Source organism: Bos javanicus, chromosome 9 (assembly GCF_032452875.1).
Source record: "Bos javanicus breed banteng chromosome 9, ARS-OSU_banteng_1.0, whole genome shotgun sequence".
Classification (NCBI taxonomy): domain Eukaryota; kingdom Metazoa; phylum Chordata; class Mammalia; order Artiodactyla; family Bovidae; genus Bos; species Bos javanicus.
In genome coordinates, this window is record NC_083876.1 from 29,818,549 (window position 1) to 30,106,906 (window position 288,358).

Genomic DNA, 288,358 nt, shown 5'->3' on the forward strand with positions numbered 1-288,358 from the left:
GGGAGTCCCTGTCCTGTTGGAAATCAGATAAATTTGGGAAGAAATACAAGTGGAAAAGAATTTTCAGTTGGAAGACTCAGCTTTGAATTCCTGCTCCTTATGTTATAGTTACACGATCTTAGAGAAATAACTTTAATTCTTTGAACCACAGTTCCTTGTCTGTATCATCTATCACACAGATCATTGTGAGAATGATAAAGAATATACCTAATAGGTTATAAACTACAAAGTATTAATAACAAGACCCTACAGCTTTGTTGACAGCTTGCACTGAATAGGAATCAAATCACTTGAAAGTACACAGCGAGAATAATGGTTAAAATAATTAGCTTTTTCTTTTTTTGCAATTAAAATTTTATTTATTAATTTTTGGCTCTGCTAGGTCTTCATTGCTGTATTTGGGCTTTCTCTAGTTGTAGTGCATGAGTTTCTCACTGTGGGGGCTTCTCTTATTGCAGAGCATGGGCGGGGGTCATGGGCTTCAATAGTTGTGGTGCATAGGCTCAGTAGTTGAGTTTCTGGGCTCATAGTTGTGGCTATGGGCTTAGTTACTCTGTGGCATGTGGGATATTTTTGGACCAGGGATCAAACTAGTGCTCCTTGTATTGGCAAGTGTATTTTTAGCCACCAGACCACCAGGGAAGTCCTCCCCCATTATTAACATCTTTCCATTAGTATGGTGCGTTTATTAGAATTAATAAAACAGTATTGACATATTACTATTTAAAAAGTTTATGCTGTACTATGCTTAGTCACTCAGTCCTGTCCGACTCTTTGTGACCTCAAGGACTGTAGCCCGCTAGGCTCCTCTGTCCATGGGGATTCTCCAGGCAAGAATACTGGAGTGGGTTGCCATGCCCTCCTCCAGAGGATGTTACCAACCCAGAGCTTTAACCCAGGTCTCCTGCATTGCAGGCAGATTTTTACTAGCTAAAAGCCTATACAAACATGTAAAATCTTCATTCAAATTTTCTTTGTTTTCACCAAATTTCGCTCTATTGTTCCAGAGTCTCACTCAGGATACCACATTATATTTAGTTGTCAGATTTAATTAAGCTCTTCTTGGCTGTGGCATTTTCTCAGACTTGCTTTTGATGATGGCACTTTTTAAAGAGTATTGTTTAGGTATTTTGTAGAATGTTCCTCAATTATGGCCTCTCTCATATTTTTCTCACTATTAGACAGACAAATATGTAGTTTTTGAGAGGAAGACCACAGAGTTAAAGTGCTGTTTTCATAACAGCGTATCAAGAGTACATACCGTCAACACGACAAACTATGGATGTTGACTTGATTACCCAGCTGAGTCAGTGTCTGCCAGGTTTCTACACAGTAAAGTCACTCTTTTCTTTCTCTTTCCACACTATAATTTTTGGAAGCATGTCACTATGCACAGTCACACTTGAGTGGCAGTCATGTTCTCCCTCCTTGAGAGTAGAGGATCTATATGAATTATTTGGAATTCTGCTGGAGAGATTTGTGTTTTGTCCACCACTTATTTATTTATTCAATCATTAATTTATATTATTATGGACTCACAAACATTTATTTATTTTACATTGGATTATAATCAGTTATTTTATGTTTTTGTTCAAATTGTGTCAGTTTTGACCATTAGGATCTCTTATAGTTGGCTTCTGTGTTCCTTTGACATACCCCCATTATTGCAGATTTTTGTTTCATTTTGAGCACTTCCTTACTTTCTGACACTACAAGAAATCCCCTCCATGTTGTATATTGCCTGAGCCAGTCCTAGAATTAGCCATTTCTCCAACAATCTGTTGTTACTTTGACTGGAGAATGGTCTTAGAAACCAGATCTGAGCACTAGTTGTGCTCTTTACTTTTGAGGTGTCATTGCCTCCAGGCCTTCTAAGCCGATAGAGCAAGGAAATATCTGTGTGTATATTGACCTGTAAACAGACACATATCTATAAATATTTTCCTGGAGAATCCCATGGACAGAGGAACCTGATGGGCTACAGTCCATGGAGTCGCAAAGAGTTGGACACGACTGAGCAACAGAGCACACACACATGCACACACACACACGCACACGCACACACGCACACACACACGCACACAAATATTTCTGTATGTAACCATCTGTATCTATATTAAGCTTAAGCTAAACATGAGTTCATACTGGTATCTCCAGCTTTATAATCCACTACCACATGGCTCATTCTGGCCCCTCTACTTGTTTATCCGTAAAGTCTCACTCCTGCAGTGAGACACCTGGCTCCTACCACCTGCCATCTATTTACTTAAATTTTCAATTCCAACATACATACATGAATAGCAGTATTAAAATTGTCACCCTAAACCATTGTGGAGAAAAAAATATTACCACCTAAAGTGCTTCCCTTGTAGCTTAGTCGGTAAAGAATTTGCCTGCAGTGCAGGAGACCTGGGTTCGATCCCTGGGTTGGGAAGATCCCCTGGAGAAGGAAATGGCAACCCACTCCAGTATCCTTGCCTAGAAAATCTCATGGACAGAAGAGCCTGGTGGGCTGCAGTCCATGGGGTCGCAAAGAGTCGGGCACGACTGAGTGACTAACACTTACTTACTTTAAGTACTTATGCACAGTTTTTGTGGGTTGTTTTTTTTCGCCTTTAGTCTTAAAAATTCCACACACTTCCAAAGTTATCAGGTTAGAACATTTTCCCCTCATCCACTATATTTGTTTCTAAAAATTTTTAATATTTGTTTGTCACCTTATTTCAGATCTGCGTGTACATGGAATCAATATTTGAAGAAATTCAGTCAAAAATTGGGTGGCTTCTGTATAGTTCTTTGTTGCTGTTCAGTCGCTAAACCATTTCTGACTCTTTGCAGCCCCACGGATGGCAGCACACCAGGATTCCCTGTCCTTTACTGTCTTTTGGAGTTCTCAGATTCATGTCCATTGAGTTGGTGATGCTATCTAACCATCTTATCCTCTGCCACCCTCTTCTTTTGCCTTCAGTCTTTCTCAGCATCAGACAAAGTGGTTGTCTGAGGAGGCTTTACACATAACAGAGGAGAGAAGAGAAGCAAAAAACAAGGGAGAAAGGGACAGATACACCCGACTGAATTCAGAGTTCCAGCGAATAGCAAGGAGAGGTAAGAAGGCCTTGTTAAATGAAAAATGCAAACTAAAGGAAACCAATAGAATGGAAAAGACTAGAGATCTCTTCAAGAAAACTGTAGATAGCAAGGGAACATAGTTCTAGGGCTTGTCAAAAATAGAGATACTTCCCATTTGGGGTTAGTCTGCTTGTTGAAACTGCTAATAACAAAGAGAAAAATAGTAAGTCCTCAAGACATAAATGTCAGCCAAAAGTTTCATTGTCCCTTTATTCCATCTCAACCACAGTGACAAGCAATATCCAGATATCACCTGTACTGTCCTGCCCTCTGCTGGAAGTGGGATTCTTTAATCTTCCAGATGGTTTTGGAGTCCCAGAAGTAAGTGGTAGTGAATGGCAAACGACTTGCTGATTTTCTACCAGCAGGACTGGGTTAATGTCAGAAGGAATTAAGATGTTCCAACCCCTTTTATTACTTACCTTAGGGAAAAAATTGAGGCCCCATGATTAGACCCACTCACAAGCCTCACACCTCATTTGGGGCACTGAGGGCAAGTTTCTCCTTATCCCTTCACAGAAACACAAAAAAACAAGACTGATACCTAAACCAAGCTGCTATGAGCTAAGGATTTACACATCACAAGAAATTCTCTTTCCCAGAGAATTTTCCACAGAGGTAGCAGCATATTTTTTAGGAAAGTATCTTGATACTTCTTTAAGTAAAAACAATAGGAAAAAATCATGGCCCATCAATTTCACCTTTTCCCACGGGCAGGAAAAAACCATTACAAGGTGGCAGTGGATATTTCAAATTTCCCAAATGAGATTTTTTTGAGGTCCTCCTATAAGGCATTCACCTCTCTGCACCAATAAGATCACTCATACACACACACACATATATGATAAAATATTTTCAGAATCAACTAAATATTCTTGTGAATGGATGCATCCTCAGTTTGAGAAGTTTCTGGGTTTTAAATCCCTCATTTATAGAGTCCTGTGGAACAACACAAAAGGATGGTTTGGAACTCAGCCTAGTCTAAGTGATTCTGGGAACACTCTCTTAGAATGCTAGTAATGCTCTCACCATTCTCAGAACAGTCCCTTATGTACTATATTTTGAAGTGACTCAGGTTGTTGTTCTATGAGAAAGTCGTTTTCTAGGCAATTTCCTATGGAAGTGGCAATTTTCTTTCAACTACAGAGGTGATCCTGTTAAAGCCTCAATATAGGTCATCCTCAGGAAAATTATCTATTGAGATGGTGAAGGAAATGTTTTTCCATAGCTACCCCGTCACGATTGTTACCATGGTGATCATTAGATATATTTGTTCAAAGATTGACCGTTTTAGTGCCTTTCTCCGACTATTTCCACATTTCTGTTATATACATTACTTTTTAAGGCGACCCTGAATTTTAACTGATATGTCTGTGTCCCCTATTATGCCCCTAGAACAACAATAGATTCAACAATAGGATTTTTATCTATTAGTGTTGCCAGTTACATATTGTATAAATGAAATAAATTATAGCATATAACATAATTATCAATCTCATTCAACAATATGATTTATCTCTATTAGTGTTGCCAAATGTATATGCTGCTGCTGCTACTGCTGCTTCTGTCGCCAAGTTGCTTCTGACTCTTTTACTACCCGCGCCCCCCGTAACCCACCAGGCTCCACTGTCCATGGCGTTTTCCAGGCAAGAACACTGGAGTGGGTTGCCATTTCGTTCTCTAGGATCTCTAGATCTTCCTGACCCAGGATCGAATGCACATCTCCTGCATTGCAGGTTGATTCTTTACTGCTGAGCCACTGGGGAAGCCCAAGGTATATATATGATATACATTAAATAATTTACAATATATAATTATTTATCTATCAATCTATTTATCATCACTCTCTGCAGACAGCCTCCATTCTTTTGTAACATACACGAGTAGAAATTATGTGTTCTTAGATGCCCTTAGTCAAATTTTCCCTTTATATGTCTGAGACAACCTGACACATGTAGTTTTCCTTACTTAAAAGAAAATACGGAAAAAAATGACTTTGCTACTTTTTTCTCAAATAAATTGCACGAAGAGAGATGTGTGCATTACTCAGTAGTTGTAATAATGACAGGTCTATCCAGAAAGCAAGGTGAATAGATGGATTAGGTAGAACATAAACAGAATATAGTACAAAGATACTATTTGTATTATTGAGAATAAGATTGTTTTGAAATCCATACTGTGAAAATAGATCTCCCTATATATATATGCTTTGTTGTTAATTATGAAATGTTATTATATGTTTTTCTATTTGGGTAAGTACCAGTAATATAATGTTTTATACTTGATTAAATATAAGCCTTGATTAAAGAGATGGTATAATCTGGAAGACAGGCTCTGCAACCTGACTATGCTGTTGCTGCTAAGTTGCTTCAGTCATGTCTGACTCTCTGCAACCCCAGAGATGGCAGCCCACCAGGCTCCCCCGTCTCTGGGATTCTCCAGGCAAGAACACTGGAGTGGGTTGCCATTTCCTTCTCCAATGCATGAAAGTGAAAAGTGAAAGTGAAGTCGCTCAGTTGTGTCTGACTCCTAGCGACCCCATGGACTGCAGCCTACCAGGCTCCTCCATCCATGGGATTTTCCAGGCAAGATTACTGGAGTGGGGTGCCATTGCCTTCTCCATAACCTGACTATATTGCTGCTCAGTTTCCTCTTTGGAAACAGTTCTACATCATGGTGAGCATATCAAATTAATTACTGCATAGAATAAAACAGGTAAAAAATAAGCATTCAATAAATGTTAATTATGCAATATTTTGGTCTTATAATGCCACAACCTTTTTTTTAAAAAAAATATTTTAGCACTTCCCTGATGGTCCAGTGATTAAGACTCTGAGCTTCCAATGCAATGTGTGGGTTCAATCCCTGGTTAGGGAATTAAGATCCCACATGTTGAGGGAGACCAAATAAATAAACCCCTTGCTTCACTGAACCTTTAAAAAAAAGATAATCCAGGAAATTTTAATTATATTGGAATACAGCTGATTTGTGATGTTGTGTTAGTTTCAGGTATACAGCAAAGTGATTCAGTTATGCATATACATATATTTATTCTTTTTAAGATTCATTTCTCATACAAGTCATCACAGAATATTGGGTAGAGTTCCCTGTGCTATACAGTAGGTCCTTATCTGTCATCTATCTTATATATTTTAGTGTGTGAGTGTTCATCCCAAGTTCCTGATTTATCCCTCCTGCCACGTTTTCCTATTGGTAACCATAAGTTTGTTTTTAATATCTATAATTCTAGTCCTGTTTTGCAAATAAGTTCTTTTGTTATCTTTTAAAAAATAGATTTCACATATGAGCTATATCATGTATTTGTTTTTCTCTGTCTGACTTATTTCACTTAGTATAATCTCCAGGTCCATCCGTGTTGCTGCAAATGGCATTATTTTTTTCTTTTTTATGGCTAAGTAACATTCCATTGTATATATATATATATATACAATGATGTCTTTATCCATTCTTCTTTTGATGGACATGTCTTGGCTATTGTAAATAGTATTACAATGAACCTTGGGGGTACATATATCCTTTTGAATTACAGTTTTCTCAAGAGTAGGATTGATGGATCATATGATAGTTCTATTTTAAGTTCTTTAGGGAACCTCCTCACTGTTCTCCATAGTGATTGTACCAATTTACATTCCAACCAACAGTGTAGGAGGGTTCCCTTTTCTCCACATCTTCTCCAGCATTTATTGTCTGTAGACTTTTTCGGTGATGGCCATTCTGACCATTGTGAGGTGATACCTCACTGTAGTTTTGATTTGCATTTCTCTGATAATTAGTGATGTTGAGCATCTTTTCATGTACTTTTTTTCCCCCATCTGAATATCTCCTTTGGAGAACTGTTTATTTACATTTTATGCTCATTTTTTGATTGGATTGTTCAAGTTTTTTTTTTAATATAGAGGTGCATGAGCTCTGTGTATATTAATTCTTTGTCAGTTGCATCATTTACAAATATTTTCTCTCATTCTGTGGGTTTCCTGACTGTGCAGATGCTTTTAACTTTAATTAGATCCCATTTGTTTATTTTTGCTTTTGTTTTCTTTACTCTAGGAGGTGCATGGAAAAAGATATTGCTTGATTTTATGTCAAAGAATGTTCTGCCTATGTTTTCCCTCTAATAAGAATTTTATAGTGTCTGGAACAATCTGTTTTAATTTATGTGAATCATTAAATACTTGTAAACTAATACTTGCTACTAAATATACCAGTTTCTCAATCATCTGGATTGTTATGTTATAGCTTACAACAAAACTTGGAAGAAATTGAAAAATAAGACTAATTTTCTTAGAAGTTATATATCAAATATCTATCACCTCATGGAACAATAATCCTTAATCTATATTATCATCTGGATAGAGCTGGACCTCATTCTCACTGTGAAATCAACCTGAATATGGTGTGTAATTGGGAAACAAATATACAAATGGAAAACATAATACAGCTTTCCTAAAAATTTAGAAAGCAATTGACCAATGTATTCCTCCAAAAGCCACCAAAGAGAAGTTTCAGTCATAATATACAACAAAATTCTTTGAGTCCTCTTTTTCACCTATCTTCTTAGAGTCCTGCCCCACATAGTAGAGCAAATCACCCTAAACTCTCATCCCCAGTGCTTCAAACATCCCCTAAAGTCATCCTGGATTGATCTTTATCTTGCTTGCCCTCCTTTTCTTTGTTTTTTTTTTTTTCTTTTTTTTCCCCCTAATTTTCTTTGGCAACTCTTTGTCATCTCCAATTTAAAGCAATTCAACTGGCTCAACTGGCTTGAACCCTGTTCAGTTTTTTTCTGGTACTCTGACTGCAGAAGTCCCAGGAAATTAAGAGGCAAAAGAGAAACCTTTTTAGTGGGCAGGGAAAGGAAGAGGATATGAAAATATCTTACTATTTTTTTCTGAAGCAAATTGAGTTGTAATACAGAGGGGAAATCAGAATATATGATAATTAATATAGATGTGTGTGTGTGTGTGTGTGTGTGCGTGCTCAGTCGCTTCAGTCATGTCTCACTCTTTGTGACCCTATGAATTGTACTCTGCCAGGCTCCTCTGTCCATGGGATTCTCCAGGCAAGAATACTGAAGTGGTTTGCCATGTCTTCCTCCAGGGAATCTTTCTGACCCAGGGATTGAACCCACATCTCCTGTATCTCCTGCATCGTAGGTGGGTTCTTTATCCAACTGAGCCACCTGAGAAGCCCAATATAAACATATACTTATATAAATATGTATTATTTATCATTCAGTTATTATTCAATTATGTTTACTACTCAACTGGTAAAATAAATATAAAAAATAACTAATTACAAAATCATGACTTCTTTAGACATATGACAGGCTTACTAACACTTAGGCCTGTTTTAACAAATAAAATGAAGAACAACTGATCCTAGTCAAAAAGTAATGCTATTTTATATCTTAAAGTAGTTCCATAAGTATAAGCATGTGTTTTGGCTAGTGTCCTTTATTTCCAAAAGTTGATAAAAATAATGCTAAAATTCTGCTTTATCAGAATATTTAGTTGAGCTACCCTTTTGAATCGTTAAGCCATTTTTTGAATCTCTGATCATTTTTTCGCTTATTTTGTTTAAACAAAAGAACTTAATGCCTTATCAGTCAGATGATCTTTTAAATTCAATAAGAAAGAATTTCTGTTAATTTGAAACATTCTTTTGGAACGTGAACGAGAAAGGGAGGGTCAGAATAACAGTACTGACTAGCACCCAGTTCAGTAAATCTAACTTTTCAGTTTCTCTGACTCAGCTTATTGCTGATATGTCATTTCATCATGAGAAAGTAGAATCAGGAGTGTATAATTTGATATAATGTTATTACTAAGTGATAAAACATTTGATTGCTTTATACTACTGCCCAAACACATCCCAAAATAAGTTTTGAGATTAGTAATAAGTTTTGGTGTTTCCCCGGTGGCACAGTGGCAAAGAATCTGCCTGCCAATGCAGGAGACTCAAGAGACTTCAGTTCTATCCCTGGGGTGGGAAGATCCCCTGGAGGAGGAAATGGCAACCTGCTCCAGTATTCTTGTCTGGGAAGTCCCATGGACAGAGGATCCTGGCAGGCTACAGTCCATGGGGCCACAAAGAATCGGGCATGACTGATGAGTGAGTGACTGAGAATGCAGGACTAAGTTTTGAGGTATTATGTTACAGACTGTGTGATCATTTGAAAAATGTTTGAGGTTTAAATGAAGATGAATCAATAGTTGAAAATATTCTTCATGTAAAAAAGCTAGGAATTTCATCCTAGGGATGAGAATGACACTTCTTTTGGTTCATATTTACAAGCAACTTATTGAGTAAAATATAGGTTTCTCTGAGAATTCCTTTGAATATTTACAAGAGAGTTATGAGCTATGTTGTTATTCTCTACCAAAAGGAAGCATTTTTCTGAAATACACTTAACTTCTAAAATAAAAATGATTACAACCAATAGCAAGAGTTTCTGAGCCTCAGTTTAGTGTCTGACTCTTTGCTCTAAAATCACTCTTTTATATAAAGCCTTACCAGCTAGGTAACAAATTATTTGTCTTGACTTTTTGCCTTAGACAAGAGTTTAAGGTATATCTAAGGTATAGACCTTTGGGAAAGAAAAATAAATCATTCAGTTCTTCCATGTATAATTTTTTGTCTCCATCACAACTGCATATTAACAGTTTTTCACAGTGAATATAAGTAGTGTTTTATGCTTGTGAGAAAATTAGCCCAGAAGACAAAACAAAACTATTGCTGTATGAGAGGATGAGTTCTCGTTTAAGTACTATTGTAAAATCTGAGCTATTTAGAGAAAATTCTGTCACCTTTAGCCAAGCTGTCAGATAATGCTTGAAGACTTATTCCACAGGGTTATTCTTTATTTCTGTTAGTTATGTTTAGTAACTTCTGAAGACATGTGCAGATTATAAAGTTGTGTCATAAACTAGTCATTACCACAGAAATGACAGTACACTGTATACAAATCAATAGTGATTTTTTTATGCCTTTCTTTTATTGGGTGCTTTTTACACCCATATGAAATTATTCTTCTGTAATATTTAAAGCAAAGGGAAGCAAAGAGTTCAACATAAGGTAGAGAGAGGTAATTGCAGGTCCTCAACTGCCTAGCCTAATTATGAGTTTTGTTTCTGCAGAAAACCAAACAGCAAACAGTAAGATACTGAATTAATGGGCAGAATTTCGGTTGTCATTGTTGTTTACCCACAGTGCCCCTGAGCTGTCTGCTGTGTTCTGAAATGTGAAGAAGCTAATGGCAGGGTATTTTCTTCACCAGTATTCTAACCCTTCAAGTCTAGTATTACTGAGAAAGAAATCTCAAGCCCTAACAAATTTGCCTTGAGACAGCTCTGTCTTGATATCAGAAAGTACAGACCAGATTGTTGGTAGGCATGGGTTAATTAGCAAGCAAAAGGAAAAACATATAAAATCTGCCTTTTTTTTTTTTTTTTCTCATTGGTTCCAGATCACTAACTATTTGACAAGGTAGGGGCATTAGCAAAGATTTTATGAACTATTGTAACATATTTTCCCAACTTGTCAGGCTAAGAAAAATGAGACATTGATAGAATAAATTAGTTATGTGACATTGGGTAGAACACTGTAAGTCTGCATTTACTGATTAAATTTGAGGGAATACATTTTCTGTTACCTTATGTTTTTTTCTTTATTTTTCTTCTTTTATTCTAATACTTAAACCCAGTGAGTTCATTTTTTTTTTTAACTGCCTCTCCAGGATTCTTAATTCTTCATTTAGTAATTGTCTAATATTGCACCTTATGTGTCTTAAAAGCACTTTTTTCTACCCACATGCCATGGCTTGTAGCTAGTACTTGAATGCAAGTACTTACAGTACTGTGTTATTCTTTTCCTCATGTCTACTGCAAGCAATTGAAGTGGTGATGAGTATTGATAACGATTGTTTTATTCTATGTCTTGACAGTTGAAGTTAGGTCTAAACATGTTTCAGATGAAACTACACAGGAAGCCAATGTGAAATCTATTACATATATTAAAGATATTGGGATTTTAGATTCTATCACTGTCTTTATTATCTGTAAAATACAAAAATGCTATGTTAATAATTTTATTCATATCACTCCCATAGCCTTCTTGCTATCATTTCTTGGATTAAAAAAAAAATTGAGGAAGCAAAACTCAGTGACAACATTTCATATTTTACCATTAATTAAAATCTTCAGGACACATGATTTTCTTTTTACAAGTAAATATTTTACCGTAGATGTCTTCTTGGAGATAATTTGTTTGAATAAGCAAATCTATGAATAGTATTGAGTTAAAGAAGTTTAGTAGGGGTAGTGACATTATGGATACAAAAGTGGAGTTCTTGGTTCCTTATTTTAGTGACTGTTTTCCTCTTCTGAATATGTGAGTCAAGATTGGTAACTTGAGTTATGCTGGATGCAGTAAAATGGGACTCAAAATCCCTGTCATTTTGTTGGGCAAACATTGAATTAAATAGCAAAACAAACAACTAAAGGTCACACCCATAGAATAAACAAAGTGAGTTAGACATAAAATTTTATGAATGCCCTTTTGTCATTCTAAGAAAATAGTAAATGTCTTTAAGATTAACACTACTTTATCTGAGTAATCTCCACTATGTGTACTTGGCACAAATTCTGAAGGCATTATGGGTTTCTGTCTGGCATTTTGGAACCATACATCAAATGACTATAAAAGAATACTATGATCTCTCATGAATCCTGGAACATTACTGTTTTATTTCTGAGAAGTGAGAGTCAGTCATGAAGATCTTTGTGTGGGTGTTTAGAGTTCAAAAGTTGGTGTGTAACTGACTGGCATAATACGTGTTGGCATGGAGATAGTTTTTCAGAATAAAAATGTAAAAGTGTTTTCACTGAGAGAAATGACATCAGGGTGAAATGACTACATTTCTCCTGATATTTTTATCTACTGTCAGATATGTAGTATAGGGCTTTTACTGGAAAAGGAAAAAAATTTTGGCATTGTTATTACATTTTGAGAAAGGATTTCAAAATTGTTTAGAAAACTGGCCCTACTTTAAAGGGTATGCTTAAACTAGTTCTTGCGTCTTGTCTGAAGAATCAGCAACCTAGTTTGTTTTCACAGTTCTTCCACTCACCTGGTTTTTTTCTGGAAATATGGCTGGATGCCTGGACTGACTTGCCAATAAAAATAACTAAATATTTCTCATAAAATATATTTATAAAACTTTCTTAAATGTATCAGTGAACTGGTAATAATGTAAGAAAATTTCAGGTCAATTATCTAAGTTAAGTCAAGAGCTCAGAAAGGTAAATTGAGAAATAGAACTGGCTTATGTTTCTAACCATGTTTCTCCATGGCCTCACAGGATATTACAACAGGAACCACAGCCCAAGACTTGTTCAAGATAAGGAGTCTAATAGAAAAACATGCCTCCCCCCTAAAACTAGGATGTCAAATGGATGGTGAGCCAGGATTAAACCTTCCCTCTCTTATTTCACACCCCAGAACGTAACAAGGAAAATCAACTTTCTTGAACATAAATGTTGTGCTGAGAAGAATAAAAAGCTGTAACTGAGAATTTGAACCACAGTCTGATCGGTAGACTCAATATGTACTACAGGTCCAGTATAGTAAGAAAGAAAAATAAAGGATATGTGGACTGTAAAAAAAAGCAAAGATGTCATTATTTGTGGATTTTATAAATAAACATAGAACAGTAAAAAATTAAAGACAAATTAACCGAAAAAGACATTTTAATAAGGTTGTTGGCTACAAAATTAATATGTAAATACAATTCTATATGATTTGATAGTTTTATTTGTAATGGCAAAAATAATGGAAATAACGCACACAGTGAGAATAGTTTGAACAAAATAATGTGGCACAGAGAAAAAAACAAATAGTATACAGTGACACGGAGAAGGCAATGGCACCCCACTCCAGTACTCTTGCCTGGAAAATCCCATGGACGGAGGAGCCTGGTGGGCTGCAGTCCATGGGGTCGCTAAGAGTCGGACACGACTGAGCGACTTCACTTTCACTTTTCACTTTCATGTGTTGGAGAAGGAAATGGCGACCCACTCCAGTGTTCTTGCCTGGAGAATCCCAGGGATGGGGAAGCCTGGTGGGCTGTCGTCTATGGGGTCACACAGAGTTGGACAAGACTGAAGTGACTTAGCAGCAGCAGCAGCATACAGTGACAAAAAATTATTGGCAGCAACATACTTTCTTGGGTTGATCTTGGTTGATTTGTATGTTACACATACACAAATATGTGTATGAGAAAATTGGAGCAATTTTTGATTTTTTAAATAACTCTGGGTAGCTTACAAATAGCTGTGAAGAGAAGCAAAAAGCAAAGGAGAAAAGGAGAGATATAAGCATCTGAATGCAGAGTTCCAAAGAATAGCAAGAAGAGATAAGAAAGCCTTCCTCAGTGATCAATGCAAAGAAATAGAGGAGAACAACAGAATGGGAAAGACTAGAGGTCTCTTCAAGAAAGTTAGAGATACCAAGGGAACATTTCATGCAAAGATGGGCTCGATAAAGGACAGAAATGGTATGGACCTAACAGAAGCAGAAGATATTAAGAAGAGGTGGCAAGAATACACAGAAGAACTGTACAAAAAAGATCTTCATGACCCAGATACTCACGATGATGTGATCACCAACCTAGAGCCAGACATCCTGGAATGTGAAGTCAAGTGGGCCTTAGAAAGCATCACTATGAACAAAGCTAGTGGAGGTGATGGAATTCCAGTTGAGCTATTTCAAATCCTGAAAGATGATGCTATGAAAGTACTGCACTCAATATGCCAGCAAATTTGGAAAACTCAGCAGTGGCCACAGGACTGAAAAAGGTCAGTTTCCATTGCAATCCCAAAGAAAGGCAATGCCAAAGAATGCTCAAACTACCGCACAATTGCACTCATCTCACATGCCAGTAAAGTAATGCTCAAAATTCTCCAAGCCAGGCTTCAGCAATACATGAACTGTGAACTTCGAGTTGTTCAAGCTGGTTTTAGAAAAGGCAGAGGAACCAGAGATCAAATTGCCAACATCCACTGGATCATGGAAAAAGCAAGAGAGTTCCAGAAAAACATCTATTTCTGCTTTATTGACTATGCCAAAGCCTTGACTGTGTGGCTCACAATAAACTGTGGAAAATTCTGAAAGAGATGGGAATACCAGACCACCTGACCTGCCTCTTGAGAAATCTGTATTCAGGTCAGGAAGCAACAGTTAGAACTGGACATGGAACAACAGACTGGTTCCAAATAGAAAAAGGAGTATGTCAAGGCTGTATACTGTCACCTTGCTTATTTAACTTATATGCAGAGTACATCATGAGAAACGCTGGACTGGAAGAAGCACAAGCTGGAATCAAGATTTCCAGGAGAAATATCAACCACCTCAGATATGCAGATGACACCACCCTTATGGCAGAAAGTGAAGAGGAACTAAAAAGCCTCTTGATGAAGGTGAAAGAGGAGAGTGAAAAAGTTGGCTTAAAGCTCAACATTCAGGAAACTAAGATCATGGCATCTGGTCCCATCACTTCATGGGAAATAGATGGGGAAACAGTGGAAACAGTGTCAGACTTTATTTTGGGGGGCTCCAAAATCACTGCAGATGGTGACTGCAGCCATGAAATTAAAAGACGCTTACTCCTTGGAAGAAAAGTTATGACCAATCTAGATAGCATATTGAAAAGCAGAGACATTACTTTGCCAACAAAGGTCTGTCTAGTCAAGGCTATGATTTTTCCAGTGGTCATGTATGGATGTGAGAGTTGGACTGTGAAGAAGGCTGAGCACTGAAGAATTGATGCTTTTGAACTGTGGTGTTGGAGAAGACTTGAGAGTCCCTTGGACTGCAAGGAGATCCAACCAGTCCATTCTGAAGGAGATCAGCCCTGGGATTTCTTTGGAAAGAATGATGCTAAAGCTGAAACTCCAGTACTTTGGCCACCTCATGCGAAGAGTTGACTCATTGGAAAAGACTCTGATGCTGGGAGGCATTGGGGGCAGGAGGAGAAGGGGATGACAGAGGATGAGATGGCTGGATGGCATCACTGACTTGATGGATGTGAGTCTGAGTGAACTCCGGGAGTTGGTGATGGACAGGGAGGCCTGGCGTGCTGCGATTCATGGGGTCGCAGAGTCAGACACGACTGAGCGACTGAACTGAACTCATGGGTTACATTGTTTAAGAGACTATTTTTAACATGTGGTGACTGGGTTAGGTTGATCTTTCATAATGGTAATTTTTTTAAAATTCATTTTTGACTATGCTGGGTCTTCATTGCTTTGCTCAGGCCTCCAGCTTTCTCTAGCTGTGGTGAGTAGGGGGCCACTCTTGATTGTGGTGTGTGAGCTTCTCATTGAGGTGGCTTCTCTGGTGAAACGCAGGCTCTAGGCAGGGTAGTTGTGGCATGCAGGCTAAGTAGTTGAGGCTCCGGTTCCGTTCAGTTCAGTTCTAGAATGCAAGTTGAGTAGTTGTGACACATGGGCTCAGTTGCTCTTTCGTACATGGAATCTTCCTGGACAAGGTATTGAATCCATGTACTCTGCATTGTCAGATGGATTCTTATCCACTGCACTACGAAGGAAGTCCAATTTTTGATTTTTTGAGGAACTTCCATACTGCTTTTTATAGTGGATGAACCAATTTATACATGGCCATCAACAGTGCACGAAGGTTCCCTTTCTCCACATATTTACCAGTGCTTTTTATCTCTTGTCATTTTGATGACTGCGATTTTAAGAGGTGTGAGATAATATCTCACTGTGGTTCTGACTTGTATGTACATAGTGACTACTACTACTACTAAGTCACTTCAGTCTTGTCTGACTCTGTGCGACCCCATAGACGGCAGCCCACCAGGCTCCCCCGTCCCTGGGATTCTCCAGGCAAGAACACTGGAGTGGGTTGCCATTTCCTTCTCCAATGCATGAAAGTGAAAAGTGAAAGTGAAGTCGCTCAGTCGTGTCCAACCCTCAGCGACCCCATAGACTGCAGTCTTCCAGGCTCCTCCGTCCATGGGATTTTCCAGGCAAGATTACTGGAGTGGGGTGCCATTGCCTTCTCCGACATAGTGACTAGTGATGATCAACTTTTCATGTATCTATTGGCCACTTGTATGTCTTCTTTGGAAAAATATCTAATTAGTTCCTCTGCTCAGTTTTTAACTGGATGGTTTGCTTTTGAGTTGTATGAAATTTTTTTAATGTATTTTGGATATTAGCCCTTTATCAGATATAATTTGTAAATGTTTACTCCCATTTGGTAGGCCAACTTTTCACTTTCTTGTTTCTTTTTCTGTGCTGTTTAGTTTTATTTGCTCCTACTTATTTATTTTTGCTTTTGGTGTCATACACAAAAAGACAATTTGCCAAAGTTTTGTCAAGAAGCTTTTCACCTATTTTTTTAAATTTTTTTAAAATTTTATTTTATTTTTAAAATTTATATAATTGTATTAGTTTTGCCAAATATCAAAATGAATCCGCCACAGGTATACATGTGTTCCCCATCCTGAACCCTCCGCCCTCCTCCCTCCCCATACCATCCCTCTGGGTCATCCCAGTGCACCAGCCCCAAGCATCCAGTATCGTGCATCAAACCTGGACTGGCAACTTGTTTCTTACATGATATTTTACATGTTTCAATGCCATTCTCCCGAATCTTCCCACCCTCTCCGTCTCCCACAGACTCCATAAGACTGTTCTATACATCAATGTCTCTTTTGCTGTCTCGTACACTGGGTTATTGTTACCATCTTTCTAAATTCCGTATATATGCATTAGTATACTGTATTGGTGTTTTTCCTTCTAGCTTACTTCACTCTGTATAATAGGCTCCAGTTTCATCCACCTCATTAGAACTGATTCAAATGTATTCTTTTTAAGGGCTGAGTAATACTCCATTGTGTATATGTACCACAGCTTTCTTATCCATTCATCTGCTGATGGACATCTAGGTTGCTTCCATGTCCTGGCTATTATAAACAGTGCTGCGATGAACATTGGGGTACACGTGTCTCTTTCCCTTCTGGTTTCCTCAGTGTGTATGCCCAGCAGTGGGATTGATGGATCATAAGGCAGTTCTATTTCCAGTTTTTAAAGGAATCTCCACACTGTTCTCCATAGTGGCTGTACTAGTTTGCATTCCCACCAACAGTGTAAGAGGGTTCCCTTTTCTCCACACCCTCTCCAGCATTGATTATTTGTAGACTTTTGGATCGCAGCCATTCTGACTGGTGTGAAATGGTACCTCATTGTGGTTTTGATTTGCATTTCTCTGATAATGAGTGATGTTGAGCATCTTTTCATGTGTTTGTTAGCCATCTGTATGTCTTCTTTGGAGAAATGTCTATTTAGTTCTTTGGCCCATTTTTTTGATTGGGTCATTTATTTTTCTGGAGTTGAGCTGTAGGAGTTGCTTGTATATTTTTGAGATTAGTTGTTTGTCAGTTGCTTCATTTGCTATTATTTTCTCCCATTCTGAAGGCTGTCTTTTCACCTTGCTAATAGTTTCCTTTGATGTGCGAAGCTTTTAAGGTTAATTAGGTCCCATTTGTTTATTTTTGCTTTTATTTCCAATATTCTGGGAGGTGGGTCATAGAGGATCCTGCTGTGATGTATGTCAGAGAGTGTTTTGCCTATGTTCTCCTCTAGGAGTTTTATAGTTTCTGGTCTTATTTTTAGATCTTTAATCCATTTTGAGTTTATTTTTGTGTATGGTGTTAGAAAGTGTTCTAGTTTCATTCTTTTACAAGTGGTTGACCAGATTTCCCAGCACCACTTGTTAAAGAGATTGTCTTTAATCTATTGTATATTCTTGCCTTGTTTGTCAAAGATAAGGTGTCCATATGTGTGTGGATTTATCTCTGGGCTTTCTATTTTGTTCCATTGATCTATATTTCTGTCTTTGTGCCAGTACCATACTGTCTTGATGACTATGGCTTTGTAGTAGAGCCTGAAGTCAGGTAGGTTGATTCCTCCAGTTCCATTCTTCTTTCTCAAGATCGCTTTGGCTATTCGAGTTTTTTTGTATTTCCATACAAATTGTGAAATTATTTGTTCTAGCTCTGTGAAGAATACTGTTGGTAGCTTGATAGGGATTGCATTGAATCTATAAATTGTTTGGGGTAGTATACTTATTTTCACTATATTGATTTTTCCAATCCATGAACATGGTATATTTCTCCATCTATTAGTGTCCTCTTTGATTTCTTTCACCAGTGTTTTATAGTTTTCTATATATAAGTCTTTAGTTTCTTTAGGTAGATATATTCCTAAGTATTTTATTCTTTCTGTTGCAATGGTGAATGGAATTGTTTCCTTAATTTCTCTTTCTGTTTTCTCATTATTAGTGTATAGGAATGCAAGGGATTTCTGTGTGTTGATTTTATATCCTGCAACTTTACTATAGTCATTGATTAGTTCTAGTGATTTTCTGGTGGAGTCTTTAGAGTTTTCTATGTAGAGGATCATGTCATTTGCAAATAGTGAGAGTTTTACTTCTTCTTTTCCAATTTGGATTCCTTTTATTTCTTTTTCTGCTCTGATTGCTGTGGCCAAAACTTCCAAAACTATGTTGAATAGTAATGGTGAAAGTGGGCACCCTTGTCTTGTTCCTGACTTTAGAGGAAATGCTTTCAATTTTTCACCATTGAGGATAATGTTTGCTGTGGGTTTGTCATATATAGCTTTTATTATGTTGAGGTATGTTCCTAAAAATATGGAATGCTTCACAAATTTGCCTGTCATCCTTGTACAGGGGCCATGCTAATCTTCTCTGTATCGTTCCAATTTTAGTATATGTGCTGCCGAAGCGAGCACACACCTGTGTTTTTTATAAGAGTTTTGTGGTTTCAGTTTTTATGTTTAAGTCCTGGACTTTTCAGTTAGTTTTTGTGAGTGGTGTTAGACATCAGTGTTATCGTTTTGCATGTATTTATATATTTCCCAACACTATTTATTGAAGAGATCTCTTGTTAAATATTAGTTGACTGTATTGTGAGGACTTATTTCTGGGCTCTTAGATTCTCTTCCATTGGTCTATACTGTTTATTTTTATGTCAGTACCATATTGTTTTGATTTCTATAGTTTTATAGTATGATTTTGAATCAGGAGTCTGATACCTCCAGCTTTGTTCCTCTTTCTCAGGACTGCTTTGGCTATTTGGGGTCTTTTATGGTTCCATATAATTTTTAGAACTGCTTTTTCTATTTCTGTGAAAATGTATTAGAATTTTGATAGATACTGTATTGAATCTATAGATGACTTTGGAGAGTATAAACATTTTAACAATATTAATTCTTGACCCATAAACCATAGGATATCTTTCCATTTGGTTGTGTTTTTCAGTTTCTTTCATTGAAGTCTTATTGTTTTAGTGTATAGATCTTTCACTTCCTTGGTTAAATTTATTCCTAAGTATTTTATTGTTTTTTGATGCTACTGTGAATAAGACTTTTGTAAAAATTTACTTTTTTGAAATATTGCAGTTAGAGTATAGAAAAACAACTATTATAATTTCTATATGTTGATTTTGTATCCTACAACTTCACAATATTTGTTTATTAGTTCCAACAGTCTTTTGGTGGAGGCTTCAGGATTTTCTGTATTTAAGATTATATTACCTGCAAAGAAAGACAATTTTACTTTGTTCATTTCCAAATAAGACACCTTTTATTTCTTTTTCTTGCCTGATTTCTCTGGTTAGGATTTCCAGTACTTTGTTGAATAGTAGTGGTGAGAGTAGGCCCTGGAGCACAATTTTGCAGACCAGTGACAGAAGAGAAAACCTGATCCAGGTCCCAAAGCAGCTGTGGGGCCCTGGCTATTGGCATGCTCTCCCATGTCTGCAGATATGTGCACTGCAGTGGATGTTAATGATAAATATCAGGTTGGCAGTGTGCAAGTGCACAGCTGGGGGAGGTAACCCCAGGTGTGCATATAGTGGTAGGAGTCAGCTGCAGGGATCCAGTCTGTCATCCTGAGTAGAGCATCACTGCTGGGAGGTTTGCCACAGCTGTGCTGTCTGTTTTTTTTTTTTTTTTGTTGTTGTTTTATTTTTTAAGTAGTAAAATCTTCATCTGTCTGCAACATGGGTCACTATACACCACAGTCTCTCTCACTGCATGACTGCAATTGGTAACCTGTGGTTTTCTTCCATGTCCCTAGCCATCTCTGTAGTCTCTATATATGTCTCAGCTTTGCTGAATCTAGGTGGGGTAAAATCAAAAAGGGAATTTCATGTGGTGCCCTAAAGGCTGGGGAAGCTTACTTTTCCTTTCCTGGTAAGAAGAACTCTTCTTATCTGGGAAGTTCCCTCTTGGTGCTGAGTAATGGATGATGCAGACAAAATGAAGCTGTCTTCCTTCTCTTGATGTGCAGTGATTCTCAGGTTTTCTTCTTTGTTTCACTGTGTTGCTAAAGTTGGACTCCAGAGCTCTTTTTGTGTGTGGATAGCTGGAGTCTCACTGCACTCTATCAGGTCTGCCATTCTGACATTTGTCTTTGCCATCATCCAGATCATTTCCTGACTTCTCTTCTATGTTCATTTATTCATCCATCCATTCAACAAATACTCTAGAAAGCTATATACCAGGCAGAATTATGGATACTAGAGTTGTTCAGATGCTAAGTCATGTCTGACTCTTGTGACCCCAAAGACTGCAGCATGACCAATTTCCCTGTCCTTCACTATCTCCCAGAGTTTGCTCAAACTCATGTCCATTGAGTCAGTGATGCCATCCAACCATCTCATCCTCTGTTGCCCCCTTCTCCTTCTGCCCTCAGTTTTTTCCAGCATCAGGGTCTTTTCAAATGAGTCAGTTCTTCACATCAGGCAGCCAAAATATTGGAGCTTCAGCTTCAGCATAAGTCCTTCCAAATTTGGAAGGGTTGATTTCCTTTCGGGTTGACTGGTTTGATCTCCTTGCTGTCCAAGGGATTCTCAAGAGTCTTCTCCAGCACCACAGTTTGAGAGCATAAATTCTTCAGTACTCAGCCTTCTTTATGGTCCAACTCTCACATTTTTACATGACTACTGAAAAAAACCTTAGCTTTGACTAGATGGATCTTTGTCACAAAGTGATGTCTCTGTTTTTTAATATGCTGTCTAGGTTGATCATAACTTTTCTTCCAAGGAGTAAGTGTCTTTTAATTTCATGACTGCAGTCACCATCCACAATGATTTTTGAGCCCAAGAAAATAAAATTTGCCACTGTTTCCACTTTTTCCCCTTCTATTTGCCATGAAGTGATAGGACCAGATGCCATGATCTTAGTTTTATGAATACTGCGTTTTAGGCCAGCTTTTTCACTCTCCTCTTTCATCCTCATCAAGAGGCTCTTTGGTTACTCTTTGCTTTCTGGCATTAGAGTGGTATCATCTGCATATCTGAGGTTGTTGATATTCTTAATTTCAGCTTGTGCTTCATCCAGCCTTGCATTTCGCATGGTGTACTTTGTATAGAAGTTAAATAACGAGGGTGACAATATAGAGCTATGTTGTACTCCTTTCCCAATTTTGAACCAGTCCACTGTTTCATATCCAGTTCTAACTGTTGTTTCTTGACCTGTATACAGGTTTCTCAGGAGGCAGGTAAGAATTCTGGTGTTCCCATGTCTTGAAGAATTTTCCACAGTTTGTTGTGATCCACACAGTCAAAGGCTTCAGCATAGACAATGAAGCAGATGTTTTTCTGGAATTCCCTTGCTTTCTCTATGATCTAACAGATGTTGGAAATTTGATCTCTGGTTCCTGTGCCTTTTCTAAATCTATCTTGTACATCTGGAGATACATGGAATGCTGAAGCCTAGCTTGAATGATTTGGAGCAATTACTTTTGCACCAACCTAATAGAAAAACAATAACTCAGATTTTATGGAAAACCTCAAGTTACCAAATTCTATTAAACTGATTACTTACTGCAATTCAATATTATTTTAGTTCCTTTCTATCTTTAAAATGCATTATCCTAATGAAAGGATATGCAACTACAAATATTAACTACTATAGAACACAAAGGCTGTTTTAAATTTCTATATGAAAGAAAACTGGCCTAGAAAATAATTTCAAAAATAATAAGGGGATAAACACAGGCAACTGAAGATTTTCAATTAAACTATTACAGCTTCACTTAGATAATGCAAGTATTGTAAGCCAAGGTTAAGGAAAATCAATAAAACTACTACGGACAACTAATTGATAAACTGAACAGACTCTCCAAACACAGATGCTTAGAACTGGAGGGAATCATTCAAGATGATACACAGCATCTTGTCTAATTATTTGTAAATAAGTCTCCCTTACGTGTAACATGTCTATCAGACTGTGAGCTATTGAGGACAGCAGACTTGTCTTACATATCTTATTCACTGATGCAAGCATAGCATATAGCAAAGTACCTAGCACATGGAAGATAAATGTGTTTGAGTAAGAGATAGGCTGTGAGTAATTTTATAGAGATGATCAGTGACTCTGGGAAAAGAAACAGAGTACGTCTGCTGAATTCTTTTTTTTTTTTTTCTTAGTCTCAGCCTATGTGCAGAGATCAAATTGCCAATATCTACTGGATCATGGAAAAAGCAAGAGAGTTCCAGAAAAACATCTATTTCTGCTTTATTGACTATGCCAAAGCCTTGACTGTGTGGCTCACAATAAACTGTGGACAATTCTGAAAGAGATGGGAATACCAGACCACCTGACCTGCCTCTTGAGAAACCTATATGCAGGTCAGGAAGCAACAGAACTGGACATGGAACAACAGACTGGTTCCAAATAGGAAAAGGAGTACATCAAGGCTGTATATGGTCACCCCGCTATTTAACTTATATGCAGAGTACATCATGAGAAACGCTGGGCTGGAAGAAGCACAAGCTGGACTCAAGATTGCCGGGAGAAATATCAATCACCTCAGATATGCAGATGACACCACCCTTATGGCAGAAAGTGAAGAGGAACTAAAAAGCCTCTTGATGAAGGTGAAAGAGGAGAGTGAAAAAGTTGGCTTAAAGCTCAACATTCAGAAAATGAAGATCATGGCATCTGGTCCCATCATTTCATGGGAAATAGATGGGGAAACAGTGGAAACAGTGTCAGACTTTATTTTGGGGGGCTCCAAAATCACTGCAGATGGTGACTGCAGCCATGAAATTAAAAGACGCTTACTCCTTGGAAGGAAAGTTATGACCAACCTAGATAGCATATTGAAAAGCAGAGACACACACACACACAAAAAGAAAAGCAGAGACACTACTTTGCCAACAAAGGTCTGTCTAGTCAAGGCTGTGGTTTTTCCAGTGGTCATGTATGGATGTGAGAGTTGGGTTGTGAAGACAGCTAAGTGCCAAAGAATTGATGCTTTTGAACTGTGGTGTTGGAGAAGACTCTTGAGAGTCCCTTGGACTGCAAGGAGATCCAACCTGTCCATTCTAAAGGAGATCAATCCTGAGTGTTCTTTGGACAGAATGATGCTAAAGCTGAAACTTTGGCCACCTCATGTGAAGAGTTGACCCATTGGCAAAGACTCTGATGCTGGGAGGGATTGGGGGCAGGAGGAGAAGGGGATGACAGAGGATGAGATGGCTGGATGGCATCACCGACTCGATGGACATGAGTTTGAGTGAACTCCAGGAGATGGTGATGGACAGGGAGGCCTGGCATGCTGCAATTTATAGGGTCGCAAAGAGTTGGACACGACTGAGCGACTGAACTGAACTGATGTGCAGGTTACAGGCAGTGTTTTCTGCTTTCCATCTGCCTCAGTAGGGGTGGCCTATTATTTTATAGTTATACATGTGGCTGGGTGGGTAAATGCTAATTTAGTGGTGAAACATCAGCAAGCCTGTTGTGCCACATACATCAGTCACATTTTTGAATTAAACTTGTAATCTTATTTTATCTCCAGCTGTTGGCGTCCTATGTTTGCCTCTCAGTTCTTACCTTGGTTGGGAAAGAATAGTGCCATTTATCATATCTCCATGTACTACCAACTCTAAAAGGGCATTCTGTTTTTAAAATGGAAGTAAAAATATGCATTAATAAAAGTCAGTGTAGCAGGACTTATAACAAAAAGCAAGTGCCTCTGCCTCATTGCTGCCCCAACTCCATTGCTGTTCCAACCTCTCAGAGGCAACCATACTCAAATGTTTGTTTTTATTAATACTTGTCTTGATAGTTTTCTCATTAATTCAATAGAATTCAACTATGCCTTTATTTAGCAATTTACCGACTTTAGACTTAATCTATAAAGAAAGCTGAACACCAAAGAATTGATGCTTTTGAACTGTGGTGTTGGAGAAGATTCCTGAGAGTCCCTTGGACAGCAAGGAGATCCAACCAATCCATCCTAAAGGAGATCAGTCCTGAGTGTTCATTGGAAGGACTGATGCTGAAACTGAAACTCCAGTACTTTGGCCACCTGATGTGAAGAGCTGACTCATTTGAAAAGATCCTCATGCTGGGAAAGATTGAAGGTGGGAGGAGAAGAGGATGACAGAGAATGAGATGGCTGGATGGCATCACCGACTCAATGGACATGAGTTTGAGTAAACTCTGGGAGTTGATGATGGACAGGGAGGTCTGGCATGCTGTAGTCCATGGGGTCACAGAGTCATACACGACTAAGTGACTGAACTGAACTGAACTGAATTGACTTTCTTCCACAGTGGAGGAGAATTTAGTGCATTTATTCTATCCTTGGACTAAGAATTTGTTAGGCATAGCATTATATATACTAATATCACAATTATGGCAAAGATGTTTTCATCCGAGATTGTAAGGTGTGTGTGTGTGTGTGTGTGCGTGTTCAAGTCTGACTCTTTGCGACCCTTTGGACTATAGCCTGCCAGTCTCCTCTATCCATGGAATTTTCTAGGCCAGAATACTGGAGTGGTTGCCATTTCCTCCTCCAGGGGATCTTCCTGAAGCAGGGGCTGAATCGCAACTCTGTCTCCGGTCTCTTGCAATGGCAGGAGGATTCTTTACCACTGAGCCACCAGGAAGCCCAAGATATGTGTATTGCCTAGTATATAATCATGCATTGCACATTACAGACACTCAGTAAATAGAGGAATGTATACAATTTTAGGCTCAAACTTTTCCACTTAAAATGTGAATAATTCCTTCTTATTAAACATTCATAGGAAACGTTTTTTTAGAATGACTGATACTAACAGCATATGCCTATGCCATAATTTATTTAACCTTCAACATATTCTGAAATACTTAGGAGGTTTTCCAGTTTTTTTAAAGTTACAAATAACCTATTAGTAAACATTCTCATAATAAACTATATCTCTGATCCTTGGAGTAGATTCTTAGAAATAAAATTACTGAGTCAAAATTTCTCAATATACATTTCCAGTTTCATTTCCAAGATTTCGCCTATGTATACTCGTAATAACACAATAAAGGAGTAATTATTTCACTTCATATTGTTCAACCCTAAATGTATATATGCTCTAATACTGCTAATTTTGTAAATTTAAAATGGCTACCTTGCTTTAGCTTTTTAAAAACTTGTTTTGCAAACTTCTTATTTTGTATTAAGATATAGCCAATTAACAATATTGTGGTAGTTTCAGGTGAACAGTGTAGGACTCAGCCATACATATACATGTATCCATTCCCCCTAGACCAATCCCCTCTCCCATCCAGGTTGGCACATAACACTGAGCACAGTGCCATATGCTATACAATAGGTCATGTCGGACTCTTAGAAGAAAACCAATTCAGTTCAGTTCAGTTCAGTCACTCAGTCGAGTCTGACTCTTTGCGACCCCATGGACTGCAGTATGCCAGACCTCCCTGTCCATCACCAACTCCCGGAGCCTACTCAAACTCATGTCAATCGAGTTGGTGATGCCACCCAACCATCTTATCATTTGTTGTCCTCTTCCCCTCTCGCCTTCAATCTTTCCAAGGATCAGGCTCGTTCCCAATGAGTCAGTTCTTCTCATCAGGTGGCCCAACTATTGGAGCTTCAGCGTCAGCATCAGTCCTTCCTTTGTCTATTCAGGACTGATTTCCTTTAGGATGGACTCGTTGGATCTCCAATCCCTTGAATGTGCCAAATATGACCCTTTCTTATATGGCCCTTTTACTTCTATAGACTTCTCACCTCCTCTTTCTAATTCTACAAATTCCAGTACTGGAATAGGCTACACTTCCTCAGGCCCCTACCGTCTGCACGTCCAGTTTATGTTCCCTTTAGTTCTTTCCTTAACTCTTCTTTGGGTTAATAGGTGATTTGGGTTTTTTTTTCCGGCACCTACCTGGTGCATTTCTCTAGCGTAACACTTAATTACACTGTGTTGCAGTCGCTGACTCCTTATCTGTTAAGACTGTGAAGTGTCCTCTTCTCCATAGTTCCTAGCAAGATGATTGGTAAGGAGTCAACGGATGTTAGCTGTTTGAAGGAGAAAGCATTGCAACACTTCAATACCATTCACTCGATTAAAACTTTTCAAGCTGCTTTCAGTTTCACTTCAATTACTTTCTTTTATTGACCCCTTTCTCTTCGCACTCTCTTTTCCCGCCTACCTACAACCTTTTCAAGGAGCGCACCTAAAACTTCCTGTAGGTGCCGGGGCAGGTTGTCAAGCCTCACTCACTCCCGTAGGGATTCGTCACGGCAACGCGATGACGTCACGCGTAGCGCTGACGTGCCGCCGTCAGATCCACCCGCAGAGACTTTGGAATCTCTTTTTTGCCGTTAATCGGGGCAGCTTGAATTCTGTTGGTAAAAAAAGCGACGAGTGCCAAAGGTGGGACGTCAAGGATTCTTGTTTCCCCAACGCAAGGTAATTTGCTTTCCTGAACGACGCTCCGGCAGCTGAGGGCCCGCCCCTGAGCGCCGGCCGCGGTCTCCCGGGGAACGGCGCTGTACGCCGGCTGCTGGGTGGGAACGCGCGTGCGCGGGGCGCGGCGTTCGCCGGGACCCTCGGTAACGGGCGTGGACGTTGATTTTGACAGAGAATGGCTCACTTCTCCGGTGAGGACGAAGCGATGCTGCAGGCGATGTTGAGGCAGTTGTTCCAGAGCGTGAAGGAGAAAATCACGGGTGCTCCCTCCCTGGAGTGCGCCGAGGAGATCCTCTTACATCTGGAGGAAACGGATGAAAATTTTCACAAGTAAAATTCCTTTTGATGTCTTAAGCAAACAAATCAGCTGATCCAAAATGCAGTTGGATAAAGACGGTTATATGACTGTTGTCAAAACAGCATCCAAGTTGGAGGTTTACGTTTTCTTTTATTTATTTAGATACCGAATTTATTTTTTATTTCTTATTTAACAAACTTTCTGCTTCCCCTGTGTTTTTAATGACGTGACCGACATATTCTAATTATATATATTTTTCTCCTGGGCAACATAGTAAATTATTGTAAATTATTCTTGTTCGCTTAAGAATAGTTCTATTACAAGTGATTTCTGTCACTATACCTCTAAAGCTTTGAGTTCACAAGATCCTTGTTTCATTGCTGATCTGATATTTCAGTGGCTGCACCAATTTTGACTTCTGAGCACTGCAGGAATACAGGAGAGATTAATTTCTTGTGGAATAGCTTTGTTGTTGTTTGTTTACTCTTTGTGACCCCATACAGTGTAGCCCACAAGGCTCTCCTGTCCCTGGTTTCCCAGGCAAGACTACTGGAGTTGGTTGCCATTTCCTTCTCCACGGAATCTTCCCAACTCAGGGACTGAACCTGCGTCTCCTGCTTGACAGGCGGGTTACTTACCACTGGGCCACCAGGGAAGTTCATGGGATGTCGAAAGTGCCTACCAAGGGAGAAGGCGCCTACTCAGAAGTCTGTGATACATGTCAGGGATATGCGGGATTTAGATAAGGTACAGCGTGCTCTAGGTTGGAAGCAGTAGGTAGGAAGTTTAATGAGAGAGAGGTCATTTGAGATAAATCTTGACAGGTGTATTTCTTTAGAGATAAGTATTTTTTGTTTTGATTTGATTCATATGTATCATTTAAGCCTCTCCAATGAAAATTTACCTCCAGGTGCCTCAATTTATTATTAGTAGTGATATTTTTAATTCAATTTGCTCTCAAGAGGATGGCATTTAACATTTTTCTTGTTATGTTAGTTTTACTGACTTTTGGGTGCTCTGAAATTCTTATCTGGAATTCCTACCTGCTTTTATGTGGGCATCAGGGGATCCTTGAGCCCTTTTAATATTCTGTGCAAAAGTTTGTGTTTATTTGCAGTTTTTTGGAGGAGAACATTACAGTTTTCTCCCGATTCTCAGGGAAGTTTTAAGAAGTGTGGGAGGAGTTTTTTCTTAATTAGTATTTCTGGTTATACATATGGTTTCTTTTGTATTTCCTTGATTTTTTATTTTTTCATTAAATCCACTACTGATAGTTGATATTGCATGATAATATTCTTTATTTTGGAGATACCAGCTACTGCTGCTGCTAAGTTGCTTCAGTCATGTCCAACTCTGTGCAACCCCATAGACTGCAGCCCACTAGGCGGCACCATCCCTGGAATTTTCCAGGCAAGAGTACTGGAGTGGGTTGCTATTGCCCTCTCCGGGAGATACCAGAGACCACCTTTTATTGGTTAGCTATTGATTCATTACTTAAACAGACAAATATAAGAAAATTTCAACTTTCTCAAATTCAGATTTGAGAAATGTCTTTTATGTCATTAATGTCTTTTATAATCATGTAATACTAATTTGCCTCAAACAGAGCCACATCAAGCATTGAATTTGGGGTTAAATTCTGTTTTTTAGTTCACATGCAAATACTTCTTTAAAATATTTTTAAATTATTGAGTTTTTGTTAGGATCATATTCTGGGAATTTGTCTATTTAATCTATATTTTCAAACTTATCTGTATAAAAGTTTTTGTTACTATTCTAATGTTGTTGTTTAGTTGCTAAGTCATGTCTGACTCTTCTGCGACCCCATGTACTGTAGCCCACCAGACTCCTTTGTCTGTGGAATTTCCTAGGCAAGAATACTGGAGTGGATTGCCATTTCCTTTTCCAGGGGATCTTCCCAACCAGGGATGGAACCCATGTCTCCTGCATTGCAGGTGAATTCTTTACCATTGAGCCACCAGGGAAGCCCTTAATATCCTATTACTTTTTTGAAACATAGTTGTCCCATTTTTTATTCTTTTTTAAAAATTTGTGTCTTTCCTCCTTTGTTCTTCATCTGTTCTGCTAGAGGTTTATCAACTTTATCAGTCTTTTCAAAGAACTAGCTGTTAGCTTTGATTTTCCTTTCTATTATGTATTTATTTTATAGTTCGTAAAATTTCTGCTCTTTTTTCCCTCCCTGGGAAACTTTAAAATTTGTGATGAATGCTTATTTATCTCTTTTATTTGCAGCTTTTCTTCTTTTTTTAATATAAGTATTTAAGGCTACACATTTGTCTGTAAGTATTGCTTTAGCTGTGTCAGTTTTTAAATGCTTTTCAAGTTAAAATTGAATCATTATGGTTCTTGTCAGCAACGCAGTTACTATTGTAATAATGTCAAATCATCTTCAGCAGTTTATTAGATAGATTAAATGCCTGCTGATTAACTTGAATCATTGCTGCTAAGTCACTTCAGTTGTGTCTGACTCTATGTGACCCCCGTAGACGGCAGGCTCCCCTGTCCCTGGGATTCTCCAGGCAAGAACACTGGAGTGGGTTGCCATTTCCTTCTCTGAACTTGCATCATTAACGTTTACTATTTGATTGGAAAAACCCAGACACAATCAAATTATAGTAAGTTCGTAGTCTTAAAAGTACAATTTATAATTCTAAAAGTAGTTTGAGTCATTTGTAGTCTTAAAAGTACAGATAACAAAATTCATGTGTTAGCTGCACTAGCCTAAGATCTTTGTCTTAGGAGGAAGGAAGTCCTTATGAAGAAGCAAAGAGGAGATGCTTGTGTTTGGTGTTTTCATAGCATCTTACAATCTTAGAGTTTGATGAGATCCTGTCAGTCCAGGTACTCATATCTTGATTTGTCTTTCTACTCACTAAAAAACTCTCCTCGAACTTTAAATGTCCTTGAGTCACTTAGGTATATGTTGCCACCCAAAGTGTTTCATATTATATATCAGAATTATGTCATCCCATCTCCACTATCAGAACAGTAGTTCCTTATATCTGCCTGATGTTGTCCTGATGTATTAGCAAGAAAAATAATCTTATTAAATAGATTAACAGGGAAAAGCAGTATCTCTAGGCTATTGGCATTTTTGTAAGATGATGATTGTTCAGAGAATTGAGTCCATGGATGATGGAATTTCAGGTAGTATAATAAAGTGACAAGGGGAAAATGCAGTCATTTGAGAAGTCATTGTATAGGCAGAACAGCCTTACTGAGGATTTGTTCCACATGCAGCTGCCCTAATCTATGCTTTCCATAGCCTTTAAAAAACTTTTCTTTTACCCTAAACTGTACATGTCCTCTAAAAGACCCAGGCTTTCTTTCTTTTCTTTGAAACTGGCAGCTAGGATTTGAGCCTTGCAGGAGAGGAGAATGGTAGGGAAGAAGGCATTGCTTTCATTATGCGTGTATGTATTGTATAAATTTTTACACTCAGATTGACCTCTTATTAAAAAAAAAAATTCCCTGGTTTTCAGTCTTGACTACAGTAGGATTGATTGGAGTTCATTTAAAAAAGCACTGATGATGAACCTTAACCTTAAATGTATCAAAATTTCCGGGGAGTTTGGTAGAGGGGGAATGGCAGAGGCCTGGACTAGGTATTTTTGATAAAAGCTCTCTCAGTTCATTTCAGTTGCTCAGTCATGTCAGACTCTTTGTGACCCCATGGACTGCAGCATGCCAGGCCTCCCTATCCATCATCAACTCCCAGAGTTCACTCAAACTCATGTCCATTGAGTCGGTGATGCCATCCAACCATCTCACCCTCTGTCATCCCCTTCTCTTCCCCACTTCAGTCTTTCCCAGCATCAGGGTCTTTTCAAATGAGTTCAGTTCAGTTCAGTCGCTTAGTCGTGTCCGACTCTTTGCAACTCCATGAACCGCAGCACGCCAGGCCTCCCTGTCCATCACCAACTCCCGGAGTTCACCCAGACCCATGTCCACTGAGTTGGTGATGCCATCCAATCATCTCATCCTCTGTCGTCCCCTTCTCCTCCTGCCTTCAATCTTTCCCAGCATCAGGGTCTTTTCAAATGAGTCTGCTCTTTGCATCAGGTGGCCAAAGTATTGGAGTTTCAGCTTCAACATCAATCCCTCCAATGAACACCCAGGACTGATCTCCTTTAGGATGGACTGGTTGGATCGCCTTGCTGTCCAAGGGACTCTCAAGAATCTTCTCCAACACCACAGTTCAAAAGCATCAATTCTTTGGTGCTCAGCTTTCTTTATAGTCCTTCTCACATCCATACATGACCACTGGAAAAACCATAGCCTTGACTAGACGGACCTTTGTTGGCAAAGTGATGTCTCTGCTTTTTAATATACTGTCTGCTGCTGCTGCTAAGTCACTTCAGTCGTGTCCGACTCTGTGCGACTCCATAGACAGCAGCCCACCAGGCTCCGCCATCTCTGGGATTCTCCAGGCAAGGATACTGGAGTGGGTTGCCATTGCCTTCTCTGAATATGCTGTATAGGTTGGTCATAACTTTCCTTCCAAGGAGTACGTGCTTTTAATTTCATGGCTGCAATCACCATCTGCAGTGATTTTGGAGCCCCCAAAAATAAAGTCTGACACTGTTTCCACTGTTTCCCCATCTGTTTCCCATGAAGTGATGGGACCAGATGCCATGATCTTAGTTTTCTGAATGTTGAGCTTTAAGCCAACTTTTTCACTCTCCTCTTTCACTTTCATCAAGAGGTTCTTTAGTTCTTCTTCACCTTCTGCCATAAGGGTGGTGTCATCTACATATCTGAGGTTATTGATATTTCTCCCAGCAGTCTTGATTCCAGCTTGTGCTTTATGAAACCCAGCATTTATCATGATGTACTCTGCATATATGTTAAATAAGCAGGGTGATAATATACAGCCTTGACGTACTCTTTACTGATTTGGAACCAGTCTGTTGTTCCATGTCCAGTTCTAACTGTTGTTTCCTGACCTGCATACAGATTTTTCAGGAGGCAGGTCATGTGGCCTAGTATTCCCATCTCTTTAAAAACTCTCTAGGTGATTCTAATATACAGCCAGGGTTGGGAACCTCAGAGTTAGAGCATGCATGTATATTGAGTTGCTTTAGCTGTGTCCAACTCTTTGCGACCCTCTGGGCTATAAGCCCATCAGGCTCCAATGTCCATGGGATTCTCCATGCAAGAATACTTGAGTGGGTTTCCATGCCCTCCTCCAGAGGATCTTCCCAACCCAGGGATTGAACCCATACCTCTTATGTCTCCTGCATTGGCAAGTGGATTATTTACTCCTAGTGCCACCTGGGAAGCCTGAGTTAGAGCTTACTTACTTGGATTTCAGTGAGAATTGCTCATTAGTTAGCTCTCTATAAAATACTTGGCAACCCTAATGATTGTAGCAGTCTCTAATGTAGGTGTTCATCTTTGTGGTCCTCTAATCTGGTATATTTTTAGTGTGATAGAGAAGGAACACAATATTTATTGAATTGACTTTATTTTTGGTTTTACAGAAGAATCTACCAATGACTTTCTAAATTAGTGAACTCTAGTGTGTTTAAGTGCTTACTTCAGGAAAACATCCATTGTGTAGAGTGTTATCCCTGCATAGAGAAATCACTAAGAATTATATGTGTGCTTCAGTAATTAATTATGCATTTAGTAACGTTCATCATGATTCAGGCAAAGCCCAGGTAGCCCAGTGTTAAAGAATCAGCTTGCTAATGAAGGAGATGCAGGAGTTTGATGCCTGGGTTGGGAAGATCCCCTGGAGGAGAAAATAGCAGCCCACTCCAGTATTCTTGCCTGAAAAATCCCACTGACAGAGGAGACTGGTGCGCTACAGTCCATGGTGTTGCAAAGAGTTGGACACAACTGAGTGAGCACTCACATCATGATTCAGAGGCTTATTCTTTGGCCTAAAAGGTTGTAGGTAGTGTAAAATATTCATTCTTTTTTTCAGCATATAATCTTTTATATACTAATATGTAAGGTTGTTTATCATATAATAAATCCTATAATTCTGGAATATAACCTGTTTTAAGAATTCCACATATCAGTATTATAATTCATAACTTATCTTTTTAAAATAAATCATTACTGATACTTTTACTAATCTGATCAAAAAATTTCTTGTTTATAATAGCTAAGAGGATGATTTCCTGGAACAAACTTGGTACTACATGTTTTATGTATTTTTTTCCTTATAGTAATACAATTGTGTATATTTTGAAATAGAAATTTGAACATGTCAGAAATTTGCTTCACTGTACTAAAGGGGCGAGTTCCCAGGTGGCACTAGTGGTAAAGAACCCGCCTACCATTGCAGGAGAAACAAGAGACATGGGTTCGATCCCTGGGTGGGGAAGATCCCCTGGAGAAGGGCATGGCAACCCACTCCAGTATTCTTGCCTGGAGAATCCCATGGACAGAGGAACCTAGCAGGCTACAGTCCCTAGGGTCACAAAGAGTCGGACACAATTTAAGCGACTTAGCATGCAGCAGGTACACCAGAAACAACACAACATTGTAGGAATTTGCTGATCGAAGCTCCCAGAAATTTATGCTAGTTTAAAAGTCACCTGAGCACAGAATCTGTCTAGATCAGTGATTCTCAAATATCGGTCCTAGGACCAGAAGCTTTGGCATCTGCATCAGACTCACCTGGGAACTCGTTAGAAATGTGAATTCCTGTGCCCACAGTGTACCTGAATTGAGGCTCTGAGAGTGGGGCCCAACAATTTGTAGTTTAATAAGCCCTTCAGGTGATTCTTATTCATGTTATACTTTAAGAACCACTGATTTATAGGATGACTTACTAGAGGGCCATTGCTAGAGGGTATTTGTTTAGCTACAGTTACAAAAATATGCACATTAATCTGGTGGCAGTGGGAAAGGAAAGTTATAGAGGAAGAATTTACATAATTATAGCATTTGCTAACTAGTTAGATCTGAGATGTAATGGAGAAGATTGTTTGAGGCTGTACACAGGTATCCAATTGAAGAATGGTACCATTAACAAAGATATGTCAGAGGAGAACATGGCTTGCAGTCGGTGGATAGGATGAAAGATTTGGTATAGGTTGTGCTGATTGATGGACAAGGCAATGGCACCCAACTCCAGTACTCTTGCCTGGAAAATCCCATGGATGGAGGAGCCTGGTGGGCTGCAGTCCATGGAGTCACTGGGAGTCCAACAGGACTGAGCGACTTCACTTTCACTTTCACTTTCATGCATTGGAGAAGGAAATGGCAACCCACTCCAGTGTTCTTGCCTGGAGAATCCCAGGGACGGGGAGCCTGGTGGGCTGCCATCCATGGGGTTGTACAGAGTTGGATACGACTAAAGCAACTTAGCAGCAGCAGCAGCAGCAGCAGTGCTGATTCATATGGTGATAAAACAAAGTAGCCTTGTCCAATGGGCAGTTAATATATTGGTTTACCTTAAAGATATTGTATGTTTGGTTCCAGACCACTGAAATGAAGCAAGTATTATAGTAAAGCGAGTCATATGGTTTTTTGGGGTGTTTCCTTTTTTCACATAAAGGTTATGTTTACACCTCACTGTAGCCTATTAACTGTGCAGTAAAGTTGTGTAAAAAAAGTACATCAGATCAGATCAGATCAGTCGATCAGTCGTGTCCGACTCTTTGCGACCTCATGAATCACAGCACGCCAGACCTCCCTATCCATCGCCAACTCCCGGAGTTCACCCAGACTCACGTCCATCCAGTCAGTGATGCCATCCAGCCATCTCATCCTCTGTCGTCCCCTTCTCCTCCTGCCCCCAATCCCTCCCAGCATCAGAGTCTTTTCCAGTGAGTCAACTCTTTGCATGAGGTGGCCAAAGTACTGGAGTTTCAGCTTTAGCATCATTCCTTCCAAAGAAATCCCAGGGCTGATCTCCTTCAGAATGGACTGGTTGGATCTCCTTGCAGTCCAAGGGACTCTCAAGAGTCTTCTCCAACACCACAGTTCAAAAGCATCAATTCTTCGGCGCTCAGCTTTCTTCACAGTCCAACTCTAATATCCATACATGACCACAGGAAAAACCATAGCCTTGACTAGATGGACCTTTGTTGGCAAAGTAATGTCTCTGCTTTTGAATATGCTATCTAGGTTGGTCATAACTTTCCTTCCAAGGAGTAAGTGTCTTTTAATTTCATGGCTGCAGTCACCATCTGCAGTGATTTTGGAGCCCAGAAAAATAAAGTCTGACACTGTTTCCACTGTTTCCCCATCTATTTCCCATGAAGTGATGGGACCGGATGCTGTGATCTTCGTTTTCTGAATGTTGAGCTTTAAGCCAACTTTTTCACTCTCCACTTTCACTTTCATCAAAAGGCTTTTGAGTTCCTCTTCACTTTCTGTCATAAGGGTGGTGTCATCTGCATATCTGAAGTTATTGATATTTTTCCCTGCAATCTTGATTCCAGCTGTGTTTTTTCCAGTCCAGCATTTCTCATGATGTACTCTGCATATAAATACATACCTTAATTTAAAAATATGTTATTGCTAGAAGTACTGTCATCTGAGCCTTTAGCAAGTTGTAGTAGTAAAATCAAAGGTCACTGTTGAAAGATTGCCGTAACAAATATAATAATAATGAAAAAGTTTGAAATACTGTGAGAGTTACCAAAATGTGACAGACACACAAAGTGAATAAATGCTCTTGCTGCTGATAGACTTGCTCTGACATAGGGTTGCCACAGAACTTCAGTCTGTTGAAAACTCAAATATCTGTGAGGTGCAATAAGGTGCAATAAAATGGGGTGTACTTGTATAGTAACAAGTGTGCCTTTATTCTGGGGAGACATTTTGGCTGAAGGAAGAGCTTAAGAAATCACTTGTTTGTGTTGAATCTGAAATTGAAGCTACGGGAGTGAAGAATATCCTTTTTATTTCTTGTCTAGGAATGAAGTAGACATTGTTTCCAAATTTCAGATGAGAAAACAGATTTCTTCCAGGCCACTCCAGCTAGAGTTTATCAGCTGGAGCTGGCATTCAGGCTGTTTCGACTCTGAGCTTGTACTTTTGCTGTAATACTACATGTTTCATAATAAATATCTCTACTTGGCTTTTGGGGCCTGAACTGTCTATGGCAGGGCTGCCACTTACATTTCTGAAGCAGACTTGGAGATTCCAGGAAGCAGTAGTGTGTTCAGAGCTGAGGGAAAATGGGCAGGGCAGGAAATCTCAGTTAAAATTGAGAATGAGATCCCTTGGCTACCTGGGTAAGATGGCTGTTCCTTAGTGGACATACAATCCCTTTATAAATATTAAACTGAAGACTGTATGCTGGATAGTATGATGGACTTATGTTGAAGAAAATTATTCAGGCTCTCCTTGAGCTTCTGTGCTACATATTATATGCAAGGCTCTTAGTACAGGTATATATACAAGCTATAAGTCTTGAACATAGTGGCATTTACAAAGATGACCTGTCCTAAATTTTCTTTGTCATTTAAGAGACCAAAAAAACATTTTAAATCATTTAAAATCATAATATTAATTAACAACCATTGCTCTTTACTTTTACTAAATGTGTTTCATAAAGAATTACCCACTTTTGGAACTCTTGCCCTCTCATGTTTGCTATATTGTTGTGCGTTAGCAAATGGATTTTAATTTTGGCATCAACCTAAGAGTATGAAGGAAAATGTCCAGTGTGTTGGATTTTCTGAGATACTTCTTTTTGTGAACATAATCAGGCAAAAGCTGATTAGGTGAAATTTAGGGCAGTTCAAAATGTACACAGTTTCCAAATGTACAAAAAACTTCTGATGATTGGAGCTTAACCTTTTCCTATTTAATTATTTTATAATTACTGTTATTCTAATGTGGTTTTCTTCATCAACCTGAACAATTATAAAAGTCTTTAACAACTGCTTTCCCTGTGCTTAAGCATCACATGCAAACCATAACAAAGTATAGAAAGGTCCTAACCCGTTAAAGTTTGTGTTGGTCCCGAAGTTTGCTATCCACTATTGTCATTTTTAAATGTGAATTTTGCCAATTTTCTCAGGAAAAAAAAAAACCAAACAACAAAATTTTAGATTAGCTGAATGATTTGGGATGAATAACTAATTTAATCCTAGAGTAAGGTAAGAAATCTAATTATGTTACAGGTCTTTTCTGTGCTAACATTTTTTTGGGTACAGTTGATAGATGAATTCATGATATTTACTGCATTTTTCAAATATTTGTTTCAGCTATGAATTTGTGAAGTACCTTAGACAGTATATATGCAACACTTTGGGGTCTATGATTGAAGAAGAAATGGAAAAATGGACATCTGATCAGAATCTGGGTGAGGAATTTGGCTATGACACAGTTGTACAGCATGTTACTAAAAGAACTCAGGAATCTAAAGAGTGAGTATGCCCCCAATAATATTTTAAAGTAGTTTTTCTTTCAACAGGGTTCCTTGAAAGTACCCTTAACCCATGTCTCCTGCAGTCTCTTTTTCTCTTAGCAGCCAGAATGAGTCTTTAAACCAATGAGTCAGATCATGCCACTCTTCCACTCAGCTTTAAGTAAAATAAGGATGACTTGACCAGTCGATCTGATAGGCTAAATGGCTACTAAGTGGCTACCAGGCAGGGCTGGATAAAGGGATGGTTCACATGCTGGGCAGGACTGAGAGATTTCATCGCCTATTCAGAGTGCACACAATTTGAAACTTACTGTTTATTTCTGGCATGTTCCATTTAATAACTGAAACTGTGGAAAGTGAAACCACAGGTAAGGGAAACCCTCTTCATTATAATTCCTAATAGTCTATTTCTGGCAATATCATTAAATATTCTAAAAGGAGGACTAAAGGTCTTAGTCAGAAAATGAAAACTTTTTAATGCTAAAAGCAAAGTTTTACATGAGATATTTAGGCTATCTAAATATTACTAAAAATGTATTTAGTAATTACTTTTTATCTCTGGTTAAGACATTTAATTTTCTTGCATTTTAGTTCACTCATGTGTAAAATTAATATAATAATAATTACCTCACAAAGATTTTAAATGTCTTAATGGATGTGTTCTTTGTGAACCATGGATGAAAGATTTTATGTTGAACAGAATATTTTTCTTTTTTTTGTGTGTGTGTGTGTTTCTTCAGAAACTACTTAGGGCTAATGTAATAGTACAGTTATTAAAAACATTTTTACTGTAATAATTCAAATTGCTTTCTTAATTAAACATTTTGATGTCTATTTTTTAAATAGAGGTATTTGCACATGAAACAATTCATTTGTAAGATCTATCATGTTAATATAATCTTGTATATATAAGTGGAAGTACTCACAGTGTTTATTTTCATTGTTAATTGATTTGGTTTTTTCACTACCTCTTAGAGCATTTTCTTTTTTAACTTCTTGGACTATGAAGGAATCTTCTCAGTGGTGTCCATATTCTGTCCTAGGCTTTTTCAAACCTACAGTTGCTACTGAGTTCCAGTTTGTTTAGCTGTTGATATTGAGGGTCTTATTCTCTAGTTTTGTTTTTTGTTTTATTCTGTCTTCCTTTGGTTAGTTTGCTGATATGTCTTGTAGAAGAATTCATGTTTGTGTGTTTTCAAGAAATTTATATTTTCTGGAGAAAATATGTCTAAAATGAAACTCTATGGGTTTTAATTACCCTTACCCTGTAAGTTATTGAGATTTACTTTATTTTCCTTTTTTAAATCAGTATGTTGTAGGCTTTTTAAAAAAACACTTTAATTTATTTTTGACTACATAGGATCTTTGCTGCACTCAAGCTTTCTAGTTGCAGGAAGCCAGGGCTGCTCTTTGTTGTGGTGCATGGCCTTCTCCTTGCAGTGGCTTCTCTTGTTGCAATAGACTTCGGTAGTTGCAGCACGTGGGCTCAGTCGTTGCTGCTCGTGGACTCTACAGCACAGGCTTAGTAATTGTGGCACACAGGCTTAGTTGCTCTGTGGCATCTTCCTGAACCAGGGATTGAACCCATGTTCCCTGCATTAGCAAGCAGACCTTATCAACTGTGCCACAAGGGAAGTCCCACTCTATTGTTAGTTTTAAGGGGACAGGAGTTTATGTTGGTCACATGGCTATACCTAACTGGAATGGAGTCTGGGGAGTGTAGTTCACTCCTACGCCCAGCTATACAGTCCAGTTACTGTGGAAAGGGAGCGCAGCTGTGGTGGATAGCTATTGATTGCTACCAGGACATTGTTATACTTCCCTGTTTCCTGGTGCTTGGAATGTATTAAAGAGGAAGCTGGGGCCTCCTAACTCAGTTCCTATATGTACTTCACCAGTTAGTCTAAAGAGTGTCTTAGAATTCAATTTCTTCTTGCCTTTTTTTAAAAAAATAATTTTATATTGGATTATAGTTGATTAACGGTGTTGTGTTATCCTTCTTACTCTTTATAAACTTCTAAACTTGAATTTTCCCTGGGCTGCTTCTCACTTCTATAGTAGTTCTTTTCTGTATGTGTTTTCCCTCTGTATTGTTCCTAATCTATTCTTATTTTCTTACAGTATTTTTGTATTTTCTCATAATTTATGAGACTGTAAAAATATACACATTTATAGCTATATGTATATTCTATTTATAGTTATATAATATGTAAATTATACATTATTAAATAACATGATTAAGTATATAATGTATAAGTTATATATAGAAATAATGTATTTGGTGCTGTATAATGTATGTAATATATAATTTAAAATATATTTTAAAATTTCTTTAAACTTTAAAATCTCAGTCTACTATTTTTATCCAAATCCCCCCGCATGATTTTATTACTTTTATGGGAGAGTACCTTACCTATCCTTTCTTAGATTTATGTAGTTAAAATGATCCACTAACCAGGATATAAAAAAGGGAAGTTTCTGTGTTTATTTTCTAATGTATTTCCATTATTATAATGATAAGCAATGGACATATGTTTTATCATGCTTTATATTTACAAGGAACTTTTAGATATATACTCTTATTTATTTCTTGCTATGACCATGCGAACTAGATCAGCTTGATTGTGTGTTGTTTTTTTTTAATTTAAAGCTCTAAGTGCCTTTATTCAATGATTCATGAATTGGACAGCATCCCATCTAGTAAATAGAAGAGTGCTCCTAGATTGTATTTTTTATTTTTATTTTTTGCTTGCATCGAGTCTTTGTTGCTGCGCCTGGGCTTTCTTTAGTTGCGGTGAGTGGGGGCTCCTCTTTGTTGCAGTGTGCAGGCTTCCCATTGAGGTTGCTTCTGTTGTTGTAGAGTACAGGCTCTAGGCTCCTGGGCTTCAGTAGTTGGTGGCTCGGGGCCTTAGAACGTGCAGCCTCCAGTAGTACATGGGTTCAGTAGTTGCAGCTTGCAGGCTCGAAGTTGTGGTGCATGGTCTTAGTTGCTCCGCAGCATTTGGAAGCCTCCGGGACCGGTGATTGAACCCGTGTCTCCTGCATTGGGAGGAGGATTCCTATCCACTGTGCCACTAGGGAAGTCCTAGATTGTTTTCTTTTTCTCATGTATAGTTAAGAAAAAAGAGACTTATTTATAATGATAGAGCTTGTAGGTAAAGTAGTGAGGACTCCAATCCAAGTTTTCTGATTTCAAATTTAGTATTTTATTTACTTTAACATCTGAGCCACCAGGGAAGCCCATTTTATTCATTATCTTTATTTAAATCTTTATACCTTGTTGCTTTTAATTTTTGCCTTTTTAAGTATAGAAATTTCAGTAGTACACATCTCATATTCCTCATTTGTAAAATAAAGGGTAGACTAGATTATTTTTATATTTCCATCTAGCTCTAAAATTCTACCTGTAGGGTTTTGGAGGATCTTAGTTTAATGTTAGTATGGGTGCTTGAGAGTTTGCACTTAATAAATGGATAAATTTATTACAAGTTTTTAAAAAATAGATGGATAGACCCAGAGAGCTAAAATGGACCTTAGAAATTATCCATTTCAAAATTTTACTAATTTCAGGAATCCTTTTCCTAACATCTCTGATAGTGGTTTTTCTATTTGAAAGGATCCACTGATATTTTAATTCCTATTTGGTTCTCAGTTGTAGTGATGGATGCCTATAGATACAAATTATAGGCAGGTGAGAAGGGAAGGAAAAAATAGAGGAAGGGAGAATAGAGAAAGAGAAATTTTAAAAAGGAGTGAAAGTGTCCTGTAATATAGGCTGGGTTTTGGTAGTTGTATATTAGCAGTTGACTTTGTTGCTAATTACTGGAGTCTGCCTTTGGAACATCTTGCCTTGAGTTCTGTTAATTTTACTGCCTTGGTTCATGTAACCAGATGCAAAAACTTGGGAAATAACATATTTTAGATTTCCTATTAATTATTTTCCTGTTGTGTGAATTCTGTTGTGTCATTTGGTGTTTCAGAAAAACTGACTTTTGTCTTTAGGATTATATTCTTAGAGGGACTTTACAGAAAAAAATAATAAGTTTAATTTAGTTGAATGTTTTAATTTGTGCTAATAGTCTTTCTCTTACAAAGCTTGCTTTGAATTTAAAGGTATAAAGAGATGATTCATTCTCTGAAAAACATCATGATGATAGTGGTGGAATCTATGATTAACAAGTTTGAAGAAGATGAAATACGAAGTCAAGAGAGGCAGAAAAAAATCCAAAAGGAGAAAAGCAGTAGTTATTGCACAGACAATTGCTCTGATAGTGATTCGTCCTTCAATCAGGTGTGTTGTTTAATTCTGCCTTTATGTCTTGAAATGGTGTTTAATAATCATTAGCTTCAATTCAGTCTTTATTAGCCAGATTTTTTTTCTACTTTCTAGTTTTAAGATTCAGAAGAATAAGCAATAACATAATCTGATATTAAACATTTAGTTCATGAAATAATATCTTCTAGAATTATATGTACAGCAAATTATATCTGAACAATTGTTAATGAGATTAGGAAATAAACTGGTAGATTTTGGATAAAAAAAAAATGAAGCAATCTGCTTAGTCTTTAGTTAAACAAAAGATCTTATTCCCAGTTAATCCTTATTAATCAAATATTAACTACACTGTAGATGAGACATGGAGATAAAATATTTCCTTTATCTTCTGGAGATGAAAGTTGCTATGAATTGTTAGTTTTAAAAGATAAGCTTTTTTTTAATGTTCAAAGATTTGAAGCTTTATATTTTATCCTTCCCATTTATTGGAATCCTTGTCATTTAGCTACAACAGAGCTAAGAGTCCAGTGTCTAGATTAGTCCTAACAGAAAACAAAGGAAACTAGTTGGAGTAGAGCCCATGAATGCACCATAAATTTCCATACAGAAACTTTCAGGCCATGTGGAGTCTGTTTGACCTTCATATGAATCCCACCTGATATTTTTAGAGAAACATTTTCACCTAATTAGTTCTAACATAGGGACATAACTGTAACATAGATCCTAAATGCATACCAAAAAGGAATATGGAAAGTTTGGGTGAGACATGAAATATATATGTATATTAATCGACTACACTTTTGAAGGGAAAATGGCTTTGGAATTAGTCAAGGCAGAATGTAAAAGTTATCACTGCATTATTTACCAGGAGATAACTGTGCTGAGTTTTAATTTTTATAAGTCCAGTTAATTATCTGATGTGATGGAGGAAGTGACAAAGGTTGTGAATTTTCTTCATGTTGTGGCTATAAATCATCCCATGTTGATGTACTCTTTGGAAGAAGAGTAGGCTATAGAGATTTTAGTTCAGTTTAATGTAATCAGATGGCTTATTCAATAGGTTTACTGAAATGCTACTTTTCAAGGACATTCTGGAAAGGAAAGGCACAGAAACACCTAACTTTAGAACTCTGAGGACTCATAAGATTATACTTTCTTAGTTATCCAGTTCAGTTCAGTCGCTCAGTCTTGTCCAACTCTGTGACCCCATGAACCGTAGCACACCCAGGGCTTCCTGTCCATCACCAACTCCTGGAATTCACCCAAACTCATGTCCATTGAGTAGGTGATGCCATCCAACCATCTCACCCTCTGTCATCCCCTTCTCCTCCTGCCCTCAATCTTTCCCAGCATCAGGGTCTTTTCAAATGAGTCAGTTCTTTGCATCAGGGGGCAAAGGTATTGGAGTTTCAGCTTCAACATCAGTGCTTGCAATGAACACCCACGACTGATCTCCTTTAGGATGGACTGGTTGGATCTCCTTGCAGTCCAAGGGACTCGCAAGAGTCTTCTCCAACACCACAGTTCAAAAGCATCAATTCTTCAGTGCTCAGCTTTCTTTATAGTCCAACTCTCACATCCATGCATGACCACTGGAAAAACCATAGCCTTGGCTAGACGGACCTTTGTTGACAAAGTAATGTCTCTGCTTTTTAATATGCTGTCTAGGTTGGTCATAACGTTCCTTCCAAGGAGTAAGCATCTTTTAATTTCATGGCTGCAACCACCATCTGCAGTGATTTTGGACCCCCCAAAAATAGTCAGCCTCTGTTTCCACTGTTTGCCCATCTATTTGCCATGAAGTGATGGGACCGGATGCCATGATCTTAGTTTTCTGAATGTTGAGCTTTAAGCCAACTCTTTCACTCTTCTCTTTTACTTTCATCAAGAGGCTCTTTAGTTCTTCTTCACTTTCTGCCAGAAGGGTGGTGTCATCTGCATATCTGAGGTTATTGATATTTCTCCCGGCAATCTTGATTCCAGCTTGTGCTTCTTCCAGCCCAGTGTTTCTCATGATGTACTCTGCATGAAAGTTATATAAACAGGGTGACAATATACAGCCTTGATGTACTCCTTTTCCTATTTGGGACCAGTCTGTTGTTCCATGTCCACTTCGAACTGTTGCTTCCTGACCTGCATACAGGTTTCTCAAGATGCAGGTCAGGTGGTCTTGTATTCCCATCTCTTGCAGAATTTTCCACAGTTTGTGGTGATCCACAGAGTCAAAGGCTTTGGCATAGTCAATAAAGCAGAAATAGATGTTTTTCTGGAACTCTCTTGCTTTTTCCATGATCCAGTGGATGTTGGCTATTTGATCTCTGGTTCCTCTGCCTTTTCTAAAACCAGCTTGAACATCTGGAAGTTCCCAGTTCACATACTGCTGAAGCCTGGCTTGGAGAGTTTTATGTATTACTTTACTAGAGTGTGAGATAAGTGCAATTGTGTGGTAGTTTGAGCATTTTGGCGTTGCCTTTTTTTGGGATTGCAGTGAAAACTGACCTTTTCCAGTCCTGTGGCCACTTCTGAGTTTTCCAAATTTGCTGACATATTGAGTGCAGCACTTTCACAGCATAATCTTTTAGGATTTGAAATAGCTCAACTGGAATTCCATCACCTTTGCTAGCTTTGTTGGTAGTGATTTTTCCTAAGGCCCACTTGACTTCTCATTCCAGGATGTCTGGCTCTAGGTGAGTGATCACACCATCGTGATTATCTTGGTCATGAAGATTTTTTTGTACAGTTCTTCTGTGTATTCTTGCCACCTCTTCTTAATATCTTGTGCTTCTGTTAGGTCCATACCATTTCTGTCCTTAATTGTGTCCATCTTTGCATGAAATGTTCCTTTGGTATCTCTAATTTTCTTTTTTATTATTATTATTATATTTTAAATATAAATTTGTTTATTTTAATTGGAGGCTAATTACTTTACAATATTGTTTTGGTTTTGCCATACATCAACATGAATCTGCCACGAGTGTACACGTGCTGCCCATCCCAAAACCCCGTCTCTCCTCCCTCCCCATACCATCCCTTTGGGTCATCCCAGTGCACCAGCCCCAAGGATCCTGTATCCTGCATCGAACCTGAACTGGCGACTCATTTCATATATGATATTATACATGTTTCAATTTCATTCTCCCAAATCATCCCACCCTCTCCTTCTCGCACAGAGTCCAAAAGACTGTTCTATACATCTGTGTCTCTCTTGCTGTCTCGCGTACAGGGTTATCGTTACCATCTTTCTAAATTCCATATATATGTGTTAGTATACTGTATTGGTGTTTTTCTTTCTGGCTTACTTCACTCTGTATAATAGGCTCCAGTTTCATCTACCTCATTAGACCTGATTCAATTATGTATTCTTTTTAATGGCTGAGTAATACTCTATTGTGTATATGTACCACAGCTTTCTTATCCATTCATCTGCTGATGGACATCTAGGTTGCTTCCATGTCCTGGCTATTATAAACAGTGCTGCGATGAACTCTCTAATTTTCTTGAAGAGATCTCTAGTCTTTACCATTCTATTGTTTTCCTCTATTTCTTTGCATTGATCTTTGCATTCTTAGTTATTAGATAAACCATATGTCTACACTGAAATTGTTTTCCAGGTTGGGCAGTGGTAAAGAATCCACCTGCAATGCAGGAGACGCATGAGTCCGTTTTGATCCCTGGGTTGGGAAGATCTTTGAGGGAGGAAATGGCAATCCACTCCAGGATTCTTGCCTTGAAACTTGCATGGATAGAGGAGCCTGGTGGGCTATGGTCTTTGGGGTCACAGAGTCAGTCATGACTGAGCACATATACACTGAAATTAAACCAGAAGAGAGAAAAGTGGAGCATGTTATTTTGTTGTAAGAAGTACAAATATTTAGATCTAAATAGGATTGATTAACTGGCAGTTAAGCGTGTTAATCTCAAATGCCAAGTTATTTCCCATCATAGAATCATAGATTTTTGAAGAAATTCAAAGCTTTGGTAGAAATGGAATCATACTTTCAGAAGATATTTTTGTTTTTTGTTTTGATTCTTGAGAAGGATCTTGCTTTAAGTATATGGCTTCCTTTGGAATGTCCACAGAGTATATCTGCATGTTAAAGTGCCTGCCTTATGAATATGACTTTGTTTTAGAAGGGACTAATTGAATTGAATTTGAACTGGGCCCACCACCACCAAGGCATGGGATCCTTGGACCTTTGGAGAAAAAAATCACATAAATGCCAGAACTGTCCTGAAAGGTCTGTTAGTGTGGCTGAGATGTTTGGGTATGTTTTTGTTTAGTGAAAAAAAGATTCTTTTGCTTTAACTGACCAAAGAGAGGCTGAATTAATATGCTCAGAAGTGAAAGAGTCTCTGAAGATATATCAATCATTCATTCCATTAAATATTGATGTTATTATTGATGCCTTCAAAATTGATGTTACTTGCACTGGGCTTTAAAAAAACTGAATTATTCTGTGAATAATATCTAGTCAACAATTTTGATGCTGCTGTTTTGATATTAGTAGAACATTTGTATTTTATGAATAGAGTAGGCTTTATTTCCTTGTTATTTTAAATATTGAATCCTGATTGTATATTGATCCATTATTAAAAAACTTTGAACATGACTTCCTTGGAGACTATTTGTGTACGTTTGAGCATATTAAAGAATAAAGTTGGCTGATTTTTACTATAATTGTGAGCAGAGAATTCTCAAAGGATTGATACTGTGATTAAACATGGAAGAGTCTGCAAAATAATGCTGAAAAGATAAATGTACACTTTGTATGGAGAAGGTGAGTTTAGTATAACAGTCCACTGCTGTTCTTTTGTAATGTGAACCTATATAAGGCATTTCTTTGCTTTCATGGCTACCTCTCCTTGAAGCCCATCCTTTGGTCTCTATGGCAGGCAGAATAATAGCCCTTTCAAAAACATCCATGTCTTAATTCCCAGAATTTGTAACCTGTTACCTTACATAGCCCAAGGGACTTGTAAATATGATTAAATTAAGATGAGGAGATTATTCTGGATTATTCAGGTAAGCCAAATGTAATCACAGGCGTCCATATGAGAGAGACTCAGGAAGGTCAGAGGCAGAGAAAGTGCTGGGCAGGCTGAAGTAGATGTCCGAGTGGTTGTTGGCTTTGAAGAGGGAAGGTGGCCCATGATCCCAGGATGCAGGCAGTCCCTAGAAGCTAGAAAAGGCAAGGAAATATATTCTCCCCAGAAGGCAGAAGGAACAGAGCTCTGTGGATGTATTCTGGACTCTAGAACTGTAAATTGGTGTTGAGAACTTCCCTGGTGGTCCAGTAGTTAAGAATCCGCCTGCCAAGGCAGGGGACACGGGTTCAGTCACTGGTCCAGGAAGATTCTACATACAGTAGGGCAGCTAAACTCTTGTGCTACAGCTGCTGAAGCTCACTAGCTCTAGGGTCTGTGCTCTGCAGCAAGAGAAGCCATTGCACCCCACCGAAACTAGAGTAAGCCCATGTGTAGGAGTGAAGACCCAGCATAGTCAAAATATAAATAAATAAAAATCTGTGGCTATAGAAGGGGAAAAATGGGTCACTGGGAACAACTAACAGTTAAAATAAATAAATAAATTGGTGTTTTTTTATGTCATGAAGTTTATGGTAATTTGTTACAGTAGCAATGCTGAAACTAGTATCTTCCCATTGTTACTTGTTCACCTAAAGGCCAGGTTTGTTGTTTCTGCTTTTTACTTCCTGGAAAAGAAGCTATTCCTTGGACTTTGTGTTTGAACTGCCTCCTGGAAACAATTTCAACTCCATCTTGTTACTAGGTTTTGAATCTTTCAATAAGACTTTTCTTAAGTAGCTCTTTTCTTTTGTTGGATGTGATGCCTTTGCCCTGAGTATGTGCTATGCTTTGCAACCCTGTGGACTGTAGCCTGCCAGGCTCCTCTGTCCATGGGATTTTCCAGGCAAAAACACGGGAGTGGGTTGCCATTTCCAGGATCCTTTCAGGGAATCTTCCTGACCTAAGGATCGAACCCGCATCTCTTATGTCTCCTGCATTGGCAGGCAGGTTCTTTACGGCTGAGCTACTGGGGAAGCCCTTGTGCTATGCACTGGATCACTCTAATTTGTGTTTTGCCCTAACTTCTCAAATCTTAGAGTATCTTGAGTTCAACCCCATTTTTGGCCTCTGTTAAAATCTCAGATATGCAGATGACACCACCCTTATGGCAGAAAGTGAATAGGAACTAAAAAGCCTCTTGATGAAAATGAAAGAGGAGAGTGAAAAAGTTTGCTTAAAGCTCAACATTCAGAAAACTAAGATCATGGCATCTGGTCCCATCAGTTCATGGCATCTGGTCCCATCAGTTCATGGGAAATAGATGGGGAAACAGTGGAAACAGTGTCAGACTTTATATTTTTGGGCTCCAAAATCACTGCAGATGGTGACTGCAGCCATGAAATTAAAAGACGCTTACTCCTTGAAAGAAAAGTTATGAGCAACCTAGATAGCATATTCAAAAGCAGAGACATTACTTTGCCAACAAAGGTCCATCTAGTCAAGGCTATGGTTTTTCCTGTGGTCATGTATGGATGTGAGAGTTGGACTGTGAAGAAAGCTGAGCGCCGAAGAATTGATGCTTTTGAACTGTGGTGTTGGAGAAGACCCTTGAGAGTCCCTTGGACTGCAAGGAGATCCAACCAGTCCATTCTGAAGGAGATCAGCTCTGGGATTTCTTTGGAAGGAATGATGCTAAAGCTGAAACTCCAGTACTTTGGCCACCTCATGCGAAGAGTTGACCCATTGGCAAAGACTGATGCTGGGAGGGATTGGGGGCAGGAGGAGAAGGGGACGACAGAGGATGAGATGGCTGGATGGCATCACTGACTCGATGGATGTGAGTCTGGGTGAATTCAGGGAGTTGGTGATGGACAGGGAGGCCTGGCGTGCTGCGATTCATGGGGTCGCAAAGAGTTGGACACGATTGAGCAACTGAACTGAACTGAACTGAAAATCTTTAGAGTTTTACAGTGCTCTTTTTGGTGAGGAACTTTGCTTTTGAGGATGTCATAGAACTGCCGAAGAATCATAGGATTCTCTTGTTCAGTAGCATTGGCTAGAGCAATAGGATAACCGCAGCCCAAACTGTTGTTCAGAAGTTCTCCATCTCTTTTAATAGTAGTGTAGTCGCTCAGTCGTTTCCAATTCTTTGCGACCCGGTGAACTATAGCCCACCAGGCTCCTGTGTCCATGGGATTCTCTAGGCAAGAATACTTGAGTGGATTGCCATTTCCTTCTCCAGGGGATCTTCTCAACCCAGGGATCGAACCTGGGTCTCCCGCATCACAGGCAGATGCTTTACCCTCTGAGCCACCATTGATCAGACTTTTATTATTATTTTTTGCCTTATAAACAGAAAAAGATAAAAACCTAAAATCCTAAAAATGTAGAAAAAGAAAGTCATCTGAGACTAGAAAAAAAGAACATACTAGTATCAATAGTGCATCTGCCTAGAGTTAAGCTTGAGACAGGTGGATTGGGAGGAGAATTGGTTAGGTGCAGGTGTGAGCTTCCTTGCTTGCTTGTTTAATAGTAATGTCTTGAGACAATTTGATACCAGAAAAGCTAATTTCTTTAATTAACAGTGCTAATACCTTCATGAATATGTGTTCCTTTATACTTTTAAATATTAATAGGTTTTTGTTTTTATTTCTCAATGGTAGCACTTTTCACATAAGTATCTAGGAAATTAAGAACTTTATCATTTGAAAATATTTTAAAAATTTGTTTTTGTTTTGAATTAATAACTTTTTCTGTATTTAAGACTTAATGAACAGTGCATAGTTTTAAGAAGTTTTAGATGCACTACAGTTTTGAAAAGCTATTTTACATGAAGCTAATTCCTTCTGAATCTTGGGAACAAGTCAGACTCTGGCTCTGCCATTTATGAACTGTGGGCTTTGGCTTCTTACTCTCTTTCTGTGTTCAATTTTCTTAACTGTTATAGAAGAGACAGTAATAACATTTACCTTATAAGATTGCTTTGCAGGTTTAATGTACATAAAGCATTCTACACACATTAAAGATCCTCATATTAAGCTCTTATGTAAGTGTTTGCTATTATTGTCCTCATCCCTGGTTGGTGCTTTGTTTTTTTCTTTTCCTTTTGTGAGAATACAGAAGAAGTCATTGTGCAGTTAGACATTTTAAGCCTGAGGAATAACTAGGTTTCAGTTCAGTTCAGTTCAGTCGCTCAGTCGTGTCCGACTCTTTGTGACCCTGTGAATCGCCGCACGCCAGGCCTCCCTGTCCATCACCAACTCCTGGAATTTACCCAAATTCATGTCCATCGAGTCCATGATGCCATCCAGCCATCTCATCCTCTGTCGTCCCCTTCTCCTCCTGCGCCCAATCCCTCCCAGCATCAGAGTCTTTTCCAATGAGTCAACTCTTCGCAGGAGGTGGCCAAAGTACTGGAGTTTCAGCTTCAGCATCAGTCCTTCCAATGAACTAGGTTTAATATTTATATATTTTATTTCCCATAGCCGTTTGTTTCAACAACAGAACAGTTGTCTTTCTTTCACTAGTTGTATTTCAATGGTTTATATAGTTTACAAACCAAAGATTTAAAAAGAGGTTTCTAGGGTAATTAATTTTAATGGTGGTATGAATTTTGAACTTAGTACAGTTATTGACTAATGTCAATAATCTTCAGTTTGTGTTGAATAAAGTGAGTACATCTCTGTAAAACAACAAAAGTTACAGAATGCATCTTGTGTTCACTATCTCTAGGTATACCTTGTTTGACAGAAATGTATACAAATCTTACTGTGGCATTTAAAGACCTTTAATTAGTATCTGCATGATTATGCTGCTGCTGCTGCTGCTAAGTTGCTTCAGTCGTGTCCAACTCTATGCGACCCCATAGACAGCAGCCCACAAGGCTCCCCCGTCCCTGGGATTCTCCAGGCAAGAACACTGGAGTGGGTTGCCATTTCCTTCTCCAACGCATGAAAGGGAAAAGTGAAAGTGAAGTCGCTCAGTCGTGTCCGACTCTTAGCGACCCCATGGACTGCAGCCTACCAGGCTCCTCTGTCCATGGGATTTTCCAGGCAAGAGTACTGGAGTGAGGTGCCATTGCCTTCTGCATGATCATGCAGTAGGACCAAAATTCATCTTAGATTATCAACCTATTCTACTTCTTGCCCTTTTCCCTGTAGAGTTTGCTCAGAAATTGTTTGCTTGGATTACAATTTCATTCACATAAATATGTTTAAAAAATATTTTTCCTTTTGGAGTTATCTACCTATATTGATATCACCAACAGATCTATTTTGTGTTGCTTTAGCAATGAAGTTAGCAGATCCGCTCCCTCAGGAATTTATCTTTTTATTTATTTCTTGACTGTGCTGTATGGCATGTGGGATGTTAGTTTTGGACCAGGAATCAAATCCTTGGTCCCTGCATTGGAAGCATGGAGTCTTAGCCACCGGACCACTCTTTTCTGGTGGGGGAGAGGAGCAGGAATTTTTAATATAACTCTTTCAGCTGTTCTAAATACTTCTAGCAAATCTGTATTCAATGGAACACATTACCTGCATGCTCTAGTTAAATCAGTTATTGCAGTTAGTTGCAATGGAAATTTGCCCATCTACTGATACACAACACCCCTAGAAGAAATGTTAAATACAGAAAACCTTTAAGGTAGGTATTCCCGCTTTCCACACTTTTAGACTTACTCTGATCTCTAGTGTAATAAGTTATTTCATTGCTTATGTAATGTTTTAGGAATAATTTATACTGTGTTTAAGATGACAAAGGAATCTTGTATAGTAATGCATGTGTGCTCAATTGTGTCCGACTTGTTGCAACCCCACGGATTGTAGCCCAGCAGGCCCCTCTGTCTGTGGGATTTCCACAGTGGGTTGCCATTTCCTACTTCAGGGAATCTTCCCAACCCAGGGATCGAACCTGAGTCTCTTGCATCTCCTGCATTGGCAGGTGGATTCTTTACCACTGTACTGCCTGGGAACCCAATATCTTATATAGGTTAGTAAGTATATTAATGAGGCTACTCCATAATGATGGCAGCTTTTATTTTTAAGTGGTTATTTTAGGTATTATTTAAATTGCTTTGGCAAGGGAAAGTTTCTTTCCTTTTCCAAAACAGCTTATGGTCTACTATAAACTTTTTCTAGATGAAAGTTTTTACTTCAGAAATTCTTCACTTAAGAGGAGGCATTAAGAAAGGTTACAGAGAAGTACAGAAAAGAAAAGGAACAAAAAAGTTCAATCAGCATTATAGTTATGGTTTGGGTACCTTTAGTACCTTCATATTTATGTTGTTTTATCTTTGTTTCATAGATCTGAGATTCCTGGGTGTAAAATACTTTTTACTTTTACATGTCTTTTGAGTGTTACAATGTTCTGCATGTTGCAATTGCTCAGCAAATGATAACCTTCATATATAGGAAGGTACACTGTCCTAGTGCAACATTAAGTTCTCACTTAAATGCCTTGGGATACAAAAAAAAATCTAAGCTTGCTGCCAAACCAAACTAGTTCACTCCCTTCTCTTGTTCAGAATGCATTTTGTGCTTGGAATTATATTAAAATCATTTATAATAATACCTCTAAAAGTCTACTAAATGAGTGAAGGAATGAATGTCCTGTTAATTGTGTTACAGAGTTACAAATTTTGTCAAGGAAAATTACAATTGATTTTAGACCAGTTGGATCCTGGGCAACCTAAAGAGGTAAGTTTAAAGGACAGCTGTTAAGTTCACTCAGATATACTTATTATATATTATAATCAATAGCAGCTGGATTATTTCTCTTCAAGATAATCCTTTAATATCATGACAGTTCTAGGGTTACATCCCTGCTAGACCTTCTAGTCTTGAAATGAAGAGTCACAGAATAAGAGATGTTCTCTTTAGAAAATTGTCACAGTTTATAAGAGGAAATTTTTATTTCTAGTTTCAGTTTTCAAGGAGATGAAGTTATGAGCAGTTTCCCCCCAAACTGTTCCTTCACTGTCGCTTTGTATGTGATAATTTAGTGATTTCTTTGAAGGAAAAAAACTTCATTTAATGCTCTTTCTACTTTGGAAAGTATGAGCAACTTTGACACATATATTTGTTTACTTGAAAAGATTTTTTAAAAGCAGCTTTACTGAATGTATTTCTTTATATTGTAATAACTATATAAATTAATTTTTATGAAGTTTTCTTTCATTTGACAGTGTCTGTTTCTCTTGACATAGAAAATTATAGGGTTTTTGAAGTACCTGACATCTCGTACATCTTACCATTTGGTCTCAATTTTGAAATACGTTGTTTTTCTTCAACTTTTTATTTTAAACCAAATGAATAGCTATGATTTACTCTCACTGATCTTTTTTTTTTTCTCTCAGCATTTCACATTTTGATTTATTTTCTAGATTTTTAGTAAATGTTTCAACAGATCAGCAATCGGACCTGACTTTATATGATAACAATATTATTGTTTTTAAGTGGATTGTTTGGAAATCTGTACATGATCAGAAACTTTTGTTCTGAACAAATAGTAAATTGTTAATGGAGTTTTGTCCTAAAAATTAACTGAAAAGGAGAAATTTACTATGTTTTTAAATTTTTTCTCTAGTCCTGCTTAACCTTATCCCAAATAAAATTGTATTTAGAAGTCTTTCATATGAATATATAGACATTTAAAAACACATGTGTATTGTGTTTTTCACCTAAAACTTAACATCCTGATTTGGAGTGCCTGGTGTCCTAAGGTCTTAGCTTTTTGACTCATTTTTTTTTTTTTTTCCTCTCACTAGGCTTCAGTCAGCCGAAAAACAACCAAAGTTTGAGGAACTCACTAGTTGGAGAGTGAGAGGCAGAGAAGCTTTATTCCACTTCTGATTGGAATAGAGCTTTTTGCCACTGCTGTCTCTTGGGCCATACTGTCCTAAGTGAATTCTGTTTGGATTTTGAGAATTCTAATTGGATTTCTTCTCAGAAAGATGTATATGAAAATTCAGAAATTCAGTTTTGCATCACATTGCTGAATGACCCCCACCCTCCGCAGTGGTTACTAGGTCAGAAAATATGATGTAGAAGCAAAAGCAAGTTAAAATCAATTGTTTTGTGAGAATTGTTCGTATGTCTTGGAGTGGGAATGCCTTACCAGGAACATATGCGCAGGGTTTTAGAATTCGAGTCATCAAACTGTAGGACTGAAATTGGGTGGCCTTGGCCTGCAATGGCTTAGAGTAGGGCTTGGTTCCCAACCAGAGATTGGGCTGGGTCATGGCGGTGAGAGCACCAGATCCTAGCCACTAGACCAGTGGTCAGTGACAAGGGCCCTGGCCCTTCCACTTTGCAGAAAAGAATTTGCACAAAGACATAAAATAGTGAAGCAAGTGAAGTATTTATTAGGAAAAAGAGTACAGTACATATGGATAGACATTTTGGCAGACTCAGAGGGAGAGTCCCTGAGTTGTGCCCACATGGCAATTTGAATCACTTATATGGAGCATTTCTTTCAGGTTTCCTTTGACCAATCATTATGATTTGCCTGGTTTGCAGTCCATATTTGGTATATCTCAGGATTCGTGTGCATCTCTTAGCCAAGATGGATCCTACTGAAAAGGCTTCTGGGTAGAACATCCCTTGATTTGACTCCAGTTTGGTTTCCAAGGAGCCTTTTCTGCACATGTGTGGTCGGGGAGGTCTGACTGCGGGAATGAGAAATATGTGTTTTCTGCAGGGTCCAGCCTCCTCCCTTAATTGCCGTCTATTCTTATCTTGGAGTTTCCATCAATAGAGAATGAATCTCCAGTTGCTTTACCCTGGCGAGACCCATCTGCTTCCTGCCTCAGGACCATGTGTGGGGGATTGTTCTAGTGAGGAAAGTCTATGGGAGGAGACACTGGGACACTTTATTCTGGCTTTTCAGATTTGACCACCATACCTTCTCCTGTTCCCCTCAGACATGTGACCTAGAATCTCCCAGTACATTGGATGGGCCAAAAAATTTGTTTTTCTGCAACATCTTGTGGAAAAATCCTAATGAACTTTTAGTGTTTTTTTAGTTTTTGCATTATATGAAATAACCTATTTTGTTTCTCTGCTAAGTAGTCTAAAAAAATCGGTTATCAAGAATTGTTTCATGAAAGGGCATCTGAGTCTCAATTGGCTCTTTAAAGCAATTATCCAAACTCAGCCTTTCAATGTTTGTTAAATATTTTGAGAATTGCTGTTATTTTGGTGGCTGATTATTAATAAAAATTCTTCTAAAAATTATAGGTGAGATATGAAGCCTTGCAAACATTGTGTTCAGCTCCTCCATCTGATGTCCTGAACTGTGAAAATTGGACCACTCTCTGTGAGAAGCTGACAGTGTATCTTTCAGATCCTGATCCTGTATTTAGTGTAAGGAAATGCTTACAGAAGTATAAACATTTTCTGTTTTTTTTCCCCTACCATTCTAGAAGCAAATGGAATATAATTTTCTTTAATAGTAGCTCAAATATTTATGGAAATTCACCTCCAGCTTTTGAATTGTCAAGTTTTTTTTTTTTTTTTTTTTTTAGGGAATTAGCTTACTACATCATGATTAAATTCAGGGTCTGGTTAGAATCACACTTCATTGCCAAGACAGACTTTATTAGCATATGCGTTTTGTTTTTATCTTCTAAAGGGACATCCAAGTATCTGTGTCATTGTTTTTCAATTAAGAAAAGTATTTTAAAAGAAAGAGTGTGTTTTTGAAAGAATTCATATGTGAAAACTTGAACTTGGAATGATTAAAATTTACTCTGAAAGATTTAAATAAGCATTTTCCTTGTGTATTTAAGTGTCAGAGACTACTTAAGTGCTTAGAAGGGTTTCCCTCCTAACTCAGTTGGTAAAGAATCTGCCTGCAATGCAAGCGACCCAGGTTCGGTTCCTGGGTCTCAAAGATCCCCTGGAAATGGAAATAACAGCCCACTCTAGTATTCTTGCCTGGAGAATCCCATGGACAGAGGAGCCTGGCAGGCTACAGTTCATGATCGCAAGAGTCGGACATGACTTAGCAACTAAACCACTACCACCAACTGCCTAGAAAGAGAAGTTAGAAAACTGTAAAGCTAAGACATTAGAAGATAATAGAGATGAATTATACAGCAAATATAGACAATTGCAAAAACTAAGGTTGCTTAGTAGTAGAGGTAGTTATGTAAAAAATGATTCACATATGACTTCTCAGAAACACCATGTGATGAAAAGCAAGGTTATGTTAAAAAGTGCAGTAATTATATGGGATTAAAAAAAAATCTGGTCTGTATTCCAGCATCACATTTAACTACAAAAAAGTTTTTTAAATGCCTTTTTCTTCATAAATGATATATCAATGAAGGAAAAAAGTGTCCTTAAAATATATAAGGTTTTTCTTTATATAGAATTTTTTAAGGTATAAGTAAAAGATAAATTTACCTGCAATACACATCATTCTAGATCAGATGCTGGGAACACACTGAGCAAGACAGAAGCCTTTGCCTGCGTAGAACTTACATTCTAGAAGATGAGACAGTAAACAGTTCATAAAAATAAATCTCAATACCTTTTTACTACTTAAAAATACCCTTTCATCATTGAAAGTATAATTGTACTGGTAAACAGAAGGGATTTGGAAACAAATGATTTGTTCATATTTTTGTAAGAGGGAAAATGGTGTTTACTCAGTCCTGGATGCAGTTCAACAATACTAACACCAGAGGGTGATGCAGACTTCTCAAAAATTCTGAAGGATTTAAGGGGGAAAGATATTTCACTGTTACCTTTTCACTTCAATGCATTCTAACTGGAAATACAATTGTTTAAGTTTCCCTCCTAAAGATAGAATAGTGCTCTAATAGGTTTTCTTTATTCCTTTTATAAACATTGTAAAGATCATGCTGGGTCAATTTAAGTGCTTTGGTTTGGCCATTATATGCAGCAAGAGTTTGTGTTAGTACTTAAGGCAATAGCATTGGAAGAAGCAGTCACCTGAGGAGCGATGACAACAGAACCAATCATTTGAGTAGGAAACAAGGCATGATATTCTTTTTGTCTAAAACTTATGCTTTATCCAAATTCTTGAGTTCAATTCTGTTTCTTCATTTTCTACTTCGAAGGATACTTACATGTAACTGAGTGAAGTATATAGTGTTTGAAAGTGTGACAAATATTAATGCTTACCAATTGCTGCAACTATGAAAACATGCTTCCCAAATTAATTAATACCCTATGTTCGGTAAGAATCTCTTGGGTTTTTTCAGTATATTTTTAGTCATTTGTGTGTGTGTGTGTGTGTTAGTCATTCAACTGTATGCGACTCTTTGCAACTCCATGGACTATATCCCACCAGGCTCCTCTGCCCATGGAATTCTCCAGGCAAGAATATTGGAGTGAGTTGCCATTCCCTTCTCCAGGGTGTCTTCCCAACCCAGGGATTGAACCCAGGTCTCCCGGATTGTGGGCAGATTCTTTACCATCTGACTTCTTGGGTAACCATTTTCTTAAATGTATTAATCTAATATTTGATATGAAAAGTGAAAGTGAAGTTGCTCAGTCGTGTCCGACTCTCTGCAACCCGGTGGACTGTAGCCCACCAGGCTTCTCCATCCATGGAATTTTCCAGGCATGAATACTGGAGTGGGTTGCCATTTCCTTCTCCAGGGGATCGTCCTGACCCAGGTCTCCTGCATTGTAGGCAGATGCTTTGCCATCTGAGCCACCGGGGAATCTCCCATATTTGATATAGGCAAGATAATTAGTTTTTTCCTCAAAGTAGAACATTTGAGGGAATATTATTTTTTTAATGAAAAATTGAATTTCACTATTAAGATTAATCCCATCAAAGTTGGTATAATTAAAATGATAAGCTGTCATTTCTAAGTACCTGTTAGTGTCACGTACTGACTACTTCTATGATCTCATTTAATTTTTTTACATTGTGATAGTTCCTACTTTATGTTTTAATAATGTAAAATTTTATAATATAATATTTTTCTTGGGAGTAGGTAAAATTATTGAAGTCCTAAAAGTCTAAACTTTCCTGTAAGCGATTAAAACAAAAACAGATACTGGATTTGGAAAGGAGTGGATTGTTTTTTACATGTAGTACTCCTACTGTTTCCTTGTCTGACACCTTTACATTGTGTCAGATTATAACAAATTATATTGTTTCCTTCCTTTAGTGAACCTCACTCTGCCTCCTCATGTCTGTATCCCCACTATCACCAAATTTTACAATGTTCTGCTGCATTAGATTGACTCTTAGTTTTGGTTGACTTTACTTTTTGCCAACCAACACAAGAATGTGCCATTTTAGTTACATTTCTATTGAAGTTTTTGAATGGGCATGTGTTTATTAAGGTTTTCGCTATGTGAAAAAATGATTCTTACAAAAATAGATGATGAAAGAATCTTGGATACAAATTTTGTTTCATTTCCATAGGACCGGATTTTAAAATTCTATGCACAGACGTTTACACTTTCACCATTACATATGACCAAGGAAATTTATACAAGCTTAGGTATGTTCATTATATCATTTTCAAAACTTTTGAAAATTTGTGCTTAATAAAAATGGACAGGAAATAACTTTTTAGAAAGCACTATAACTGAATGGCATAATAACCTTATTTTTACTTTTCCTTTTAGCTAAATATTTGGAGTTATACTTTCTTTCTAGAGAAAATAATATTCCTACTCTTTCAACTGGCATAGACATAAGTAATCCTAATGTGACCCATTTACTTAAAAAGGTATTTACTTTCTGTAATATGCTTTTATTTCTCTTGATGTAATTCTGTATTTAAGAATTCTAAACTTTTGAGAATGGTTATATACTGTTTTATAGATTCGTCTTCTAAATGAATATCAGAAAGAGGCTCCATCTTTTTGGATTCGACACCCAGAAAAGTAAGCCCCCTAATTTATACCAGTAATGAGATTAGGAATCTTACCGGCCACATACATTTCAAAAAGTAGATAGTCAACTGATTTTATGCGGTTTGTTTTTAGCTTTTCATGTTTTGTACTTAGCTGTGTGAATGGCTCTAAACCAGTATATATAATACAGTTTAATTATCACAATGTGTTTCTCAAGTGGCTCAGCTGTGAAAAATCCACCTGCCAATGCAGGAGATTGTGGGTTTGATGCCTGGGTCTGAAAGATCCCCTGGAGAAGTACATGTAACTCACTTCGGTATTCTTGCCTGGTTAATCCCATGAAGAGAGGCACCTGGTAGGCTACAGTCCATGGGGTTGCAAAAAGAGTCAGGCACAACTTAGTGACTAAACAGCAGCAAAATTATCACAGCAAGGTAAAAAGAGGGTGCTGTAGCCTCAGGTTCTTTCATTACTGCTCTTTGAGTCTTTGATACTTGGGTGAAGTTCCTTCAATGTTATTTAAACTTTTCCCTTTTTAATTCTAAGATTTTTAATGAGGTTGTAAGGGTAACTGTGGTCTAAAAAGGAAAGTTAAATTTGAACAGCCAGTGTTGAAGTAGAACATAAGTTTTTAGAGCAGAGGAAATTGGGGGTGAATCTCATCTCTGCCATTTACTGAAATATTAAAAATGATGTTTCTAAATAGTACCCATTACTTTGTCATTCCATAAATAAAAAATGTCACTGTTATATATATAACATTTTTTTTCTAAAAATCACTTATTTCCCAAACTATTAGGTATATGGAAGAAATTGTGGAGAGTACCTTGTCTTTGTTATCAGTTAAACATGATCAAAGCCATCTTGTCTCACAAAAAATTTTGGATCCGATATATTTTCTTGCATTGGTGGATACCAAAGCTGTGTGGTTCAAAAAGTGGATGGTAAGGAAATATGGAATGTTTTTCTACCTTTCTTTGCATTGCTATATTGTTTTAAAAAAATAGCTGCCGTTTGTTTACAGCGTCAAGAATTCTAATCACGTTTACATGTGTTAACTCAATTCTTATAACAGTTTATGATATAGGCAGTATTATTATCCTATTTTACAGATGCAGCACCTGAGGCATAGAGAAGTAACTTGCTCAGTATTCTTTACCTAGTAGGTGACAGATTCAGAATAGGATTTTAATGGTAATTCATTTGAATCTACTAAACTGAATGACCTATTCCAAATCATGTCTTATTTTATTTTATTTTTTAATTTTTAAAAGCTTTTGGCCTTGCCACTCCACGTATGAGATCTTAGTCCCCCGTCCAGGGATGAAACCTGTGCCCCTTGCATTGGAAGTGCAGAGTTAACTGTTGGACTGCCAGAGAAGTCTCATATCTTAGTTGTAAAGCTATGAATTTTTAAAGAAGATGTGGTAAACCATAAGGGTTCAGTTTCACTTTTCTCTGGCTTATAGATGTCTGGAAACATCTCTTCATTTGCCACTTCCTGAATCTGCAGTTTAGAAAATGTGTTTAATGCCTGAACGCTGGTGACTTCCTGTGGAACTGACCACTGCCTTAGAACTATACTAATATTAAAAGATTGTTAAACACTGTTAGCTCCCTCTTCTGCTGTTGAGTAAGAGTAGTCTGCGTCTGACAGTAGTCAGAGTTATATTGGATTGTGTTCTTATGTCTTTGTCCCTCTCAACATGTATTTGTTGCAGAGGAAAGGATGGGAATGGGCCATATCTTGCCATGCAAACCATGCAAAGCAGCAGCATGCTTCATTATTACTTAGCATGGTTTGGATGTTATCTAGCTGATGCTTTATTTTTTTTTAATTTTTATCTCAACTGTATCAGTTCAGTTCAGTTGCTCAGTCGTCTCCGACTCTTTGCGACCCCATGGATGGCAGCACGCGAGGCTTCCCTGTCCATCACCAACTCCCGGAGTTTACTCAAACTCATGTCCATTGAGTTGGTGATGCCATCCAACCATCTCATCCTCTGTCAGCCCCTTCTCTTCCCGCCTTTAATGTTTTCCAGAATCAGGGTCTTTTAAAATGCATCAGTGCTTGGCATCAGGTGGCCAAAGAATTGGAATTTCAGTTTCAGCATCAGTCCTTCCAATGAATATTCAGGACTGATTTCCTTTAAGATTGACTGGTTGGATCTCCTTGCAGTCCAAGGGACTCTTAAGTGTCTTCTCCAACACCACAGTTCAAAAGCATCAATTCTTCAGCACTCAGCTTTCTTTATAGTCCAACTCTCACATCCATACATGACTACTATAAAAACCATAGCTTTGACTAGACAGATCTTTGTCAGCAAACTAGTGTCTCTGCTTTTTAATATACTGTCTAGGTTGGTCATAACTTTTCTTCCAAGGAGCAAGTGTCTTTTACTTTCCTGGCTGCAGTCACCATCTGCAGTGATTTTGGAGGCCCCCCACATAAAGTCTGTTGCTGTTTCCATTGTCTCCCCATCTGTTTGCCATGAAGTGATGGAACCAAATGCCATGATCTTAGTTTTCTGAATGCTGAGTTTTAAACCAACTTTTTCACTCTCCTCTTTCACTTTCAGCAAGAGGCTCTTTAGTTCTTCTTCACTTTCTGCCATAAGGGTGGTGTCATTTGCATATCAGGTTATTGATATTTCTCCCGGCAATCTTCATTCCAGCTTGTGCTTCTTCCAGCCTGCCATTTCTCATGATGTACTCTGTATATAAGTTAAATAAGCAGAGTGACAATACACAGCCTTGATGTACTCCTTTCCGGATTTGGAACCAGTCTGTTGTTCCATGTCCAGTTCTAACTGTTGCTTGACCTGCATAAAGATTTCTCAGGAGGCAGGTCAGGTGGTCTGGTATTCACATCTTTTTAAGAATTTCCCACAGCTTGTTGTGATCCACAAAGTCAAAGACTTTGGCGTAATCAATAAAGCAGAAGTAGATGTTTTTCTGGAACTCTCTTGCTTTTTTGATGATCCAGTGGATGTTGGCAATTTGATCTCTGCTTCCTCTGCCTTTTCTAAATCCAACTTGAACATCTGAAGTTCATGATTCATGTACTGTTGAAACCTGGCTTGGAGAATTTTGAGCATTACTTTGCTAGCCTGTGACATGAGTGCAATTGTGTGGTAGTTTGAACATTCTTTGGCATTACCTTTCCTTGGAATTGGAATGAGAACTGACCTTTTCCAGTCCTGTGGCCACTGTTGAGTTTTCCAAATTTGCTGGCATACTGAGTGCAGCACTTTAACAGCATCATCTTTTAGGATTTGAAAGAGCTCAACTGGAATTCCACAACTTACACTAGCTTTGTAGTGATGCTTTCTAAGGCCCACTTGACTTCACATTCCAGGAGGTCTGGCTCCAGATGAGTGATCACACCATTGTGATTATCTGGGTCATGAAGATCTTTTCTGTGTATTCTTGCCACCTCTTCTTAATATCTTCTGCTTCTGTTAGGTCCATAGCATTTCTGTCCTTAATTGTGCCCATCTTTGCATGAAATGTTCCCTTGGTATCTCTAATTTTCTTGAAGAGTTCTGTAGTCTTTCCCATTCTATTCTTTTCCTCTATTTCTTTGCACTGATCACTGAAGAAGGCTTTCTTATCTCTCTTTACTATTCTTTGGAACTCTGCATTCAAATGGACCTATCTTTCCTTTTCTCCTTTCCCTTTCACCTCTTTTCTTTTCTCAGTTACTTGCAAGGCCTCCTCAGACAACCATTTTTCCTTTTTTCATTTCTTTTTCTTGGGGATGGTCTTGATCAGTATCTCCTGTACAGTGTCACGAACCTCCATCCATAGTTCTTCAGCCACTCTATCATATCTAATTCCTTGAATGTCTTTGTCACTTCCAGTATATAATCTTAAGAAATTTGATTTATGTCCTACCTGAATGGTCAGTGGTTTTCCCTACTTTCTTCAGTTTAAGTCTGAATTTGGCAATAAGGAGTTCATGATCTGAGCCACAGTCAGCTCCTGGTCTTATTTTTGCTGACTGTATAGAGCTTCTCCATCTTTAGCTGCAAAGAATATAATCATTCTGATTTCAGTGTTGGCCATCTGATGTTGTCCATGTGTAGAGTCTTCTCCTGTGTTGTTGGAAGATGGCGTTTGCTATGACCAGTGTGTTCTCTTGGCAAAACTCTATTAGCCTTTGCCCTGCTTCATTCTGTACTCCAAGTCCAAATTTGCCTGTTACTCCAGGTATCTCTTAGCTTACTACTTTTGCATTCCAGTCCCCTATGATGAAAAGAACCTCATTTTTGGATGTTAGTTCTAGAAGGTTTTGTAGGTCTTCATAGAACCCTTCAATTTAAGCTTCTTCAGCATTACTGTTCGGGGCATAGACTTGGATTACTGTGAAATTGAATGGTTTGCATTATCATATCAACTGTATGATAATGCCCGGTTAACCAAAGCATCTGTTTGGTGCTTAACATTTACCTGACCTCTATGTAGTATATGTTTGGTAAATTCTTGCTCAACTTAATTTAGTCTTAACTCTTTGTTCCTCATGGCAAAAAGATGGGGAGACAATGAAAACAGTGACAGAGTATTGTTTTGGCCTCCAAAAATCACTGCAGATTGTGACTGCAGCATGAAATTAAAAGATGCTTGCTCCTTGGAAGAAAAGTTATGACCAACCTAGATAGCATATTAAAAAGCAGAGATATTACTTTGCTAACAAAGGTCCTTCTAGTGAAAGCTGTGGTTTTTCCAGTAGTCATGTATGGATGTGAGAGGTGGAGTTAAAGAAAGTTGAGTGCCATAGAATTGATGCTTTTGAACTGTGGTGTTGGAGAAGACTTTTGAGAGTCCCTCAAATAGCAGGGAGATCCAAGCAGTCCATCCTAAAGGAAATCAGTCCTGAATATTCATTGGAAGGACTGATGCTGAAGCTGAAGCTCCAGTATTTTGGCCACCTGATGTGAAGAATTGACTCATTAGAAAAAGACCCTGATGCTGGAAAAGATTGAAAGCAGGAGGAGAAGGGGACGACAAAGGATGAGATTGTTGGATGGTATCACTGACTCGATGGACAGGAGTTTGAGTAGGCTCCAGGAGTTGGTGATGGATAGGGAAGCCTGACCTGCTGCAGTCCATAGGGTTGCAAAGAGTTGGACATGACCGAGCAACTGAACTGAACTGAACCGAAACTGAAACTTTGTTCCTCAATCTGATATTTGACCTTTTTCTTTTTTTGATTATCAAATTATACCACTATTATAGAACATATGCAAAATATGTAAAAACACAAATAAAATTAAATATCTCTAATTCTATACATGGGCCTAACAACTATTGAGATTATATTTTATGTAGTTGTATGCTTAAAAAAGACCTAAACAGATTAATTTTAACACATCATATTCTAAGTGCTTATAATTAACTTTTTTCACTTAACATTTTTATTGTCAGCACTTAATTCTAAAGAGAATGAGACACATCATAGGAAAACCAACCAACAGAAAATTATTAAATAGCTCCCATTAGAAATAGTTCTAGTATTACTAAAATTTATCACATTCTTCACTCCTCTAAGGCAGAAGTTGTCATACTTTATGTTAAGAGCCAGGCAGTAAATATTTCTGGCTTTGTAGACTGGCCTGTCTCTGATGCAACTAATCAGTTCTCTGCCATAGCCCAGAAGCATCTATAGATAAAACATTGTTCACCAAATATCAGGAGGCAGCTAACTTTGACCTGAGGGTTGTGGTATGTGAACTATGGTCTAAGGGATGTACTATGAGCCTTTCTTTTCAGAACATGGTCAATAGTTTAATGGTAAGGCAGCATATTTCTCTTACTAAACCTGAAAAATGGATTAATGACTTTTTTTAAACATTTTAAGCTACAAGGGTTAAAACACAGAAAGTGAGAGTGAAAGTCACTCAGTCGCATACAACTCTTTGCGACCCCATGATCTATACAGTCCATGGAATTCTCCAGGCAGGAATACTGGAGTGGGTAGCCTTTCCCTTCTCCAGGGAATCTTCCCAATCCAGGGGCTGAATCCAGGTCTCCTTCATTGCAGGTGGATTCTTTACCAACTGAGCCACAAGGGAAGCCCCCAAAAAACCAAGGGTTTTGATTAGCTCTCAATTAATGCAAACCTCATTTGATTAAATTCTATTCCCCAGAAGTTCTGATAGCTTTTACAGAATATTATTTTTTAAAGTAAAATGAAAAACTACATTAAAGGCTAATGATATTGAACCTAAGTAATATTTATGTAAAATTTCCCTTTTGTACAATGCATAAAAAACATATTTTAATCTCATTTTTGTTTAGTTCTAAGGAGAGTTTTTTTTGGCACTTTGAATTGGTTTTAAAATATGGTTGGCAGGGAATGATTAAGATACTGTCCCTTGAGAGCATTTCAACCTAGGCATACTTCTGTGTATGTAAACATTACAGCTCCCTCCTTGTTGTGAGAGTTGCGAGTTCTCCCCTCATTTCTTAATCTTCCCTTTAGGCTCTGTCATAAACTGGTAGTTGGGCATATTTTTTGGTTTTAAAATAACTTAGTGTGGTAACTGGACACAACTGAAGAATAGAATCTGTGCCTGGATAGATCACGGATACTGGTCTATTAGTAAATGCTCCAGTTTTTAATATGATTTGCATTCTTGTGATTGCTATGCTTATAAATCATTGTACTTAGAAAAACCTGTTTTGCTTTGATTACAATAATTTAAACTAAGTTATTCTGTAATTTATGTTATTAGAAAGAAATGGTGCAGGAAAAATGGATTTTGAATGGTATAGCGTGAATATTAAATGTCATTTTCCTCCTAATTTTAGCATGCATATTATAGCAGAACTGCAGTACTAAGACTTCTCGAAAAGAAATATAAATCTCTGGTAAGTCTATGTTTTGTTCTTATCTTGAGAAATACTATCACAAGAAGATATATGATGTAATAACTTGAATGTGCAAAGTTGAGTGATAGTTAATGTTGGATAATGAAATAATCCCCATTTTATGTGACTTTTAAACTACCATTCTGTGAAACATAAAAGGATAAAAGTAGAGACTTAAAATGCAGTCAAGATAAGAGTTAGGAAGTATATAACTTCATAGTATTAATAAATTGAGCTGCTAACAAGCTACTTTGGGATAAGCCATTAAGTATTATCATATGGTTTAATTCAGAGCAGGTGTTTGTAGCGTTCCCCCCCAATTTCATTCTACGAAATTTACCCATGCTTTTGACTGAAAGTTGCTTTAAAAAACTCAGAATGGTAAGTGCTTTTGTATTCACACATACTGATTCAAGTTGTACTAAATACAAACTGCTGCTGCTGCTAAGTCGCTTCAGTCGTGTCCGACTCTATGCGACCCCAGAGACGGCAGCCCACCGGGCTCCCCATCCCTGGGATTCTCCAGGCAAGAACTCTGGAGTGGGTAAATTCAAACTAATACTGTAAAATATATTAGTAAAATTCTCAGCTTTTATTGCTATTGGTAGAACAACGTGTTAGAGCACTGAAAGGAATGAATTCAGCAAGTCTAGCGAATAATTGACAAATACGAAAATTATGAAATTAAGATTATATGACTTTCAGATAATAAATATGGTTTACGGACTTAAGTAAAATCTTGAGAAGAGAAGTGAAGAGAAAGATTCCTAGGATTGTGAATTTTAAGAATACTGTAATAGGACATAAATTGAAGAAAGGAGAACAATAATTGTTTTCTGTTTGAGAATTAAAAGAATTGGGATTCAGAAAGGAGAAGATGGACATATTGACTATTAGAATGGGAATTTATTTGCAGAGGTAATAGGTATTTAAAAATCCTTAGAGAAACTGAAAGTCTTTCTGTATTTCTCTCTCATTACCATTTTTAATGGAAATTTGTTGCTGCCACATGAGCATAAAGTGATCGTGCTAGAATAGAGAAAGAAGAAAAAACAGGAATGAATTTTTTCCTTGCATGATTTGACATACAGATATCTCACTCTTGCTGTCAGAAAGGCCTTGGTGGAAGTATTTCAAATGTTTCTTTTAGGTTAACTCTTAAAATATGTTCCTTATTTGAAAAGTGAATTATACTATAGTCAGTTCTTAGCCCACAAATATTACCAGCTTCAATATTCTACCAACATGTTCAGATATTTTATCTCACATACATAATGAACCAAACTTGCATCTTGCATGAGATTTCATCCTAAATCTAATTTTCTCTTAAAGTTTTCCTAAATTTACCAAAATACTAAAAGATATTTTTTTTATGGTTGTATCTATGGGTGTACGTACATGTGTGTACACACACACACACACGTTTCCCAGGTGTCTCAGTGGTAAAGAATCCACCTGCCAATGAAGGAGACACAAGCTAGATCCCTGGGTTGGGAAGATCCCCTGGAGAAGGAAATGGCAACTCGCCCCAGCATTCTTGCCTGGGGAATACCATGGACAGAGGATCCTGGTGGACTACAGTCCATGGGGATGCAAAGAGCTGGACACAGCTTAAGAGACTAAACAGCAGTAGTAGTGGGAAATTTGAATCGCTCATGGATTTGTCTTTTGTTTTATAAGAGATCCTTGTGAAAGGACTTCAGGCATAGCAGCGTGATATGAGTATCTGCTAAAGCATGTCCTCTAACTTCTGATAGGTGCTGTCTGATGATATTTTGTACAACAGTGAAACAGTGGCATTGTCCAGGGAGGCAGCTATTAGCTATATATATCCACTGAAAACTTAATGTGATTAGGGAAACTAAGAGACTAAATTTTTGATATTTTAATTAAATTTTAAACTAATATGTGTTAGTAGCTACTCTGTGCAGTTTGTTTGTGAAATGTGTGACATTTTCAATAGATAATGTGCCTGCATGCTCAGTCACTTCCGTAGTTTCTGACTCTTTGCGACACTATGGACTGTAGCCCGCCAGTCTCCTCTGTCCATCGGATTCTCCTGGCAAGAATACTGGAGTAGGTTGCTATGCCCTCCTCCAGGGGATCTTCCCCACCAGGGGTTGAACATGCGTCGCCTGTGTCTCCTGCATTGCAGGTGGATTCTCTATGGCTGAGCCATAGGGGAAGATTCAATAGGTAGCACTGGGCGACAAATCATTCATGTACTGTTGCCAGTTTTTTTAAAGCCATATCTGAGGAAGTTAAGAACTTTGTTTTTATGAACTAGCTGAAAAGCATTTTGGCTATCAGCACAGATATTTAATCTTTTAACAATTGGAATCTTTTGTCCAGTTTACCCTTAAGAGAATGGCTTCTGAGATGGCCTTATGTAGTACATTTCCTATTTTCCTTGCCCTCTTCAGGTTGCTAAAAAAAATATTGACAGCTAGGTTATTCAAAATTTTGTCTGTTTTTTTCTGCCTTCCTGTTTTCATACCACCACCACTCCACTCCTCCTCTCTGCCCCCACCCACCCTGCCCCAATCTTAGGGATTAATAGTTAAGTGAACTGGCTAGTATATATTTCCTACTGCAGGAGAATAAGTATGAAATAAAATCCTGAATTTTACAGCAAATACATCTTTCGTAAGGTTTAGAATTTCTGCTTTATCGACTACGCCAAAGCCTTTGACTGTGTGGATCACAATAAACTCTGGAAAATTCTGAAAGAGAGGGGAATACCAGACCGCCTGACCTGCCTCTTGAGAAACCTGTTTGCAGGTCAGGAAGCAACAGTTAGAACTCGACATGGAACAACGGACTGGTTCCAAATCGGGAAAGGAGTATGTCAAGGCTGTATATTGTCACCCTGCTCATTTAACTTATGCAGAATATATCATGAGACACGCTGAGGTGGGTGAAGCATAAGCTGGAATGAAGACTGCTGGGAGAAAGATCAATAACCTCAGATATGAGATGACACCACCCTTATGGCAAAAAGTGAAGAAGAACTAAAGGGCTTCTTGATGAAAGTGAAACAGGAAAGTGAAAAAGTTGGCTTAAAGCTCAACATTCAGAGAACTAAGATCATGGCATCTGGTCCCATCACTTCATGGGAAATAGATGGGGAAAAACAGTGGTAACAGTAGCAGACTTTATTTTTTGGGGCTCCAAGATCACTGTAAATGGTGACTACAGCCATGAAATTAAAAGACACTTGCTCCTTGGAAGAAAAGTTATGACCAACCTAGACAGCATATTAAAAAGCAGAGACATTACTTTTCCAACAGAGGTCCATCTAATCAAGGCTGTGGTTTTTCCATTGGTCATGTATGGATGTGAGAGTTGGACTGTGAAGAAGGCTGAGCACCGAAGAATTGATGCTTTTGAACTGTGGTGTTAGAGAAGACTCTTGAGAGTCCCTTGCACTGCAAGGAGATCCAAGCAGTCCATCCTAAAGGAAATCAGTCCTGAATGTTCATTGGAAGAACTGATGCTGCAGCTGAAACTCCAGTACTTTGGCCACTTGATGTGAAGAACTGATTCATTAGAAAAGACACTGATGTTGGAAACATTGAAGGCAGGAGGAGAAGGGGACAACAGAGGATGAGATGGCTGGATGGCATCACCGACTCAATGGACATGAGTTTGAGTGAACTCTGGGAGGTGGTGATGGACAGGGAGACCTGGTGTGCTGCAATCCATGGGATCGCAAAGAGTGGGACACGACCGAGCGACTGAACTGAACTGAAAGTTTAGAATACTCATTTTTTAAACCCTCAACTTGACTCTTTAGTATTTAAATTTACCTACTATATATTTGGTTTCTGCTCCTGCAATTTAAAGGGGATATTATGTCTTGTAGTTGTTCGTCTTCTGAGATGTGCCTTTTTCAGTGATTGTTACTCTTCTCAAACCAAAGATAAAACATGTAAGAAGTGAGGGAAAGAGTTAGAAGGAACAGAAGTAAGTTTAAGTGGGTAGTGAAAATAAAGATGAGTAGAAATGAGTGCAAGGAAGAATGAGTTTTTGAAGATTTGAGTGGAAGTGAGCTAAAGAATATCTGAGAGAGATTATTTGGAGATAGTGCTTTGAGTTCACAGAGAAGCTGTTTGTTCATTTGTCTTCTAATTCTTTAGAGCCTGTTTTAACTATGTTTGTCATATCAAAATTTCCCCGTAATGGCAGTTTTTGAAGAATTAGGATTTTAATATAATTTCATCTCAGAAGTATTTCTATCAAGTGGAGGCTGCATCCTAGACAAATTCCTGATAAACATGAAACAAATCACTATACTTTTGGGCAAAAGTGTGTGCTTATGAATGGTGTTTCAGGTTCTGACTAAGCAGAAGTGAGGGAAGGGCTGTGTGATTGGTGACAGAATAATCATTGATTCCCTTTTTTTCAAGAATTGACAAGTCAGGGAGTGTAGCCATGAAATTTTTGTAGAAGTCCCAAGGCAATATGACCAGTTTCCTTTAAATGAGTTTATTGCTGGTAGCCACTCATCTCAGGGCTGGTTTGGATCGAATTGACTGGATTAGAGACTTCTTGGACTATGCCTTCTTCTGAGCATTCTTTTATATATTCAGTAGATGCAAGCTAACCCAAAACAAAACAGGAGTTCAGAGTCTGTGCAAATAACGACAAAAGCAAAATGATCACAAAAGAATAGGCATGTTAATAATAGAACAATAATAGAACTAATGACCCAATGGTGTTCCTCCAAAACAAAAAGGCTTCTTTGTACAAAGAGCTGTTTCATAATAAATCCAAGGATAATAAAATCTAGCAATGAGAACTCAATAAAGCAAGATGAATCTTAGATCATCGTTGACACAGACCCGAGTGGTGGCAAATCTGAAGGATTATCAAAGCTTGGGATTTATGGCCCCAGTAGACGCTTTTCTTTGACGACCCCATGGAAATGATGCCAATTGAGAGTCCTCAAGGTAATCTCCATGGAAGCTCCAGAAATGTTGAAGTTTAAGAGCACTGTTCAGTATCTGAAACAATGCATCAAACTGTATTTGTTGCTTACTTAATTAGGCAAGGCAGATGTTAATACAGGATTTTGGGGAAAACTTGGAACTGGTCTGATGGGCTTTTAGAGGTGATAACTGAGTTGAAGCCAACAGTAAATTTCCCAGAGCATGTCTGTTGTTGGCTGACTTTTAGAAGAAAGGGGCTACTGATTAGTTGGTTTTCAGAAGTAAAGTTCATTGAGATCTGTTGACATACAATGATTTACAAGATTTTAAATTTGTTCTAGATACCTGTTAACCATGGTTATATAAAAGTATGGTTGTTCTGGCTTTTATCCTTAGAACCATCACTCATTTCCAAGGATTGTGGGGAATTTTGAAAATTAATGAATAGGTATTATTCTGGAAAGGAGGGAAGATGGTTAGTGTAGTGGTGGGAAAATATTTCAGGGCCATGGAATAGCATGTTTTAAAGGCTTTAGGGATTGGAAAATACATAGTACACTTGGAAACTGCGTGTACTTAATATGGCTGGACATAGATTGCTAAGAGATGTGTGAGTTAGTATTAGAGAAATTTCCCGAAAACCAGTTCCCTTAAAACTAGTATTAAGTGGATGATGTTTTTTGAAAAATTTTTAGGTACTTTAGATTGGGTCTGTGTCAGTTGACCTTAGCTTGTTTCATCATGTATGAGGCAGGATAAGGTCTCATAATTTCATGAAGAATAAATAAGACCTACTTGAAGGGAATCTTCAGCCTTTTCCCTTTTGCAGATAAAAATGAGTTTGTTGTACATTTCAGCTTTGAATGTGTTTCAGAATTAATTGATGTGCACTGATAGGTGAGATTTTTGGTGGATTTGCTTTTAATGAATTGGTTATTTGACTAGTCAGATAACTGTTGAATTGGCTTTTGGTGACTGACTTTTTACACAGGTAGATGTATTTCTCTGTGCATGTGTGTGTGTCTTGGGAGAGGGTCATCTGGAGGGTAATAGGAATAAAACTAATGTTAGGTCATTAGAAAGTTCTTATTGTTAAATTTAGGTGATTGACCTTTATTCTGGAGATTTAGTAATACACTGATAGATTTTCATGTACTGAAGTAACATTATATTAGGGCTTTGGAAAATTTGGAAAATGGGCTGAAGGTGTAGGTGGAAATAGTTTTTACTTCAATACATCTCTCCTAAGAGGGAAAAGATGGTAAAAACATGAATTAAGGCTATGACAGTGAATTGGGATAAATGGATGGACTTAGGAGTACTATATTTTGAATATAAGTTTTAGAGGACTTGACTTTTTGAATGGGGTTTGGTAAGGACTTGAGTTTCCCTGGTGTCTCAGTGGTAAAGAATCCACCTGCAAGCAGGAGACTCAGGTTCGATCCATGGGTCAAGAAGTTCCCCTGGAGAAGGAAATGGCTACCCTCTCCAGTATTCTTGCCTGGAGAATTCTCTGGATAGAGGAGCCTTGTGAGCTATAGTCCATGGGGGTCACAAAGAGTCAGACATGACTTAGTGACTCATACTTTGGGTCAGGACTTACTCATTTGAATATTTGTCATTCATTGATATAAGTAACACAGTAGGAAGAAAACAGGATTTTGGAAAAGGTTATGACTTTAGATTTGGTAGATTTGGTCGTATCAAGTTTGAGATCCAGATTTCCTGGTGGGGAGATTTCATTTTATTAATCTAGATCCTAAAGGTTGATTTAGACATAGATATGGAAGGGGGTTCCCAAAGCCTATCCCTAGATTTGATGATTTGCTGGGAGAAATTCTAGCACTCAGCATGTAGTTGTACTCCCAGCTATGGTTTCTTACCAAAAAAAAAGATGCAAAACAGAACTGGTTTAAGGATAAGGCACACTGGAGAAGATACCAGGCATGAACTTCTAAGAGTCTTTTTTCCCAGCAGAGTCACACAGGACTCATCTTAATTTCTCCAGTGTCAAATTATGACAGCTCATGTGACATGTTGTCTACCAGAGAAATTTATTAGAGATTTAGTGCCCATTTTCAAGTCAGGGATTAATCGTGTTCGCACCTTCTGCCTACTACATACCAGGGATTCCACACACCCAGAAGGAACACAGACGTTCAGCATAAAAACCACGTTGTTTGTTGAGGTACCATTTTTAGAATGGTAGGAAGAGTCCTGAAATCCAAGTTTCCAGATGATGGTCAAGGTCCAGTCTTGTAGGCGGGCCATTCTTAATGATGGTAATTCTGCCATGCTAATTCTTCTACATGAAATAAGGCCATAAGAATGAATGAGACTAGGAAATCTATCAATTCCTTGATTCCATCATTATGAACTCATCTCTGTCCACACAGCCGCCTTCATTTTCCCATCTGAAGCTTAACCTTTCCTTTCCCTTAGGTCCTAGCTGCTCCTGCTCTTAGACACTAATCTATCAATTATCCTTTCTCTTCTATATACTCTTAACTTCCTTTCTACTTAAGCAAGACCATATCCTTTCAACCTGAAGAATTCATTCTTGACCTAAGACCTCACCCCTATGTTTGACCCTTTTTTTCTTTCATGGCCAACCTTCTTGAAAATGAAAATTACACTATCTGCCTTTAATTTTTCAGTTCCTATTCCCTTTCCTTATAGTTAGTTCTGTTCCCCAAGGTCCCTTGAGATTGATCTTTTGAAGATCAACAAAACCCTCTTTATTACTACATCTAGCAATTATTGCTCCTTAACTCACGGGTGACGTCTATTTGAGAGCAGAATGAGACGGTATCTACAGGAAGTATGTAGGTATAGAGGAAAGGAAAAAGATTTGAAATCTTTGCTTGAGGAGAGTGGGAAAAGGAGGTAGAATCAAGACTATCAGAGAATCGCTGGGTACAGAAATTGGAGATCATTTTTTTATGACTGTTCTTTGTATTGAGAATTTTCTTTATCAGCTTTTAGCAATTCTGGTATCTAAGATGGAAATGAAAGCTAGATACAGGTCACGTTTTACTGGCCAAGTAGGAAGAAAAGACTCTTAAGGCAAGGAAATTGGGGATATTGAGAAGAGAATTTTTAAAGTCATGACCAGAATTTTTTCATCTTTCACTATAAAATGTAAAATACATTTGTATTTTTGTCTTAATACTAACATTATAACAATAGTATATTTACTGGTCTACAAATATTTTCCATGTTTCCTGGAATGAAGCCGTAGTTAAAATGTAACTGCAGAGACTGAGCTTCAGTGGAAAGGTGCTATTCTAAATTTTCTGAATATTTTTCTTAGATATTTTCCCAACATATTTTACAGCCTTGACTAACTTCTTTAATACATGGACTTGTGTGCTTAAAATTTTAGGATTAATAAGCTGTTATTTTATTAGATAACTACAGCAGTTCAGCAGTGTGTTCAGTACTTTGAGTTGTGTGAAACCATGAAAGGTGATGAAGTTTTGGGACATTCAAAGTCTTGTGGTAAGTATTATATTTTGTTACATTTTAAAAAATGGTAAATTTTATTAATAAATAGCTTTGTAATTTATTTTTTAATATCATAATAAATTAGATTGCTTTTGCTAATACAAGATACTTTCCACAGATTTAAGATACAGCATAATATGACCTTTTGTAGCAGATCTACATTTGAAGTTATCATAGCGATTCATACAGTCTGCAGTTTTTCAGCTCATAACACGGTGTATGTCCTCGTGAGTTACACTGCAGTAGTACACTAGAGGAAGAAAGAATGAAAGTGTATCAGGTGCATTTTGGTGGGAGGAAAATTTCTATGGAATACTGTTTTATTATTGAACACTTTGCCCCATTTTATGATTCTTCTCTGCTTATCCTCAGTCTGAACTAAAATATTCTAAATGTTTCATAGTCTGGCCCTTATATATCTATCTAATCTCATATCTAGTTATTGATAGAAGTGAAACTTCTCTTAGAAGGCATACCAGTGCCTACACTTTGGTTATTCCTACTCCTGCTGCCACTATCCATAATCCCTACACTGATACAAATCTTATTGAGAAAGAGTAAACTTTGAGTTTTTCAAGAAGGCACCTTTGCCTTAGGTGAATTTTTATTATTCTTGCTGACTTCATACAGCTTTGTATGTGAATTTGATATCTTATCATTCTACGTCACTTCTTTAGGGAAATATTAAGTTCTTTGAGAATATGAAGATATCTTATAATTTTATTTATCCCTGAATAAATTCTTTACTCAAGAAAAATGACCAAAGACCAATTATTAACAGGTTTCAAAATATAAGTGTTTTGTAGTAAAGGAGAAAGTACAGAAAGAAGCCAGAACTTTGAGAGAAGATAAAGATAAATAAGTTTATATGCATATGAGAGTAAAAGTGTTAGTCACTCGGTCATGTCTGACTCTTTGCGACCGCATGGACTGTAGCCCACCAGGCTCCTGCTGCTGCTAAGTCACTTTAGTCGTGTCCGACTCTGTGCGACCCCAGAGATGGCAGCCCACCAGGCTCCCCCTGGGATTCTCCAGGCAAGAACACTGGAGTGGGTTGCCGTTTCCTCCTCCAATGCATGAAAGTGAAAAGTGAAAGTGAAGCTGCTCAGTCGTGTGCAACTCCTAGCGACCCCATGGACTGCAGCCTACCAGGCTCCTCCGCCCATGGGATTTTCCAGGCAAGAGTACTGGAGTGGGGTGCCATTGCACCAGGCTCCTCTGTCCATGGAATTCTCCAGGCAAGAATACTGGAGTGGGTAGCCATTCCCTTCTCCAGGAGATATTACCAACCCAGGGATCAAAGCCAGGTCTCCTGGTATGAGACAGCAAAAGAGACACTGATGTATAGATCAGTCTTATGGACTCTGTTGGAGAGGGAGAGGGTGGGAAGATTTGGGATAATGGCATTGAAACATGTATAATATCATGTATGAAACGAGTTGCCAGTCCAGGTTCGATGCACAATACTGGATGCTTGGGGCTTGTGCACTGGGACGACCCAGAGGGATGGTATGGGGAGGGAGAAGGGAGGAGGGTGCAGGCATATTCTTTAATGTCTGAGCTGCCAGTGAAGCCTGTGTGTGTGTGTGTATATAATCTGTAAATTCATAAATTTTTCTAATTAATATTAAAATGTTATATCTAGCTTTTTTTCCCTACCCATCTCCCAGCCCTTCACTACCTTGGTTTTTTCCCTGTCTAGTGAAGACTTCAGGGTGCTTCATTGCAGTCTTTCAACATTTCTTTCAAAATTTTTGCCTTCTTCTCTTTCAGAGTTTCCTGCCTACAGTTCTTCTACTCTAGGTCACCTCTGCATTTATGCATGCAGATGCATATTTATGTGCCCTTATCAATGTTCCTTTTCTCCCAGTTAGAATGAAGAGGTAATCCTTCTGTTCTAGATTGAACTACTTGTCTGCTCTTGATTCTGTTCCTATCTGGTGTTTTGTTTTTTTTTTGAGAACCATTGCTTCATTTGTTGTCTTCCTTTCTGTTGGTACCTTTCCTTGCATTCTCTAAACCTGCTCATATTTTTCATATAAAAAACTGAGCAATTTCATATGTACCTTACTTCTCTTTGCTTTCCTTAAGAGTAAAGGCCTTCTAACTATTGAATATATACCCAGGCCCCATTTCTTTATCTCCTATTCACTTCTCAACCATGGAAATGATACTTTTATTTCTGCTGTTCCTTGGTCTTCCCATTAATTTTCTCTTCTTTCTTGCCCTCATTTTACAGCATTTGCCTCTCTTGACTCTTTCCTTCATCTTCCTGATACCATTCTTTCTTAGATTTCTTCATTCTCATCTAACATGTTTTTCTTAGTCACTTGAAAGGTTCTATTTATGTCTGTACTTAAAAAAGTTTTGCTCTTTGCTTTTTTTTTTTCAGCTTAGTCTAGCTGTTGTCTCTTGAGGGAGCCTGTTCACTCTCATGGTTTCAAGTATTACATATTTTTATATATAAATGATCACCCTTAAATGTTTAAGTCTGTATTCCTTTCCTGAGTCCCAGACCAATGCACTCATACTTAGTATTCTATTTGGAAGATCCTTGGGAACGTCAATATTAAAATATCAAGGACTGAAATCATTATTATCTTTCTAAACATTTTTTCTTCAGAATTAAATAGAAGAAGAATTTACTATGTACTCAGAAACTTGAGAATTTTTTAAAATCTTTTCATGGTATGCATGTAATTCTAGCTAAGGCACATTGATTTTATTTCCTTCAACATTTATTTTTTGTCTCATCTTCTCCATTCTTTTTTCTAATGGATGCTTTTGTTCGTGATTTTCCTAATGAGTGTTACTTTAAGCCTTGACCTTCTTCCATTCACCTTTCCATGTTGCCATCAGTCAGTTTTCCACAAGCATATTTGATTACTTTTCTGCTTGAAACCCTTTAGTATCATCACAGTTGCCTCTATAATAAAGCCCATACTCTTTCTGCAGCTAAGTCCTGATATGTTGCTGCTATCCGCTAGCCATTTGTTTCTCCTACTTATCCTCCCCGTGCTCTGTTCAATCAGGCTGTTTGCCACTGGAAGCCTGGTTTCACTCTTCTTGGTTTTTGACACCAGCAAATAGTTCAAGGTGTTATATAAAACAGGTACTCAGTAGATCTCGAATGTATGGATGAATGAGTGAATAAATGATATATGTTAGAAGGTGCCTTTATTTTAGCAATTCTAATTTCATCTGCAAACATGGTTACAAATATGATTGTGCTACTGGCCTTTAATTGGTAGAATTATGCAGTAATAATGTTTTATATTGAGTTCCTTCCTTCCTTAATTCAGTCTCTTTATAATGACAGATAACTAACAATCTTATGGTATTTGTTTTAGAATGATCACTGTATGCCTATTATACTTTTCTGAGGTTTGATAAATTTTATAATGAATGTTTTTCTTCAGATTTAAGTGTATTAAAGTATCTTGGGAAACAGTAAGGGATTTTTAAAGAAATTTATACCAAGTGTCTCCATTATAGACTGCAACCTTGTTTAATGTTCAGAGAGAAATAAAAACAGGTACTATGAAATATAATAGCATTAAAACAAATGTAATTGTTTTTCTTTTAAGGGATTAAGCAGAAAACTTTCTACTACTCAGGACAAGAATTACAATACATTTATTTCATTCACTCACTGAGCCTTTTGGGAAGATTACTGATCTATACACAAGGCCGAAAGCTATTTCCTGTAAAGTTAAAGACTAGAAAAGGTAAGTGCAATTAGGAGATATGAATATATTCAGGTATGATAAAATTTGTGCTATGATTTTTTAGTTTAGAGATTTGGCTTGGTCTCTCCTAGGATACTGAGCAAGATACCTTTCAGTCTGCTGACAGGCTTATGTAAAGTGTTGTTATTTTTTTTTTTCTCCCAGTATGTACTTCTTCCTACTTGTATAATTCTATTTCCCCTGTCTTTAATGTTTCCTTATTTTTTTTTTCTCTGCCTTTTAAAATCCTAGATATATTGGATGATTCAAGTCTGGATTCAGAACTAGCAGTCCTTGTTCTGATTCGGCTAAAAATTAGCTGTGATCTTTAGGCAACTATGTCTAGTTTATTCTTCTGGATATAATCTTGTATTATAGACCCTTTTTTCCTAATTGTACCATAGTTTCTGTGAAAACTCAGATTAGGAGGATGGATGATTAGTTTAAAATTTTCTAACTTGTAAACATATGCTAGAAAATGATGTTCTTTTTCTTCCTTTTTGAAGATTCGGTATCCCTTACAGATCTTCTGGTTCTGTTTACCCAACTTATCTATCATTCACCAACTTGTCCAAAGATGACATCACCTGGTCATTTAGGTAATCTGCTTCTATTATAAATAGAGAAATAGAAACCATGGAAAAATATTCTATTTTCTGGATGTTTTCACAGACCTCATTTGGTAAAGAGATTTCATTAAGAAAGCATTATTCATAATAAATTACATTGGTCCTGTCAAGTATTTGCTTAGTGAATTTATGGAGTATGGAATATTAGAGTATAAATTAAGAACTTTAGTGTTTTTATGTTGTATATTACCAGGAAAACCTTACATTACTAACTTTTGGTTCCCTAATTTCTTCATGTAAAACACTGTTTTGTTTAGTATATTAGGAGGCAAATGTCTGCAAATGTTAATTTATGAAACTAAAAATACCACATTAATTTTGGGACTGTTCTCTATATTATATTTATTTATATCTGTGTCTTGCTGAATATATATATATTTTTAAAAGTCTTAAAAATGTTCGTTTATTTCATTGGTTTTATGCTAACACAAGAAATATGCTAGTTTCCATTACAGTTTCTCCTCTGCTTTCTTTTTGGCTGTGTTTTGTATTTTTTAATGATTCTAGTTTACTCCCAGGCTTGACACCTGAATATACTTTCTTCTTTTTTTAAGAAAAAGAAGAAAAGTGAATGCAATCAGAAAGGTGTTTGCCAGGAGGGGAGAAGTTGTGAATTTGCTTCAAACCACATCCTCACTATCAAGCAGAGCTTTAATGTCAAACAGCAAATGATCTAATGATGTCTTTTGGTGTTTATAATGTCATTTGCTTTCATTAACTTGAAGATACATTAAGCAAATATTCTCAAGTTTCAGGTCATAATTTGGTAATAAATCATCCTCTGAGCATTGAATTGTATGATTTTTAAACTCTTTAATTAACCTTGATGAGCTTTTTGAAACAAGCAATAGCTAGCACAGAAACAAAAGATGTAAGTAATGTCTTATTAAATTTTCAAAAAATACTTCTTCTTTATCAGAGGATTATTCTCCTGCAAGTATGGCAACTGAAGTTCTGTGTATACTCTGTGATCAGAAAGAATGTGCAATTGAATGCTTATATAACAACACTGTGATTGAGGCTCTTCTTCAGCCTATTCATAACTTAATGAAAGGAACTAAGGTTGGTAATAAAGAGTCTCTTACTTGGGTATTAATGAATATTCAATGGGACTTCTAAATTTGATCATTTGAACTATTATACCATTTTCCATATAAATGTATTTTAAATCTTACTTCATACAGTTAGTTGATTTTAGTTATGACAGTGTCAGGGAAAAGTCCATATAACATCTTAATCTTTTTTTCTGGTCAGGCAAGAACTGAAGTTCTCTATTAAGATATTTGTTTTATAAATCTTTTAAGTCGTATGAGTACTTTGTTGTTTGTTTTAATGACAACTATATAGCCTTTGGAAATATTTTCCTGGAGTCAGCTTTTTTTAAATATGAAGAACAAGTATTGTTTTAGATAAACTTATAAGCATCCCAGTTCTGAACATATGTATGTCTCTGCAGTTTGTGCAGTATATTACCTTACATTATATACTGTATCCATCACACCCGAGGCTGAAAGAAAGTGCTTAATGTCAGACATTTAGTAGGTGGAAGAGTTGATACCATTACCACTAGTGCAGTCTGTGTAATGTATCTCTCCACTCCTGTAACTAAATTTCTGGGAAATGACTAAAAGCCTTAGCAATAGACTAAAGGTGATTTTCCGTGTCTGTGTTTTGTAGTGTTTTCATTGATTTCTTCTCTCTTTGCCCACCTCTCAGTGGGATGGGCAACTGTTCACCCACTCACATATTCATCATTTATTGCTCATTCAGAAAGCATTAAACATTTATGTGACTGTGGTGCACAGGGTGGAATTCTGGGAAAGTAAGTGGTCATAATGAAAATATTTTGATCTTTGTCAGCCTCAGGAAAACAGGATGACCAGAGAAGAAATAAATAGATCATAATATACAATTTAATATTACAGAATGCCATAACATAAATTTTGAAGTCTAAACATAACCATAACATAAATTTCAAAACGTAAACCACATACCAGAGCTAAGAAATATACTCCTGGATTTTGAACCATAGCTATTGCTTCTTCAGTTCAGTTCAGTCGCTCAGTCATGTCCGACTCTTTGCGACCCCACGAATCGCAGCATGCCAGGCCTCCCTGTCCATCACCTATTCCCAGAGTTTACTCAAACTCACGTGCATGGAGTCGGTGATGCCATCCAGCCATCTCATCCTCTGTCGTCCCCTCTTCCTCCTGCCCCCAATCTCTCCCAGCATCAGGGTCTTTTCCAGTGAGTCAGATCTTTGCATGAGGTGGCCAAAGTATTGGAGTTTCAGCTTTAGCATCAGTCCTTCCAATGAACACCCGGGACTTGATCTCCTTTAGGATGGACTGGTTGGACCTCCTTGCAGTCCAAGGGACTATCAAAAGTCTCCAACACCACAGTTCAAAAGCATCAATTCTTTGGTGCTCAGCTTTCTTCACAGTCCAACTTTCACATCCATACATGACTACTGGAAAAACCATAGCCTTGACTAGACAGATCTTTGTTGGCAAAGTAATGTCTCTGCTTTTCAATATGCTATCTAGGTTGGTCATAACTTTCCTTCCAAGGAGTAAGCTTTTAATTTCATGGCTGCAGTCACCATCTGCAGTGATTTTGGAGCCCCCCAAAATAAAGTCTGACAGTGTTTCTACTGTTTCCCCATCTATTTCCCATATTGATTCTTAACTTTCATCTATCTATCTTTAACTTTCTGTTTTATTTTGGCATCTTTCTTTTACCTGTAAATGTGTTGGGATGGAGGAAATTCTTGATTACCCAGTGCACAATTTTAACTACCACCTTATATCTGATCTTTTTAACAATAAGCTTTTAATTATGGCAGGTTACCATTCTTGTCTTGGCTCCTCTTCCCATTGTTTCTCACCTCATTGTATTATAATCTTGCCTTCATCATGTCACTGACGGAGCTTTGATTGCAGTTGCCTGTAATTTTAAAACGTAACTTTTCAGATTTGATCGTTAACACAGTAGATCACTTCTGAAATTGTGTTTCCTTAGCTTTCCTACAATCTTTCTGTTTTTTTCTGTCCCTTTCTAAATATTCTTTGTTACCTCTGTGGTTTCCCTTCCAAGTCCCTGCTGTCTTCAGTGATTCAGGACCTGGTTCACTTTTATTTCTCTTAGTATGCTTTTCCTGGATGATTAGATCACTTCAGCTCCAGACTTCTTTAGCTGCCTACTAACTTCAGGCGCCTACTGAACACCTTTTTTTGTTATTTATTCCATGAGCCAAACTCAGCATTTTCTTTTTTTTTAAATTTATTTAATTTATTTATTTTAATTGGAAGTTAATTACTTTACAATATTGTATTGGTTTTGCCATACATCAACATGAATCCACCACGGGTATACACATGTTCCCCATCCTGAACCCCTCTCCCACCTCCCTCCCCATGCCATCCCTCTGTGTCATCCCAGTGCACCAGCCCCAAGCGTCCTGTATCCTGCATTGAACCTGAACTGGTGATTCATTTTTTATATGATATTATACATGTTTCAATGCCATTCTCCCAAATCAACCCACCCTCTCCCTCTCCCACAGAGTCCAAAAGACTGTTCTATACATCTGTGTCTCTTTTGCTGTCTCACATACAGGGTTATCGTTACCATCTTTTAAATTCCATATATATGTGTTAGTATACTGTATTGGTGTTTTTCTTTCTGGCTTACTTCACTCTGTATAATAGGCTCCAGTTTCATCCACCTCATTAGAACAGATTCAAATGTATTCTTTTTAATGGCTGAGTAATACTCCATTGTGTATATGTACCACAGCTGTCTTATCCATTCATCTGCTGATGGACATCTAGGTTGCTTCCATGTCCTGGCTATTATAAACAGTGCTGCGATGAACATTGGGGTACACGTGTCTCTTTCAATTCTGGTTTCCTCGGTGTGTATGCAAAACAGTATTTTTTTTTCTGCCCTTTTCTGTTCTGTAAATGGGAACTCCTTCATTCTCTACATTCAATTTATATTTAAGACCTAGAGATTTTTTCCCCCCTGCATATGTCTAAAATCCAGGTATTTCTCTTAATCCCGACTGTTTTTGCTTTTGTTTGTGTGTGCGCATGCATGCTCAGTCAGTTCTGACTCTTTTGTGACCCCAGGGACTGTTGCCCACTGGCTAGACTCCTCTGTCCATAGGATTTTCCCAGCGAGATTACAGGAGTGGGTTGCCATTTCCTCCTCCGTGGGATTTTCCCAACCCAGAGATCAAATGTACATCTCCAGAATCTGTATTGCAGGTGATTCTTTACTGCTGAGCCACAAGTGTAGGTATTATTTTTGTTTAAGCCCTGATAATTTCTTGCTTGGAATATACACATTTTTTCTTGTTCAGTTTTTCCTTTTTCCAGCCTATTCCTATTTTGCCACTAAGGCTACTTGTTGCTTGCTGGATAAACCAGACTTTTCAACTAGACATTTATATCGAGTTTTCTGTTTTCTTATATTGTACCTGTTTCTTTCCTGTATATTCCAGTTATAAGAGATCATTTGCATTTTCTAAGTCAGGTTATAGTGTTTCCCTATGTTCAAACACTTATTCCTTGCCATGGAAAGTCTCTAACTTGGTCTGTTTGTTCTTCAGACTGTAGTTTATTGTATCTTGAAATTTTCTCTCAATTCTCCCTGACAGATTTAGGTGTTTGTCTATATTCTCACATTATGTACTTCTGTAATTGTACCTAAGTTGCAGTGATTCTTGAGAATTAAAAAAAAAAAAACTGTCTGGCACATAATAGACATTCATTATTTCACTTAAGGCATTGAACACTACCCACTGAGTCAATGCTGCATCACTGGCTCTATGCTGGGTAGTTGAAATATAGAAGTGACTAACACGTAGTCATTGTTTTTTAAGGAACCCACTCTAATAGGAAAGACAGAATATCAAACAAATAAACTATTGAAAATGAGGAAAAAGAAAGTTTAAAAAATGTGTGTATGAATGAAGGAAAGTAGAGAATTTCTTTTAAGAAAGATATTTAGTGTGAGAGTAACAAATTAAACATTAGATCATCTAGTTAAGAATTCTTCAGGTGAATATACCTGACCCCTCATTAGTTAAACTAACCCACTGAATTTATTAGAATGTATTGGTTGCAGTGTGTTTTTTGTTCAGTCACTAAGTCGTGTCCGACTCTTTGCAACCCCGTGGCTACAGCATGCCAGGCTCCTCTGTCCTCTTCTCTGTCCCAGAGTTTGCTCAAATTCATGTCCACTGAGTCAGTGATGCCATCCAACCATCTCATCCTCTGTCACCCCTTTCTCCTTTTGCCTTCAGTTTTTTTCCCAACATCAGTGTCTTTTCCAGTGAGTAGGCTCTTCACAATCAGGTGGCCAAATTATTGGAGCTTCAGCTTCAGATCAGTCCTTCAAATGAATATTCAGGGTTGATTTCCTTTAGGATTGACTGGTTTGATCTCCTTTGCTGTCCAAGGGACTCTCAAGAGTCTTCTCTAGGACTACAGTTCAAAAGCATCAATTCAGTGGCACTCAGCCTGTGATCCAACTCTCTCATCTGTACATGACTACTGGAAAATCATAGCTTTGACTATATGGACCTTTGTTGGCAAAGTGATAGCTCTGCTTATTAATACGCTGTCTAGGTTTGTCATAGCTTTCCTTTGAAGGAGCAAGCGTCTTTTAATTTCATGGCTGCAGTCACTGTATAGATATATTCAAAATTATCGAGGAGAATAGGTGCATTGCATCCATGTAGGTACAGGTGCATAAGTAGGTCCCAGAAAGAATGGAAACTTTAGTAGACTTAGACTTGTAGGTAGTCTCTAGCATTGACACAACTCTCTAGTTTTTAGTATTTCCTATGTACTAATTTTCTATATACTGGTAAAACTAGTTTTACTACTTTTAACAATAAAAAATGGGGAAATATGATCAGTTCCACTTAGGTTTTCTCATTAGTTGACATCATTAGCTATTGGCCAACTCATGAATTGATAGTCCTTAGTCACACCTATGGAGAAGACAATGGCAACCCACCCCAGTACTCTTGCCTGGAGAATCCCATGGACTGAGGAGCCTGGTAGGCTGCAGTCCATGGTGTCGCTAAGAGTTGGGCACGACTGAGCGACTTCACTTTCACTTTTCACTTTCACACATTGGAGAAGGAAATGGCAACCCACTCCAGTGTTCTTGCCTGGAGAATCCCAGGGACGGGGGAGCCTGGTGGGCTGCCGTCTATGGGGTCGCACAGAGTCAGACACGACTGAAGTGACTTAGCAGCAGTAGCAGCAGCAGTCACACCTATAACTCATGACCCAGTCAGTTATAGGAAAAGATGATGTCCCTTAGAAAGTATGTTAGATAGCATGTACAATGAAATTAGATCAGATATAGCCCAGTGAGTGAAAAGTAAAGGGCAAAGAAGAAGAGCTACTGCATTTGTCATCTAGAATTATATGCATATAAAATTATAATAGCAACAATTGTTTCAGCTGTCTTAATAAACAGTAATAGCTTTGGGTAAAAAGTATGTATGTTTTTGCCTTATCAACTGTGCTAGTACGAGAATATAATCTAATGATGCATTTAATTCAGACATATTTCACAGCCTAACAATCATTAACTTTCTTTTTTTGTTGTGATAATATAACTTTATTAGATTACAGTACCATCCTTGAATGTTAGTCTGTGATATGTTAGCATGTCATAAAATTATATGATATCTTTAACATACAGGCTGCTCCAAATTGCTCTGAAACAGCTTTAATTCATATAGCTCATATTTTGGCAAGAATTGCATCTGTGGAAGAAGGACTTACCCTACTACTTTATGGAGAAAATATGAACTCTTCTGAAGAAAAAAGGTATGTTTCTGTTTTGAATAATTTGTGGAATTTTTTAGTGTGTTTTTGCTAATCTGATTTAAAGTTTGCAAAAATCTTGTCATATATTAATGAAAATTGGGATAATTATTCTAGATAGTTATCTAGTTAGGTTTCTTGATCAACTACTAACATATTAGATCATCAGAAATTTGAAGAAATAACGAGGATTATGAATTCTACAGGCAGAGTAGGTCTTGATGTCTGTAACTTCAAAAGAAAACTAGAATGGTTCACTCTACATAGGATCTTTTTTACTCCCTTGGACTGTACTCTTGGAACTTCTAAAGCCACAAATGACTGACTTTAAGTTAAACCGTAGAAAGGAAAGCTAACTACTTCCCCATCTTCCTTCTCTAACCCTTATTCAGTTCTATCACCTGGGTCAGCCAGTGATAACATTATGTTTATGCTTGTAGACTTTCTCTGCACCTGTAATGATGCATCAAATATATATGTTCATAGTCATAGAATTATTTCTTTTCAAAAATGGTATATACATTACTTGGTTTTTTGTGTGTAACCATAACCTCTTCCTAGGTGAATATAGAACGAAACATTTTTTAATAGCTCTATGATACATTTTTGTATGACTTTACCATAATTTATTCAGATTTCTCTACATTATTGGATATTAGGTTGTGTCTATGATTTTGCCTCCACAAATAACACCACAATGAGTGTCCTTTTATTCTATTGCTGTTGTAGATTACATTAATTGATTTTTTTTAATATTGAACCACCTTGCATACCTAGAATATTTCTTTTTATACATTGTTAGATTTGATTTACTAATATTTAAGGATTTTTGTCTGTGTTTATGAGAGAGACTAGTCTGTGGTTTTCGTGATTCTTGTCTGGTCTTACTGTAACACTGATCTCATAATTTAGGAAATAGTCTACTTCTAGATTTTGAAAGAGATTTGGCATAATTTGTTGAATGTTTGATAGAGTTCACCAGTGTACCTATTTGGGCAAAGTGTTTTCTATTTAGGAAGTTTATTATTTATTCTCTTTCTTTAATAGGTAGGTTTATTCAGATCATTTGTGTTTTGGCAGGTTGTGTCTTTCAAGGAACTGGTCCACTTATGTAAGTTTTCTAATGTGTGGGCATAGACTTTTTATTGATATATATATATATTTTACAGTATTCCTTTATTACCTGTTTAAAATCAATGGAATTAGTAGAGATAGCCTCTCATATTATTAATTTGTGTCTTTTTTCCTCTCTAACCTCATTAAGTCTTTTCACTTTTACTGATCTTTTAAAAGACTAGCTTTCCACCCCCCACTCATTTCCTGTTTTAATTTCATTGATTTCTGTTCTAATCTTTATTTTCTGCTTTGTTTTGGATTTAATTTCATTTTCTATGGTGAAAATTTAGATTATTGAATTTTAGATCATCTTTCTTTTTTTTTTTTTTTTTTTTTTTTAACAGTTATTCTTTTTTTTTTTTCTTCCAATTTTATTTTATTTTAAACTTTACATAATTGTATTAGTTTTGCCAAATATCAAATGAATCCGCCACAGGTATACATGTGTTCCCCATCCCGAACCCTCCTCCCTCCTCCCTCCCCATACCATCCCTCTGGGCCGTCCCAGTGCACCAGCCCCAAGCAACTAGCATCATGCATCGAACCTGGACTGGCAACTCGTTTCCTACATGATATTTTACATGTTTCATTGCCATTCTCCCACATCTTCCCACCCTCTCCCTCTCCCACAGAGTCCATAAGACTGTTCTATACATCAGTGTCTCTTTTGCTGTCTCGTACACTGGGTTATTGTTACCATCTTTCTAAATTCCATATATATGCGTTAGTATACTGTATTTATGTTTTCCTTCTGGCTTACTTCACTCTGTATAATAGGCTCCAGTTTCATCCACCTCATTAGAACCGATTCAAATGTATTCTTTTTAATGGCTGAGTAATACTCCATTGTGTATATGTACCACAGCTTTCTTATCCATTCATCTGCTGATGGACATCTAGGTTGCTTCCACGTCTTGGCTATTATAAACAGTGCTGCGATGAACATTGGGGTACACGTGTCTCTTTCCCTTCTGGTTTCCTCAGTGTATGCCCAGCAGTGGGGTTGCTGGATCATAAGGCAGTTCTATTTCCAGTTTTTTAAGGAATCTCCACACTGTTCTCCATAGTGGCTGTACTAGTTTGCATTCCCACCAACAGTGTAAGAGGGTTCCCTTTTCTCCACACCCTCTCCAGCATTTATTATTTGTAGACTTTTGATCGCAGCCATTCTGACTGGTGTGAAATGGTACCTCATAGTGGTTTTGATTTGCATTTCTCTGATAATGAGTGATGTTGAGCATCTTTTCATGTGTTTGTTAGCCATCTGTATGTCTTTTGGAGAAATGTCTATTTAGTTCTTTGCCCATTTTTTGATTGGGTCGTTTATTTTCTGGAGTTGAGCTGTAGGAGTTGCTTGTATATTTTTGAGATTAGTTGTTTGTCGGTTGCTTCATTTGCTATTATTTTCTCCCATTCTGAAGGCTGTCTTTTCACCTTGCTAATAGTTTCCTTTGATGTGCAGAAGCTTTTAAGGTTAATTAGGTCCCATTTGTTTATTTTTGCTTTTATTTCAATATTCTGGGAGGTGGGTCATAGAGGATCCTGCTGTGATGTATGTCGGAGAGTGTTTTGCCTATGTTCTCCTCTAGGAGTTTTATAGTTCTGGTCTTACGTTTAGATCTTTAATCCATTTTGAGTTTATTTTTGTGTATGGTGTTAGAAAGTGGTCCAGTTTCATTCTTTTACAAGTGGTTGACCAGATTTCCCAGCACCACTTGTTAAAGAGATTGTCTATTTAGATGCATTCAGTGCTGTAAACTTCCCCCTCTAAGCACTGCTTTTGCTGCATCCAACAAATGAGTTGTATTTTCATTTTCATTAGTTCAAGATAGTTTTAGACTTCTCTGGAGACTTCTTTGACCTATGAGTTATTTATGGTTCTGATAGCATATTTTGTATGATTGATATTTTTAATTTGTTAAAATGTGTTTTATGGCCCAGAATGTGATCGCTCAGTGAATGTTTTATATGAGCTTGAGAAAAGTGTATGTTCTGCTACTGGAAGTATTCTGTAGGTACCAATTGTATGCTGTTGGTAGTTTGTGGTGTTCAGTTCAGCTATGTCCTCATGCTGGATCTATCAATTACTGACAGAGAAGTGCTGAAATTTCAGGGTGCATCAGTGAATTCATCTTTTTCTTCTTGCAGTTCTGTCAATTTTTCCTTCATGCATTTTGACACTGTCAGGGACACATTAAGGATTGTTACATCTCTTTGCAAAATTCACCCCCTTTATTACATAATATGCCTTTTGGGTAATTTTCCTTGCTGTGATGTCTGAAATTAATATAGCTAGTATAGCTTTCTCTTGATCATCAGCATGATGTCTTTATCTGTTTACTTTTAATCTGTCTTTATCATTATATTTAATAGGCTTCTATAGATAGCACATAACTGGATCTTGTTTTTTTTATCTACTCTGATAGTCTTTCTTTTAATTGATCCTTGTCATTTAGAGTATGATATGATTGGATTCATGTTTACTATCTTTGTTACTGTTTTCTATTTTGGCTTTGTTCTTCCTTTTTTGTGTGTGTGCCAAACTTTTCCTGCTATCTGTTGTTATTTTTTTCTATCATGTGTTTTAATATGTTTACATCTGGGAACATATTGTCTTGCTCATAGGATCAAAGTCTTTGGGTGAGGTTGGTGGGGGGTGGTAACCATTTAATCCTCACAGTGACTAAGGAAGAGGCCTCTATGGTTATCTCTGTTACATGGATGGAAACAGTGAGGCTTGGATTTCTATAACTTTGATTCAGTATTAATAAAAGTGTAATTCTTGTTTCTAATTGTTTTATTTTTGATTATTCAATTTTTCTGGATCCTAAATTACTCATTTTTTCCCACATTCCTCAACTTGTTACTTATCATACCCTTTTTTTTTTTTTTGCTCCTTGTCCTTGATGGCTACAAGAGCATTCTGAAAATTTTGTTTACCGTTGCATTTTAATATTTCAGAAGGGAGTAGATGTGAATGTAATGTGTTCAATCTGACATATTTAACCTGGAAGCCTTTTTCCAGCCATATATCTGGAAAGCCTTTTTCGTATCCATATATCCATATATAATAAGCCTTTTTCTTATCCATATATCCACATATAATAATTATCCATATATAATATGGAAATATTCTTATCCATTATCCATATATAATAATTCTTTTAAAATTAGGAAGACTAACTCCTTGCCATGAGTTCTAAAGTTCTTTTTATTGTTCATCACTTCCCTATTTTTTTTCTTTTATATAGACATCATTTAATTGTATGTAGTTAATTTTCTCCCATTATTATCATTATGATTTCTAGGTTTCTCTTTTTAGGTGTCTCCCTCACATTGAAGTTGAACAGAAAAGACATAAAATGTTCGAATTTCTTCTGAATCCTCATTGTGCAGTGGTTTAGAGTTTCTAACTTTATTAGGGAAAGATTAGAAACATCCCAGGTGTTCAATCACAAGAGACTAATAGATTGAATTATATTTATACAAAGGAGTGCTTAGCAGTAGTGAAAAGGGGATGAGAAATTTTTTTTATGTACGGCTATAGAGTTGTCATCAGGATATATAAAGTGAAAAAACAAAACAGAAGAAAGTTTATAGAATGTTACCCTTTGTATAGTAGAAGGGAATACGAATAAATAAAATTATACTTGTTTTATTTTTTATTTATTTTATTTTTTAATATAAATCTATTTATTTTAATTGGAGGTTAATTACTTTACAATATTATATTAGTTTTGCCATACATCAACATGAATCTGCCACAGGTGTACACGTGTTCCCCATCCCTAACCCCCCTCCCTCCTCCCTCCCCGTACCATCCCTCTGGGTCATCCCCGTGCACCAGCCCCAAGCATCCAGTATCATGCATCAAACTTGGACTCGTGATTCGTTTCATATATGATATTATACATGTTTCATTGCCATTCTCCCAAATCATCCCACCTTATTTTCAAAAGGAAATGATACAAGAGTAGTAATAGCTTTAAAGGAGAGAAAAGCAATAGTTTAGAGGAAAGGAAAAAAAATATTTGGGTTAAGAGGCATAGATAAAAGATATCTGGGATTATTCCTTGATTGTACTTAGATTTGACTTTAGAATCATGAATATGTTTTATATACTAAATGTTAAAGTTAAAAAGTAGAATTTAAGAAGAAGTAAAACAAATGGAAATAAGTGAGCTTTACTACCAAACAGTCAAGTTAGTGACATACCTGTGCAGAGAAAGCAATTCAATCAAATTAGGTCACTTGAAGTACATTGTTTTGGTATCATCTTTTAGTCCTACAGGTGCTCATCTAATTGCCCAGTTTTCGAAAAAACTTCTTGATGAAGATATTTCTATTTTTTCTGGATCAGAAATGTTTCCTGTGGTTAAAGGAGCTTTTACTTCTGTGTGTCGTCAAATATATGGTACATGTGAAGGCTTGCAGGTGTTAATTCCTTATAGTTTGCATGAATCTATAGCAAAGGCTTGGAAGAAGGTAAGTATTTTCAATCTTTTTTCTTCCCTGAAAATCTTTATTTCAGATATGTTTAGTGTTATAATATTATACTACAGTTAAAATATTTTACTGGACTTCTTTAGCATCACAGTACTCCAAAGCACATAATGATCTCTAACTTGTCAAAAGATGACTTCAGTACATCCTATCCCTGTAGGATAGAGCTCTACAACTTAACTGGGTGCTACAGTCTTTTCTTCTGGTTATTGTTGTTGTTGTTCAGTTGCTCAGTTGTGTCCGACTCTTTGATACCTCATAGACTATAGCATGCCAGGCTTCCCTGACCTTCACCATCTCTGGAGTTTGTTCAAGTCATGTCCATTGAGTCGGTGATGTCATCCAACCATCTCATCCTCTGTCATCGCCTTCTCCTCCCGCCTTCAATCTTTCCCAGCATCAGTGTCTTTTCTAATGATTCATCTCTTCTCATTAGAAGTATCAAGTGGCCAAAGTATTGGAGCTTCAGCTTCAGCATCTGTCCTTCCAATGAATATTCAGGATTGATTTCCTTTCAGATTGGCTGGTTTGATCTCTTTGCTGTCCAAAGGACTTTCAATAGTCTTCTCCAACACCAAAGCTCAAAAGCATCGATTCTTTGGCGCTCAACTTTCTTTATGGTCCAATCTCACATCCGTTCTTGCCTACTGGAAAAACCATAGCTTTGACTAGTCGGGCCTTTGTTGGTAAAGTAATGTCTCTGCTTTTTAATATGCTGTCTGGGTTTGTCATAGATTTTCTTCCAAGGAATAAGCATCTTTTATTTCATAGCTGCAGTCACCATCTACACCTAATTTTGGAGGCCCCCCCCCAAATAAAAGTCTGTCACTGTTTCCGTTGTTTCCCATCTATTTGTTATGAAGTGATGGGATCGGATGCCGTTATCTTCGTTTTTTGAATGTTGAGCTTTAAGCCAGCTGTTTTCACCCCCTCTTTCACTTTCATCAAGAGGCTTTTTAGTTCCTCTTCACTTTCTTCCATAAGAGTGGTGTTATCTGCATATTTGACATTATTGGTATTTCTCCCAGCAATTTTTATTCCAGCTTGTGCTTCATCCAGCCCGGCATTTCTCATGATGTATTTTGCATATAAGTTAAATAAACAGGGTGACAGGATACAGCCTTAACCTTTCTGAATTTGGAAACAGTCCATTGTTCCATGTCCAGTTCTAACTGTTGCTTCTTGACCTGCATACAGGTTTCGCAGGAGGCAGATAAGGTGGTTGGGTATTCCCATCTCTCGAGGAATTTTCCACAGTTTGTCCTGATTCACACAGTCAAAGGCTTTAGTATAGTCAATGAAGCAGAAGTAGATGTTATTCTGGAACTCTCATGCTTTTTCTTTGATCCAACAGACATTGACAATTTGATCTCTGGTTCCTCTGCCTTTTCTAAATCCAGCTTGAACATCTGGAAGTTCATGGTTCACGTATTGTTGAAGCCTCGCTTGGAGAATTTTGAGCATTACTTGCTAGAGTTGAGATGAGTGCACTGTGTGGTAGTTTGAGCATTCTTTGGCATTGCCTTTCTTTGGGATTGAAATGAAAACTGACCTTTTCCAGTCCTGTGGGCACTGCTGAGTTTTCTAAATTTGCTGGCATATTGAGTGCAGCACCTCACAGCATCATCTTTTAAGATTTGAAATAGCTCAGCTGAAATTCCATTACCTCCAGTAGCTTTGTTTGTAGTGATGCTTCCTAAGGCCCACTTGACTTTGGACACCAGGATGTCTGGCTGTAAATGAGTACTCACACCATTGTGGTTATGTGGGTCATAAAGATCTTTTTTTTATCGTTCTTCTGTGTATTCTTGCCACCTCTCAATATCTTCTGCTTCTGTCATGTCCATACCATTTCTGACCTTTATTGTGCCTATCTTTGCATGAAATGTTCCCTTGGTATCTCTAATTTTCTTGAAGAGATCTCTAGTCTTTCCCATTCTATTTTTCCCTCTTTCTTTGCATTGACCACTTGGGAAGGCTTTCTTATTTCTCCTTGCTCTTCTTTGTAACTCTGCATTCAGATGGATAAATCTTTCCTTTTCTCCTTTGCCTTTCACTCCTCTTCTTTTCTCAGCTGTTTGTAAGGCCTCCTCAGACAACCATTTGCCTTTTTTTTTTTTTTTGCACTTCTTTTTCTTGGATATGGTTTTGATCACTGCTTCCTGTACAGTGTTAATGAACCTTATTCCATAGTTCTTTAGGCAGTCTGTCAGATCTAATCCCTTAAGTCAATTCTACTGTATAATCATAAGGGATTTGATTTAGGTCATACCTGAATGGTCTATGGTTTTCCCTTCTTTCTTCAACATAAGTCTGGGTTTGGCAATAAGGAGTTCATGGTCTAAGCCACAGTAAGCTCCCAGTCTTGTTTTTGCTGACTGTTTAGAGCTTTTCTGTCTTCAGCTGCAAAGAATATAATCAATCAATCTAATTTCGGTATTGACTCTGATGATGTTCATGTGTAGAGTCCTCTCTTGTGTGGTTGGAAGCATCGTTTGCTATGACCAGTGCATTGTCTTGGTAAAACTCTGTTAGCCTTGGCCTTGCTTTCATTACTTCAGGTAAAAGGGACTTAAAATAGACTGTCTCTATATAGATTTACTCTTTGAAAGTTATTTCTGAGCAATTTTTACAGATAGCTGGGTTTTTGTATGGACACTGGCGATCATAATGGAGCAATATTCAAATGTGGTATATATCAGTATCTTCTTCCTACATTATCTATGTGCCTTATTTATGAATTACTTTGCATGATATTTAAGAATCACATAATTTAAAATTTGCAAGTAATTTAATCTTTAATTACAGTAAGAGTCAAATATAAAGATGTAGCATGACAGCTTATGAGTAATGCTATAAATAAGAAAAATGTATATTTCTTATATTTTAGACAAGTCTGCTATCAGAAAGAATTCCTACTCCAGTAGAGGGTTCTGATTCTGTTTCTTTGGTTAGCCAGGAATCCCAGAACATGTAAGTATGATTGACTTAAGCTCATCTCTTTTTTCACATTTGCTGAAATAGTTTTAAAATGAGAAATGTATAGATACTGTGGCAAAAAAGAAAGAAAAGTTCATCTAGGGGAAACTTTAGAGATCATATATACTTGTATTTTTTATAAGAGGAAAAAATAGCAGTATTTATTATATTTCAGCCTGTATTTACATTTGGAGTTAGGAAATGTGACGTAATACTTTCAGAAAACTTGGAAAATTACCAAATACTAAAATTGGAAATTCAGTAGAATTTTTCAAATGGCCAATGAAGTCTGTTTACTATAACTTCAACATGTGTGGGAGTACCGTTTAATTAGATTTTGGTATTGGAGAATTCTTTAAATCATTATTTATGGACAGAGGAGCCTGGTAGGCTGCAGTCCATGGGGTTGCTAAGAGTCGGACACGACTGAGTGACTTCACTTTCACTTTACACTTTCATGCATTGGAGGAGGAAATGGCAACCCACTCCAGTGTTCTTGTCTGGAGAATCCCAGGGACGGCGGAGCCTGGTGGGCTGCCGTCTGTGGGGTCACACAGAGTCTGACACGACTGAAGCGACTTAGCTTAGCATAGTTATTTTTTTTAATTTTTATTTGTTTATTTTTGGCTGTGCTGGGTTTTTGTTGCCGTGCACAAAGGCTGGTTGCCGTGACCAGGAGCTGCTCTCTAGTTGCAGTGCACAGGCTTCCCTTTCTGGTGACTTCTCTTGTTGTGGAGCACTGGCTCTAGGGCACAAGGGCTCAGTAACTGTGGCCCACGTCCTTAGTTGCCCCGCTGCATGTGGGATCTTGCCAGAGCAGGGATAGAACCCTTGCATTGGCAGGCGGAGTCTCAACCACAGGACCACCAGGGAAGTCTCTATACTAATTTTTTAATTTAGATGTTTTCATATGTTTTTCCACAGTTATCAATAGGATATGGAGTCAGATTAATGGGAACTATATATACATATATATTTTTTTAAATTAAGATCATATATTCATGGAGTCTCTTTCTAATTGAGTATTGGCATAATCTGAAAAGATAATTAGAGTTTTAAGTGGTAGTCTAGAGAAATTGAAAAAAAAAATTGTCTTTAGATAGGCATTGTTTAACTAAAAAAAAGCCAGTCAAACAAACAAAATCTTTTTCATTGCTTTAATGGTATAATGCTTAACAAATAGTTAATTTTCTAAATGTCAGCTATAATTTTTTTTTATATAGTTGTGAAACCTAAATCAACTATTTTTTCTTGCATGAAGGGGTGAGTAAAAATGTCGCTGCAATTAATTTTTCTGGTAATTTTTATGTCTGTTTTCTTTGATTTATGATTTATTGTCTTCATTCATGCATTCATTTTCTACTCATGTATTTAGGTATTTATTGGACTGAGTGCTTTGCCGAGTTCTATGGATGCCTACATACCTTAGAGAACTTACTATATAGTATAAAATACAAATAAGTAAATACAATATGGCAATATAGTATGCTAAATTTATGATACAAATCATAGAGGGTTCGTACAGGCTAACTTGGGGAAATATTTCCAGAAGAAGTTATAATTAAAGTAAGTTAAAGTGAATACATGGATATTAATTGTCTAGAAAGGGTAGAACATTATTTCTGGTGGAAGACACAGTGTGGTCAGTGGGCTGTAAGTAAAAGGGAGCATGAAAGTGTTGTGAGTCTGTCAGTCATGTCTGACTCCTTGTGGTCCATAGACTGTAGCCCACCATGCTTCTCTGTGCATAGAATTTTCCAGGCAAGGATACTGGAGTGGGTAGCCATTCCTTACTCCAGGGGATCTTCCTGACCCTGGGAACAAACCAGGTCTCCTGCATGGCAAACAGATTCTTTATAGTCTGAGCCACCATAATCCATGCATTTACCAGAAGATATTAAGGAAAGGTGGCAAGAATACACAGAAGAACTATACAAAAAAGGTCTTCCTGACCCAGATAACCACAGTGGTGTGATCACTCACCTAGAGCCAGACATACTGGAATGCGAAATCAAGTGGGTCTTAGGAAGCATCACTCTAAGCAAAGCTAGTGGAGGTAATGGAATTCCAGATGAGCTATTTCAAATCCTAAAAGATGATGCTGTGAAAGTGCTGCACTCAATATGCCAGCAAATTTGGAAAACTCAGCAGTGGCCACAGGACTGGAAAAGGTCAGTTTTCATTCCAATCCCAAAGACGGGCAACGCCAAAGAATGTTCAAAATACTGCACAATTGCACTTATCTCACACAACAGCAAATGCTCAAAATTCTCCAAGCCTGGCTACAACAGTACATGAACAGAGAACTTCCATGTGTTCAAGCTGGATTTAGAAAAGGCAGAGGAAGGAGAGATCAAATTGCCAACATCTGTTGGAACATTGAAAAAAAGCAAGAAAGTTCCAGAAAAACATCTGCTTTATTGACTACTCCAAAGACTTTGACTGTGTGGATCACAGCAAACTGAAAACTTCTTCAAGAGGTAGGAATACTAGACTACCTTACATGCCTCCTAAGAAACCTGTATGCAGGTCAAGAAGCAACAGTTAGGACATGGAACAACAAATTGTTTCCAAGTTGGGAAAGGAGTACATCAAGGCTGTATATTGTCACCGTGCTTATTTACCTTATATGCAGAGTACATCATGTGAACTTCCAAGCTGGTTGAATCACAAGCTGGAATGAAGATTTCCAGGAGAAATATCAATAACCTCAGATATGCAGATGACACCACCCTTATGGCAGAAAGTGAAGAGGGACTGAAAAGTCTCTTGATGAAAGTGAAAGAGGAGAGTGAAAAAGCTGATTTAAAACTCAGCATTCGAAAAATTGAAGATCATGGCATCCAGTCCCATCACTTCATGACATATAGATGGAGAAACAATGGAAACAGTGACAGACTTTATTTTCTTGGGCTCCAAAATCACTGCAGATGGTGACTGCAGCCATGAAATTAAAAGACACTTGCTCCATGGGAGAAGAGCCATGACCAACCTAGACAGCATCTTAAAAAGCAGAGACATTACTTTGCCAACAGAGGTCCATCTAGTCAAAGCTATGGTTTTTCCAGTAGTCGTGTATGGATGGATATAAGAGTTTGACTATAAAGGAAGCTGAGTGCCAAAGAATCGGTGCTTTTGAAATGTGGTGTTGGAGAAGACTGAGAGTCCCTTGGACTGCAAGGAGATCTAACCAGCCAAACCTGAAGGAAATCAATCCTGAATATTCATCGGAAGGACTGATGCTGAAGCTAAAACTCTTAAACTTTAGCCACCTGATGTGGAGAATGGACTCATTGGAAAAGACCCTGATGCTGGGAAAGATTGAAGGTGGGAGGAGAAGGTGATGACGGAGGATGAGATGGTTGGATGGCATCACCGACTCAATGGACATGAGTTTGAGTAAACTCTGGGAGTTAGTGATGGACAGGGAGGCCTGGAGTGCTGCAGTCCATGGGGTCACAAAGAGTTGGACACGACTGAGTGACTGAACTGAACGTTTCTGTCCCAATCAACTGTCAGACTTTCCTCACCCTCAGAAGCAGAGCTTACAAAGATCAACCATAACTGCATAGTAGAACAGAGCAGACTGTGTGCTTCCTGCAGGTACCTGGGTTGCAAAGAAGTGCTGGATTTGGGGAGAGGCATCGCCTAGCTTAGCATTCTTAGTCCTCCTCCAAGTTTCCTGAGTCCCTTCTTCAAGGGGAAGAGTGAGTGATTAGGTGAAGTGCGGCAAGCAGTATTAAACTGGGGAATGTGCTCCAGGTGTTAACTTGATGCTAGAGGAAAAGGAGTTTCCTTCAACATCTGATATTACTCTTAGAAACAAAGGTTTAATGGTTTTTGATATAATAGAACTGTTTTCATTTTTGTCATCAAAATACCTCATGGAGTTGAGTATCTTTTGTATTATTTGAAACATTGGTATGTGTGGGCATTATTTTTCCTTTGTAGTTTGGTAACACTTGCGTGTAGAACCATTTTGGTCGGTTAACTAGTCTAGCCTTTCTCTGACATGTAGCAGGTGCTTGATAGCTTGGTTGAATGGGTAAAGGAATGAATAACACTTCTTCTGCCACCAGGCACTAGTTTCTAAATAATGACATGGACCATAACATTTACTTAGTCTTACTGAAAAAGGCAAAATGAAGAGCTGCTAAAATCTATATTTTTGAGCTTGTGACAGACTAATGTGCGGTAGTTTGACCTTATTTCCTCACAGTGTATGTTGGAGATTTCCTCTCCATCGTTTCATTTATTGGTGCTTACAGTACTATAAGGAAGGTAGAAGCTACTGTGTAGTCATCATAGGTGATATCTCTAAATCTGGACGTTGAAATGCAGCCCCAAATAAGATTTCTCAAGGCTAGTTTGATATCAGTGATTGCAATGACTTCAGACTATATGGGACTTACCTAGTGGCTCAGATGGTAAAGAATCTGCCTGCAGCGCAGAGTCACAGGTTCGATCCCTGGATTGGGAAGATCCCCTGGAGAAGGGAATGGCAACCCACTCCAGTATTCTTGCTTGGAAAATCTCATGAACAGAGAAGCTTGGCAGGCTACAGTCTTTGGGGTCTTGAAATATTGGACAGGCTGAGGGAGTAACACTTTCACTTTTCACTTTCACAGACTACTTAGGGGCCATCTGTAGGGTGACTGTAGACAAGAACATAGTCAGAGAAAAACCAAAGATGTTCACCCTGCCCCAACCAGTTAACACGGGGCCTTTGGTAAATCTCTACAGGGAAGTAACAGTTATCTTTGGACTGCAAAAACAGCCTATGAATAAACACCTAAAACTTAAGTGCCATGAGAGTGTCTAACCCTCTATTAATATCTGACCATTCAAAAACTGGAGTTCGCATAGGCTAAAGCAATGGAGTAAGCAAGGCAATGAGATTGTTACCTGTTGTCCTCCGGGAAGGGTTCTCTAAAGACAAGAGGCAAATTCTATAGCTTAGATTTTCCTTCTGTTTTGAAATATTGAGTCTTTTCATCATAATTTGAAGGAAGAGCTAAATGCTAAGTTATTAGAAACAGTAAATTAAAACATATTAACTCTTTCTTAGGATTGTGTGATACAACCTGCAAGTTTTTGCCTGTGTTTTACATTTTGGAGAGTCAGAGTAGACTTTTTAAAAACACAATTTCTTTAATGGCTAAATGGTTCATTCTATATTTTTTATTTCTGCATGAGTAATTTTTAACTATATTTTTTAATCTGAATATTTACATATTGGTGTTAATTTGTTCAAAGTATTTTTGTGACATTAAAAAATTCTTTGGCTGTAATTATTTCTCATTTTTTTATTCTTAGTATTTTTTGCAGCCATGGCTTTTTATTTGCATTAGAACAGGTTTATGCAAAGACCAGGCTTTGATTTTGCTGATGTTCTCTTTCCTTCTCTATCTTCACTCCTCTCACTTTAGTAGGATAGAAGAGCAAGTGAAAAGACAATTGAGAATGGATATCAGTAGAAGAAATCTACATCAGACATTCTAACTTTAATGCATTTTAATATGTAACACTTTCATTATTAAGCTCTTAAAAATATTATCTTGATTTTTTCCCTTTAAATCCATGAAATATTTGGAATATATTTAGCTTTCAAAATATAGTTTTTTTCTTTACTTACTGTATTATACTGTTGACTTGTAATTCATTTCTGTTCTTTTCAGAAAACATGGATTGTATGATATATATACTTCCAGGTGGGTTGAGATTTTGTGTTGTAGTACAGGATCAGTTAAAAATCTGTCTTTACTTGAAAATACTATACTATTTTGTGTTCTTCATTGGAAGTAGATAGAGATAGTCCAAATTTCTTAATATCACCACCAATATTTTGTCTGCTTATGTATAATCATTCACTTTGAAAGTTGACATGTCCATTTTTCTCTGTACTTCTGGGGTTTTGTTTTACATACTTGCATTTTATGCTGTTAGGAACATAAAAATTCACTGTTTCTTGGGAACTTTTACTATAGTATCTCATTTCTTCTTTCCATTAAGTTTTATATTATATAATACTACTATTGTATATATACTTTGCTTTCGTTAGTATTTGCAGAGTACATTAGTTAAGGATATATCTATTTGCAGATAGCTCAGTAAGGCTTTCTTTTTTTCATAAAGCAAAAAGTCTCATGAAATATTATCAGGCATTGACTTAGTGATGCAGTTTGAGATCCAGTCTTCTTTTCTTAGGAGAAAACATCACTAATGTTTTCTTTTTGCACTCAAGGTTGCACAATGGCTAACCTCTAGAGCTCACAGCCTTCAAAGAGGAAAAAGATTGTAGAGACAAATGGCTTCTTTTCATTCTTTATCTTTTATCTAGGAAAGAAATCTCTTCTTATTAACATTTTTGTGAACATCTTGCTGGATGTGCCCTATGGCCATTTCTTGCTGTATGGGAATGGATGAAAAGGAGCTTAGATGGAGATTGGGTCAGACTATTAAAGTATTTTTTTTTTTCATCTCTTATTTTCTGTCACTCAGAGTAGTAAATTTTGAATTTTTTATCCAATCTGACAATTTCTGTTTTTTATTAGATGAGTTTTAAGTTTTTTACATTTTTGCAATGCTGATGTTTGGGTCTTATTTTTCTTTTTGTGTTTTCTATTTCTATTCTGTTTTACTTTTCTCCTTTACTCCTTATCTTAGATCAGTACATTTTATCCTATTTTCCCCTTGCTTTTGACTTTATAAATCACTGTTACGTTTCTTTAAGTGGTTGTTCCTAAATTCTCAATATATATTTAACCATATATTTTTCTAAGAAAGTATAAAGTAATTGGGTATTTATATCATGTTTTGAAAAGCAGTATGGAGTTTAACGTACTTTGACCAGTTACTGCTCCTCTAAATATGCTATAGTTCTGTCTTCTTATAGTTATCTAGAATTTTGGTTTAATATTTTTAATCACCTGGTTTATGTCTTCACACAGAAATTAAATTTGTATTTATTATTTTACACCATTTGTTGAAGCTTGTAGGCCATTCTTTCTGATAGGCTCCTTTTTTTCCCTTACTGAAAGATGTTTTTAAGTTTCTAATTATAGGTCTTAAGGTAATAGAAGTAAACTGTTTAATTGTTCTTGAGGCTTTGAGGAAAGCAAACTAATCTTTCTGTGTCTGAAAATAGTTATTCTCCTTCCAGGCCACACAAACCACCCCCACCTCCTGTTCAGAGCTTTTGAGGTCTCACATTTTCTCTCCTCTAAATGGTAGTTTGTCTGGGTATAAAAGTTTTGATAGACCATTCTTTCTTAGTACTATTTGAGGTTTTACTCCACTGTCTTCTGGAGTAAGTAGTAACTAATAAATCTGTTAGTATAACCACTTTTATAGGTCATATCTTTTCTCTCATAGCTTTTAATTTCTTTCTTTGGATATTTGCTACTTCTGTGTGATTTAAGTTTATCCTGCTTGGTACTTTAAAACATTTTTTTTTAAAATTTTATAGTTTATTGAGATATCGTTAACTATATATATATATCCCAGTTTATTGGGATATAGTTAACTCCTGCTTAGTACTTTGAATTTTTTTTTTTAATCAATAAACTGGACTGATACCTTTTTTTTGATCTAGAAAATTCTTAGTATTTTTCAAATATTTCTTCTGTTCTCTTGGACTCTTGATTAGATGTATTTGAAAGCTTTTAGTATGTTCTGTCAGAGAAGGCAATGGCACCCCACTCCAATACTCTTGCCTGGAAAATCCCATGGATGGAGGAGCCTGGTAGGCTGCAGTCCATGGGGTTGCTAAGAGTCAGACACGGCTGAGCGACTTCACTTTCACTTTTCAGTTTCATGCATTGGAGAAGGAAATGGCAACCCACTCCAGTGTTCTTGCCTGGAGAATCCCAGGGACAGGGGAGCCTGGTGGGCTGCCGTCTGTGGGGTCGCACAGAGTCAGACATGACTGAAGCAGCTTAGCAGCAGCAGCAGCAGCATATTCTGTCTCATCTGTTTCCTCAAACATTTATTTCTTATCTAGCTACCTTTCAGTTCAATAATTCTTTGTGGCTGATATTTTTTCCATTTGCTTTTTAAGTGGTTTTTAAAAAATATTCACAAGATTTCTTATAGTTATTTTTTTTTTAATATTCACTTATTTTTATTTCATTTCTGCTTTTCTGTTTCAGTTCTAATGGAAGAGTAAAAAATTTTGAGAATCATAAAGGTAGTCATTATTTTTGAATTATTTCAGCTGGAATGAATTAATTTAATGAATGTTGATTCTGCTGGCACTTAGCTTTAGATGTCTTTTGACGTTTAATTACAAGTTCATTTTAAAATGAGTTTTTTTCCTTCTCTACTTTCTTTCCTCCCCTATTTTTCCTAGTTTCTTTTCTATATTCATTCTTCTCTGTCAAGCAGTTTTCTGGTTTTTTTCCTTTTCCCCCATGTTTTAAATACTGTATTGGCATCTTGAGACTCCTGTCAGTGATGATGAGGGTATTGCTGCTGGTGCTACTGCTGCTAAGTCGCTTCAGTCATGTCTGACTCTGTGCGAACCCAGAGACGGCAGCCCATCAGGCTCCCCGTCCCTGGGATTCTCCAGGCAAGAACACTGGAGTGGGTTGCCATTTCCTTCTCTGGAGGGTATTGCATATACCGTTAAAAGTTAGACAGTGAATTGATTATCTGTACATTTCTAGAAATGAGGCTTTTTCTGTATCCTCCTGTCTCCCTAGGGTTATGGCTTGTCAAAAGTCCCAATTTTTGTCAGTTATATTTAAGTATTTTGTTTATATATTTTAAGTATATAAATTTTATATTTTAATTTTAGCTACTGCTAAATCGCTTCAGTCGTTTCCGACTCTGTGCGACCCCATAGACGTCAGCCCATCAGGCTCCCCCGTCCCTGGGATTCTCCAGGCAAGAACACTGGAGTGGGTTGCCATTTCCTTCTCCAATGCATGAAAGTGAAAAATGAAAGTGAAGTCGCTCAGTCGTGTCCGACTCTTAGCGACCCCGTGGACTGCAGCCTACCAGGCTCCTCCATCCATGGGATTTTCCAGGCAAGAGTACTGGAGTGGGGTGCCATTGCCTTTAGCTAATCATATGCAATTTTTAGTAGTATTACTCCATCATGAATCTTAAGCAGTGAGCCTTCCATTGGTCATACATCTCATATGTAACCCTGAGTCTTTTATATCCTATTTGGGCCAAATTTAGTTTCCATTGCCTGTATTTACCTCAAAACTAGTCCTACTTCTTTGTCCTTCTTTATCCAAGAGATATTCATTTTGTGTTTGAACATGGTTGTATCTTTGACCATTGCTTTGTGATCACCACTGATGGATATCAGTCAACATGTACTGATTGTTTCTTATTTAATCAGAAAAGTTCTAGATTTCAAATCTCTTACCAGTTTCAAAACATACTTCTGAAACTTCCTTGGGCAACAAAAGGGCACACATTTCCACACTCTGTTTCATTGTACATATAGACATTTGATTTTGACCTATTTTAAAATCCAACTTTTTTGTTTTTACAAGCAAGTAGGAATAGGATGGGTAGAAAATTTTCTCTTACTTTGATACTTCAGATGAAATGCTGATATCCCTTCCTGTGTTTCCAGATTTCTAGCTCTGAGTCTCCTGTTTACTGTATGACTTCTCAAAGTTTTGAGTTGTTTTCCTTTTCTTTTTTGTTTTTCTCTGGAGAATGCTACTGGCCTTTTAGAAGTATTCTGAGGGAAAAAATGTCATTCTCCAAAAGTAAAACTAATAACCAGTGAAAATAGAGTACCTGGTATGCTTTAGAAAGTCAAAAGACAAATACTCCTTAATGAAAAGGATGTATAGAAATAATGGAGAGCTGGGGCTTGGGGAATTTAGGCACAACAGAATTTTAATAGGAGACGTGGAATGAGATTAAGACCTGGTTGAGAGAATTTTGGTATAATGAAAATGCTGATATGTGCAGTTAATATTTGATTCATTTAGTGAAGGAAAATTATTAGATAGTAGAAAAAAGAATAACAGCGCACTGTTTAGGAAGCCATGCTGTTTATCTTATTTTTAAACAGTTAAATACTTTGCAGCCACTGTGTTCTCTGTAAGTTTAATTGCTGGTAGAATTAAGCTGAGGTGTGTGTGTGTTTTTTTTTTTTTTTTCCAGTTTTGAGAAAAATAAAGACATTTATACCTTTCTTTTTACCTCTTTCAGTATGGCTTGGGAAGAGAATTTGTTAGATGATTTACTAAATTTTGCTGCCACTCCCAAAGGACTACTGCTTCTTCAAAGAACAGGTGCCATCAACGAATGTGTGACATTCATGTTCAACCAATATGCAAAGAAATTACAGGTGCGAATTACCATCTGCCACAGGCAAAAGGAACTTTTGTTTCTGTAAAAGCCATTAAGAACATCATTCTGGTTTCTTTTTGTGAAGAGATTATTAAACTTCAATTAAAAACTCATATAGCATTGTAATATTTAACTTGATATTTTTTCAAGAAGACATTAGAGTTGATATTGGTATCTGTGACTATTTTACAGGATGACACAACTGAATGAAATTGAAAAACTCATTCATCCAGATGTTTTATAAATATATCAGACATCTGGATATATTAAAACTCAATGGAATTCCATTTTTGGGTCTAAATGTGTCAATGAGAGTTTAGGGTTCACATTTTGAAAGAAATATATATATTTGTAGAGGGCTTTTATTATTGCTACTGTTTAAATTTAAAATCTAGGCCTTTCTCACAGAGATCACTGAAGTATGTTAATTTTTTTGCTAGTACAGTGAATATCCCTAGACTTCAGAGCTTCTTAGGATCATAGGTATACTTTTTGTTGTTGTTGCTGTTGTTTTTGTTTGCTTTGTTGTGTTTTTTTTTTTTTTTAATTGGGGTATAGTTGCTTTACAATGTTGGGTCGATTTCTACTGTACAGGGAAGTGAATCAGCATAGGTATGCTTTTAAAAGTGTTTCCTTTTATCTCTGGAAGTTGCTGTTTCTTGATGTTCTTATTGTAGCCTAGCAGAAAGGGCTAGGGCCTCTTGGGGATCTTTTATGTATTTATTTTTATAGAAGAGCACTAATCCCTTTCATGATCACTCTCTACCTTCACAAATAGCCTCCCAAAGGCCCCACTTCCTACCATCACCTCTGGGGCTTAGGAGTTCAACACAGGAATTTTGGCAGAACACAGACATTCATAATATAGCAAATGTAGAAGTCTTCAGGCTTTTAATGTTTATATAAATTGTGTTTTGATCTGTTGGTGAGTTTTAATTTCTCCTTGTATACTAGTTAACCATTTGGGTTTTCATTTTTATTCCATTTCTGAAAATATTCAAGCAATTCAAAGACATTTTTCTTCCTCATTCAGATGCTTGAGACCATTCAGACACAACTTTTTACTATTGTAATAATATACCTAGGATTAGATGTCATTTTTTTTATATTCATAAAATTTAAAGCAATCTGACCTTCCTTTGTATTGTGCTGTTAGTTGTAATAGAAGACGTTCCCTGGACCTCAGTAAATTACGACCATATAATTTAGTATAATACTTTAATATCAATTTATACCATTCAAGACGTTTTTTGAAAATTTAGACTCTGAGTTAGAAAGCAGCTAGAGTTTCTTTAATTTTGCTGAAGATAATGTTGAGATTCAAGCTGGTATAAATGACCTGCCTGTGTTCACACATGTAGTTATTGATGGCAGTAATTCTAGAACTGAGATTCTAGTCTTAGATTTTAACAGTGTCCATGAAATCTAAGTCTTGTTTAATGAAGCCCCTGTAACTTCTCTGAAGGTTTTCTTTGCCTCTTCTTTTTTAGTATTTAGTCTTGATTGGGAGACCCCTATGGCTACCAGTTTCTGAATCATAGGGTCATTTGGGATGATTGATGAGTAAGGTGTTTTTCTTCCTGTCATGGAAAAAGCCATGTGGGAAAAGATAAACACTTACTTTGTTGTACTTCTATGTTATCTAATTGCCGAATTAATGGATACTAAAGTAAGGAACATGGAGAATGAGATTTGGAAGGCAAATTTATAGAGATGTGAGCAGCAGAAAATTGAAGAAATAAGCCTAATGTTTTTCCCACAGTCTTTTAGTCCCTCCCCCTTTTTTGCCCTTAAAACAGAATGTATAGTTTATATTTTAAGTATTTGATGAAAACATATGCTTATCCTTTCAATAAAATGTTGAAAAATACAAATTCTAAATGGTTAGCTCTATTTAGAAGTCAAACACTTTGGCTAAGATCAGGCTAACCTATGAAGTCTGAGGAAGGAGGAACATTTTATAGTGCCTTTGTTATTTCCTTATTGTGATTTTTGCCAAGAGATACTTCTGAACTTTACCATGAATATATGTATAATATTCTCTGTGAAGTAGCAATTATTTCCGGTTTTCTACAATGTATATTAAATGAGGATTATGTGTACGTGCATGTGTGTATAACTTCCTCCTTTGGGGGGAAAAAATCATATTGCCTCTAAAAGGATGATTTTTAAGACAATACCATTGTTCTTTTTAAAGCTGTTTATTTGAAAGTCCAGTGTAAAAACTGGCAGTCAATACAGATTAATCAATGATAATTTATTATTTAAGAACCAATTAAAGAATAAAATAGTAAGATAACACAAATAAGAGTTAGAAGGAATCTCTTCATTTAGTCCAACGTCCGTTATTTTATATATAAAGAGACTTAGAGACATAGTGACTTGTTTAAGGTCATGAAGCTTCTTAGTTTTAGGGCTGGTACCAGAGCCTAGTTCTGAAATAAGATTGTCAAAAATATTTGTTAGTATTAACTCACTAATCGTTATAGTTTTTTTTTTTTCTGCTCTTGTTATCTTTACTTGAAAGACTGTCTAGCATTTTAATAAAGAAATCAGTAAGTCTGCATATAAAATGTAAATAAAATATTAACATGCTATGTTTTCCTGCTTCTCATGTTTTCTTGTTTACATTAGATCAGCAGGCATAAAAAGTTTGGTTATGGAGTTTTGGTTACACAAGTGGCATCAACAGCAGCAGGTGCGATAGCCCTACGAAATTCAGGTAAGTTCTTTAAAAGTGTAATTTAAATAAAATGAGCCAGTCCAGACAAAATTCAGCTGCCATGAACAAGTGTCAACTATTTCACTCTGAAGTTCTTCTTCACAAGTTAGGCCGTAGGTAAAAGAGTGTTAATGGTATTTCCTTCTTTTCTCTTCCATGAAATCCCACTAGGAATTTTTTTCTGTAAAATATATACAATTTTTTCTTTCCTCAGAACAGTGGTACATAATGAACCTAGACTAAGATATACCTAATGGCTTTAGGAACCCTTCACTTTATAAATCAAAAGTGTGTCATCTTTTCTTGATATAGTTCCATCTGATAGGCTTAATGCTCAGTTTCAGTGATTTATATATGAATCAAGATTTATAGTCATAATAGTTGTTGCATATACATATCATTTTCTTATTCCCTTTTCTCTTCCTTTCTTGAAAGATTCTCACCCACTTAATTTTCACCACTATTTCTGGAGTTTATAGTCAGCATGTATTATCTACTACAGATTGGATTTTTAAGATGTTCAAACGTTGAAGATTTAATGTATTGTAAAGTTAACTGAACCCTGCACCAGAGACCAAATGTAATCTCTGATAGAGATGCTGTGATTATATTTAAACCTTAGAAGTGAAGAATCATAACCTCAGTGGTCACTATTGAGTCTATCCTCAAATGAAAATATTTTTCTATGATATATCTAAATCTTAAGTATTTTTTGGCTGAACTTTGGACTGCTTATATTATGAAACATATTTCTTGGCAGAAGCTGTCCTAAGCGAACCACTTACTGCTTTACTTAGAATAAAATCCAATTTATTTATAGTACTCAGGGGCACGTTAATGGAAACATTTGAAGACTAGATTCAATCCCAGATTTCCCTGTTGGTCGAGTTATTAAGCTTTAAACCTTATAGTATCCAGCTTTCCTTGAAAGGATTAAATGCAATTTTTCATAGAACAGAGGAAGGAAGACTGACACTGCCTGAGTCCCTATGATGTCTTAGGTACTGCATTAAGAACTCTCTGTATATCGTTTCATTTATACTTTACGGCAACCTTCGAATGTAGCACTTTTTCAGTTTTCACATTGAGAACTGATGCTGTTAGAATTCAAAAGATTCAAAGATATATAACTTAATAAGCTGGCAGATTAGTAATTTGAACCCTGATGGTCTTGATTTCAGGGCCTATATATTTTGTTACACTAGAAACCCATTCTGCTCTAATGTGTTGTTGCTGCTGCTGCTGCTAAGTCGCTTCAGTCGTGTCCAACTCTGTGCGACCCCATAGATAGCAGCCCACCAGGTTTCCCTGTCCCTGGGATTCTCTAGGCAAGAACACTGGAGTGGGTTGCCATTTCCTTCTCCAATGCATGAAAGTGAAAAGTGAAAGTGAAGTTGCTCAGTCGTGTCCGACTCTAGCAATCCCATGGACTGCAGCCTACCAGGCTCCTCCGTCCGTGGGATTTTCTAGGCAAAAGTACTGGAGTGGGGTGCCATTGCCTTCTCCTAAATTACTGATTTTATGATTAGGTGTTTTGTTTTACACTTTCCATATGCTTTGATTCCTCATAAAGGAATTTGATAATCAAACTCAATAGTCACTTTCATTTAGATATATAGTATCTGACTCTGGAAAATTTGAAGATGGTATAGAACCAAAAGTTGTATGAAATAGAGAACTGTTCTAAGCATATGGAAATACAAAAGGATAGTTCCATTAGAGAAAGAGAACACAAGTACACTCTTTGGTTGCTTATGGTGTCTCCTGATACCTCCTTCCAGGCTGCATTTCACTGTTAACTCATTTGCAGAGTAACGTGTAAACTTTTTTGCTTTTTTTCAGGAAAACATGATGACAGAGATTATTGACTAAAGGATTAAAAACTGGGACTCAAAATTCAGTCCCCTAGGGGAATAGTTTTGAGAGTTTAGTCATTACATAATTTAGTCATTACATAGTTTTATCATAAGCATATATTAACAATATCAGCACTAATTTCTACCAAGGTTAGAGATTATTTCTTATACAGGATTCAAGTATGTCTTTTGTCATTGTGGAACGGTCTCGTCAGAAGGATAAGTATGTCTTTCCACCACAATTCAAAGAAGTAATATACTATAAATATGATGTAAAATTCTTCTTAGGGTTTATTAATGCACTTATAACTGAATTATGGGCCAATCTGGAATGTGGAAGAGATGATGTTAGAGTAACCCATCCCAGATCTACTCCAGTGGACCCTATTGACCAAAGCTGTCAAAAGGTAAGAAATGATTTATCTAATAATGTATAGATTTTAAGTATCTCTCAAATTGCTTCATCCAGACTTTAATCTATATTCAGTTACAACCAGCAGCCTTTCCTAAGTTTGTCCTAACCCTCCTTTCTTTCATTTCTAACTTTGTGTTTCTAAAATAAACTTATAAAAGACAGAAATACCAGTGTTCCTTGGGAATTGTCTTGCAAGGACATTCTTTTTTTATGAATTCCTACTATATTTTATACTGTAATTTTTCTCAGTTAATAAATATATAGACATCAGACAAAATAATAAACATGGACTTAAAGGAACTAGAAAAAGAACAAACAAATGCAAATTTAATAGAAGGAAAGAAATAATAAAAATCAAAACAGAAATAGAGAGTAAAAGTGAAAGTAGAAAACAACAAGCAAACCCAGATGTAACAGAAGAAAAGAAATAATAAAAATTGAAACAGAAATACAGACTAAAAAACCAATAGAAAAGATCAGTAAAACTATCAGCTGATTTTTTGAAAAGATAAGCAAAATTAATAAACCTTTAGCTAGACTTCTCAAAAAAAGAGAGGACCCAAATAGGTTGGAAATGAAAAAGAACTTACAACCAGTATCACAGAAATCATGATATTACTATGGACAGTTATATGCCAATTAAATGGATAACCTAGAAGAAATTGTATATTTCTTGGATTTTACCCATCTTTCAAGATTGAATCAGGAATACAAAATATAAACAGTCAGATGACCAGTAATGAAATTGAATCAGTAATTTTTAAAAGACTCCCAACAGACAAAAGGCCAGGATCAGATGGCTTCACAGGTGAATTATATCAGACATTTAAACAATTAATCCTTCTCCTTCTCAAACTATTCCATGTTTGAGATGAAGGAATATTTCAGAATTCAGTCTGTGAGGCCTACATCACCCTGATTCAGAAACAAGACTATGAAAAAAATATATAGGCCAGTATCACTGAAGGTAGTTGCAAAAATCCTCAATAAAATGCTGGCAAATCAAATTCAACCATATATTAAAAGGGTCATACACCATGATCATGTGGATTTATCCCAAGGTTAAAATGATGGTTCAGTATCTGCAAATTAGTTGGTGTGATAGACTACATTAATAATTGAAGGATAAAACTCATATCATCTCAGTAGGTACAGAAGGAGCTTTTGACAAAATTCAACATTCATTTATGGAACTCAACATTCACCGATGTATGAATGGATAAAGAAAATGTGGTGTAGGTATAGAATGAAATATTACTCAGCTATAGAATAAAATGAAATCTTGCCATTTGTGACATGAATGGACCCAGAAAGTATTATACTAAGTGAGAAAAGTCAGATGGAGAAAGACAAATACCATATGATTTCATGTCTATGTGGATTCTATTTTTGGAGGGGATTTAATTTTATTGTTATTTAAATTTTAGGAAACAATGATGTGGCTTCCATATACAAAGAGGTTCATTTAAAAGTTTTAGTCCAGTTTCTCCTTCCTTCTCTCTATAGCTTTGCTTTTGCTGTATGCTAGACAATAGCCCTTGGAGAAGGCACTGGTGACCCACTCCAGTACTCTTGCCTGGAAAATCCCATGGACGGAGGAGCCTGGTAGGCTGCAGTCCATGGGGTCGCTAAGAGTCGGACACGACTGAGCGACTTCACTTTCACTTTTCAGTTTCATGCATTGCAGAAGGAAATGGCAACCCACTCCAGTGTTCTTGCCTGGAGAATCCCAGGGATGGCGGAGCCTGGTGGGCTGCGGTCTATGGGGTTGCACAGAGTCGGACACAACTGACGTGACATAGCAGCAGACAATAGCCCTACATAGTTATGTAAATTTAAATTAAAACTAAAAGTAAAAATTCAGTCTCAATTACGTTAATCATATCTTAAGTGCTTATCTGTAGTCACATGTAGCTAGTGACTATCATACTGTACAGTTTAGAGCATAAAATTTCCATTTTATGTTCAGAAATATTTATTTTAAATATTTAAATAAAATAGTTAATTTTATTTAAATATTTAATAAATATTTAAATAAATAAATATTTTATTTATTTAAAATATTTTATGTTCAGAAATATTTTATTTATCACAGAAAATTTTATTGAACAGCCAGGACCATGGAGCTAGGGTAATACTGTTAAATAGTGTCTGAAGATGACTTATTTTGTAGTGAGTAATCTTAGCCTGTAAATAAGAAAATGCTATTCATTCTGCTATCAATTTTTTGATTATATGTCTTTGACCAAGACACTTCACTTCTCTGGTCCTCAAGTTTTCTCATCTATTAAATGATAAATTGAATTAAAATATTCTTTCCATTATCTCAGTGTTCTGATTTTTGTGAAAATTCTTTTTTTCCTTTCCTTTTTTAAAATTTATTGATTTTTAAATTGAAGGATAATTATTTTACAGAATTGTGCTGGTTTCTGCCAAACATCAAAATGAATCAGCCATAGGTATACATATGCCCCTTCCCTTTGAAACTTCCCCCCACTTCACTCCCCATCCCACCCCTTTAGGTTGTTACAGAGCCCTAGTTTGAGTTCCCTGAGTCATACAGCAAATTCCCATTGGCTGTCTATTTTACATATATTAATGTAAGTTTCCATGTTAACTCTCTCCATAGATCCCACCCTCTCCTTACTCACTGCCCCCCACCCCCTTGCCCATAAGTCTGTGTTCTATGTCTGGGACTCCATTGCTGCCCTACAAATAATTGCATCAGTACCATATTTCTATATTCTGTATATATATTAGTATATGATATTTGTTTTCTCTTTCTGACGTACTTCACTCTGTTTAAGAGGCTCTAGGTTCATCCACCTCATTTGAACTGACCCAGATAGATTCCTTTTTATGGCTGAGTAACATTCCATTGTATATATGTATCACAGCTTCTTCACTCACTGATTTGTCAATGGACATCTAGGTTGCTCCCATGTACTAGCTATTGTAAATAGTGCCACAGTGAACCTTGGGATACATGTGTCTTTTTCAATTTTGGTTTCCTCAGGGTATATGCTTAGTAGTGGGATTGCTGGGTCCTGTAGTGGCTTTATTCTTAGTTTTTTTAAGGAATCTCCATACTGAGTTCCTTAGTGACTGTATCAATTTACATTCCCACCAACAGTGCAAGACTGTTCCCTTTTCTCCACACCCTCTACAGCATTTATTGTTTGTAAACTTTTTGACGATGGCCATTCTGACCAGTATCAGATGATATCTCCTCTTAGTTTGATTTGCATTGCTCTAATAATGAGCGATGTTGAGCATCTTTTCATGTGTTTGTTATCCATCTGTGTATTTTCTTTGGAGAAATGTCTATTTAGGTCTTTTTTCCCGCTTTTTGATTGGGTGTTTTTCTGATATTGACTTGTATGAGTGGTTTCTATATTTTGGAAATTAATCCTTTGTCTATTGTGTCATTTGCTATTATTTTCCCCCATTCCGAGGGTTGTCTTTTCACCTTGCTTATAGTTTCCTTTGCTGTGCAAAAGCTTTTAAGTTTAGCTAGGTCCCACTGTTTATTTTTGTTTTTATTTCTATTACTCTAGGAAGTAGATCATAGAGGATCTTGGTGTGATTTATGTCTCAGAGTGTTCTGCCTATGTTTTCCTCTAATAGTTTTATAGTTTGTGATCTTACATTTAGGTCTTTAATCCATTTTGAATTTATATTTGTGTATGGTGTTAGGAAGTGTTCTAATTTCATTCTTTTATACATAGCTGTCCAGTTTTCCCAGCAACACTTATTGAAGAGGCTATCTTTGCCCCATTGTATATTCTTGCCTCCTTTGTCAAAAATAAGGTAACCTTAGGTGTGTGGATTTATCTCTGGGGGTTCTGTCTTGTTGCATTGGTCTGTATTTCTGTTTTTGTGCCAGACCATACTGTCTTGATGACTGTAGCTTTGTAGTATAGTCTGAAGTCAGGAAGGTTGATTCCTCCAGCTCCATTCTACTTTTCAGGATTACCTTGGCTTGGGGTCTTTTGTGTTTCCATATGAACTTTGAAATTTTTTGTCCTATTTTTGTGAAAAATGCCATTGGTAATTTGATAGGGATCTCATTGAATCTGTAGATTGCATTTGGTAGTGTAATCATTTTTTATTTTAGTGAAAATTCTTTATGTGTATGATCTTCAAAATTTCTGAGACTAGTGAACTAGTGAACTGCCAAGAGGAAAACTTAATAGTTACAAATAAGTGCAATTAATACAATAAAAACTAAATATATAAGTATTAACAGAATATAGGGCTTCTAGATGTGAATGGACTTAATAAGAAAGCCTTCTATAAAAATGTGGCAAACTTTTGAAAGCTTATAAAGTAACATAATAGGTCAATAGGAGGACTAAAGGGAGCTCCTTAGTAGGAAAAGAAAAGTTTGTATATGTGGCAGTCACTTGAAGGAGACTGCAGGCAGATTGATTGACTGCAGTGATGACTTCAGGCTGAGGAAACTTAATGGCAACTGAGGCTTTTGCAACTGAAGAGAAGAAAAGTGTCAATAAAGTGCCTTGAAAGTCATGCTAAGGACTTTAGATCTGATGTTTAGTACTGGACAACCACTGCATACTTTTGCACAGGGCATCCAAGGAATGAACTGTGCCTGAAAAAAATATTCGGATTCTTGTCAATGAGAGAAGAACAGGAGCTTAAAGTTTTCATGGAGAGATTAACTTGGTAAAATTGCATGAGAAAATGAGCTGATTTTGATAGGAAAAGCCACAGCTTTTTCTAATTAACTGTAATTATTAATAGATTACTTGAATTTCCAGTGAATGTATCATCAGGTAAAGGCTGAAGATAGCCTTGTGACCTGAGTGCTGTAATATATAGAATTCTTTATCTTGCTCCAGAGCCCTGAAGTATTATATTTTCTTACACATCAGATATAACAATGCAAAGAATGAGAAAAATGTATCATTTCATTATTTTCAGAACCAAACTGTCAGAGATACATGATATTTTAAAACATTTTCCAACTCTCAGGTACATTTTCTTATAGTTTTTATTCATTGTCAGTACATAGATTATTGTTGATGTTAACTATTTTGTACTTATCATAGAAGCATATATTTCAGTTTTATGGGTTGATTAGACTTATTTTAAAAACTCCCATTTGCATTAATGACTCTTCAGTGGATGTGATTGAGAAAAAAAATGAACCATTTGAACAGTTTTTTTTCTTCCACCTAGTCTTTTCTAGCACTGGTGAACCTGTTATCTTATCCTGCTGTTTTTGAGCTGGTTGGCAATCAAAGCCTTCCTAATAAAGCAGAATATTCTCTTCGTGAAGTCCCAACAAGTGTTATTGTAAGTTATTTTCTTTTAATCTTTCACTTTTATAGTGCTACTTTTTAAGGTGTGTAGTAAAAATGCAATGTAACAGAAAAAAATGGTACAATAAATCACATTTGAAAACCTATTTGATTTATTTACCTATAAGTGAAAGTGAAGTCTCTCAGTTGTGTCCAACTCTTTGCAACCCCATAGACTGTAGCCTACCAGGCTCCTCAGTCCATGGAATTTTCCAGGCAAGAGTACTGGAGCGAGTTGCCATTTCCTTCTCCAGTGTAGAATATTCGCTTCCAAATTATCTGTAAATGGAATCTTTGATCCTGGATGTCTAAAAGTGGCAGCACCTATTGCAATAACAACGTTAACGTGAGTTTGAGTAAGCTCCGGGAGTTGGTGATGGGCAGGGAAGCCTGGCGTGCTGCAGTCCATGGGGTCTCAAAGAGTTGGACATGACTGAGCGATTGAACTAAAAGGTTTCCCAAATAAGGAAGAGATCCAGCATATATAAAAATTAGTGTATTAATTATTTTTAGATGACTCATGTTATTAGTCACATGATTATTTCTCCTTCATTGACTAAGATAATCAGGGATAAATTGTATCTAAAGAGTCCAATATGTTTTCTGCTTATGTTTTAAATGATCTGTGTATTACTGCCCTATGAGGGCAGTATATGCATATTTATTTAATTTGAAACTTATTTTATATTCATATTTCAAAATGGGTAACTTATTTTAATCATTCAAGTGTATTTAGTTACTCATCTTTTGTTAAATTTATGAATTAAACCCCCATTTGTATTTAAATACAAATTAAATATGTGTATATATGCATTACTAAGGAATCATTTAATTCTGAAATCCCAATCATTGGATTTATCTTTTGGTCACTTTGTCCAGTGTGTTGTTTTTCTTATATCATTTTGACCTTTTGAATTCTTCTAATTCTTGTTTACCCTAAACATTTTATTTTCAAGAATTTGCTCTACTTTGGAAATTTTTTGATAATTTATATGAATGAAATACAAATAAAATATTTTTCTCTTTGAACTTTTATATTCTTGAGGTGTCCCAATTTTAGCTTATACTTACTTGTATCTTGGCACTTCTTAAGTAGTTTTATAATTAACCATTTATATACCTGTCTTCCCTGCTACACTGTGAGGACCTGAAAGCTAGTAGAATATCTTGGTCATATTTACATCTAGTAATAACTGGATCCAGTGAATGGTTTTTGAAAGTATTTCTAATATTATTGCCTTTATTGAAATCTGTTATGAAACACAAGTATTATATTAATACAAATGTGCTGTTATTTAATCTAGAGCAATGGCTTGAGTGTTTGTTCTCAAGTTTTTGTGGATATGCTACAGTGCCTAGTCAAAAATACCTGTCCACTTAGGTAAAGGATTTGTCCTTAATATAATCTTAAAATGATTAACTGCATATAGTTTTGATAGTCCATTTTCTTAATGACACTACATTTTAACCCTGTAAATGAATCACTGCTTCCAATCATCATTTAAACAAGTATAAACACTTATTAAAAAAAAAAATTCCCTTGATTTATGTTGTCTTTTAGCTATCACCCTATAGTTTTCTTTGTCAGAAAGTATCTTGAAAAAATTGCCTATATTTCAATTCTCAACTTCTTTCTCTTGTATCAACTCTAGAAGTCACTGTAATCTGGAGTCTTGTTCTGCCAAAAGTCACTGATAAATACGTAATTCCCTAATCTAATGGAACCTTCCCCTCAGTTCAGTTCAGTTCAGGCGCTCAGTTGTGTCCGACTCTTTGCGATCCCATGAATTGCAGCATGCCAGGCCTCCCTGTCCATCACCAACTCCTGGAGTTTACTCAAACTCACGTCCATCGAGTCGGTGATGCCATCCAGCCATCTCATCCTCTGTCGTCCCCTTCTCCTCTTGCCCCCAATCCCTCCCAGCATCAGGGTCTTTTCCAATGAGTCAACTCTTCACATGAGGTGGCCAAAGTACTGGAGTTTCAGCTTTAGCATCAGTCCTTCCAAAGAATACCCAGGGCTGATCTCCTTCAGAATGGACTGGTTGGATCTCCTTGCAGTCCAAGGGACTCTCAAGAGTCTTCTCCAACACCACAGTTCAAAAGCACCAATTCTTAGGCGCTCAGCTTTCTTCACAGTCCAACTCTCACTCCATACATGACCACTGGAAAAACCATAGCCTTGACTAGATGGACCTTTGTTGGCAAAGTAATGTCTCTGCTTTTGAATATGCTATCTAGGTCATAACTTTCCTTCCAAGGAGTAAGTGTCTTTTAGTTTCATGGCTGCAGTCACCATCTGCAGTGATTTTGGAGCCCCAAAAATAAAGTCTGATACTGTTTCCACTGTTTCTCCATCTATTTCCCATGAAGTGGTGGGACTGGATGCCATGATCTTCGTTTTCTGAATGTTGAGCTTTAAGCCAACTTTTTCACTCTCCTCTTTCACTTTCATCAAGAGGCTTTTTAGTTCCTGTTCACTTTCTGCCATAAGGGTGGTGTCATCTGCATATCTGAGGTTATTGATATTTCTCCCGGCAATCTTGATTCCAGCTTGTGCTTCTTCCAGCCCAGCATTTTTCATGATGTACTCTGCATATAAGTTAAATAACCTTCCCCTGTATTTAACTTAATTTACCACATTGTGGCATTTAATGGAGTTGATTCATTCCTCCTCATTGTCATTGTCTTCTGTGGCTATGGCACTAGTTCTAGTTCTCTTACAGCTTCTGTGGTCTCTTTTGTGGACTTCTCTTCTGCTGTCTTATGTCCTTTAGGTTCAATCAGTTCAGTCACTCAGTTGTGTCTGACTCTTTGTGACCCCATGTACTGCAGCACATCAGGCTTCCCTGTCCATCACCAACTCGTCAAGCTTGTTCAAAGTCTTGTCCATCATGCCATCTAACTATCTCATCCTCTGTTATCCCCTTCTCCTGACTTCAATTCTTCGCAGCATCAGGGTCTTTGCCAGTGAGTCACCTCTCCACATGAGGTGGCCAAAATATTGGGAGTTTCAGCTTCAGCATCGGTCCTTCTATTGAATATTCAGGACTGATTTCCTTTAGTATTGACTGGTTTGATCTCTTTACACTCCAAGGAACTCTTAAGAGTCTTCTCCAACACCACAGTTCCACACCTTTAGGTTCATTTCATCCAATTCTGTGGCTTTGGTTGTACATTCACAACTCTCTGAACTGTATCACTTACTTGACTGCCAGGACTATACCCATAATCTACCAGATAACGGACATTAGGAAAACTCATAAAAATCTTAGATTTAACCATGTCCACAACTGAATATTATGTTTTTCTCTGTCTTAAATCAATTCCATTTCTTATTTTTCTATCTCAACGTATGGCACTATCATTCACATAGTTGAATGAGCTACAAACTGGAAAGTCATTTTTGACTCCTCTTTATGGTAGTTTTTACTATTTATAAATTTTTCTCTCCTTCATGACTTGATCTTATTTACTTTATTTATATTAAGACTACCTTAGTTTAGACCTTTGTTTCTTGTCTAGATTACTCCAGTGATATGTTAACTGTTTTTTCTTCCAGTCTTAGCTCATAAGTTATCCTCACAATAATCCTTTAAAAGTGAAAGCCAGATGCAGTCTTTCTGTTTTTTTCCTTATTCCCTTTTTCTCTATACACAGTCCATGCTCCTTCGCATTATCTAATATCTAGTGTAGTCTGTATAGAAGTTTCCTCTGCTGTGTCAAAGATGTCTTTGTTTTTTTTCAGTTTCTCAAGTCATGATCCAAACAAGGTCCACATGTTGCATTCAGTCATTATATCCTTTTCAGTCATTTTCTAAAACATTTTCCCCTTTTTGTTTCCATGCAGTTAACTTATTGGAGAAACTAGGCTACTTTTGCTATGAGTTGTACTAATTGTTTCATTAAGAGATGTGAAATGGTGATTCTAGTCTGTCGTTCTTTTCTGTATTTAACTGAAATTATTTAATAAAGGGAATCCTGAAATACAGTTCTTTCAGAAATAGCAAAATAAATGCTTGATATTTTAATTTGCAGAGTAATAAATTTATGTTCTAGTAATCTGTAAAAGGGAAGTTTTATGATGGTTATTATCATAATGAACTTCTGGATTTTACACATATATTTCAACTCAGTGCAGTCATTATTGCTTTTGATGGTCAGAATATTCTTTCATTGTCTACTGATTCCTTTTGTTATTTGGTAGTTTTATTTATTGATTTATTTGATAGGATATTCCAGGCTCATTGTATACATTTTCTGGTTTAGGCTTTCTCCTCTTCTATTTTAAATATCCGTTTGTCTTTTTCTTACAAGAACACCGTCATTAGATTTAGGGCCTACTTGCTTAATCCAAGATGATCTTATCTGGATTCTTAGTTACCTCTGCAAAGACCCTTTTTCTCAATAGGGTAACAGTCATAGATTTTTGGGATTAGAACATAGACATGCTTTTTCAGGGATAGTTACCATTCAGCTCACCACTCTGGCAGAATGGCATTTTCATCTACCTCTTGTCTATAGACTGAATGTTTGTATACCCCCAAATTAATTTATTGAAACTTCATTCCCAGTATGATGATATTTGGAGGTGGGGTTTTTGAGGGGTGAAGTGAAGTGAAGTAAAAGTCTCTCAGTCATGTCCACCTCTTTGTGACCCCATGGATTATACAGTCCATGGAATTCTCCAGGCCAGATTACTGGAGTGGGTAGCCATTCCCTTTTCCAGGGGATCTTCCCAACCCAGGGATTCAACCTAGGTCTCCCACATTGCAGGCAGATTCCTTACCAGCTGAGCCACAGGGGAAGCCCTTTGAGGGGTGAATAGTGCCTAAAAAAAAAAAACAAAACCGTTGCCCCTTCTGCCATCTGAAGACACAGCAAAAAATAACTGTCTGTGAGCTAGAAAATAGATCCTCATCAGACACAAAATCTGGCAACTTGATCTTGTACTTCTCAGCCTCCAGAAATGTGAGAAATAAACTTCTGTTGTTTATAAACCACCCAGTCTATGGAATTTTATTATAGTGTCCAGAATGGACTAAGACATTCCCTTCTTTGAAAAAGTACAAGGAAGGACTTTTAATAGACTGAATTTTGCTTATAGATGTTCATGGGCTAACTAGTTGCAAGATACTCCTAATAATGCAAGTATGGGAATATTGGCATTATGGTTGATCTGTTCTTTACCCTTCACTTGGCCCTATCTTAAGTAAAAGGCATCAAATAGCACAAACACAAGCTTTGGGACAATTGTAAACACAATAGGCACTCAAACATATATTGATTTATAGAAAATGAATATTCTTCTTTGTTTTTCCAGTCTTGGTTTCATTCTGGCTTACTTGGTCATTTAATGTATTCTCAAGCTAGACAATATGCTTTAAAAAAAAAAAAAAAAAGTACAGAGTTCCTGACTCCTTTTTGCAAGTCCCAAACCTTACTTGCACTGATTTGTTACTGGAAAGCTACTGCTTATTTTAGGAAACATTGCCTTCTTGATACCCATTTTGCTTAGAAACTGAATTTCTCCGTAAGGCAGACTTCTCAGGAGTTTCCTTTTCTTCCCTAAGTGGTGATCCATCAATATAATCCTCTTTGAAGAAGAATTCATTTATTGTAACATTTGTTCTCTGAAAAATGCATTATCATTGATAGATTGCTGCAGTTAGCTTATTGGAAATACATTCTATATCCTGTATTCTTACAGTATCTAGTACTTAGATTCAGAGCTAAAACTTTTGAACCATGAAGTGTCAAGAAGTGTTTTGAAACAAGGAATGTCTAGTGAGAAATGGAGTATTTCCTGCTGTATCAGTAAACAAGGATGTCACAGGCATCAGTGATTCTGGGCCTCCAAAGGTGAATTCCTGAACCCTGAGGGCACTCAGGAAGGAGAAAAATACCTTAGTTAGACCAGGCAGCCATTAGGCTCCAGCCACTCCCTGTGGTGAGCACTAAAGAATTCAGGATGTGAACTTAGGATACTGGCCCTAGGATAGGTGAGATGCTAATAAAAGGAATGATTTCTGTGAGTCCAGACTCTTGTATCTTTCCAAACATAGAAAAGTGCTAAATTCCTTAATTTGGGATATCTGGTTTTCTTTAATTCACAAAGATGTTCAGACTACCTGCCTTTTGTTGCAAACTTCTATATAACCTTACCTGCCTTTTGTTGCAAACTTCTGTATAACCTGACTCACACCCCGACCCACCCCCCTAGAGCAGTTTTCTCAGGGTTTCCTGAGATGTTGCCTCTTGAGCTTAAGTCCTAAAAATTTGCATTGAATAAAACATAACTCTCAACTTTAAGGTTGTGACTATTTTTAAGTCAACGCTTGCTAAGAAGCAGACAACAGTGACAGATTCTTAAAGTTAGCAATTCTTTCATTCTTCATTGTTAGGCAGTTTATTTAATATTTGCTGATTGTAAATTCTTGTGCTTACATTATTTACACATTTTTCAAGATATCTGTGGAATGGTAAATGCCTTCCTAAGTGTTCCATGTAAACATTTCAGTTTGTAAGTTTATTAAAAATCCTGTATTTACTGTGTCTTGTTTATTTTTCAGATGTGATTTTTAAGTCCATTATTTTCTCCTTCTTACAGACTTATTTTGTGGCCTCTTAAGTTATTTGATATGTTTGTACTATTATCTATATTGACCTCAGTAAATATTCTGTGACTTTATTCCCTAGTATAATCGTCCTCTTTTTGCCATATTGGTTACAGAAGTATCTTGAATTTAAACTCATGGAATGTAGCAAGTTTGTTGGTCAGGAAAATGAACAATGAGAGAGAAAGGTATTTGTCTATGAATAAATATCTTAGGCCTAAACAAAGATATGCACAAAAGTCAGGCATTATAGAAAGAAAGCCTTTTAGAGAATGCTCAGAATTTTGTGTTGGGCTTTATATTGTCATTGCTTGGGACAGCTGATGACACCTAGGCATCAAGTTCTCTCTGCATCAGTGATTTTTAAACCTGGTTACCCATTGCAACAACTTTGGGAAGCTTTTACAAGGATGTTAATGCCAGAATCCTACCCTCAGGAATAGTGAGGTAATTGCTCTGGGGTAGAGCCTGGGCAGCTGTTTACTTTTTTAAGTTCCATAGGGTTGTGTTCGGGGGTTGGAAACCACTGATTTACATGAGAAGAAGATATCTATTAACAAAATCTCAAATAGTTCCAGATAAAACTAAATCCACTGTTTATGCTTGACATTTGTAAAATTCAAATTTGTTTTTGAAAGTAGTTTACATTTTTAAAAGTTTAAACAGTATTGAACTGGTTACAGTAAGCTGCTCACACAGTACCAAAGTGGGTTATAAATTAATGATTCTCCTTTTTGGCTAAACATTTGATTCATTTCAGGAATGTTTACAAGTCTTAATGTCCATATCACACCCAGACCAATTAATTTAGAATCTCTAGGGGTGAGACTCAGCTATTAATTAAAAAAAAAAATCCCTTTTTTAAATGGCTCTCTACATTCAAATGTAAAGCTCCGTACATTCACATGTAAAGCACAAATCTAAATATTTGTCAATTTGATTTTCTTTAAATGGTTTCAGCCAAGTACAGTCTAACTCTAAGACTGTTTTATAGGATATTATTGACAGACTTATAATTTTGAATTCTGAAGCCAAGATTCGTTCTTTATTCAACTACGAACAATCACACATCTTTGGTCTAAGGTAAGATGCTGAATTTCACTTGGTGTTTTCTGTGTTGTAGAAATAGTTGAGCATATGTTCTATATTTATAATATTTAAAATAATTTTATAATATTTTTAAATTTTATAATATTTATGATATAATATTTAAAATTATTTTATTATGTAATATTATTTTTAAAGCATGTTTAAAGGTAATTTGTCTTCTGTAACATTACAGAGTAAATTGTAGTCGTTAGATTTTTACATTGTAGTCTTTGCTGCATTTAAGTTCTGTATTATCACTTTTGCTTGATTTATTAGAGGCATTTTTGTTTACTATTCAGTTTTCTCAGGAGTCAACTGGGGCTTCCCTGCATTGGTATCGTTGTAGCCACACGTTCCGGGAAACAAACTGACTCAGAAGGACAATGCAGATAGTGAAGTGCAGTTTATTACACGTGCCCAAGGCAGGGTCTCCTCCTAGCTAAGGAAACCAACCGAGTTTTGTGAAAACCTTATGTATCTTAAGTGTACTGCTCAAGCCCACATCCCCAAATTCCTTAAACCTAGCCTGGAAAATGTTAAAGGGAGATCAATCAGGTTACAGCCATGATTCATAATCAGAAGGGTCAGCTGGTTATACACTGTAGCCTACACCAATGGGTGCCACCAAGATTACAAAGGTCATTGACTACATAGAGGATTATTACATTCTTTTTGGTGACAGGAATTCTTAATATGGAATCTGGTGTTTATCAGTCCGGGAGGCCAGTTTGGCTGTAGCTGTTATCCCCATGGCTCCCAGGCACATGGTCCAGAGCTCACTGAACGTGCATGATGGAGTTTCCTTCTTTTTCAAGATGGAGTCAGCTCAGCCTGTTGCTTTCCTCCCTCAGTATTGGGTTGAATTCCTGCCAAAATGTGGTCTTTTTAAAAAAAAGGCCTAGAAATGGATGCTATCTTGCCCAGATTTTGCTCCTCAATATTTATCATACTCTTTAACCCAAGGTTTAAATATTTTCTGAATTTATACTCCTTAACATTTAAAAGCAGCTGAATTGAAGAAATGTTCACTTTCATAGGTTCATGGTTTCCTTTCAACTAGCAAAGTAACTTTTTCAAGTATGATGGAGGAGGTCAGTGAGAATGTTCTACCTAAGAAGTAAAGCAATTACTTTTCTAAAATTAGAATTCTCTAATGGTAGTATATGTCTTAAACCTTTTTTAAAATTACACTCATTAATAGCTGAGCTTCATTTTTGGACTTTCTAGTTCAAAGAAGATAGAAAAAAAAGATATAGCTATTATACTTTTTTGGGTAGTGTGCTTTTTATCTCAAAATGTGTTTTCGCATTCAATTTTAACTTTCTGTGAATAGCATCAGATAATCACATAGCAAACAGTGATGAGGATTTCTGGGGAATCCTCCTTTTGAATAGCAAGTATTTTTCTGAGTTTTCTAATTGTGGACCGTAGATTTTGGCCTCTTCTTATTAATGCATTGAATGAATTTTTTTTCTATATGTTTTCTTTCTTTTATAAAGTAATATTTTCCTCTGGTATTCTGGCTAAATTTTTAACAGTAGGATTTTAAGTCACGTAAAAAGCAATCCAAGAAGTAAAATACTCCTGAGGATAAAATATACTGATGTGCGTGTGTGTGCCTTCTTATAATGTTTAAATGGAGTCATTCTCTCCTACATGAAAAAGATTTACCATTCTATTCTTGATACATGTAATAACCATCAATATAGTGGTTAGCAACATGGAGTCAGACTGCCTGCTGTTTACTAGTTGTATAAAGTGAGATCTCTTGGACTGCAAAAAAGATCCAGCCAGTCCATTCTAAAGGAAATCAGTCCTGAATATTCATTGGGAAGCTGATGTTGAAGCTGAAACTCCAATACTTTGGCCACCTGATGTGAAGAGCTGACTCATTTGAAAAGACCCTGATGCTGGGAAGGATTGAAGGCAGGAGGAAAAGGGGATGACAGAGAATGAGATAGTTGGATGGCATCACCAACTTGATGGACATGAGTTTGCGTAAACTCCGGGAGTTGGTGATGGGCAGGGAGGCCTCATGTGCTGCAGTCCGTGGAGTCACAAAGAGTCAGACGTGACTGAGTGACTAAACAGAACTGAAAGTGAGATGTCAGTTACTCATCTATAAAATGGAGGATAATTGTATATCTCCTCATAGAGTTACCCTGAGACTTACATATGAAAAATTAGAAGGGTATAGCAGTGCTTGACACATAGAAAGCACTATAAAAATGTTAGTAATAGATATAGAGAAGCAGTACTTCAAGTGTTTCTTTATATCTGTCTACTTGCTCTATACTATTTTTGATTTTTACTTAGGAAATAAATTTTAACTTCATTTTTTGAGTATCTCTGTAGTCTCTAGATGCTGCCAGGTCATAGGCTATTTATAATGTCAGCATTCAAACAACTTTTTGAAGAAAAATTCGTATTTTAATTTTATGTTCCTTTTAACAGATTTTTCCTTGACAGGAAGTTTGTTTTATTGTATTTTAAAGTCCATCCTTATAATACTCAGTTATGTTTTTAAGTTATGCATCTCAAGTTAGTTTATTTTCATTTTTCTACTGATTCCATCTAGCATTGGTCACTGAGGTCCAATGGTGATAATTTAAATCATAGATTCAGGTCAGTTCAGTTCAGTTCAGTCGCTCAGTCGTGTCCGACTCTTTGCGACCCCATGAATCGCAGCACACCAGGCCTCCCTGTCCATCACCAACTCCCGGAGTTCACCCAGACTCACATCCATTGAGTCAGTGATGCCATCCAGCCATCTCATTCTCTGTCATCCCCTTCTCCTCCTGGTCCCAATCCCTCCCAGCATCAGGGTCTTTTCCAATGAGTCAACTCTTCGCATGAGGTGGCCAAAGTACTGGAGTTTCAGCTTTAGCATGTTCCTTCCAAAGAAATCCCAGGGCTGATCTCCTTCAGAATAGACTGGTTGGATCTCCTTGCAGTCCAAGGGACTCTCAAGAGTCTTCTCCAACACCACAGTTCAAAGGCATCAATTCTTTGGCACTCAGCCTTCTTTACAGTCCAACTCTCACATCCATACATGACCACAGGAAAAACCATAGCCTTGACTAGACGAACCTTTGTTGGCAAAGTAATGTCTCTGCTTTTCAATATGCTATCTAGGTTGGTCATAACTTTCCTTCCAAGGAGTAAGCGTCTTTTAATTTCATGGCTGCAATCACCATCTGCAGTGATTTTGGAGCCCCAAAAAATAAAGTCTGCCACTGTTTCCACTGTTTCCCCATCTATTTCCCATGAAGTGATGGGACCGGATGCCGTGATCTGCGTTTTCTGAATGTTGAGCTTTAAGTCAACTTTTTCACTCTCCACTTTCACTTTCATCAAGAGGCTTTTTAGTTCCTGTTCACTTTCTGCCATAAGGGTGGTGTCATCTGCATATCTGAGGTGATTGATATTTCTCCTGGCAATCTTGATTCCAGCTTGTGTTTCTTCCAGCCCAGCGTTTCTCATGATGTACTCTGCATATAAGTTAAATAAGCAGGGTGACAATATACAGCCTTGAGGTACTCCTTTTCCTATTTGGAACCAGTCTGTTGTTCCATTTCCAGTTCTAACTGTTGCTTCCTGACCTGCATACAAATTTCTCAAGAGGCAGGTTAGGTGGTCTGGTATTCCCATCTCTTTCAGAATTTTCCACAGTTTATTGTGATCCACACAGTCAAAGGCTTTGGCATAGTCAATAAAACAGAAATAGATGTTTTTCTGGAACTCTCTTGCTTTTTCCATGATCCAGCGGATGTTGGCAATTTGATCTCTGGTTCCTCTGCCTTTTCTAAAACCAGCTTGAACATCAGGAAGTTCACGGTTCACATATTGCTGAAGCCTGGCCTGGAGAATTTTGAGCATTACTTTACTAGCGTGTGAGGTGAGTGCAATTGTGTGGTAGTTTGAGCATTCTTTCACTTTGCCTTTAAATCCCATTTCTTAGTATTTGGGATTTTTGCCTGTATCATTTTTTCTCAGTCCCACAATTTTTTGGTTTGTTTCTAATTGTACCATTCTCTTCAGTGGCTCATCTTGTTAATGTGTTTGATTTCTTCATTTAGCATTGCTTTCTTCCATTCACTTTATTATTTTTTTTCCCCTTGCTTCAAAAATCTAGACTAGCATAATGTTAAGTTTTATACAATATCTTTAGGTTTTCCACAGCACTTAGATAAGGCTAATTTGGGGCTTAGGGAAATGTGGATTTACACTTTCAGCAGCATCACATCCTATTTAAGTTTCTGAATTTTTATTTGCCAGGGTCTTATATTGTAAACAACTAATACTCAAGAAGGTTGCTTCTTTGATTAGCTCTGCTAAACCTCTTTGTTTCCACATCAACAGTGTGCAGACTTGCCTTTATATGTCCCAGTTTATATTGAAATGCAGCAAAACATATGCACAAAGAAACTTCTCTTGATATCATGTCTCTCTGCAGTCACTTCCTATTTCTTTTCCTCTTGCAGCATGTCTGCACAAACTGTCCCTGCTTGTTCACCTCTCTTTACTCCTCAGCCCACTTAAGATTTGATATTGACTTGTACAGCTCTGTCAGAATTGCACATCCTATTCATCTCAAGGTCACTTGCAGCTTCTATGCTGATGAATCTAGTGGATTCTATATTCTCATCTTGCTGTAAGCAAGACATTGACATAATGGGAGATTTCTTTCTATATGAGAATTCTTTTACCTTCTGTGATAGCACATACTCCTATGGCTGCAGTTTCTGCTCTTTTTCATTTTCTAGGCAACCTCTGATTGATAGAATACTCAGGGCTTGGTTCTGAATTCACTTTTTCCTTTATGCTCTACCTGTAGTTCATTCACTTTTGCTTTTGCCTTTTAGTACATCTGTATGCCAGTGGATGTCCCAGTTTTTATCCCCAATGTAAATCATTATTCTGAACTACCAGACGACTCATTGAGTCATCTTAATTTTCTTTGCATTTCAAAAAATAATTTGTTTTTATTATAAAGAAATTAACCAATGCAGGTAATTAAATATAATAAATGAAATTTCTTCTACCTCTGAAAGTGACATTATCAACATTGAGGAAAACCATTCTAGATGTCTTTCTATGCATATACAGACAGAAGAATAGATATGTGGAAATAGTTTATAAAAATGGAATCACTGTTTCCATTTAAAATTCAAAATGAATTTCATAGAAAAGAAAAAGAAACCCTAGTGAGACAGAAAGAATTGCTGAATTTCAAATAGCTGTCTTTTCACTTGAGAGGTAATTATATCCCCAGCATTTCCTCTAAGGTTAAGAAAAAAGATTATATAAAATATTTCAAGTGGTCTGAGCATTATGTCTCACTTTTATAAAGTATTGATTGACTCTCTGCTATAAAAAAGCTGAGGACATTAATGTTCTCATTGATTTGGCCTCCCAGCTTCCTATGTTAGAAGGATGTACTCCTGCCATTTCCTGACCTACCTTCATGAGTCAGAGACTCTATTTTCCTCTCTACCCAGGAAGGAAATGAAGCTAATCTGGGTTTCTTGTAGTGACCTAAGATGAGCAATACTTTTTATATTTGACTAGAGTAAAATTAAAAAAATTTTAGTTTTCTCTATTTACTTAGCCAGTTTTTTTTTTTTTTTAACTTGGAAGACATTCACATTTATATTTACTTTCCCAAATCGCCAGCTGTGCATATGTTGTTGTTGTTCAGTTGCTCAGTTGTGTCTGACTCTTTGTGACCGCATGGACTGCAGAACACCAGGCTTCCCTGTCCTTCACCATATCCCAGAGTTTGCTCACACTCATGTCCATTGAGTCGGTGATGCCATCCAACCATCTCATCCTCTGTGAGTGGCTTGTATCTCCAAGAGGAAAGCATAGCACCCTCGAGTGACTATAATATCCAATGAAGAATTCAGTCTTTGGTCAAAGCATTAAGGGTTCCTAGATTTGGTCCCATTAGCCCTGTTTGAAATGACCTAACAACCAGCACTTTTGAACTCTTTGAACACGTAGCTCCACTACATGTAGGAGATGTAATAATGTGTAAATATGATGTGATGCTCATTCTCTTTAACCTTGCTATCTAGTGAGAAATTGGATGTTGATAATGAAAAATGTGAGGTAATTAATGCAGAAAAGAATAGCATCTTTATAAAGCTCTCCATCATCCCATTTTAAATAATTTGACAGTTCCAGACTCTATGTGGCTTTCAAGGAGCTCCATAATATCTTCACCTTCCTATGTATATTATTAATATTTTCTACCTTCCTCACCCTGAACTAATGTAGGTTAGACTTTGTTCCATCAAGCACAGTGTTTATTATTGCCTCTATACCTGTTTGTCTTGAATGTTATCTTCACTTTTGCCATCTTTGTTAAAATTTGGATCATCCTCTTTCAAGGCAAAGCTTTCTTTATGAATTACTTTCTCCTTGACTTATTATAGCATATAGTGAAAATCGTTCAGTCATGTCCGACTCTTTGTGACCCCATGGACTATACAGTCCGTGGAATTCTCCAGGCCAGGATACTGGAGTGGGTAGCCTTTTCCTTCTCCAGGGGATCTTCCCAACCCAGGGATCAAACCCAATTCTCCCACATTGCAGGCAGATTCTTTACCAGCTGAGCCCCAAAGTAAGCCCTATTATAGCATACTCTGATCTTTTAATTTTCCTGGATGTCCATTGCCTTTTTGGTCATTCACAAGGACTTAATTTTATTTTTCTCTCTGACTAAGACTTAAAACTTCCTGAGGGAGTATCATTTTCTTTTACTTTCATGCCACCTCATTGCCTAGTACTTTTTGGTTATTGGGTTATTATTCATTTGCTAACTCTGTTGATTAAGACAGTTGCCTGGAAACTTTTTCAAAGAAGCTGTGCATTTATTATATGCTATGTGCAAATTATTTTCTTAAACATGTCTTTTAAGGACACTAATTAAGGCACAGTGAGGTTTTTATCCTCTATAATTTGAGGTGTAATTGTCTGTAATTTGAGATGTAATTGACATAATATAGTTCAGGTGATAGTTGTATATATTGTGAAATATACTTGTATATATTGTGTATAAATGTGTGAAGTAGACTTCAACACAGAAGTCTACTTAAGATCATCAGCATGCATGCATAGTTAATAGGAATCGTTTTTTTCTTGTAATGAGAACTTTGAAGATTTACTGTCTTAGCAACTTCCAAATGTAGTACACGTTCTCTTGACCCATCTTGCCCTTCCACTATCCTTTGGCAGTCAGTCTGTTCTCTATGCATGAACTGTTTTTTTTTTTTTTTTATTCCACATGTAAGTGATCATACAGTATTTGTCTTTTAGACTTATTTCACTTACTGTAATGCTCTCAAGGCCAATTCATGTTGCAAATGGAAAGATTTTGTTTTGTATGGCTGAATAATCTCATTATATATATATATATTTTTTTCTTTATCCATTTATACATCAATTGAAATTTAGTTTGTTTCATTTCTTTCCTTTTATAAACAATGCTGCTATGAACTTGGGGGTATATATATCTTTTTGAATTAGTGTTTTCATTTTCTTTGGGTAAAATATATGGAAGCAAAATTGCTGTATCATATGGTACTTATATTTTTAATTTTTTGAGAAACCTCTGTACTGTATTCTGTGGTGGCTGTACCAACTTGTGTTTCCACCAACAGTGCACAAGAGTTCCCTTTTCTCCATATCCTAACATTATTTCTTGGTATTTGGATAATAGCCATTCTAACAAGTGTGAGGTAGTTTTGATTTGCATTACCCTGGTGATTAGGGAATCTGAGCATCTTTTCATGTACCTGTTGGCCATTTGTTGTCTTTGGAAAAATGTATATTTAGACCCTCTTCCCATTTTTAAATTATATATATATATATAAATTATATATTTTTGTTTTTGAGTTGGATGAGTTCTTTATACATTTTGGATTATTAGCCCCTTATCAGCTATATGGTGTGCAGCTTTTTCTCTCTCATTATTTAGGTTGTCTTTTCATTCTATTGATTTTCTTAGTGTCATCTGGTCCCACTTACTTATTTTTGTTCTTGTCTTTTCTTTTTGTTGTCAGATCCCATGAGCAACTTGATGTTGTTCAAGGTTTAGCAGTTTTAAGATTTTATTAACCATCTTTTTGGAGAACGGAATGGCAACCCACTCCAGTATTCTTGCCTGGAGAATCCCATGGACAGAGGAGCCTGGTAGGCTACAGTCCATGGGGTTGCAAAGAGTCAGACATGACTGAGTGACTAAGCAGCAACCATCTTTAGGCTGCTGCTGCTGCTGCTAAGTCGCTTCAGTCGTGTCCGACTCTGTGCGACTCCGTAGATGGCAGCCCACCAGCCTCCCCCGTCCTTGGGATTCTCCAGGCAAGAATACTGGAGTGGGTTGCCATTGCCTTCTCCAATGCATGAAAGTGAAATGTGAAAGGGAAGTCTCTCAGTCATGTCTGACCCTTAGCAACCCCATGGACTGCAGCCTACCAGGCTCCTCCATCCATGGGATTCTCTAGGCAAGAGTACTGGAGTGGGGTGCCATTGCCTTCTCTGATCTTTAGGCTAGAAGAACATTATACTCTTCCCTAGACTATTTTATTTCAATATGAAAACTGTATTTTATAGAGAAAAAAGTTACATCATTATTAATATAAATAGTCTTTAACTCAAACTGTAAATTATGTTTTAGTTATTGATTTTAGAATTGCTTATTTTTAACATCTTAAATCTTAGGTAGTCATTCTTAATTATACACATTAAAATTTAATATGGTTAAAAATGTTAATATAGTTCTCCTAAAATCTATTATAATATGTCTTCATTTGAAACTCTAATGTGGCCTATTTGTTAATTTTCCTCAAAATAAAACTCAGGAATCCACATTTAAAAAACAGCCTTTAAAATTAATCATTTTCTATTTTATTTTATATCAATGAATAGTAAATTTTATACACATTATAATGAATATTTTTTTGCATAACTAACTTCTTTATAGAAAGTTTGACCTGGAAGATGACTTGAAGAGGAAAAATAAAAAAATACATATTTGTTTTTCAGTTTAGAAACAGTCTGGTTATCTTGAACATAGAAAAGTGTTAATATTCCATCATAACAAAACATCAAACTATTTATTTCCAGTGACCCAGATGCCAGGTAAACTTAAATCTTATTAACACTGGTAATAAATAATTTTAAAAATCTTTTGTAATCTTTCTTTAACATCAAAAATTAGAATATAACCACAAAACTGTCCACATTTTGGGTTCTGGATATACACACATGCATATATAAAAAACATGATTTTATTCTATTAAGTTAATTTAAAGAAGGTAATCTTTAAACAGCTCAGGTCAAACAGAAGATTGTAAGAGTGAACATAGATATTTTAAGAATCAGTGAACTAAAATGGATCGGAATGGGCAAATTTAATTCAGATGACCCCTGTATCTACTACTGTGGGCAAGAATCCCTAAGAAGAAATGAAGTAGCTCTCATAGTCAACAAAAGAGTCCAGAACGCAGTAATTGGGTGCCATCTCAAAAATGACAGAATGATCTCTGTTCGTTTCCTAGGCAAACCATTCAATATCACAGTAATCCAGGTCTATGCCCCAGCCACTAATGCCGAAGAAACTGAAGTTGAATGGTTCTGTGAAGACCTACAAGACCTGCTAGAACTAACACCCAAAAAAGATGTCCTTTTCATCAAAGGGGACTGGAATGCAAAAGTAGGAAGTCAAGAGATCCTTGTAGTAACAGTCAAGTTTGGCCTTGGAGTACAAATTGAAGCAGGGCAAAGGCTAACAGAGTTTTGCCAAGAGAACACACTGGTCATAGCAAACACTAACTTCAGCCGTACATGACATCACCAGATGGTCAATACCGAAATAAGAATGATTATATTCTTTGCAGCCAAAGATGGAGAAGCTCTATACAGTCAGCAAAAACAAGACCACGAGCTGACTGTGCTTCAGATCATGAACTCTTTATTGCCAAATTTAGACTTAAATTGAAGAAAGTAGGGAAAACCACTAGACCATTCAGTTCTGACCTAAATCAAATCCCTTATGATTATACAGTAGAAGTGACAAGGAGAGTCAAAGGATTAGATCTGATAGACCGAGTACCTGAAGAACTGTGGACAGAGGTTCTAAACATTGTACAGGAGGCGGTGCTCAAAACCACCCACAAGAAAAAGAAATGCAAAAAGACAGAATGATTGTCTGAGGAGCCCTTGCAACTAGCTAAGAAAAGAAGAGAAGTGAAAGACAAAGGAGAAAAGGAAAGATGTATCCATATGAATGGAGAATTCCAAAGAATAGCAAGGAGAGAGATAAGAAAGCCTTCCTAAGTGATCAGTGCAAAGAAATAGAGGAATACAATAGAATGGGAAAGACTAGCGGTCTCTTCAAGAAAATTAGAGATAACCAAGGGAAGATTTCATGTAAAGATGGGCACAATAAAGGACAGAAACAGTATGGACCTAACAGAAGCAGACAATATTTAGAAGAGGTGACAAGAGTACACAGAAGTAGGTCCTCATGACTCTAGGTAACTGTGATGGTGTGATGACTCACCTAGAGCCAGATATCCTGGAGTGTGAAGTCAAGTGGGCCTTAGGGAAGCATTGCTATGAACAAAGCTAGTCAAGGTGATGGAATTCCAGCTGAGCTATTTCAAATCCTACAAGGTGATGCTGTGAAATGCTGTGCTCAATATGCCAGCAAATTTGGAAAACTCAGCAGTGGCCACAACTGGAAAAGGTCAGTTTTCATTCTAATCCCAAGGAAAGGTAATGCCAGAGAATGTTCAAACTCATGTGCACTCATCTCACGTGCTAGCAAGTAATGCTCAAAATTCTCTAAGCAAGGCTTCAACAGTACATGAACTGAGAACTTGCAGAATGTCAAGCTGGATTTAGAAAAGGCAGAGGAACCAGAGAGCAAATTGCCAACATCCATTGAATCATAGAAAAAGCAACAGAATTCCAGAAAAACATGTACTTCTGCTTCATTGACTATGCTAAAGCTGTGTGGATCACAACAAACTGAAAGAGATGGGAATACCAGACCTCCTTACGTACCTCCTGAGATGTCTTTATGAAAGTCAAGAAGCAATAATTAGAACCGGACATGGAACAACAGACTGGTTCCAAATTGGGAAAGGAGTACGTCAAGGCTGTATATTCTCAGCCTGCTTATTTAACTTCTATGCAGAGTACATCATGCAAAATGCCAGACTGGATGAAGCACAAGCTGGCATCAAGATTGCTGGGACAAATATCAATAGCCTCAGATATGTAGATGACACCACCTTTATGGCAGAAAGCAAAGAGGAACTAAAGAGCCTCTTGATGAAAGTGAAAGAGGAGTGTGAAAAAGCTGACTTAAAAGTTAGCATTTAAAAATTGAAGATCCTGACATCTGGTCCATCACTTCATGGCAAATAGATGGGGAAACAATGAAAACAATGAGAGACTTTATTTTCTTGGGCTCCAAAATCACTGCAGATTGTGAATGCAGCCATGAAATTAAAAGGTGATTGCTCCTTGGAAGAAAAGCTATGACCACCCTTGACAGCATTTTAAAAAACGGAGAGATTACTTTACCAAGGATGATCCATATAGTCAAAGCTATGGTTCTTCCAGTAGTCATGTATGAATGTGAGAGTTGGACCATAAAGAAGGCTGAGTGCTGAAGAATTGATGCCTTTAACTCTGGTGTTGCAGAAGAGTCTTGATAGTCCCTTGGACAATAAAGAGTTCAGTTCAGTTCAGTTGCTCAGTCGTGTCCGACTCTTTGCGACCCCATGAATTGCAGAACGCCAGGCCTCCCTGTCCATCACCAACTCCCGGAGTTCACCCAGACTCACGTCCATCGAGTCGTGATGCCATCCAGCCATCTCATTCTCAGTCATCCCCTTCTCCTCCTTCCCCTAATCCCTCCCAGCATCAGAGTCTTTTCCAATGAGTCAACTCTTCCAATGAGGTGGCCAAAGTACTGGATCTTCAGCTTCAGCATCATTCCTTCCAAAGAAATCCCAGGGCTGATCTCCTTCAGAATGGACTGGGTGGATCTCCTTGCAGTCCAAGGGACTTGCAAGAGTCTTTTCCAGCACCACAGTTCAAAGGCATCAATTCTTCGGCGCTCAGCCTTCTTCACAGTTCAACTCTCACATCCATACATGACCACAGGAAAAACCATAGCCTTGACTAGACGAACCTGTGTTGGCAAAGTAATGTCTCTGCTTTTCAATATGCTATCTAGGTTGGTTATAACCTTCCTTCCAAGGAGTAAGCGTCTTTTAATTTCATAGCTGCAGTCACCATCTGCGGTGATTTTGGAGCCCCCAAAATAAAGTCTGACACTGTTTCCACTGTTTCCCCATCTATTTCCCATGAAGTGATGGGACCGGATGCCGTGATCTTCGTTTTCTGTAGGTTGAGCTTTAAGTCAACTTTTTCACTCTCCACTTTCACTTTCATCAAGAGGCTTTTTAGTTCCTCTTCACTTTCTGCCATAAGGGTGGTGTCATCTGCATATCTGAGGTGATTGATATTTCTCCTGGCAATCTTGATTCCAGCTTGTGTTTCTTCCAGTCCAGCGTTTCTCATGATGTACTCTGCATAGAAGTTAAATAAGCAGGGTGACAATATATAGCCTTGACGTACTCCTTTTCCTATTTGGACCAGTCTGTTGTTCCATGTCCAGTTCTAACTGTTGCTTCCTGACCTGCATACAGATTTCTCAAGAGGCAGGCCAGGTGGTCTGGTATTCCCATCCCTTCCAGAATTTTCCATAGTTTATTGTGATCCACACAGTCAAAGGCTTTGGCATAGTCAATAAAGCAGAAATAGATGTTTTTCTGGAACTCTCTTGCTTTTTCCATGATCCAGCGGATGTTGGCAATTTGATGTGTGGTTCCTCTGCCTTTTCTAAAACCAGCTTGAACGTCAGGAAGTTCATGGTTCACATATTGCTGAAGCCTGGCCTGAAGAATTTTGAGCATTACTTTACTAGTGTGTGAGATGAGTGCAATTGTGTGGTAGTTTGAGCATTCTTTGGCATTGCTTTTCTTTGGGATTTGAATGAAAATTGACCTTTTGCAGTCTTGTGGCCACTGCTGAGTTTTCCAAATTTGTTGGCATATTGAGTGCAGCACTTTCACAGCATCATCTTTCAGGATTTGAAATAGCTCAGCTGGAATTCCATCACCTCCACTAGCTTTGTTTGTAGTGATACTTTGTAAGACCCACTTGACTTCACATTCCAGGATGTCTGGCTCTAGGTGAGTGATCACACCATCGTGATTATCTGGGTCGTGAAGATCTTTTTTGTACAGTTCTTCTGTGTATTCTTGCCACCTCTTCTTAATATCTTCTGCTTCTGTTAGGTCCATACCATTTCTGTCCTTTATCAAGCCCATCTTTGCATGAAATGTTCCCTTCGTATCTCTAATTTTCTTGAAGAGATCTCTAGTCTTTCCCATTCTGTTGTTTTCCTCTGTTTCTTTGCATTGACCCCTGAGGAAATCTTTCTTATCTCTTCTTGCTATTCTTTGGAACTCTGCATTCAGATGCTTATATCTTTCCTTTGTTCCTATGCTTTTCACTTCTCTTCTTTTCACAGCTATTTGTAAGGCCTTCCCAGACAGCCATTTTGCTTTTTTTTGCATTTCTTTTCCATGGGGATGGTGTTGATCCCTGTCTCCTGTACAGTGTCATGAACCTCATTCCATAGTTCATCAGGCACTCTATCTATCAGATCTAGGCCCTTAAATATATTTCTCACTTCCACTGTATAATCATAAGGGATTTGTTTAGGCCATACCTGTATGGTCTAGTGGTTTTCCGTACTTTCTTCAATTTAAGTCTGAATTTGGCAATAAGGAGTTCATGGTCTGAGCCACAGTTGGCTCCTGGTCTTGTTTTTGCTGACTGTATAGAGCTTCTCCATCTTTGGCTGCAAAGAATATAATCAGTCTGATTTCGGTGTTGACCATCTGGTGATGTCCACATGTAGAGTCTTCTCTTGTGTTGTTGGAAGAGGGTGTTTATTATGATCAGTGCATTTTCTTGGCAAAACTCTATTAGTCTTTGCCCTGCTTCATTCCGTATTCCAAGGCCAAATTTGCCTGTTACTCCAGGTGTTTCTTGACTTCCTACTTTTGCATTCCAGTCGCCTATAATGAAAAGGACATCTTTTTTGTGTGTTAGTTCTAAAAGGTCTTGTAGGTCTTCATAGAACCATTCAACTTCAGCTTCTTCACCGTTACTGGTTGGGGCATAGTCTTGGATTACTATGATATTGAATGATTTGCCTTGGAAACGAACAGAGATCATTCTGTCGTTTTTGAGATTGCATCCAAGTACTGCATTTCAGACTCTTTTGTTGACCATGATGGCTATTCCATTTCTTCTGAGGGATTCCTGCCCGCAGTAGTAGATACAATGGTCATCTGAGTTAAATTCACCCATTCCAGTACATTTTAGTTCTCTGATTCCTAGAATGTCGACATTCACTCTTGGCATCTCTTGTTTGACCACTTCCAATTTGCCTTGATTCATGGACCTGACATTCCAGGTTCCTATGCAATATTGCTCTTTACAGCATCGGACCTTGCTTCTATCACCAGTCACATCCACAGCTGGGTATTGTTTTTGCTTCGGCTCCATCCCTTCATTCTTTCTGGAGTTATTTCTCCACTGATCTCCAGTAGCATATTGGGCACCTACTGACCTGGGGAGTTCCTCTTTCAGTATCTTATCATTTTGCCTTTTCATCCTGTTCATGGGGTTCTCAAGGCAAGAATACTCAAGTGGTTTGCCATTCCCTTTTCCAGTGGACCACATTCTGTCAGATCTCTCCACCATGACCTGCTCATCTTGGGTTGCCCCACGGGCATGGCTTAGTTTCATTGAGTTAGACAAGGCTGTGGTCCTAGAGTGATTAGATTGACTAGTTTTCTGTGATTATGGTTTCAGTGTGTCTGCCCTCTGATGCCCTCTTGCAACACCTACCGTCTTACTTGGGTTTCTCTTACCTTGGGCATGGGGTATCTCTTCATGGCTACTCCAGCAAAGTGCAGCCGCTGCTCCTTACCTTGGACAAGGGGTATCTCCTCACCACCGCCCTTCCTGACCTTCAGTGTGGGATAGCTCCTCTAGGCCCTCCTCCTCCCACGCAGCCACTGCTCCTTGGACGTGGGGTTGGTCCTCCCAGCCGCCGCCCCTGGCCTCAGGTGTTGGGGCGTGGGGTAGCGCCTCCCAGCTGCTGCCCCTGGCCTCAGGTGTGGGGTTGGTCCTCCCAGCCGCTGCCCCTGGCCTCAGGTGTTGGGGCATGGGGTAGCGCCTCCCAGCTGCCGCCCCTGGCCTCGGGCGTGGGGTTGCACCTCCTGGTCGCAGCCCCTGGCCTCAGGCGTGGGGGCGCTCCTCCTGGCCGCCCCTCATCTCGGACGTGGGGTAACTCCTCTCGTTCCCCATCCCTCTCCCCTGACCTTGGATGCGGGGTAGCTCCTCTCAGCCTCCCCGCCCTGACCTCGGACGTGGGGTAGCTCCTCTCAGCCGTTCCTGTGCCATTGCAGCCTGGCACTCTCAGCCACTGCCCCTGACCTCGGACGTGGGGTAACTCCTCTTGGCCGCCGCCCTTGGGGCATGGGGTCCTCCTGGCTTCTGCCCCTGACTTCAGACGTGGGGTAGCTCCTCTCGGCCGTGCTTAGTGCACCGGTCGTTGCAGCCAAGAGCCAGTTGTCACAGCCACCTGCGCTTTGTGCCCCGGTCGTCGCAGCACAAACAGTCAATCCTAAGGGAAATTAATCCTGAATATTCATTGGCAAGGCTGATGCTGAAGATGAAACTCCAATACTTTGATCAGCTGATGGGAAGAACTGAATCATTTGAAAAGACCCTGATGCTGGGAAAGATTGAAGGCAGGAGGAGAAGGGGATGACAGAGGATGAGATTGTTGGATGGCATCACCAACTCAATGGACACACATTTGAGTAAGCTCTGGGAGTTGGTGACAGATAGGGAAGCCTGGCATGCTGCTGTCCATGGAGTCAGAGTCGGACATGACTGAGAGACTGAACTGAACAGAAAGAAGACAATCAAATGATGTCAAACTGATTAAAATAACCAATTTAGAATTATCTATCAAAGAGTTTTTGTTTATATAGAATAATTAGAATATAATGAAAACAGTATTCATTATCCTCTTAAGGGAAAACTCGTATCTGTTGAAGATAACCAGCACTAGTCTCTTCATGCCTACAGCTCCTTTGATTGAAAATTCTTTTTGAACAATGGGCTTATTGTTTTTAATCTGCCTTTTAAACTTATTTTAAATTATTCTCTCATATCTATAAATATTCATCTATACCATAATTTTAAAAGGATGAATAATATTCCAGTGCATATCCCAGCTTTCTCTTTATAAATGTAGCTTATTTAAATTTTTTTTTTATTTTGCATCATTATCAATATCTTGTTCCATATTTATTTCTTAAAACTATTCTTTAGAAATGGGCTTGCTTAGTTTAAGTTTATTGTCTATGCAAAAGCTTTTGACTGTGTGGATCAATAAACTGTGGAACATTCTGAAAGAGATGGGAATACCAGACCACCTGACCTGCCTCTTGAGAAACCTGTATACAGGTCAGGAAGCAACAGTTAGAACTGGACATGGAACAACAGACTGGTCCAAATAGGAAAAGGAGTACGTCAAGGCCATGTGTTTTCACTCTGCTTATTTAACTTATATGCAGAGTACATCATGAGAAACACTGGGCTGGAAGAAACACAAGCTGGAATCAAGATTGCCAGGAGAAATATCAATCACCTCAGATATGCAGATGACACCACCCTTATGGCAGAAAGTGAACAGGAACTAAAGAGCCTGTTGATGAAAGTGAAAGAGGAGAGTGAAAAAGTTGGCTTAAAGCTCAACATTCAGAAAACGAAGATTATGGCATCTGGTGTCATCACTTCATGGCAAATAGGTTGGGAAACAGTGTCAGACTTTATTTTTCTGGGTTCCAAAATCACTGCAGATGGTGATTGCAGCCATGAAATTAAAAGACGCTTACTCCTTGGAAGGAAAGTTATGACCAACCTAGATAGCATATTAAAAAGCAGAGACATTACTTTGTCAACAAAGGTCCATCTAGTCAAGGCTATGGTTTTTCCAGTGATCATGTATGGATGTGAGAGTTGGACTATAAAGAAAGCTGAGCACCAAAGAATTGATGCTTTTGAACTGTAATGTTGGAGAAGACTCTTGAAAGTCCCTTGGACTGCAAGGAGATCCAACCAGTCCATCCTAAAGGAGATCAGTCCTGGGTGTTCACTGAAAGGACTGATGTTGAAGCTCAAACTCCAATACTTTGGCCACCTGATGCAACGAGCTGACTCATTTGAAAAGACCCTGACGCTGGGAAAGATGGAGGGCAGGAGGAGAAGGGAACAACAGAGGATGAGATGGTTGGATGGCATCACTGACTCAATGGACATGAGTTTGGGTAAACTCCAGGAGTTGGTGATGGACACGGAGGCCTGGCGTGCTATGGTTCATGGGTTCACAAAGAGTTGGACACCGCTAAGCGACTGAACTGAACTGAGTTCAATTTTAGGCATATTTCCTACCTTATGTATTTCTTTACGCCCTCTTCCTATGACTCAATTTACTTGACCTCTCTGTACCATATTATATTCTACCAAGTTTTGACACTTTCCTTTCATTTGGTTAGTACATTGAGAAAATAGTTGCTGAATTCCTACTAAGTGCTGCACTGCTATATATGGTCTGTTTGGGCGAATCGTATGATGTTTGTCTCTATTTCTGGAGTTCTTTTTATGAGTCATTTTGGTGACTTTTCCTCTTTTACTACCTACCTTTCTAACTGAATTCTAGAGTATGTCTTTAGTCCTTTACCCATTTTTTAAAATTATTATTATTATTTTTATTTTCTACAGTGGTTTCAATGTTCACTTCTTTACTAGCTAACTTTGTATCTTTCTATCTGTCCTCTGTGCTATCTCTTGACCACACGTCCAGATTTTATTGACCATTTGGATATGCACACACAAGTTTGGGCTTCCCTGGTGACTCAGCTGGTAAAGAATCTGCCTGCATTGCAGTAGACCCTAGTTCAATTCTTGGGTCAGGAAGTTCCCCAGGAGAAGGGATAGGCTACTCATTCCATTTTTCTTGGGCTTCCCTGGTGACTCAGATGGTTAAGAATCTGCCTGCAGTGTGACCCCTGGGTTGGGAAGATCCCCTGCTGGAGGACATGGCAACCCATTCCAGTATTCTTGCCTGGAGAATCCCCATAGACAAAGAAGCCTGCTGGTCTATAGTGCATAGGGTCTCAAAGAGTCAGACATGACTGAGCAACTAAGCACAACACAGCACACCACACAAGTTCAGCAAACTTGTTATATTCAAAAGCTGTACTCTGTGTGCACTTAGGGAAATCCGAACAGTTGCCAGCTTCAGGAGATCCCAGAGCACTTTCTGAAACTATGATGTGAATTTGGTACGTAGCTCAAATGAGGAGACTTTCCACAGCCCCTGCTCACTCTTTTTGCTGCTCACTAGTTTTATGGGCAAACTGACCTTGCCCCCTTTTTTATTCTTCATAAACGGTTATAGTTGTATCAGAATCTTTAAGCTTCAGATTTGTAGGTGTGGTTAGTGTGCTTGTAATTCATGTCTCATTGTTGGGTTTGATCAAATGGCATGGAACTGGGTATTGCATTTTTACTAGCTAATTTGTGTGTACTAATCAGAAGGAAATCTTCTGTATTGGATTTTTGTATTGTTTGGTTAAGTAAAATATACACCATGCATTTGATTAAAGTTGATAAAAGTATAACATGTAATTTATGGTGATGCATTTTTGAAAATAGTTAAAATGTTATTAGAAATGTGTTGTTTCAGTGTATTCAAGAAAGAAATACTAGGGAAAAAATGTCAGGGTGAAGAGAAGAGGCGTGTGACTGCTAGCATGAGGAAAGCATTGAACATTTTTGGACTTCATTCAAGTAGAGATGATAGCTAAGAGTATACTGCCCAGAACCATTCTGGTAGCCTGGACAAGTGCCCATTTGCTCACATTAATGATATGATGGTGATGATTAAAAAGTGAGGTACAAAGAATGTGACAATTAAGAACAGGGAATTATTCTGGTGTTGAGATTTGATTTGGGTCATTAGCAAATTCATGGGGGAATAAACTATGTTCAAAATACATCCCAAACCTAGTGAAAAGTTTAGGCCCAAATTTGAGGCCATTTTATTCCTTGCTGCTGCTGCTAAGTCACTTCAGTCATGTCCGACTCTGTGCGACCCCAGAGATGGCAACCCACCAGGCTCCCCCGTCCCTGGGATTCTCCAGGCAAGAACACTGGAGTAGGTTGCCATTTCCTTCTCCAATGCATGAAAGGGAAAAGTGAAAGTGAAGTCGCTCAGTCGTGTCCGACTCTTCGGGATCCCATGGACTGCAGCCCACCAGGCTCCTCTGTTCATGGAATTTTCCAGGCAAGAGTACTGGAGTGGGCTGCCATCGCCTTCTCCAATTTTATTCCTTGAAACAGTTCAAATAAACATTCGTATTAAGTAAACACTGATTTTTACTTCCAGAAATGAATTGAAACTCAGAATGTTTGGTTGGATTTTAAAAATAAATTTGTCTATCAGATCAGATCAGTCGCTCAGTCGCGTCCAACCCTTTGTGACCCCATGAATCGCAGCACGCCAGGCCTATAGACACACATTCTTTTAAACTTACAAATATTATAATGGGTATTAACTTGGCATTATCCAGGCTCAAGTGCCACAGTTTCTGATTTGAAATTCTAAAATTCTAAGAATTCATTTGCTATGTGCATCTAATCTTAACCTCAAGTGATGAGATTCTTTGTAGTCTTTATTTAGCCTGCCTAATTTGAATATCAATATATTTTGCCAAAAAATATTAATATGCTTGATATGAGGTATTGCTCCAGACTCCATGTATACTGTTTTGTTGCTAAGTGCATAAAAATTTAAATTCTTGGTCCTGAGGTTTATGGATAAGGAATTATAGACCTTTACATCATAACTTTGCAATTTTTAAGCCACTGAAATTTTTAAGGGGAGGGAGACTTTCGGGAAAGAAAAATTATATAATGTGTAGTATGTGAAAATCCAACTTTTCAGTGGTGTAAGATCCATTTCCACACTAGGTTGGGAGGCTGTCTTTGCATCTGAGGCAAATCAGTGTATCTTCCTTGTTCAGAGCAGGGCTTATGGCTCAGCTGCATTACTCTCATTATCCCAACTCATTTAGGGCAAATGGGCTCTCCTTGAGTCAGCCCTCACGGGGAACCTCACAGAGGCTCACAGCATGACTAGCGTGAGCTGGTTCACCTCACAGCTTGATCACATTGTTAGTGAAAACAATCTGGCCTAGTTATCTTTGGTTATAACTAGATTATGCTAGTTATGCTTATTGATACAGAGTCAAGGATATATTGATATCTCCTGACAATATGATTTGACAACCTTGAATCTGCTGGATTAAAGCTCAAGTGACAGAATGTCTACCTCAAGTTTTAGACCTTATTCTAGCCTTTAGGTCAGCTAAAGTTGAGAGTTAGGGATTACTTGATATGAATCAGAGAAGCATACCCAAATATTGTCGGGGTTGTTGCTAAAATTCACAGAGTCATGCATTATGTCACTTCTTTGGTGGTAAATAGTGTAAGATTTAATAATACATCATGTATCTTGCGTGTGATATCTTGACATTTTAGGCCACTAGAACTCAGAAACTTCACTGAGATGGCCATGAGTTTTTTGGATATCTCTCTCTGGCACACCTACTCTAAAACATGTAGAAGACAAGCTATGTCCTTTTCACAACGTATCATCAGTAGAGTAGTTTTTCATGATAATTTGAGGGATGATAGGACTAAATTTTGATAAAAGAAAGGATGTGTTACTGTCCATGTTGAATGAAAGCAAGCTGCTCTTGCTTTTCACATTAGCCAAATTAGCAGTATCTTACCACTGAGAGGGCTTCCCTTGTGGCTCAGCTGGTAAAGAATCTGCCTGCGATGCGGGAGACCTGGGTTGGGAAGATCCCCTGGAAAAGGGAAAGGCTACCACTCCAGTATTCTAGCCTGGAGAATTCCATGGGCTGTATAGTCCATGGGATCACAAAGAGTCGGACACAACCAAGTGACTTTTACTTACCAGTGAAAGATTTTGATAATACACTGGTGTAAAGAGGCTTCATCTTGATTATGTCTTTTGTTACATATAATGAACAGATACCCGAAGGCAGGAAACATGCACACTGAGCAATGCTGTATAAAATGTCTGATAGAGATAGGGGCTTAGTCTTCAGTGCCTGAGGTAAGATGAGAAAGATGTTATTAGATATCATCAATAAACCTGACTCAAATAAGGCAATAGATTTGATTATCCCCACAGCTGTACAAATGCTTTCATGGAATTACTGAAGGGTTGAATCCTTCCCCACTTTAAATAATTGTGTTACGCCTCCAAAAGCTTCGCTATAGGCAAACAAACTCTTATGTCTCACTGCCTTCAACCAGCAACACCATATCCCTGGTATACTAGACTGTTTGGGTTCCTGGGAACCGTAAGACAATAATAATGTGGGTAATATTTGCACATTGTTTAGAATTGTAGGAAATAGAGAATGAGGGAACAGCTAAGGTCTGTGATTACTGTCTGTCTTTTGGTGTACAGAAACTTCTCTTATTTTGATAAAAGTAACCTATAATGACTAAATAACAACCTAAGGGAGTTTGTGTCTGGAGTAGGTAGAATCAGTCTACTTCTAACTGTGTTCTGAGAGAGACACATACATATACATGGACACTTCTGAAATTTCTTCTGTGAAACTGTTGATATCTTTATATTAACTTTGTTATTGCTACTTAATCTGTTTATAAAAAACTGAAAATATGCCATTAAAACATTTATCTAGTTTACTCTTGAATTTGGATTCATCTTGGATAATTGTTGACTATCTTTGAACTACTTCTTGTTATAACCAACTTTATATATGAAATAAGCAGAAGTTTTTTTCTTAACTTTGGGAAATATGGGTTGGAGTCAACAAAAATTGAGCTTAATGATTTGTTATTTGCAAGCCTAATAAAATGTAAGTTTTGAGACATGTTTTTCTGATCACTTTTTAAAAATTAATGGATATGAAATTTGCCCACTCCAATTCACTTCGTAAACCTAGCTTTAGTGTCATGGTTAGGCTAAAAAGATGTCCTTACTCAAGTGACTCTTCCATATTTACTGTAGCTGCTAGCTTATACAGATATGCTGATGTAATTAATGAACCCATTAAGATCTGTTTATTAGATGATTACATGATTGAGTAGTAAATGGCACTCATTGTCAGGGCTTTATACATGATTATTAAAGTATGCATTCTTTCACTGATGTTTTTAATTTGCTCATATTGCATATATATTTATACTTCATATGAATAAAATGCTATACTTTTTCACATTACCCACCCTAGCATAAGTTTTAAATGAAATATTAAAAATGCAAATACTACATAAAACATGAGCTTAACAAGGTGTTGTAAATTAAATGTCTACATAAAATGCCAGTCAAGTAAACAGAAAACTTACTAGTACTACACATTTGTTGGTCATGACTGCCTCCCTTCTTGCTAATGGGTAAACACTATTCTGACTTATGCTATTTACTACTTTGATTTATTTCTATTTTTTACTACTTATTTTTGTATTTCCAAAAAACACATTTTAATTTTTTTGCTTTTTGTTCTTTATTTTAGTTTTAGCATAGACTATATCCTGTCACATCTGACCTCTTACATGTAGCATTATGTTTCTAAGGTCAATGCTCATTGCCATATAATATGCCATTAGCAGGCATAGACTGTGTTTTGTTTATATATTATGCTACTACCAGACTTTGGGGTATTTACAGTTCTTCAGTTTTAGCTGTCATAAACAACTTGCTCCACGTGGAACATAGAGCAACATATCTCTGTGTACATACATATACATAAATTTTTTGTGTTACAGAAAAGATACCTAAATATTCAAAGAGGTTTCTGAACTTCTGTTCTATTCAGTTAGATTTTTGTTCATCTTTGTGCAAATATTGCATTGTTTTAATTACTATAGCTTTATCATATGTTACAGTAATTATAGGGTGATTCCTTCTACTTTGTTGTTTTTCAAGAATCTTGGCTACTTTTAGTACTTTTCCTTCCATGTAAAGTTTAATATCACCTTGTCACACAAATCAACCCATTGGGATTTTAATTATCATTGGATTGAATCTTTAGATCAATAATGAGTGAACTGGCATCTTTATAATGAGTTTCCAATCTGTAAACATGGCATATATCTCTATTTAAGTATTCTTTAATTACTCTCATTAGAACATTGGGTTTTGTTCCATAGGTCTTATATGTGTTTTGTTAATATCTGTAGCCTTATGTTCCTTAATATATACTACAGTGCATGGCAGTATCTCCCAGTCCTTTAAGAGCATGGACTCTGGAACAACATTGCCAGAATGATTTTAGACAAATTCATAACTCTCGATGCTTCTATTTCCTCATATGTGAAATGGAGACATTAACTATACCTTCCTCGGAATTACTGTGAGACTAAATATGTCACATAAATCTAGAACTGGTAGTGAAAGTTGCTCAGTAGTATCTGATTCTTTGAAACCCCATGGACTATACTGTCCATGGAATTCTCCAGGCCAGAATACTGGAGTGGGTAACCTTTCCCTTCTCCAGGAGATCTTCCCAACCCAGGGATCAAACCCACATCTCCCTCATTGCAGGCAGAATTCTTTACCAGCTGAATGACCAGGGAAGCCCAAGCATCTGTTAAATGTCTGAGATTGTATAGATGTACAAATTATCAATTCATTTAATTATTCTGTTTTAAATACTTTTAGTTTGTTAGTGGAGGCATTTTGTTGAACTCTAACCAGAAGCCTTGTATCTTAAAATAACACACATTTATCTCAGTTTCTGTCAAGGTACACCCTTTTGCATAGTTTCACAAGGCTGCAATCAAGGTGTCAGATGGGGCTATGATCTCATTTGAAGCTCAAGTAGGAACGATCTGTTTCTAAACTCATGGATTGTTGACAGAATGTAAAATCCTCATGATTTTAGCACAGAGGGTCTTGTTTTCTTGCTGCTTAGAGCCCAGAAGCCCTTGCCAGTGTAAGTGTGCCATCAGTTCTTCCTTGTCACTTGGTTTTCCCCAACATAGCTGCTTGCTTCTTCAAAGCCAACAGAAGAAAGAGACACTCCACCAAGAATGGCATAGTCTTATGTAATCACATTCAGGTAATTCCATCTGTCCAATCACCTTTAACTACTCTGACTAGAAGCAAGACACAGATCCTGCGTACATTCTAGAGAAGAGAATCACACAAAGACATAAGTACCAGGAGGGTGGGATCATGAGGACCACCCTAAGTGTCTACCTGCCACAGAGCCATTTTTTTCTAATAAATAGATCCTCTACTGACAATACCCTGTTTTAAGCTACTGCCTTGTCTAAATTATCACTATATCTTTTTCTACACTGGTACCTCTGCTTCTGTCCCTGCCTAATTTTGGCCTGTTCTGTACGCAGCAGTCAGAGTGATCCCAGTAAAATGTAAATCAAGTAATCTCAATTCTATACTTACCAAGTTCCTCATATTATCAGGATGAGTGGCTTAAAGCTCAACATTCAGAAAACGAAGCTCAGGGCATCCGGTCCCATCACTTCATGGGAAATAGATGGGGAAACAGTGGAAATAGTGTCAGACTATTTTTGGGGGCTCCAAAATCACTGCAGATGGTGATTGCAGCCATGAAATTAAAAGACGCTTACTCCTTGGAAGGAAAATTATGACCAACCTAGATAGCATATTCAAAAGCAGAGACATTACTTTGCTAACAAAGGTTCGTCTAGTCAAGGCTATGGTTTTTCCTGTGGTCATGTATGGATGTGAGAGTTGGACTGTGAAGAAGGCTGAGCAACGAAGAATTTATGCTTTTGAACTGTGGTGTTGGAGAAGACTCTTGAGAAGTCCCTTGGACTGCAAGGAGATCCAACCAGTCCATTCTGAAGGAGATCAGCTCTGGGATTTCTTTGGAAGGAATGATGCTAAAACTGAAACTCCAGTACTTTGGCCACCTCATGTGAAGAGTTGACTTGTTGGAAAAGACTCTGATGCTGGGAGGGATTGGGGGCAGGAGGAGAAGGGGACGACAGAAGATGAGATGGCTGGATGGCATCACTGACTCAATGGACATGAGTCTGGGTGAATTCCGGGAGTTGATGATGGACAGGGAGGCCTGGCGTGCTGCGATTCATGGAGTCGCAAAGAGTCGGACACGACTGAGTGACTGAACTGAACTGACTGACTGATAGTAAGGTGCAGACTTCCTACAGTGACCTTAGAGTCCTGTATGATCTTGACCCCTAATTTTACTCTAACCTCATCTCCAAATACTTCTCCTTTGCTTATTCCACTTCAGCTACATTGGCTTCCTTGTGCTCAGTTGCTTAGTCATTTCCGACTATAGCCGGCCAGGCTCCTCTGCCCATGAAATTTTCCAGGAAAGAACCCCTGGAGTGGGGAGCCACTTCCTATTCCAGGGGATCTTCCCAACCTAGGGGTTGAACTCATGTCTCTTGCATCTCCTGCTTTGGCGGTAGATTCTTTACCTCTAGCACCACATTGACTCCTTTCCTGTTCTTCAAACAGGCACGTGTGCTCTCAGCTTTAGTCACTAGCTCAAGCTGTTTACTGTCTTAGAGCATTTTTTCCTCAGGTAGTCCCATGGGTTGTTTCTTTATTTCTTTTAGGCCTTTACCCCGTGTCACCTTCTTGATGAGGTCTTTCCTAACTGCCTTGTTTTAAATTGGGTACAGTGATCCATCCCCATTGCTCTCTTGTTACAACTCCTTACTCATTTCCCTGCTTTAGTTGTATCAGTGCTGTGTTTTAAGTTTGTGTTTTGTTTCTTTCTCCCCTCTTCTAGTACTTTGGCATTCCGTAAGGACTGGGATTTTTGTCGATTTGTGTTCAGTGCGGTATCTTCAGCACTTAAAGCAGTAGTAGGCACTTAGTAGGTATTCAGCCAGTATTTCTTAAAATTAAGTAAATTGAATTTTGTGTCATGGGGATGAGTAGTTTCCAAATCAACGGTTTTATCATCTTCTGATAATGAACAGCATTATTTCTTTTCAGGTAACATTCTTTTTCTCATCTTTTTTGCATTGGCTTAAACTTCTAAAACAATGCTAAATAATGGACAGTTTTGCTTTTCTCATTACCTCAGTGGGAATGCTTTTCCCCTTTATACTTTTGTATACTTTGAATACTCTTGCATTGAAATGAATTTGTCTCCTTAAAGAAATAACCTTTTTTTAAATTTACTCAACATTTTTTTGGAAAATATGGAGTAGACTGTGAAATGTTGAATCTTAAATCAAGGCGCTTTTAGGCATCTGGTCAGATGATTATATGATTATTTTCTATTACATATGGATGCCATGAATTACCTCAGGAGATGTTTTAACATTAAGCTAACCTTTTCTTCCTGGAATGAACTGTTTTTGATCACAGTATGCTGTTCTTTTAATTTACTGCTGGATCAAATTTGTGAAACTCTCCATTATTCCTAGTATTTGATTTTAAAAGTAAGATTTTAAAAGTCTTCCCTCATTTGTTAAAGTTTCTATTTGCTGTTGCTGCTGCTGCTGCTAAGTCGCTTCAGTCGTGTCTGACTCTGTGCAACCCCATAGACGGCAGCCCACCAGGCTCCCCCGTCCCTGGGATTCTCCAGGCAAGAACACTGGAGTGGGTTGCCATTTCCTTCTCCAATGCATGAAAGTGAAAAGTGAAAGTGAAGTCACTCAGTCATGTCCGACTCTTAGTGACCCCATGGACTGCAGCCCACCAGGCTCCTCCGTCCATGGGATTTTCCAGGCAAGAGTACTGGAGTGGGGTTGCCATTGCCTTTTCCCATTCATGTCATTACTACAGGTTAAAAATTATCACAGTTTTGTAATGTGTGTTAATATCTGATTTTAGACTTCCTCCCAGTGTGGTTTCATTGTCCTGCTGGTGTTGAATGTTGCTATGGATATGTCTGAGAGCAGCTTGATTCCCTGCCCCCAGCCCCACCTCTCTTAGTGACTCTTCCTGGATACCCCAGTGGTCTTTCTTTCTCTAAGTGTAGTAGCTTTACTAAGCTCTGTCTCAGTGTTGACTCTTCTGATTTCAGTTGACTTATGGACATGCTGTCACTTTATATACTTAGATTTGTGGTGATTTTTTCTTGGAAAGAATTTTACTAGTATCTCTAAAGGTGTGTCCTGTTAGGTTATTTCTGTGTCCTGTTAGGTTGAAGAGAAATCTTCAAACGATAATTTGAACTCTTTGTTTTCATTATATTTTTCATACTTTTCTGTTCCCTATAACATTTATTCTGCTTTTAGCAGCATCTGTCCTTTTTTGCTATTTGTAGTTGTGCTTTAATTCCTACGACACTTTCATTTCTTCTGCTTCTTTCCTTAGCTCTGCCAGTTCATGTTTTATTTTTTCTGGTTGTTTTGCTGCTTCTTCCCTGTGCTTATACAGCTCTACTTTGTGCAAAGAACTTGTTGGACACTATTGCTTTACATTAAACGTTTTAAATAAAGAGATAATTGATGTATAATATTCTGTAAGTTATACAGCCTGTTGCTCTAATACATTTTATTTAACTTAAAAATTACAGACAATTGTTTGGTCGTAGTTTTCAAGTTATAATGACAGCTCTCCGTGTGTATGTGTGTGTGTGTGTTTGCCATCTGCTCATCCTCTTATTTCATCCTTTTTCTTGGAGCACCTTTGGATGCATCCTGTGATATTTCTTTTTGGAGGGATGTGAGTTTTTTCTCAGCTATTATTGGTATGGTCATATTCCCAATTAGTTGAACTCTTTCTGTGGGCCTAAGTTTTGGGATTTGTGTATGTTTTTGTGTTGTCCCTGCCAATCTCAATATGGAGGGTAGTCAGTTTTAACTATTAATAATTGTCTCTATAACCTATAACCAGTAACTAGTAATTGATTTGTCTGTGACTCCACCTTCTACCTGTTTGTTTTATTATAGGAACCATAATAGGACCAGGGATTTTCCTGCTTCTGTCTCATGTATTCTGTTTCCATTAGGAACCATAATAGGACCAGGGATTTTCCTGCTTCTGTCTCATGTATTCTGTTTCCATTGTTGCAAACAGAGGATTAGGTTTTTCATCTGAGTATACTCATTTTTTAAAATTTTTTTTATGAATTTGGGGGGGAAATTAATCTTTTTATTTTTCATTGGCAGCCATGATGTCCTTTCTTAGTTTCTTTCCTCCCCTAGTCATCTTTGCCCAAGTTTGACTGCTCTTGACTGTCCTTCAGCTCATTTTGTAGCTAAATATTTTTATAATCTTTTCTTTCCTTCTCAATTCTTGGGGTTATTTTTAGACTTAGAGAAGGGAAATACCAATTTATACTACCATTTTAAACCAGAAGTCTGAGTAGTGTTTTTTGTTTATCTAGCACAAATATTTTTACTTTTATAAACTAAATATGAAACATTATCTAAATTGATGATAGTAGATTTTCTCTTAGTTTTGTATGCATTTGGTCATTTTCAATAGGTTCTGGGGAGTGATATTGAATTGCTTTAAATGCGTCCATCAGGTATTTTTCTGAAGATGCTATCGAATAGGTAAAGCATGTGATTGCACCAAAATTGAAAAACTATAAAAGATGTACTGTGAGAAATATATTCCCTTAATCTGTCAGATTACACCCCCACCCCATCTAACAGTTCTTGCCAGTTTCATTCTGTTCTTGGAGAGAAATTCTGTGTAAAAACAAATATGTATTTACATGTATATTTAAATGTTTCTCAGTTTTTGTTCAAATGCTATCACTGTACACATTTTGTTCCTCTGCTTTTTTACTTAACATACCTTGGAGATAATTTCTGTATTACTCAAAAATACGCTTTTACAGTTTTTGATTGAATCATGTCAAGACAGAATCTTCACATTTGTTTTTCTTTTTAATTTATAACTTCCTTTACCCCCTCTTTTTAAAGTGAACCTTCTTTTTCTTTTCTTTTTTTCCTGAAGAAATACATAATGTGCAGAAGTCTCCAAATTCTAGCTTTGGGGTTGACTCTTTCTCCCTTGGATGTCTTTTTACATATTTCTCTGAGCCTTATATTTCCTATACATTGATAATGAGATATCTTGGATTGGTTAGTTTCAGGTTCAGTTTTCTTGGCAAGAATATTTCATAGATGGTACACTGTACATCCTCTTGCATCACAGTAGGAGCCACGTGATTTCTATGTTTAGTGATGTTAAGATAGATCAGTATGTTTAGGTGTTTTCAGCTCTATCTGACCGTTATAAAGTTAGCCATTGACATTTCACCTGGTGAACATTTCCTGGATTGATAGCGAAAAAATTCTGTCATTCCTTCTATATTTAATTTGGTGTAAAGTGATGGCAATCTGTAGTTTTTATAGATTTGCTAATGTTCCCTATTTTTTAAAGAGCACTGTCTTTTTGAATAGTTGTATTTATTTATTTATGGCTGTGCTGGGTCCTCGTTGCTGCTTGGGCTTTTCTCTAGTTGCAGCAAACGAGGGCTGCTCTCTAGTTGCTGTGCATGGGCTTCTTGTGGTGGCTTCTCTTGTAGAACAAGAGTGAGTGGCTTCAGTAGTTGTAGCCCACAGGCTCAGTAGTTGTGGTGTATGGGCTTAGTTGCTCCACGGCATGTGGAATCTTCCCAGGTGAGGGATTGATTCATGTCTTTTGCATTGGCAGGGTGGATTCTTTACTGCTGAGCCAGCAGGGCAGACCCCTTAATTTTTAAATTATTAGTTGAGAAGGTTCCTAGATTTAAATCAATTTTTAACATAGATTAGAAATTACCCATGGTCTTTAAATAGTATTTCAATAAGAAAATCTTTTGAAGTCAGTTATTTAAAATATATGTGAAATAACTGCCTAATTTTACTTACAAAACTTGTGGTTCCATGTATAGGTGTTTGAGACACCAAGAGACTCTCTAAACTTTTAGGATGTATTTTAGAATATCTATTTTTATTGTTCCTTTTTATATAGGTTGTTAAGTGTGGTATGCTGTGATCTAGACACTCTTCTTCTGTTGGAGGCTCAGTATCAAGTATCTGAATTGTTACTAAATGCTCAAGAAGAAAATACCTTAGAAATCTCTGAAAGTCACAGGTAAAAAAAAAATACTAAGACAGAATAATAGTTTTCTTTACAAATATTCTGTTAAGACAGTAATTTCGGTACAGTTTATTTCATGTTTTCCATTATTTTAATTCAGTAGATTTAAATAAGAGTAAAAAGCAATTAAAGCATAAATATCAGTTAAAAAGATTGTGAATGATGTTTTTGGAAATGGCTTGCAGAGTACTGCTTTCTAAGTTTCTGTTTAGTTTTTTATGTTTTAGTTAAGTACTGACTTTATTAAGTTGTGTCACCTTTAAATTCAGACTACATGAGAAAGATGACCCATTAAACAAAATGTCTGATTTTTGTGTCTCTTGTAGAGGCAATTTTTACTTCATTTTCTTAATTATGTTAGTTCACAGTCATAAATTCTGATTATTATGAAACGATGTTATGGTAATATCTTGAAAACTTTTTTCTACTAAAATGTCATACTTGACATTACCTTGAATTGGTTGACATATGCTGGATACACATTCAATAGCTGGCATTATTTTTGTGTCCGTAATCTTTAAAAAAAGTGTTCCTCCACCCTAGCTAGGCCTTGGAAAAATAGTATAGATCAGGCTATATTGCTGAATGCTCTAGTTTTGATATAGAGGATAGTATTAACAGCTGCAGGAAGTGTGGAGGATGCAAAGTTTAGAATTTGAAATAGGATACTTGTCCTAGAACTTACAGCAGAAAGCAAAAAGAAACTAAAGAGCCTCTTGATGATGGTGAAAGAGGAGAATGAAAAAGCTGGTGTGAAACTCAGCATTCAAAAAACTAAGATCATGGCATACTGTCCCATCACTTCATCGCAAAAAGAAGGGGGAAAAGTGAAAACAATGATGGGTTTTATTTTCTTGGACTCCAAAATCACTGTGAATAATGACTGCAGCCATGAAACTCATAGATGCTTGCTCCTTGGAAGGAAAGCTGTGACAATCCTAGGTGGTATATTAGAAAGCAAAGACATCACTTTGCCAGCAAAGGTCTGTACAGTCAAAGCTATAGTTTTTTCTGCAGTCATGTACAGATGTGAGAGTTGGACCATAAAGAAGTTTGAATGCCAAAGAATTGATGCTTTTGAACCGTGGTGCTAGAGAAGACTCTTGAGAGTCCCTCGGACTGCAGGGAGATCAAACCAGTCAATCCTAAAGGAAATCAACCTGAAAATTCATTGAAAAGACTGATGCTGAAGTTGAAGCTCCAATACTTTGGCCACCTGATGCGAAGAGCTGATTCACTGGAAAGGACCCTGATGCCGGGAAAGATGGAAGGCAAAACGAGAAGGGAACAGCAGAGAATGAGATGGTTAGATATCATCACTGACTTGATGGACATGAATTTAAGTAAACTCTGGAACTTAGTGGAGGACAGAGGAGCCTGGGGTGCTACAGTCCATGGGGACACAAAAAGTCAAACACGACTTAGCAACTGAGTAACAACAACTAGAACTGAAGGGAACATTGACTAAAAATGTGGTAAAGTTGTTGTGGAAGTACTGCCTGTCTTCATGTCATTTCTTTTTGACATATAGCATTTGTTAAGAAAATATTCTTCATATCATTCATTTCATTATATCAATTATATCTCCAATTCTTTGCTCCTTAGGTCGGAAAGCTCTAGGATAAAGTGAATGTATCTCTCCCTTTTCTATAGAAACTATATTGCTTTTTTCCTTATGCATTGCACTGACATGATCTTAAAATTAAATCATATTTAATTAAGGCAGTAACAATTGGTATGTTTATTTTTCAGGGAGTTTATAATTGATAGCTTATCAGTAGAGAGAAATCATGTTCTTGTTAGAATAAATCTTATTGGTGGGCCAATGGAACGAATTTTGCCTCCAAGGTTACTGGAGAAGGTAAGTGGAGTAAAGGGAGGGGAGAATGTTTTTCGAATGCATTTTGAAGCAAGGTAGCCAACTCAAATGACAGTTAGGATACAAGTAAACAGTTCCTAATGAAAATAGTATTTTTCATGACAAGATGTCACAAGTGGTAGTTTCTGTTGCAGAGTAGGATATTATTTTATTAAAAACTTGTCATTTTCCTTGTGTGTCTTTGAATTTTTTTCACTTTTAAAAACTTTCTCCTTCATGATACTTAATTTTTATTAAAGTGAAGTGAAGTGAAGTCTCTCAGTCGTGTCCAACTCTTTGCGACCCCATGGACTGTAGCCTACCAGGCTCCGCTGTCCATGGGATTTTCCAGGCAATAGTACTGGAGTGGGTTGCCATTTCATTCTCCAGGGGATCCTCCTGACCCAGGGATCAAACCTGGGTCTCCCGCATTGTAGACAGACGCTTTACTGTTTGAGCCACATGGCTAATTTTGTTGAATTGCATTGACAATATTGAGTACCTCTTTTTTCATCAGTATCCATACAGTTTGGTTTTCTCTGGAAGGGTTTTTTGTTATTGTACTAAGGGCACTTGTTTTGACTCTTCACACCAAGAATGGTGAGGTCGAAATGATTACAGCGCAAGAAAAATAGCTTTGTGAGCAATCTGTTTATAGAATTATCAAATTGGTCTTCAGTATTTAATGTTTCTATATTTTATTTTAGTTAGTATCCATTAGAATGTTGAATTATAAGATAGCTTTTGGTTATATTACAACTCTAGAATTTATGAAACAAAAGCTAATTTAAATGTCACTTCAAAAAGTCTTAAAATTTGATATTAAACTACTTCCTAAAGTCATCTGTCTTGCTTCTTTTTTAGGGTGATGAACCATATCCTTGGCCAATGTTTTCATCATACCCTTTACCGAACTGCTATTTGTCAGACTCTGTTATAAGAAGTACTGATCTAAAACAAGGTAAAGTATTTATTATCAAGTGCCATGTTTTAGTGCTTTTTTTATACTTTGAAAAAAAGACAAAGTAATTTGAAGACATTAATACTATTTTTCTTTCAGTTTGCACATGTGGATAGATTTATGTCTATTCCTTTGTAAGTTTTCCTTATTTCACATATTCTTTACTAAACTAATATTTATATGATGCTGAATAATTCTTATCAGAACCTTTTTTTGCTTTTTTTAAAAGGGGAATTAGTGATTTTCGATGAATTAATTCTAGATATGTAGAAGTAGCCCACCAGGCTTCTCTGTTTCTGCGCATTCTCCAAGCAAGAGTACTGGAGTGGGTTGCCATGCCCTCCTCAGAACTTTATTCAACAGATTAATTTTTTTTTATACTTGTGCCACATGTAACTCCTGTATGCTCGAGAATTGAAATAGAAATGTTATATAAATATAGTAAATAAAAAAATTTTAAATGTCAGCTATTCATGACCTTTTAGAGAACAGTCAAGTAATTAGACAATTGTATAGTATTACAGTGTGATAGGAACTAAGTAGAAAATGTGTAGCCTGCTAGGATAGTTCATAAAGCAGGTGCTCTTCCAAAGAACATTAAGTTTAATGTAAGACATGAGGTAGGTGTTTTCTGGGTATTAAAAGAGCATTTTTGACAGGGACCAACAGTGAGACTAAAAGGAGAAAATTGAATTAAGAAGTATAAGTAGTTCAAGGATGTGTGAAATATGATATGTGAGGACAAGCGTGACCAGAGATAAGACTTAGGTAAGCCAAGTTTAATCATAAGGCCTAGATACCTCAAGTTCAGGTGTTTAGACCTTATCATAAGAGCAATAAAAAAATCAAGCAGTTTTTAGACTTGAGAATTCTAAGATGAAATATGAAGATATTAAACCATTAATTTGAAAAGTTAACTTTTGATATTAACATGATCTTTGCATTACCGTCACACTTGCATTGGAAAAAAAATAACGTATATAATTGATTTCACTGGGTTAGGTTCCACAGTTATTATTGACAAGTAAGACATTTTTCTTCTTTCATAAAGCCATTTACCTTTCCCTATGTTTACTTACCTTAAATCAATTAATAGAGGCCATCAACTGTTAAACATTTTTATTTCTTTCCAGTGTTTAATATATAGACTATGTGTCTCACAGTTGCACAGAGGCAAACATTCTATTTTTTTTTTTTTTTTTCTCTCTAGAGGATAGGGAAAGAGAACTCGAGGGAATTTTAAAAGCTTTTAATATTGTCTTTTACAATTTTGCCTCTGTGTTTTTCTGTTTGACCTAATTCACAGATGTGGGGTTAAGGTTAAGTATTTTTTAAGAAAAGACCCTTGAAAGAATATCGTTTTGGACTCTTCACACTGACTGCATCTCTCAGTGAACCCAATCTTTTACTCTTATGTTTTTCTATGCTACTTTCAGTCTTTTAGCCAGTCTTAAATATTCTGACATTCTTTCTTTAGGTTTCATTATTTATTCATCTACTCATTCCTTTATTCAACATGGTTTGTGAGTGCTGATTATCAGTTACTTCACTAAGCCCTGGAGATAAGATGAGGTGTTAACACATGGTCTGTTCTCCCTGCTCCAACCCTTCAACCCTTTTCCTTGTCTGGAAATAACATTGGTATCTTTGCTAAGTTTCACTTGGAAACAAATATATCTTTTCTTTTGAACAGCAAATTGACTCATTATCCATCTTATTTTGTGACTGCCATATTAGGTAATTTGTTTCTTCAAAGTAGTTTGATAAAAAATATGCTTTATTTGAAACTGACCAAGGCGGACAAATCAGAAAATAAGATTAAATTGATAGTTCCCTGAGAAGCTCAGAGGACTATAACTTTATTCCCTGTTCTACTCTTATAAGTGATTTAGAAAGGGGAGTAATAATAGCTTCTCTCTCTAGCCCAGAAGATCACTTGCAGAACGGTTATTAACCAAGTGAGCCCACAGTGCTTCCAGGCAGCCACACAGTGTGTCCCCAGTTCAGGGCACTCTCCTAGTCTCCTAGATGACTTAGTTTCAAATCTTCTCATTCATCGACCCTTCCTCACCTCTTCCCAATCTTTCTGTCAGATAACTGTTTTCCTTTTTTTCCCCCCAAACTGAGGAAATAGAAGCTATCAGCTTCCATATACTCTTGATACATATTGGCTGACTCAGCTACATCTGTACCAATTTAGGTTTTGCATTACTATGAATGAAACTGCAAATATTGCTTAAAAAGGCCAGTTTCTTCAGTTGTGCAATACATTCCATCCTCTTTATCAGCAAAGATATTGCTTCTAACAGTTCTTCCGTTTTCCTTATTGTTTCTTCATGGGATTATGGGGTTAGGGGATGGGAGCTTGGTAGAGCTTTCCACTGTAGCTTTTCCATAAGCCAACCAGCATGCTATTAATTTTTCTATATTTAAAATATCTTCTTTTGAACTTACTTTCCCTCTCTACAATTCCATTTCTGTCCTCCCACTGCAAAATTCCTTCAAGGAATTGTCTAATTTTAGTATTGTAGTTATTCTCTTTCTGTGTTCTCTTGCATCCATCCACTTGAAAGCTAATCAGGCTTTCACCCCTGCCATTCTACCAGGGTTAAATCAGTGGGTCAGATCTCAGTACTCATCCTGTTACATTTAGCATTATCACTTAACATGTTTGATGCCTCTGCTTTTTGAAACATTTTCTTATTTGGCTTTCAGAAAGTACATTATCTGATTATTCCCCCCACCCCCTTGAATTTCTAGCAAATACTTAATCTTTGTCAGATCTTTCAGGTCTCTCCAAACTCTAAACTTTGGAGTGCCCCTCAGTTCTCAGTTGTCTTTTTGTGTGTGTGTGCATATTCTTTTGGGGATTTCATTTAGTCTTATGACTAAAATACTGTCCAATATACACAGATTTATATCTTTAACCTGTGTCTCTAGTTGACTCTGTACTCATATCTGTTCTTTGCTAGGGTGGTTAGTAAATATATCAAATATATCAAATTTAACAACTCTGAGATAAACTTCTGATACTCTTTCAAAATCTATTCCTTTGGTACATTTCCTCATTTTAGAAATGACAATTTTGTGCTTCCATTTCTTTAGGCAATAAAGGTGAAAACTTTTTTTGACTCTTTTTCTCTTCATAACCCACATTTGTGAGTGAGTGAAATCGCTGTCATGTCTGACTCTTTGCAACCTCATGGACTGTAGCCCTCCAGGATCCTCCATCCATGGGATTTTCCAGAATATCCATGGGATATTTCCATCCATGGGAATATCCAAAATCCTCCATCCATGGGAATTTCCAAAATATCCATGGGATATTTCCAAGAATACTGGAATGGGTTGCCATTTCCTTCTGCAGGGGATCTTCCTGACCCAGGGATCAAACTCAGGTCTCCCACATTGCAGGCTGACTCTTTACTGGCTGAGCCATTTCTGTCGCAAATGCTCTTGATTCTCCATATCTCAAACAAAACCACTTTTCATTCATCCACTACTCACTCTCATCTCTCACTGTACTGTTTTAGTAACCTGTTCAGTTTGTTAACACAGAAGCAAGAGTAATGCTGTTGAAATGTGGTTGGATTATTTTTACTCCTCTAACTAAAACCCTCTAATGACTTCCCTATAATCTACAAGGCCCAATTCCTGTCACATGTCCTATTTTAGTTTAATACAATTTCAAGTCTCTTTATTTAATTTCATATTTTCCCACCGTACTGGGCAGCAACTTCTAGTTACCTTTCTGTTAGTGCTTAGAACCCAAGTGTTTGAATAAGACATTATTCTCAATTTTACAGCAATACTTAATACTTCCTACTAATGGTGGTCCTGACATTACTGTGATTCTGTTAAGCAGGACAGAATGATCTAGCCAGTCAGTGGATAGCCCAAGAGATACCACAGGAAGGGATTTTACATAGATACATTTTGAGTCAAATATGAATCATACTTATGTCATTCTGATATTGCAGATGTTTCACTGACCTTATACTTACAGAAGAACAGCAGAAAATGGGAGAGGATATCAGAAGCATGTCCAAATTTCGAAAGTACCTAAGGGAGTATACTGATAATGTCCCGGTAACCTCTGTGAGAATAATGGAGCCAGACATATTTCTAGCAGATTAGAACTAAGTTGAAAGTAATGTTCCTCGTCAAACACTATTCAATAAGTTGAACATAAATTATGCATTTAAGCTAGTAATTATGCATTTAAGCTGTTTAAGCTAGTAATACTTTAAGATACAAAGAGCTGTTTTAAAGGCAAGAGTTCATATACTTGCCATTTTGCTTTTTCAATTTGGAGGTAATGATTCACTGATTCTGATAGGTGTTGTTTTAGTCATTTGCACTGCAGTACTTTGAGATATCATATCATTGTTGTGGAAAAAAATCACTTTAGCTGTGTGCACATGCTGACATTCACCTAATTTGTCTCCCAACTTTTAGATTTATCCTCCTTGCTACAGTTAGCATTTCCTCATCTGTTAAATTGCCTCTTGTTAGTTGCTTGGCATCAGTGTTAGTTATTAGATGATTTATTTTCATCTGTAAATAAGAATCTTGAGGCACCATTTGGTTCAGTTATTTTTCTTTATACACATTTTTAGGGTCACCATATTAAAATGTAAAAGCCTTTAAAAAACTGATAAGTATTATTTATGTACATATGTCACATATGTGGTAATCATAAATCAACTTAAATGGAAATTTTTCTTCCAAAATATCATCTCTCTGTTATCTGAGAGTTGAGAAAAGTAGGAAGAAATGTGTTAATATAGTAACTTATCGTTCCTGTGTAGAAGATAAGAAAGAGGGAAGGGAAGTTGGAGAAAGAATTGAGCAGTGGTTAAAACCAAATGCCAGTTAGCATGTCAGTGAACTCCTAGAGATTAACTCATGATTCCTTTCCTATATGAAACAGAAAGACTGAGACACCTAAGGAAAAGACACCTAAGGAAAATTCCAATCCCACAGAAAGACAATGCTAAAGAATGCTCAAACTACTGCACAATTGCACTCATCTCTCGCGCTAGTAAAGTAATGCTCAAATTTCTCCAAGTCAGGCTTCAGCAATAAGTGAACCGTGAACTTCCAGATGTTCAAGCTGGTTTTAGAAAAGGCAGAGGAACCAGAGATCAAATTGCCAACATCTGCTGGATCATCAAAAAAGCAAGAGTTCCAGAAAAACATCTATTTCTGCTTTATTAACTAAGCCAAAGCCTTTGACTGTGTGGATCACAATAAACTGTGGAAAATTCTGAAAGAGATGGGAATACCAGACCACCTGACCTGCCTCTTGAGACACCTATATGCAGGTCAGGAGGCAACAGTTAGAACTGGACATGGAACAACAGACTGGTCCAAATAGGAAAAGGAGTACGTCAAGGCTGTATATTGTCACTCTGCTTATTTAACTTCTATGCAGAGTACATCATGAGAAATGCTGGGATGGAAGAAGCACAAGCTGGAATCAAGATTGCCGGGAGAAATGTCAATCACCTCAGATATGCAGATGACACCACCCTTATGGCAGAAAGTGAAGAGGAACTAAAAAGCCTCTTGATGAAAGTGAAAGAGGAGAGTGAAAAAGTTGGCTTAAAACTCAACATTCAGAAAACGAAGATCATGGCATCTGGCCCCATCACTTCATGGGAAATAGATGGGGAAACAGTGGGAAGTGTCAGACTTTATTTTTGGGGCTCCAAAATCACTGCAGATGGTGATTGCAACCATGAAATTAAAAGACGCTTACTCCTTCGGAGGAAAGTTATGACCAACCTAGGTAGCATATTCAAAAGCAGAGACATTACTTTGTCAACAAAGGTCTGTCTAGACAAGGCTATGGTTTTTCCTGTGGTCATGTATGGATGTGAGAGTTGGACTGTGAAGAAGGCTGAGTGCCGAAAAATTGATGCTTTTGAACTGTGGTGTTGGAGAAGACTCTTGCAAGTCCCTTGGACTGCAAGGAGATCCAACCAGTCCATCCTAAAGGAGATCAGTCCTGGGTGTTCATTGGAAGGACTGATGCTGAAGCTGAAACTCTAATACTTTGGCTACCTGATGTGAAGAGTTGACTCATTGGAAAAGACCCTGATGCTTGGAGGGGTTGGGGGCAGGAGTAGAAGGGGACGACAGAGGATGAGATGGCTGGATGGCATCACCGACTCGATGCACATGAATTTGGGTGAACTCTGGGAGTTGGTGGACAGGGAGGCCTGGCATGCTGCGATTCATGGGATCACAAAGAGTCGGACATGACTGAGTGACTGAACTGAACTGAAGCTAAAATTAGGTTTCCCAGGAGTTATTAATTACATCACTAATCAGAGAGTGTGCTCTTCAGTGTTCTATTTTGGTGTGTTCAGGATGGGGACTTCTTTCTTTTAGGAGGAAGGGAAATTCAGTACTTCCATACTGAGAAATAAAAATGCCTTGAGTTGGGTAGCACACTCTGGTCATTGGAAAGACATAACTTAATAAAATGAGAAACAAGCTCTCTTACTTCCCTTTCTAGCATCTTCCATTCACTTTGTTTTTTATTTTATAAAGTTTATTCAGGCTGAATTATAAAAAACAGCAATCTAATTCATGCCTATATCCTATCTACCTTATTACTGTAGAATTTCCATCTTTATCAAGAAATCACTCAGAAATACATTTACTTTGTTGGGGCGGATATCTTCAAAGTAGAAAATATGTTGTTTTGTCATGGGCTTTATGTTTCTCATATCCCTAACAGGGCCAGCAGAAGCACAGCATCGATTCACAAGGTCATTGATGGCCAGGCCGTTGGGAGTGATTGCTTTTATTTGATCTTAGAAATTCAAATAGCTAGTCATTGAAAGCCTCAAGCGTATTAGTAACTCCTGATGCAAGTAAACTTATGAATGTTCTGAAGTAAAAATGAGCTTAAGAGAAAAAGAAGAATAGGATGACTTATAATAGCAACTACATTTTAATAAAAGAATGAAAATTGCCAAATTAACAAATGAGTAGGTTGGATTGCTTTTATTTCTAGTCTGATAAGTTATGTAAGATTTAGGATTACTGCTCTTCCTCCAATCAACCAAAAATAGAATCCCATGAGAAAAACAAAGTGCTTTGAAAAATAATATGTACTACATAAAATATAATGCAGCATGATGACAGGTATTGTTTGTTCTGATTTTGAAAGTCTTTGTATTATGTCTTACACATATAGTTAGACTATAAATATTTTTTGGTGATGAATTCTCCTTTTTATCAAATATTTATCTAGGCTTTTATGTCAAGTTAGGCACCTTCTCATTTTTCTCTTTTTTTTTTCTTTCTGTATTGTTTCTACCCTTGGAATTAAAATTTATTTTCTGCAGATAAAAGGTAAATGGCTTTTGTTTGGCATCATCCTGTTAACTGAGAGAATAGGAAAATATGATTATGGATCCTTTCCAATGTCATAAATCTTGAGCTGTAGTTGTTGAGATACTTAGTTTAAAAATCAGAGTAAGTGTTTTCTTTTGAATTGTAAAACTCTTCATGTACTTCTTGATGTTTGAAACAAACATCAGTAGCAACTAGCAGAAATAAATCACCTGCTAGTTTAGGTGCAAGTGATAAGGGAGAACTAATTGCTCTTTTTAAAAAAATGCTTCACTGATACCTCCTATAGTACATGCTTAATTATCACATATTAAAATGAAAAGTGATATGATAATTCTAAAGTGAAGTATAATCTGTATAAAATATAGATGTCATATGTTTAAGAACTCACAGTTCAAACCAAATAGTGTAAGAATTTAGATACTCTCACGTTTAGAAATGTAGGGAGAACTAATATAGAGAATTTAAGCATCTTTTCAGTTACTTGGAGACTACTCCGGAGTCTTTCCTTAAATATTGTAAATATTAAGAATAAAGTGGCATAGCTATATTAATCTACATGGAAGAAGAAAAGATAAGCAAAAACACAAATTGGAAGCAAATATTTCGCAGATAAGCTTCAGTCTAATAGATGGGTGACTTTCCAAATTAAGCCTAGGAATCTGTTGCAAGTTAATTTATTAAATCTTCCATTTATTTTGTTTCTTTTATAGCAGCTGTTTATGATACTCTGTATGAAATGGGCATTCATAAAGAAGTATTAAAAGTTTTTTGCATAGATTTTCTTTGCATTTATATTGAGCTTACATTTTTCTTGTCCTTGAAATGGAGGTTCTTTCTTTTTACATTATCTGTGATGATAAGTATAATCTTTCCTTCTATATAGTAATCTTTTGAGAAACCAATTATACAATATCATCAAGTATGAAAAGATTATAGTACTTACCGTAGCAAAGAATTTCAGGGTTTAGATATGAACTATTATCAGTTGTAATTGAATTTTGTAAGCATGAAACTTGATGTTTCCTATTTTCCTCAGTGGTAGTAAGTGGGTTGGGTAAAAAGTGCTTATTGCCAGAGAGAACTGTCCTGTGCACTGAACAATTTTTTTTAGCAGCTTTCATGGTCTCTGCTCACTAGATACGCATAGAAGTCTCTATTTGCACCCACCCCTCCCAGCCAGGAATGTCTGTAGACATTACTGAAAGACAGGGAGCAAAACTTAGCCCATTTGAGAACTATAGCTGTAGATTTGCTTTTGCATTCTAGCACTTCATACAGATAGACTCACGTAAGATACTTTTGTTTGTGCTTGATTTCTTTAAGCATAATGAGTTGAAGATTCATCTAGTTTGTTACATGTACCATTTGTGTGTACCATTTTACTCAGGAGGATTCCAGTATAGATTAACTACAGTTTGAATTAATATCACTTTTTGTTTATATTTTCTTAAAATTCTTAAAAACAACTGCATTAAAATTTTTACCTGGTAATTGTATCACCAAGGTCCTTTCTGTGTCTTTATATTTATTGATTCAACTACAGGTTAGTAATTTTTAATTGAATATTCAGCATTACTAATTTTACATAGTTAAGTGCTAGATTTTGTTTTCTTTAAAGATTAGTGGACATTTTGGGCCATGCAGTCAAGTTATTTGTGAAGTCAGTTTGATCATTCAGGGCTTTCATTTTTTTTGTTAGGGTGAGTGTAAAGTTGTCTTTGTGTGTATGTGTGTGCTTAGTCGCTCAGTTGTATCTGACTATGTATGACCCCATGGACTGTTGTCCACCAGGCTTCTCTGCTCATGGAATTCTCCAGGCAAGAATACTGGAATGGGTTGCCATTTCCTACTCTGGGGGATATTCCCAACCCAAGGATCAAACCCACGTCTCCTGCATTGGCAAACAGAGTCTTTACCAGTGCACCACCTGGGCAGCCCCGTGTCTTTACTTTAAGGCTAATTTAACTCTTTTACAAAAGTTTGGCTCTTTTGGTCTGTAGAACTCTGTAGTTGAGGAGGACTCTTCATAATCTTTCTGTAACTTGGACATCTCCTCACCATATGTATACTCTGAGAATTGTTCATGTTCTCTGCCCAGTCTTGTGGAGCTTCTCTTCATCTGCACAGCCGATTCTTTGCAACTACCTTGACAACAACTTACACAGATTTCTGGAGTTCTTTCTTTGTTCTTCCTCTTCCACAAATTTTAGTCTCCTCAGTCTCTCTGCAGTGTGACTTCTGTCTCTTTAACTCAATGCCCCACTTCCTGCATATGATGTTGAAAGTAATTCTAGAAAAAACCAGGGCCCAGTTGTAAAGGTACCTTGTTAGTTTCCCTTTTCTCAGACATAATAGTCCTATACTGCCTATTGTTGACCAGTGTCTGAAAACAGTGTTTTGATGTATTTTAACCATTTCTTGAGTTATTTATGGCAGGAAGGCAAGTATATTTCCAGTTTCTCCATCATGACCAGAAACAAAACTATGGTTTTTAAATTTTTTATGTGACTATAAACAAAGAAATTTTGGTAAACATTAAAATTTTATGTATCGTTCAGGTTTGTTCTACTCCCAAAATCACTGATTTAGAATTGTTGTGTTCCTATGATACCATTCCTGTAATTCCATTTCTCCTTGCCTCATTAGGGCTTTTGCTAGAGTAAAGTTACTGGCCTCTCTTTGGACTTCCTCACTAATTAAGCACTAAGATAGGAAGGAAAAATGTTTCATAGGTGAATTTTGCAGAAGGAATGAAAAATCTTGAATTAGACCACTTAAAGGCTGTATTTCCAAGTTAGCCTATCTTTTTATTAATTTTTATTTAAACCAGTTTTTTTTTTTTTTTTTTCAGTTAGTGTTATACTCATAGCTTTCCTAACAAGAGCAATCAGGAGAGACCTTTGGTTGTCTCATCACTGTCTGTGATTGAATATATTTTTTCAGTGCAGGGGAGAGATTTTTTAAGTCCATGTGGTAGGAGATCCAAGTTAAGGTGCTTAATTTAGCTGTTATGGTACTAGCACTGATACTTTGAACTCCATTTATCTCCTGCTGTCTGCTTTTCATTTGGTTCCAGATTTGGAGGGAGGAAATAAAAGAATTGTTTTCCTCAAGCTTGTTAACATTACAGATACAAATTTTCAGTAAACATATCAAATCACTAAATATTATTAGCTGTGATATATGCACATTGAAGAGCTCACATTCCCACTGAGAGCTGGGGGAAACCATAACTAGAAGTTATGAGGATACAAAGTTATCTCTCTAGGAGTCTTCTAGGCAGTCTATCTCCAGCTCAGCATTTGTTAATTGCCTCAAATCAAATTTCCAGGTACTAAATTGGGACTTTCAGCCTTTCTCCCAGTTGGTAGGTGCAGATGCATAACACATTTACTGCTTCAGGACTGTTTACAGTCTAGTGGCTGTGATCTTTTCCTTGGATGGAGATGTGAGAGCAAAATAGAATAGCAAATGTGAAAGGAAAGTGACAGGAGAGCAAGAAGAGGGTGTGAGCAGGAGGGAAGAAGAAAAGACAACAGGATTTTTAAATAGCAAGTAATTTACAAAAGAGCTTTATGGACATTTACGCCTTGAGGGATGGTGGTGGTTATGAAAGACAGGGTCACACATGGATAGAAAGAATTGACACAGAAAGAAACAAAGATGAAAAACTGCTTTTGTCTTTTCAGTCATGTACCACTAGTGATTTTTTATAGAAGTATAACTGACTCTTACATGTTATATTAGTTTCAGGTGTACAACATAGTGCTTCAGTATTTTTATAGATAACCCAAGTAAGATGGTAGGTGTTGCGAGAGGGCATAAGAGGGCAGACGCACTGAAAACATAATCACAGAAAAATATCCAGTCTGATCACACAGACCACAGCCTTGTCTAACTCAATGTTACCCATGCCGTGTGGGGCCACCTAAGATGGGAGGATCATGGTGGAGAGGTCTGACAGAATGTGGTCCACTGGAGAAGGGAATGACAAACCACTTCAGTATTCTTGCCTTGAGAACCCCATAAACAGTCTGAAAAGGCAAAATGATAGGATACTGAAAGATGAACTCCCCAGGTCGGTAGGTGCCCAATATGCTACTGGAGATCAGTAGAGAAATAACTCCAGAAAGAATGAAGGGATGGAGCCAAAACAAAAACAATACCCAGTTGTGAATGTGACTGGTGATAGAAGCAAAGTCCAATGCTGTAAAGAGCACTATTGCATAGGAACCTGGAATGTCAGGTCCATGAATCAAGGCAAATTGGAAGTGGTCAAACAGGAGATGGCAAGAGTGAACATCGACATTCTAGGAATCAGCGAACTAAAATGGACTGGAATGGGTGAATCTAACTCAGATGACCGTTATATCTACTACTGCTGGCAGGAATCCCTTAGAAGAACTGGAGTAGCCATCATGGTCAACAAAAGAGTCCAAAATGCAGTACTTGGATGCAATCTCAAAAACAACAGAATGATCTCTGTTCGTTTCCAAGGCAAACCATTCAATATCACGGTGATCCAAGCCTATGCCCTAACCAGTAATGCTGAAGAAGCTGAAGTTGAATGGTTCTATGAAGACCTACAAGACCTTTTAGAACTAACACCCAAAAAAGATGTCCTTTTCATTATAGGGGACTGGAATGCAAAAGTAGGAAGTCAAGAAACACCTGGAGTAACAGGCAAATTTGGCCTTGGAATACAGAATGAAGCAGGGCAAAGGCTAATAGAGTTTTCCCAAGAGAACGCACTGGTCATAGCAAACACCCTCTTCCAACAACACAAGAGAAGACTCTACACATGGACATCACCAGATGGTCAACACTGAAATCAGATTGATTATATTCTTAGCAGCCAATGATGGAGAAGCTCTATACAGTCAGCAAAAACAAGACCAGGAGCTGACTGTGGCTCAGATCATGAACTCCTTATTGCCAAATTCAGACTTAAATTGAAGAAAGTAGGGAAAACCACTAGACCATTCAGGCCTGACCTAAATCAAATCCCTTATATTTATACAGTGGAAGTGAGAAGTAGATTTAAGGGCCTAGATCTGATAGAGTGCCTGATGAACTATGGATGGAGATTTATGACACTGTACAGGAGACAGGGATCAAGACCATCTCCAAGAAAAAGAAATGCAAAAAAGCAAAATGGCTGTATGAGGAGGCCTTACAAATACCCGTGAAAAGAAGAGAAATGAAAAGCAAAGGAGAAAAAGATATAAGCATCTGAATGCAGAGTTCCAAAGATTAGCAAAGAGAGATAAGAAAGCCTTCCTCAGCAATCAATGCAAAGAAATAGAGGAAAACAACAGAACAGGAAAGACTAGAGATCTCTCCAAGAAAATTAGAGATACCAAGGGAACATTTCATGCAAAGATGGGCTCGATAAAGGACAGAAATGGTATGGACCTAACAGAAGCAGAAGATATTAAGAAGAGGAGGCAAGAATACACAGAACTGTACAAAAAGATCTTCACAACCCAGATAATCACAATGGTGTGATCACTGACCTAGAGCCAGACATCCTGGAATGTGAAGTCTAGTGGGCCTTAGAAAGCATCACTACGAACAAAGCTAGTGGAGGTGATGGAATTCTAGTTGAGCTATTTCAAATCCTGAAAGATGATGCTGTGAAAGTGCTGCACTCAATATGCCAGCAAATTTGGAAAACTCAGCAGTGGCCACAGGACTGAAAAAGGTCAGTTTTCATTCCAATCCCACAGAAAGGCAATACCAAAGAATGCTCAAACTACAACACAATTGCACTCATCTCACACGCTAGTAAAGTAATGCTCAAAATTCTCCAAGCCAGTCTTCAGCAGTACATGAACCATGAACTTCCAGATGTGCAAGCTGGTTTTAGAAAAGGCAGAGGAACCAGAGATCAAATTGCCAACATCTGCTGGATCATGGAAAAAGCAAGAGAGTTCCAAAAAAACATCTATTTCTGCTTTATTGACTATGCCAAAGCCTTTGACTGTGTGGGTCACAATAAAGTGTGTAAAATTCTGAAAGAGATGGGAATACCAGACCACCTGATCTGCCTCTTGAGAAATTTGTATGCAGGTCAGGAAGCAACGGTCAGAACTGGACATGGAACAGACTGGTCCAAATAGGAAAAGGAGTTCTTCAAGGCTGTATATTGTCACCCTGCTTATTTAACTTATATGCAGAGTACATCATGAGAAATGCTGGGCTGGAAGAAGCACAAGCTGGAATCAAGATTGCTGGGAGAAATATCAATAACCTCAGACATGCAGATGACACCACCCTTATGGCAGAAAGTGAAGAGGAACTAAAAAGCCTCTTGATGAAAGTGAAAGAGGAGAGTGAAAAAGTTCGCCTAAAACTCAACATTTTGAAAACTAAGGTCATGGCATCTGGTCCCATCACTTCATGGGAAATAGATGGGGAAACAGTGGAAACAGTGTCAGACTTTGTTCCAAAATCACTGCAGATGGTGATTGCAGCCATGAAATTAAAAGACGCTTACTCCTTGGAAGGAAAGTTATGACCAACCTAGGTAGCCTATTAAAAAGCAGAGACATTACTTTGCCAGCAAAGGTTTGTCTAGTCAAGGCTGTTGTTTTTCTAGTGGTCATGTATGGATGTGAGAGTTGGACTGTCAAGACAGCTAAGTGCCGAAGAATTGATGCTTTTCAATTGTGATGTTGGAGAAGACTCTTGCGAGTCCCTTGGACTGCAAGGACATCCAACCAGTCCATTTTAAAGAAGATGATCTTGGGTGTTCATTGGAAGGACTGATGCTAAAGCTGAAATTCCAGTACTTTGGCCACCTCATGTAAAGAGTTGACTCATTGGAAAAGACTCTGATGCTGGGAGGGATTGGGAGCAGGAGGAGAAGGGGACGACAGAGGATGAGATGGCTGGATGGCGTCACCGACTCGATGGACATGAGTTTGAGTGAACTCCGGGAGCTGGTGATGGACAGGGAGGCCTGGCATCCTGCAATTCATGGGTTCGCAAAGAGTTGGACACGATTGAGCGACTGAACTAACTGAACTGAACTGATACTCCATATAGGACTTCCTTGGTGGCTCAGATGGTAAAGCGTCTGTCTACAGTGCTTGAAACCCAGGTTCCATCCCTGGGTAGGGAAGATCCCTGGAGACATATAAAGTTTTTTTTATAAGATCAAGACTGCATTCTGTGTGCTATAATTATATCCTTGTATCTTACTTTATACTTATGGATTGGGGCTAGATAGGTAAAGGGGATTAAGAGGTACAAATAATTAGTGAATCTTAGTAGATTCTGGATAGTTTGTTCTTGGGGAATAAATAATGTAGATATTCTAAATGGAAAGTATAAAAATTCCATTTAATGCTGTTCAGTTGTCTTTTACCTAACATATCAAGATGCATTTAACATTAATACTCTGCTGTTAAAATAATTTCCAACAAAATTATCAGCTATGATATTTCTTGTTTAAAGGTTTTGAGTTTTTATTAAAAATAATAATTTTCTCCTTTGACTAAATCAGTTTCATTTTTCTCTAGATATCGCCTCTGATTGAGGCCACTTATGGAATATTATAGGATCATTTTGTTCTTGATATTTAAAGAGAATATGTTAGATTACTACTAAGTATCAGAATTATACATTCTTCCAACAGAACAGTTCTTTCTGGTTTATATGTATATTTATGAGTGTGCATATATTTGTTACATTTGTATACTCATGTGCATGCATGCTAAATCACTTCAGTCATGTCCAACTCTTTGCAACCCCATGTGCTATAGCCCACCAAGCTCCTCTGTCCATGGGATTCTCCACGCAAGAACACTGGAGTGGGTTGCCATTTCCTTCTCCAGGAGGTCTTCTCAACCGAGGGATTGAACCCACATCTGTTATGTCTCCTGCATTTGCAGGTGGATTCTTTACCACCAGTGCCCCCTGGGAAGCCCCTTGTATATTCATAATGTTTGTACAAAAGAATATTTCTGTAGTTTTGATATGAGAAGGCTTTTCTGGTGACCTAAGTGTCAAATGTGAAAATACTTACATGAATTATGATTTGTACAATCAATCATATAATTTTGTATATGAGGATTGAGTGAGGATATGTAGCTGCTTTTTTAGGGCTAAATAAAACCAGCTTAGATCATTGGAATGATATGTATTAATATATATTGATTATACTCAGTTATACTCCTGTCTGTTTATGCACAAATACACACACATGTAAGTTTTATGAGGGCCAGTGACCTTGTCTGTCTAGATTGTTATAGCCATATAGGAATTCCATGCATGTTTATTGAATGTATTTTTACAAAAATTAGATGGAAAAATAAAATAGCTTAGTATGGTAAAAAGTTTAATTTTTTAAAAATTCTTAAGAATAAGGACTTACTTTCTTTATTATAATTGTATTCATTTCAAAGGACCAGGAGTTGGTTGAAATCCTCTTTAATATTAAGTTGAATACTGATATTTTCTTGGTGGAATTCATTAGCCCTTTGCTGCTGCTGCTAAGTTGCTTCAGTCGTGTCCGACTCTGTGCGACCCCAGAGATGGCAGCCCACCAGGCTCTGCCGTCCCTGGGATTCTCCAGGCAAGAACACTGGAGTGGGTTGCCATTTCCTTCTCCAGTGCATGAAAGTGAAAAGTGAAAGTGAAGTCACTCAGTCGTGTCCAACTCTAGCGATCCCATGGACTGCAGCCCACCAGGCTCCTCCGTCCATGGGATTTTCCATTAGCCCCTTAGGTGGCTATATTTTGTAGTGTTCCAAACCATGTCTTTGGGCAGAAGCAATCAGGACTTTGACTTTATATGTGGAAAATGTTCTTGTTCCTCTTTCCTCAAAATCTCCTTCAAGGAAAGTGGTAAAGTGTATGAGTTCATGTGACTGTCTATCCCCCAACCCTCTGCTCTTCTACAAAGAAATTTTTTTTTCCCTCCCCTTTGAATTTTTACATATATGTGTGAGTAAATAGTATATATGCTTATATGTATACATACTTATATATCCTTTTTAAATGACACCTAAATCTTCAATATATTTATAGATGTTTTCTAATGAAAAATCTGATGGGAATACAATTAAAATGGAAGATGGAAAAATCTCATGAGAATAAAAGGAAAAGAAAATTAATATTGCCATATTCATAAAATTGCTAAGAAAGAAGAAAAGTTATATTTTAGCAATAGGTGCTCTTTTACTGAGACTTACCAGGTAACTCAGTGGTAAAAGAATCCACCTGCCAGTGCAAGAGACATAGGAGACATTGGTTCCATGCCTGGGTCAGGAAAATCCCCTGGAGGAGGCAGTGGCAACTTGTCCCAGTATTCTTGCATGGAGAATCCCATGGACAGAGGAGCCTGGTGGGCCGCAGTCCAAAGGGTTGCAAAGAGTTGGACTAAGCACGTGCATGCATGCTTTTTCAGCATGATTCATTTTCAGCATAGTTTTTTTTCTTTTACCAAAAAGAGGAAATAAATAACTGAGTAAAGATTGTCTACATTTATGCTTTCTTTTTGCTTTAAAGAAATGAATAAAACTGCACCTGAATGTACATGAAGAATTAGTATAATGTTTATATCAGTCTCTGTAGTGAAATCTTTCAAGCTTCGCACTGTGTATTAAATCAAATACTCAGTAATGAATAATATTTGTGTAAGAAAGAGTAATGGTTATAAATCAGTCCATTTTATGAGTTTTTGATAAACATGGTGATAGTAGTTTGATGGTGTAAGATATAATTACAGAAAAATGTCTGTTTCCTTTTGAAACCCATATAAAATACTTTTTCTGGAACTTATAACTGTTTACATTATTAGCATTAATACTTGTTTTTCAGTGTATCTAACATATTTTGTTAAAATAATATAACATCTTTCTTATTAGACAATGATCTTGGCAAACTTTTATTGCACTTCAAAATGTCTGATAAACAAACTGCATGGATAGAAAACTGCCGAAGACAATTCTGCAAAATAATGAAGGCCAAACCCGATATAATCAGTGGATGTGGTGAGTATTTTTTAATTTTTGTGGGCTTTTTTTGGCTTGAAAAGTTTATTAACAGAAACTGTGGTTTCCTGAAGACTAATACTGGCATATCTAGAATACATAACATTAGTTCCAGAAGTCCATTGGCTTCTGGGAAATCTGTGATCCTAGAGAACAGAAATTAAAATTTGAGAAACTATGTGATTTTTTAAAAATACTGTCTCAGAGGTCTTGTTAAGCTAAATCTACCTTGCCTAGATAATAGTTTGCTTGATTTCAGCAGCTTTCACCTGACTATACTATACTGTTTTGGAACTTTATTGAATGTTTTGACATATTTTGAAACTCTGCCACATCTATCCAAATAAATTTAGTGACTCCTAAGGAGATTTGGTGGATGGTGTAGGGTTGAGGGGCATGGGGTGAGGGGATAGCTATGTTTTCTAGACGAGTAAGCAACTTGTTTTATACTCAGATTTTATATGTGTGCTTGGTTTTGTAAACTCACCTTGTTTTAATTAACATTATCTTGAATAAAGATACTGCAACAAATAAGTTTTAATGTCAATATAAGCTAGATTTCTTGAAAGCCGTAATTTAAAAATAATTGTCCTATTTGTCAGTCATGCTTTATGGTTCTTATGTTTGTATTAGATGCTATAAAATTAAAAATGGGAAATAAAAATAAGTTTATATTTTGTTGGAGAAATTATATTTTTAGGGCAAGAAAATCAAACATTATTCTCCAAAATTGTAGTGTAAAATGAGCAGTTCAACTGTTTTAGACCCTCCCAAATACCTTAAAAATTGCTATTAGAAATGTGTGTGTGTGTGTATATATATATATATATATATATATATATATATGTTTATCTCTGGTTGCATAACAGAAAATACTTAAAATAGGTTTTGCAAATGCCAAAAGGTACAGAACAAAATGAGAAAACAGCAGCTTGGTATATTATTTAAACACAGTAACTAAAGCTACTGTTTTCTCATTTTGTTCTGTACCTTTTGGCATTTGCAAAACCTATTTTAAGTGGTCTTTGGGAGGGTCTAAAACAGTTGAACTGCTCATTTTACAGTAAAATTCTGGAGAATAATTGCACTCATCTCACACGCTAGTAAAGTAATGCTCAAAATTCTCCAAGCCAGGCTTCAGCAATACGTGAACCGTGAACTTCCAGATGTTCAAGCTGGTTTTAGAAAAGGCAGAGGAACCAGAGATCAAATTGCCAACATCCGCTGGATCATCGAAAAAGCAAGAGTTCCAGAAAAACATCTATTTCTGCTTTATTGACTGTGCCAAAGCCTTTGACTGTGTGGATCACAATAAACTGTGGAAAATTCTGAAAGAGATGGGAATACCACACCACCTGACCTGCCTCTTGAGAAACCTATACACAGGTTAGGAAGCAACAGTTAGAACTGGACATGGAACAACATACTGGTTCCAAATAGGAAAAGGAGTACGTCAAGGCTGTGTATTGTCACCCTGCTTATTTAACTTATATGCAGAGTACATCATGAGAAATGCTGGGTTGGAAGAAGCACAAGCTGTAATCAAGATTGCCAGGAGATGCAGATGACACCATCCTTATGGCAGAAAGTGAAAGAGCCTCTTGATGAAAGTGAAAGTGGAGAGTGAAAAAGTTGGCTTAAAGCTCAACATTCAGAAAACCAAGGTCATGGCATCTGGTCCCATCACTTCATGGCAAATAGATGGGGAAACAGTGGAAACAGTGGCAGACTTTATTTTTGGGGGCTCCCAAATCACTGCAGATGGTGACTACAGCCATGAAATTAAAAGATGCTTGCTCCTTGGAAGGAAACCTAGACCAACCTAGACAGCATATTAAAAAGCAGAGATATCACTTTGCCAACAAAGGTCCATCTAGTCAAGGCTATGGTTTTTCCAGTAGTCATGTATGAATTTGAGAGTTGGACTATAAAGAAAGCTGACCGCCAAAAATTGATGCTTTTGAACTGTGGTGTTGGAGAAGACTCTTAAGAGTCCCTTGGACTGCAAGGGGTTCCAACCAGTCCATCCTAAAGGAGATCAGTCCTGGGTGTTCATTGGAAGGAGTGATGCTGAAGCTGAAACTCCAGTACTTTGGCCACCTCATGTGAAGGGTTGACTCATTGGAAAAGACTCTGATGCTTGGAGGGATGGGGGGCAGAAGGAGAAGGGGACGACAGAGGATGAGATGGCTGGATGGCATCACCGATTCGATGGACATGGGTTTGGGTGGACTCCGGGAGTTGGTGATGGACAGGGAGGCCTGGCATGCTGCCCTCCATGGGGTTACAGAGTCAGGTATGACTGAGCGACTGAACTGAACTGAACTGAACTGAACTGAAAGGTATAGTTTTCTAAATTTCTTTCTTACAGGGATAGTGACAAGACAAAAGAGAAATCACCTCTTCAGTTCTATTCACAACTCTGAAGAAACAGGATAAAGGAGCAGAACATTATCATTAAAACTGTGTTCTGTTTGGAATCTTGGGGCACTTCCCACAAGTCTTGGTCTTAATTATACATTACTCTGATACTGTGTCCATCATTAGATTTTGAGCTACTTTTAAAAATAGATCTTAACCTCTCTGCCCAGCAAGGTCTAGTTGGTTACATAAAATTCAGTTACGCTTCACAGCAACTTTATAAGATAGTCTGCATTTTATGGATAAGGAAACAAAGGCCTGGAAATTTTAGGTAATGAGCTCAGTCCACATCTTAGATGAAGAAGTTAACCCAACAATCTGACACTGAAACCACGCTCAGTATCAGTGTACAGTAGTCCACTGCACGTTCTCTTTAACACCTAATGTTTTGCACATGGGAGGCAAACGTTTATTAAATAAACCCAGGTGAGCGTAATACTGATGAGATGGAAGATGAAAAATATTTTTAATATCTCCAATCTCATAGCATAGTTTTCTTTTTATAAGCTAAAACTTGGACTAGTTGGGAGGGTAAGCTCAAGGGAGAAACACTAAATAAATACATGCTTTTATAAGGCAAGCATGCTTATTTATTTGTCTGTGTTCATGCACGTGTACAGACTGACTCTATAATGTGATTCAATTTGGGTTTTAAATATAAGCAATCTACAGTTATCAAGAACCAAAGATTTTTGAATTATCATTACTTATGCTGCAGTTTCTCCCCAAAATCTCTATATAAAACCCTGCAGTACTCAATGAATACCATGTACCTCCATTAATATTTTTCATAATTATGATAATGAGTGAATGAATGTCTTAAATTCTATACTCCGAATCCAAAAGGAGATAGACAAAAGAAATTCAGTTAACAAGAACTTAGTGAGAACCTACTTGTTGACTCCCTGTCCTGGTCCCTGCTATGGGCAGCTACTCTCCTTTTGTTGGTAAAAATAAGGAAGGAGAGAGCAAACTATCAGTAGTCTTTCAAACTGATTTAAACCCAGGCCATCTAGACAGCTATCAGGAGAGAGATATTCCAGCTTTCTCCAGCTTGGGCTCCTGCTGTTTCCAGAGTTTTCTTTCCAGGTTTTCAGCTTATAAGAATAAATGAGACCATGTGGATGTGCAATTGCATGATATTCCTGCGCTTGTAATGAGTCATTGGGAGAAGCAATACATTATAAGACCTAAGACCCATAGGCTGAAGTTAATTTTTTAAAACATAAGTCACATTTTTTCTTTTTCATAACCTTATTTTTGTTCTGTGTGTACCTTCTACCCCACCCCTAGCTATATCAGAGACCTTTTTCCTAACATAGAACTAATTACAACATGTTCCCTGAACTTCTTTAAATTTCATTCATTTTCGTGTGTTTATTTCATTCAACTTCAGGAGAGAACATAGGTAGACACTCTATTCCATTAGGCTGAATTTCAAATGTATTCATGGACTGCCTCTTTTTCTTTCTTAAAATATAAATCATTCCACAGTTCTTTTTTCTTCTTCTTCTTGTCAGGAAGGTTCCTGTAGGTCTGATTGACTTCTAGGTTCTGCTGAGTATACTACACCAGCTGCTTGTTGTCTGTTCACTCTAAACATTAGATCCCATCATCAATTGCTTGTTTAATTTTTTTCTACTCTTATATCTTCCTAGAGTAATTTCCCTATAAAAATAAGTTTCTGTTTTTCACCTTATCTTCTAATCCTTATTTCCCACTAGTCTTTTGAGACCTAATAATTATACAGTTAAGTATGTTCCAGGTATATTCTTCCTGTTTTTGTTCTCCAGTGTTGATAATATGGATTCCCAGATGGCGCTAGTGGTAAAGAACCTGCCTGCCATTGTAAGAAACCTAAGAGTCATGAGTTCAATCCCTAGGCTGGGGAGATTGCCTGGAGAAGAGCATGGCAACCCACTCCAGTATTCTTGCCCAGAGAATCCCAGGACAGAGGAGCCTGGCCAGCTGCAGTCCATTGGGTTGCACAGAGTCAAAGATGACTGAAGCACGCACATGCATACAGTGTAGAATTCATTTAATTTGAGTTGGCCACTAAGTAACATATATAACATGTCTTATAGACAATATTGGAAACTGATATGCTTTGTAACTGTACTATATTTTTTCTAACTCTATACTTCAAATGCCTAAATTATTACTACTTGGACTTTTAAGAGTTTTTGTTTTAGATGCCTTCTTTGTCCTTTAAATTTTGTTTTATTTGTTTCTGTTTTTCTCTGAAAGAATCCTGGTATAACAGCAATGAGGTCGTCTGGACTCATGTTTCTGGCTCCTAAATATAGTTCAAGGAATTCTGGTTCCTTTTAGTGGGGAGAATAGCACTGGGGGCAGAATTTGAGCAAAAATGTGCCTTAGATTAACACTAACATGTTAATGTTAACTTGTTAACCTGGAATGCCTTAACATTCCAGGTTCCTGTGCAATATTGCTCTTTACAGCATCAGACTTTACTTCTATCACCAGTCATCCACAGCTGGGTGGTGTTGTTGCTCTGACTCTGTCTCTTCATTCTTTCTGGAGTTAGTTCTCCACTGATCTCCAGTAGCATATTGGGCATCTACCGACCTGGGGACACTTTCAGTGTCCTATCTTTTTGCCTTTTCATGCTGTTCATGGGGTTCTCAAGGCAAGAATACTGAAGTGGTTTGCCATTCCCTTCTCCAATGGGGTATGTTTTGTCAAAACGCTCCACCATAACCTGCCCATCTTGGATGGCCCTATATGGCATGTCTCATAGTTTGAGTTAGACAGAGCCGTGGTCCATATCATTAGATTGGTTACTTTTCTGTGATTGTGGTTTTCAGTTTGTTAGCCCTCAGATGGAGAAGGATAAGAGGCTATGGAAGCTTCCTGATGGGAGAGACTGACTGAGAGGGAAGCTGAGAAATCGGTATGCAGGTCAGAAAGCAACAGTTAGAACTGGACATGGAACAATAGACTGGTTCCAAAACAGGAAAGGAGTACGTCAAGGCTGTATATTGTCACTCTGCTTGTTTAACTTACATGCAGAGTACATCATAAGAAACGATGGGCTGGAAGAAGTACAAGCTGGAATCAAGATTGCCAGGAGAAATATCAGTCACCTCAGATATGCAGATGACACCATCCTTATGGCAGAAAGTGAAGAAGAACAGAAGAGCCTCTTGATGAAAGTGAAAGAGGAGAGTGAAAAATCTGGCTTAAAACTCAACATTCAGAAAACTAATGTCATGGCATCTGGTCCCATCACTTCATGGCAAATAGATGGGGAAACAATGGAAACAGTGACCAACTTTATTTCTGGGGGCTCCAAAATCACTGCAGATGGTGACTGCAGCCATGAAATTAAAAGACGTTTGCTCCTTGGAAAAAAAGCTATGACCAACCTAGACAGTATATTAAAAAGCAGAGACATTACTTTGCCAACAAAGATCCATCTAAGCAAAACTATGGTTTTTCCAGTAGTCATGTATGGATGTGAGAGTTGGACTATAAAGAAAGCTGAGTGCTGAAGGATTGACCCTTTTGAACCATGGTGTTGGAGAAGACTCTTGAGAGTCCCTTGGACTGTAAGGAGATCCAACCAGTCCATCCTAAAGGAAATCAGTCCCGAATATTCATTGGAAGGACTGATGCTGAAGCTGAAACTCCAGTACTTCGGCCACCTGATGCAAAGAACTGACTCAGTGGAAAAGACCCTGATGCTGGGAAAGATTGAAGGCGGGAGGAGAAAGGGACGAAAGAGAAGAGGATGAGATGGTTGGATGGCATCACTCAATGGACATGAATTTGAGTAAACTGTGGGAATTGGTGATAGACAGGGAGGCCTGGCATGCCGCAGTCCATGGGGTCGCAAAGAGTCAGACATGACTGAGCGACTGAACTGAACTGAACTGAACTGTGCCTTAGATCTGCCACATAATCACTTATGATAATAAGGTGACACGGAACAAGAGTCCTCTTAAAAAAGGGGCAGAGTGTATTTTTGTTGTTTCAAATTTACTTCTGGCTACATTGGCCTTACAAATAGCTGTGAAAAGAAGAGAAGCGAAAAGCAAAGGAGAAAAAGAAAGATATAAGCATCTGAATGCAGAGTTCCAAAGAATAGCACGGAGAGATAAGAAAGCCTTCCTCAGCGATCAATGCAAAGACATAGAGGAAAACAACAGAACGGGAAAGACTAGAGATCACTTCAAGAAAATTAGAGATACCAAGGGAACATTTCATGCAAAGATGGGCTCGATAAAGGACAGAAATGGTATGGACCTAACAGAATAGAAGATATTAAGAAGAGGTGACAATACACAGAAGAACTGTACAAAGAAGATCTTGTACAACCAAGATAATCATGATGGTGTGATCACTCACCTAAAGCCAGACATCCTGGAATGTGAAGTCAAGTGGGCCTTAGAAAGCATCACTATGAACAAAGCTAGTGGAGGTGATGGAATTCCAGTTGAGCTCTTTCAAATCCTGAAAGATGATGCTGTGAAAGTGCTGCACTCAATATGCCAGCAAATTTGGAAAACTCAGCAGTGGCCACAGGACTGGAAAGGTCAGTTTTCATTTCAATCCCAAAGAAAGGCAATGCCAAAGAAAGCTCAAACTATGCAAAATTGCCCTCATCTCACACGCTAGTACAGAGAAGGCAATGGCAACCCACTCCAGTACTCTTGCCTGGAAAATCCCATGGACGGCGGAGCCTGATAGGCTGCAGTCCATGGGGTCATGAAGAGTCGGACACTTACTGAGCAACTTCATTTTCACTTTTCACTTTCATGCATTGGAGAAGAAAATGGCAACCCATTCCAATGTTCTTGCCTAGAGAATCCCAGGGATGGCGGAGCCTGGTGGGCTGCTGTCAGTGGGGTCACACAGAGTCGGACATGACTGAAGCGACTTAGCAGCAGCACGTGCTAGTAAAGTAATGCTCAAAATTCTCCAAGCCAGGCTTCAGCAATACGTGAACCGTGAACTTCCAGATGTTCAAGCTGGTTTTAGAAAAGGCAGAGGAACCAGAGATCAAATTGCCAACATCTGCTGGATCATGGAAAAAGCAAGAGAGTTCCAGAAAAACATCTATTTCTGCTTTATTGACTATGCCAAAGCCTTTGACTGTGTGGATCACAATAAACTATGGAAAATTCTGCAAGAGATAGGAATACCAGACCGCCTGACCTGCCTTTTTGGAAACCTGTATGCAGGTCAGGAAGCAACAGTTAGAACTGGACATGGAACAACAGACTGGTCCAAATAGGAAAAGGAGTACGTCAAGGCTGTATATTGTCACCCTGCTTATTTAACTTCTATGCATAATACATCATGAGAAACACTGGGCTGGAAGAAGCACAAGCTGGAATCAAGATTGCCGGGAGAAATATCAATCACCTCAGATATGCAGATGACACCACCCTTATGGCAGAAAGTGAAGAGGAACTAAAAAGCCTCTTGATGAAAGTGAAAGAGGAGAGTGAAAAAGTTGGCTTAAAGCTCAACGTTCAGAAAACTAGGATCATAGCATCTGGTCCTATCAGTTCATGGAAAATAGATGGGGAAACAGTGGAAACAGTGTCAGATTTTATTTTTGGGGGCTCCAAAATCACTGCAGATGGTGATTGCAGCCATGAAATTAAAAGACGCTTACTTCTTGGAAGGAAAGTTATGACCAACCTAGATGGCATATTCAAAAGCAGAGACATTACTTTGCCAACAAAGGTCCATCTAGTCAAGGCTATGGTTTTTCCAGTAGTCATGTATGGATGTGAGAGTTGGACTGTGAAAAAATCTGAGCACCAAAGAATTGATGCTTTTGAACTGTGGTGTTGGGGAAGACTCTTGAGAGTCCCTTGGACTGCAAGGAGATCCAACCAGTGCATTCTAAAGTAGGTCAGCCCTGGGTGTTCTTTGGAAGGAACGTTGCTAAAGCTGAAACTCCAATACTTTGGCCACCTCATGCGAAGAGTTGACTCATTGGAAAAGACTCTGATTCTTGGAGGGTTTGAGGGCAGGAGGAGAAGGGGACTACAGAGGATGAGACGGCTGGATGGCATCACCAACTCGAAGGACATGAGTCTGAGTGAACTCCGGGAGTTGGTGATGGACAGGGAGGCCTGGCATGCTGCGATTCATGGGGTCACAAAGAGTCGTACACATCTAAGCAACTGATCTGAACTGAAATGATATACTTTTAAAAAATTTTCCTCTGAGCATTTAATCTAGTATTCTCATTTTGTCCTGCCACTTAGATTTTATCTGTATGAGATGCCATGGAAAGTGTTAAAATATGTTCTTCTTCTTGCATTTTTTCTGAGTGTAGTCACTAGCCTGTATGTAGTACAATAATTGAAGGCAACAACCTAGTTCTTCTTGACTTATCTCTTTCTTTCATCTTCTGACTTTCATATATTTGTTTACCATGTCTTATAGAGTTTATTCTTAAATTTTTAAAATCTGTTCTTTCTCAGTCATTTCTTCTGTTACTACTTTGATTCTAGTATTAACCTTTTGGCAACTAAATTATTGTCTGAAATATATGATCATTCTAGAAAGATTAGAAATTATAAACAAAATGAAGAGACTGAAATTTGCCTTATAATCTCTGCAGAATAAAATTATCACTAAATTATTCTTAGCCCAAAGAGTTAATACCTAGCACGCTATATTCTTTTGTCAGTTCACTGAATACCATATTGTATAGAATTTTCCATGTTAATAAATGTACTTACACAAAGTAATCTTAAAGTTTGCTCATCTATCTCTGGATCTGATTCCTATAACACTTTCCTTTATCCCAGCCAGTTATGATTTCAAATATACATTAAGGAGACACAAATCTTTAATAATTTAGGTTATCTGATAATATCAAAGTGCTAGTAAATCAGCTTAAAAAAATGAGAAACACACAGGTTAAGTAAAGACTGCTCTAAGTAGAAAGAGAGATATTAAGGCACCAAAGAAAACATAAGAGGTTATATGAGACCTGAAAGGAGGATCACTAATGGCCCCTAAAGGGACAAAAGCATCAATTCTTTTTTTTTCCACTCACTTTACGCTGTGAGTACCATCATATATCGTTATTGGGCTATCCTTAGTGGTATGCTTCTAGTGGTATCTACCCATCATGTGATTCTGTTACCAACGCTCCTTTTTTTCTTAGACCCTCTTCTTGGCATAATTAATCAAAGGGAAGAGGAATTGAGCACAATTTCTAATCTATCACCTTCTGAATCCTGAACTTCAGCTGTACTGGTATACTCAAAGAATACTCATAATTGCTATGTAACAATGGATTTTAGGGCTCCCTTGTGGCTCAGATGGTAAAATGTCTGCTTGCAATGCGGGAGACCTGGGTTCAATCCCTGGGTTAGGAAGATCCCCTGGAGAAGGAAATGGCAACCCACTCTAGTACTCTTGCCTGGAAAATTCCATGGACGGAGGAGCCTGGTAGGCTACAGTACATGGGGTTGCAAAGAATTAAACACGACTGAGTGACTTCACTTACTTACTTACTTACATGGACTTCAAATTGACCTGTCTTATATCTATTTATGGCTATAAACCAGCTGTACTTGATACATCAGATAATTCTCTAAGATTCAGTATTAATGGTGAATAACATAAGAATAAAGAATGATTTGAAATAAGCTGAGGATTTTTAAAAAATTGTGTGTGGTCATCTAATTTATATGGCAGAACTTATATCTAGTCTGTACGGGGTCTAAATATTCATAATGAAAAGAGATGATATCTACTGTTGAGAGATGGAGTAGATGATCTTTCCCTTTTCTCTCCTACTATGTACATCTGAGATTTGTAGACATGATCTTATGTTTTATATGTGACCCTTGATTGAAAAGACAAACTGACTAGGAACCTTGGGATCCAAGGAACAAAGATGACATTTCTTGGGTTTTGTTTTTGCCTCATATATCCTAGGCTGAGTGATGAAGAATATCAATGGATGCAAGGGTAAAAATGAGGGCTGGGCAATAAGAGCCTGCTCCCTCTAACCAAAGGACCAGGATAATGGCAGTCTACCAAGACAAAACTTGTAGAAAGTGAGCACTTTAATCCAGCCAAACTGTAGAAGTCTTGCAAACAAGACTTGGGCTGCAGCCTGGACTTCTGTTCTCACCTGACAGTGAGACACCCTGCCTCTCCCTGATAGGGTGGTGTCAGGGAGGCCTAAGTAGGGAGTCAGGACTTTCACCATCAGCCAGTGGTAAGGAGGCCACAAACTCTACTTTCCCTCCATTCATGTGTCTGTTCCACACGTGAAAGGTGTGGTATATTCTGAATAAGCAAGTGTTCAAGGAGCAAACATCTGGTGCTTGTATGCAGGATAACGATCAGGAAAAAACTGAGCACATAGTGTGAGTTCCTTGTGATCTGAGGATGTGCCAGCAGTGATAAAAGGTTAAAGAATTAAAGAGTGAATCCTGGAGAAACCATGCATATTTACAAACACTGAATTTTTTGGAACCGGCTGCTGTTGTGATGGCAATGCCAAGGGAAAAAACACTTATCCCTGAACAATCTGCCTTTGGTTTTTCCTCAGCAGTAAAACCCAGGTCCTCTTTTATCATATAAATATCATAAACTTTGGTTTTATAGTCTACTGATGTCATAGTCCAACCCTAGGGACTGAGTATAATTAAAAGGAGACGGTTTCTAATTTAAAATCCTTTATAGAGATTCTAAGTCTGCCATTCAAAATAAAAATCCACCTAAAACAATATTCAACAGTTTACTTTCTAGATAGCAATATCCTGGAGTTAATTTACTCTTAAAGTTAAGAAATGTTTTATGTGAATTAATTTCCTGGAGTCGCAGATAATGGAATTTTTAGTGAACTGACAGTGAGTTGTACTGAGATAGCCATGTTAGTAATTATGCAGTTTTGTTGTCATTGTTGTTAGAGAGATGGTACCAATAAATTGTAACTGTGGGTTCAACTACCACATGTGAATTAGTTTTTAACATTGTTCCATGACTGTAGTTTATCTCTCAAAATATTTGGAAGTACATAGTGCTGTTTGGGTTGCTGGGCAAAGCAAATATATTGGAATCCATAGAAATCATGAACTTTCTCTGGTTGATTCAGTGATGTCACCTTTATATAGGATGCATAAATTACTTTATAAGCCTCTAATATATTATGATCTAATAGCATAATTTCATATTTCAGGATCACTACTTGCTGGAAAGTAGTATGCGTTGTAAAGTCTGAAGTTAGTCTGGTGACTCAAGTTTCGAATATTTTAGTGTTTTAGCACCTTCACAGATGTATGTTTTGTCTTCTGACATATTTCTAACTGTCTGTCTAATGGCTGAACCTGATCCTGTTCATTGCTTTCCTCATGCTAGCAGTCACACACTTCTTTTCTTCACCTGATTTCTGAAAAATTATAATCTCAAGAGACAGCATTTTGTAACTTGTAAACAAACATAGAAGTTGAAAGGTCTCACTGAAGGGCTATTATTTACTTAGAGATTCATAGAAAAGAAACCACTTGAAAGATTTCTCCAAAAGTGGGAGTATTTGTGCTTATGTGTGTGAAGATAGAACCAATCTATAAATAATCTACAATCACTTTTCCCTTTCATGCATTGGAGAAGGAAATGGCAACCCACTCCAGTGTTCTTGCCTCGAGAATCCCAGGGACAGCGGAGCCTGGTGGGCTGCCGTCTATGGGGTCGCACAAAGTTGGACACGACTGAAGCGACTTAACAGCAGCAGCAGTGTTCTTTCTGATCCTTAACTATTGCATTTCATATGTTTAAATATTTAAATATTTCAACTTGAAATCAATATGAATAGAGTTCCACAAATAAAAAAAATTTGTTTTTATCTAGAGATGTTGCTTAAGCTGTATCATGAGATGTAGCTTGTTAGACCTGTAGTTGTTGGAAAGCATATGTTATCCCTCTTTGACTTTACATTTCTGGCATGTTGAAGACTAACTTTTCCTCAATGCTCTTGGATGTGAAAAAGGGTGCATTCAGTTAATATGTGTCACAGTCAATATCCTGAATATAATAACCAGGGCACAAATTTCAAAAGTGACTAAAACTTACTTGCCTTAATTACAAGCATATCAGTTACTCTTCAGATACATTTATTTCCAGCAAAAATAATTCTAAATTGCATAGTGATTATAATTCACTTGGTTGTATCCACTTTGGTGGTAATATATGCAAATATTTTTGTACTGTTACATTGACAGGCATCTTTTTTTCAACTTTTCTTTGAATTAATAAACTTTTAGAGCAGTTTTAGATTCACAGCAAAATCAAGCAGGAAATACAGAAAGTTCTCACATATTCTCTCCTTGAAACCTCCCCAACTAACAACATCTCATACCAGAGTGGTATGCTTGTTACAACTGATGAGACTACATTGACATGTCATTATCATCAAGAGTCCATAGTTTACATTAGGGTTCACTCTTGATGTTTCACGTTCTATGAATTTTGACAAATGTCATAATGATGACATGTATCCACCAATGTAGTGCCTTACAAAAGAGTTTCACTGCCCTAGAAATTCTCTGCTCTGCCTATTCATCCCTCCCTCTTTCCAACCCCTGCCTGTCTTACCTTTGATCTGTTTACCCTGAACAGATAACATCTGTTGTCAAGTATATTAAACATATAAAATGTGCTTTTGAAAGGGATGTGAGCTATGCATTGATTCTGGTCTTGAAGTTCATGTGATGTTTTTTCTGCATGTGTGAATAATGATGATAAGATATTATAGCCTAATTTGTGATAATTTTTTTTCTGAATTGAAATCATTTAGAAAATTCTGAAGTAATCCTTAGAGGATCTAAGGATAACAGATGGTTCTTTTCCAGTTTCACATTGAATAGGTTTGCAGTGAAGCTATTTAAAATTTAATTTACATTGGAAAGATTGTTGTGAATATTAAAACGATATGTTTTGAATTGGCCCCCCTCAAGAGCATAACTATGAAGAAGTTCTAATGACTTTTACCTACTGGTCTGTGATTTAGAGATACAGTATCATGTATGATTCTTGACCTTTAATATCCTAATTATTCTCTTGTTTATTACAGCTTTAGTAGAATTACTTGAAAAATTTGTACTTCATCTTTCTGAAAGCCCATCTGAATGCTACTTCCCTTCAGTGGAATATACAGGTACAATTTAAACATTTTGAATTTTGGAAAGTGCTTGGTATGCAAATAGATAATGTTTCTTCAGTTCAGTTCAGTTCAGTCGCTCAGTCCTGTCCAACTCTTTGTGACCCCATGAATCGCAGTACGCCAGGCCTCCCTGTCCATCACCAACTCCCGGAGTTCACTCAGACTCACGTCCATCGAGTCGGTGATGCCATCCAGCCATCTCATCCTCTGTCGTCCCCTTCTCGTCCTGCCCCCAATCCCTCCCAGCATCAGAGTCTTTTCCAATGAGTCAACTCATAGAAAAGTGTAATTAGATGCAAATATACACAAGGTTTTCCATCCTTAAAATCTCTCACTTTGTGTTATATACATTCCAGATATCTTCTGGTCTCTTCTGTGCAAATGTCTGGGTTTCCTTGTTACTTTCTAGCTTTTTTGTTGTTGTTGTTGTTAACTCTTTTTTTTTTTTTTCTGTCTACGCATTGAAATTTATTTTTCCTTATGGTGGTATCTTCCATTCTTCAGTTTTTATCCACTATCTCGTAGTGATCTCATCTGTTTGTACTGTTTTATTTTGCATACATTGATGACTTCTAAGTTTATCTCTTCTACTCAAATATCTATAAGCTTCATTCTCATATTTCCAGATGCTTGATAGGTAAACATCACCTGAATGTGCTAAAGAACCCTCAGGCTCAAAATGTCCAACAAGAGCGTTACTTTATCATACCTCATTGAGAGACTTCCTCCATCTATACTATTTTGGTGGGCAGTGCAATCATCTGTCCATCTAAACCAGGTTCCCGCCTAGTCAGCAAACCATATTCTGTGTTCCTAATATATTTCAAACTTAACCCCTTACTTCCGTCTCTCCTCTTCTTTATGTTAGTTTAAGCCACCATTACTTTTTGCTTAGGTTATTGCAACAGGTTATTCTCTAGGTTATTGTCTTTACCTCATTTTTCTAATTGGAGTCTCATTTTTTTTTCCAGAAGTATTCTTTATGTTGCTTTCAGAGTGACGTATGAAGTGTAAATCTGACCTGTTCATTCCTCTACCTTTTAGAAGTTTACCATTGACCACTGCGTACAGTTTAAGATTCTTATCATGACGCCCAAGGCCTTAGGTTACTCTTCTTTCTTCTCTAGCATCATCCCCTTTTCTCCATGCCTCATTTGTTTTTCAGAAACACTAAACTATTATCAGCATTGCCAGCCTCACCTTCTCTTCTCCAGATACACATTCATTTATTCAGCAAATTGATATTTTCCTCTACAATATAATAAAATTGCTCAAAGCACTTGGGCACATCAGTGAACAAAAGAGAGAAAAAAGTCTTCCCTTGATAGAGTTTACCTTTCTGTTGGAAGATAGACAGTAGATAAGTAAAACATCCAGTATGTCAAGTGGTATGGTGGTAAGTGAGAAATACACAGCAGGGAAGGGAGGTTCAATGTTAAATAGTGTTTGGACCAGCAGAAGTTGGCAGCAAGATATATGAATGTTTTCAGGGGAAGAAAATTCCAGCAACTGACTAGGAAGGAGACTGGTATAGCTCAAAAAGAGTAAGGGGGAGAATTTTTGGTGTTGAAGTTAGAGAGGATGATATGTGGATGGGGGGCAGATGGGGGCACACTGCATGGCTTGTGGGATCTTAGTCCTGACCAGGCACTGAATCTGTGCCTTCAGCAATGAAAGCACAGTCTTGACCACTGGACTTCTGGGGAAATCCCTGATAGAGGGATTTTAAAGTTATTGCAGAATCTTGAACATAGGAGTGACATCCTCAGATTTACATTTTTAAAATATTACTGTGGCTGCTGTATTGGGAAAAGACTGAAGAACAAGGAAGATGAGTTAGGAGGCTATTGAAAAGATAATGATGAAAATTGGCAATGGCTTGGATGAGGATGTCAGTGGAGCTGGTCAAAAGTACTTGGATTCTAGCTCAGACAGTAAAGCGTACACCTGCAATGCAGGAGACCCAGGTTCAATCCCTGAATCAGGAAGATCCCTTGGAGAAGGAAATGGCAACCCACTCCAGTATTCTTACCTGGAGGATCCCGTGGACAGAGGAGCCTAGTGGGCTACAGTCCATGGGGTCGCAAAAAGTCAGACACGATTGAGTGACTAACACATACACACACACACACACACGTATTCTAGGTATATTTTAAAAATAGGACCAACAGAATAGGCTAACAGACTGAAGATGGAGTGAGAAAGAGAGGAGTCAAAGACCTAAGTTATTCATCTGAGCCACTGGAAGGGTGGATTATCAAACACAGATAGAGAAGAATGCGTGAAGAATAAGGTTCAGAGAGGAGATTAGGAGTTTGCTTTTATGTTATATTTTGAACACTTGTTACACATTTAAGTAGACATACTCTGTACATGTTGGCTGTTTGAATCTGGAATTTAGGGGGAAGGTATGGGTTGAAAATACCAATTACTAAATCTTCAGCTTACTGTATAAAGCTAATACACATCTCTTTGTCCTGTTTTTCTCATATTCTGACTTAATGTCTAATCCTTCATGTGGCAGCACACTCCTGTAGGGTAGTTTCTGTGTTTTACTAGTCTTGTCCTCTGCACCTAGAGTAACAGTGTCAGTAATTGTTTGACAAATAAAGGAAAGAATGGAATGAAGGATAAGAGCTTTATATACTGTGTCAATGCGTTTGATTTACTCTGTTGCTTATTAAAAATGAAAACGTTTAAGATTTCAGACCAGAAGCTTTACTTGATTCATCTGTAGTTTAGAATGATTAATTTAGTAACTATGTAAAGGATGAGGTAGAGAGAAGAACTGAAATTTCCCAAAGGTGAATATCCAGTAAGTGAAGACACTGTGAAGAAAGCAGAGAGGTAGCCTAGATTCACAGTAATAGATCATCAGGGGATATTGCCCCTCTTCCTCATAAGAGTAACATGACTTTTCTGTTTGCTGAAGAAACCATCCTTCAAATATGCATTTATTCAAGTTAGACATAATGTTTCAAATCTCCATAGAAAGAAAGAAAATTTTAAAGATATATTCTCAGTCTGGGTTACTTATTTTTTTTAATTGTGTTATTCATCACTGCCCAAACACACCCTGTGCATTCGTATCATTGAACCTGTTGTGCTCCTAGTGTTCATTCTGGATAAACTTCTTTCTTCCTCATGACATCCATGTGGTAATGGCCAACTACTGTAAAGTCACAGCTAGAATGTCACCTTCCCTCTTACTCTCAATCATAAGTCCCTCCTCTGTGCTCCTATTGCATTCATCTTAAACTACCAATTTGATATTTATCACATTGTGCTTCCCTGGTGGCTCAGTTGGTAAAGAAGCCACCTGCAATGCAGGAGACCCGGATTTACTCCCTGAGTTGGAGAGATCCCCTGGAGAAGGAAATGGCAACCCACTCCAGTATTCTCGCCTGGAGAATCCCATGGACAGAGGAGCCTGGTGGGCTACAGTCCATGGAGTAGCAAAAAGTCGGACACGACTAAACAACTGAACACATATGGCTAATTTAAATTATTTCATTAGTCTCAAATGCCTCTTTCTCTTTAATATAGCTTTTGAGATATTTTGTTAGATTAATTATTCATACCATTAAATAACATCTATGTTCACACAGTACATCTGTATAACAATTCTAAATCTGTTGGGATTTACAAGTACACATATATGTAATTAAATCATAGTGACATCTAATGCAGATTTGGGAAAGGGATAAAAGTGATCATAAGAAAATGAAAGCAAAGAAATGAGAGGAAAACACAAGGTAGAATAAAACAGAAATTAAGGTAGATGAAGAGAATTGATAACTTGAGTTCTGCTTGTGAGTAGAATAATGCACTGAGGCATCTGATGTGCATTATATTGTTCAACCCTGTAACTACCCTTGAACAACATGATTTTGAACTGTGGAGGTTCAGCATGCAGATTTTTTTTCCCCAATAAATACCTACTACAGTACCACCAAATCCATGGTTTGCTGAATCCATGGATGTAGAGCTGAGGATATGGAAGGCCAGTTGTAAAGTTATACTTGAATTTTTTACCTGCTGCATGGGGTTGGCTCCCTAACCCTTGCATTGTTCAAGGGTCAGCTGTACTCTCTGAGAGCAGGTGTATAATCATCACATTTAAAAATCGGGAAACTGAGATTCAGAGGGAAGAAATTAGGGCTAATGAAAATTTTGAAGAAAAGCGTCTGTGAAGAAATTATAACTTTATGAACAAACCTGAAAAAGTATGTGAAAAAACATACAGAGATTAATGATCAAGTCTGTAAGAGAGGAAATAAGTAAGAAGTGGTAATCATGGAAATTTGAATGCCAGAGGGGCTATCTTCAGTAATATAATCTTCAAATTCTACAGCTCTCTTTGGTACATTGTTCTGTTGGGTTATATGTTCTGTAGATAATCTAAAATTAACATTATGTCGTGTGTGTTATCTAAATATTCAACAAGGCTGATTGCTCAGTGTGCGTGCATTTACTACCCTGTGTCATATTTCTGAATTATGATGAGGAGATCTCAGATGTTGGCTTTACTGAATGTATTATCTAGGCCGTTGTTGTTTAGTCACTAAGTTATGTCCAACTCTCTGTGACCCCATGGACTGTAGCCCACCAGGCTCCTCTGTCCATGAGATTTCCCAGGCAAGAATATTGGAGTGAGTTGCCATTTCCTGCTCCAGGGGATCTTCCTGACCCAGGGATGGAACCTGTGTCTCCTGCATTGCAGGCAGATTCTTTACCACTGAGCTACTGGGGAAGCCTATCATCTAGGCAGATAAACCCTGAATGTGAATTTAAGTTCTTAAAAGGCTCCAGGTAAACAACTATCCAATAGTGTTTTAGAGAATGAATGAAAATAAAGTGGCTTCCTGTTGATTGATTACTATTTATTATTATGATATGGGCTAAGTTTGTTGCTAGTATTGTTTTCTTCTCATGGCTTTAGATATCTTTGTCCTTTATCATTAATTTTTTGGCTAGTGAAACAATGGTTTGCAATTACAAAATTTTATTCTATTTACTTTAAGTAAACAAAAACCATGTTTTGATATAAAAGATGTTTCAAAGCAGACGCTGGATAGATCTATTTAGTGTTTTTTCATGTTTCTTGAAATGAGAAATTGATTGGCTTTTTAAAAATGACAGCTTGCTAAACCCTAAGGTAGCTGAAATTAGAATAACACAGTCATCCATCTGTTGTTAGCTCCCTCAGGATTTCAATCCATTATAAAATTTGCAAATCTGGAAAAATCAGATTAGTTTGGCTGTTTATCCCCTTAAAGAAAGAGGAGAGAACAAACAGATAAAGTTCTGCACACTCGCAGTTTGTTACTCCACGCAGGTGCCTCTCCGAGTCCTAACAGACGTTAACTGTTTGTCAGCTCATTTTCTAGAACGTGTTGGAGATTTTTCCTCTATAATTGCTTCTTTAAAATGATAAATTAAGTAATCCTTTCAGGGTGGTAAATATTTCAATTTTATCCTTTTTCTCTTTATGTTAAACAGAATTTTGGAAAAATATCAGGGAACTTTGCATTGTTTCACCTTTCCATTATTAAAATATTTTTACATTTATTATATACAGTTAAATGTCCATTATACTTTCTTTTGATATTCAGCAAATATGCTCTTGTCTGTCTTACTTTTATGGAGGATATTTGTGAGTATGCTAGATAGTCGCAAGGAGGTATATAATATGAATGACCCTGTCCACAAGGAGGGGGGAAATAGAGCATGTATCTAAAATGATGAATTAAATTAATTTGCAGCACATGGTAAATAGAAAGTAAAGAAATGGAAAACTGACATTTCTCAGCTGGCTACTTTGTTTCAGGCAATGTGCTAGAACGATTAAGTTAGCTTTTTGAATTGAGATATTTTCAAATGAGGGATTGTGTGGTAATGCCATAGGTATTCAGTGGAGAGTGATCAGTGTTGACTAATATCATAGTGGAAGATTAAAGGAAAAAACAATGATAGAACTGCCTCCTGGGCTATGACAGCTGAAAGAAATAGGAAAGGGGAAGAATCTTGCAGGCAAGGGCAATTGTGTAATCAATGGCATGGAAAAAAATAATACTTTTTTCCAAATAATGCTGACTATATAAGTCGGGCTTTCCTGGTAGCTCAGTAGTAAAGAATCCGCCTGCAGTGCAGGAGCCACAGGAGACACGGGTTCAGTCCCTGGATGGGGAAGATCCCCTGGACAAGGGCATGGCAATCCACTCCAGTATCTCGCCTGGAGAATCACCATGGACAGGGCCTGGTCATCTACAGTCCATGGGGTTGCAAGAGTCGGACATGACTGAAGTGATCACACATAAGTTAGGAGACTTAGATACTTACACTAGCTTACTGGTCATAAGGAATTAAATTTTATGGCAGTAAAAACTGAATAAAATGGATAGATAGCAACCCCATATTTAAAAAGAAGGTACAGAACCTTCAGGCTTATTTTGGGTAAGGAAGAAGGCAGGAGGAAATGGACTGGTTGGTTTCTTTAGAAGTAAAAGTTTTCTGGCTCTGCTACTGATATAACAGGACTTTCAGGAGAGTCAGTAAACAGTCACACTGTAACAGCTCTTCTAATACTGTATTTGTCATCCAGTGGAGATATGCTTTACTCTGCTGAAAATTCATTTGCTGCTGTTGCTGCTAAGTCGCTTCAGTCATGTCCAACTCTGTGTGACCCCATAGACGGGAGCCCACCAGGCTCCTCTGTCCTTGGGATTCTCCAGGCAAGAATACTGGAGTAGGTTGCCATTTCCTTCTCCAGCGCATGCATGCATGTTAAGTCGCTTCTCTTGTATCCAACTCTGTGCGACCCTATGGACAGCAGCCCATCAGGCTCCTATGTCCACGGGATTCTCTAGGCAAGAATATTGCAGTGGGTTGCCATTTCCTTCTCCAGAAAATTTGTTTAGTTTCTCACTATTAGCCAAGTGCCAGCAAAATAGATTTAATTTCTTCTACTCCTGCTCTGTGCTAGCTTTCTATATTAAAAGTAGAACAGTATGTATTACCACAGTGAGTAATTTCAGTCAACATTAAGTTAATTTTTTCAACTCATTTTGTTCTGAGATTATTATATTTATAATTAAAATGATTGGTTATTGTAAATAGTTAATGCTGAGAATGAATTAGGCATTGATGAGTAAGTAGGGCAAATCTGATGCTATAGGTGTCATTGGTTGATTGACCTTTATTCAATAACTTTGTTATGCTTCGCAGTGACTCTGGGAATGGGAGTTATATTATCCTTTTGTTTCTTGATTTCAATACACAGAAAAAAATATGTTAAATTCTATTTGCATCTCCACCTTGCGTCTTGTTTGATATGTAAAGCACAGTTTTTGTTGTACATTGGATGTTTGTTTATTCATTCAACTCCTCATTCATCCTCTTGGTGTTTATTAAGCAGCATATCACTTATTGCTATGTATCGCACACTTTTATCCACATTTCAGTAAAGCACTGGTTGCCAGCAGTGTTTCAGGGTCCCCTGAATACATCTATTTTATCATTGAATTTCAGTTAATCATTTTGCTCCATTTTATTTCTGAAGATTTTAATTCCTGCTTCATAAATCGTATTTAGTCCAAGTTAAGTGTAACAAAAGATTATTTCACTCAACTTTTGTGGCCCAAGATCCATTTCTGCTTGTCAGGTTGTCATACTGTATGTCAAATACAAATTAAAATTGAAGCTTCTTTTTAGATATATACCCATAAACCATTTTCTGACTGACATCCTACTAAAGGAAACATTCAGTGGAATTTTATTCACTCTGAAGTCACCTAAATCTTTATCATCCTAGTAATTTTTTGAGTGGATATGTGATTTTTGTTTTGGTATACTTAATAACTCATATATTCTCCTTTAAAAATCTTTTTGGAGATTTAACCAGTACCTTCCTTAAAATAAAATTTGTGTAGCAACCTATGACTGTCCAATTGAAACTATCTCTAAAGTTCTGTTTTACTTCTTTAAGTGTGTATTTCAACTCAGTGCATAGAAGTAAGCTGTAGAGGTCCATCTACCAGCACCATGATGGTTATAAGTAGCAAGGGATTCTTAGCTATATAAACTGTAGCTTAATTGCTATCATTATGAAATTTAGCAATATTGCTAAGACTGCATTGTGATCAAAATAAGTATAAGTCAGATGTAGCTTATCAAGAAATTGGCACTTATTTTTAAAAATTGTTATTTTTGTCCAAGGGACTCTCAAGAGTCTTCTCCAACGCCACAGTTCAAAAGCATCAATTCTTCACGCTCAGCTTTCTTCACAGTCCAACTCTTACATCCATACATGACCGTTGGTAAAACCATAGCCTTGACTAGATGGACCTTTGTTGGCAAAGTAATGTCTCTGCTTTTGAATATGCTATCTAGGTTGGTCATAACTTTCCTTCCAAGGAGTAAGCATCTTTTAATTTCATGGCTGCAATCACCATCTGCAGTGATTTTGGAGCCCAAAAAATAAAGTCTGACACTGTTTCCACTGTTTCCCCATCTATTTGCCATGAAGTGATGGGATCAGATGCCATGATCTTATTTTTCTGAATGTTGAGCTTTAAGCCAACTTTTTCACTCTCCTCTTTCACTTTCATCAAGAGGCTTTTTAGTTCCTCTTCACTTTCTGCCATAAGGGTGGTGTCATCTGCATATCTGAGGTGATTGATATTTCTTCTGGCAATCTTGATTCCAGCTTGTGCTTCCTGCAGCCCAGCGTTTCTCATGATGTACTCTGCATATAAGTTAAATAAGCAGGGTGACAATATACAGCCTTGACGTACTCCCTTTCCTATTTGGAACCAGTCTGTTTTTCCATGTCCAGTTCTAACTGTTGCTTCCTGACCTGCATGTAGGTTTCTCAAGAGGCAGATCAGGTGGTCTGGTATTCTCATCTCTTGCAGAATTTTCCACAGTTCATTGTGATCCACACAGTCAAAGACTTTCACATAGTCAATAAAGCAGAAATAGACGTTTTTCTGAAACTCTTGCTTTTTCGATGATTCAGCAGATGTTGGCAACTTGATCTCTGGTTCCTCTGCTTTTTCTAAAACCAACTTGAACGTCTGTAAGTTCACGGTTCACATATTGCTGAAGCCTGGCTTGGGGCATAGCCCTGTAATTAATGCAGAGCATTGTCGGTGAATACGATCTTCACTCTTGTTTCAAAAACCTGTAGAAAACATTGAGTAGTCTTCCTTGCTCAGCCTCTTGCTAGGAGAAGTGCAGAAGTGGTATCCTTCTTCCCTAGATGCAGAGGTTCATCTTCCAGCACCATAACGGTTATAAGTAGCAAGGGATTCTTAGCTATATAAACTGTAGCTTAATTGCTATCATTATGAAATTTAGCAATATTGCTAAGACTGTATTCTGATCAAAATAAGTGTAAGTCAGATGTAGCTTATCAAGAAATTAACAGACACTTATTTTTTAAAATTGTTATTTATTTTTGTTTAAGAAATTACCCCTCTAGACTAGATAGTTGACCAACCAGTCTGGTTTGCCCAGGAGTGTGAGAGGTTCCTTGGAGAAGGCAATGGCACCCCACTCCAGTACTCTTGCCTGGAAAATCCCATGGACAGAGGTGCCTGGTAGGCTGCAGTCCATGGGGTCGCGAAGAGTCGGACACGACTGAGCGACTTCACTTTCACTTTTCCCTTTCATGCATTGGAGAAGGAAATGGCAACCCAATCCAGTGTTCTGGCCTGGAGAATCCCAGGGATGGGAGAACCTGGTGGGCTGCCATCTATGGGCTCACACAGAGTCGGACACGACTAAAGTGACTTAGCAGCAGCAGTGGGAAGTTCCTAAGGGCTTGAGACTCTAAGTACTAAATCCATGCAAGTCCTTGGCAAACTAGAAGTAGGTTACCCTTACCAGGAGTGCAGAAAGATGAATTATTATTGCTTTAAAGAGTAGATATTCAATAACAGTGATATTTAATTTATTCGTACCTATCTCTCTACCTCTTGTCTACCCATATTTGAAAATTCAGTTTGAATGCCACTTCTACCTAATCTCTTCCTCTTATGAATTCACATAATTCTTCACCTGTATCATTTTTGCTCCACTTTGCACTTTAAAACATCTTTATCTGAATTTTCTATATACAAATTTTATCTCTGACACTACATGGAAAGTTCTGTTAGGTCATGATGTATGATTTATCTTTTATCCCTTATAGATTCTAGCATGGTGCTCCACACCTACTTTATAAGAAGAGATTTATTAAACGTAAGGAATGAATTCATGAGTGAAATAGGTGTATTGTTAATATGAGATATACCAGTGTGTAATAGGAAAAAAAAAAACTGCCAATACAGAATTCAGAAAACCTAGATCTGTCCCTAGGTAAATTGGTGATTCTTGGCAGTTCCCTTATTTATATGTGTGAGTGTGTGTGTGTGCGTGTGCGTGTGCGCACACCCATGTGTGTACACACTACAGTTTTGTCAGCCCAAAACTGAAAGTTTCAGCTAGACCCTCCTTGCTGTCTAGTGATGCTATTGACTCTTCAGTCATCCAGTGTTGTCAAAGACCAGTCCAAACCTTCAGCCTGTCCTGTGGTCAGTCCTCTCTACTGTACACCCCCTTTTTCACTTTTGGAAGATGACCACAATTTGTACTCTATCACGATATCTACATGCAGCAATAAACTTGTTAAGTCCACCTTTGTAAACTGCTGTACATTTTAAGTAGAATAATACCAATTATTCCTTTCTGACACTGACCATTTAAATATTTCAGATGTAAACAGCCATACTTACCTATGTTTGTAATTCAGAATCTTATATATGCATTGCTTGATGAAAATACAATATTCTAGACCATTTTTGTGTTATGACTTTTGTATTTGGAGAACCAAGTAAAAGTAGATTGCTTGAAAATTATGATTATTTGTTTTGTATTTAATATATTTTTAAATGCTTTTTGTAGGAGAAAAAAACTGTTTCATAAAAGGTTTCCTGTTAATTTTTTTGAAAAATGTAACTGACAGCTCTTACAAGAACAGGATTTATCAGTGTGTTTTGAAGATTCACATTAAAATATGTAAAAATATTGCTTTCATCAATTTTCAATTAAAATGTGATTATTATGCAGACTTTTATATGTTTTTATAACCCAGTATTCTATTGTTTTTAGCTACTGATGCAAATGTGAAGAATGAAAATCTTTCATCTGTGCAACAGCTTGGCATTAAAATGACTGTCAGGTATATTATAGGGAAATATCTTCCTGTGCATTTCTAGAATTTGTTTTTGTCTAGCTAATATGTGCTTAATATTATTTAAGTTAACAATCAACTATTTTGTGTAGTTTAAATACAGAGTTTATCATTCAGAAAATGATAACTTTGTTTTGAGAATATTGGCACTTTGTTATTATTTCAGAGGCTAATTACAGCATATTTAAGTCTCTATGATGATCAGATTTTTTCCAAAAAAACATTTTAAGTATCAGCACATTGGTAGCACAGTCATACCATTTGCTAAAATATGATTAATTTTTATTTTCAGGCTATAACTATAGTTAATGAGTATAAAAGTATCTTAATGATAGATGCATAAGTGAAAGCAGAGTAAATAAATTATAGTAGTTTGAATTTTTCATACTCAAATTATAATTTTCAAAAGAAATGGACAAGCTAAACAGACTGGGTGTTAAGGTATGAGCCCTTCATTATTAAATGGGGATCTTGACAGGCCCATTCTATCTGTTCTGTTGGATCATCTTCAGAATTAAGTATAAAGAAGATGCATGTGAAAGTTTTTTAAAAAGACTGTAAATCCATAGCATTATAATAAAATCTATGATAGTGATTCTAGCACATCCACCTATATCACATAGGGTATATAACCCACTGATTATGTTTTGTGACCCTATACCTGCCTTTTATACTGTAATGACCTATTTCCATTCTAAAATGGAATCCATAGATAATATGAGCAAGCTAGTCACATATTTTTTTTAATTCAGCTTGATGTCTTATTGTTAAGACATAAATGGAAAGTGACTTATAATAAGTTGTTTGTATACAGCTACAGTATGAGACGTAGCTGGCACCTATGAATCATTGTAGCTGTGGGGCAGCTACAAATGGAGATGGATTTTATTTTGGTGTTTCAAATATTACAAGAGGGTTGCCACTAGCAAAGTGATTTTGCAAAATGATGAACAGTCTTAGGAAGGCTTCAGGCAAAGCATAGGAACTATCTTTCCCTAACTTACACTTGGTTTAGTTCAGTGTATAATAAATAAGACTAATATATTATGATTTTATATGAAGCTCAATTAATTTCAGATAATTATAAATAACATTTTCATCTATACAAATAATAGGTAGGGCATTTATAAGTTGTTACTGTGCAGGGCTGACTGTCCCATGTCTAACCTCCTGATGCTCACTCATCAAGTATCAGTGGTCCTCCAGTCACTGTGGCAAATGAAAACACTCCCATAAACTTCCAAAACAGTGCCATGCTCATGTAGAATCACTGGACTAAATGAACCCTCAAATTGCTTCTAGACTTAGCATTCTGTCAAGCTAGCCTGTCAGCATTCCATGTTGTAGATTAAATTCAAGGAAAAGTGCTTATATTCTACTACTCATCTATAGTATCTGTGTTTTATTCTTTCATTACTACTTCCTTTTCCTTTAAAGTTATTGTATTTACCAGATGAATACTGCAAATTCTGATATATCATGATTATCAGGTACGTATATGGGTGTTATTCTTTCATGAGTGCTCTGTATAATAGTTATGCCAAAGGTAGAAATTTGAAAACTTAAAACTATGAGATCTCAAGAGAACTACAGTTTGATGAATTTTAAAAAATGAATTTACTGTGCAAGGCTTGACATTTTTCATTTTGTATGTTTTCTGGACATTTAATTTAGGTATGGCAAGTTCCTCAACCTGTTAAAAGATGGTGCAGAAAATGATCTTACCTTGGTTTTAAAGCATTGTGAGAGATTCCTGAAACAGCAGCAAGCTTCTATAAAATCTTCTCTTCATATCCTTTGTAAATGACTGACAGTACTTTAACTCTCTTCATATGCTTTTCAGAATTCTTGGACGGAATACTTTAAAACTTTTGTAGGAAAATAATACTTAAACCTATATTAGTGATTTGCTATATCTTTATAGTATTTGATTCTATTATTTTAAATAGGTACTTTATTAGATTGAGTAGTAATTATTAAATTCAACCGTATTAGTTAAATCTTGAATAATTAGTTATTAGAACATATTTTCGGGTATATATAGAGAAACTTTAAAATAGGTTTAGTAAATCAAAATAATTGACTCAGAGGATAAAGCGTCTGCCTGCAATGCAGGGGACCCTGGTTCGATCCCTGGGTTGGGAATATCCCCTGGAGAAGGAAATGGCAACCCACTCCAGTATTCTTGCCTGGAGAATCCCATGGACAGAGGAGCCTGGCGGGCTACAGTCCACAGGGTCGCAAAGAATCGGACACGACTGAGCAACTTCACACAGACACAGAATGAGAATAAAACATCCATTTATTTTATTTGTATTGGTTATCTTTCAGAAATAGAGTTTGACTTCAAGAAAAAAGTTTATACAAGTCATTTGCATTACTGAATTCTAAAAATATGTGGGCTTTTTAAATACTTGATTATGCTAATAATTTGACAGATAACCTAATCTAGAGAAAGGATGGTACTGTTGTGTTAATGACTTGAACAGTGTGTTTCCACAAAGCGTATAGTTTCTTCCTCTTGTTGCTGGTGATTTTGGCCTCCCCTGGACATGTCAACAAATAGTATATTAAAATAGTTACTGTGCAAGTAGTTTTTTTATTAATAAAGTTTAATTTTAGAATCTGCCTACCAATATAGGAGGCAAAAGAGATGCAGGTTTGATCCCTGGGTTAGGAAGATCTACTGGAAAAGGAAATGGCAAAAGAGGAGCCTGGCATTCTACAGTCCATCGGACTGGCAAAGAGTCAAACACAATTGAGCATGCACACAGGCGTTTACATCAATAGCTTATAAGCTGGTTGAAGACAAAATGAGGGCTAACTATCGTTAATATCTTTCTTGATAGAGATTCTGGAAATGAGTATTTATGGAGTTCTAGTATTTCACCATGTAAGATAAAATATTATAGAAGTTCCTTAACTGTGCTTTTCAGTCTGCTTGCAGAGGAATTACACTAGCCATGACTGGTTTGTATCTTCTTTGTTCATAATAATGTTGGGCGACAAAGACAAAACATTCCAATTTCTTCAGCAATTCTCCAGGCTTCTGACTTCAGCTTTCCTTTGGTTGCCAAGACTACATATTTCTGTAAGACTTTTCAGTCTGTTTTATAGGAATGTTTTAAATTTTAAGGAAAATACTCTTTAGATTCAATAGGATCTTATTATTTTATTTGTAGAGTGTGTTATATACTCTATTCATTTTCTGTCTGAATGCAGTTTTGAGTGATTCATTTTGAAGATACACATTTGGTATTTTCTCAAATACTTGCTGTGTTACCTAATGATAACTGAATGAAGGATTAATAATAATAGGTGCATTATTAAATTTTAAACTTGTCATTTAATTGGAAAATTCCATATATAAATAGAAAACCTTTGAACGAATATTTTTATTGTTGCTTTGTTATAATCTCTGGTTAAATTATAGTATAAGAAAATAATATATTAGTTGAAATTGTATCCATATTGTATAGAGGAAAAGCATACTAATTTTATATACATTTTGGCAATCTATGATGAGTTTTGATTAAGATATTATAGTGTATTTTTTTATTTAAAGATTTTACTAGTTCTCTGGGATCCAAGTTTAGTTTAGAGGTAAGTATATCCCTAATTTATTCATGATTCTGCATTTTGTTTTACTTACTTACTGCATTTAAGACCTCCAACTTGGGGAAAGTGTCCATTATAAGCCATGCTAGTGCTTTTCATGACAGACTGAACTTGGACAGCGGAGTCACACAGTACCCAAGAATAAGTTGTTAAGGGGACTAGAGAGTATCTATGTCAAGTTAAATGAAAGCATTTATTACATGTTCTTAAAATAAGTATTTGTGATAAAGAAAATAAACACAAAGCACCAAGGAATACATTAAATGTTAAAATTTTATAATTTATGTCTGAAATAGCTATATGCAATTCCTGAATAAGACATTCTCCTGCTTGTACTTAACTGTATCTAGAAATTTGCTCACATAAAAGGAGGAACCAAAGACAAAAGAGTATGTACTAGCTTTTCTTCAATCAGTGGAACAATTTTCCTTCTGTTAACCAGAATTTGGACAATTCTTTAAATTGTACATGAAGATTTAGAATATCTGCTTTGATAAGAATTTGATAAGAATGCTTATCAAAAGAGTTTTTACCTTATATTTGTAAATGAGAGAAAAATTTTTAAGTCCATCACACACTTTCATGTCAAGTATTTTGAAAAGATACCGACATGCCACTAGTTTTAAGTATTCTACTTTAGTGTTCAGATTGTGACCCTGCCAGACATCACCAGTGAACTGCTGTTAACTATAATTTTATAAAGTTGCATTTCTGCTTTGACTCTTTAAACCTTTTTTCTGACACATTATTTTACTTTTAACACGAGTGATGTTGTCTAATAGCATTTCTTCCCCTAAAACTGAAATCAGGCAGTACTCTAATTGCTTTGAGTTTATTAGATTAACCATTTTGATAGCATCATTTGATAATGGAATGGAGTGACATTACTCAAGGGTTTTAGAATGAACTCAATGTAAAGCTTTATACTTTTATGTTAGTGCAGCTATATCGTCAGTGAAGACTCATGTAATGCCTTCTTTAGTATCATTTTTTTCTTTTCAACTATAGATATACCAAGTTGAATATTTTATTACCAGTAGTTTGTTTTCCTGTCTTTGTAAAGCAAATAACATTCTGCTAACATTGCTCTTCCAGGATTCTGTCTAGAACTCTTAGCTAAGTGCAGTTACTAATGTCTGTATAATCACCACTCCATAGTTTAAATGTTTTTTTTATTTAAACTTTTCATTTAATCTTTTGGATTTTTTTTTTTTTTTTTTTTTTGCTGTGTCACTTTACTTGTTAGTGCATACGGTAGAAGACTTAATATATTACTTTAAAAGTGGCCCTTTTCTACTATATTTGTTCCATTAGTTCTAAGCATTACACTGACACTTTCTATGCAGGTTGACAAAATATGCAAATCTGCATTTGCCAAAAGACATGTTAAAGACACTAGCTTTAGCCATTAATAGCACAGACTTTTCCACCATCTTTAGCACAATACCATGTTAATGTAATTAACCTCAAAAAGCTTCAGCCTGTTTGCCCTGAACCCCATTCCCTTGTTCTATTTTTTCTTTTCCTTTTGTTCCATGGCCTATATTGATTCCAAATATGCTCCTTAATTTATGTATTTATTTATTACTTACACACTTAAATGTAATCTCTCTGGGGCAAGGTTTTGTCCACTGACATGCCCCACCATAATTATTCAGTAAATATGCTGAATGTATGAATTAATATTTAGATAGATATGTGTAAAATTCATACTTTAATTGAAGAAAGTAGGGAAAACTACTAGGTCATTCAAGTCCCTTATGATTATACAGTTGAAGTGACAAATAGATTCAAGGGATTACATCTAATAGAGTGCCTGAAGAACTATGGACAGAGATTCATAATATTGTACAGGAAATGGTGGCCAAACCATCCCCAAGAAAAAGAAATGCAATAAGGCAAAATGGTTGTCTGAAGAAGCCTTAAAAATCACTAAGAAAAGAAGTAAAAGGCGAAGGAGAAAAGGAAAGATATACCCATCTGAATGCAGAGTTCCAAAGAATAGCAAGGAGAGATAAGAAAGCCTTCCTCAGCGATCAGTGCAAAGAAATAGAGGAAACAATAGAATGGGAAAGACTAGAGATCTCGTTAAGAAAATGAGAGATACCAAGGGAACATTTCATGCCAAGATGAGCCCAGTAAATGGCACAAATGGTGTGGACCTAACAGAAGCAGAAGATATTAAGAGGTGGCAAGAATACACAGAAGAACTGTACAAAAAAAGATCTTATTGACCTGGATAAACATGGTGTGATCACTCACCTAGAGCCAGACATTTGGAGTGTGAAGTCAAGTGAGCCTTTAGAAGCATTACTGCATACAAAGCTAGTAGAGGTGATGGAATTCCATCTGAGCTATTTTAAACCCTAAAAGATGATGCTGTTAAAGTGCTGCATTCAATATGCCGGCAAATTTTAAAAAATCAGCAATGGCCACAGGACTGGAAAAGGTCAGTTTTCATTCCAATCCCAAAGGAGGGCAATGCCAAAGAATGCTCAAACGGCCGTACAGTTATGCTCATTTCACATGCTAGCAGGGTAATGCTCAAAATCCTTCAAGCTAGGCTTCATCAATATGTGAACTGATAAATTGCAGATGTAAAGCTGGATTTAGAAAAGGCAGAGGAACCAGAGATCAAATTGTCAACATCCGTTGGATTATAGAAAAAATAAGGGAATTCCAGAAAAACATCTCCTCTGCTTCATTGATGACACTAAAGCCTTTGACTTTGTGAATCACAACAAACTGTGGAAAATTCTTAAAGAGATGGGAATACCAGACCACTTTACCTGTCTCGAGAAACCTGTATGCAACTCAAAAAGCAATGGAATAATGAACTGGTTCAAAATTGGAAAAGGGATATGTCAAGGCTGTATATTGTCACCCTGCTTATTTAACCTATATGCAGAGTACATCATGCGAAATTCCGGGCTGAATGAAGCACAAGCTGGAATCAAGATTGCTGGGAGAAATATCAATAACCTCAGGTATACCACACTAATTGCAGAAAGCAAAGAGGAACTAAAGAGCCTCTAGATGAAAGTGAAAGAGGAGAGTGAAAAAGCTGGCTTAAAACTCAGCATTCAAAAAACTAAGATCATGGCATCCAGTCCCATCACTTCATAGCAAATATATGGGTAAAATGTGGAAATAGTGACAGACTTTATTTCCTTGTGCTCGAAAATCACTGCAGATGGTGACTGCAGCCATGAAATTAAAAGACGCTTGCTCCTTGGAAAAAAAGCTATAATCAACCTATACAGCATATTATAAAGCAGAGACATCATTTTGCCAACAAAGGTCTGCCTAGTCAAAACTGGTTTTTCCAGTAGTCATGTACGAATGTGAGGGTCGACCCATAAAGAAGGCTGAGTGCTGAAAATTGATGTTTTTGAACTGGTGCTAGAGGACTTTTGAGAGTCCCTTGGACTGAAAGAAGATCAAATCAGTCCTGAAGGAAATCAACCCTGAATATTCATTGGAAGGACTGATGCTGAAGCCTCAATACTTAGGCCACCTGATGAGCTGACTGATTGGAAAAGGCCCTCATACTGGGAAAGACTGAGGGCAAGAGGAGAAGGGGACAGGAGAGGATGAGATGGTTGGATGGCATCACTGACTCAATGGACATGAATTTGAGCACGCTCCGGGAGTTGGTGATGGACAGGAAAGCCTGGTGTGCTGCAGTCCATGTGTGTGCATGTGCAGTAGGTCACAAAGAGTTGTGTCCAACTCTTTGCAGTCCATGGGGTTGCAAAGAATAAGGCAGGACTGAGTGACTGAACAATAGCAACAAATGTAAAAGACAGTAGGCTTTCATTACCTTAGAAAATGTATTTAAGAGAGCTCCCCTACATTCTTAAAAGTCTTATAAACAAATTGCATCAAAAAGATTTTAAAATTTGGCTTAGGAGAAACAATATAGTAAATAATGAAATATTAAAGTTTTCAAAAATTTATAAACTCGATTACTGTGAGATAAAAATCATTTGAAAAAATGTGTCCTTAAGCCATTTAGACAAGAAGAACCCATTAATGTACTGATATAGTTAAATTATCTTCCAATTTTGTCTTTAAGAAAATTCTTCATGAGTGATTAAATAATCATTCTTTATGGAATTTCATCAAGAATCAGTTTGACTAATTGTTAACATCAAAGCTGTTAATAAATATAGATTAAGAAAGATCAAGAAATCAGTTATTTCCATGGAGGAATACCTAATCTCAAATAATAATTATAGTAAAAATAACAATCATGTATGCCGTCTCTGTTAGTTGAAAGATGAGAAAGGATAACAAATTAAATTGAAATAAAAACTGAAGTATTTTAATTCACTTAGAAACAAAACTTCCTTGATGATAAATCAGGATAAAGTTGCATTCTGATTAACTAGTGTAGTTCTACAAGGAAGTGTCATGGAATAGGATAGTCACTTTATATTCATTTAATTATTTTATATAGTTAAATGTGTGAATATCTGTATCATCCTTTTCATAAAATAAATTAATAATAATCCAACACAGGAGGTTTAAAGTTAAAAATTCTAATAGCATTGAAATGTTCATTTAGATTTAAATGTTATAATTATCAGCATGTCATGGCACACTTGTAACCTATTTGCAAGGGATTAACAGTAGTAAGTCATGTAACCAATCACTTACTGGGAAGAGGATAAGCGGTAAAGTCCTTTCCCCTTCATATATGTGACTTCGAATCTTAGAAGATTCCTTTTTCCTATGTGTGGTTCTTTTTTTTCTGAGAGGAGAAATATTGTTTTTTAGAATTAATTGAATCAAAAAGGTATCTCCGAGTTTTATCTTCAGGCCTCTGCATGGTGTGCATGATGCACATGCTTCACAGTAACTGCAGCAATGCCAATAAAATACAGCCTGTTCTCTGCCTACAGATCCCTAGCGTGGAGGACAGGATTGGACTGGATTGAATTGGATCAGTTTGGATGGGTTTGGAAAGTTTGTCTTTCTACTAGCGTCTTTCTATTTAATATCCATAAGTTTTCCTTAGTGTTAGGAATAAAATGAGTCATCAAAACCGCCTGTAGTGAAAGAAAAAAAACTAAGACTGCATACTGTGTTTTTCTTTAAGCACATATCTTTCATTTTTAATCATTAAAGCCAAATACTCTAAGAAACAGCATAACATGAACATATGGATTCGTATCATGCCAGTTTTAGTGTACCCCAAACCAAAAGTTTTACTGATAACTTTTTCCATGATATCAGGCTAGTTTATATGTTACTTAGGTGATCTGCTAAATGATGTGATCCTGTGTGTGTTCTGCTTAATTCTATGTTCCGAATTTTCTTTAGAGTTACCTTTTACTGAGTTACCATACTTTCCAAGAGTTGTGACTAGCCAAAATATATCAGAACACTAGAAGTATAACAAATATAATTTATAATTTGATGATTCATAAGATTCTCTGTTATATTCATGTCGCTCAGAGCGGTCATTGATCTGGTTTATGAATATCATTAGCTGCAAATTAGAGTTTTATACAGGAGACAGGGATCAAGACCATCCCCATGGAAAAGAAATGCAAAAAAGCAAAATGGCTGTGTGGGGAGGCCTTACAAATAACTGTGAAAAGAAGAGAAGCAAAAAGCAAAGGAGAAAAGGAAAGATATAAGCATCTGAATGCAGAGTTCCAAAGAATAGCAAGAAGAGATAAGAAAGCCTTCCTCAGCAATCAATGCAAAGAAATAGAGGAAAACAACAGAATGGGAAAGACTCAAGATCTCTTCCAGAAAATTAGAGATACCAAGGGAACATTTCATGCAAAGATAGGCTCGATAAAGGACAGAAATGATATGGACCTAACAGAAGCAGAAGATATTAAGAAGAGATGGCAAGGATACACAGAACTATACAAAAAGATCTTCACGACCCAGATAATCATGATGGTGTGATCACTGACCTAGAGCCAGACATCCTGGAATGTGAAGTCAAGTGGGCCTTAGAAAGCATCACTACAAACGAAGCTAGTGGAGGTGATGGAATTCCACTTGAGCTATTCCAAATCCTGAAAGATGATGCTGTGAAAGTGCTGCACTCAATATGCCAGCAAATTTGGAAAACTCAGCAGTGGCCACAGGACTGGAAAAAGTCAGTTTTCATTGCAATTTCAAAGAAAGGCAATGCCAAAGAATGCTCAAACTACCATACAGTTAAACTTATCTCACACACTAGTAAAATAATGCTCAAAATTCTCCAAGCCAGGCTTCAGCAATATGTGAACCGTGAACTTCCAGATGTACAAGCTGGTTTTAGAAAAGTCAGAGGAACCAGAGATCAAATTGCCAACATCGGCTGAATTATCGAAAAAGCAAGAGAGTTCCAGAAAAACACCTATTTCTGCTTTATTGACTATGCCAAATGTTTTGACTATGTGGATCACAGTAAACTGTGGAAAATTCTGCAAGAGATAGGAATACCGGACCACCTGACCTGCCTCTTGAGAAACCTGTATGCAGGTCAGGAAGCAACAGTTAGAACTGGACATGGAAAAACAGACTGGTTCCAAATAGGAAAAGGAGTACATCATACTGTACATTGTCACCCTGTATATTGTCTGCTGTATATTGTCACCCTGCTTATTTAACTTCTATGCAGAGTACATCATGAGAAATGCTGGGCTGGAAGAAGCACAAGCTGGAATCAAGTTGCCGGGAGAAATATCAATCACCTCAGATATGCAGATGACACTACCCTTATGGCAGAAAGTGAAGAGGAACTAAAAAGCTTCTTGATGAAAGTGAAAGAGGAGAGTGAAAAAGTTGGCTTAAAGCTCAACATTCAGAAAAATAAGATCATGGCATCTGGTCCCATCACTTCATGGGAAATAGATGGGGAAACAGTGGAAACAGTGGCGGACTTTATCTTTCTGGGCTCCAAAATCACTGCAGATGGTGACTGCAGCCATGAAATTAAAAGACGCTTACTCCTTGGAAGGAAAGTTATGACCAACCTAGATAGCATATTGAAAAGCAGAGACATTACTTTGCCAACAAACGTCCATCTAGTCAAGGCTATGGTTTTTCCAGCGGTCATGTATGTATGCAAGAGTTGGACTGTGACGAAAGCTGAGCACCGAAGAACTGATGCTTTTGAACTGTGGTGTTGGAGAAGACTGTTGAGAGTTCCTTAGACTGCAAGGAGATCCAACCAGTCCATTCTAAAGGAGATCAGCCCTGGGTGTTCTTTGGAAGGAATGATGCTAAAGCTGAAACTGCAGTACTTTGGCCACCTCATGCGAAGAGTCGACTCATTGGAAAAGCCTTTGATGCTGGGAGGGATTGGGGGCAGGAGGAGAAGGGGACGACAGAGGATGAGATGGCTGGATGGCATCACCAACTCGATGGACATGAGTCTGAGTGAACTCCGGGAGATGGTGATGGACAGGGAGGCCTGACGTGCTGCGATTCACGGGGTGGCAAAGAGTCGGACACGACTGAGCGACTGAACTGAACTAAACTGAACTGAGAATTATGAAATGATAATAGACCAGTTAACAAAACTTCTGTTGTTATAAGAGAGTTTACTGTAATTACAGGGTATAATCATTAGTATCTTATTGTCTTTCAGTCAGTTTGTTCAGTAGCTATTCTGTGTAAGTCTTGGTGCTAGGAGTTTTGTTGGTTACCAAAATTTGTGGCATAATTTCTTCCAACAGAGTATAATTCATAAGAGTAGAAGAATTCTTGCCTTATCTTTGGGAATCCATTACATAATAATGTTTTTGTTCTTTGAGATAATTAATTATTGTCCCCATGTCTATACAAACCTAAATATTTTGTATTAAGCAACTTAGAGACCAGTGTAAGAATATTTCTAAAATATATTATTTTTACACTCTTATTATATGTATATTCAGAAAATTGTTATCTAATTTGCATTGAAAATTAAAGTATTGTATATGTATGAGTTGATTTTTTTGCTCTTATGTGTATTTATTAGACTCATTAATTCTACTCTGCAACTAGTAATCAGTGAAAACACATTGTGTACTCAACAAAAGAAGATAAATCAAAGGATGCTAATTCTCATTCAGTTCATATATTTATTCTTAGCTATTTAATAAAAAACTAATTTTCTTTGTCTGAACATCCATCTGAAGTTGACTACAAGATGTTCATTTAATATAATGCATATATCTTCAGTCATCAATATGTAATATTAATTTTTGTGTGTGCTGTGAGATAAATCCCTAAGAACCTATTATAAAACATAAATTTATAGCTCTATGTTTCCACAAATACATATTTCTCCAATATGAAATGGTAAATCATTATTTATCATAATGATAAAACATGAAAACTACTGGTAAATCACTGAATTTCTTATATAACTCAAACATAAATTCTTAAAAACAGTTTAGCAATGAAATTTGAAAAAATTCTCATTTTAACTCATGTAATTGTTATATGTGTGTTTGATTTGTTTTGATTTTCAAGTATTAACTTTCCTTTATTAAAAAAGTTTGAGCTGCCCAATAAAGATAAAAAGGTAAATTTAAATTTGAGTTATATATGAAAATTTCTGAAATCAGTGATCTATCAATAGTTTTCATGTTTTATTATGATAGCAGATCCAATTTGAGTATCCAATTTTTTATCAGTCTATAGGATATAATTGCTAGTCTAATAATTTTTCTTAACTCAAAATTACATCTTCAAGTTTGTTCTTTGTTTAAAAAATGTATTGTGGTTAGATGTTGAGTTTTCTAGATGTTGAGTTTACAGTAACATTAAAGCATACAGCATTCATGATGATAAATTGTACTCAAGAACTAAATTGAAATAACCTACTTTATGAAGAAATTGCTGAAAAATGCATTTTTAAGTATACGTATATATGTATCTATACATATATGATATATATACATAGAAATATAAATAAATACAAAATATATGAAATAAATTATAGATAGATAGATAGATAGCCTGAATTCATTAATGAGGATGCACCACAATTTTAGAGATGAATTTCTTATGGATTTCTCAGTTCAATTATTAGTAACTCAGGTTTAGATTTGGGTTATTTAACATTAGCTTAGAAAAAGCCGATTAGGCAAATATCTTAAGAGCTGACAAACTATATAAACTCTTTTGATATTTTAGAGTCATTAACTAAAGTCAAGGATAATATAAAAATATTGGAATATGCTTAGAATTAAAATGTAAAGCACTTACTACTAATGTACTTATTTATATATTTATTCTTTCATGTAATACCCATCTCCATTATTCCACAGAGATTGAATTTGTCAAAATTACAAAGTGTTAATTGTATTCATTATCTCAGAAGGAAAGTATCATACTGCCTTTATTGAGGTTTAATCTTTCTTTGGTGTTTAACGTTCTAACTTTTTAATTTACATAAAATTTGCAGTAGGTTGTTATGCTACCATGTTAATTTTGAAGTACTAATTTAAAGCATAGGATTTAAATAAGTTTGTTTTTAAATTCATTAATTCTCAATTTTTCTCTTTCATGCAGAGGTACCTACCTATTGACACTATAGAATCTGGCATTCATCCAGTGTATTTTTGCAGCACTCACTATATTGAAATGCTACTGAAAGCGGAGGTGCCACTTGTATTTTCAGCTTTTCACATGTCTGGTTTTGCACCATCACAGGTAATTCATGGAAAATAGTATTTCTTCAACTCCCAGAGCTCAGTGTCTTTGCAAAGAAAATTATATTCTCATCAAATACAGGAAACACATTAAAATTAATCAATCATTTTGTAAATAGTTATATGTCTGCTGCTGCTGCTGCTGCTCAGTCACTTCAGTTGTGTCCGACTCTGTATGACCCCATAGACGGAAGCCCACCAGGCTCCCCCGGCCCTGGGATTCTCCAGGCAAGAACACTGGAGAGGGTTGCCATTTCCTTCTCCAATACATGAAAGTGAAAAGTGAAAGGGAAGTCACTTAGTCGTGTCTGACTCTTAGCGACCCCACAGACTGCAGCCTATCAGGTTCTATATGTGTTTAAATCTTTAAGCTGGCTTCCCCTAGGTCTTGCACATTACCATTACATTAGATCTCTGGCATTCACAGATTTTGAGTTCTGTTTCAGCTATTCAAGACATAGACATTCTGGAAATCTATGACATGTAGACTTTTTAATGGAGTATCTCCTTCATAAGGCTTCTGCAAGGATAGTATCTCCTACTGCAAATAGGATGATAGTATCTCATTCTGCAAATGATAGTATCTCCTTCATAAGGCTTCTGCAAGGATTAGGTAGACTAACTGAGGGCAAGAATTCTTATCACCACTGAGTATCTGGTATGTGAGATATTGTATCTTATCTAACAGTAAGCTCTCTTTTGGAGTCTGGGAAGGTTTAATGATGTCTTGAGGGCCTGGTATTGGGCATGTGGTTATTTGCAGTAGCCAAAGATGTCTCCCTCCTGTGCTTAGTCAGTCTTTCAGTGGTAGAGTGTGGATTGCTTCTTTACTATGTTATCAGGCTAAAATTTAATATTTTAAAACTTAAATCTTTCTTGTGTTTTTAGAATTGAATCTCTAGGTCAGAGTCCAGAAGGTAGATACTTAATCAAAAGATACGAACACTTTTAAGGTTCTTGATGCATACCAAGTTGCTTTGATTTTGTATTCTTCTAATAGAAATGAAGAGAGTGTCTGTTCTCCAGGACTGGGTACTTGGGTTTTTCAAAACTAATTGCTAAATTTTTAAAATTTGCAGGGTTTGAGGCTTTTTTGAACATTAATAAGGTTGATTATAATTCCACAGTTTTGTTAACTAGTTGTATCTTTTTATTCATTGCCCATCTGTCTTAGTGGACTTCCTATTGACTTGTAAATATCCTTTAAAAGTAACCTCCACTATCCAAATCCCTTCAGTTCTTGAGTAATAATTTTTTACTTATTTTATAATTTGACCTATCTACTTATTTATTATTATATTTGTATTTATTATTCTGTTTTGCTTATTGAACTTTATTATTGCATCTTAACATGGGGTAAGAGTAAATAAACCTATTATTTACTTCCTAATGCTCTCCTAAAAAAGTCAATTTACTATTTATACCTATTGGTTCCTCTTATGTGCACTTTAAGAAGATTTTTCTCAGGTCAAAGTGGACATTTAAATTTGAAATTTAGATTTTTATTCTGTTAAAATATAGATACTTTGAAAAAAATTATGTTCACATCACATTATTCTTCACATTATGATATATGCTTTTATACTTACTTTGAAGAGACCTTATATCACTTATTACATTTACTTGTATCAGGTTACTCTGCCTGTTGAATTTTAAATTTCCTGAAATTTAATAAGAAGTTCAAATATAACAAAGGAATTGCATGTAGTGGAAACGCCAATTCTTTCTTAGCCAATTCTGACTCTTACTATGTTTTTACCTAAACTCTTCTGAGAATTTTGAATCACAAAATGTTTAATTCTGCTTGGAATTAGTTACAATAAGTTCAACAATCCTTTCTATTTATATTTATATATTTATATATTTATATATATATATATATATATATATATATATATATATAAAATAATTCAAGCCAAGGAGAGTTCCTTTTGTCATTCTAGATTATGTGCTGTACTCAGTCAGTCAGTTGTGTCTGACTCTTTGGACCCCATGGACTGTAGCCTGCCAGGCTCCTCTGTCCATGGGATTTTCCAGATGAGAATACTGGAGTGGGTTGCCTTTCCCCTCTACAGGGGATCTTCCCAACCCAGGGATTGAACCCGGGTCTCCTGCATTGCAGACAGATTCTTTACCATCTACACCAAACATTTAAGAATGGATGACCAAAAACTGTGGGAAAAACTTTCAGTACCCAAGGCCCTATGATATCAATTTGGTGTACCTCTTTATCGTTTTGGCTTCTCTTTAACAATTTGATATGTTATTATCAATTTGAAGCTACATACATGTAGATTTACCTAATAAAAAACTACTGCATTATTTCTGAGTAGTAATGTTATATTTCTTAAATTATCTAATGTAAAAATGCCTGTCTATGGCTCCTTATGTGAGCTAATCATTTTGTGTCTTAAGAAGTATGTATCATTGCTTTGTTATTATTAACCATTTTATTGCTAATTATGAAATATGAAAACAACATTTAAATAACTTGGTGTATGTAGTTAAGTAATTATTTATATACAAATTTTGTATTTCAAAGTTTACTCATTCTGATCTAATTAGGAGCCATGCTTTTTAAAGTTGCATATTTATAGACATTAAGGGATTGGTTGATTAATGAAAGAATTTGTGAGCAGATTGCTAAATAAAATATACAGATCTCTAGACTAAAAATAATAAGCTCAACTAGAATACAAGCTCAATTAGCTAGAAATACATATTTGTTGATTAGCATTTGAGATGGGAAGGAAAATCAAAATGAAAATATACTTTTAAAATGAACAGAAAATCACATATTCTAATGAAAATGTAGAATTTTATTCTTTAAAAGAAAAAACTTTATTGTATTTTAGTAATTTTCCTATCCTAAGAAGTACCCCATATCTTTAATGACTTAACTTTTGTAATTCCTTGGGGTCATCATTTTGCATATCATTGATTATTGTACTATATTGTGTCAGCAAGTGAGCTAACATGTATAATCCTCCAAATACACTCAAGAAAAATCTCTTGATTTTTCTCATTGCTGCTTTTCCCCCCTCCATGAAAGCAGGATTAAAGAAAACTATTTTATTGTTTCATATTTTGTGACAGTGCATTTTGAAAATGCAAAGTATACAAATGTAAAGCAAGGTTTCAAGACTGGGAATGCCCCTTGTATGTGCATGTCCCCAAGCTTTCCCTTTCTTTATGTTGTTGATGTTGCTATTTGAAATGGTACCTTCTCCCTCCTTGTGCCCCATCTTTACTTGTCATACTTATCTTTGATATCTGTCCAAATGGAAACTTTTAGGATCACTTACAAGTAGATGATTCTGCTTTGAATTGTATGCAGTTTCTGTGTTACTCTTCTAGTAACACAGTACTCTTTGCTTTGTGGAATCATTATTTGTGTGTTTACCTCTTTCTTACTAGTTGAAGTTTGTTAAAGATATGTATGCCTGATATATCTTCAAGTCTTTTAAGTATCTTGACACAGTGTCTTGTCTAGAAGTGCAATAAATATACTTTTTTATTTATATCAGTGCTTCACAGTATAAAAGTGTGTTTTCAGATCTTATTTCATTTAAAATTTTAACTTCATTTGACAGATGGAGAAATTCAGGGACATTCAGGATCAGTGAAATGAGTGAATTGACTTATTGATATAACCCTGATAGCAAGGACTTCACTTGAAACCACATCTTATTTTACTAACATTCTTTCTATGATGAATAAATAAAATAATGTCAGAAGAGTTTTTAAAAATAGGGTCTTTGTATCATAAAACTTAATCATTTAGGGCATACCTCTTTTGACTTAATCAGGTATTCTTAAGTAATTGTTCTAACTAATGTTTTTACTAAAGAATTAAGTACATTTTTTGAAGATTGTTTTATATCTAGATACAACTGAGAATAATTTACCTTAGATATAATAATGATGTTTTTATCAGTGTTTCATCATAAAATGTCCTTTGTCATGAAAGTGAAAGTCACTCAGTTGTTTCCAGCTCTTTGCAACCCCATGGACTATACAGTCCATGGAATTCTCCAGGCCAGAATACTGGAGTGGGTAGCCTTTCCCTTCTCCAGGGGATCTTCTCAACCCAGGGATCAAACCCAAGTCTCCCTCAGGTGGGTTCTTTACCAGCTGAGCCACAAGGGAAGCCCAAGAATGCTGAAGTGGGTAGCCTATCCCTTCTCCAGCGGATCTTCCCAACCCAGGAATCAAACTGGGGTCTCCTGCATTGCAGGTGGGTTCTTTACCAACTGAGCTATCAGGGAAGCCTGTGGTGTTTGTCATAAGCTTAAGTATAAGGAGCAAACTTTTCTAGGAAGGCTATGGTACATTTTGATACATATTGTGTAAGGGATTTTCCTCCCTTTTTATCCTAAAGTGAATGTGTTAGTGGCTCAAAAAATCATTTAAATGTTTCAAATATAATTAAATGTAAGGAATATTGGTTTACCATAAAAACATAATTAGTTTATTTTACTTTCTTTGTCATCTATTCCATTAATTGCTAATAGCAATTTTATTAATAGTATATTTTTGAGATTTATGTGAGGGAATTTTGCAGTTTCTAGCAAAAGCACACATGCATTTACCCTTTCATCCAGCCATCTCATTTATAGAAATCTATCCCAGAAATACACTGACAAAAATTTTGAAAATGCCTGTGTATAGATATGTTTTATAGCATATAAGACCATATAGTATAAAGACTGGGGCTTCCCTGGTGGCTCAGTGGTAAAGAATCCGCCTGTCAATGCAGGAGACATGTGTTCAGTACCTGGATCAGGAGGATTCCCTGGAGGAAGAAATGGCAATCCACTCCAGTGTTCTTACCTGGGAAATCCCATGGACAGAGGAGCTTGGCGGGCTACAGTGTATGGAGTTGCAAAAGAGTTGGCCATGACTTAACAGCTAAACAACAACAGTAACTATCAAAAGACTAGGAATAATACACGTGTCTATAAATAGGGACTTGTTGAGTTAGTTATGGTTTATCTACAGGGTAGTACTGCTCCTGCTGCTGCTGCTGCTAAGTCGCTTCAGTCGTGTCCGACTCTGTGCGAGCCCATAGACGGCAGCCCACCAGGCTTCCCCGTCCCTGGGATTCTCCAGGCAAGAACCCTGGAGTGGGTTGCCATTTCCTTCTCCAAGACATGCAAGTGAAAAGTGAAAGTGAAGTCGCTCAGTCGTGTCCGACCCTCAGCCATCCCATGGACTGCAGCCTTCCAGGCTCCTCCGTCCATGGGATTTTCCAGGCAAGAGTATTGGAGTGGGGTGCCATTGCCTTCTCTACAGGGTAGTACTATGCAGTTATAAAACTGAATAAGAGATACCTCTGTATATTGCCATGGAGTGATAGTCAGGATCTTTTGTTAAGAGAGATAAATGTGGAGAACAAAAACAAAAAAATGTTTAGTATTTTACTATTTATATGGGAAAGCGTGGGAATATAAATACAAGTTCAAATGTGTTTGTATTAAAAAATGAAAGAATGTATCATATTTTGTTAAGTGATTGCTTATAGGGATAAGTAAGGAATGAGCTCAAGAGTCAGGAAATATACCTTACTTTGGAGTCATTTAAATAGTTCATATCATACTATAAATACATATAATTAAATGAACCTAACCGTACCTACTTGACAGTATAACCTTGTAAGAAGCACTTTGATTTTTTAACCATTTTTAAAGTATAGTAAATTTTCAATGTATTAATTTCATATGTATGTCAAAGTGATTCAGTTATACATATATATGTACATATATATGTTATTTTCGGAATCTTTTCCATTATAGGTTATTACAAGGTATTGAATATAGTTCCCTGTGCTCTCTAGTAGGTCCTTGTTATTTATCTATTTTATATATAGTGGTGTTTATATGCTAATCCCACACTCCTAATTTATCTCCCACACACCCTTATTGTGTCCTCTGGTAACCAGAGAAAGTTTGTTTTCTATGTCTGATTCTCTGTTATGTAAATAATTTCATTTATATCATTATTTTAGATTCCACATATAAGTGATATCATATGATGGTTGTCTTTCTCTGACTTCCCTTAGTATGATAATCTCTAGGTCCAACCATGTGCTGCAAATAGCATTATTTCATTCTTTTTTTATGACTGATATTCCATTGTGTATATATATATACCACATCTTCTTTATCCAGTCATCTCTAGATAGACACTTAGGATGCTTCCATGTCTTGGCTATTGTAAATACTGCTGCAGTGACCATTGAGGTGCATGTGTCTTTTTGAATTAGAGTTTTCTCACATAAATGCACAAGAGTAGGATTGCTGGATCATATGGTAACTCTGTTTTTAGTTTTTACAGAACTTCCATACCGTTCTCCAGAGTGTCTGCACCAATTTACATTCCCACCAACATTTTGGAGGGTTTATTTTTCTCCACACCCTGAAAGGCACTTAATTTTTTTTAAGGCACTTTAAAACATAGGCATTTGACTGTACATCCCAAGTGATATGTTGTCTAAATGACAAAGAAAACAACAGAAATATTACTGTTTTAAGTATTCATGTTGCTTATGGTAGTCCTGGTATTATTATTATGGATTCTTATTTTTGTCTTGTTCAGTAAATGAAACAAAAAATTGATACCATTGATAACTCAGATTTTCAGTTTGTTTTAATGCAAGCACAGATATAATATATAGCAATTTATGATGTGTTTTATCTTAAAAGCTTTAAGAAGGGAAACCTGTAGAGGAAAATGGACTTCAGAGACATGTCAGTCAATCCAAATTTTGAAACTGTGATGGCTCTTGTATATATAATGCTTTCTTCCTATTATGTGTATTTGGAATAATTACATAATAAAAATGTTAAAGAAAAGAGTTCATCATGTCTGTTTGGATACATATTATTTCTTTTGTCCTGTTAGAGCCCTAGACTATCAGCTAATATATAGATCACTTCATCTTATAAAAATAGAGAAGCTATTTGCTTAAGGTTTAAAAGACATAACTCATAGTTTAGCATTCTTCCAGGGATATAGTGTTCTGAATTCTATCACAATTGAATAATTCTGGGATATTTTGCTCATGTAATAGCAGTAGCTGGTATAGTTTCTGCCAAATGAAGAAGCTATATATTTAAAAGGTGTATGTCTCCTCTTTAAGTGCAAGTTCTGTGAGGACAGGGACTAAATGTATTTTGTTCACTTAAGAATTATAATAATGCTTGTTGTATATTAGGTACATAAGTGTTTGTTAAATGAATGATAAACATCTGTACCTCTGTTATAGAATAACATTTATATAGCACTTGATATATTTTCAAAATGCTTTCAATTATAATGATTCATTTTTCCTGTCTTAAATTTCCCACATGTTGAAAAGGCTGGTATTATTCTCCATCTGGGGCTTTCCAAATGGCGCACATAAAGAAACTGCCTACCAGTGCAGGAGATGTAAGAGCTGCTTGTTCAATCCCTGGGTCAGGAAGATCCCCCTGAGGAGAGCATGGCAACCCACTTCAGTATTCTTGCCTGAAAAACCCCAGGGACAGAGGACCCTGATGTGTTATATTGTCCATAGGGTTGCAAAGAGTTGGCTGTGACTGAAGTGACTCAGCACACACACACATTCTACATTTAATGAAAAAAACAAAACAAAACATAGAAAATAGCGCTTGAATGTTGTGTAAATCCCAGAAAATTGCAGTTGCTTTAGAAACCATGTATAATAAATAAGTAATTACAGATCTGAGGACAACTTTCTTTTAACCAGTACGGATAAAGCTTTAGGAATAAGTAAATATTTTGACTTCAGATGTCTTTGTTTGAATCATAAAAGTGGTAGGTTTAAAGGTCAAAATGAGTCAGTGGTCAACAGTTTCACACCTTTCAACCTGTAGAATAGTCAGACCAACTAAAAAGAAGATGGGAACTGTGATCCCTTCATCATTATCCACTTGCTAGTCACCCATGAAGCTGACAGCTGAATGGGAACTGATTTCTCTGGCTGCCCAGATCATTTGCATTAATTTTCATTCTTCAATTGTTTCTATTTATTCATTCATCTAGAATCTTTCATTTTCATTAACAAAGCATGGCCCTTGCTTGACTAGTATTTATAGCTGTGACAAAGCATGGTCAGAACCCTGGCAGCAGTGCATTAGGGAATTAAGAGCCACTGACTGCTTCAACCCATCTAGTCAAGTAGGAACAAGAATTGCTTCCTCCCCAATGCAGCAGAGCTGTAGATACTTGATTGGGCAGTGGAAGTTTGGTAATTAACTTTGCATGACAACCTGCCCTCCAGGTCGAGATCTAGAAGAATCCTATTGCTGCCAAATGAAATTTAAAGTTAGGACCAAAATAAATTAAATATATCCTGTCCATTGACAAATACTGAATGTTCATGTGTATATTCAAATTCAATATTGAGTTAACCTATGGCTCTATCTATAAAATATTTTGGAACATAATAGAAGGGAACATATTTGTAAAGAAAAACCTGATCCTGAGAACAGAATTACAGTTAAAAAAATACTTGGTTATATATAGTGGCATTATCAATAATAAGAAATATGACCAGAAGATGAGGGGGAAAAAGATATGCCTATAATAGCTAAAAATAAAATGTTAATGGTTGACTTGAGTAATGATGTATGGAAAACAAAAATGTAATATCATCTGATATGGGCCGATTTGTTGTTCAGTCACTAAGCCATGTCTGACTCTTCATGACCCCATGGACTGCAGCATGCCAGGCTCCTCTGTCCTCCACTGTCTCCCACGGTCTGTCCATAACCATCTCATCCTCTGTTGCCCTTTCTCCTTTTGCCTTCAAACTTTCTCAGCATCAGGGTCTTTTCCAGTGAATCAGCTTTTTGCATCAGGTGGCCAAAGTATTGGCGCTTCTGCTTCAGCATCAATCCTTCCAGTGAATATTCAGGATTGATTTCCTGACAGGTTAGATCTCCTTGTAGTCCAAGGGACTTGCAAGTGTCTTCTCCAAACCACAATTCAAAAGCATCAGTTCTGAGGCACTTGGCTTTCCTTATGGTCCAACTCTCACACTTGTACATGACTACTGAAAAAAGCATAGTATCCTCCCTGCAAAAAAAAAAAAAAAAATCGTATGTTGAAATTCTAAGCCTCAGTATCTCAGAATGAGGCTATATTTGGATATAGAGTCTTTAAAGCAGTGTCTGTGTGCTAAGTCACTTCAGTCGTGTCCAACTCTTTGTGATCCCAAGAGCTGTAGACTGCCAGGCACTTCTATCCATGGGATTCTCCAGGCAAAAATACTGGAGTGGGTTGCCATGCCCTTCTCCAATGGATCTTCCCAACCCAGGGATTGAACCCATGTCTCTTATGTCTCCTGCATTGGCAGGTGTAACTTTACCACTAATGGCACCTGGGAATCTTTAAAGGGGTTATTAAGTTACAATGAGGTCATTAAACTTAATTATGAGGTCATTAAAATGGGCTTCCCTGGTGGCTCAGACAGTAAAGATTGAGGGAGGCCTGGTTCAGTCCCTGGGTTAGGAAGATCCCCTGAACAAGGGCATGGCAACCCACTCCAGTATTTTTGCCTGGAGAATCCCCATGGAGGGAGGATCCTGGCAGGCTACATCCATGGGGTTACAGAGTCAGACACTACTGAGTGACTAAGCACAGCACAGAGGTCATTAGGGTGGGTCTGAATCCAATATTACCATTACCTTACAGGAAGTAATTTGGATACCAGACATGTACAGAAGGAAGACCTCTGTGAAATGAAATGTGAAAATGTAGGGAGAAGATGGCCATTTACAAGCCAAGAAGAGAGGCCTCAGAAGAAACCAACCCTGCCAGTACCTTGATCCTGGACTTTTCCAGAATTATGAGATCAATTTCTGTTAAGTCACCCAGTGTGTTACCTTGTTACGACAATCTTATCAAACTAATACCCATGTTAAAGGCAGTTAAAAGCAGAATCAACATTCCCCCCAGATTGAGTCAGGGATATAAAAGCAAAGTTTAGAAACTACTGGAGAATGTATTTTTTTAAAGGTCAACACAATAGAACAAAAAAGAAAAATTTGTGTGTGTCTTTATTTATCTTTGTATGACAGATTGAGATATGCTTTATCTTTATATCTGTTCCCATTCCTTCTTCCTCACCCCTAAAAATCAAAACTATAGTGAAGAGAGGTTAAATAAAAGAAAATTCTCCTCAGTGGTAATTTTTAAGTCATAAATGAAAATTAAAATATTTGAAAGTAATTGTCTCAGTTTCCTAGGAATGTCATATCAAAGTACCACGAACTCAGTAGCTTAAAACAACAGCAATTTATCATCTCACAGTTTGAGAGGATAAAAGTGTTGGCAGGGCTGTGTTCACTTAGACAGCACTGAGAAAGAATTGTTTGTTGCCTCTTTCCTCTCTTCTGGTAGCCATTGGTATGTCTCAGCTTATAGATACATCACTCCAATCTTCTGTCTTCACGAGACAGTCTCCACGTGTGTCTTTTCAGGGCCTTCCCACTGTGTGTTCACATTTTCAGTTTATTTGATATAAGTCATGTTGGAATAAGGCTCAGCCTAACCTCATTTTCACTTGATTACCTCTGTAAAGACACTGTTTTCAAATAATGTCACATTCATAGGTCCTGGGAGTTAGGACTTTGACTTATTTTGGGGGGGAGAGACACAATTCCACCCATAACATTGCTGTACCAAAACATTACCAATGTTAATCACTGTATTATTATTTTTTAGTAGGCATGTATTGCTTTTATAATCTGAAAAATGTTTTTCAGAAAGTAAATGATTTTTGTAAAAAGTCTCATTTTTGAGTTCTGTACATTAGCTCTCAGTTTCTATGTTATATAATTCTGGTTGATTTAAATTGTTTTATTATTCAGCAAGAGTCCATTTGCATTAATGTAACATTTAGCAATCTGTCATCTGCATAATTATACATCTGTGATTCTAGGTAAGGTAGAAGATGCTCCCATTTCTGAATTAAAATAGTCTCAGCATTTGTTATCTGAAGAGAGCGGACTGGTGTTATAGGTAAGAGAAGGACAATATGAATCAAGAAGGCATTTAGCAATAGCATAGGAACAGTATGAACACCATCAGTTAACCCCTAAGTCCTGAGTTGGGACTTGAGTAATGGCCTTGGGAGGCCATTAGAGTTTTCTCACACATTAGGCAAGTAGGTGAGGCATCCTTATATCCTTATTAGGCTTCTTGTAGTCAGACTGTCTATTTTGATTGAATGGTTTTATGTGAGTTATTTATTGAGTACTGCTTTTAAAAAGTCAAAATGGCTATATCAGCTTTCTAATGACCTAACTTTTATTTTTTTTCCTAGATTTGTATGCAATGGATAACTCAGTGTTTTTGGAATTATTTAGATTGGATAGAAATCTGCCATTACATTGCTACCTGTGTTTTCCTTGGTCCAGATTATCAAGTGTATATCTGTATAGCTATATTCAAACATCTTCAACAAGACATTCTACAGCACACTCAGACTCAAGATCTGCAGGTTTTCCTAAAAGTAAGTAACTTTATTTCTAGAGGAAAAATTTTGGTTGAAAGTTGTCAACTTTGATGGGGTGCCTAGTGCCAGGTATTTTTCTATATGCTCATGCAATCCTAAAAACAACCTTGAGAGGTAGGTATTATAATCTTTATTTTAGAGATGAGGAAACAGGTATTAAGTACATTGCCCAAGATTTTACAGCTGATGAATGCTGCTAAACTGTGATGGGGCTGGGATATGAAGGTAAGCTGTCTGGCTACAAATTTTGCTTTTAACCAGTATGCTGTGCCTAAAGGACTTTTTTTTTTTTTTTTTTATACTCCTGTATCTTATTTAGCTAATAAAAGTTCAAGTTACTATGTGTTAATACACAGCTTTGAAACTTTTTTAAAAATGTAATTTATTATACCTTCATACTCTATTTTTCTAAATTTTGAAATATTTTTTGAAAGGTTTCCATGAAAGAATCTATCTTAACACTGTTTTTAAAAGTCATTATTATATAGAAATACAGAAGTTAATATTTTAAAGCAAGATCAAATAGCTTTCTTTTTCACAATAATGTGACTTTTGAAACTCTGGACTTTAGAAAATATAAGATATATAAATACCTCCCTATATGTGATTCTTGCTGAAAATGCAGATTTGTTTTAAGTTTAAATATTTCCTTGAATTTAAGTATATTTCCCTCCCCCTGCTACCCTCAGATAACATACGCATGCATAGACACACTTACCCTAGAACCAACATTCGTCATATGTAGCTTTTTTTAGGTGGACAAATAATTTCCATGTGAATTAATTTTATTTTTATTATTTATTGTTAGATATTTTTCAGGTATTTTTCTTTTTTTGTTTCTCATTTATTTTTTATTAAAGCATAATTGCTTTACAGATTTTTGTTGTTTTCTGTCAAACCTCAACATGAATCAGCCATAGAAATATATATATCCCCTCGCTTTTGAGCCTCCCTCCCATCTCCCCCCATCCCACCCCTCCAGGCTGACACAGAGCCCTGTTTCAGTTTCCTGAGACATACAGCAAATTCCTATTGGCTATCTATTTTACGTATCATAGTGCAAGTTTCCTTGTTACTCTTTCCGTACATCTCACCCTCTCCTCCCCTCTCCCCATATCCATAAGTCTATTCTCTTTGCCTGTTTCTCCATTGTTGCCCTGTAAATAAATCTTCAGTACCATTTTTCTAGATTCTATATATATACGTTAGAATATGGTATTTATCTTTCTCTTTCTGATTCACTTGTCATTTGATGATGTCTTTTGTAAGTAAATGTCATTGATCATTTAAGATTGATAAACTGTCAAGCATTTTTATTTCATAAATACTAAATCCAAAAGGTCTCAAACTTCCTACATGTATCATAGAATTATGATCTTAGAAACATTCTTAATGAAATAAGGTATAACACAACAATGGTCATACAAGCAGAAGGAAAATTTAGGTAGAAAAAGAAAAAAATTATCTGTAAAAGGTGATTTGGAGAACAGGGATGGTTAAGTAAGTGAGAATTATATTGAGGACAAAATGTGGGTTCCTTTTCAGTAAGGGGCATTTTCATTAGTTGCAGTGGTCAGTTAAAGGGATTTCAGAGCCTAAAATTTCCCCAAATACTTACATTTGAATGCCTTCTTACCTATAATTATCTATTCTCTTATCCTACTTTAGTTTCTTTTATAGTGTGTGTCACTGACTGAAATTATCTTAGATATACTGTCAGTCTTCCCCAGTATACTGTATAAGCTCCACAAGGATTGTGATTTTGTCTATCTCAGTTACTAGTGTATTTTTCAGTGCTTTGAACAGCACCTGGTACATGGTAGGTGCTCAATAAACACTTGCTAGAGTAAACAATGAATGTAAATAAATATAAAGGGAGAGATTAATGGACTTAATTATATTCACATTGAATAACAAAAATTACTAACACCTTCCTTTCCACCAGAGGGGTGTCCATATATTTCATCATGTTTAACCTGATAGATGCTGGTGATTATTGCAATCTCACCTCTTCCTGATTGCTGCCAGGAAAAATAATAGAGTTTACAAATGGTGACCTCTTTAAATATTTCCCAAACTCTGTTGTGCTCTAGGCATAATGCTATCAGTTTAAAACTAAAGAATTTTAAAATGAGGGTTTTTTAAAGATAAAAGATTATCTTTACTAAGTCCTACTTAAATTACTAAAATTTTAATTGAATTGGCTTAAATCCAAAGTAAGGGCATGTTGGCAAAGAATTAATTTTAGCAGTTGTCCTGGAGCTAACCTTACTTCTTACGCCTGCTGTTTGCATTCATCTGAGGTATTAGGAAAAATGCCTTTCTAATACCATGACTTCATGTTATTTTTTGTTTCCAGCAAGTAGATCTGGGGTCACTGATCTCTTTTGATGAGCAGTTATTTTTCTTGTGAGATAAATTCCAGTATACTCTATTAAGTATGCATTTACATACCCCTTTAACTACTCCATTAAGCCCAGTTAAAATGTCTTCTTTGAAAAGTATGTAAACATATGTACACTATTTTTCACTTATTCATATATTAACCAATAATGAAATTTCAATTAAGGAAGTGATTTTATTCTTCCTTTCCTCAGGAAAGGAAAATCCACCAAGTCAGAAAGACATAGGATTTTTAAAGTCCTCATTAAACTGTTGTTATGGGGATTAAACCTTTGAAATTAGGTTTTATACTTTCTGATCCAAAATCTCAGACTTGTACAAAGGGAGAAAAAACTTGTCAATAATTTTCCATATAACTACATACCACAGCCATAATGATATTCTTACATAGGTTACGTTATGCCCTGACTGTACATATTTAGTAATGACTGTTTCTGATAGGAACAGGACGTAGAGTAGTTCAGGGGACTTTTACTGTTTATTGTATGCATTTATGAGGGCTCTTTTTTTTTTTAATTTTTGAAGAATGAGCCCCTACTTTTGTAATAAAGCTATTTTTAAAAAGGGTATTAATCATTATATAAAAATAGATAGAACAAGCATAAACTGTGCTAAATGAGTTCAAATAATTAGACCCAGTTGAAATAGTTTGCAAAATATTGAAAAACCACAAACATGTTTTCAATTACAGTATTATCAGTTATCCTGAGAAACTTGAGAAAATGAGATGATTCCAGAAAATTGAAAATATGAAATTCTTTTCCCTGTTTAATTTCATGTATTTACAGAAAGAGATAAGATAGAAGCATTGCTTTAGGAATAAAAATCTCTCTGAAGCATATAGTATAGAGAAAATACCAACTCATTCTGTATTCGCTTTGGTTTGGGCTCAAGATTTGAAATTAAGTAATTGAGTCTAGACTCAGTGCTTGAATTTATGGTAACCCCCTGAATAATTCTTCATGATCCGTATATTAAAAAAAGATGACTTGGGATTTCTTAACTAAGTTTCACCTAATTAAAAAAAAAAAACAAGCAGAATAACTTGTTTATATTTCCTCATTTGATTAAACCACTAAAAGATTAGATGAATGCCATGGGTGTAAGTTTATCAGCAAGGTATCGTCTGAGTTTTTTGCAGCATCTTTTTAAACACAACAAATATGTGGGTTGGATAATAGAGCAGCTAAGTGCATTATTCCCACACTATGGCATTGGATAAATTACGGCTGAGCTAGAAGACAACTTCTAAAGATGTGCTGAAAATCTTAGTCTTGAACCTAAAATTTTTCTGTGACAGATGATAGTTCAGAAAATCTATAGGCATCAAACTTTCAGAAACGAAAACATCATCTGACAAAATTAATTTTCTCAATATCTCAGACTTGAAAATCTAAAGTTGGGTTGGTTTGTTTTTTAATGAATCTCTTTTTTTCTCTCTCTCACATGCATTCCCCTACCCCCACCCCCACACACACACATACAGACACACACAAAAGCAAGTTTAGGTTGATTTACTTTGATGGTATTTTAAGAAGACCCACTGTTTTAGCAGACTAGCTGTATTTCATTGCTTTCTGCATGTTAATAGGCTGGCAGTGATCTTGGTTTTAGTTTATGAATTCAACCTGGGGAAAAACATCACTGAAATGCCAGGCTGGGAAAAGATTGCCTTCCAGTGAAATTAGGCTGTGAAGACTCAAAATACTTAATTAAAATGCTTCAAGTAAATCCTGCATATTATGGAGAAATCAAATTTATAATTATGTAAAAATCAGATTAATTTCATCCCATCAGTAAATTGTCAAGTGGGTTTTTTTGTTGTTTCTACTTGCAGCTGTGGTTACTCGAACATGTTGGCATAAGAAATAGAGATCAGACTGAAGAGAAAAAAAAAAAAACAAACTAATTGTATAGTAAGCTCTTAAAAGGCAGAAGTGTTTATAGTATTAAAAATAATCCACCATCTGAAGGAACAGATGCAACATGTTCAGTGTGTTATTCAACTGTGGTTATGTTTTTTGCCTTCACCTTACATCATTTGAGCCCACCTCAAGTTAAATTCTGCCACTCTGTGTAAGTTTGGGCATGTTGCTTACCTCCATATGCCTAATTTTTCTCATATGTTAATTGAGTATGAAATAATACCTATCACTTAGAGTTGTGGAGGAAAGAAATGAGATGATATCTGTGAAATACTTCTACAACATTATCTGATACATAGCAAGTGCTTTAAAAAAAGTTAGTAGTGACTTGTTTCTCCATCTCTGTTCATCCTCCTTTTAGTGAGCCCATCCATGCTTAACATTATAAATTTGTAGTGCGATCAAGAAAATCTAACTCAATCATTTCAGAGAATGTAGCTTAACAAAAATATCATGACCACCGTTGATACTGTGAATGCTTATTGAATGACAGGCACTGGGCAAAAGGATTGCTCATTCACTCAATGACCCTTGCCCAGCTTCTGTGTTCCAAGCATTGTGGTGGTTACAAGATAGGCAATGGCCTACCACATTGACTTTAATGTTTTACTTATTACTGTTGTTTGGTCATGAAGTCATGTCTGAGTCTTTGTGACCACATGGACTGCAGCACATCAGGCTTCCCTCTCCTTCACTCTCCCAAAGTTTGCTCAAACTCCTGTCCATTGAGTTGGTGATGTCATCCAACCATCTCATCCTCTGTCATTCCCTTCCCTTCCTGCCTTCAATCTTTCCCAGCATCAGGGTCTTTTCCAGTGAGTCAACTCTTCACATCAGGTGTTCAAAGTATTGGAGCTTCAGCTTCAGCATCAGTCCTTCTAATGAATATTCAGGGTTGATTTCCTTTAGGATGGACTGGTTTGATCTCCTTGCTGTCCAAGGAACTCTCGAGTCTTCTCCAACACTACAGTTCAGGAGCATCAGTTCTTTGGCACTCAGCCTTCTTTATGGTCCAACTCTCACATCCATACAGGACTACTGGAAAAACTATACCTTTGACTATATGGACCTTTGTTGGCAAAGTGATGCCTCTGCTTTTTAATATGCTGTCCAGGTTTGTAATAGCTTTTCTTCCTAGGATCAAGCATCTTTTAATCATGGCTGCAGTCACTGTCTGCAGTAATTTTGGAGACTAAGAAAATAAAATCTGCCACTGTTGCCATTTTTTCCCCATCTAGTTCTACTAGTAGATAAACAATATGTGAATGAATAGATAATATCTCAGGTACTGATAGATCTTAAATATAAAGAAATCAAACATGGTAAGGGAGTCAGTCAGATTCATAAGTGCTATGTAGATAGAGTCTAGTGAAGGCTGCTGTGAGTGGGTAATCAGAGACTGAATGAAGCAAAGGAAAAAGAAAAGCAATGCAAGGACTTCTGTGCAAAATCCTTCTAAATGAGACGGCAAATGTAAGGGCTCAGAGGTAAGAATGGGCTTGGCCCACTTATAAAGTGTTGAGATGACCACTGTGGCCAAAACAAGGTGAGGGACTACGAACGGTCAGGGATGAGGCAGGAATCAGATCACATAAGGCTTTCTAGTTCACGGTAAAGAGTTCAGAAAACACAGTTTTTGTTGTTATTGTCTATATTTACACACAAAAAAATGAGGCTTAGAGAATCTGTAAACTTTCCCAGGTTAATTTGTCTAGTAACTAACACGGGTGAGTTTGAACCCATTTTGGTCTGAATCCAAATCCTATGCCCTTTCTAGTGTATCCCTGACTAGTCTGTTTACTTTAAAAAAAAAAAAAATCCTAAATTCAGTGGACTTTCTAACTAAATGCTCTCACTAGTAAAAGGAAACCAGTGGATACATACTTGAAACTAGATTCTGTGTACAAAGGAGAGAGGGAAGCTGTGTATATGCCATATTGTATAACATTGAATACACACACAACATTGTGGTTTAGAATGGTAATTTTTACTACTTTTTTCATGATTCAATGTTTGAAACTCAACATTAATGAAAAGAGCAATTCATTTAAGGTACTTTGGTTGAAAATCCACTGCATAGAAAAAGAGAATGTAATATGCTCAAAATAAACTCCCCAACCAAGATATAAACTGTTCCAGAAGTAATTTATTAAAAAGAAAAAACTTGAATAGAGTACTATCTGTATAAAATGTGATAATGTTACCTTATATAATTATATATGTCTGCCTATTTAAAGAATAAGGTAATTCTTATTTTTATCCACAGTCCAATATACTTAGGTCTATAAATAAAATGATAATAAAACAGTATTCTGAGGAAATGGCCCCTTTATAACTTGAATGATTAGCTGGCAGTCTAAGTGGTCATAATTACAAAGAAAAGTAATTCACTAAAAGGCAATGAGAGAATATTTAGGATAAAATCGGAGAAGGCAATAACACCCCACTCCAGTACTCTTGCCTGGAAAATCCCATGGATGGAGGAGCCTGGTGGGCTGCAGTCGATGGGGTCGTGAAGAGTTGAATACGACTGAGCGACTTCACTTTCACTTTTCACTTTAATGTCATGCATTGGAGAAGGAAATGGAAACCCACTCCAGTGTTCTTGCTTGGAGAATCCCAGGGACGAGGGAGCCTGGTGGGCTGCCGTCTATGGCATTGCACAGAGTCAGACGTGACTGAAGCAACTTAGCAGCAGCAGCAGCAGCAGCAGTAGGATAAAATGGAAAATATTCCACTTTGAAGACAAAGTGGAATTCAGAAGTTCTGAAATTTTATTCAGAGTTAAAATTGCCTGTGAATTTTAAATCTATATAATTTAAAAACATTTCTTTTAAAATGAATATTTTATATTTCTCTTATGAAATAAGGCCTTAATAACCTTATTTGCCATTTTTATGGGTGTCTCTTCAGTATAGTTATCAGAATATTTTCTCTTTATTTTAATATTAATGTCTAAAATGGGAACCACAATTCAAAAAACATGTTTTAAGAAAAAGGTATTTTTAAACCAAGTAATAGCTATGGTTCTCCATAGGTAGTTTTTATTTTTAAACTAAAGTGGAGCAATAATCAAAAGATGTTAAAGTAGGTTTTGCTTACTTTTGCCCAGGAAGAATTATTAGCGCTATTTTTCAAATGCAGTCATTCCCTATTGTAATTCACATATAATGAACAATAAGCATTCTTTTAAAAATCATGAATATGCACAAAGACAATTTTTCTGGCATTAAGTTTTTTTTTCTTCTGGTTAGAATAACACATTACTGTAATTCTTTTCCAACTTAGGTATAGTTTTAGTGAAGGGGTGATTAATGTTAAATCACACGTAATTTAAATAGTTCAATGACTACAACAGTTAAAGTGAATTCTTGAATAGCAAGAGTAGTCTTACTTCAGTCCTACTTTTACGCCAAAGAAAAAAGTGAACTATGTTTGATAGAGAAATTTACAAAGATGTAGTATTTCTGCTCTTCTTAAGATGAACATCTTCCTTTTGATTCAGTTGCTTATACATAAAAGTGGAGATATGATATATACCTTAGCTGTTAATGTTTTAGAACAGAGACCTGTCTCGTTCATCTTTGGGTCTTCATTGTATAACCAAGAACCTTACATACCATAAGGGAATGAATGAGGTTAATGAATGAAGAAATGGATAATGTCACAAATATTTTAAAATTAAGAGTAGTTCAAATTTTTACGTTTGGAGGTATTAACTCTTAGTCTTAAAGGTATAATCTTATTCATCTAACTTAACATCATTTAATTTTCTTAGTTATGATATCAGTTTTATAGATCACTAAGAATACTTGTTTTTAAGGTACCAATGAACTCTTCTCTCAGATTACCCAGATTTTCGGTGATATATGACAAGTAATATACTCTTCTCCCAAGTTATCTGTGAACTATTACTAATCTAGTCATCACTAGTGACATCTGAGGCCTTTAAAAACGTGCATTCTTTTTTTGGCTATATCATGTGGCTTTTGGGATCATAGTTCCCCAACCAGGGATCAAACCCTTAACCCTTGCATTGGAAGCATGGAGTCTTAATAACTGGACCACCAGGGAAGTCCCAAAAAACGTCCATTCTCACTGAGAATTTGTGATGTTTTCCTAGTACCCTACATTTATGTCTCTCATCTACAAACTGATTTGTCTCTAAACACTGTATTTGGTATATGATAATATATTATCTTTGATTCTTTTGAATTTTTTTGAATTTTGTATTTATTAGTAGATTTTACCTTTAAGCTGTTATCTCCAGAAAGGCATGAATTGTCAAAAATTTTTATAACATCCAAAATTTCTAACATGTTACACTGAATCAAGGATCAAGTTTCTTTTGCAGAATGTTGTTGTTACTTTGAAAGGTTGGCATTCCACAGCTAGTATTTGGAGATACTAAAATAAATAGTCCTAAAATTTCCTAAAAGTGTATACGATTCTAAATGGATGCTTTGTTATTTTTCATTCTTGAGTGCCACATTTGGGACACTAGCCATTAAATTACAAATTAGTATAGATATGCATAATACCAACATTATGAATTGCAGACTGCTGGAAGTTTTATGAATGTAGCTGTAGAATAGATATTCCTTGTAATATTGTAAGTGTTCTTTGATAAGCTTTAAAGTCTTTACTGATTACAGATGTAAGCAATCATTCTATAATTGGAACTATTATATCTAAAACATTAGGAAGGTTTCATTATCTAAGTGTTTTTTTTTGTTGTTGTTGTTAGCTATAAAGCAGTTTTGGTTGTGAAAACAGACAACCTAGTTATCACAGGGACATGATTTTTTGCTATTATATATATATATATATATATATATATAGCTTACTAAATAAAAAGCATTTACTACCAACATAAAACCCCCATCTATAGCTGAGAAAAATGATATATCAACTGTTTTAAACCCATTAACTTAGAACTGTGTGTCTTTACCCAAGCAAATGAACATCTCTATATATCTTTTGACAGGAAGAAGCACTGCATGGGTTTCGAGTGAGTGATTACTTTGAATACATGGAAATTTTGGAACAAAACTACCGACCAGTGTTGCTGAGAGACATGCGGAACATGAGAGTGCAAAGCACATAGATCATGGAAAACACAATTGATTTTTATGTTTATTTTTAAAGGAAACAAGGATTTGATTATTTTCTGTGTCCAGAACAACATATGCTTTGTGAAAACACACTATTATAGATCAGTACTGAGAGTTTTTGAATATAATAATATATTCAAGTAGGTATTAGCTCAATTGAAGTGAATTCATTTTTGTAAGTTTGTTGTTGTGTAAGGTTGTTTTGGCTTTCCCTGGTGGCTCAAACAGTAAAAAATCTGGCTGCAATGCAGAAGACCTAGGTTTGGTCCCTGGGTTGGGAAGATCCCCTAGAGACGGGAATGGCAACCCATTACAGTACTCTTGCCTGGAGAATTCCATGGGCAGAGGAGCCTGGCAGGCTACAGTCCTTCAGATTGCAAAGAGTTGGACATGACTGAGCAACTAACACAAGGTTGTTTTATAATCAAATCCAGCTTACTTATAGTTCTTTATGTTTAAGAGTTAACCTTAACCTACATTTCCTTCTTCCCAGGATGATTAATATATTTTTTTCAATGAGCTTAGAAATAGCAGCATTACTGTAAATAGCTACCATCCAAAGAGAGTCCATGGAGACAAGACAGTTGCTTTCTTCGTTTTTGTCTGTACATATAAAAGAAAATAGGCAAAACCATAACTGCTTATTTTACATATAGAGGAACAAATCATATTTATCATGGCAAGTGGTAGGAAAATTATTTTCGTCAGGCATAATTGTTTTTCTAGGAATTGCTTTTGACACCTGTATCAATTTATAATTTTTCACGTGAAATGTAGTCTCAACATGGTTCATTTAAAAGATAGATTGATTATTTCATACTGATATGCATTTAACACTCATTTTTTATGTGGTTTCCTTAGTGATAGATTTGATTTGATTTGTAATGAACTTAAGAACATTAAAGAGAATATATTTGTAAATTATTTTAAATGACCAACATAGTGTTTTGTTTTATTTAAATAGAAGGCTCTGCTCCATTGAGATTAATACAGTATGCTAGGGTCTCTTTTCTTATAACCATCACATCTAATAGGTGAAAGATAAGACACAAAAATACTAATTTTTCAGTTGGCAATTTCAACAGGTTTTTAAAATTATAAGTAAAGGTCATTTTGTATTCCTTGCTTATATTTAAATGTAAATCAACCATTAAAACCATTCTAAAGCCTTTTTTCTTTTCAACCAAAAATGGTTTATCTCCAGACTATTTTTCATTTAAGTATAGTGAAATAACTGGTACCATACAATTTTCCCCAGTTTTGTGATATTTAAGCTATTGCAGTATCAACCTTCTAGAATCAGGTTTTGTGCAGTAAATGCCAACAATAGCTTCTCAGTAATGATGTTCCTAAAGGGCATTGAAAAAGTTGAAAAAAGAAAACTGAGCAACTTAATTTGACATATTGCTCACTTTAGCTCTGGCCGAAATGAATTAAGGAAGAAAGCCCCAGGTTACTCAAAACACCAAGTTTTGTCTACTTTTAAACTTAATTTTGAAAAGCTGTTCCACAGAACCTGTAATACATGATTATGTTTATGTTTCTTCCCATTCTGTTCCTGAGATACTGTTACTGGTCTTGAGAAACTTGCAGCTTTATTTCTTTTTAAAAACTCTAACATGGTAATTGGAAATACAAATGGAGAAGGAACTATAACTTAATTTTATAATATTCATTGGTGATTTTGATCAGAAACTTAAGATCTAGATTATAATTATATTTTGCACAAGCGACTTCAGCTAGAGCCAGAAGGCTTTTGTTTTTATCTGATAAATATCTTATGAACAATGACTCAGCAGGTTGGTGACATAACATAAAATAACAGTGTTTTTTGTAACTACCATTGTGAATTATCTTTGTACCTATTTTACTTTAAAATTACTCTTTAAAGTAGAAATAAATATAGCCCTGTATTGCCTCTCAATTTTATTTTTAATTAAGTTCCTAGAACTTATTTGTGAAGGAGGACCTTATATATTTTACAGGATTTATTATAATTATATTTTGTTACAATGTAAACAAATTTGTGAAAAATTCAAATGTTCTTATATCCATCTTCAAATATCTGTTCCAAAGAATAGCAAGGAGAGATAAGAAAGCCTTCCTTAGTGCAAAGAAATAGGGGAAAACAATAGATTGGGAAAGACTAGAGATCTTTTCCAGAAAGTTACAGATACCAAGGGAATATTTCACACAAAGATGGGCACAATAAAGGACAGAAATGGTATGGACATAACAGAAGCAGAAGATATTAAGAAGTAGAAAGAATCCACAGAAGAACTATCCAAAAAATATCTTCATGACCCAGATAACCATGATGGTGTGATCACTCACCTAGAGCCAGACATACTGGAATGTGAAATGAAGTGGGCCTTAGGAAGCATCACTACGAACAAAGCTAGTGGAGGTGATGGAATTCCAGTTGAGCTATTTCAAATCCTGAAAGACAATGCTGTGAAAGTGCTGCACTCAATATACCAGCAAATTTGGAAAACTCAGCAGTGGCCAAGGGACTGCCTATCTTTGTCAGTCCCAAAGAAGGGCAATGCCAAAGAATGCTCAAACTACCACACAACTGCATTCATCTCAAAAACTGGAAAAGTAATGCTCAAAATTCCAGATGATCAAGCTGGATTTAGAAAAGGCAGAGGAACCAGAGATCAAATTGCCAACATCTGTTGGATCTTTGAAAAAGCAAGAGAGTTCCAGAAAAACACCTACTTCTGCTTTATTGACTACTCCAAAGCCTTTGACTGTGTGTATCACAACAAACTGGAAAATTCTTCAAGAGATGGGAATACCTCTCAACCTTACCTGCCTCTTGAGAAATCTGTATGCAAGCCAAGAAATGACAGTTAGAACTGGACATGCAACAACAGACTGGTTCCAAATCAGGAAAAGAGTATGTCAAGGCTGTATATTGTCACCCTGCTTATTTAAGTTATATGCAAAATGCATCATGTGAAATGCTGGGCTGGATGAAACACAAGCTGGAATCAAGATTGCCAGGAGAAATAACAACAACCTCAGATATGCAGATGACACCACCCTTATGGCAGAAAGCAAAGAAAAACTAAAGAGCCTCTTGATGAAAGTGAAAGAGAAGAGTGAAAAAGTTGGCTTAAAACTCAACATTCAGAAAACTAAGATCATGGCATCCAGTCCCATGACTTCATGGCAAATAGATGGGGAAACAATGGAAACAGTAAGAGACTGTATTTTCTTGGGCTCCAAAATCACTGTGGGTGTTGACTAAAGCCATGAAATTAAAAGACGCTTGCTCCTTGGAAGAAAAGCTATGACCAACCTAGACAGCATATTAAAAAGGAGAGACATTACTCTGCCAACATGGTCCATATGGCCAAAGCTATGCTTTTTCCAGTAGTCATGTAGGGTTATGCGAGTTGGACTGTAAAGAAAGCTGAGTGCAGAAGAATTGATGCTTTTGAACTGTGGTATTGGAGAGGACTCTTGAGAGTCCCTTGGACTGCAAGGAGGTCCAACCAGTCAATCCTAAAGGAAATCAGTCCTAAATATTCATTGGAAGGACTGATGCTGAAGCTGAAACTTTGGCCAGCTAATGTGAAGAACTGACTCACTGGAAAAGACCCTGATACTGGGGAAAAATAAAGGCAGGAGGAGACGGGGATGACAGGATGAGATGTTGGATGGTATCACTGATTCAATTCGATATGAGTTTGAGCACGCTCTCAGAGTTGGTAATGGACAGGGAAGCCTGGCGTGCTGCAGTCCATGGGGTCACAAAGAGTTGGACATGACTGAACGACTGAACTGAACTGATTACTTGCTACTATGTGGCTAGCTAGTGATAGCATAGTCTGAGCCTTGTCCTTCAGAGTTCAATCCTCTTTCAGCTCTATTGTTTAATCATTCATTTAGTCATTCAGTTCAGTTCAGTCGTTCAGTCGTGTCCGACTCTTTGCAATCCCATGAATCGCAGCACGCCAGGCCTCCCTGTCCATCACCAATTCCCGGAGTTCACTCAGACTCAAGGCCATCCAGCCATCTCATCCTCTGTCCTCCCCTTCTCTTCCTGCCCACAATCCCTCCCAGCATCAGAGTCTTTTCCAATGAGTCAACTCTTCCAGTGAGGTGGCCAAAGTACTGGATCTTCAGCTTCAGCATCATTCCTTCCAAAGAAATCACAGGGCTGATCTCCTTCAGAATGGACTGGTTGGATCTCCTTGCAGTCCAAGGGACTCATAAGAGTCTTCTCCAATACCACAGTTCAAAAGAATAAATTTTTCCGTGCTCAGCCTTCTTCACAGTCCAACTCTCACATCCATACATGACCATGAAAAACCATAGCCTTGACTAGACGAACCTGTGTAGGCAAAGTAATATCTCTGCTTTTGAATATGCTATCTAGGTTGGTGATAACTTTCCTTACAAGGAGTAAACGTCTTTTAATTTCATGGCTGCAGTCACCATCTGCAGTGATTTTGGAGCCCCAAAAAAAGTCTGACACTGTTTCCACTGTTTCTCCATCTATTTCCCATGAAGTGATGGGACCAGATGCCATGATCTTCGTTTTCTGAATGTTGAGTTTTAAGCCAACTTTTTCACTCTCCTCTTTCACTTTCATCAAGAGGCTTTTTAGTTCCTCTTCACTTTCTGCCATAAGGGTGGTGTCATCTGCATATCTGAGGTTACTGATATTATATTTCTCCCGGCAATCTTGATTCCAGCTTGTGCTTCTTCCAGCCCAGCATTTCTCATGATGTACTCTGCATAGAAGTTTAATAAGCAGGACGACTATATACAGCCTTGACATACTCCTTTTCCTGTTTGGAATCAGTCTGTTGTTCCATATCCAGTTCTAGCTGTTGCTTCCTGACCTGCATACAGATTTCTCAAGAGGCAGGTCAGGTGGTCTGGTATTCCCATCTGTTCCAGAATTTTCCACAGTTTATTGTGATCCACACAGTCAAAGGCTTTGGCATAGTCAAGAAAGCAGAAATAGATGATTTTCTGGAACTCTCTTGCTTTTTCAATGATCCAGCAGATATTGGCAATTTGATCTCTGGTTCCTCTGCCTTTTCTAAAACCAGCTTGAGCATCTGGCAGTTCACAGTTCACATATTGCTGAAGCCTGGCTTGGAGAATTTTGAGCATTACTCTACTAGTGTGAGATGAGTGCAATTGTGTGGTAGTTTGAGCATTCTTTGGCATTGCCTTTCTTTGGGATTGGAATGAAAACTGCCCTTTTCCAGTCCTGTGGCCACTGCTGAGTTTTCCAAATTTGCTGGCATATTGAGTGCAGCACTTTGACAGCATCATCTTTCAGGATTTGAAATAGCTCAACTGGAATTCCATCACCTCCACTAGCTTTGTTTGTAGTGATGCTTTCTAAGGCCTACTTGAGTTCACATTCCAGGATATCTGGCTCTAGGTGAGTGATCACACCATTGTGATTATCTGAGTTCTGAAGATCTTTTTTGTACAGTTCTTCCGTGTATTCTTGCCACCTCTTCTTAATATCTTCTGCTTCTGTTAGGTCCATACCATTTCTGTCCTTTATCAAGCCCATCTTTGCATGAAATGTTCCCTTGGTATCTCTAATTTTCTTGAAGAGATCTCTAGTCTTTCCCATTCTGTTGTTTTCCTCTATTTCTTTGCATTGATTGCTGAGGAAGGCTTTCTTATCTCTTCTTGCTATTCTTTGGAACTCTGCATTCAGATGCTTACATCTTTCCTTTTCTCCTTTGCTTTTCGCTTGTCTTCTTTTCATAGGTATTTGTAAGGCCTCCTCAGACAGCCATTTTGCTTTTTTGCATTTCTTTTCCATGGGGATGGTCTTCATCCCTGTCTCCTGTACAATGTCAGGAACCTCATTCCATAGTTCATCAGGCACTCTATCTATCAGATCTAGTCCCTTAAATCTATTTCTCACTTTCACTGTATAATCATATGGGATTTGATTTAGGTCATACCTGAATAGTGGTTTTCCATACTTTCTTCAATTTAAGTCTGAATTTGGCAATAAGGAGTTCATGATCTGAGCCACAGTCAGCTCCTGGTCTTGCTTTTGTTGACTGTATAGAGCTTCTCCATCTTTGGCTGTAAAGAATATAATCAGTCTGATTTCAGTGTTGACCATCTGGTGATGTCCATGTGTAGAGTCTTCTCTTGTGTTGTTGGAAGAGGGTGTTTGCTATGACCAGTGCATTTTCTTGGCAAAACTCTATTAGTCTTTGCCCTGCTTCATTCTATATTCCAAGGCCAAATTTGCCTGTTACTCCAGGTGTTTCTTGACTTCCTACTTTTGCATTCTAGTCCCCTGTAATGAAAAGGACATCTTTTTTTTGGTGTTAGTTCTAAAAGGTCTTGTATGTCTTTATAGAACCGTTCAACTTCAGCTTCTTCAGCATTACTGGTTGGGGCATAGACTTGGATTACTGTGATATTGAATGGTTTGCCTTGGAAACGAACAGAGATCATTCTGTCGTTTTTGAGATTGCATCCAAGTACTGCATTTCGGACTCTTTTGTTGACCATGATGGCTACTCCATTTCTTCTGAGGGATTCCTGCCCACAGTAGTGTATATAATGGTCATCTGAGTTAAATTCACCCATTGCAGTCCATTTTAGTTCGCTGATTACTAAAATGTTGACGTTCACTCTTGCCATCTCTTGTTTGACCACTTCCAATTTGCCTTGATTCGTGGATCTGACATTCCAGGTTCCTGTGCAATATTGCTCTTTACAGCATCGTACCTTGCTTCTATCACCAGTCACATCCACAGCTGGGTATTGTTTTTGCTTTGGCTTCATCCCTTCGTTCTTTCTGGAGTTATTTCTCCACTGATCTCCAGTAGCATATTTGGCACCTACTGACCTGGGGAGTTCCTCTTTCAGTGTCCTATCATTTTGCCTTTTCATACTGTTCATGGAGTTCTCAAGGCAAGAATACTCAAGTGGTTTGCCATTCCCTTCTCCAGTGGACCACATTCTGTCAGTCCTGTCTACCTTGACCCACCCGTCTTGGGTGGCCCACGGGCATGGCTTAGTTTCATTGAGTTAGACAAGGCTGTGGTCCTAGTGTGATTAGGTTGACTAGTTTTCTGTGAGTATGGTTTCAGTGTGTCTGCCCTCTGATGCTCTCTTGCAACACCTACCATCTTACTTGGGTTTCTCTGACCTTGAGCATGGGTATCTCTTCACGGCTGCTCCAGCAAAGCACAGCCGCTGCTCTTTACCTTGGACAAGGGGTATCTCCTTACCACCGCCCCTTCTTGAACATGGAATAGCTCCTATAGGACCCCCTGCGCCCATGCAGCCACCACTCCTTGGAGGTGGGGTTGCTTCTCCAGGCTGTGGCCCCTGGCCTCAGGCGAGGGCTAGGTCCTCCCGGGCACTGCCCCTGGCCTTGGGCATGCAGTAGGTCCTCCCAGCCGCTGCCCCTGGCTTTGGACATGAGGTAGCTCCCCTTGGCTGTTCCTGAGCCGTCGCAGCCTGGCACTCTCCGCCACTTCCCCTGACCTCAGATGTGGGGTAACTCCTCTTGGCTGCCTGCCCTCGGACAACGGGTCCTCCTGGCTTCTGCCCCTGACCTCGGACATGGGGTAGCTCCTCTTGCCCGCGCTAAGTGCCCTGGTCGCAGCCGCATTAGTCATTCAGTTCAGTCACTCAGTCGTGTCCGACTCTTTGTGACCCCATGAATCGCAGCACACCAGGCCTCCCTGTCCATCACCAACTCCTGGAGTTCACTCAGACCCATGTCCATCCAGTCAGTGATGCCATCCAGCCATCTCATCCTCTGTCGTCCCCTTCTCCTCCTGCCTGCAATCCCTTCCAGCATCAGAGTCTTCTCCAATGAGTCAGCTCTTCGGGTGAGGTGGCCAAAGTACTGGAGTTTCAGCTTCAGCATCATTCCTTCCAAAGAAATCCCAGGGCTGACCTCCTTCACAATGGACTGGTTGGATCTCCTTGCAGTCCAAGGGACTCTCAAGAGTCTTCTCTAACACCACAGTTCAAAAACATCAATTCTTCGGCACTCAGCCTTCTTCACAGTCCAACTCTCACATCCATACATGACCACAGGAAAAACCATAGCCTTGACTAGACGGACCTTTGTTGGCAAAGTAATGTCTCTGCTTTTGAATATGCGATCTAGGTTGGTGATAACTTTCCTTACAAGGAGTAAGCGTCTTTTAATTTCATGGCTGCTGTCACCATCTGCAGTGATTTTGGAGCCCTAAAAAAAATAAAGTCTGACACTGTTTCCACTCTTTCCCCATCTGTTTCCCATGAAGTGGTGGGACCAGATGCCATGGTCTTCGTTTTCTGAATGTTGAGCTTTAAGCCAACTTTTCACTCTCCACTTTCACTTTCATCAAGAGGCTTTTTGTTTCCTCTTCACTTTCTGCCTTAAGGGTGGTGTCATCTACATATCTGAGGTGATTGATATTTCTCCCGGCAATCTTGATTCCAGCTTGTGTTTCTTCCAGTCCAGCGTTTCTCATGATGTACTCTGCATAGAAGTTAAATAAGCAGGGTGACAATATACACCCTTCACATACTCCTTTTCCTATTTGGACCAGTCTGTTGTTCCATGTCCAGTTCTAACTGTTGCTTTCTGACCTGCATACAGATTTCTCAAGAGGCAGGTTAGGTGGTCTGGTATTCCCATCTCTTTCAGAATATTCCACAGTCATTCAGTGTACCTTTATTAACTTCCTCCTGTTGATCAGGCACTGTTAGGTACAGTTCTAACGTTTTCCCTCATTCAGACTTTCCATGGAGTACTTTTATATTTTCTTATTTATGTTCTCCTTACTAGTTTAAAAATGGCAGAAAAAAAAAATAGTTCTGTGCAGTCCAAGGCAAGACATTTATTGTAGTTTATTCAATTTTCCCATGTTCCTTTCCTATTTTTAAAGGTAACTTTTTATACTGTAGATTATTAGTGCAGACCAGATCAATGTATATGGAATTATTGATATATTTTCTGAATTGTTTTAGAGTCTCCAATGATAGATAAATGTTTCCTTTTTTGTGACATAAACTTTTATTCACATGTTCTTTGTAGAAAAATTAACCTACCTACATTTTTTTCCAGCAGAATATTAAGAGAAAGTTATTAAAGTAGGTGTTGATATATTTACTTATCTGATGAGTTTAAATCAGGGTCAGGGCAGTTAGCCTCACATAAACCATGCATTTTCAGTGCTAGCAATATTTTAGCTTTTAAAATCAGTTACCATCACTGGAACATTTCCCACCCCATATTCTACCACTGGCAATGGGCCACCATGAAATACTAAGCACCATAGAAATAATTGGACTGTCATGTTTGCTAATAGAGGGCTTTTGAGACACACTGGGGGAGACAGTTATTAAAATGTTGGCTGTTTGATCATCTAATCCTGGATTTAAGCATTTATCTGCTACCATAATACACGTCAGCTATTCTCTGTTGAATAGCACATTTAATATTTAGCCTTTTCTTAAAAATGTTAAAGTTGGTCTTTCTTAGGCATTTCTAAAATATAGTCATTCCTCTTACAACATCAAATGTAATTAACTGCAGTTTCACTGGAAATCATAAAAAAATGGAAACCTAAATGCTCCAAACCAAAATGATATCCATAACTATGTTTTTCTTATGTTTTTCAAAGAAAAGTTTTCAAATTAGTATTTTACTATCAAATTACTTAGATTTGAAAAGTATTCATTAGAATGGATGATGGATATAGCAGAAACTAGTTCACCAATCAGTTACTTCTTCCTGGGTTAAGTATATTCAGTTCAGTTCAGTTGCTCAGTATTGTCCAACTCTTTGAAACCCTATGAATCGCAGCACACCAGGCCTCCGTGTCCATCACCAACTCCCAGAGTTCACTCACGGCCATCCAGTCAGTGATGCCATCCAGCCATCTCATCCTCTGTCGTCCCCTTCTCCTGCCCGCAATCCCTCCCAGCATCAGAGTCTTTTCCAATGAGTCAACTCTTCCAATGAGGTGGCCAAAGTACTGGATCTTCAGCTTCAGCATCATTCCTTCCAAAGAAATCCCAGGGCTGATCTCCTTCAGAATGGACTGGTTGGATCTCCTTGCAGTCCAAGGGTCTCGCAAGAGTCTTCTCCAACACCACAGTTCAAAAGCATCAATTCTTGGGCACTCAGCTTTCTTCACAGCCCAACTCTCACATCCATACATGACCACTGGAAAAACCACAGCCTTGACTAGATGGACCTTTGTTGGCAAAGTAATGTCTCTGCTTTTCAATATGCTATCTAGGTCGGTCATAACTTTTCTTCCAAGGAGTAAGCATCTTTTAATTTCATGGCTGCAGTTACTATCTGCAGTGATTTTGGAGCCCCCAAAAATAAACTCTCACACTGTTTCCACTGTTTCCACATCTATCTTCCTTGAAGTGATGGGACCAGATGCCATGATCTTCGTTTTCTGAATGTTGAGCTTTAAGCCAACTTTTTCACTCTCCTCTTTCACTTTCATCAAGAGGCTTTTTAGTTCCTCTTCACTTTCTGCCATAAGGGTGGTGTCATCTGCATATCTGAAGTTATTGATATTTCTCCCGGCAATCTTGATTCCAGCTTGTGCTTCTTCCAGCCCAGCGCTTCTCATGATGTACTCTGCATAGAAGTTAAATAAGCAGGGTGACAATATACAGCCTTGACGTACTCCTTTTCCTATTTGGAACCAGTCTGTTGTTCCATGTCCAGTTCTAACTGTTGCTTCCTGACCTGCATATAGGTTTCTCAAGAGGACAGTCAGGTGGTCTGGTATTCCCATTTCTTTCAGAATTTTCCACAGTTTATTGTGATCCATACAGTCAAAGGCTTTGGCATAATCAATAAAGCAGAAATAGATGTTTTTCTGGAACTTTCTTACTTTTTCCATGATCCAGCGGATGTTGGCAATTTGATCTCTCATTCCTCTGCCTTTTCTAAAACCAGCTTGCACATCTGGAAGTTGACAGTTCACGTATTGCTGAAGTTTGGTTTGGAGAATTTTGAGCATTACTTTACTAGCGTGTGAGATGAGTGCAATTGTGTGGTAGTTTGAGCATTCTTTGGCATTGCCATTCTTTGGGATTGGAATGAAAACTTCCCTTTTCCAGTCCTGTGGCCACTGCTGAGTTTTCCAAATTTGCTGGCATATTGAGTGCAGCACTTTTACACCATCATCTTTCAGGATTTGAAATAGCTCAACTGGAATTCCATCACCTCCACTAGCTTTGTTCACAGTGATGCTTTCTAAGGCCCACTTGACTTCACATTCCAGGATGTCTGGTTCTAGGTCAGTGATCACACCATCGTGATTATCTGGGACGTGAAGATCTTTTTGTACAATTCTTCTCTGTATTCTTGCCACCTCTTCTTAATGTCTTCTGATTCCGTTAGGTCCATACCATTTCTGTCCTTTGTCGAGCCCATCTTTGCATGAAATGTTCCCTTGGTATCTCTAATTTTCTTGAAGAGATCTCTAGTCTTTCCCATTCTGTTGTTTTCCTCTATTTCTTTGCATTGATCGCTGAAGAAGGCTTTCTTATCTCTTCTTGCTATTGTTTGGAACTCTACATTCAGATGTTCATATCTTTCCTTTTATCCTTTGCTTTTCGCTTCTCTTCTTTTCACAGCTATTTGTAAGGCCTCCTCAGACAGCCATTTTGCTTTGTTGCATTTCTTTTCCATGGGGATGGTCTTGATCCATCTCCTGTACAATGTCACAAACCTCTGTCCATAGTTCATCAGGCACTCTATCAGATCTAGTCCCTTAAATCTATTTCTCACTTCCACTGTATAATCATAAGGAGTTTGATTTGGATCTTACCTGAGTGGTCTAGTGGTTTTCCCTACTTTCTTCCATTTAAGTCTAAATTTGGCAATAATGAGTCAGCTAACTAGTGTTAAGTGAGCAGACCAAAGCCTAAGGAGCAGGTGTGCTTTCTTTTCTCTTTTCTGGTGCCCCTGAAGCCTGAATGCTTAAATTTTTGAAGAGCAAAATCCTCCCTATCAGCCCACATTGGACAGTGACCTGAGGAAGAAATGAACCTTGTGTTAAGTGACTGAAATCACTAGCGTTATATATCCTGTCAGCTTCTTTGAGTTTCCCCATTTCTGCTCCTCTTTCAGAATAATTTTTGATGTCCCTAGATAGGTAAAATCTTAGTTTCATAGTTTTTATAAGATTTCATATTGAAAATCTGAATGTATTGTCTAGCACAAATACAATTAAGAATGTTCCATCATACCCTTCATTGATATTTTAGCAATTAGCAAACAATTTTCTAGATATAATAGTTACCATCTGACTAGCAGATAAGTGTACTATCAAGGAAGTCTTGTTTCTATAGATGAAGGCTGGGACATCTAAAGATACAGACATTTAGGGTATCAATCTCATCCTTGAACTCAAATTTGACCAGAGTTAGGTATTTTGAATATTACTCTTTTGATATTTTTTAAAGCGTTTATTACCTATTTCTCCTTTCTTGGCCCCTAAGTCAATAACAAGGGAAGCTTATCTGCCATCGAATCGGCAAAATGTGTTCTAAGATTCCAAAAAACTCAATTTCTTTTATTACCATTATTTTATTCTTGGAGCTCATATCATTATTCAGGAAGAGCTTGCTCTAACTATTCATGTTCTTCTGGTTAAAGAAATATTTACAGCATTTGGTTTTGCTGGTTCTTGACCCAAACTCCATGTCCATCCTAGGGAAAAATGCTGAAACAGGTCTCAGGCATACTTGAACATCATCACATCCTTAGGCTCACTGGGATTTCAGAAAGCCTGATTTTACCCAAAGAGTTAAATGCAAAAAAAAAAAAAAGAGAGAGAGAGAAAACAGGAAATAGAAGTGACAGATCTAGAAGAATAAGCAAAATACATCTAATAACATCACTGAAAAGACAGAATAAATGCAAGAAGTGTCAAAACTAGTTTTGTATAGTAATTGATTGTTTTCAATGTACCTGTACTCATATTTCATCTTTACAACTCTACCACCCAAATATAATCTCTTTTAACATTATATACATATGTGTGTGTGTATATATATATCTCCAATATTTGTCATGAAGTGAAATACAATTTTTACGTATGGACAAAATTGTGATCATATTGTGTCATCATTTGAAAATTCTTGTTTATGTTTATTAATATAAGCAGTGATGAATATTTAAACTCAGACTTCCATATTATAGGATTGATAACGAAATACATTTCAAACTGATGAGTACTTGAAAGTCTACAACATCAAATATAAGACAATTAATCTCTACCTTCAAGATGCTTATATGACTGAGAGGGATAAAACTCATACAACAGAAAAGACAAATGTACACGTTCCTATTTTTAAAATCTTGAGCAATATCCGGAGCAATTGGTGATAGGAAAATTCAGAGGGAGGAGTAAATACCTTCAGCTGATTGTGGGAGGGGCAGGATTTTCATCTGAAGGGACTGGAGTAAAGCACAGCACCCGGGAGCACAGGGGATGGAGCTGCAGAGGGAACAGCCTGGACAGAATGAGACTGCAGGAGCAATGGAACTCCAGTAGAGAGCTCTGGTTAGAATGAAGGTTTTGCTTAAGGGAAAAAGTACTGGAAGATAAGCTCGATTGGCCAAATAATTCAGACTTTCTCCTGTATTTTATAACACTGAAAGTTTTTCAGCAGTAGAGTAACATACTGTATTTTGTTTATTCAACAAATTTTATTGATCCATTATGAATGAAATGCTATGCTTAAAACCATTTAAGACTATTTTTTTCTTTTTTCTTTTACCATATAGCATATACCTTAAAGTAGTTACCAATAGTTCACATCTCTAGAAATTTTAAGCTGTGATTTATGCTAATAGGGCTTCCCACCTGGCCCAATAGTTAAGAATCTGCCTGCCAGCACAGGAGAGGTAAGAGAGGGGAATTCAATCCCTGGGTCAGGAAGATTCCCCTGAAGGAGCAAATGATAACTCCCTCCAGTATTCTTGCCTGGAGAGTTCCATGGAGAGAGGAGCATGGTGGGCTACAGTCCATGGGATTACAAAGCAGCTGAGCACACACACACACACAGTTATGCTAATAAGGAACATCCTTCAAAGTGACCTCATGTAGGTTTTTAAAAATTTTCTCCTTAAGTGGTTTTTGAAATGCAATTCTACAAGCCATGTGAAGGTTAAGAGGTTTACATTCAGAACAAAAGGATAAATAAAACCTTTAGCAGTTCTAGAACAAGAATCTGTTTGAGAGAGTCCGAATGAGCACTGCTAAATTTTTTAAGAAGTAATTATTTCAAGCTGTGTTTCTTAAAGAATATTAAGTAATTAAGTTTATGAGTCCTTAATGAGAGCAAAAACTAAAATAAAGCCTATAGAGAATCCTCTTGACTATTGTAAAACAGCCCTGGAGAGTAGATGAAAGGATGTAACCTTGAAAGCAACTATCCATACTACTTTTACTTTGTGAGAGGGTCTTGACAATAGGTTTGCTGCTAAGTCACTTCAGTCGTGTCCGACTCTGTGCGATCCCATAGACGGCAGTCCACCAGGCTCCCCCATCCCTGGGATTCTCCAGGCAAGAACACTGGAGTGGGTTGCCATTTCCTTCTCCAATGCATGAAAGTGAAAAATGAAAGTGAGGTCGTGTCCAACCCTCAGCAACCCCATGGACTGCAGCCTTCCAGGCTTCTCCGTCCATGGGATTTTGCAGGCAAGAGTACTGGAGTGGGGTGCCATTGCCTTCTCCGAACAATAGGTTTACTACTGATTTAAAATGCTGTATGTCTACAGCATAGGCCCTGGACAAAGTTGTCACTTAGGAAACCTGATATCAATATCTCTTCTCCATCACCCTTCCACCTCTTTATTTGCCATCAGTTTTCCTAAGGGAACCAACTAATTTAATCCTATCAGTTCTCCTCCTGAGTCACCTCTGTTCTGTATTTCACAGTCTAGAACTTTACCTAACTTTAATTTCTTCACGTATAATCATGTTACATTGTGCAGTGAAGAACACTAGGATAGAATGTCAATAACCATGTACTCTGGCCTTGGTACCATAAACAACTAACCAGGTCCTCTCAGCACCTGAATGTTTGTAGACCTCATTTCTTCTGGTGTAGTCAAGGGTACATGACTTCTTGGGGTCATCCTAGTCTGACTTTTCCTATAATACTATGTGCCATTTTACTGCAGCTTAATTCATAGTGAGGCACAGATTGCCGACCAAAAGTTTCAAGTGAAAATTCCCAGATTCCTCTGGCATTTTCAAAGTAAACTTGTTAAATGAGATTACAAAACAATGAGGGTTATGGACATACCAAGTACTAAAATGCAAATGTCCTTGTTATTTCTCATTTAAAAAATACTCAGGAGTTATAAATAATGTAGAATAGTGACAGAGATGATACCTTTGTTGTGCAGTCATGGAAACTTGACCTATTTTATGAATATACATATTTTTAGTTTAAATAAAACATTATTTTAAGATTAGTTGTGAGAATATTATAATCCTGAGCTACTCTTTTATAGATGTATCAGTGAAATAAGTGAATACTTTTTGAATCTGGTCTATAATTAACCAGTACTTGATGGGCATCTGACACCTCAGAAATGATACCCAGGTATTAAGCAAGAAAGATTGTCTTAAAACAGTAGAAACAACAGCAGAAAAACTTCTGCTTATTAGAATCCCTTATTGAGAATTCAGTATGACTGAGATGTTATTATGTGGCCTCATCTTATTCCCATCCTCCTTAATTTCAGTTTAAACAAAATCCCTAGCCAACAGGAAAACCGTGTTAAGCACAGAGGTGGGAAGGGGAGCGAATTCTTTATTTGAATCCTGCAAGGCAAGATTTTAAAGCATTAAAGTAAATTTGGCAGTAAATTGCATTTTAAGGATATTGAGTACCCAGGAAAATAGTAGGAAAAAACATCTGTTTAGTCTCCTTTGTTTTCTAAATCTGATGGTTAAATTGCTAGTGCAGATAAGGTTGGAAAATTAAGAGAAACTGTAGTGCTTGGGTTCATAAAATTTATATTGAGCCATGTTTAATGAAAAGCAATATTGTTGGTAACAATTCATCCTTTAAAATATTGAGCATTTGAAGTTTAGTGAGATAGACCTTTAAAATTTTGTAGTTGGTAAGAAGGAAAACCTCTAGAGAAATACTTTTTGTGTATAGTTGGCAGAGAAGAAAAGTCCTGGAAAGGAATTCAGCAACACCTAGTAAAATTAGAAATACATATACCTACAGACCCAGCAATTCCTCTCCTAGGAGCTGATTCTCACAGGAATAAAGGTACCCATATGAAAGACATTAGTACAAGGATATTTATGGCAGCATTGTTTCTAATGATGAAAAACTGGAAACAGTGGATGTCCATCAACAGAAGGGCTAACTAAAAAGTGCATCCACACACTGTACCACTGAAATGAGTGACTTAGAGATCCATCAGCTAACCCGAAAGATTCTCAAGAAGTATTCTTGAATGCAAAAAAAAAAAAAAAAATCACACAAAATAAGTCTATGAACCTATTCCATTGTTAAACAAAGTATGTATGTGTACATGTGTGTGTGTGTGAATTGTTATATGAACACAAAAATACAGAAAAATACAAATTAGGTTGTTAGCATCAATGTGGTGGAGGGTGCAAGGGTTCTCATAGGAATGGAAGGGGGATAAAAGAGATGAAGAAAAAGTCTGTCGTGGTGGAACAAAAGATCAAGAAACAAAATACACAGCATCAAGTTAATTTTTTTGGCTCAAATTTCTCACACAGGTATTCTTTCAACTTTTTAAGTTGTAAAAGTTCCTGTTTTGACTGCCCAGTGTTAAACCACTGAGAATTAGCCACAATCAGTATGGCTAGACCAATCTTAACCTTTGGGACATGGTGAAAAAAAACTTAGATAAGTGAGGAAAAGGCAATGAGGGATCTGAGGTCAAAATAACATGGTATGACTAGGTAAACCAAGTGAACTGAAACAACAACAACAAAAAAAACCCAAGTGAACTGATACCTTCAAGTGAATAAATTCATAATATATAATTGCTTTTCAAGAGTAAAAAATAATTGATATGTTAAAATAATCAGCAAACCAATCTGTAATAGGAATAGAAAAAAATAGAAAAGGAATAGAAAAGAATAGAATTTGAACCACTGAGGACTGTAGCCTGGAAGAGAGATTCAAGAAGCACTTGAATTGTGTTCCACCAGACTACAAAATCTTGTAGATAGAGTGCCTGAAGAATGAAGGACAGAGGTTCATAACATTGTACAGGCAACAGTGACCAAAACCATCCCAAATACAGAGAGATGAAACAGGGCAAAGCGGTTGTCTGAGAGATCTTACAAAGAGCTGAGAAAAGAGACGTGAAAGGCACAGGAGAAAGGGAAAGAAATACACAATTGAATGCAGAGTTTCAGAGACTAGCGAGGAGAGAGATGAAAGTCTTCTTATGTGAACAATGCAGAGAAATAGAGGAAAATAGTAGAATGGCAAAACGAGATCTCTTCAAGAAAATTGGAGATACCAAAGAAATATTTCATACAAAGATGGGCACAATAAAGGACAGTAATAGCAAGGACCTGACAGAAGCTGAAGAGGTAAGAAGAGGTGGCAAGAATATACAGAAGAACTATACAAAAAGAGTCTTAATGCCCCAGATAACCACAATGGTGTGGTCACTCACCTAGAGCCAGACATCCTACAGTGTGATGTCAAGGGGCTTTAGGAAGTATTACTACAAACAAAGCTAGTGGAGGTGATGGAATTCCAGCTGAGCTCTTTCAAAACCTATAAGATGATGCTGTGAAAGTGCTGCACTCAATATGCCCGCAAATTTGGAAAACCCAGCAGTGGTCACAGGACTAGAAAATGTCAAGTTTTCATTCCAATCCCTAAGGGCAATGCCAAAGAATGTTCAAAGTTCAATGGCACTCTTCATATGTCAGCAAGGTAATGCTCAAAATCCTTCAAGCTAGGCTTCATCAGTACATGAACCAAGAACTTCCAGATGTACAAGTTGGATTTAGTAAAGGCAGAGGAACCAGAGATCAAATTGCCAACATCCACTGGATTATAGAGCAAGAGAATTCTAGAAAAACATCTACTTCTGTTTCACTGACTTGGCTAAAGCCTTTGTGTGGATCACAACAAACTGTGGAAAATTCTTAAAGACATGGGGATACCAGACCATCTTACCTGCCTCCCGAGAAACCTGTATGCAGGTCAAGAAGCAAAAGTTAGAACTAGATGTGGAACAACTGACTGGTTCCAAATTGGGAAAGGAGTACATCAAGGCTTTATGTTGTCACCCTGCTTATTTAACTTCTATGAAGAGTGTTGTTGTTCAGTCACTCAGTCATGTCCAACTGTTTGCTACCCCATGAACTGCAGCACTCTAGGCCACCCTGTCACTCACCATCTCCTGAAGTTTGCCCAAGTTCAGGTCCATTGAATTGTTGATGCCATCAAGCCATCTCATTCTCTGACATTCTCTCCTCTTTCTGCCCTCAATCTATCCCAGCAATCTATAAGTCAGCTGTTCACATCATATGACCAAAATACTTGAACTTCAGCATCAGTCCTTTCAATGAGTATTCAGGGTTTATTTTTCTTAAGATTTACTGGTTTTGATCTGGCTGTCCAAGGGACTTTCAGGAGTCTTCTCCAGTACCACAGTTCAAAGGCATCAACTATTTGGCCTCTGCCTTCTTTATAGTCCAGCTCTCACAACCATACGTGACCACTGGGAAGACCATAGCCTTGAATATGTGGAGCTTTGTCAACAGAGTAATGTCTCTAATTTTCAACAAACTGTCTAGGTTTGTCATAGCTTTCCTGCCAATAAGCAATCATCTTCTGATTTTACAGCTGCGGTCACCATCCTCAGTGATGTACTATGCCGAGTACATCATGCAAAATGCCAGGCTGGATGGAGCTCAAGCTGGCATAGATCGCTGTGAGAAATATCAACAATCTCAGATATGCAGATGATAGCACCCTTATGGCAGAAAGCAAAGAGGAACTAAGGAGCCTCTTGATGAGGGTGAAACAGGAGAGTGAAAAAGCTTACAACTCAACATTTAAAAAACTAAGATCATGACATCCTGTCCCATCACTTCATGGAAAATAGATAGGGAAAAAGTAGTACCAGTGACAAATTTTATTTTGGGGTCCTCCAAAATCACTACAGATGGTGACTGCAGCCATGAAATTAAAAGACACTTGCTCCTTGGAAGAAAAGCAAAGACAACCTATGCAGTATCTAAAGAAGTAGAGACATCACTCTGCCGACAAAGGTCCATCTCATGAAAGCTGTGGTTTTTCTGGTAGTCATGTACCAACATGATAGTTGGACCATAATGTAGGCTGAGAACCGAAGAACTGATACTTTTGAATTGTGCTGGAGAAGACTCTTGAGAGTCCCTTGGACAGAAGTAAATCGAACCAGTCAATCCTAAAGGAAATCAACCCCGAATATTCACTAGAAGGACTAATGCTGAAGCTGAGCCCCAGTACTTTGGCCACCTGATGAGAAGAGCCAACTCATTAACGTTGATGCTAGGAAAGATTGAGAGCAAGAGGAGAAGGGTGCAACAGAGGATGCGATGATTGGATGGAATCATTGACTCAATGGACATGAGTTTGAGCAACTCCAGAAGATGGTGAAGAACAGGAAAGCCTGGCATGCTGCAGTCCATGGGGTCACAAAAAGTCAGACATGACTTAGTGACTAAACAACAACAACAGACTACAAAATGGGAACCTTATAAAGGCAAGACCCACAATATTACATAAATTGTCAGTAAGATTTGATCTGGCAAGAACTAAGGGTGCACATTAAGCAAGGATTGGTTGGGGTCTGAAATAGTTGTGTAGTTACAAGGGGAGACCTTGAGATCATAAGATTGCATCTGGCAGCTACTGCTGCTGCTGCTAAGTCGCTTCAGTCGTGTTCGACTCTGTGCAACCTCATAGACGGCAGCCCACCAGGCTCCCTCCATCCCTGGGATTCTCCAGGCAAGAACACGGGAGTGGGTTGCCATTTCTTTCTCCAATGCATGAAAGTGAAAAGTGAAAATGAAGACGCTCAGTCGTGTCTGACTCTTAGCGACCCCATGGACTGAAGCCTACCAGGCTCCTCCATCCATGGGATTATCCAGGCAAGAGTACTGGAGCTGGCAGCTACTAGCAGATACTATTTTAAGAATGGCTGGTAATGTCCTTGAGTCTGATAGGGTTCAGAAAATTAAAATCTCAGTGATGCAGGAATGTGTCTAAAACCATATCCACAATGGCCACTCACATCCATTTTGAATGTCTGAACCACAGTTAATCCATTTTGATTTTTAAATATATTGTTTTATTTAATGGTTAAAGCAGATGTACCATGCATGTTTAATAGGTCACAAACAGAGTCTTCCAATAAAAATAAAGTTCAAGTTAAATCATATATAAGCCAGAATAACTTCCCTATACCTCTATATGTGAAAATTTCTTCTATCAGACACTAAAATACTTCATTAACAAATAATATATTCAATAGTTAGTGTGCTACTCAAATAGAAAACATCCAAACACCTTAAGTAGACAATGATGACTATTCACTTTAGAGGGTCCATTCATTTCAGGAAATCTGAATCATCTTAGTAGGCCACTAGAATTCTCTGTGCATGAGATGCACTAGGCAGTTCAAAGAGATAGATGATCATGTTTGCAAATATCAGGATGAAGTGTCTTGAGTAAAAAAAATTTGGCCAAGACCAGGACAGAGTTCAAGCCTAGTTCTTGAGGCAGGTGACATAACTTCCTAAAAGAATATAGCTATTTAGGGTGGAACAAGAGTTTCATCATTTAGAAATCCAATGGTCTAAGGTGACTGAAATGAATGTCACAGAGAAATTTCTCTGTTGCAGTGGAAGGACCTAAGGCTCCCATGGAATGATCTGGAGAAGGATGGTAGGCACTTACAACACTGCATAATTACAAACAACTGGAGAGGAGTTAAAACCTACTATTGCAATAATGGTTGAGGCTGGAGAGTAGAAAGAAGCTCAGGAGCAATCATGAATTGATATTGGGGGCTGAGAAAGTGTGAACTCTTGAAAAGGGTTGTTGATGAGGATTTTCTCCTGATTTTTCCAGTCTCATCTGAGGAATGAGTGGAGTTGAAATTTCTATAACTGTGGGTCTGGAACTGAGGGCTTTCAGGAATGCAGTTCAGTCAATGATTTTCCTTATGGTTACTTCTGATTATAACAGAAGTAATCATTCCACATTTGTTTATTAATTTGTCTAACAAATATGTGTTAATATTGTCCACTGGTAGATTTTACTTTGTGCAAGTATGAACTAAGCAGGTAGATTGACTATGTATTAACCCCTGGAACTCCAGTCTGAGCCCTAGCTCTTCCTGAGTATAATGTTCCATGTTCTCAGAAAGTACCCAACTTTGACTTCTGCCCCCATTGCCTAAGCTGCCCTCCATACATGATAACTATACCAGAAATAGCTATTTTTGATGGGCCCCTTTCTCTGTATCTATTCAAGATTTACTTCCAACCCTGGCTTATCTCTCAATAGTCCCTCCTTTCCATCTTGCAGAAATCATCTTGATCCTTTGGTTTTCTGATATTCCCAAATCCAATGCACAAAGCTGTTACAGGCTAATTTTTTCCACCCATTTGCTATAATATTTTGATAGGACTTTGGAAGGAAGGATGATAAATGTGACAGGAAGATATTTTGGTAACAGAATAAATGGTGGTCAAGTGTAGAGCAGAGGCAGAAGTGGAGGTGAAGAGATTAAATAGGCTACATCAGCAGTCCAAGCCAAAAGAGTTTGCTTTTCTGTTTCTTTTGTTTTGTTGCTTTTCTTTTTTATTTGAACTGAGAAGTTTTTATTTTAATGAATCAATGGAAAATTGGAATTGGAAAAAGTTAAACAGTAAAAAAACAAAGTTGCAAAGAGTAATTTAGTACCTTACTCAAACCTTAACAGTGAGGCATTATTTCAGAATTTTTATCACTGGATTTATTTGTAAAAATGGCACCTGTCTTCCTCAGTTAAAAATGTTGCTGTTGATGCTATGACTTATTAATATATTAAATATTTTAAATATATACTTGATATCTGAGTTTATACAATTATCTCAAACATCAGTTTTGACAAGCTTGTCTTTGGCAGTTACATAAGGGCTGCAATCATGCCAAATAGACGCATATTTATGCAATTAACAAAACAAAATACATTTTTTTTTCATTAAAGATGTACCAATCAACAAAATGTAAGAGGGAAGGCAAAAGTAAGCTGAAAATTTCAGAAGCTGAGCCTAGAAAAATGGAAGTTCAGTTAGGGCCCAGCTGGAAAAAGAGGCAAAGGCTTCACATTTAATCAAAACCTGTCTCTATCTGTAAGTGCCACTACAAGTGCGTGCCTATTTCTTTTAGCCATTTAGTCCAGTCTCACTATACTCACCATAGGTGTTTGAACAAAGAAAAGAAAAGCCCAAGTAATGAGTGTGTATAGACTTGTAAATCTGTACAATGCCCCAAAGCTATTGCTAAGTTGTTTTCTGTGGTGGCTCAGACCACTTTTCCTCTGGGCAGTCACTGCTTGAAATAATTACTGGCATTAATGATGCTAGCTCCTGAATTTAATAGATCTACGTTCATGTTGTCATCCATCACTGTGTACACATCTTCTATCTTCTCGAATATCATGGAAAGTTTCTTGAAGTTTGAAGATATTTTACTGACCCAGTGATGCATTTTAACTATGAGAAACCACCAAGCAAAAAATTCCACCTCTCGAAGTTTTATGTATGTTGTGGTAGTTATATTAATATAGCTTTTTTTTTTTTTTTTTGCCAAAACTTGAGAACAACTAATGCAAATAAGCCCCACAGAAAACATCATCTTTCTCTCATCTACCATATGATCTTATAACACAATCAATTGTTACCACTTAATAAAGGACTTGGTTCAATAATTTTCTAGTCTTCTTAAAAAGGAGGCTTTTCCATAACTTTGTTACATAACTCTGTTCAGGATTAGACATCTTTTTCTGTTGCTCAAGTATAAAGCAAGATGATTTCCCTGAACTCAGCAGGGAAGTGTGGGCAAGGAGACATACCTAGCTTCACGACTCCCCCTTTCTCCCCTGTAGTTATTCTGAGCTGTTCAAAAGTCTGACCTTGTTGAGATGTGTCTCCTCCTCTCCTTCCCCAATTTTATCTGTAACATCCCTTTTCTTAACCATTTCATCCTTCTCTTTCTCGATTTAATTCTCCAAGTAAACTCTCCTCTTTGTCAGGCTCTGTCCTGGAAGAGAGCTTCACCTGGCTAACTTCAAAAATGCCTACTACCTACATCAACCCACCACCACCTGAATTTAATTTGGTGTTCCCTTCTCACTTACGAGCTCTGCTGTAGATCTGTCTGCTCATATCAGCTGAGCATTCTATGAGGAGTAGGAACTCTGCTTTAGAAGTGAATACATGCTGACAATTCCGTTTCTGGGATTCTTAGAAGTCTTTTTGCCTTACCTTTGTTTTTTTTGGGGGGGGATTTCACTAATACCACACTTGTCTTCTTCCTGCAGCCATTTGGCTGCACCTACTTGTATTCTGATGCACCTACTGTATTTGATGAAAAAAAGTCATTTTGTTTGTTTTAGCTTTTCTCTATGGGTTTTATAATTGCACTCATCTCACACGCTAGTCTTAGAAAGCAATGGCAACCCACTCCAGTACTCTTGCCTGGCAAATCCCATGGACGGAGGAGCCTGGTAGGCTGCAGTCCATGGGGTCGCACAGAGTCCGACACGACTGAAGCAACTTAGCAGCAGCAGCAGCAGCAGCACACGCTAGTAAAGTAATGCTCAAAATTCTCCAAGCCAGACTTCAGCAATACATGAACCGTGAACTTTCAGATGTTCAAGCTGGTTTTAGAAAAGGCAGAATAACCAGAGATCAAATTGCCAACATCCACTGGATCATGGAAAAAGCAAGAGAGTTTCAGAGAAACATCTATTTTGCTTTATTGACTATGCCAAAGCCTTTGACTGTGTGGATCACAATAAACTGTGGAAAATTCTGAAAGGGATGAGAATACCAGACCACCTCACCTGCCTCTTGAGAAACCTATATGCAGGTCAGGAAGCAACAGTTAGAAGTGGACATGAAACAACAGACTGGTTCCAAACAGGAAAAGGAGTACGTCAAGGCTGTATATTGTCACCCTGCTTATTTAACTTATATGCAGAGTACATCATGAGAAACGCTGGGATGGAAGAAGCACAAGTTGGACTCAAGATTGCCGGGAGAAATATCAATCGCCTCAAACATGCAGATGACACCACCCTTATGGCAGAAAGTGAAGAGGAACTCAAAAGCCTCTTGATGAAAGTGAAAGAGGAGAGTGAAAAAGTTGGCTTAAAACTCAACATTCAGAAAACGAAGATCATGGCATCTGGTCCCATCACTTCATGGGAAATAGATGGGGAAACAGTATAAGACTTTATTTTTTGGGGCTCCAAAGTCACTGCAGATGGTGACCGCAGCCATGAAATTAAAAGACGCTTACTCCTTGGAAGGAAAGTTATGACCAACCTAGATAGCATATTGAAAAGCAGAGACATTACTTTGCCAACAAAGGTCTGTCTAGTCAAGGCTATGGTTTTGTATGGTTTTGTGGTCATGTATGGATGTGAGAGTTGGACTGTGAAGAAAGCTGAGCACCGAAGAGTTGATGCTTTTGAACTGTGGTGTTGGAGAAGACTCTTGAGAGTCCCTTGGACTGCAAGGAGATCCAACCAGTCCATCCTAAAGCAGACCAGTCCTGGGTGTTCATTGGGAGGACTTATGCTGAGGCTGAAACTCCAATACTTTGGCCACCTCATGCGAAGAGTTGACTCATTGGAAAAGCCCCTGATGCTGGGAGGGATTGGGGGCAGGAAGAGAAGGGGACGACAGAGGATGAGATGGCTGGATGGCATTATCGACTCGATGCACATGAGTTTTGGTGAACTCTGGGAGTTGGTGATGGACTGGGAGGCCTGGCGTGCTGTGATTCATGTGGTCACAAAGAGTCGGACATGACTGAGAGACTGAACTGAACTGATTGGTTTTTTGTGCGCTATCTTACTTACTTGGATTGTGTGGGGTTTTGGTATTTACCCAACTAGGCTGCCCACTACTCCTTGCAGTCTTGCCTTACTTCCCTGTTTATTTCTTCTTGATTTTGTTTTGCTAAATTATATTTTTCTAGGAATTCGTCCATTTTTGTTTCATTTTGTTGAGAATATAACATATATACAGAAAAGTGCACAAAACCAAATGTACACCTTATGAGTTTTCACAAAGTGAAACCTTACGTAACCACAACTCAGCTCAAGATACAGAATTAGTATTCTCTAATTTCCATATCTTCCTCTCTGACCCCTGAGGTAATTAGAACTCTGCTACTGGCGTGCTGCGATTCATGGGGTCGCAAAGAGTTGGACACAACTGAGCGACTGATCTGATCTGATTTAATTTCCAAATATTTGAGGATTTTCCAGATATTTTACAGTTATTAGTTTCTAACTTAATTCCATTATGGTCAGAGAACATGTTTTATATTAATCATTTAAAATCTGTTAAGCCTTTTTAAAGGCCTAGTGTATGGACTATTTGGTGATTGGTTCATGACAGTTTTTAAGACTGTGTACTCTGATGTTATTGATGAAGTATGCTATAAATATTAATTAGGTCAAGTTGGTTCATAGTCTTATTTAGGACTTTATATTCTAACTGATTTTCTGTCTACCTGTTTTATGAATTACTGAGCTAGAATGAGAAAATCTATGACTATACTTGCACATTGCCTATTTCTACTTTTAATTCTATCAGTTTCTGCTTCATGTGTTTTTAAGCTCTGTTGTTAAATGCATACACATTTAGGATTTTTAAGATTTTTTGGATTTAGGATTTTTTGATGAACTAGCCCCATTATGAAATAACCCACTTTATTCTTGATAATAATTCTTTGTTCTCAGTCTACCTTGCCTTTTATTAATCAAGAAATACCAGCTCCCTTTTAATTAGTTTTGTAAGGTATTATCTTATTCTCTGTTTTTACTTAAAACCTGTATCTTTGTATTTAATGTGAGTTTTTTTTAGACAGCATGCAAATGAGTCTTGCATTTGATCCAGTCTTTCAGTTGCTGGTCAGATATTTTATGTACGTGTGTGCTAAGTCGCTTCAGTTGTGTCTGACTCTTTGCAATCCCATGGACTGTAGCCCTCCAGGCTGCTCTGTCCATGGTATTCTCCAGGCAAGAATACTGGAGTGGGTTGCCATGTCCTACTTCAGGGGATCTTCTCAGCCCAGGGATTGAACCCATGACTCATTATATCCCCTGCATTGGCAGGTGGATTCTTTATCACTAACACCACCTGGGAAGCCCCAGATCTTTTACATGTAATGTAATAATTGATATAATTAGATAGAAACCTACTATCTTGCTATTTTTTCTATTTCTTCTATTCTTTAACTTACCTCTTTTTCTGCCTATTTATGGTTAATTGAATATTTTTCATGTTTCATTTTATCTCCATTATCATCACATTATTAGTTATATACATAGCATTGGATCTTCCCCGGTGGCTCAGCAGTAAAGACTCCACCTGCAATGCAGGAGATGCAGGTTGGACCCCTGGGCTGGAAAGATGCCCTGCAGAAGGGCATGGCAACCCACTCCAGTATTCTTGCCTGGAAAATCCCATGGACAGGGGAGCCTGGTGGGCTACAGTCCATAGCGTCTCAAAGAGTTGGACAAGACTGAGGCCACAGCACACACACACACACACACACATACATAGTTATAGATACATATATAAATATTGTCATATTATTAGATATATATCACAGCTGTGAAATTACACAGTAGAGGGGGATTGTTAGTTAAACCCCACACTTCTAACCAGAAGGTCAAAAACAGTATTTGACTACCAATAGCAAAGTGAGTAGCAATATAGTAAAATGTGTGGCAACATTGCAAGGATAGGAAGAATTAGGAATTAGAAGGTCATAAAATTCTTATACTATAGTGAAGCAGTATATTATTGGAATGTAGGTAGTGGTAAAAGATAAAATACTTTAGTGATAACAGATAAAGCTGTCATAACTGTATATAATATGTACGTATATAGTATATATACAATATTTATACAGTATGCGTAGTATATATACTATATATCTATTATAACTTACATGACAGTTATAGGTACCTTTTATCTTTAATCACCACCTACTTCCCAATAATATACTGCTTTCACATATAAGAATTTTGTGAGCATGTATTCCCAGCTCCTCCCATCCTTCCTGCAATGTTACCACACATTTTACTCTATTGCTACTACTTTCGCTATGGTAGTCGAATACTGTTTTTGATCTTCTGATTAGAAGTCTGGGGTTTAACTAACAATCCCCCTCTACTACACTGTATAACTTCACAACTGTATTCACACCTAGAGTCAAGTGATAGATGGGAGGGAGGGCAGAGAGAGGGAGAAAAAAAAATGTAGGTTGGCTCCATCTTCTTGGAACCCCAGTTTTAGCAACTGGACAGGAAGCTACCTATTACCAAATTTTGTTTTCTGTGGATTCTCTTTACCAGTCATTGCTACCAACAGCATCACCAGGGAAGTGCTTGGGGGCTGGAATACCAGACAATAGTTGAGATAAAACAGAAAGAAAATAGAATGCTGTGCTCTCTCTCTGAGCATTAGGTGTTTCCTTTCCAGCTCCTTGAGCCAGAACCAGATGGATTCTGTGGCAGGTGCCCATTTTGGGGGTGGTTGGCGATTTGAGTTCAAGTCAGAGAGGCTCAGCTGGTAAAGAATCTACCTGCAGTGTGGGAGACCGGGTTCGATCCCTGGGTTGGAAAGATCCCCTGGAGAAGGGAATGGTTACCCACTCCAGTATTCTGGCCTGGAGAATTCCATGGACTTTATAGTCCATGGGGTCGCATGGACAGGACTGAACGACTTTCACCTTTACTTTCAGAGAATACTGAAAGAAAATGTCAAAGTCACTGACAATTTAGTAGCACTTTTAATTTGGTCTTCTGCAATCTTCCTCTGATATTTAATTTTATGTGTCTTGCTGTTTCACACAGTCTTTCAACATTTTATGGTTGTATTCATTGAAGAATACAGAATGGAGTATGGTTCTTTTCTTTCAAACTGGAATTGTATATTATGGTTTTAGTTTGTATTTCTATGTTTACTATTCAGGTTAGAAACTTTTCATATATTTACTGGCTGTCTGAAAATTGTGTGTCAAAGCCTGTTGCCTTTTTTGTTGTTGCTGTTTATAATTGGGTTGCCTATCTTATTATTGATTTATAGAAATTATTTTGCTTTAAAGTGACATTTTTGTAAATTATCCAGGGCTCTGTATGTTTAAGTTCTGTTCCTGGGCTCCCTTTTTGCTTTTTATTGTATATTTGCCCATTTTTGCAGCAATATCACAGTGCCTTAGTTATTATATTTTAATATAAACTTGATACGGAGTAGAGCAAGTAATTTTATCTGACTTTCTACTTCAAGAGTTTCTTGGATATTTTTAGTTCTCTGTATTACAAACAAATGTCAGGATCAGCTTATCAGTTTTATCCCAGTTCCAACATGGAAATCTTGATAAGGTTGTGTTTGGCATTGAACAGAATGGATAGATCAATTTAGGGAGAATAATATTGAATCTTCTAATCCCTTCATTTCTTTAGTTTATTTTTTTTTCTTCTTTTAATCTCAATAGCTTTTTATAAAAATCTGTATCAAGGCTTCACATAACTTTTGGTCTATTTATTTCTAGGTATTTAATATTATCATGCTAACTAAACTCTTTTTAAAGTTTTATTTTTAAAAGTTTTAAAGTCTGACACTGTTTCCACTGTTTCCCCATCTATATCCCATGGGACCAGATGGGACCAGATGCCATGATCTTCGTTTTCTGAATCTTGAGCTTTAAGCCAACTTCTTCAGTCTCCTCTTTCACTTTCATCAAGAGGCTCCTTAGTTCCTCTTCACTTTCTGCTGTAAGGGTGGTGATATCTGCATATCTGAGGTTATTGATATTTCTCCTGGCAATCTTGATTCCAGCTTGTGCTTCTTCCAGCCCAGCATTTCTCATGATGTACTCTGCATAGAAGTTAAATAAGCAGGGTGACTATATACAGCCTTGACATACTCCTTTTCCTATTTGGAACCAGTCTGTTGTTCCATGTCCAGTTCTAACTGTTGCTTCCTGACCTGCATACAAATTTCTCAAGAGGCAGGTCAGGTGGTCTGGTATTCCCATCTCTTTCAGAATTTTCCACAGTTGATTGTTATCCACACAGTCAAAGGCTTTGGCATAGTCAATAAAGTAGAAATAGATGCTTTTCTGGAACTCTCTTGCGTTTTCCATGATCCAGTGGATGTTGGCAATTTGATCTCTGGTTCCTCTGCCTTTTCTAAAACCAGCTTGAACATCTGGGACTTCACAGCTCACATATTCTTGAAGCCTGGCTTGGAGAATTTTGAACATTACTTTACTAGCATGTGAGATGAGTGCAATTGTGCAGTAGTTTGAGCATTCTTTGGCATTGCCTTTCTTTGGGATTGGAATGAAAACTGATCTTTTCCAGTCCTGTGGCCACTGCTGAGTTTTCCAAATTTGCTGGCATACTGAGTACACCACTTTCACAGCATCATCTTTTAGGATTTGAAAGAGCTCAACTGGAATTCCATCACCTCCACTAGCTTTGTTCGTAGTGATGCTTTCTAAGGCCCACTTGACTTCACATTCCAGGATGTCTGGCTCTAGGTCAGTGATCACACCATCGTGATTATCTGGATCATGAAGATCTTTTTTTGTATAGTTCTTCTGGGTATTCTTGCCACCTCTTCTTAATATCTGTTAGGTCCATACCATTTCTATCCTTTATCGAGCCCATCTTTGCATGAAATGTTCCCTTGGTATCTCTAATTTTCTTGAAGAGATCTCTAGTCTTTCCCATTCTATTGTTTTCCTCTATTTCTTTGCACTGACCTCTGAGGAAGGCTTTCTTATCTCTTCTTGCTATTCTTTGGAACTCTGCATTCAGATGCTTTTATCTTTCCTTTTCTCCTTTGCTTTTTTGCTTCTCTTCTTTTCACAGCTATTTGTAAGGCCTCCCCAGACAGCCATTTTCCTTTTTGCATTTCTTTTCCATGGGAATGGTCTTGATCCTGTCTCCTGTACACTGTCGCGAGCCTCCATCCATAGTTCATCGGGCACTCTATCTATCAGATCTAGTCCCTTAAATCTATTTCTCACTTCCACTGTATAATCATAAGGTGCCAGAGTCCAGCTCCAGCAGCCAGGGAATCAGCCTGAAGGGATGGGCGGTGTCGGAGAGTGACGATGCAGCCTCTCATTTAGTTTTCTTGGACTGCATGTTTATTTCAAGCTTTAGGTTTTCTTTTATACTTTGACAAAAGCATTGGGTAAAAGAATGAAACTAGAACACTTTCTAACACCATACACAAAAATAAACTCAAAATGGATTAAAGATCTAAACATAAGACCAGAAACTATAAAACTCCTAGAGGAGAACATAGGCAAAACACTCTCTGACATACATCACAGCAGGATCCTCTATGACCCACCTCCCAGAATATCGGAAATAAAAGCAAAAATAAACAAATGGGACCTAATTAACCTTAAAAGCTTCTGCACATCAAAGGAAACTATTAGCAAGGTGAAAAGACAGCCTTCAGAATGGGAGAAAATAATAGCAAATGAAGCAACCGACAAACAACTAATCTCAAAAATATACAAGCAACTCCTACAGCTCAACTCCAGAAAAATAAATGACCCAATCAAAAAATGGGCCAAAGAACTAAATAGACATTTCTCCAAAGAAGACATACAGATGGCTAACAAACACATGAAAAGATGCTCAACATCACTCATTATCAGAGAAATGCAAATCAAGACCACTATGAGGTACCATTTCACACCAATCAGAATGGCTGCAATCCAAAAGTCTACAAATAATAAATGTTGGAGAGGGTGTGGAGAAAAGGGAACCCTCTTACATTGTTGGTGGGAATGCAACCTAGTACAGCCACTATGGAGAACAGTGTGGAGATTCCTTAAAAAACTGGAAATAGAACTGCCTTGTGATCCAGCAATCCCACTGCTGGGCATACACACTGAGGAAACCAGAAGGGAAAGAGACACATGTACCCCAGTGTTCATCGCAGCACTGTTTATAATAGCCAGGACATGGAAGCAACCTAGATGCCCATCAGCAGATGAATGGATAAGAAAGCTTTGGTACATATACACAATGGAGTATTACTCAGCCATTAAAAAGAATTCATTTGAATCAGTTCTAATGAGGTGGATGAAACTGGAGCCTATTATACAGAGTGAAGTAAGCCAGAAGGAAAAACACCAATACAGTATACTAATGCATATATATGGAATTTAGAAAGATGATAACAATAACCCTGTGTTCAAGACAGCAAAAGAGACACTGATGTATGGAACAGTCTTATGGACTCTGTGGGAGAGGGAGAGGGTGGGAAGATTTGGGAGGATGGCATTGAAACATGTAAAATATCATGTATGAAATGAGATGCCAGTCCAGGTTCAATGCACGATACTGGATGCTTGGGGCTAGTGCACTGGGACGACCCAGAGGGATGGTATGGGGAGGGAGGAGGGAGGAGGGTTCAGGATGGGGAGCACATGTATACCTGTGATGGATTCATTTTGATATTTGGCAAAACTAATACAATTATGTAAAGTTTAAAAATAAAATAAAAAAATTAAAAAAAATTAACTGGAAAAAAAAAAGAAAAAAAAAAAGCATTGGGTCAGAGGTTTGACATTTTTAACTTCCCCTCACCCAGATTTATTGTCTCCATAAATCATTGTTGTCCTTCAAGCAGAGTTTCTGCTTCAACGGTTCTCTCAGAATTGTGTTTACTTTAACTCGTGATTACACTGTAACTCGTGCTTATATCTGGGCTGCATACCACAAACCTCAGTTTATTTATCTTTCTAAATCCTGTTTGCCCCTAGTATCCTGATCTCACTATCTCTTAAAAAGGGTTCTAGCTATTAATATCTCTAAAATTCCTAATCTCTATAAGCTATAGTAAAATATGCTAACATTACAACATTCCTTAAATCTTTAGCTTCTAACTAATTTTAATTATTCCTAAGCCCTAAATTCAGCAAACTCCTTTGCCATAAACATTTCCCTCACAAATAAGTTTCAGATAACAATCTTTCCCATGGCCTCAAGCTGTGGCCTACGTGCTCATCCTGGAACACTCTTTGCAAATATCCTTGAACAAATGTCAATGATTAACTTTATGAATTATTCTCTGAGCACAACTGCAGAAGGCTTTGTGCCTTCTCATGCTCCTTTCAAGAACAATAAGCACCTTAATATTCTTTTCAGTCAACTCAGCTGAGGAAAGGAAAAAACAAGTCAGAATCACAAGGCCTAACTCCTTCATCCTGGGTCCATGCCTGCAGGACAAAGAGAAGGAGTTGGGGCCATGCCTCCATTTTGTCAGTAATGCCTAACGCGGCTCCCGACAATAAGGGATTTGATTTAGGTCATACCTGAATGGTCTAGTGGTTTTCCCCACTTTCTTCAATTTAAGTCTGAATTTGGCAATATGGAGTTCATGATCTGAGTCACAGTCAGCTCCCAGTCTTGTTTTTGCTGACTGTATAGAACTTCTCCATCTTTGGCTGCAAAGAATATAATCAATCTGATTTTGGTGTTGACCATCTGGTGATGTCCATGTGTTGAGTCTTCTCTTGTGTTGTTGGAAGAGGGTGTTTGTTATGATCAGCGATTGCTTGTATTAGACAATTAACACTGTATTTTGGAAGTGCACAAAATTGAAATGGTCTTTCCCTGAAAATTTGGTGAAATCTGCCTCTGAAATTGTTAGGTGGTTTTTTTTTGGGGGGGGGGAGAATTTGTAATGATTGCTTTCTATTATTTCTTTTGTAAGTTATTAAGTTACATTTTAAACAGATATATCCATTTTGTTAAGCACTAACTATATTGGCACAGTCAGGAGCTTTTTCTTATTAAGAAAAGACTCTTTTGTTTCTATAGTTATGTTCCCATTTGCATTAAAATTCTTTTTATCTGTGCCTTGTCTCTTCTTTTTTCTTTCATGTTTTTAACTAGATGTTTGTCTAGTATATTATTCTTTTCAAAGACCCAACTTTTGACTTTGTTGATTATCTGCAATGTGTTTTGTGTTTAATTTTTTAAAAAATTCTGCTCTAAACTGCATTATTTCCTTCTCTTTTTATCCAGACTTATTCTATTTTTAAGTTATATGTGAAACACTTAATTTGTTAATTTTCAATATTTCTTGTGTATAATATACATTTAAGGTTAAAATTTCCCCCTGTAGGTCTGCAATTGCTGCACCTTTAAAGATTTGGTATGTTAGTATTTCATTATCATTCACTTCTATGGATTTAAAAATTATAATAGCTTGATTAGAGTTTTAAAGTCTTTATAATTTTAAATATGCATAAGATTTTAAAAAATTAATCTTATTATCAACTTCTACTTTAATTGTTGTCATTAAAGAATGTGATTTGTACTTGTTGAATGTGTGTATATAAAATTATGCTTGTTAGCAGTTTATAAATGAATTTTTAATTTCCTTATATATCTTCTATGACACAGCAGTGATTTAGGGCTATGCTGAAATCATCTACTTGCCATGATGGTGGATTTGTTAATTTCTTCCTAGAATTCAAGTTTTGCTTTCCATATTTTGAGGGTATTTCACTTTATGCCTGCGTATTTAGAATAGTTTATATCTTCTTGGTGAATTAAATATTTTAGTATTATTTCGAGATTCAACTTATTTGATCCAAAATTGCCTTCTCTCATGTTAGTTGGGCAATATAATTTGTTCATTTGTTCCTGTTACATAATTTTCCATTGTTTAACTTTCAACCTTTGCATAATCTATGTTTTAGATATATCTTTTATAAAGAGCATGTAGCCATATTTTTAAAAGATACAATCTGAGAGCACGTGTTTTTAACTAAATCAATGTAAGTTGACAATGATTATGTATTTCCTTATTTGTAATCTTATATTTTTATTTTAATTTATCCCTTTCTTCCTTAGTTTTTTCTACTTTCTTGCCTATTTGAAAATTAATATTTATATTTCTTTTAACAAAAAAAGCAGTTTAACATTTTCTAAATGTGTCTATTCTTCCTTATCTTCTTCCAAATGCTCATGAATTTATATTAAGTTGAATTTTCTTTGGGATTCTATCTCAGCCTTGATAGTAGTAATTATTCCTTATTTTGGGCATTCCTATATTATTTAGCATTCTCTTTGCTTTCACTAGCCAATCCTTTGTTATCTCAATCCCCTATTATAATGAATAATTCTTTATCTCACCCAACTTGAATTAGTGTGTGGTTGAATCTTGGACAGTTCATGCAACTCAAAAAAAAAAAAAAAAAAACAATCAAAAAATGGGCAGAAGACCTAAATAGATATTTCTCCAAAGAAGATGAACAGATGGCCAAGAGGCACATGAAAAGATGCTCAACATAGCTAATTATTAGAGAAATGCACATCACAACTACAATGAGATATCACCTCACACCAGTCAGAATGGCCATCATCAAAATATCTACAAAAAATAAAAGCTGGAGTGGTGTGGAGATAACAGAACCCTCTTACACTGTTGATGGGAATGTAAATTGGTACAGCCACTACAGAGAACAGTATGGAGGTTCCTTAAAACACTAAAAACAGAGTTACTGTATCATCCAGGAATCCCAACTCCTGGGTATATATCCAGAGAAAATCATGGTTCGAAAGAAAACATGCACCCCAATGTTTATTGCAAGTGCTCTTTACAATGGCTAAAGTATAGCAGTAAATGTCTATTGACAGATGAATGGATAAAGAAGATGTGGTACATATACACAATAGACTATTACACGGCCATGAAAAAGAATGGAACAATGCCATTTGTAGCAACAATGAGGGAGCTGGAGATTATCAAACTAAGTGAAGTAAGTCAGACAGAGAAAGACAAATATCATATGATATTGCTTACATTCAAAATCTTTAAAAATGATACAAGTAACTTATTTACAAAACAGAAACTCGCAGACTTAGGAAACAAACTTATGGTTACCAAGGGAAAAGGTTGGAGGGAAGGAATAGCTTGGGAGTTTGGGATTGACATATACATACTATGATATTTAAAATAGATAACCATCAAGGACCTACTGTATAAAACAGGGAAGTCTGCTCAATATTCTATAACAATCTAAATGAGAAAAGGATTTGAAAAAGAATAGATACATATATATGTATAACTGAATCCCTTTGCTATACCCATGAAACTAACAAAACATTATTAATCAAGTATACTTCAATATAAGGTAAAAATTAAATAATTCAGTTCATAACAGGATGGAGTAAACATAGCATGAATGGTATTCAAGACAAGAGGAGGATTTAAGTAGATGACGTTAGAGCTCCACTTAGATCCTCTAGTATTTGGCCAGTCTTCTTTTCTAACAGGCAGCACCCACAGTTCTTTTTCAGAGACCTGTCATTAGATACCAGAGTCCATTGCCTGTGGAGATCCAGAAAAGGTGCAATTGCTTTTTGCCTCTCCTTTCTTCCCCATAAACCATGTGACTATTAAAGGTCCTATCTTGCCCTGAGCCAGGAGGACTCTGAAGAGTGGTGACTTTCAAAGGATCAGACTGAACCTACAGTTTACAGTGTTTTGCCTGATGTTGTTCAGTTGCTCAGTCGTGTCTGACTCTGTGTTACCCCGTGGACTGCAGCACACCAGGCTTCTCTGTCCTGCTTTGCCTGATTGGCTTATTGGCTTCCCAGGTGACCCAGTGGTAAAGAATCTGCCTGCCAGTGCAGGACACGCAAGAGACTCGGGCTGGATCCCTGGGTGGGGATGATCCCCTGGCATAGAAAATGGCAACCCACTCCAGTATTCTTGCCTGGGAAATCTCGGACAGAGGAGCCTGGCAGGCTACAGTCCATGGGGTTGCAATGAGTCAGACATGACTGAGCACTCACATATTACTACATTCTTATTATGTTCCTAACACTTTCATCAGTCTTTTTTTTTTTTTCCTGAGAGTCATTTGCACAAGATTTTTTATGTCATGTTCTGCTTCTGAAGAAGTTAACTTAAGACACTTAGTCCATGTGTTCTATTAGTTCTATTTCAGATAGTATATGTTTTTCAGGTTGTAATATTTGGGATGATTGTGTTCCCTACAGTTTGGGGCCTGTGTGTTTGTACCACCTGGAGACACTGCATGTCTGTATATGGTGAAATGTGTTAGGGAAGCACAAATGTGCTTCCTAATGTAGACCCTAATGTGCTTCCCCTTCAGTTAAACTGGAGAATAAAGGAGGCCACAAGCCTTAAGACAGAAGCACACTTGGCTCCCCTGTGTGTATGTGTGTGTGTGTGTGCATGCTCAGTTGTGTCCAATGCTTTGTGACCTCATAGACTATAGCCTGCTGGGCTCCTCCATCCATGGGATTTTCCAGGTACTAGAGTGGGTTGCTATTTTCTACTCCATGAGATATTCCTGACCCAAGGATTGAACCCACGGCTCCTGCATTGGCAGGCAGATTCTTTTACCACTGCACCATGTGGGAAGCCCAGGTTCCCCTAGACAATGGGTAATGTTTGCCATTTAACTTTTCAAAAAGTCTCTCCTAGATGAATGCTTTTTTGTTTTAAATAAATGATTTTGGAAGGAGGTAGACCCTGCAGTTTGTAATCTGAGAGTCTAGTACTTTACAGAGGGAGGGAAAGAAGAGAGTATCCAGATTGTCAATTCTAATAGTAATTTTAATGGACAGCTCCCCTTCATATTATTCTGATGGACAACTTCATCAATATGATCAATTTCTCTTATCTCTGTAGTGAAAATGTAGGCATGATTCCAAACTAATAACAGGGAATGGTCCAAATAAAGCTTAAAATACATTAATTTATTTTGTCATGTCACAAACCAAACTCAACCTGAGGTTATTTTGACACTTGGTAGTTAAATCCACCTTCGATCTCTCTAAAGATTTTTCATGGATTCCCTGTCCTCATTTCTAGATACCTTTTTTTCCCTTTGGGTTTCCCTGGTGGCTCAGACAGTGAAGAATCTGCCTGTGATGCAGGAGGCCCAGGTTCCATCCCCGGGTGGGGAAGATCCCCTGGACAAGGGAATGGCAACCCCTCCAGTATTCTTCCCTGGAAAATTCCCATGGACAGAGGAGTCTGGTGGGCTGGAGTCTGGAGTCCATGGTGTCGAAAAGACTAGGACATGACTGAGCGACTAACACTTTTTCCCTTTATGGTTTCTCTGTAGTTGACTTTATAGAAGGCTCCAGCAGCTGGTGCTCCTTTTCTAAATTTTGGCAAGAACTAAAAGCCCTGCATCATGTTTGGCACACATTCCATAATTTAAAGGGAACATAATATTAATTCATAAGTTAAAATATTATTGCTATGGAGAAATGAAAATATTAGATCCTCTATATAAAGGGATCATATGTCAGATTCACCTATTCATAAGGTTTGGGGAGAGTTTGCTATCTTTTTCTCCCAAACCTCAATTCTGGAAGAAGCGGGCAGGAAGGCAGAAGAGTGCAGGCAAGAATTGTAGAGCAGAGGAAGAGGCAGTGGGTGTTCCACGAGGGCTTTCTCTGCCTCCCTCACTCATGTAAGTTTCAGCAGAAATGGAAACGACAGCAAGACTGGAACAGACTCCTGAAAGCCAAGCCGGGTGGTGTCCCCGTAGGAGCCCTCCAGCATACAGTCCTCTGAGGGCCGCGGTCCCGGGCACGGGAAATGTGGGACGACCAGTTATGACAGGACGTGTGCAGCTGTGACTGCCCACGTACTGGGCATCGTCCTAGAGACCCTCACAGTAGAGGCATGTGTGCAGACCAAAAAGCAGTAAAAAACTGTACGTCAAGATGCTATCCCCTCCTCACTTGCACCTGGCAGTTCGTGGTGAGGAAGAATTGGGTTATCATCTAGGCAACAGTTGCTATTGCTGGTATATGTCCACACACTATGGAACTAAGCAGAAAGGACAGGTAGAAGACTGTGGGACGATGGGTGTGTTCCTTGTTAATGCAAGACTAAATATTAACAATTGTCCAATGCTGATTTCTGTGGACTCTTCATGTTTTTTGAAATTCTGTTTGAGCAAGTTGGAAGTAATTTGCTTTCCAGCCAACCAAAAATGGGCATTTAGTTCATGCTACTTACTGTGGCTTCAAAGAAGCTATTGATTCTGAAGCAGTGTGTTTTGAATGATTTCTTTTTAAAATGCAGTTTGAATGTTAGTCATGGTGCAGAAGTTTTAGTAACAAACATTTGGTTTTGTAGAGACTTCATTTCCCCTGAAGGTCATATTCTGACAACCTCCCTTCTCAAAACCAGCCAAACAGCCAACCAACCAGGGACTGAGCAGTCAACCACAATTCTCAACATGTTGAACACCTGGGGAGAGTCAGTGACTCTTATAAACAAAACATGTGCTTTCTGGACCTCTCTTCAGCTCTTGGAATAATTTCTATCTTGAGTCTGACCGGGATGGACTATATTCCTATCAGATACTGAACCAGCTGTTTGAAAGTTGAGGTCCACTCTCTTCCTTGTCTGTAGCTGGGCACTCACTTCCTCAGGTTGGCAAGTTGGCTCTAGTACAACCTCTAGTAAAGAGCAAATGTTGAGGAGACTGAGATCGGCAATACTTTGAGATGGCTGGCAGATGTGTAACTGATGTCAAAGGGGGCGTGAAGAATTCCTTCTTAAGAAGAAATCATTTTTATCTTTCTCTTCTGTTTAAAGGAACTCTATCCAGCAGCTAGTAATCCTTGATTTTTTTGTTTTCCTTTTTAAGATCGGGGTAATGCAAATCTAAATAATCCAAAAGTAACTGAGTAGTAATATGTGGTAGACATATTACTACCACATATGATAGAGATGGTTGTTTGGCATCACCAACTTGAAGGACATGAGTTTGAACAAGCTCCAGGAGTTGGTGATGGACATGGAAGCCTGGCATGCTGCAGTCTAGGGGGTCTCAAAGAGCCAGACATGACTGAGTAACTGAACTGAACTGATGTGGTAGACAGTAGTTTCAAAAGTAGTAGGGATAAAAAAAATAGTAGCCACATCAAAACAGTTGGTCAGCCGCATGTTATTTTATGAGCATGGGGGCTGGTCTTTCTGGCACACTAATTGGCTTGAGATCTTACAGGGAATGCTGCTGCTGCTAAGTCGCGTCAGTCGTGTCTTCAGTCGTGTCCTACTCTGTGCGACCCCATAGATGGCAGCCCACCAGGCTCCCCTGGCCCTGGGATTCTCCAGGCAAGAACACTGGAGTGGGTTGCCATTTTCTTCTCCAATGCATGAAAGTGAAAAGTGAAAGTGAAGTCGCTCAGTTGTGTCCGACTCTTAGCAACCCCATGGACTGCAGCCCACCAGGCTCCTCCATCCATGGGATTTTCCAGGCAGGAGTACTGGAGTGGGGTGTCACTTATAAGGAATAGATACCTCAAAATACAGTACTTCTGTTGCACATATTTGCTCTAGATATGTCATGAGTATTTAAACACACTCAGATTTTAATTGAAGCAACAAGAAAAATCTGATGCAATTTTGCACTGAGAATGGTGTATATTCTTTGTTTGATTTTATATTCAGAATGAATGTAGAGTCCTTTCATCTGGTGTTCTACCCATTAGGAATAACAGTAGCAAAAAAAAGGTTAATCAATTCCTACTGAGAATGGAAATTATATGTGAGAAAAAGACTGATAGTAATTATTAATAGTAATCATTTTAAAGAGCAAGACCAAATTAGTTCTTTAATTTACTAATTCTTTTGCTCAGTTATCACTTGCATTTTTCATATTTTTAACTTGAACATCTTTGGGGTATTTTTTTAAGATAAAGTATTTGGTATCTCAAGTAATATACATTGTCTTTCACTGTATTCAGTGTCTCCGTATATCAGAGTTTTAATAAATGTTAAATAAGAGAACGTTTAGCTATGCTATGTTCCATATAATACTTAGAATAAAAAGGGGTTTATGAAGATAAAAACCCTTATATGGCTTAATATACTTTGTCTAATAATAATAATAAAATTTTATTTTCAAAGTATGCAACTTACCTTTGAATTCTTAAAAGTATCACAGAGTTTTAGCAAGTAAATATGTGGCCTTGATTGAATCTTACTTTGAACAAAACAGCTGCTGAAAGTACTTATTATAATTGGATAAATTTGATTAAGGAGTAGGTGTTCGTTATTATTAGGAACTTACTGTTAATTATTTTGCTTGAGATGAAACTTTTTTACTTCATGTAAGAGGATATCCTTATATTGTAAAAATTCATAATGAAATATATAGGGCTGAAAATGTTATGATGTATACAATTTACTTTTAAGTTTTTAGCAAAAAAATACATGAATTAAATATGGCAGAGGGTAAACAATTGTTCTATCTAACAATGGCATATGGCTGTTTTTTATACTCCTCTCTAGTTTTTTGCATGTTTGAAATTTTTCATAATGAAAATTACAGTGACAAGAAAAGACAGAAAGGGAAGACAGAAGTAAAAACACTAGAACTGTGTAACAGAAAAAGCAATGACTGTAGAATCAGGAAACGAATATTAAGATCATAGCTTCTATTATATGTGCAGTTATGGATAAGCCATGTAATTGCTCTGAATTTAGTATCCTCATTTTTAAAACAGGCATAATCTACAATGAAATTTTACTACATGTCCACCTGATAATTAAAAATGGCTGGCAGTGTGAAGTATTGGCAAGCATGTGGAGCAAATGGAACATAGATTACTGGTAGGAGTATAAAATTGTATAAAACCTTTGGAAAACTGTTAGCATCTTCTGCACATGCATGTAATCTGAGGGCAAGCAATTCCACTCCTAGTTACATACAAAAGATGTATGAGTGCATATGTCAGCAAAAAAATATATATATATAATATTCAGTTTTATTAATAATGACAACAACCTCAATAGGAGAGTAGTTAAATGAATGTTGTATATTCATGCAAAAAATGCTATACAGCAATAAAAATGAATGAATTCTGCTACATGCTACAATAGATGTTATGTTGACAGAAAATAGTTAAGCACAGAGACATATTTATTCTGTGGTTATCTGTATGAAGCAACACAACAGGCAAAACTAGTCAATGACAATAGATGAAGAACAGTGAAAAGCATATAGGATTCTGAAAATGTTTTCTATCTTGATGTTGGTATAGTTAATCAGTTCTCTTGTTTTTGCTCTTGCTCAGTCACTCAGCCATGTCCAACTCTTTTCAACCTGGAGCCTGCCAGGCTCCTCTGTCCATGGAATTATCCCAGCCAGAATACTGGAGTGGGTTGTCATTTCTTCCTCCAGAGGATCTTCCTGACCCAGGGATTGAACTCATGTCTTCTGTGGCTCCTGCATTGGCAGGCATTCTTTTACTACTGAGCCAGCCACCTGGGAAGCTTAGTTAATCAGATCTGCTGCTGCTGCTAAGTCACTTCAGTCGTGTCTGACTCTGTGTGACCCCACAGACGGCAGCCCACCAGGCTCCCCCGTCCCTGGGATTCTCCAGGCAAGAACACTGGAGTGGGTTGCCATTTCCTTCTCCAATGCATGAAAGGGAAAAGTGAAAGTGAAGTCGCTCAGTCTTGTCCAACCCTCAGCGCCTCCATGGACTGCAGCCTTCCAGGCTCCTCCGTCCATGGGATTTTCCAGGCAGGAGTACTGGAGTGGGGTGCCATTGCCTTCTCCATAATCAGATCTATAAATACCTTAAAAATATCATGCTATATACTTATGATGAGAGTTCTTTATGCATTTTCTTGTATCTTATCCTTCAATTAAATAAAATAAATAAGGTATTAACATCCAAATCTCAGGAGGGATGAGCAAATAAACTAATGTGAAATTCTTCACTTAATTATAAAACTATACAAACTTCAAATATTATCATTTTCTAAGTTAAATTCTAAAAATTTTTCTAAAAGCAAGAGTATATTTTAAGTTTGATCATTATTATTTACACAGTTTGACGTACATTTTCCATAAATCCTGTCCATTTTGGACTAGCCTTACTACAATCATAAAGTATCTTAAAATATCAATAGCAATGTTCCATTGGTAGTGGAAAAAATTGTATATTTCTATTGATTTGCTATTGTCAAACATTCATGAAATAGTTAGTTACATGCCTAATATATGCCAAACACTTTCCTAAGCATTGGTGATACAAATTTAAATAAAGATGTTATCTCTTCCCTTATACTGATATTTTAGTCAGTAACTCAATTATGATACAATTACTTTAGTGTCCTACTTTTCTTTAAATAAAAGAAGCTAAAATGATTATTATACAACAAAAACAAACACATTTACCAAATATAATTCACATGTACATATTAATTAAAGAATTAAATACATTTTGTCCTACTCATCTTCTAAAATTAATAATATTTAAGTTGAATATGTTTTTTAATAAGGTAAAATTCTGAATTTCTAATTTTTAAAAATATATTAAACATGATAAACACTTTAAAAGTACTTTTGAAACTACAAATTACTATGCAGATTTTTTGTACAATATTAATTCTTCCTTAGAGATGTATAAATTGTATCTTATTTTATAAGATAATTAAAGTTTCTTTACTGTGTATTCTATTTAATTTTTCATTTCCTAAGGAGTAATCACAGCAAATAAAATATGCTTTTATGCCTTTAATACTCTCAAACTGATACATTAGCTTCTTTGTTAAGCTTTAAGCTAGGTTTTTAAATAGAAGATTTTAGCGTTCAGACCTTCAGATGTTACTCAACAAGAATACTTGAATATAAGTACCTAGTTCCCATGATTCCCCCTTTCCAAAGCATTAAGTACAAGCTGATCTTTCAAGAAGTGTGTAAATGATGCACAATATGCTGAACATCATGAACAAAAGATCTGAAAACTGCAAAATCACTCTGAATCCTTTGGAGACCTTATAATTCAGGTACAAAGAGCCCCCATTCTGAAAGGTAATATATCTTTTTAAACACCCAGTTTTCCTGTTCTCATCTCCCAAGGTTTCATCTCATAAAAAATGTTGGTTGACATTATAAACAGATGCTGGAAAGCACTCATCCAATTCATGAAAAATTCAGCGTTAAGTTTTAAGCAAACATAGCAAAATCACTTATTAGAAAAAAATGCATAGTCTGATAGATGACCATGATTATCAGGTAAATTATTCATTTCTCTTCACAAAGCAATCACCCAGTAAAGACTCACTCATTATTCAGAGATTGTCAAAGAACAGCGGATAAGGAGTGAGGACGTGGAATGAGTGAGCCGCATGCCCAGAAACCAAGTGCAGTAAGAATTCTAGTTGAAGCAGGGTTAACAGGAAGTCTGGGGCTACAAACTTGCAAAGAAGTCACTGTCAAATTAGCATATATCAGTGCTACAGAGATTAAATCCATGAGAAGTTGTCAGAGCCCAGAAACTCTTTTGTTTTCCAGAAGTTAAAATCTACTTACATTAAGGATGTAAATAAAAATTCATGCCAACTTATTTGCAAAATTCTCAAGGACGAAAATAATTATAAACCTGAAGCAGTGCTAAGTGGCATGTTAAAATATTTCTGTCAGAGACAAACTTTGAAATGATCATAATTCCATCTATGATATTATACTATGGATTATTCTGTACTTTGTAAACATTAGAAAATCTTAAATGTTACATATGAATTATATGATGCAACATTTCACTTGCTAAGTAATATATTGATTTCAGTGTGTAGTTTGTGGAAATTTAAGAAAATAAAGTTATATCTATTACATAAATCTATTAAAATTGTGCAAGAAAAGTTTTTTCCCTCTTGAACCAATTGCATATCTTTAATTCAGACCAGTCAATATTTATGGCCAAGGTGGTCCAGTTTTATCTGAAGCTGTTTTTGAAGATGGGCTGTAATCAGAATGGTTCTGCAAGTTGCTGTATATAAGATAGATGTCACCTATTTTTACTGAAACACAGAGGTTTTGCCTTCTAGCTAGAAAGTAATGCTTGTCATCCATGATTCAATCCTATTTTCTCTCAGGGTTTGTCTGTACCATAGAGTTGTTTGTGTGGCTTATAGTTAAGGAATAATAAAATAAAAATAAATGCATAATAAAGGCATAATAAAATGAATAATAATATGCTAGCTTATTTTGCAGTGCAGTGCTCAACTCTTATCACACATTTACTGTTGGGTCATTTTCAGAAATATGTATCCTTTGTACATAATCCACATCCCAATAGGTTCCACTGCTGCAGAAACCTACCCAATAAGAGATCCAGTAGGATATATGCATCTAAATAAAAAGTAAATTTGGACATCTAGTCCCATCTCAATAAAAAGTAGCTCCCTTGAGGGAAACTGGAGTATAACTGGTCAATTTACACCTAGGATTAGGCAGCAAAGCATTATAAATTAATATTCAGTCTAACAGAAATTGAAGTTCCAGTTCAAAAAATTTCCCCCATACATTATCAAACAGGTAAATCCAAGTCTGCCCTAGAGTTATGGAATCAAAAAGCAGAACTCACAGGCATTAAGCGTTGGCCTGATCTATCTTCCTATATTCATATTTGATTACAGTAAAAAGGCTAGGTGAAAATTGAGTCTAGAATAAGTTCACTAAAAATTCCACTTATTATAAATGAGTGCTCACAATCACAAAGACAAAGAGAAATGCTGTACTAAGAGATCTTGGACTTGAATTTCCCTTTCTGCATATCTTTCACTTCCTGCTTACACTCCCTCTTGAATTCTTAAGTATGCAATTAATGGTCTTTTCCTTCCTGATGATTATTTCGCATGCATTCAGCCTTTAAAACATTTTAAATTCTTGTAAAATGACTTGCATTTATTTACACTCTTTGTATTTAAAAGTGTTCCAATCTAGATGCATATTAACAGTTAGGATTTGACCAGTGAGTGCGAGGAGGCCTATGGAGTAACACTGGAGTCAGCAGAGAAAGAGCTGTTGGAGACTGGAAAGCAAGACATAGACTAGCAGGAGGCCATGTACCCTAGTTTGGTCACAACAAATTATTCTACCAGCACTGAATAATTATTAGGGAATAATAAGTAGGAATAAAGTTTTAAGAATGTGTGGCCTAAAGTACAGGCAAAAAATCAAATCGGCCTTCTGCATACTGCCAACACTGGTAAACCCAGTGATTCATAGAGGTTTTCTCCATTTTGGCAGGTCCCACTCCATTAAGTGATCTGTTCCACTTTTTATCTCTGGAAGGTTACTTTCTCTCAGTTATCTTAGAGATTCCACCAGATGGTATTAGGTTTTCTATCATTGAAAGATTTCAGGTTTTCTGCTTCCGGTGCTGTGAGGGCTTGGGGCTGATGTGGGGAAGTTCCTTTCCTGCAGTTACTTTTTTTTTTTTCCTTTTTTTCTTTTTTTTTTTTTTAATTTAATTTTATTTTTAAACTTTACATAATTGTATTAGTTTTGCCAAATATCAAAATGAATCCGCCACAGGTTACTTTTGGATGAGAATATACTCTTTTCCAAATAGAAGATGGTAGATTGACCATGAAGAAGGAGATGGGTTCTGGAGAAGGGCTGCCTTCCAGATATTCTCAGGTTTTGGCTGTTAAAATAATAGCTGAAGAGTTGGAAGCAAAGGAGTCCCATAAAGAGAAGCCAGGGGGCTTTGTCTTGTTGCATGCGGGTGCAGGTTATCATTCTGAATACAAAGCTCAGGAGTATAAATGGGTATGCAAATGGACTTGTCAAAAGACAACTGAAAAGCTACAGGCTGGTGCTCTTGGGACAAATGCAGTGACTGCAGCCCTGGTGGAACTGTTGCAGGAAGCGGGACGCTCTCCAGGGCCCAAGAGTGGGCTCTTGTCTAACACTTGGAAATGACTTGTCCAAGGAGACACGTGTTCTGACAAAGTAAGAGATTTTTGGGGGAAGGGGTGTCCAGACAGAGATGAGCAGATTAATGGAATTTAGGAGGACTTCTCAGCCACGGGGTTCAAAGCCCCTGGTTTTACAGTGATGGAATTAGTTTCTGGGTTGTCTCTGGCCAATCATTCTTACTCAGGGTCCTTCCTGCTGGCTCGTGCATCGCTCAACCAAGATTGATTTCAACGAGAAGAATTCTGGGAGGTGGTAGGACATGTGGCATCTCCTTTTGACCTTTCCCGAACTTTCCTGGTTGTTAGGGGAAACACACTGACTGAAACTGCCCACCCTGGCCAGGCACAATAGTAACCATTTGCCTGAGTTATTTTATGACTGGAGGTCTTAGTGGGAAACACGGAACTCATAAGTCACCACCAGCTGGAAAGAGTTTGCTGGAATCCATCTTGATTGAGCATTGCATGAACCGCCAGGAAGGACCCCGATTGGCCAGAAACAACCCGGAAACTGCTCCCATCACCATTAAAGCTGGGACTGTGAGCCCCGTTGCAGAGCACTTCTCCTGGGTTGCCTTACCTTGCTACTCTCTGCCTGGGTGCCCCTTCTCCATAACGTTCTCTTACTTTATTAGCACATGTGTCTCCTTGGGCAGTTCATTGCTGAGTGATAGACAAGAGCCTACTGTCAGGCCCTGGAAAGGGTCCCTCTTCCTGCAACAGAACTTGAGAGGTGCACAGAGTTACACTTCATGGAGTTGCATCCAGCCAAGTGTTCTTCTTGTGAAGAGGCAGAGAAAATCACTTCTGCCAAGAATTTCCACCTTCTGACCAAGGGAAATGTATCCTGAAGAGTTTTACACAGATAGGAGGCAATGTATTTGCTTGTTCTGCATTGGTTTAACTAGAAGACTCACTGTGGGTGGCCAAGTGCAGACCAAGAAGCACTGGACACAGCCCTGTTAGCCTGAGGTAAAAGTAAATTAATGCTCTTTTTTTAGCATTTCATTTCCTGAGCTTTTAAAAGTTTATTTATTTCTGACTGTGCTGGGTCTTTGTTGCTGTGTGAGCTTTTCTGTAGTGGTGAGCAGGGGCTACTTGCTAGCTGTGGAGCTCAGGCATCTGGCTGTGGTGGCTTCTTCTTGTAGAGCACAGTCTCTAGGGTTTGAAGGCTTCAGTAGTTGTGGCTCTAGAGCACAGACTCAATGTCATGGTGCATAGGCTTACTTACTCTGAGACATGTGGGATCTTTTCAGATCAGGGCTCAAACCTGAATCTCCTGGATTGTGAGATAGATTCTTTACCACTGAGCCACCAGGGAAGCCCTCAGTTCAGTTCAGTCGCTCAGTCGTGTCCGACTCTTTGTGACCCCATGAATTGCAGCACGCCAGGCCTCCCAGCCCATCACCAACTCCTGGAGTTCACTCAGACTCACGTCCATTGAGTCAGTGATGCCATCCAGCCATCTCATCCTCTGTCGTCCCCTTCTCCTCCTGCCCACAATCCCTCCCAGCATCAGAGTCTTTTCCAATGAGTCAACTCTTCCAATGAGGTGGCCAAAATACTGGAGTTTCAGCTTTAGCATCATTCCTTTCAAAGAGATCCCAGGGCTGATCTCCTTCAGAATGGACTGGTTGGATCTCCTTGCAGTCCAAGGGACTCTCAAGAGTCTTCTCCAACACCACAGTTCAAAAGCATCAATTCTTTGGCGCTCAGCTTTCTTCACAGTCCAAATCTCACATCCATACATGACCACTGGAAAAACCATAGCCTTGACTAGATGGACCTTTGTTGGCAAAGTAATGTCTCTGCTTTTGAATATGCTATCTAGGTTGGTCATAACTTTCCTTCTAAGGAGTAAGCGTCTTTTAATTTCATGGTTGCAGTCACCATCTGCAGTGATTTTGGAGCCCTCCCCAAATAAAGTCTGCCACTGTTTCCACTGTTTCCCCATCTATTTCCCATGAAGTGATGGGACCAGATGCCATGATCTTCGTTTTCTGAATGTTGAGCTTTAAGCCAACTTTTTCACTCTCCTCTTTCACTTTCATCAAGAGGCTTTTTAGTTCCTGTTCACTTTCTGCCATAAGGGTGGTGTCATCTGCATATCTGAGGTTATTGATATTTCTCCCTGCAATCTTGATCCCGGCTTGTGCCTCTTCCAGCCCAGCGTTTCTCATGATGTACTCCGCATAGAAGTTAAATAAGCAGGGTGACAACATACAGCCTTGATGTACTCCTTTTCCTATTTGGAACCAGTCTGTTGTTCCATGTCCAGTTCTAAGTGTTGCTTCCTGACCTGCATACAGATTTCTCAAGAGGCAGGTCAGGTGGTCTGGTATTCCCATCTCTTTCAGAATTTTCCACAGTTTATTGTGATCCACACAGTCAAAGGCTTTGGCATAGTCAATAAAGCAGAAATAGATGTTTTTCTGGAACTCTCTTGCTTTTTCCATGATCCAGTGGATGTTGACAATTTGATCTCTGGTTCCTCTGCCTTTTCTAAAACCAGCTTGAACATCAGGAAGTTCACGGTTCACGTACTGTCCTGATGCTGTTTCTTGCATTTAGTTCTAAGGGGCAATGTGTAACTTTTTGTGTTTACACATTAGGCATATCTGTTTTTTCCCTTGGGCCTTCGTAGTTAAGCAAGCTCGTTCTTTTCCTTGGGACTTAGTAGTTAAGTATGCTCGTTAGCATGTTGGACTCTCTTTCAACCACATGGACTATAGCCCACCAGGCTTCTCTGTCCATGATATTTCCCAGGCAGAAATACTGGAGTGGGTTGCAATTTCTTTCTCCAGGTGATCTTCCCCACCCAGGGGTCAAACCAGGGTTCCCTACTCTTGTGTCTCCTGCATCATGAGGTGAATTCTTTATCACTCCCGCCACCTGGGAAGACTCATTAGCTCAAAGTGCCTGCTTAATAAGGGGCTTCCAGGTGGCACTAGTGGTATGGAGCCCACCTGCCAAAGTACGAGATGGACAGGAGTGAAGCAAATCAGCACGCACCTGCTTAATAAAGTAAAAGTAGTCATTTTTTCTTTTAATTTTTCTTAGAATAAAAAGAATTGGATCAATTATTCCATTCCAAATTAATTTTACACTTTGTCAAAATTGTGTATTAGTCTGTGACCAAGTCAAAACACTTGAGTAAAGAATACAGAGCTTATTATGGTACAGAACTTTCTGATGATGGGAAGATGAAAACAGTTTCACCTTTTTCTAGTCATTTCTTGATGAGCTGTGTGGACCTTATGAGATGAATTCATCTTGACTGAATCTGATAGAAGATACGGTCCGAGGCCAGACTTAGCAGTTCCTGAGGAGCTTGTTGCTTTAGGTATGAGCTCTTGTTTTTCTTTGGGAGTTATTACTCTCCAGGAATATACTACATTTTAGAATTCAGTTTTGAGCTACTTAAAGCTACATTCGGTAGTGTGGTGAAGTTGGTGTAATTATTGAATCACAGCACTATATTGTATATGAATGTGGGGTGTATGGTGTGTGTGTGTGTATGTGTGTTTGGATCTATATCAGTTGGGGCATTAGTTTTATAATCTAGCATCTATTGCTTTTTGTAATGAAAGGCTAAGTTAAGATTTTTCTGTGTTTAGAAAATCACAGGTTGATATCATGGAAGTCAAAGATTGCCTTTGAATTTAAGTTTTTGTCTCTTAAATGTAGGACTTTATTCAGAACCTGGAAAGGAATGAGGAAGAAATTTATATGGTTTTTAGGAATCTCACCAATATCATATCCTAAATCCTGCTTCAAAGCAGAACAAAACATTGCTTTCATTTTGTTTTCCCGTTCATTCTCTCCATCTACCTGTCATCTAGTTTTTATGTGTACAGCCGACTTTAGCTCAGTGTTAGAATAATTAAGGGACTCCAGTACTCTTGCCTGGCAAACCCGGTGGACAGAGGAGCCTGGTGGGCTGCAGTCCGTGGGGTTGCTAGGAGTCGGACACGACTGAGCGACTTCACTTTCACTTTTCACTTTCATGCATTGGAGAAGGAAATGGCAACCCACTCCAGTGTTCTTGCCTGGAGAATCCCAGGGACAAGGGAGCCCGGTGGGCTGCCGTCTCTGGGGTCACACATTGCCGGACACAACTGAAGTGACTTAGCAGCAGCAGCACCTCACTGTAGCAGAGCAAATAGCTTCAAACTGAAACCTAGGCAACCCAGTTGAGAGCCGTGCTGTGGTCATTCCCACAACCAGGGGGCTTTTACTGGCAGTCATTGCCACTCAGGGTCCAGCATCCTGCACACTATACATACTTCCTGACAGTTCATGACATATGTATAACATAGGATATTGACACTATAACACTTACTTGGCTTCTCAGAAAATTCTGAGTGAGGAACTTGTTTCCCTCCTTTAGAGTATGTGAAAATATTAACATTTTTCTAGTGGGTTAGAAGTCTTTTGAATAAAAATCATAGTTGTAAGTTACTACTTATAAGTTAATGATACCCCCTCATGCTTCCAATCTACCATGTCCTTGCTTCACATTTGATAGAAGGAGGGTTTATGTTATTATAATTCCATGGTCTGTTAAGTTCTTTTTGAGTGATAATACCATATTATTGTCAATGTGATTAAAAGGTGTAATTATTTAGATTGAAGGGAAGTATACGTAGATTGCCAAACTTGGCTTTGCTGGAGGAACAGCCACATTTGTCTTTCCTATTGTAGCTCATGTGAAAATGACAATTTCAGGTACTGTGTGTGCTAATTCTTCCTGGACATCATAAAGGATCCAACTAAAACAAAGTTGAAAACTACTTCAGATGTGCCAGGCTACAGAAGCCAATATTTTAGAGATTTGTGTCATGTTTGACAAGTAACTCTTTGTACTGCAGTTCTATGGCTTTCAAATAAAAAAAACCTTCAGCTTTCTAAATCCTCCTTTGTCCCCTTTATCTCCTTTCCTTTAGCAATTGGTGCGGCTCAGATACATCAGGCCATCATCATGATCTGGGTGCTGGCGATACTTCAGGGAACACAACTCCTACTTTGAAGTTGTTCATAGACTAATGTGTGGATCAGATAAATGATACACATACTTTTATTTTTCTCCACATATACAAAGGGCTTGATGCCTAATCTAATTAAGTCCTGAAAAACATATAAAGTACCTGTACTAGTAAGCTAAGTTGCCATAACAAAATTCCATAGACTGGTTGGCTTAAACCAAAGAAATTTGTTTTCTCATGGTTCTGGAAGCTGGAAGCCTAAGATCAGGGTGCCAGAATGATCAGGTTCTCATGAGCTCCCTTTTCTTGGCTTGGAGAGCTTAGGTGGCTTCCTCTTCTTATAAGGGTACTAGTTCTACTGGATCAGGACTCCGTACTCATGGTCTCACTTAACCTCAATCACCTCCTTAACAATCCCTATCTGTAATACATGTCATGGGGGTTAAAGCTTCAACATATGAAATTTGGAGGACATAATTCAGTTCATAGTATATCTGAGTGATATCTCCTTCAGCGAAACCTACTATCTTCTAGTTCAAACTTGTTTAAGCTTTTATCATCCTAACTGTACCTCTGATTAATGATGTACTATTTAAAAACTTCCAGCTCAAAAATATCTTCTGCTCTCCCTTTGCTTACTTCCTAGCTCTTAGAATTTCATATATAACCGGTATTACATTTTGATGTATAATTAGTTATGTTTTATCTCCCTGAGTGCCTCAAGGACAGCGTCCCAATTATCTGTAACTGCATAACAAATCATGCCAAAGCTTAGTGACTTAAAATAAGGATCGTCATTTTATTGCCTTGCATGGTTTTTGTGGGTCAGGAATTTGGGGAGGGCTTGACTGTATGGTTCTGGCCCAAAGTTTCTGATGGACTCTGCTCAGGCTGCTATAACAAGTTTAAGATCAGGGTGCTTGCAGAGTTGGTTTCTTGTCAGGCCTCTTTTCCTGGCTTACATAAGATTGGCTTCTCACTGTGTCCTCACATGGTCTGTATACACGTGGAGAGAGAGATCTCTGGTGCCTTTTCCTCCTCTTCTAAGGACACTGGTTCTGTTGGATTATAGCTCCACTCTTGTAACTTCATTTGGCCTTAATTACCTTCTTAAGGGCCCTTTCTCCTTAAAAGTCACTTTGGGGTTTAGGGCATCAACATATGAAGGTTGGGTAAGGGTTACACAATTCAGTTCATAATAATCTGTCATGGAGATTAGTCAGTCAGTGGGTGGAGCTGAAACACAGCGGGGCTGCAGCAGATGGGAACTGTTTGAGTTTCTCTATCTCCTCATATTTTCTTAGGATGTTTCTCTGTGGTCTCTCTATAAGAACTATTTTGGCCTCAGCAAAGAAATGTGAGAGTTGTTGGACTACTTACATGGCATCTGGCTTTCCCCAGAGCACAGGTCTTGAGAGCAAGGCAGAAGAACATGATGGCATTGTTACGGCCCTACCTTGAAACTTATATCACTTCTGACATATTATATTTGTTGAAGCAAAAGCTGACACAGGTTCAGGGGAAGGAGACACAGACTCTGCCTCCCAATGGGAGAAATATCAAAATCACAGTAAAAAGAGAATGAAAGTTAGAAGGTGCTGTTACTGCTATTTTTGGAAAACATGACTTTCCATAGGCAGGAACTGTGTTTCCTTTGCGTTTTATATTCCTTATGCCTAACAGTGATCAAAATGAACAGATGTCTAATAAGCAACTTTCAAATAGAGTGATTACTGTCAAGTTTGTGTGTGTGTATGTATTTCCCCATTTGCACCTGTTAGGGGCAGGCTTTTTAAAATTTTAACTTCTTTTTTTAACTTGTAATTGAAAAGATGAGATACTCTTGTGGTACAAAAAGCAGTAGCAAGACTCATGAAGAATGTCTAAACATATTTCTGTGACAAGTATATTAATTCCAAAATGAAAGATGCCATTTGATTGACATTGGCTAATTAACACACACATAGGGATGAGGAAGGCAGAAAGAAGAGTTTTAAGGAACTGGTTTCTGTGATTGTAGGTGCTGGAAAGTTCAAAATTTGTAAGGTTGGCCAGCAGGCTAGAGACCCAGGGAAAAGTTGATGCAAACTGAACTGAAAGGCAGTCTGATAGCAGAACTCCCTTTTCTTCAGGGTAGGCTGTTCTTTTTCTTAAGGCCTTCAACTGGTTTGACTTTCCACATTATGGATGGTAATTTACTTTGCTCATTCTACTGATTTAAATGTTAATCTCATCTAAAAATATGCCTTCACAGAAATGTGCTGATATGTATTTGACCAAATATCTGAGTACTATGGCATAGCAAAGATAACATAAAATTAACCATCACAGATATTAATGATGGAGGTATCATTGTTCTCGCTAGGACTGCTAAAAACCTATAAACCAATTTTACTTGTGAAATTATCTCAGACAGCTACTGTCTATATTTCACAATTTCCTCCTCATTGGACTATTTTGTGCATTTTTTAATTCTCAACATCCTCTCTGCTGCTGCTGCTAAGTTGCTTCAGTTGTGTCGGACTCTGTGCGACCCAATAGATGGCAGCCCACTAGGCTCCTCTGTCCCTGGGATTCTCCAGGCAAGAATACTGGAGTGGGTTGCCATTTCCTTCTCCAATGCATGAAAGTGAAAAGTGAAAGTGAAGTCGCTCAGTCATGCCTGACTCTTAGCAACCCCATGGACGCAGCCTACCAGGCTCCTCCATCCATAGGATTTTCCAGGCAAGAGTACTGGAGTGGGGTGCCATTGCCTTCTCCAAGTACATGGGGAAAGGAGAGAGTGAAGATAAACCCTGCCTGGGTGGAAAGGAGCTAAGAAATGCCATCTAGTGCTGTCACAAGGAATCAAGGTAATTCTAGATCTTGGTGAGCAATTTTAAGTTCAGACACAGGCCATCACTTCAGAGCATGGGAGCTCTGGAGACTGCCCTCTATCCAGCGATGACAAATGAACCCAGGAGTAGGAACAGATCAGGGACCCCAACTGGAAGTATCCACATTCTCTTGAGAACATCCTGTCTCTTGATTGGGATGTGGTGCAAGATTTTTTTTACTTTCTATTCTGTAAATATACCTAAAGTATACTGCCTCTATTTTAACTATGTATTTTAGTTTAAGTCTTTAAGAAGAGAGAAGATTCTGTAAAATTTCTCTTTGCTGGGAAACAAGAGATTAAAAGTAAGACTCCAGGCTTTAGATCAGTCACTGGTTCCATCTGGTGAATGTTCTCTTTGATGGTCTCATTTAGAACTTCAAGAGATTTTGCTCAGATTTAAAATTCTCATTAGAGTCCTTGCCAAAGCATCTTAAATGCAAAGCAATCTTAACTTTAAAAATTTAGAAATTGCTGAAGGAGACATACCATTTAGAGGCAGTAAATGAAAACTATGACACAAAATGGGTCAGAAAAAGATTCTAGCACATTCTTTAACACTGTTGCTGTCTGAAAATAAGACTTTCATTATTGTTTTTAAAGATGTTTTTCATATAGAGCTATGCTTATTTATTGTAGCTCCCTCACCAATTTATGGGAGAAGGCAATGGCACCCCACTTTAGTACTGTTGCCCGGAAAATCCCACGGATGGAGGAGCCTGGTAGGCTGCAGTCCATGGGGTTGCTAAGAGTCAGACATGACTGAGCGACTTCACTTTCACTTTCCACTTTCCACTTTCATGCATTGGAGAAGGAAATGGCAATCCACTCGTGTTCTTGCCTGGAGAATCCCATGGACGGAGAAGCCTGGTAGGCTGCAGTCCATGGGGTTGCACAGAGTCGGACACGACTGAAGCGACTTAGCAGCAGCAGCAGCAGTACCAGTTTATAAGGAGACATGAAATATAGCTAACAAAGATTTTTCCTAATATTTGCTATTTATTCACCTTTAGGATGAACCCCAAATGGACTTGATTTTATAATTTTACATATTTCCTCTGCTCTTCAAGCATTATTGATCTCCTTCAAATCCATTTCTTTATCTTCTAGAAAAATAGACATCTCCATTTCTTCAGTGTATCCTATATAGTCATTTTTAGTGGACAAGGAAAAAAGTACATTTTTTTTTTCCCCAAGAAGCACTATACATTATCATTAAATTAACCTTGGCCTACCTTAAAGTCTCAGTGGCTACCAAGATTTTAAGCCTTCTCCATAAGATCTTATTCTTACTGCATGTTAGAGACATTAACTTTACTATGTGAAGTTGCTCAGTCGTGTCCGACTTTTGCGACCCCATGGACTGTAGGCCACCAGGCTCCTCCATCCATGGAACTTCCCAGGCAAGAATACTGGAGTGGGTTGCCATTTTCTTCTCCAGGTGATCTTCCCAACTCAGGGATTGAACCTGGGTCTCCTGGGTTGCAGGCAGATGCTTTCCCATCTAGGGACTCCAACATTTTTTTTTTCAAATTTTAATGTCCTTTGAATTCTCATTCACATAATTTCCCTTGCATATTTTCCTACTTGGATTTCTAATTTTCACTACCTTCTTATAGTAAAAAGAACCATATAATATTTCTTTAAATAGAATGGAAAGGAGAGAATAAGCAACAGGAAAGTATGCAGAGCCATCAAGGTGATAGATGGGTAATATCTTTATAATTATTTCTATCATAACTCTTACAGTGATAGCACACAGTGACTTCAGCAGAAGATATATGTATTTAAGTCTTCTTGGGAATGCCAAACACAGTATGTTAGAGGTGCAGAGTGTATTGCTGCACATTCATAATACCAACAAATGGAAAACTTGATGACGAATTTTTTTCAAAACTAATGCCTTATTCACTATAAATGAAGCATAAAACAGGCAAAAAAAGATAGTCCTGGTTTGTGATGAAAATGGAAGAAGCAGAAGGGGGCCTCTTCTTGGAATACTCTCTTTAGGTCAAGATCTTTCACACAAATTATCTCACTGATTCTTACAACAATCTCTTCTAATTATTTTATGTGTATATCACTATTTTTACTATATATATGAACAAACAAAGACTCAAGTATTAAGCAGAAGGTTGCATTGCTAATAAAAGGTCATGGAAGGCATTGAACTAACCCTGTGTGACGCCAACGCTGGATGGTAATAATGCAGTGGCTGTGGGGTCTGGAGGAGGGGGGCAATGGAATCCATAGAGTGACTTTGAGCATATTAATAAGTCGTTTATGAAAAGAACATTCAGCATCTTCAAATTTATCCATTCCAGCATTTGATAAAAGCAGAGACAGTTTTACTTAATTAGTCATGATGTGGATCATGTACAAAGTGATGGTAAAGTCTATGAATTTGAATTTAACCAGACATTTTTTTTCATGAATTCATGGATGACTGAATTTAAATAGCTGAAGGATCATTAAGCACACAGGATTGATTACTAAAGCAGCTTGCTGACTTGTTTTCTTTGGCTCTCTTTGAGGATGTGGGAAAATGAATGATCATCTTTTCCAAGTTAAGTACATGAGAGAGA

General features: G+C 37.4%; 1 protein-coding gene and 1 non-coding gene across 3 annotated transcripts; one reads left to right on the forward strand and one right to left on the reverse strand.

Annotated features, from left to right (window-relative positions):
* Positions 1-18,879: 18,879 nt before the first annotated feature.
* On the reverse strand, positions 18,880-18,986 carry LOC133254534 (U6 spliceosomal RNA). The gene has a single exon (XR_009738705.1). It is a non-coding gene; the product is annotated as a U6 spliceosomal RNA (small nuclear RNA).
* Positions 18,987-26,815: 7,829 nt separating this feature from the next.
* On the forward strand, positions 26,816-233,747 carry TBC1D32 (TBC1 domain family member 32). 2 transcript variants are annotated; one of them, XM_061427448.1, is made up of 35 exons: positions 26,816-26,962; positions 27,135-27,292; positions 37,463-37,624; positions 41,740-41,917; positions 52,555-52,623; positions 55,165-55,290; positions 58,340-58,418; positions 58,546-58,649; positions 58,745-58,806; positions 59,576-59,720; positions 65,590-65,649; positions 73,991-74,081; positions 77,675-77,815; positions 78,322-78,414; positions 79,364-79,506; positions 85,174-85,301; positions 90,698-90,899; positions 93,808-93,890; positions 99,575-99,607; positions 104,079-104,217; positions 106,854-106,941; positions 109,086-109,204; positions 114,415-114,531; positions 122,148-122,236; positions 152,445-152,567; positions 154,326-154,434; positions 155,296-155,392; positions 172,642-172,767; positions 186,269-186,352; positions 197,513-197,582; positions 199,269-199,384; positions 200,531-200,685; positions 210,729-210,869; positions 222,201-222,389; positions 231,708-233,747. In XM_061427448.1, the coding sequence occupies exons 2-35, from the start codon at positions 27,138-27,140 to the stop codon at positions 231,825-231,827; spliced, it is 3,936 nt and encodes a 1,311-aa protein (XP_061283432.1). In that variant the 5' UTR covers positions 26,816-26,962; positions 27,135-27,137; the 3' UTR covers positions 231,828-233,747. The 2 variants fall into 2 exon arrangements, with proteins under 2 accessions (XP_061283432.1, XP_061283433.1); XM_061427449.1 differs by lacking the exon at positions 99,575-99,607 and having other exon boundaries at positions 26,817-26,962.
* The last annotated feature ends 54,611 nt before the right edge of the window (positions 233,748-288,358 follow it).

Bases quoted from the DNA above. Each gene is read 5' to 3' on its own strand.
- TBC1D32 (XM_061427448.1), top strand. From the start codon at position 27,138: ATGGCTCACTTCTCCGGTGAGGACGAAGCGATGCTGCAGGCGATGTTG. The intron at 65,650-73,990 runs GTAAGTCTATGT...TTATTTTATTAG, and splicing joins AAAAGAAATATAAATCTCTG to ATAACTACAGCAGTTCAGCA. The intron at 186,353-197,512 runs GTACAATTTAAA...TATTGTTTTTAG, and splicing joins CCCTTCAGTGGAATATACAG to CTACTGATGCAAATGTGAAG.